This window comes from Pelecanus crispus, chromosome 3 (assembly GCF_030463565.1).
Source record: "Pelecanus crispus isolate bPelCri1 chromosome 3, bPelCri1.pri, whole genome shotgun sequence".
In the NCBI taxonomy this organism is placed as follows: domain Eukaryota; kingdom Metazoa; phylum Chordata; class Aves; order Pelecaniformes; family Pelecanidae; genus Pelecanus; species Pelecanus crispus.
In genome coordinates, this window is record NC_134645.1 from 46,112,672 (window position 1) to 46,399,827 (window position 287,156).

The following is a 287,156-nucleotide window of genomic DNA, read 5'->3' on the forward strand; positions in this document are numbered from 1 at the left end:
AGAACTGGGGCAGATTGCACAGGGGACCCTGTAGATACAAATAAGAAGACACTGTCCTTTTGCTGCTGCAAATTCACAGACTATGAAAACAAACAGATGGAGCGTGGCAAAAGGGGTCACAAAGTACAATCAAAGCGATCAGGGCTGTTGCTGGCAGCCACAGGGGCCGCATAATTATAGGCTTTTTGGGTTTTTTTCCCCCTAAAGATACATACCACTTGCCCACCATTTGAGGGGTTTGTCTGTATTGCTCAGAGATGGAGAAAGACATGCAGGGACACTTGGAGGGACAACAGCAGAGAGAAGAGATGGCAGGAGGAGGGAGCAATGGTCAGGATCAGTTAACCAACTACCTCAACAAAGCCAAGAAGGAGAAATAAGGCCATGTTCGGACTGCTGAGATGAGTAAGGAAGCCAAGGGGGTGATGTTGCTGGCCCTGCAAAAAGCTGAGGAAGGCTGCAGGGTCAGTGCCTCTCGTTCCAATGGACTGCAAGGTCCTGGAGCCTCCATTTCATGGTTCAAAGCACCTGTTGGCCAGAAGCGAGCACAAATGCCCAAGCTTTCTATAGGGCAACTACCTGCATACACCTTCCTCCTAGACTCCTGACCCAAGACTACCGTGCACGGTGAGGACAGACCCCAAGACGATGGGCTGCCTCCGACTGCCTTTGCATGTGCAGGAGCACCAGGGCCTACAGGCATGGTCCTGTGCACGGGGCCAGCATGGCCCCAGGGAGATGAAACAGAAGGGAGCAGGAAATCAGAGTGCTGGAGGAATAAACTGGAGATTAACCTGTGTGAAAGGGAATGCCTGAAGGGAGGAGATGAAAGGGTATGGGGACATATCACACGGGGGTAAATGGGAAGGCCCTGGTCCCTCACCCCAGCTGGGAGAGGCTGGGAAGGGCTGGTGGCAGGGGAAATGGAGGGGGCAGGGAGTGGGGAGCGTGGAAAGAGCTGAAGAGGCAGAGGCTTACTGTGGTAATAAAGAGGAAAATGACAGATGAAAAATAAAGCCCTAGAGAGGGATGAAACAAGTTCTTTAACTAATCAGCTTGTCCAGCTGAGCGGGAGGGTTAATCCAGCTATGACAGACAGAAAAGACTAAATACATGGGGCAGGGCCAGGCTGGCTGGAGAAGCACCATCTAGTCCCCCCTCCAGGACTGGAGTCGGTGGCGAAGGCAGGGCCGGGGCAGGGCTGCGTATGGCTCACAGGCCCAGAAGCTGGGGGCCTTCCCCTGCTGTGAGGAGTATGTGGCTGCAGGGTGCCTATGTGCCTGTCGCTCTCCCTGCCTGAGCAGCAGGCAGCGCAGACCTTTCCTTCACAGCTTGGAGAAGGCAGTCCTCTTTGGGGCTCACTTGTAGCTAGCTTTCTGGGTTTGTTCTTGGGCAAAACAGAAGTGACACCTTGTAAAATCCACCTCCGGTATTGCAGGGTAAATGCTGATTTTGCCCAAGGTAGCCGGGCAGGGCAGCTGGCAGAGATCTTGACTGTGTCTAGTAGCTGGATGTGGCCCCAGAGGGGCTGCCTGTGCATGAGGCTATCCCCCAGCTGCTCCTACAGACACGGCATGTGCTCAGGTAACGCCAGCTGACCTCAGTTTGGGGTGGTTGCCCCGTTCCAAGCTACATTTCTGCCTCAAGGACATGTAACCAGGCAGACTGGGGAAAGGAGGGGTAGGTTAGAGTAGTTCACAGTGGATTTAATAATTATTGTTCTCACAAACGATAATGGGTTTGGTTTAGTTACTATCTTTTACAGAGTTCTCCTTCAGTTGCCCAGAGTGCCTTCAAGCCAAGTGGGTCCCATTCCTCCAGCCAGTGGTGATACCACTTCAGATAGACTGGGCCACACAGGGAACTGGCTACGTCTGCCAAGCAGGGTGAAAACCGCTGGTGAAGACACAGGAAGGAGCAATCTCCCAAGCCAAAAAGGAAAAAAGGAAGGGTGCTGCCTTCGCAGGGCCAGTTGCCAAAGAAGAGATGTGACAGTCAGTCAGTCTACTATTTCTCTTGCTCTGCAAAAACTAAAAGGGAAAAAAGCCTCCAGCAGGGAATCAGGGCAGAAATGGTTATAATTTTGTTGTGTGTTGGGGTTTTTTTCCTACAACCTATTATCAGCTGTGCTAAGAAGGCAAAATTTACAACCCTAACTTAGGATATGGGACTACCTCCAGGTCCCTAATTATGCTTAGCACTGAAGGATAAGACATAGGGGACATAATTACTTGTATTACAGTATTTTTTGCATTTGCTGCAGGAGATGTGTCTGAGAATGAGAAGGCTGAATTCTGCTTTCACCCACCCTGGAATATATCTGTCAATCCCCAGCAAGACTACTGCCCATTTGCACCAGCACAACTACAAGCAAAAGTAGCCTTCTGGTACATGGTGTTATGGCTAGAGTGCAGTGGGCAGCGTGATGCAGTGACAAAGAGGAAACGTGGTCTGCAGCGGCTTGAAGCAAAGTGCCAGATCTTAGTAACCAAAGGCTGCACCAACCTGTGTGCACAGGGGACAGGGCTCCGTGGGTGACTTTTAACACGCAAGTCACTCACCAGTGGATAATGCACAATTTTCTAATAATGGAGCCAGCAGCTGTGCACTAGAAATGGTTTTGAGCACAATGGCATGCTTTTTTAGTTGCAGCCCGGGAGGCGTGAAGCAGTGAATTAAGATGAGAGCCTCAGCAAGAAATTCTCGCTCTGGGAGGCAGGCTGCAAGAGAGATGGCTCCTCTTATTGCTGTTATTACTGCTTCTCTGAAAGGTTATCAGACCTTCCCCAGCCTGTTGTCCTGCCAGAGGGAATGGGTACCTGACTGCTGAGGAGTTCCCCGTACTCAGCTGGCACAGGTCTCACGGATTAGGTCACCAACCTCAGCCCATCCCTGGCACTGTGCATGTGAGACATGCAGGGAGGAAAAGTGGGGAATCACTGCAGGGGGGTAACCCCTTGAGGACTACCTAAGCTTGCCATTTGGTGATCCCCAGGATTTCTCTTCTTCATCTCAGGACCACAAACAGTGAAAAACTGGTCAGAGAATTACTCTGTTTTAGCCACTTCCTTCACTGTCTGAGTTGTCAGAGCACATCTGCAAATCTGGGTCAGTCCATTATCTGTCCTTCCTCCAAAAGTTCCAGGGATATATAAGCAATGTCATCTTTTCCTTACAAAGGGAAAAACAAAGGGCACAGACTGCATTTTTGCCTGATGTCAGTCGGTAAGTTGGTGACAGGGCTAGGAAATAAATTTTGCAGTCTGGTTACAACTTCACCATCCTCATGATGTGGTCCTTGCACTTTAATTAGAGGTGGCAGACAACAGGTAGGAGGAATGAGAGACACAGGGATTTAAAAGAAAAAGCTCCCTGTCTTTGTGTTCGGTCCTCAAGATTTTTGTGACAGTGAAGAACAATGCTAAGGAAAAAATTCCCGGACAGCACCAGTGGGGCTGTGCAGCAGGTGTATCTCTGTCAGCTTCATAGGCATGAAGCTCTGCACTTTTGGCTGGAATTCCAGTTACTTTATATAAAAAGTTCCAGAAAGAGCTTGGGCAAACCTGTAGCCCTGTGATAAGATATTGCCATTGCTAGAAACAGGTCACAGGCTTTGTACCGAGTCTGCGAGACCTCAGGGCTGAGGTTTGTCAGACCTACTCTGCCTGAGCTTTTCTTGACCTGCCTTCAGATTTGTTTTACTTGGTTTAGCTGTAACAACAGCTTTGGTAACTGAGCAGGTAGCTACGGCTTGTTTTGTCTTGCCTTTGTTTATCTTTCCATGGTATAACCATATTTCTGACTCTAACATCATGATGTAGTGCAGAGAAATGGAGGTCTGGTTTGACAACAGGCCTTGGGAAGTGGGGGCATGGGATGTGGTTTAGGAGAGTACAGGTATGGAATGACGAGAGATGGGGCAGAGGCTGGCACTGGAAGCTGCATGGCTATAAAACAACTCAGCAACAGTCAGTTAAAGAAATGCTGCTGGACAAATGTCCTGGAGCAGGACAAAACCAGTTATTCTAGGCAACAAAAAGAAGTATCTAGCATATGTAAAATGCACCATACATAAAAAATTTGGATGTAATGTGGAGTTGCAGACTGGTGAAGAAAGAGCAAAGTGTAAAAGCAGACATATAAAAAAGACCCCAACAGGATCCTAGAGTGAGGAAGAAGACATACCATCAACATCATACTCTTCCTGGTGAAGGACTCCAGAAGCTGATGACACACCATGACAACCCCCATCCCCTCCCATCAAAGAGAAACCACCATCATCAAGACCCAGAACAGCAGTGGAAGGGTGAGCATAATACCAAGAAAAGGGATGAAAACTGAGAAGCGTGTGCATAATCATTTCAAATGCAGTATTACGGGGTTTTTCTGTACAGGAGTACGCCTCCTTTTTCTATTATAGACAGATCTGGAGTGTTATTCTTGGATTACACTGTTAAGATTTTGATTACACTAAGAACAAATTCTTGGCTTTATATATATGTATATATGTGCGCGTTTCCTCTGTGCCCATAAACAAGAACTTGGGTATAATATTTGATTCCAACTTCCTGCAGATGGTAGATTATTCTGGATTTTAAATGTAGTCCTTCTGCATTCAGGCCATTAGTTAATGCATTCAGCCCACAGGAAAATCCAAAGAGGTGTTACATCACTAAGAGAAGAAAACTGGGAACTGGAAAGGGTTTAAAAGGTAAACTTTAACTGCTCCCTTTTTTTTTTTTTTTCCTGAAGAGAATTGAATAGAAAGGCTGTTTCAGAAAGTGACCCCTGCACTTTCTCTGAAAAGACATGGTTATATCTAGGTGAACAGGAGTAAAAATCATCTGCATAAGAACTTAAATGGAATAGTCCTCAGCCTCATGCAAATTGAAACATATGTCATTTAGCCAAGATAAATTCCCTAATACTCCTTAGTTATTTTGACACTTAAATCCTCTATCACATGCTACTGAGAGTCCTTCTGTCTGGTGCTGGGAGGAGTCCAAGTACATTTGAGCAAGATATGCCAGGCTCTGCCATGGGGTTTTCAGGATAGGAGTGACCTATAAAAAATTTGCCCTGTTGCACCTCAGTGAGAGAGCTAAAGGGTATTTTTGAACAAAGGAGGCATAGCTACAAACACATCCAACAAACAGTGGTTCACTTAAGATTGTTATTCCAAATTACCTAAGCAACAGGGCATCCTTACCGCCTTGTAGGAGGCTACTTCATAGCCCTAACAACTCTCATCGCAAGCCTGTGTGGTTCATGAAGTCTGGTGAGATTTCAGCCCTGTGCAAGCTGGCTGCAGTGAAGGCAGGGACTTGGAGCTGGTGCTTTTTTTTTTTTTTTTCCAAACACCCTCTCTCTCCTTGAGCTGACTGCCAAGTAGGCGAGGGGCTGGGGGCGTCGCTAGGTCTGTTTGCCATCCATCCTCTACTCCGGTCCTCCTTCTTCTTTCCCTGGTACTGCCAGTGATGCTGGGATGCTGCACAGGGTGGACTGCAGCCCTGCCTCTGCGTGAGCGGGGGCCTGGGGATTGCTGTACATGCTGGGCACTTGCTCTGCTGCTCCCCGCTCCCTCCGGAAAGCAGTGAGCCAGATGGCCGAGCCTCTCCCGCCTCATGTGCAGCCACTGGAGCATTTGAACCGTGCACCCTGTCACTGTAGCTGCGTATAGAAGCAGGGCAAAGGCAGGAAACATAAGGTTTGAGCTTATCAGAGGGAGTCCTTCGGATAGCAATTGAAACAGGCAACATTTGTGCACAGAATGAGCACACACGTGTTACTCGGTATGCATTAACCATGAGGTGGGAAACAGGGGGATCCCAGTTGCTACTAAGTCTCAGCTCACTCAGCTGGAGAGCTGTTATTGCTCGTCCTTTTGAAGTGTGTGATGGAAAGCTGCAGTGCCAGGTGCCCAACACAGCTGGGCAGCGGTCAAGAGAGCTGGGGTCTACCGTCAGCCCCGCTGCTGACTTGCTGAGTGACTTTGCAAATACCCAGTCAAGAGCATCCATTAATCATCTGGCTGCTTCATTTTTTTGGGGCTGGCTATGTGGGACCCCGATGCTCACTGAGTGTCCTTCCTTTGGTACTGGACAGCCTCTGGAGCAGAACCTGTACTTTTAAAAGAAGCCTTTCTTCTTCTGCCACAATGCACCACTTGTCAGCCAACATTAGAGGGAACGAGCACTTGTCAGCACGCAGTGCCTTCCTAGCAGCCCAAATGTGTGTGCGTGTGCGTGCATGTGTGTGTGTACATGTGCCTGGGAAGTGTTGTTTGGCGGTAGCTTACGCTTTCCAAAAAGGAGTTGTGTGCTACCTCAGAAAGGTCTCCTTAAATCTCTGGGTAAATAAAGACTCTCACGTCTGTTATCTGACTTCACAGCCTTTCAGTTTCATTAAGTTAATAGCCTCCATCAAGGGGCCAGCCCGGATGCTTGCAGTTGATTTAAAACCTGTGAATTCATCAATCTTAAATTGCACTTCAAGCAAAGTCAGTGTACCGCACCCTGGGGATACATGGAAACCCTCATGCTCAGTGCAGGACTTTGATGCCAGCAGGACAGGAACTAGATAACCAGGGTCCTTTGTGCAATCCTTATCTGGGTTTGTTCAGCTGAGAACTCCACCTCGCTGGTGGCCCATGTTTCCCTGGTGCACAGTGGGATGATTTGTCTTTGCAGGCAACATGTTAAGCAGACAGCAATGGGGGGCTGTTCTTGTAGAAAACTACTTAGGGATGCGTGAGCAGAGGTGGACAGGTCTGGAAGATGGGTCATGGGGCAGCTAAGCATTTTCTGTATTGACTTCTTAGTTTAGGCCTGACCCAATTAGCTTCCACTCTTGCAAAGACAATGCTAGCTTCTCTTCTGTCACCACATAAATAAGGCAAAGGTGTCTTTGCTGTTCCCTAGAGGCTTCTGAGAGACGGTTCTTCTGCTGATAGCAGTGTGGCTCTCTGTCACTGGACTTCTATGGAGATGCAATTGCTGGGCCCAGGGACAAGGGGCAAACAGGGTCCTGAAGAAGCCTTGGAAAGAGTATTATTCCTAATCTTGCTAGCTATACCAACAACATAAACTGTGTGCCCTTTGGATAGGCTTAGGCACAGATCTGGGCCAGCAGGTGAGGCCTCAGCCAGCTTGTGGTGACCCACAGACATGGATGTTGTGCTGCCAGTCAGGGCATTATGAAAAGGATTGGCAGTACCAGTCCCTTTCTTAGTGCGTGGGGAGGACTGTAAGAAGAGAAGCAAAGCTTTCATACAGACACGTAGGGACAAACAACATTAATTCTACTTCATACCTTCAGTTATTTCAGTCCAAATCAAGAAGATATGCTTCCGCTGACAAGTTCTGTCCTAGTTTGACTGAGACTTGCCACTTTTCACTCCTTCACTTCTGCATGTGTGCAAGTCCTTCTGACTAACTGGATCATTGAGACAGAGCTCACCTCTTGCCACCTAGCAAAGGTCCCTCCTGTTGACTCTGAGACATTTCAGTACTTGTACAGGAAGCTTCTACTGCCACTATCAATACCGAGGTATACAAGTAATCATTGCTTTGTCCAAATCTTTTCACATTTTGTAGAAATTTTCTACCTTCAGTCTAGACTCACTGTGTGGATTCGGAGTTGCAGTCTTGGTTTCTGGGTACACTGCAGAAACAGAGTCAAACTGAAGACAGAGCAGAAACTCTTGGAGTGACTTCAGTCTTGTATCCCTTGGGCTGTTGGTATTGCATCTTTTAACAAGAATAAAGAAACTAAGACTAAATCAGAAGAAGAGAGAGAGGGAGGGAAGGAGAGAGAGGCAGCCAACTCCACATCTATCCACATGCAAAGCTCCTTATGTGAGCTCCAGACAGTTTCTGAAAGTGTCCAGACAGAGGAGGAAGGAAGAGTGATATGTGCCTATGTTTTTATCCCAGCTCTTTCTGATTTGTAGTTTGTAATGATATCTTATTTTTTATTCTTGGATGCTTTTCCTCCTTGCTAAGTCCTTGCTGCTGCCTGCATCTCATACATAGCAAGGTCCTCATCACATCAAGAATTCATAATCATCCAAAAATATTCAATAGGAATATAAAATATTTACATGTGAAAGACTGTCAGACAGAATGAATCACTTGTGTTACTCTGTTGGAAATTGTTCACTTAGAGGGGGCATGAATCATACCAGGGCACAAGAATGTGTGAACCTGGATGAGCGCTGTGGGTATGGTGTGGACGAGACCCCAGGGTGGTCCTTGCAGCCCCTGTCCTTGGTAGCTCTGTGGTGCGTGAGAGTGGCTGGGAGCCAGGCATCTCTCTTCCAGGATGGGGCAGGCTCCACGTGTCTTTGCATAGCGGGCCAGCCCTTGTTCTGCTGAGTGCAAAGTAACGATATCAGACAGAAGGAGGCCAGGTGGCCAGGCTTGGTCCAGACATCTGACACAACCAGTATATACATCGCAGATTCTCACCGTCTTTTAAGTGCCTTGCTGACTCTTTTTCAGCATAGATGCACTTCCACTATCCTCTATTTCTTTGCTGAATCTGGCCCATGCATGTACCTTTCTCCTGCACAGTGAAATCCCTATAGAGGCTGTCTCCAGTCTCAGACTCCCTTCTAAGTTCTGCTCATGCTCTGACGTTCTTGAACCAGCCCTTCTCCTGTTCAGGCTCCTAGAGACTGTAAGTTACATCCTCTTGTAATCATCCTCTTTTTCAATAAACACAGCTGGATGCTGCATAGTTGCCATGGTGTGAGCTGGAAGGAACTCAATGACTTTCGCAAGTGACCCAAGGGCATGTCCACACGGCAGAGTGCATTGCTGTGCTGGAGGGACAAGGGAGCCCAACAGCAGGGTGCTGCATGGAAACACTAGCTCGGGTCATGGAAGTGGCACAGCAGACTGCTCCCAGCAGGACCAGTTCCCTGGAGCCAGCACCACACAGTGCAGCTCCTGTGCTTTTGAAACCACAGCTAAGGCATGATGTGCAAGCCTGGAAATTTCTGCATGAGCTGCACTGAGTGATGGAGATATGCTCTCTAGTGTAAGTAAGAGCAGAAGATGACCCGTGTTTTTGAGCATATGGTCTAGGATCCATCCATGTGCACTATCACAGCAATGAATAGGTCAGTTGTAATTCTCCTACTAAGCACACCTGATTACTGTTTGACACTAGCCAGCTAAGGTTCCTTTATAAACCCAATGTATAGAATTAAATGGCAGGAACACAAATGCTAATCAAACTGGATCATGTCTGGGACAGTAGTCTTGGCCATTTTGTATACTGATATAATGCTCCTTTGAAGCTAAGGGGTTTCACGATGCCTCTCTGGAGGAAGCTGTCTAGCCCAGGTCTGTTCTAGCACAAGAACCAGTAGCAGGAATGGAGTCTGATATGAAAGAGTGTCTGGTAATTGCTGCTGGCTGTTGAAATGATTTGTAAATACAAGATTTCACAATGGAGATAAAACACATCTCTGTAAACTGGTCATCCCTAGTGTAGTTTCTGCTCCCATTCCCATTCATGTACTATATAGCAACAGCTGTCAGAGCTCTTCTTATGAGGCTAAGCAGACTCCAGTTTTCATTTGTTTCTTGATTTAACTTTGACACAAGGGAAGGGCCTATCCTGGAAGAAATACCATCATGTTACAATACTGGGGCAATAAATCCAGCACTCTGGCAATATGCAAGGGGAGAAGGGGCTAAGAGGAGATTGGAATGCCTGGAAATCTATGCAATGCAGGATTTGATTAGGAGTTTATGTTCCTTGGATGAACTCTTTGAGCCCAGGGCTCCTCTGGTCTTACTGCATTAGCATGGGACCACTACCCTGTTATGCAGACAAAGATTCACTGGTAGTTGAGTTTTACTGAACCAGTCCCCAAAGAGTCTTTAAGGGATTGGACTAGAAGGTAGGGAGGAATCTAGACTCATTTCACCCACTGGGACCTTGAACAGGTCACTTAATCCCTCTGTGCCTCAATTCACTCTCTTTAAACAAAGGCAACATTGCCATGATGAGTTCTCAGGGTGCTCTGCTGGTAAAAAAAGTGGTGGTCATCCAAACAATACCAGTAATGTATTAGCATTAGGGCAAGGAAAAGAATTTTGATTGATTTGAAGTCTCCTTTCAGGAGGCATCTATGAGGAAAAACATTGACCCACAGAAATTGCTATCTGACGTTTTCTCAGTATCTTCCCTGCTGGTTTCAAACTCTCTTCTTGCCCCTTCTCTGATGAACTCTTGGAGCCTGGAAGATGCACATGCATATCTTCACACTCAGAGGATTTTTTCTATAATGTCAGTATGGAAGAGACTGTAAGGATCAGAGCTGCACACCAAAATGGAAGAGATCTAGAGATTTGTATTTAAGAGCGGGGGGTGGGGGCGGGCAAAGGTGGGGGAAAAAATCACTCAAGAATATATTATAGAGAACAATCCTGTGTTGACAGAGGGACAAACTAGGTGACCTAATAAAAACTGTTGTTACAGATTTTCTCACTTCTGTCACATAATAGAGGACTTCAGTCTCCAGAGCTGTCAATCCAACACCTTTCACTGACAGAAGTATTCACTCAAAAATAATCTTGGTGAAAGGAGAGAACCTCAGTTAACTACTTGCCTGGGGCAGATAGAATGCAGCCAGGAGGCTTGTTTGGCAAGTAATTATAAATGCACTTTTGCTGCCCAGGTGCAGGAAGCACAGCTTAAGCTTTTATTCATTAACATCATTAAAATTTCCGTTTCAGCTGTCGCTCTGGCATTGACAGTGCTTGCAAAATTGTGACCAGGTCAAGTCAAAATTGGCAGTGAGCCTGATGCTGGGCACCATGAGTTCAATTGCTTAAAAGAGCCAAAAAAACACTGGCAGAAATGTTAAATGATTCAGCGGTACCTCCATGCACTTTAGATGACAGGAAGGGTGGCCTTGAGGATAGAAAGAAAGAGAAGAGAAGAAGGTTCAAGAACACGGGAAACGTCACATCTGATCTGGCCAATTATCTATTTTTTTGGTATTTTGTCTTTGATACTGGTGAGTACCAGAAGTTACAAAGGAAGGCTCATAGGTACTCACGCTGGACAGTTAAGGATAACCATTGCTTAGGGAAATACCTTCACTAGCACCCTCATTAGTGGTCGGCTTACATGCTATAGAGTGTGCAGCTTTTATAGTCATCACTTGTATCTTAACTTCTCCTATTATAAATCTGGAAAATTCCAATACCCACAAGTATCTCCTTCTTATTTGAATCCTTCCATGCCCTGCACCTCAGAGATATCTTGTAGCAGAGATTTCCACAGGTGAATGAGGATGCCTGAGGAAAAGTATTCTCTTTGATGGAATACTTTCCCTATCGCTCAGTTTAATGAGATGTGCCTTTGGTGCTGGAGTGTGAAAGACAAGGTAAATAGGAACATTGAATTTGCTTTTCTACATAGTTTATTCTAACTATTTTGAATGCCTATTTTATTCATATGATTTCTAAAATAAATACACCTGTTGTTTAATTTGCTTCCTACGTGGAAGTCATGCTATGCCTTGAAACAATTGTGTTGACTATTTCTGGACCCCTTTGCTTTCTGCTATAATTTTCTTTGAATACAGAACTGAACACAACGTTCTGGACATAATGCACTTACATACTGATCTCACACCGGTTATAGTAAGAAACTCCACCCTATTTCATACGCACGCCCTGACAAATGGAGAGCACTGTTTGATGGCAGAGGAGCACAGTGCCACGCGGATGTAGACTGCAGCCTAGGAGGACAACAAATCTTTCTCATTTTGAACCTGGGAACACATGGATACTTCAAATGAATCCTTCCAAGGTGCATTTGTTACCAATAAACTTTACACTGTTCCATGGTTGATTCCTTACATCCTTCTCTAGGTTTGACAAAGAATATTTACCATTTGCAAATATTGCCACCTTATTGACTATTCACATTTACCACAATGTCAGTGTCCTGGTTTCGGCTGGGATAGAGTTAATTTTCTTCCTAGTAGCAGACATAGTGCAGTGTTTTGGATTTAGTAGGAGAAGAATGTTGATAACACGCTGATGTTTTTAGTTGTTGCTGAGTACTGCTTAGGCTAGTCAAGGACTTTTCAGCTTCCCATGCTCTGCCAGGCTCACAAGAAGCTGGGAGGGGGCACAGCCAGAATAGTTGATCCAAACTGACCAAAGGGCTATTCCATACCATATGATGTCATGCTCAGTATATAAACTGGGGGGGGTTGGCCAGGGAGCAGCGATCGCTGCTCGGGAACTGTCTGGGTATCGGTCGGCAGGTGGTGAGCAATTGCATTGTGATTCACTTGCTTTGTATATCATTATTATTATTATCATTATTATACTGTTACTATTAGCATTACTATTTTACTTTATTTCAATTATTAAACTGTTCTTATCTCAACCCAGGAATGTTTCTCACTCTCACTCCTCTGATTCTCTCCCCCATCCCATTGGGGTAGGGGGAGTGAGCGAGCGGCTGCGTGGTGCTGAGTTGCTGGCTGGGACTAAACCACGACAGTCAGTTAATCTACAAACCAGCACAGATCTTTCTAGGAGCTAGATGCACGCTGCTACTAATATTTTGTTGTGTTGGAAATGGCAAACTTGATGCGAAATTACATATTTATTTTTTCAGATGCTTAGCCACCTTTTCTGCTTGCTGTGGCATGATGTTCTCATTAATAGAGTACCTGATTGCCTACCCTTTTGTTTGGGTCCTGTTGAAAATATTTTGAAAATCCAAGTGAAAACAGGCAGACAATTTTCATTTGTCCCATATTTGCTGACATGCTCAAAGAGTGCTAATAGATTGAAGTGGTTTTGCAAATGCCCTTGCAGAGTCCCTGTTATATCTGCAACTTTCAGATATTTTGTCATTCCAGTCTTGTTTCCATTGCAGGTAACCAACACTCCCCACTCTGCTTTCCCAAACACCTATTTCAGAGGGCTGCTGCAACATCTGTGGCCCCTGGTTCTCCTTAGAGCTGGTATCAGCCAGGCTGTGTACTTTCTGTAGCAACTTCGCAACTTCATTCTTAAGTTCATTCAGACCATCAGATGGACTGTGCGACTTCTGTCAAACTGCTTAACTATTCTGTGTTGCTGTTTCTCCTCCTCCCCTTTGTATAATAAAGTAAGAGTAGTTATCTCCCTCACAGTGGGTTGGAGAAACTTAATTCGTTCATTTTTTGTAAAGTCATTTGAGTCCTTCAGAAGGAGGTTGCCACAAAAGTGCAAAGTACTATTATTCAAGGACTTAAGCAGTGTTCCTAAATATATACTTCAGAAAAATTTCAGTCCACCTTTAAAAATGTGACTGAATGCTTCTGTCATCGGCCCTGTTTCTAATGTTTTCACATGATACTACACATGGGAAAGAGTTGCCTCTATTTGGATGGATGCTCTAGATGAATTGTTTTATCCTATCTTTTCCCTACAAACATGCCTTACGTATTAATATGTAATAATGAAAGGATTATGATACCAGACCAACTACAACCTCTGGTTTCAATTTTTTTTTCATGTAATCTCCCTTTCTTTTTTTTATTTTTTTACAATTCCATTTTTAATGCCTTGACTTTCTTCTTTTGTTCTTTCCTGCTTGCTGCGTAGACTATCTGGTTTCCCGCCCAAATTTCCAAAGAAGTTGAAATGAGGATATGATTTTTGTCTTTGCTTATGCCCTACATTGTCACAGCAGCACCCATGGCAGTGTCCCAGCTTGGGGAACAGGGCTTACCCTGTCACTGCACACACTCATTCTTGGAAGTTACTCTAGACCCAAATGACCTCCCTCACCCAGCATCTTCTCACATTTTCCTTCTGTTCCTCTGCTCCTAACTGCACATTAGAGTAGTCCCTCCTTTGTATTTACGCATTGCCAAACAGCTACCTTTTGACCCCAGAAGTCGTTTCTTTTCTGTTGTCATCTCTACCTCTCTGATAATTGCTGTGGCAATTTTTTTGAGACACCTTCCTGCTATGTGGTAGAGATACTGATGACCATCATGTCAGATCCCCGAAAACATATTGGTCATTAACCAGATGAATGGGCCTGTTGCCATTCTCTGAGCCTCAGACAGATGCCCAGTCAGGATAGATGATTTTCCATCCAACTTCACCCATCTCTGGGGTTTCTTCCAAGAGCCATTTCTCAGCTGATGGCTCTTAAAACTGCAAAATCATAGGCTCGTTTGCCCTGAAGTCTACCCATTCTGTCTGAGCTATCCCCCCAGCAAGACATCCAGCTATCAGCGCAATTTAAATGTGTTTAACTGTGATTAACAAACTGTATCGGTATTGCTTCATCAGATGGCATTGCCCAACACCAGACTGGATTTTAAGAAGCTTGTTCCACCCTCAGTGCCTACTTACCCTGGCCCTTGCTCCACAATAGCTCAGGAAGTTCACCTTCCTCCAGTGCTCTGCAGCAGCTTCCCAGACCATGTGTTATTTCATATTGCTTCCCCTTGCTTGAGAGGGGTGGATATTCTTACATCAAGGGTTTATTGATGTCCTCAGATGCTCTGGGTAGGCAGGCTGGGGACATGGCTGCAGGGAGACCCTCTGCTCCCGAGGTGCCTCTGCCGCGTGCTCTCCTGCTCACACCCAGCCAAGCCACACGATCCTCAGGGACTGGCCAGCATTAGCTCAGCAGTTGCCTTTTGTAGCTTTTTGTGGCAACTCAGTAATTGATATCATCACCTAAGCTCCTTGAAGAGATGTTTTCTGATCCATCTATCCCACTTGCAAGAGGGATAGATGGGAGCAGGAAAAGCCAGGTGTCTGCGGCACCAAGAGGCAATTTGTAAACTGTGGGTATTTTGTCTGTTTACTTGAAAGCACCAAATTTGTCACTTGTGTGAGTAATTTACTGCTAATTACGAGCTTACAATCTGCAGATAGGAAAATCAGAGCCAATGTGCATTTTCAGAGGAAAAGGAAAATTACTCCAAGTACTATATAATTATGCATTTAGCTGGGACTTGCTCCTGAGCTTTTCTAGAACATTGCTTTTCAACTTGAGCAAGTTTACATACGATTGCATTAGTGTGTATGTGGGAAAAGAGGGTAGCATATGCCAGAGAGAGCAAAAACCCAGAAGACTAGCGGTCAAAAGAACAGGAGAATAAAACCCAAGGTGCTAAACAGTTAAAATTACCTTCTCAGAACCCAAAAGAACTGTAACTCTTGGCCGAGATTGTGCAGCACTTACACATCACTGCTGTACATCCTGCAACACTTTCACCTTTTGCTATTCCAGCCCTGAATTCCTCGTGCATGGCTCTTGCCCTCCTCTGGCCCATGCCATAACCTGCTTCATACCATCCTAAGCTCATGAATGCACTCTGCTAAACTAAACCCCATCTGTAGTACCTAGTAAGCGATCACAAACAATGGAAAGGAAAACCTGTCACATTTTCATTTCTGACTTAATGCAGTCTTGGACTGGGGTCACCAGAGCTTCCAAGCCAGCATGCTAGGTTCTTGCAGTGTACAATTGTGCACGCAGCAGCTATGAGCTGGGCTTTGTTAATGCAGTACACTGCAACCTCATTTCTCCTTGGCAAGAAAGTGAAAAAACAAAATATTTCACTGGATTAAATCACAGAGTTACTGAGTTAATAGTCTAAGAGCAAAGAAATGGGAGCCAGAGAGGTAAGAGATGTTGTCAGCTGAGATTTGAAATGGGATGAAGAGTCAACGAGGCAGGGAGCTACAGGAAGGAAAATGTTAAATACTTAATTGAATTTGCATAAGTGATTCCTTAATGATAAACTAGGGATAGGTGAAACACAGAAATTAGAGATGGAAAAGACTTATTAGGTCATCTAGCCCATAAAGCAGTTCAGATAAAATAACAGTCTTTCCTGCTCACCCATACCCCTGCTCTCATTCATTCTTGCTCCTTCTCCCTTTTGCATACACATATGAACTCCTTGGATTTCACTTGCATCTCAAACCTACAGCAAATATTTTCAGAAGTTTTTATTATTTCTAATTTTTCTTTAAAAGAAGGGAATATGGTGCAGAATTAATTAACATCCTTGGAGATAGGTGTTCTTTGCTTGTTCCTACTACAGACAGAGCAGAGGCAACGTGTATTTGTGTTTCCTTTGCTGTCTGTCCCTTTTGCTGCAAAACAGTCTTCTCTAGGTGTGGAGTGGAGACTGAACCGAGCCCTGAGGCTGCCTGCTGAGATTCCTAGCTTGGCAGGCACCTCAGTGCTGAACAGGGCTTCTGCTTTCGCTATGCAGACATTTATCTACCTGGAAATGGGCGGGTGCCCCAGACAAAAATCATTAGGCACAGGCCTCTAAGAGCCATAAAATTATCAGGATTAAGGCTTCCTGCTGAGTCAGTCACAGGGTTGGTTTCTGGGCGCCAGAGCTCTGCCGTTACATGGGATCAGCATCCCAAGACCTGCGCTGAGCTCTCGCCAGCAGCTCCAGCTGCTCAGAGAAATCTGGCTAACTTTTGCAGTTGCTTTTATCTGGGAGCCTGTGGGAAGGGCTGTGCCAGTTCTCCTGGGCATCTTTCATGAGCTGGAGTGTATTTGGGAGGCTCTGGGGCTGTGGAGAAGAGCACATATGTTTGGGCACTTAGCAGAATCTACAGGGATTTTTTTTCTTGTGCCCGTGACAATAATCAGTCCCTGGATGAAGCATCACCTGTCAGGTTTCACCGCAGAAATATGAATGACTTAGGCGGTTCTTCTCCTTCCCACTCATCAGAAGGGTAGTTTGGATCAATGACAGCTTCACTGGGGACAAGCTAACAGAATAAACTAATTTTTCATTAATAATGGTCTAAAATTTGTAATGGATCTGCTTCATTCATGTTCACTCCAGTTTTGCCCTCTACTTTGTACCCATGCAGGATGAGTGGGGTGAGCCGGCAGGTCTACCTGGGGAAGCAGAAATTTCAGCAATTATTGCAGGAGAACGAGGAGACGTTAAATTTAGATTCATAGCAAAAAATAATTGAAGAGCCGGTCTGAGATCAGAAATCCACTGGCAGATGACCTCCCCATCCAAACCTGTTTCTGTTTTGTGCAGTGACTCCTTGCAAGAAACTGGCCACTCAAGGGGAACCATGGACCAGATTTATTCCAGTATCTTCAAACTATAAGTGCAATTGCGAAAAGAACAATCTGCCCATTAATGGCCTGAAAGAAAGGACAAATTAATCAAATGAATGATTGAATATGAATTATTCTCCCAGTCCTTCAAATCTCCAAATGTAGTGCAAGTCCTTTCTAACCTAACCTCCTCGTCGAATCTTTTCCCCTTTAAAAAGCTGTTGTATTATTTGCCTAAATTATTCATGTGCTGAAATAAACGTGTTGGTTATGGAGTTGTCCCATCTCCCTTTCCTTCTGCTGAAAATATTATTTAACTTAAAGGTGGCAGTTATATAATTTAATCCTTCCTTTCCATTATTAATGAATTTTAACATGAAATATGTAGGCATTTTCCTTATTCTGCCTTATGGAGCACTGGCCATAATTATGTCAGATAGAATTTTTTTCTCCTTTTTTTGAAGAAGTATTTATTAGAAACTGTCCTCCATGGTGCTGACAGGGGAAGTTTAAACGGAAGAGTAATTTCTGCCTCCTTATTTTTAGCCTTCTTGTAGGCCATTTTCAAAAATGGACCTTTCCAGTGCCTTACGGCCTATTGGCTGGAGTCTTACAATGCTTTCCGGGGTGATGGGTCTCTGCCCCTGCAAGCAATTCTGATAAAATCAACAGATACAATAGTGAAGGTGAGCTTGGCTAGACCTTTTCCTGAGTTTTTTTCATGAATTTTTGCACTTGGAAGACGGCTATCATTCCTGTTTTACCTATCTGGAAATGGAGTGTGGGTAAACAACATGCCCATTCACAACGTGATTGCTGGCAATAGCACCTAGAGTTTCTCATACAAGCCCCTCCTCTTCTCATGAGAGCACCCTCCTTTTCACAGCTGCTAGCTCCCCCAGGACCCAGAGTTGCCTCCACTGGTTGTTCCTTCCACCCCTGGTTCCCATGTGCCAGGAGCCCCAGAGCTGTCACAGTCTCTTCTCCTGCTTTCTGGTGTGATTATTCTCACTCCTGTTTGCATACACAGATGGAGCTCGATGGATCTCTAATAGCATCCTTTACTTAATTAACATGCAATTAGCTTAATGAATATTTTAACCTCATTATGCAGTTACTCATCTTTATCTGTTGTGGGTAAGTCTAGTGCCCAGCTCTGGCCTGTTATAAAGACAAGCCAAATTAGTCTGGTTCTTCAATTATGTTCAAGGGGCCTGTTCATACAGTTCTTTCTCCCTCCCTTTATTCGTCATGTCTATGATGGCAGGGCTAGGGTTTATGGAGGCAGAACATAATTTTTTCTTCATCTTCCCCTGAAGAAATAGAGATTTCCTTAGAGATGAGAAAGAGGCAGGGGTTCATGATATTAAATTCTGCTCACTTGGTCGGGATGAACCCTGTTGTTCTATCCACGGGATACGCTTTCAACAAAATCTTGGCAGCAGCATCTCCCAGTTCTGGGTCTTTCCCATTTTCAGCCTGCTATATGGTGTGGTACACACTTCATAGTGTGACAAGTTCTCTTCTCCATCATGTTCTTCATGTTCAGGATTTGTACCTCAGCAGAAGCAATATCCATGCCCTGCAGGCATGGGATGGTTGTCCCACAAGCCACTGACCAGCATGTGAAAAACCCTCCTGAGAAAAGTATCTGAGGCTGACAAGCAAACCACAGTCCTTTGGGCCCAGACAAGGGAGGAGATGGACTCTTGCCAGGAGTACTGTAACAGGAGGGGAATAAGGAAGGGTGTCTGCTTTTCCTCAAGTGATCTTGTTGGCAGATTTCATCCTGTTCAGCCAGGCAAGTATCTTAGTAAAGCTTGGCAGGAGCCTGCCTTGATGTAAAGTTCCCACCACTTCCTTCTCCAGGCAATTACTTTGCAAATGCAGCTGGGGCAGGGAGAAGCAAGCGTTGGTGGGGGAAGAAAGTTTGCTTGAGTCAAGAGTGACCTCTTGAGCTGACTGCAAAGTAATATGAAAGAGAGACTTGTTCAGTCTCACTAGACAGGCAGGGTGGTGACCTAATAGATCATGTCTTGGCTCTCTAATTGGGACATGTGTGTGAGGGAAGATCTCGCTCCCACCATCCTCTGGGAAGAAAACGAAACACATCTCTGTGTTGACTTGTTTACTGCTGGCATCTCAGCAGCCCCTTCACTGACTCTTCCATCTTGTTATGACCTGGGGAAGGCAGTCATGCTTCCTACCCCATGCCTGGGGAAGCAGGCTGATAAGAGCCATTCAGTCTCAATGGGAATCCACACAGAAAGAGAGGAATGGACTTCAAAGATCTTAACAAAAAGAAAAATATCTCTGGTAAGATGCCATTGGAAAGTTAAGAAAGCAGTGAGCACTATTTCCTTCAGGCTATGCTTTTTGTTGTTTTGAGTCAGCAAGGTTAACCAGAGAAATAGAGTAGAAAGTTGAGATCATTGGGAAAGACTACAGTTGGGTTTTCAAAGTCTTTTCCCACTTACTTCAAAGGAAAACAACAAATTTTATTTACACAATGCGTACTCCTGCCTTCTTAACCCAGAACTGGCTGTGCAGAGAAGGAGAGAAGTGAAATACTAAGGGGGTGTTAACAAAGAACAAGTGCAGAAATAATGAGGGATATCTTAATGATAGGAAACCTATGCTCCCTCCTCTGCAAAGCCAAGGGTCCTGTCCAGCAGGGCTGCCATGTGTCCTTCTTGAGGCTGCATTTTTCTGACAGGGTCCGCCTCCCTGCCAGGCCAGGCCCAGAGCTTTCAGTTATTTTCAGCTCTGACTTAGCATGTCATGTTCAAATTCTGTCAAGGTATCACCCAGCTCCTGTTCTTACAGAGGAGCAGCTGTGTTCAATGAGGTAATGAGCTGAAGATTTGTGGGTGTGCATATTGCAGTAGGGTCAGCCCATGCAATCCATGTAAAGAACACTAAGTCTGCATTATTTGTCTTAATCTGGCACTCTTACAGAAGCAGCTGTTACTGGGGCTGAATACTTTATCGACAGGACAAACACAGCTAGAACAGCCATCCATCCCAAAGTCAAGCGACCAACTCATACTTCTCAGTGCTGTGACTGCTGAAGCCTAAGGATCAGGATTAACTTTCATTTGCCCTTGTCCTTTGGTTTGAGTGAACCAGCCTTGTGTTGCAGGGTAGGTTGGTAGTTCAGTCCCCATCTCATCCTGTAGCTACCGTGAATAGTTCCTTGTGCTTCCCCAGCACTAGGGAGGGTCCTGTGCCCCCACTCAAGATGAAAGAAAAGTATCTTTCCAGATAGAGAGGAGGTAACTGATAAGACCCACGCCCACGTGTTGCAGAACTAAAAGACCATGACCTCTGGTTATCATTGATTTCTACATGGGGCTTCCCAAAAGTTTCTGCTAATGTGGTGTAACTGAGCCAAATTCTCAGCCAGGGTAAATGGAAGTCAAGCCATTGACACCAGTGGACTTGAGCCACTTTAACCCCAGGCAAATCTTTTAGCCTTGTGACACAAGGCAAGACACCCTATTACAGTCAGGAAATGGACTGAGCATGTTGCTGCTGCTGAAGACAGGGCTATATCCAGCTGGCAATATTTGTGCATGCGCCAGAGAGAGCAAAAGCCTCCTCTCCTCTAGGTCAAGAGGGCAAAGTCTTTCATTTTCGGTGTGAAGATCCCACCGTGTAAACTTTCTCATGATCCTTGGGTGTGACTTCAGAGCCAGCTAGGTACTGGAACCCTTTGTGTGTATAGCACAAACGTGAATCCAACAGACTAGCTGTTCTTTTTTAGAGGATTTTGGGTTGTCTCTGTAGAAAGTTCACAGGGATTTGACATTTACAGCCCTGCTCTGCATCAGCTGGCAGGCTCAGAAGAGGCCAAGGGCTGGTATCTTCACTGTTGGCCCTGGCTGGGGAATAATGGCAGAGTCTTGTGTGGGAAGCTGTTCTTCTCCTACCACCTTGTTAGAGAGATGACTTTATTCACCAGGGCTGTCAATCCAACACCTTTCAGCAGCAGCAATTTTGTTTAGAATAAACAATAGACCCAAAGTTGATAATCAGATGCAAATTATGTACCACTATGCAGAAGACAAGGATAAGATTTGCATAAATAATTTGTATGGCAGCAGCTAAGTATCTCTAATTTTTTGCCATGAGATATCAAAGCACAGAAAGCAACACAGCTCATCTCCCCTCCTCTAGCACAGCCCTCAGCCTACAGCTCTGTATTTGAGGGCAGACCAGTTCACCAGAGAGGTGCCCCTTCCCCTCCCATGTGCTGGGGAGTAGCAGCCTGCTGCAAGGATGCTTAGGTCAGGCTTGGTGGCAGAGTCAGCACTGGTTGTTTCTTTCCTTAGGAACCACTTTTCCAGGAGGGGAAGCCATTAGCTAAGAAGGTGAAACAGATTTGCTGCTGCTCTTCTGTATTAGCAGAGCTTGTTCAACAACTGCTCTCTGTGGAGCTTAAAATAGCCTTTTGAGGATAGGAAACTGCTCACCAGCTTCAAACCAACAGCTAAGTCTTGTGTAAAAAGAGCAACCTAGGGTGCTGTTGCTGGTGTAGTTTCTCTTTTGCAAGCAGCCAGCAGTTTGTTGTGTGGTGAGATACACTGGATATGTGTTTTGGCCAGTCTCCAGTTCAAAATGCTGTCCTGCTTCCACACTTTATTGGAGTTGAGGCCAGTGTTGGTCAGAGGCTGAGATGTCTCCCAGAGCCAATGGGGACTACTCACCAGTGCTAATGGGTAACCTAGAGATTTATGTGGGTTTGCCAAATCCTGAAGCTTTGCAACGTGGCTGCTGCACATCCTTGGGTTTGCAGGTGGAGGCTGCAGGTCTTCCTAAGGAGTGCAAGCAAGGTGGCTTCAATGTAAGCGGCCTCGATGCCTGTTTCTCCCCAGCTTGGTGTTAGCTCGGGACTTTTAGTGCAACACTCGGAGGATGCTAGTGGTACCCTTGCTTGGAGACTGTAGGGATCCCTCCTGCATGATGTCATCCAGCCATGCTGTGCTCATTGGGGCTGGCTGCAGCCCAGACACCAGGAAAGATACAGTGAGAGGGGAAAGGGTACTCGTAGGATGTAGGGGCTGCACGACTCATTTCAAACCCTGAAGCAGCGTAACACAAATGAAAGGGAAAAACTGGGGTTCTCCAGAGATGCCTGTACAACACACAGGAGCGTGACTCATCTCTGGATGCCCAGAGGCCCTTCTGTCAGATGGAAAAGAGCTGAGCTGTGGCAGTCGCGGCAGCGGCTGCAACAGCAGCAGTGCCCTGTTCTCGTAATTCACTGCCATCTGCTTCTCCCAGCCAGAATCTATAGCTATTTTTCCCTCCCAGATGGTTAAAAACATGCCCTGATTTTTGTCTTCTGTGCAATATTTTATTTCTGATAGTACTGGACCAATCTCGGATGCAGTTCACCAAGAGAATTGCAGAGTAGTCCCACCTTTCTCCAACTCCAGCTCCACGTATTAGTGATTTTCATCTAACAGTCATTGATATATGTGGATGTGGCCCCTCTCTCCCTCCCTCCCCCTCTTTTTTTTTTTTAACTCTCTCTGTCTCTCCCCCACTGGATGTGTGTATATATGTGAACAAGGGCAAGAAACAAAAAAGCTGATGCTTGGAACAGATTAGTTTGCATTACACAGCCGACAGGCTTTCTTGGAGAAGGCTAGATACTGGGAATTCAGCATTTCCCCTTCATCAGTGATTGATTGTCTCTGTGTCTTGGGGGGATTAGAATTTTGTGTTTTGAGTCACTCTTGGTGAGTTCAAGAGTAACAAAAATGCACCTGTGACATGAAATCAGGCCTAAGAAAACTTATCCTTTCCTTTCTTGGCTTCATGAATGTGCCTTTTTCATCTGCATTGCTGGCTATTTTATTTAACACATACAGGGATTGTGGCCTTTTGCATCCCAAAGCACTTGATAAAATACTTTAAAAGAGGTAAATACAGTGTTTGCCTAGGCTGGACAGATGAACACAGATTAAATCCTGCACTCATGTGCCCAAGACTACAAACCTCCCATTAACGGCTACTGTCTTCCAACAACTCGGCCAACAATGTTTTTGTGTTCTTTCTGCCATACAAAATATTTTTAGATCTGTATTAACCTCTCTGTGCTTATGTGGGTGGATGCACGTGTGTGTGTATTATTACCCTTAGTATTAACAATTGCAAAATGTACCTGCTTGGTTCACTTTATAAACAGCAGAAATTACTGAACAGCAGCGAGTTCCGTGCTGAACACAGGACAGGCTATGTACCTACGAGGAAAGAGGAATCCCAGCTACAAGGAGTGTGTAATCTTGCCTTCATGTTATTGCTTTTAAAGTATAAGAACAAGGTTACAATCTATTTCTCTTTTAAAGGCCCATTTTGGTTCCCCTACAATTTTGTCTTGTGAAATGCATTTGGCTTGAAAAAGACCAGGCTGACTCTGAAAACAAGAGAGAATATTTGTGAAATATCTGAGGTAGAGCTTATCAAATGATATTGGAGCAGTAGTTTATTAAAGATTTAACCCCTTTGACATTTTCCTTTTTGTTTACTCTTTGTTCACATCCCTCTAGCTCACAAATACACTGTTTATTGTCCTTCAGATTTTCCGTATCATTAATTCTGGCTGGAGGCTCCAGCAACAGCTGTATTTGAAGAAACTAGATTATAATTGAGAGAAATTATTAATGATTTTGTTGATGCCCTCTACCTTTCTTATTGATTTTACTGGAAATCATCAGCTTGATCGTATTCCCATGGAGCTCAAATGGGAAGGGGGCATATGTGTGAATGTCACGATCTGCTGAAGTTTAGATGTGTGTGCTAAGGGCACAGGAGAAGTCCTCTCTTACTTGGGGTAAGTAAGCCACCCCCATTCCCAATATCCCCCTTTCCAGCCTGGCACAGTGAGAATGCATCATGTGTACTGGCTACAGTTTATAGGGCAGAAGAATTTGCTTCATACAAGATAACCCAATTATCTGCATCCTTTAATTTAAGTGGGAGGCTACATTTGCAGCTATAAGATAATGATTCCAGGCTCGGCGTTGCAGATGTGAGTTTCTCTACCTCATTACAGACAGGGCTGGTTTCAGGCACAGGCAAAGGCGTTGGCTGCCAAAGGTGGGAGCCTGCCAGGGGCAACCAGCGCCCCGGTTTGCCTGGGCTTGAAGAGATGGGGATGGCTGTAGCTGCAGCCAGCACGAGCTGACTGTCCAGCCTTTCCCCCCCAGGCTGTGCGGTTCAAGGGGGTAGAAAAGGAGAAACATATCCTGGGAGGGACCCACTCTGCTGCTGCCACACAGCTGAATTTTGCCTGCCCAAGGGTGAAGAGAAAATCCTTGGGCTGCAAAATTAAATTTTGCCTATCCTGCTGATAAGCCCTGAGCCACCTCTGATTATGGAGGTATCTTCTTCACCTCCTTCTATTTTGACTACAAACAGAGGCTTATTGAAAGGTTGATTTTGATCCCTGTTAAGAAAAAAAAAAATAAAGGACAAAGACAAGAAAATTCCTCTTGCTTCAAGATTTTAGATTTAAGTCTCACTGACAATACAATATTTTCTGAAAGTGTTAAGTTACTTGAGGAGGAATATTTTGAATCTAAAATCATTTACATTACCTCCATTTCAATATGTTTTCAGCATCTGCCACTTTCTTTGTGACCCTCTCTTGAGTCCAACATAAACACATTATCCTGCAAAGTCTTAAATAAAGGTAGGTTAGACACTGCTTCTGCAAGAGGCAATTTACTAAATCAGGGATGATAAATGTAGAACTGTGGTTTGAAAATGAAATGTAATTCTCCACCAAGACAAGCAAGGGGAAAAAAAAAAGTGCTAATATGAGAAATTTCTATCGGTAATTTCTTGATCGGCCAGTGCTCATTTTCCAGAGAGACAGGCATCTCTTGGTTCCTGTAAAACATTCTTTCTCGGGTGTCTTCCATCAAAATGTCTGCTGTTTTCGGGGGCTCAGAGGTACTTTTTCCAGACATGGTGAATGAAGAAGAGTATTAACACGAGACACCTCACATGGGATGTTTGGAGCAGGGATGAGCTGAGGTCAGCTGAGGTGGTCAAACTCCATGTTATCCCCAAGACCAGGTATGCCCAGGGCATCTGGACCACCTCCTCAGGCAGAGGGAGGCACATTTCACCCTCTTCCTCCCATCAGCCCCTCCAACCACTCCGGGCTCCCTGCAAGGGCAGGACTGTAAGGGAAGTCTGGTGGGATGTGAGGCAAGTGAGGGGGTGCTAAAAGGTGGGATGGAGAAAAATAAAGACTGACTGGGCAGAAAGACGGGGCAGAGCTGCCAGGGCCCTGGGGACCCTGCCTAGCCCTGGGGCCTCCTACAGTGCTGCCCATGGCCCAGGACCCCATTTCAACCCAGCCTGGGGCCATTAGTCCGTGCCCCAGCGATGCTGCAGCAGTTCCGGCTTACATCCTGGCTTTCCCGAAGTTTCAGTTGTTCACCTACCCCCATCATCTGTCCAGCAGTCCTTGCTTCTCTTCCCATGCTTCGAACTGCCCCAGTGTCCCTCTTTCATCCCTCCTCCAGGCCATTTCTCACCCCCTCCTTTTTCTGCCTGCCCCCATTAATTCCTGACTCAGTCCTGCCCTGGCTTCCCACCAGCTTCTCCCTCTGTCCTGAATCTTGCTGGTTCTCCCAGTTCATCCTGAAGCTGGGTGGAGATGTGGCTCCTGTCTCCCTCAATCCTGATGCCAGAGACTGAGAAAAATCAGAGGGGGGAATTCAGAGGCATTTATTCCTCAGTGCCAGTGTCATATGCCATGAAACCTTCCAGCAAGTCAGATATTGTGGTTTACCTGAAAATCTGAAGGCTACTAAACAGCTATAAACCCGATCCCAAATGTGTATTGTTCCTTAAGAATACCGGTTTGTGCATCCTGATGGAATATGGCACTGCTCTGTGTGAAATACAAATGAATGTTTTATTATTGGCTTCTCAGAAATCAGGACTGGAGGCCGTTCCTCACAATGCACTCTGATTAGAACAGGTCAGACCAACAGTGTTTCCTTCTGTCTCCATAATCTATGAATGATTTGGTCCGTATAAAAGTTACACTATTTTCCACTATTTTGCTACTTGACTTCGCTAATAGGGAAGTCTGCTGCTGTTACTCAAAACCGTCATATGGTTTTCCTGGGGAAGTTTGGATGCAGGGGTTGGTTTAGCAAGGAGAATCGCTTCACCCTTCACCAGAGCTCAGCCACCTGGGGAGCTGCATGGAGAAACTTCTTTGGAAACCCACAGGGTGAAAGTGCAACACTTGAGACATGAAGGGGATATGCATGAAAATACTGCAGCACCTGGTGAGCCCCTAGAGGGAGGTTGCAACAGAGGGGATTACGTTTTCAAGTTTTAAAAAAAGTGCTGCCTATACAATAGGTAAACTAAGCCCTATCTTCACTCCAGTGGCCCTGTATTTGGCTTTCCCTCAGGCTGACACTCTATGCTACATTCCTCCCCTTCTGTGAGGTACTGAGCAATGGTGTGTTGTAGAGCTGGTTGCTCCCCAACATCTTCACGGCTCAGTGCGAGGTCACCCATCAGGCACATGAGCCCAGCACGTCACTCTGGAAGCCGTAATAGCCACGGCTATTAGAGTCTCTGTCTCTAGTATCAGGCTTGCATGATTAGCTCTTTTTCTCTTTGTTCTGAGGACTAGATGTAACTGAGAAATCAATCAAACTTCAACCTCTGCCAGCCTATAAAGGGTGGAGGAGGTGGAGGTTCCCAGCATGTTGTATGATCTGTCTTTTCTTCTCTGGTCTGAAAGACAGGGAGAGGAGAAAAGTCTTTGCTCCACGTTCCCGCTAACTTTCTTGACATGAAGAGCTAGCCAGCTAATAAGCAAGTAATTATGCATCGGAATACACAGTTCAGTGGCAATGCTGTCTGTCTGCAGCCACACTGAGAAATGAGGGAAGAAAATACTCTGTTCCATCTCTGCTCGTGCCTCTGCCTCACTATCTGAATTTGAGTGAGTCACACCCCGACTTTGTGTTTCATCCCCCCCCACCTCACACAGGGGAGAACTCCTTCATACTCACTTTTGATCAGGGGTGCAATTCATGACTGAGATGGCTATGACAGCAAAACCTACCTGTGTGAGTGCGGATTCATTTGTTGCTTTGCTTGGGAGCAGTGAGGAGAGGGGTGATTCTGGCAGGAACAGCTCTGCTGGTAAATCCCACCTCTCCACCAGCAGTGCTTCAGTGCTGCACAGCACCTGCACACCTGTGTCATGTCCCCAGGTAGCCCCAGCCCCAGCTTTTCTAAAATGATTAGAACAGCTCAAATGAAAAACAAGTTGGTAAATCATAGAATCATAGAATCGTTTAGGTTGGAAAAGACCTTTAAGATCATCCAGTCCAACCATTAACTTAACATTACAAAGTCCACCACTAAACAAATTAAGGGTAGAGTCATACTTAATTTCATGTTTCCTGGCTTGATGGCTGGATTATTTTTTAATGAAAGTAAAACTAGGAATCATTAAGGTTGAAAAGGACCTCTAAGATCATCAGTCCAACCATCAACCCAACACCACCATGTCCACTAAACCATGTCCCAAAGTGCCACATCTACACATTTTTTGAACACCTCCAGGGATGGTGACTCCACCACCTCTCTGGGCAGCCTGTTCCAATGCTTGACTACCTTTTCCGTGAAGAAATGTTTCCTAATATCCAATCTAAACCTCCCCTGGCGCAGCTTGAGGCCATTTCCTCTTGTCCTGTCACTAGCTACTTGGGAGAAGAGATGAACACCCACCTCACTACAGCCTCCTTTCAGGTAGTTGTAGAGAGTGATAAGGTGTCCCCTCAGCCTCCTCCAGACTAAGCAATCCCAGTTCCCTCGGCCGCTCCTCGTAAGACTTGCAGTTGGTGTTTCTGTAAGTGACTCCCAGTAGTGGTTTTCTGTTAATTTCTTGTATGTACCATCTCATGTTACTTGGTTTTACAGTAATGGCCCTTATAACTCTGGTTTGCCAGAGAACTGTGTTATAAATGGTCATGGTAAATTGAAAAACAGTCTTTCACCATAGGTTTTTTTTTTAAATGGATCAAGTTATAGAGGAAAGACAAGGATGTCACTGTGCTTTAAGAATGTGAGGATATTTAAACATAGAGGCAACATGGAATTGTGGTTCAGATCCACCGCAAAGGTAAGGAGGGAACAGCAACCCTTGCGGAGGGTGGGGGGTGGGGGGGAGCTAAAGCATCCTTTCAGCAGGCACAATTCCAAACATTTTCTCTTCTTTGCACATTTATTTTGCAACTTCTGGATTTGTGCAAAAATTGTTGAAGGCATTTTGACTTGAACAGGTGGTTTGTTAAAAATGTAGCTGTAGTGTGTCACTGGACAGGAGGGGAAAGGATATGTGTGTGTGTGTGTGTGTACATACAGGTTCACATAAAGACAAAAACCACTGGATTCTTGAGTCGAGTGCTCCAGCAGTGGCCAACACCACCTGAAAATGAAGAGGCAATAGTAACTTGTAAGGGTAGCTTATAGACTATATGTAGCATCCAACAAGGAAACTACTTCTGTGCAAGTTAACCATAGAGGCTTCATTCTCAAACTCACTTATAGGAGCCGAGCCCTGTGGGCTAGTTTTGCGCCATGGGCTAGATTTGGGTCACAAGAAGGCAGTGGCTTTTGGATTAAGTCAGAGGGGCCAACTACCCTTGGTTTTTTGTGTTCCACATTTCTCTTGACACTTGGACTTCAGGCATCCAAGTTTCCTTAAAGTCATACAGGGTCAAAACACTGAGATGAAATAGTGTATATGCAAGTGGTATCTGTGCAGAGACTGCTGGGGAACGTAAATGAGAGCTGAGAGACCCAGACTGCTAGCAGATGAGCTCATAGAGTCCTCCCTCATGGGGTAAGACTTGCAGCACTCTACCCCTTCAGACCTCACCAGCTTACAGACCCAAAGCAGGGAAGTTCAGTGGCACTGAGACATGCATTGCCCAGTGAGGCAGCTCCTTGCCTTCTCTCCTTAAGCTTGGAAACCCTCTGATGGATTCATCTGCCACCCTGGGCTATAAGTATGAGCAGAGCAAGGTGTGACAGTGAAACAGGCCATAAAAGTTATTTTAAATTAAAACACTAGTGTCCACATCCAGCTTTGAGTACCTCTGGAGAAGATAGGTACACTGGACCCACTATATTTCCAACAGGAGCTCTGGCCACAGGATTTCCAAAACTCAGGTTGAAGATGTGCTTATTTATAATTCTCCTGGAAGGAGTCTGGGCAGAGAGAAGATGGGTCAGGCTGGGAGGGTGGATTTGTGGTAGTGAAGGGAAACAGCTATCAGTTGGGGAGCTGCCAAAAAGAGAGCAGGAGGAAGCTTCTAATGGGAACTGGGCTGACTCAGGTATCTCCAGCCAAAACAGTGGGCGATGCCCAGGTGAGCTGGGAACTGCATGCCCATTCTCCTGGGTGGAACAAAGCCCATACCAGTAAAGGTCTCACTGCCCAAACTGTTTGAACTGTGGCAGTGCACGAAGGCTCCTGACAGCTTTGGATTTCAAATTTTTTTCATTGTCATGTTACAGTGAGGGGCTGGTGGAGAGCTGCACAACTGAGGAACCATGTATGGTTCCCCAGAAAGCAATGGGGCTGCTTCAGGCATTGAATTGCATGATCTTTTCTGCAGCCTGCCTGGCACACTTGAATTTTTCCGTAACCATCTCTCCCAGCTCTTGTGGTCCAGGATCAGTAGCAAGGGGAGATTCTGGCAGAAAAATAGTTTTCTCTGCAGCTTCCTTTTTACATCCAAAACACAGATGCTCACCTTGCTGAAGTGAGGGCGGCTCTGTCTGGGGACAAACAGACTAAGGAACTTCTTGTGTGTAATTTTAGGTCAATATATTGATAATAGATCAGCTTCCCAAAACCCAGTGTGGCCACTGGGCAACTGAAGTGAGGAGGTAGCAGCTGGGATGTTTTCTCACCAACAAGAGGTCTCAGGGCATGTGAGCCCACAGGCTTACCTGAGCGCTCCCACAAAAGTGACTCTGCAGAATGGCTTCCTCCTCATATCAGGCTATGGGAGACATAATGTGCTGCCTGTGGCCAAACGCTGTCTCCAACAAGGTCTAAACAGCAAGGTCCCATCTGAGAGTTGTCCTATGTAGATTTTACTTTGACTCATGTCAGTCAATCATCCCCATGCTGTGAGTTGTGTTTAAAACCTCTCAAGGGAAATCCAAGTAGCACAGTCTCCTGGGAGTGCTGACAACTGGTTCAAACGCAGCCCTCCGGCTGAAGGCATCTTCTTCAGGACTAGCTCCTTTACCCTCCCCACCACCACCGCCTCCACCACAGGGCAGAGATCACACCTTTCAGATCATCTGCCTGGCACTGACAAGATCCACAAACAATGCACCATTTGTTGGCAGTGGCAGAGCACGTGAACAGGGGAGAATCGTGCCCAAACCCCTTGTATCTGCTTTCCGTGAGAAAGCTTTCCTCTCCAGTGCACTCTGGGAGACATGTGCTAGGAGAAGGGGGCCGAGGCAATGAGAGGAAGTGGAAGAAAGGGAGAACAAGCTCCTTTGACCAGCATCAGCTTGACATTTTTTCAACTCACTTTTTACACATGAAAGGGAGGGTGGGAAAGAAGAAGAAAGCATGAATGCAGGAGGAAAAGGAGGCAGAGAGGAAAAAAAGATCAAAGAAAGGGTGAAACAGAAAATGATGCTCCCAGTAATGCCGAGACGCTTGTCTGCACCCCTACACCAGCCCCAATCTGTCCTAAAGCACAAGAGCAAAAATCAGCAAGATCTCTGGCATAGAGATTGGTAGAAAATGTTGAGTTAAAAGCCTGCAGGTTTAGTGCACAAGAAGTGGGATGGGGGCGCGGGCAGGGGGTGAGCACTTGAGCTGAGGAAGAAAGAGTGGTCACACGTTGAGATCACAGGGGCAAGGGATTGCAATGGCTTTCACATAAGCCTTAACCAGGAAACAGAAGTTAGTCAAAGTGTAATTGGGTAAAGGCAGGAATAGCAAAATCCAATACAATAGCAACCAGCTGCCAGAAATCCCAGCATGGCCCTGGGACTGGCTGCATCAGGGAAGTGCAGGGAGGAAGGGCTGTAAAGCTCAGGCAGGATGAATACCTTGGGTGAGGAATAGAGATGGACTCCCTCTTCATCACTCCTTTCAGTACCAAACTGTCTGTGATGAGGAGAGCTAATCAAAAAAAGCAGAGAATACACAAGAGGCTCAGAGGTACTACTAGTGCTGTAAAATGCATCTGTGAAGAAAGCGAACACAGCATAGGTGTATTCCCTGGAGTGGAGATGAGGAGAACTGAGGACAGTGAAGCGGAGCCCTTGGGATTTATAGCCCTATCTTGGCATGCTTCATACTGGAAGCAGGAGATACCCAGGAGGATCTGGGGCAGGAGCAGCAGCAGCCTAGTGTTAAGGATGGTGGAAGCACTGCTCTAGGCTAGGGGGATTCTTTTCCCAAAAAGATGCTGATTCTAGCACCTCAGAATGACAAACTGGCATTTTTAAATATTTTTTTTACAGTTTTCCTATGAAGACTGATTAAACAGAAAGAAAGCAGACAGTGGACAGTTTTTCTGCATCCTGTCATTGCAGCTTAGCCCTGCTTTCCCATCTTCCAGTAGTTCATGCTTTGCAGAGTACTTGGTGCTGTTGCTCCTCATTTGTTTATAGCAGTCTGGCTTTCCCCTGCCTTTCCCATTCCCCCTCTTTGGCTCACTTGCTGCCCTATCTCACTGCCTCGGTCGGACCCTTGCCCCTGTGCTGCGCTGTCGCAGAGCCTGCCCCAGCTCAGCCCAGCACAGCAGCATCGCAGGAGCAACCCTGCGTGCTCAGCTCCTCGATGCAGACCTGTGCTGCAGTTAGAATTCCCTTGTTTTCCCTGCTAACATCTCTGCTGCAATGCTAGACAGTCCTCTGGCTTTCCCCTTCTCAAGTCTCACCTCTCTTGCAGCATTTGGAGTCACCCTGGCTTTTCCCATTGCCTTTAAGTTGCCCTGTTGTGTTCCTTTTTCCTTCCTATGTTCTATTTCTACTCCCTTTTAGTAACCCATAGCGAGGGAAATGCTGCAGCAAAGCTTCCAGCTGGGCTGTACTCACTTCCATACATGTGCATAGGGAGGGAGGGGAGAAAGAGATCAAACTTCAGGGATCCTGAAGACATTCTTGGATGAGGTGCTGAGAAGAAAATAAGCAGGAAAGAAGTGACAGAAATGTCAGGCCGCAAGCTCAAGAGATCACTGGGGTCCACAGATAGCTGCATCATCCCAGAAAAGAAATAAATGACAGACTGCACCAGACTACAGCATGAAAACATTGACACAAAGGAATTAATGTTCTTGCAACTGGACCTTGGCCTCACACAGTTCTTCAATCGTCTCTTGCCTGGTGACATTGTGCTGTATGTGATTTGCTCTCTTTGAACACCACATCTGTCCCAAAGACTGTCTACCTCTTAACGTAGCTGTGAAATATAGGTGATGTAGTACGTATAAATATTTCAAAGAGACAGGACTCATTTGACAAGTGGGGTCTTGAGAAAGGACCGGAGACACTGACTCCCAGCCAGAAAGATGGGACAAATATGTTCCACGGAAACAGAAGTGGGGAGAGGAAAGACATCCCTCATCTTTGCTTTTTGACAAGTAGAATCACTACAAGGTATGGTTTCCTTACGACAAGCAGGTTGCTTAGCAAGTGTGCATGGGAGTGCTGGCTTGCTGTTGCCCACTGGAAACACCATAGTTATGAATGTTATGATTTATTAGGCTTCAACCAATAACCATTAATTACCTTATTTAGCAAATGCAGTTATGTACTTGGGTTTTGGCAGTATTTTTTTCCACTCAGAATATCCATTGACAGATGACAGCTCTTTCTGATTATTTATTATCCAATTATTTTTCCCTTTAATTCAATGGACTGCTCTCAAACAGTCTGACTTTATGTTTTTTTATTGTTCCCTAATTGCATGAGTTCAAAGGTACTTTGGGCACAAATACTTTTAGTTGCTAAGAGAAAGCGGGGCTATTTCACATACTTTGGCAGTTTACTTTGAAATTAATTTTCCATGAGCATTTGTGCCAGTGAAACATAAGCATGTGCATTGAATGTTAACACAAAAAGGGGTGTGAAGCACGCATTTTTGGGATTTATTTTTTTAGACTCATTATCCAGATAAGTGACTCATACTCATTCAAACTCTGAGGCACTATCCCATGATCTAACAGGATCCCTGGGGAAAAAAAAAAAAATGAAAAGGCTACAAAATACCCATAAGTATCCTTATATCAAAATTATGAGTAGAAAAAAAAGCAAGACTCATGTCTCCATGTTTTTTTAGTCACCATGAAGTTTCCTGGATCTGCAAACACCTCTTTGTTTCGTTTCCTTGTGTTGCTTTCACCCAGCTTCATGCAGATGTGGACAATTTTACTCTGTCTCATCATTGTCAGCTCCTGCTTGTCCCCACGCCCTGGCAGAGGGGCTGCTCTGCCTGTCCTCCTAGTGCTGGCTGACTCCTTCTACCTGTACTCCCTTTATTAATGTCGCCACCACCCACTGCAGGAAGGATTAAATCCTTCTCAGAGAAGGGTTTATTGTAGTAAAAAATAAATGCAAAAATAAACTCACATCAGGTGCTTTCCTAAGTGCCCCACTCCATGCCGTCATCTTTGGAGAGGACACCTCAGAGAGCAAAACCCACAGTTTCTTGGCAAGTGTTCCCTTAGCTGGGTTATGGGGGGGGGAGGAAAAAAAATACAAAGGGAAAAAAAAAAAACCCAAACCAAACAAAGCAGTTTTATACTGGTGACATCCTGACAAGTGAGGGAATCGGGTGCAGTGGGAGATCCGCCGGCCTTGCCTCCTGCATGCAGGGCTGCTGGTCACTGGGGTGAAGCTGCCCTGTCCTTAACGCGATCTCCTCCTGGTGCACGCTCTTGCTTTTCTCTCCCGCTGAGCACCATCTACAGTAGGAATAACTGCTTACTAATTAGCGGCTATATCTATTAACTGCTTGTTTGTTAGAGCTTGACTGAGCAGGCAGCCTCTCTCTGGGCCATCTCTCCCAATAATTTGTTTTTCCCCCTTCTTTTTTTTTTTTTTTTTAATTGCATTTTTATCCAGGGAGTGACTTGTTGGCACGGCGACTCAGTGCCTGGCTGGGGTACGTCTTTCAGCCCGCTTTCCCTTCGTGTACAGCACGGCTCGCCAGCTACGGTGGCGGGCGGGCACGGACGCAGAGCGGCGGGGCAGGGCCGGGAGCCGCCGGGGGCAGCGCGGAGCAGCGTGAGCGGCGTGGGGCCGCCAAGCCCACGCCTGGCCGAGGCGGGGGGGCACGCAGGGACCAGCCCCGCGGAAGAGGCGGAGGGGACGCGATGTCGCTAAGGGACGGGGCGCATCAGCCCCTTCGCCGGGAGCATCGGCGGGGCCGGCGCCGGGAGAGCGGCGTGCCGGAGCCCGCCGGCTCCCGGGGAGCAGCACGCCCCGCTCAGGGGGGTTTCCACGGCGCTGGCTCCGCTTTACGGTCTGGGCTCATTACCTGCGGTCCCCGGCCAGGCACGGGTGGGCTCGCCGGCTCCGGAGCCCCGCGGGGCGAGCGGCTCTGGGCTCCCCCGAAGCAGCGTTTTATCCCCTTAGCAAAGCAGCTGGGGATAGGGATGGGAAAGCAAGGCTCCGCACCGGCGCTCCCGGGGCGCTGGCGCAGCCCCCCGGCGCCGGTGGTGATGCCCGGGGCGGTCGCGCAGCATCTCCGTCCTCCTCCCGGCCGGAGGTCTGGCCCCGGGCCCTGCGCGGGGGGGGGAGGGGGGAGGGAGCGCACAGCTCCCCCGCTCTTACATCTGCGCTTCAGCACAGCCCGGGGCCAGCAGACCCACGGGTTCCGCGCCGACCCCCGCAGCCGCGCACCGGGCTGGGGGCCCGCACAGCACCCCCGCCCCGCCGCGCCCGAGCAGCATGCACAAAGCAGCCCCGCCAGCCTGCAACCTACCTGGGGGGGGGGGAGCAAAAAACTTTGCTGGCAGCAGCCAGCGCCGGCACAGGAGACACCCCACCACCCCCCGCAGCTCCCCGCCGCCCCTGGGCTTTTCGCATCTCCGGTGCCAGCCGGGAGAAGCCGACCTTGCCGCGAGTGTCCTGGGCACGGAGGGCCCTGGGGCTGACGGCTGATCTCTCCGCCCGAAGCAAGTGCCTTTTTCTCCCCAGCCCTGCCGTGTTGTCTCTAATGGGGCCGGGGCGAGGGGAGGCTCGCAGAATTGGGCAGGAGGCAGGGCTCTTCCGAGCACGGCCGCTTTAATTGGCTCCTTTTTCTCTTTTTTTTTTTTTTTTTTTTTAACCGAAGGGGAATGAAATGCTGAAGAGGGGAGGGGAAAAAGCCTGGAAAGCCAAAGGGGAGGAAAATACGGCGCTCCCGGCAGTAGCCGGCAGGCAGGGAAAGGTGAGGCGGCCCCGGGCCAGCCCGGCCGGCGGGGCGCGGTGCGGTGCCCCCGGTCGCCCCGTCGGGGGCCGGCGGAGCGGAGCGCCCCGGGGCCGGCTGGGGAGCGGGTGACGCTCCCGGCAACTTTTTCAGGAGATTTTGGCGCTTCAGCAAAAAAGCGATGGGGCAGGGACCTGCCAAGCGCTTTCCAGCCGGCGTCTGGCAGGAATAACCCAACTTTCTCCAGCTTCTTGTCCCTCCTCGTCGGCTCCCTTCCAGCTGCAGCCCCTGTTAGTTCCCCCCAGAGGTTCCGGCAGCCGTCGAGGGAGAGCGACACAGACCTCTCTGCAGCTGCAAATCACCTGCGAGGCGGGCGGAGCAGGCAAGCAGCGGAGGCGAAGCACCCGCCCGAGCCTGGCACACAACATCAGGGAAAGTTTTGAAGGGAGAAGGACCTGGCAGGCTGGGGAGGAGGCGAGGAGAGCCGGGCTGAGCTGCAGGCGGAGCGAGGGTGCGTGGTCTGTCTGCTCCTCGGTTGCTTCTCCCTTCAGGCTGGCTGGGGCGATGCAGTGCAGCTGGGGGAGCTCTTGGGAGCCGCTTTAAAAAAAAAAAAAAAAAAAAAAAAAAATCCTTCCTGGATTTGATTAATTACAACAATCCCCTCCCTAGAAGATCTGGAAAAGAGGAGCGAGAATCACCTATCCCTCCCTCCGCCTTTCAGCAGCTGGCTCCTACCCCCCACCCTCGCTTCCCCCCCTTTTTCTCCACCTCCTTCTCCTTCCCCCCGTTCGCTCCTGGGGCTGTGGCCAGAGCCTCGCCGGGAGGAGGGAGGGCGAGGACTCTCCCAAGTTGGCCCCAGTTGGCAGCACTTCGGGCCGTGCGGGACTTGGGGCCGCGCTCGGCGGCTCCCGCCGAACAAAGAAACCCCCTTGCCGGGGGGGCCGGGGGCAGCGCTGGGCTGGCCCGAGCCCCGCTCCTGCCCCTGCCCGGTGCCCCGGGCTGGCCCTTCCCCGTACCCCGAGTGCGGGCGCGGCTGCCCGCTTTCCTGGAGATCCTCGGGCAACCTGGCGAGGGGAAGCGGGAAGCGGCGCTCCGCTTTCCTTCCCTGCCTGCTTCCCTCGCTCTCTCCTTCCGCCTCCCTACCCCGATTTTGTTTTGTTTTGGTTTTTTTTTCTTTTTAAATTTTATCCCCAGGCGGCCCCGGTGTGGCGGGTCCCTTCCTCCGCCCCAGGGGCGCCGGTGCCCGGCGCGGAGCGGGGCGTATGGGGCGGCTTTTCGGGAGGCTTTCGCCTGCTCCTCGCTCCCCGCCGGATGCTGCCTGGGCTGTTTTGGCTGCTTTTCTTCGCCGGCAATGAAGGCTCTGCCTTGAAGATGGAGATGATCTGGTTTTTATTCCTGTCGCTGGTGCCGGTGTACAGCAGGGGACAAGGGGTTTACGGTAAGAGACGTTGTCGCGGTCGCTGTTTGGGAGGGAGCGGGGAGGCGAAGGCGCAGACGGCGGCGATGGGATCAAAGTTAAAAAAAGCACCTGCAGGAGAAAGTAAATGATGCCGGCGAAGCTCGTCGCAGCCCGAGGGGAGAGATTTATGCAGCAGTAGGGCTTCCAGCGCCTGTAGCTACTTCATAATCCCTCGCCGTAACCCCTGGCCGCCTCCGATTTAGGGGTCCGCCGAGGTGGCCGGCAGGGCCGGCTGGCGAGGCTGCCGCCGGGCCGGCCGCGCCCGCAGCCGGGAGGAGCGAGAGCTGCCGCGGGGAGCGACCCCGGCCGCCGGCCCTGCCTCCCGCTCCCCGCCCGCCTCGCCGGGGGACGCCACGCTGGTGCCGGCGTGCGAAACGCGGCGGAGCAGCTCCCGAACTGCGGTTCCCTTGGGGCAGGGGGAGGACGGAGGACCCCCGCCCCGCCGCCGCCCTTGCGGGTTTGCTTCCTTGCGGGAGCACCGGCACGGGGAGGCGAGGAGGAGGGCGGCCGCCGCCGCCGCTGCCTGGCCGGGGCTCGGTGCCGGCTCCCTCCCCGGCTGCCGGGGGCAGCCCGCTCCCCGCCGCCGGCGTGCGGGGCGGTGCTCCCCGGCTCTGCCCGGGCCGGCTCCCCGCCCTGCCCCGGCTCCCCCCGCACAACCCACGGCGAGCCCCGCCGGGCTCCCGCCCCGCCCGGAGGGGGGGCGAGGGGTGAGGCTGCTTTTGCACCCTATTCAACTTTGCTGCCGATTTTCTTCCGAAGACCGAGGGGATGGGTGGGGGGTAGTCTGTGGCAGAGCTGATGTCGAGCTGCTTGGTGGTTTTGGTTTTTTTTTTTTTCCCCTCATTATTTATTATTATTAATTTTGCAGTTATGGTGCTTACTTGCCCACCTTGTTTGCAGGCAGGGTGGCAAATGGCAAGCTCGGGTGTCCCCCTGAGAGGTCTGGCTCCCGCAGCCCTGCAGCTTCGGAGGGCAGAGGATGGCACCCTCTGCCCCCGCTGAGCACAAGCCCTGGGTTGAGGGAACAGCCGGGATTTACTTTAGCCAGCCGGGCAGCCCCCCTTTCCCTCTCCCAGCCCTCTCTTAATTCTTGCTTTACAAGATCTGCATTTCCAATACACTGAGGAAAAAATAAATAAAAGCGACCCACAAGACTTGCCTCTCATAACAAGCCGGCTTTATCTTGGCTTACAACTCAGTTGTGCGTTGCTGTAAAGTCCTTCTGGAAGGCATGCCTCTGCCTCTAACAAGCCAAGCTCTCTGAGCTCTGAAGAGAGACCCCAGTGAGAGAATCCAGCCACCCCCCCACCCCCCCCGCTCCCCCTTTTTTAACAGCACGCAGCCAGTCTCTCTTGTGTGAGCTCTGGCAAAGATCAGTTCAGTCTCACTGACTATGGGGAAGTCTTTGTAGGTCACTTTTTAATGATGTATTTCTTTAATGGAAACAATTCCGCCTTTCTCCTTGAGGGCTGGGATGTTAATTTGAGTTTGGGTCCATTTTGTAAAATAACTGTTTTGAATAGAGGGTGTTTAGCTTCCTTTCTTTTTTTTTCTTTCTTCTTCACAGTGTATGTGTTTTCTCCCAGTCTGCGTATCCAGAGGGAAACTGTAGGACCCTCCAAAGGCTAGAAAGATGAGGAGTAGAATGAGTTTGTGGTACAGAAACCTGGTCAGAGCAGGTTATTTTATCCTTTCAAACAAGTAATCTGCTTCTAGCTGAACTTTTTTTAATTTTGTTTTAGCATGCTTGCTGCTGGGTAGCTGTCACTTGCTGTGGAATGGCCTCTCTGCTAAGGATCGTAGCAAGAGGGACAGGTTTTGCTTAAATGTGCCTTAGAAGGTTGCCTGTTGTATTTTTTTCATCCACTTCAGTGAACTTGCATTTGATAGAGTTGCTGCTAAATTAGATCTTCAGAATAACTTACTGATGTTTTTGTCTTTTTCTCTCTGAGAGAGATTGCAGAAGCTGTGTACAAAGGAAAGCACAGATATAGACATGCACTAAGATGAAGGCATCCTTTTAAGCCAAAATGGTACACTACTTCTATCTGTTCTCTTACTTAACTGCACAAAGGAGAAATCCAGTCTCTTCCCTTCTCTCCCCTCCCCTACCTCTTCAAACTATCTGTTGAGACCATCAGGAGCCTGAATACGCAGCTGTCTCTGAGTGCAGCCCAGAGCAGTGTCTCGTGGAACCAGCACACCGCAAACTTCTATGGTGACTAATAGTTTTCATATTGTCTTTCCCAATCCTGCCTTCCGTCCACTACCCTGCACTGATTTCATGCCTTGTGCAGCCAGCACTCTTTGTTTGGATGCGAGATTGCTGTTAATGATGGCTCAAGCAGAGCTAGATTGATACTGTTATATTTGCAAGGATAAATAAAGCAGGATTAGAACCTAGTCCTACTGCCCCCCTCCACTTTGGTTTGTCCTAAATATCAGTCTCTCGCCACAGCTTTAATCTGTACTTGAGCATTCTGTGTTGTGAATGTCGGTCTCGTGTGGAACTTCGTGTAGAAATTACGGGAACTTAACTATTACGTTTCAGATCTGTTTTTCTGCTTTTGGATATTTATTTATGGCAATGGAGATGGGGAGAGGCATCTATATGGGTCTATAAATATATTTTACTTCAGTAAATCTGGTGAGATTAAATCAGATTAAATGAGATAAAGTATCCACGTGATGTACCCTTTAAATAATACACCCACATGGATGCACACAAAAGACCTCTGTCTACGAGAGCAGAGTTGTTGGAAAGGTTTATTGAGATGAATGGTATAAATAAAATGTGTGTAAGGGGGTTTCTGGGAAAGCAGCATTTGCAATGGAGGTGCAATTTAATTAGGAGTCAAGGTGCTTTTAGCCTGCTACCTGAAGAGCCTTGTTAAATAAATTGGCATTTGTTGTAATGACTGAAGTGTGTCTGAAACCCTCTTCTCATTAGCTGATCCCATCCTTTCAGCCTTGTTTGTTGCAGTAGGACAGGGCTGGCCTGATAGGGAAGGCAGTGCAGCAGACTGCCAAGAGGCAACTTTTATTAGCCTTTTGTGGTACCCCATTTCCCAAGCTGCACATGCCTTCCAATCCTGGTGCGTTAATGCTGGTCAAGATGAGGAGCAAGCTGTAATAGATCTCTAGGAAATGTCAGAATTTGGGGGAAGGGAGGAAGAGGTAAGGAAAAAGGGGACTTGCCCTTGCAGGCTTGGCGTTAGCAACACTTACAGACTATAAATCAGACTGATAGGGCAGAATAGGGAGTGTTTCCAAAGGGACGAGTTCGCCCCTTGCTTCCTAGTCAGCCTTGCAGACTTTGGGACTTGTGTAGCTCTGGTTCAGAGTGTGCACAGGGCTGCTGCTCTGCTTACTCCATGTGGCAGTATATAATTAACATTTCTGAGTTGTCTTGCAACTAGCACGGTCCAGCTGATCATCAGCAGCAGCCTTTTGGGCTGAATAGAATAGTGGGATGTTTTGTCCCCTGCCTCTCATAATTCACCTGCAGAAAAGGCATTCCTGAAATGCCCATCACAGTGTGTGATGAGGGGCTACAGCAAGGTGACGGGAAGGGAATAAAAGGAAGGTTTAGGCTGGGCAGCAGGGAAAGCTGCCTGGCACCATGATTCTATGATCAGACAGGCTGGATGGGCTGTGTTACTTCAGGCACTTGAAACTGGTGCAGGTGAAGCACTTGCAGAATGGAGTAGTCCTGCCCTGGCCTTGGAGGTGGGAAATAAATGACAGAGTAAAGCCCTTTCTTTAAAGAGACACCATCACACTCAGTCACCCATGAGATCCCACTACGGGCAGCCAAAAAATCTAGTGGAAGAATGTTTTCTTGCATCTGCGATGGAGGAGTGTCATCGTAAAACACATCCTGGGCTTAGGCCATAAACATCTGTGCTTTTTCATTTCATGTACGCATGACATGATTTGTTTCCTTCTCCTTTTACCTGTAAAGTAAAAGCCTCTTTTCCTAGAGTTTTCAATGCGGGATGCCTCACACCCTCTTGCAACCTGTGTGCCCGCCTGTCTTTTGCTGCCAGTTTCTGGGGGCCCAGACACAGTCTAATGTTAACCTTGAGCCTGGTGACCTGGATCGGTCCCTCTCCCCTGCCTCTGCCTATAGCTGTTTTGCCAGCAGGAACGGGAGTCCAGATGAGGAGCTCTTCAGCTGTCTTACTGTTATCCCAGTGCACCCAACTCTGTGCCCTCAGAAATCAGTGAGCAGATGACTGGCTAAAGTAGTGGTGGAACTGGCTTCTATGGGCCGTTTCTTGGCTGATTCTGTTCCGAAAATGCAACGTATGAGCACAGTGGTCCTCCAAACTATATATACGTATATGTGTGTGTATATATATACACACATGTACATACATCCTTTGTGCTCAGCCATTTCTCCTTGTTGTCCAGCCCTTAAATCTATGGTGGCTTAGGCTGTAGCCTTTTGGTTACGGGAATGAGTTTTGTAACTGGAGGGCTATAGAAATGGTCTCACCTAAAGACTGGGTCCGTCCAAGATTTGCATAGTTCTTTAGCAGCCCTTTAAGGTCAAAGCATTAAATCTATCCAGCCCTGTGCTTCAGCATGCCTTGCTGTTCTCCAGCTGTAGTGTGTCAGATTCACCCTCCTGTGACACCAGAGCCTCTGTTTTTAGGTCAGGTCAGTAGCTTCACATACCAGATAAGCCCTCAATTGGCTTTAATATGCAGTACTAGAAAACTGACATTATCCTCTTGACAGGTTGTTTGCAACTTGCTGGTAGAAGTCAAAATATTTCACTATAGGTGTCATCAGAAACCACCATCCTATGCTAATTTTTGTGGGAACATGAAGACAGATGTTGAATAATTTGACATGAGCAGCATAGCTTTTAAAATTATCACCGTGTCAGGTTTGCTCTGGATTTTTTTAAAAAAATATGTATGTATTTCAGATGAGCTTAAGAGATAGGGGAGGGAGATACAGTAAGTGGCTCCCAATAAGTGGAAGATGCAGCAGAAGATGGCCTTGGAGGTTCGGTAGTCGGATGGCAATTCAGCAGTGGCAGTAAGGGATGCTGTGCTGCTGAGGCTGCTGTTCTTATTTTTAAGTAACAAGACAAAGTGAATGCCATGCTGGAAACTCAGAGATCTTTTGACACTTCCCATCAACCAGAAGCCCTACTGTTTTGCCCGTGTTTTGACTGTAGTTGCTGCTATTCTGCTTTCTTGAATAGTGCAGTTTCAGGCTTCCAGTCCCTCCCTCTACACATACTGTGCTCGCTTGGTTCATTAAGCATAGTCTACGCCTAAGAGTCTGGCCTGCGTGGCTACGGCTTGTTGTGAGGAGGGCAGAGTTGAAGGGATGGGAAAAATTACATTCTGTCCAATGTCAATGGGCTGGCAAAAGCAATAGAGAGAGACATGCATTTCTACTAGTGAAAGACTGCTTGGGGTGGAGGGTGTTTCTTACTCCATTTGTGGAAGTGTCCTGAACCCTACCTGCAAAAGGTTTCTTTAGCCAGCATAAGGTAAGTCCACAGTCAACTGGTTTGCCTGTGTAGCTCTGGAGAGACAGTTCACTGGTGAAGTTCTCATCAGGGTAGGTGAGATGTTGGCATTTTTTGTGCAGAGGGGTTTCTGTGTTGTGTCCTCAGAAGGGGCTGCGTTTTGCTGGGGGAAAGACGAGTGTTCAGCTTGTGATGGGCTCCTTCCAGACAAGAGCCAGTGGAAAATACTGGTTTGTTCTCAGAGATGCTGTGGGTACCTGCATCTGGTAATACAATGCAGGTTTCTTTAGGCTATACCTGGTAGCCCAGGTCTTATGTAGGCTGAAACTGTTAAGAAAACTTTGAGACCATTTCTGCTCTCAAGCAGTCAAGGTGAACGCATCAAGTGCCCATGTCCCAGCCGCCTTTTGCCAGTCATCAGCTGCTGGTGTTGCATGGGTTTAAATTCTGAAGGGGAAAAGGTGCCAATGTCCCCTTGGCTTGTGGAGGAAGGGGAGGGGTATGGCGCTGCCACTGCACAGCAGAATGCAGATCTGACAGGGCCTCCAGGGTCTGCCAGAGAGAGTGATGTGCTGCGAAGAGGTGGGAGAGGAAGTTGTGCATGTTTCATGTCTCTGTGCCCATGTTTAACTGGTGTGATCTCTGCTCTGTTAGGATCCAAAGTACTTGCTTTGAAAAGAAAGCAAGCTTTCATCTGTCATCTATTTGGGGGACGGGGTTGAAGCAACAACAGAAGTTTATTTTTTATAGCCAAGCACTTGCTTAGTGTTTAAAAGAAGAAATTAAATGTGTGATAACCCATGGCGCTGACAATCAAAAGAGCTGCATTGAAGAGCTAGGAAAGAACTTGAGGAGTGGAGCCAGGAAGGGGAGATCCTGGGCATCAGCTGATCTTGGCTCAACAAAAGTTAAGGCAGAGACAGGCTGTTACCAAGGGGTTGGCTGGGACAGGACTTGTTGGGAGGCAGAGTTTTTCATGCCCGGTGTGAGGTGTTTCTAGGAACGAAGGTCTTGACTCCCTGCTTGGTTTCCCGACTTCTGGCCGGGTGCAACGTGCCGGCTGCAGGCAACTCCTGTTCTCCCTCTCGCCCAAGGGAGAGGGGAACGAAGCTGCCCCTCCTTCACCGTCCTGCCTGCAGGCTCCTCTCCAGCTGTGGCTGGGGAGCACATTTGGGCGGGGGGGGCACATCTGGGCGGCGGGGCCGTGCTGCTCCACCGCTGCCCGGCATAGGCATTGCACCGCCCCGGGGGTGCTGGGACTTGCTCAGGGCAAATCCCGTGGGAACCGAAACGCTGCTTTGGGAGTGCCTGTCTCCTGGCGGAACCGGGGCGCTGCGCGGCGCTGCTGGACACGCGTGGGGTGGCTTGGCCGCGCATCCCCGGGGTGGCGGGCGGGCTGGCCCCGGCTGAGCGCACGTAACACCCGGAGGCAGCTCGTCCTCTCCCTTGCCACCTTGGTGGACTTGGAGAAAACGCCGCCTGTCCATCTTCCCAGCGTCTTCCCAAGGGTGGGAGCGAGGCCGAGGTTCGCAGGAGTGAACACCCGGGATTGAACTGCTGCTTCCAGGTTTTTCGTGCTGGCTGCTTGCGTGCTGCTTTGCATCTCTCTCCGTTTTGTTTTAGGGTCTGAAGCTCTGTGGCGTTGTACCCAAGCAGTTCATGATCCCTTTTTTCTTTTTTTTTTTTTTTCTCCTTGTTTTTCTTTTTTTTTCTTTCCCGTCTCTCTCCTTTGTAACACACTCATGGAGTGGGAAAGTGTTATTCTTTCCTTCCAGGAGCATCTTCTTGTCCATTTCCCATGAAAGATCATACAATAAAGTGAAGGCAGACCTCTTAATTCCTTAATTAGCTTTTCAACCATAGTCTTCGTTTCATTTTTCTGCACAGATCTGTGTGGTCATGGGATTATTTTTTTGTTTGTTTGGGGTTCTGTTTTGTTGGTTTTGGTTCTCAAAACAAAAGGGTAGGATTAAAAGAGTTAAAGGAATCTGAATGGATGTGAGGGAAGAGGGATCCTCATGCATGGTCATGCTCTGGCAGGAGGAAAAAAGATGACAGCAAGGTGGTGGCTGGCTATCAGGGCCTCTGAAGTGTTCAGGTGAGGGTATTAGTGCTGCGATACATCTCCTTGGCTCTGTGAGGCAGCAGAACTGAGCATGCCACAGCAGAGGTATTTGATTGATGCTGGTGCTTTGGCTCTTGGAAAAAACGATGTAGGGGCCCTAGCTTAGTGCCACATTGTCTTCTGAGCATCATGGTTGCCTACAGGGAGCTCTTTGCACCAGTGCATTGGCTGCACTGTATCCCAGGTCAGCTTCTGACTACTAATACCTTTAGTTTTAATGCACAAATACTCTGGTCCATGGCTGGCGAAGGGAGATGCCTGAAGTTAACCAGGGAACTAGAGAGAGCGACAGCTGAATATAAATGATTAGTTCTTTAAATTTTCTGCTTGTTCTTCTAGACTAGTCAATATGGTTACTCCAGTGTGTGCTTGTATGACTGTATTCCCAAAATCTACAGAGAGCTTTATGGTCTAGTACTGTTTAAACTCCTCTGGGAAAGATGGTCCCTTTGTATGCTTCTGTAAAGTACTCTGTGTTCTTTTTATCGTGCCAGTAATGAACAGCAGCGTAGATGCAGTTATATATTTCAGTGGTTGCAAATAAGGCAGGACAGCCCACTGGGGACAGCCGTGGTGCTGGAGTGGCCTGGTGATTTGGAGTCACCAGCACCGCTCTGTGAGCAGGTCACGGCTCTGTGCTGGGCTGCAGACCTCCAGGGAGAGGGTGCAGCAAGGTGTTGAGCAAGGATCTCAAGCAGCTTTTATTGATCTGGCCAGCCTTTTGCTTTCTTGTTGCTCCTTTCACTCGTGCTGCAACTCGCTCGTGGATGTGGTGTTGGCTGCTATCCCTTTGCTTTAGCTTTCACAGGGGAGATACCACTGATGTAACTAAAAATCTGTCTGGCTGTGATGTGCTGCCTTGTGGTTTCTCTCTGCTGTGAGCCGTAGTGTAGGACAAATGGCGTGCAGATACTTTTGCTGGGTTCGTGTAAATGGAAATGACGGCAGGGTGAGGATAGCAATTGACAAAGGTGCAGTAAGAACGGCAGTTTCTAAAGACAAATTAGCAAATGTTGCCTAAAGAAGAACTGACGTAACATTTAAAGCTAAAGTCAAGCTGTGAGAAAGGCTTTAGGATGTCTGCAGGTGGACGTTTAATACAAGAGGAGCTGCTTGCTGTTGCTGCTCCTGTTTCAGAAGGAAATGGTCCTTCACTAATTGGCGTAAATTGTTTTAAGATAAATGGGGATGGGAATCTTGTGCATCTCTTGTGTGCCTTTGTGATGAAATAGAAAGGAAAAACAAAGATGTGATTCAGACAGATGTTTGAGAAACGTGGCAAAATGGCTTTTGCTTACAAATGCCATTTCACCTTCTGGTGCTTGTTGCATGCCTTGCACAGTGGAAAAAGGCATTTGTAGAATTAGAGTGAAGAATGACTGTCTCTCACCAAGTTTAACAAACGGATTATTCTGACTCAGATCATCCCTCGAAATAGTGGAAACGTGAGAAACTGAGGCTCACAAAAGTAACATGAGCAGCAAGAACCAGCTGGGGATGGGAGACTGAACTCCCCTGCCAGTTAAATGAATCCAGCTGGGGTGTTAAGAAAATTTAACTGTTCTGGGGCATTTCCACTGTGGTTGTTAGACCTTGAAAATCCCTCTCAGAGTGCACAAGTAGGATTTCTTGTGGGTTTATGTGTTTCCCATCACTGTAATATCTATGAACTTCCACCTTTACGATGCCTCTGTTGCCTACAGTTATTCCATTCTGCATGTGGGGAAATGAGATGGAGATTAAGTGATTTGCCCGTGGCAGAATGGAGAATCGAACATCAGCAAAGTTTTAACCATCCTTTTCTCTCTGGTAAAGTGCAGCTGGTATTAAGTGCAATCCCTGTGGCTGATAGATCCAAGGTAAATACATCCTCGATAAGAAGGAATAAGCCATTGAAAACAGGCTCTGATCCAGTTATCTCAGAATCAAGGATTCTGGGTGCCAGAGCAGAGCTCAGCTTTTGAAGAAGCAAAAGGAAAAGCTAAATATTCCAACACATTTTGTTATTTTAAGTATGTGCTAAGCTGTATTCCTAATTTTCTTACAAGTATGAAGATAATAAGAAGAAATCTCTAGTGTTTGTTTCCCAAATGCTAATGAAGGCCAAAAGAAATTAATGTCAGTGATTTGGGGGGTTCTTTTTTTGTGAAAGAGAGATTTTTCTTTTATATTTAGAGTAATTAAAATTCACAAGTATGTGTTGGAGAAGGAGATTATCTAGATCAGTCATCAAATAATTGCTGAATAAGAAGACCTTCTTATCTCTGGAGATTGGAACTCAGAAGTGGGCAGTGGTGTTAGCTGTGTGTTGGGAAGATCCCCATTTTAAGGTGTAATGAAAGATGGCACCTTGCTATTCCCTGTACCTCTACAAATGAGGAATACTTGGAAACTGGGTAAGAATACAGGAGCTTTCCCATGCTATGAGACAATGGGATTAGGGGAATGTTTTTACAAGCAAATCGACTTAAGGTGCATGTACACCATCCCTGCGCAAAAGTAGGACCGTAACTTGTGGGTGCACTCTCGAGCTAGCTTTAAATTGGCTCTTTTGGTTACCGATCACAGTACAGCTGTAATAGCGTGGTGCTCAGCCTGGCCTGTGCTCCAATTTTTATGCAGCGTCCTGAGCGGGCTTTGCGGTGTGTGCTGAGCCCCCCACACCTGGGGTCAGCTGGCAGCAACATACTGCACTTGACTCCTTGATAAATAAGTTGTGGGGCACCTACAGCAGGTTCATGCTTGCTTTTGGATTGCAGTGCAAACAAATATACTCAACTCCTGGCTGTGCAACCAGGTAGTGATCCTACAGACCCAACTAGCTGGCTTATTGTGGGGTGCAGTTTGAAGCTTGAGGCCTGCAGCATCTTAGCTACTGCAATCCAGTAGCTGCTGACCCTAGCAAGACAAATACCAGCGTTGTTCTTGCTCTGTGGTATCCTTCAAGCAAGCATAGCTTGCCGTGTGGGAATGCAAGCTGGCTTAATACTGCTTGCTGTTGTGAAAGAGAGCCTCTAGACAAGAGGTCTAGAATTAATCTCTAATTTTGAAAAGCCATTCCTGAATAACATCTTGCGTAGACAAGCACTGCATTTAGCTGTCATTAAGTTTTTAAATTGTTTTTCAAAATGGGATAGTCAAGCTCCTGAACCATGTAGCTGCATCTGAAGAAGTTACCCATAGAAACTAAGCTCCAGCTTTGGTTAAAATAGCACAATAACAGTTTGTTTTCTGGCTGGTCAAATGATAAGCAGCTCAAGACTTTCATCCTTATTCCAGCAGAAAAATGCAATTGACAGCAGAGAATGACTGTTTACTATGATGTGCATGATTAATACCATAAATCTTTCATGTTGGGATGTTGGGTGAAAGGCATGAATATCACCACAACAAATTGAAAGGAGCAGTTTGTTACATATTCATGGTTGGTAATCAGGCTTGAAACTCGATGTAAAAGGAGAAATTAGCCAAAGTGAATGGTAGTTGTTGAAACTAGAAACCACTCTGGCATTTGCTAAGCCTTGGCAAAGATGCCATGCTGATTTTTGCAGATCACAATGAGCATATGTACCTACTTGTGGCTGATGGTTATTCCAAGTGGCCAGCAGTAGTGTGTGCGCTATTTGACAAACAGTTCTGCTTCTCAGATTATTATGGAGACATTTCAAAGTATGTTTGCAGCATATGGCTTGCTTAAGGAGATCGGTTTAGATAAGAGACACTCAGTAAAACACAGTAGATCAGCTGCTTATCACTCAGCTTCAGATGGGTCAGCAGGGCATTTTGTACAGACACTTAAAAGAGCAGTAAAGAAAAATGAGGAACAAACCCTGCATCACAGCGCCGCACACTTTCTTTCCTTGCATAGGTCAGCATGCTGGAAAGCTCCATCAGAGCTAATTCTCAATAAACAGCTTTTAATTTAAGAGTTGCATTTGATTGTCTCAAAGCAAGTCTAGAGGAAGTAGTAAGTGAGGAGGGTGGGGGAAGGAAGCCACCGTATGAGCTTTTTGCTTGTTAGGCCTAAATATAAGCTTCACAGAAGGAGGAAGCAGGGGAAGGTGCTAAAAAGTACTAGGATCTGTGATGTGCTTGATGAGGTAGACAGGGAAATGAGAAAAATGTGTCTAGCTATTGCTAGATTTAAAAAAAAAAAAAGGAAAGAAATGGATGCTGTTGATGGTGTGTAAATTCTAGGAGTAGGAATATTTCTCTCTTTCATTGGCCTCATGATAATACCCATGACATTGTTGCTGTTGAAAATGAGGGATTGGAAGAGCAAGTGAGAACTGCTGTCCCCGCCAGGCGGAAGCCGTGCCTGAACAGGATTACACATCTCCCAGAGGGCCATAGCTGCCATTCCAGGGTCGCGTAAAAGGGGGTGAGTCTTAGCACCCCTGTTGCAAGAAACGGGAGGATTTAATGTAGCTTTTGCATCTGTACTCCTATACACTTTTTTTAAGGTCCTGGATGCTCTGTGGGCATTGCTGTTGCCTGTGGAGAAACAGCTGTGGGTAACACTGAGGCTGGAGCCCAAACCCCAGGGTGGTGTAGGGTGGGTGATAGCTTGTAATTAAGTGGCTCATTTGCTGAACTAACTCTTCTGATATTTCCTGTATTTTATTTCTCCCTTTTTGTTGTATCCAGTTGAACTCATTGTACTTAGTTTTCAAAGCATATTTGGCTGATTGGATTTTTGTTGATATAGGGACTTATTTCTTGCATCTGCTTTGTCACACCTGCTCACCTTGCTGACATAGATGACTTTTTACTTATTAGCCCAGAAGGAAGCGATGCAGCTATGGGCATGTGAGCAGGCAGCCATTGATCCACCAGCAAAAGCTGGTGGCCAGACTCTGACTCCAGCCTCTGCTACTGTCTGGCTGGGAGGAATGGTTGTGTTTCTTCACATGCGCTGTGAAAACAGACATTAGAAGCAGGGTGGGGGGAAATCTTAGAAGGATTTGCTTTCCTGGCTACAATTTTTGGCTTGGCTGTGCTACTCATGTAGATAGCATTTTAATTCTAAGGAAAGAGAGTTAAATCCAGATGAGCTGTTGCTCTGGTAAAAATGCTGGCCTGAAATGCTGCATGTAATGGCTTGGATCATGTTGCTGTCAGTCAGTCTTTCTTTATGACTTTTTTCTAAAGACTTTGGTGTAAGCCAAATATATTTAAAAAAAAAAAAAAGGTCCTTAAAACAAACAACAAAAAAAAAAGGCGAGGTCTGTTAGTTTCTCCTGGCCTTCTGCTTGTGCAAATGGAAGGTGGTGCCATTTGTCTGCCTTGGACAGACGTTTTGAAGATGAAGGTGCTGATTTCAGGGAGGTGTTTCCATCTGGATGTGATGGGAGGGCATAGATAGGCAAATTCCTTTCTTGTATGGTGTACTGTCTTAGTAGTTTACAGGTTTTCATGGACATCTGTTGTTTGGTTGGTTTCCCCCCCCCCATCACCATTAAATTTTGACTTGAGACTTTTTTTAGTTTTGTGGCAGTTTCCACATCAATGCACTGGTGAGCATCTTTTCATTGACTGCTTGTTGCTGTGGTCACTGAGCTGCTGCCATTCTCTCGGGCAGCCCCTGAGCTGCCTTTGGCAAGCTGCTGTTGGAGAACCCGACAGCAGATCTGTCATCAAAGCACAGAGAATCCTCGAGTGTGAACCTGCTTCATAAAGCAATAGGATGTTTGCTTTGTACAACTGGAGTGCAGTGGCTAAGGCTAGCTAGGTAAAGTGCTGTCAGAGAGGCCAAACCCTGTAATCAGGGCTTTCTGGATCTCTTCCCTGAGATGGTGGTTTCTGTAGGGGGATTCCTCATTTCTCTGGGCTCAAAAAGTGTCTGAGTGCTTTTGTTTCAAACTCCACTGCTCTGGAGAACTTGGATTATGCTTGTGATTCTTTCAGAATGGGTTAATTCTTATTATGCTTGAACTATAGCTCAGCTCTTATCAAGTCGTTCCTCGTCTTTCATTGGTCAGTCTGGAATAATGGGAAAAAACAATCTTTCCTACCCCAAAAGTTTTTGACAGTTTTCTCTGGTATGTGATACTAGTTGAGCATCCTTTCCTAGCGACAGCAAGCCTGTTGCTCTCATGACTTCTGTCTCAAAGTGAATTGGAGGTGGCTTGCAAGAGTTGTTTGGTGTTTTCTTTTCCCATCCTTTGCTTTCCTGCAGGATTGTTGTGTTGGGATAAGAGGATTTTTTCCTTTTCTGCTGCTTGATTGCATTACACTGGTTGAAATCTTTTCTCCTTGCCTTTGTCATCTATGTTTGTTCCCTAACTTTTCTGGTGGCCTTAAAAAGTACAGCTAGAAGGAAGGAACATAAATAGAGCTGGTGTTCAGGATCTCCTTCGGTTTTGCAGATAAGGGCCTGGTGGTGGGGAGTCTTTGTTCCATTGTCCCCACCGTCTTCCCCTCTGCCTTCTCTCTTTCCTCAGTTCCTGTTGTTTCACCTTCAGAATCCTTGCTGAATTCACTTTGCTTAAAATAATATTTGTTTGAACAATAAAAGCTGTATTAAAGTGATACATTATCACTTAGTTTAAATACATGTATTGGCTCTGCGAGAGAGGGCTTTGCAAAGAAAGTCTGACTGTATGCTTTTGCACTTAAAATGAGTATGCAAACAAAATCCTGCAAGAGGTCTGCAACTGAAGAAAGCCCTTTTCCCCTGCTTCCCTGCATGCAAATATCCAAACACAATGGCAATTCCTACCGCTGAAGCGGCAGCAAGGGAAAACCAAGTGGCATTGAAATGCTGCCAGTGATACCTTTATACTGAGTTATAGCACTGGAGGCAAACAGCAGCTGGAAGCTTGGTTTGATCTTTTTGTGTGAATAAGATTAAGTAGCAAGCACAGTGCTGGTGAGGGGTATTTTCCTGACCCTCTTCCACAGAGCTTTTGAATGCTTCTGGAGAAGTGCAGCGGATCTTCAGCGCCTGCTGAAGGAATGGTGACCAGAGAGCTCGGCACAGTGGGAGTGCTTTACCTGCGTCCCTCTCCCCTACTGGGGTATCGTTCTACCTTGTGGTGTTTATGTGTGTAGCTTGACCAGTGGTGCTTCTCACTGGTCTCCATCTGGGAGGGTTGATATTTGCAACTTGACTTTCCTGATTTTAATTTGAATGGTTGACTTTTAATGAGTTAGATACGGACTGGTGGCACCGTTCCCTCAGGTAGCGCTTTGCATGACAACTCTGTCCTTCTCCACCTTCTGTGTTTATGGCTAGTTTGCGGTGGCTCACATACTCCAGGGCTGGCTCTCTGTGTGGGAGGTGTAAGGGTCCGAGTGGTGCTGTAAGTTCTCACCCTGCCTCTGCTGCTTTCGTCTTTATTTTCCAAATACCTTGTATGCTGTGGAAGCTGCGTGCGTGCATACAGGCCTCCAAAGTTGCTATGAAGCTAGGCTCTTTCTGTCAAATGTAGCCAGATTATATTTGTTACTCCTGGGGAAATATCTGAGAAGGACCCAGGCATAACGCATTTCAATTGCCCTGCTAACTACTCCAGAGCAAATGGACTTTTCTGCTGTGTCTGTCTCTCTCTTGTCCTTCCTGTTAATATTTTTGTACTTATTCATACACATTGGACATTAAATATGGCATCTCACTGGGATGAGAACCTAGGTGGTCATCAGGGAGCTGGGAGTTTTGGTTCAAGGGTCAGCTCCTGGGTGTCTTGGTGACTGTGTGTGAGACCAGATGTGAACTGAGGCAGGGCTGCAGTCTTCCTGGGCTGCTTCTGTAGCCCCACTAACAGTCTCTGCTCTTGCATTTACTCTGCTGGTGTGACCTGTCACCACTGCTTCCATTTTAGAGCAAGAGTGAGAGAGCAGACTTACTTTCAGCTGTTTTGTTTTTCCTGTCAAGCAGCTTTTCAGATTCCCAGTGCTCCCTCACTCTGCTTTCCTTCCTATTTAGAGACATTTGCCAGCCTCACCTTTTTCTTTGGCCAGCTAGGTGTGTAGATTTACATACATGAATTCAGTCCATGGTATTCCGAACACAGGCATTATTGATGTTTTTGCCTTTATTTTGGTTTTTTATTACCTCTTTCTTGGGCAGATACATTCCCAGATTACTTGTCCATTTTCTCATCACCCTCCAGGAAGAAGTGCTGGCTCTAGGTTTGTCGGTGCTTGAGTGCCTCTGGGGTTGGTGTATCTCCTGAAGCACTGCCCTCCCTGAGGGGGGGCTCAGCTGGGCCAGGGTACCTGTCAGCCCAGTGCTGACACTGAAATGAAGCCAAAACTCAATTTCTCTGTGTTTCAGGACAGAACAACATCCGGATACTAAACTTGCCAGGGTGGAGAGAGGAAGCTGTCTCCTCATGATACTTGTGTGCTTATAATGTGTATTGCTGTGTTTTGTTGTTTCTTGGGTAACTCATGAGTAATAAGCGTAACACTGTAGTACTTCTGCAGCATCTGGGGATGGCTAGGTTGAATTGAGGTAAGTGCAGTCCTTTTTACAGAAGAATTGCAAGAAGCCCTCATCTACTTAAATTGTAGTATGACCTTTCTTTCCTTCCTTCCAGTCTCTCAGGAGCGTGACTCTTCCCCTTTCATAGCTGGTCTATTCATCCTCTCCAGTATTTGGTGGCTCTCCCCCAGGAGCACGCATGCCCACAGATGGCAACAGTGAGGTGCCTTAGGTGAGCAGCAAGGTTGTAGGCCCTACAGCAAAGGCATTGTTCATCCATTTGGGGAAAACTGCTTTTGTCTCTCTGATAATCCACTAGATTCCCCTGGAATCCCTGGCTGTGGAAAGCTGTGACATTTTGCATTGTTTTGGGAGCTCTGTGGCCACCTTCCCAGAAGCTCTTTCTGTGTTTTACAGTCCTCAAGGGAGAAACAGTACAGTAACTTCACAATGGTGAAAATCAACACTGTATACAGAGGGGAGAGGGAAATCCATGTTTGTATGTAAAGGAAAAAGAAACCCTACTGTTTTGTTTCCTTGGGACTGAGCTTGCATCTCATCTGTGGCATCTTTCCATTCCTTGTACCTTTTCCTGGGAGACAGTAAGGCCCAGAGATTTAAACCTGCACCAAAGTAATTGTAATTGAGGATTCAGTCTGAACCTCAGTGAACTTCCTACTGCTTGGACTGTGGCCTGGTTTAGAGGCCCTAAACCATAAAAACCCTTGTTAATCTCTGTCAATATCTGCAATAATGGATCAAATATTTAAAAAAAAAAAAAAACCAAAGAAAAAAACCCAACCCCAAACCAAAAGAAATAACACCCCAAACAAAAAAAATAAAAATACATTATTAATAAGTCTAATGTCTATGACAGTCTTCTTTGGCGGTTTTGGTATTTTACCTTGCTTCTACATCTCCAAATTGAAATCTGTTAGCTTAAGTCAAGGGTGGTGGTGGTGTCTATTTTTAAGGTGGTATGGCCTCTCTTCCCTGCTGGAGGAGGCAAGGACACAGAGCAAGCCCTCTCATCTAGGTGGTGACAATCTAGGATGTTCTTGTCTTGGCTACTTAATGGAATAATTGAGGTTGGAAGGGATCTCTGAAAGTCATCTGGTCCGGCCCTCTGCTCAAAGCAGAGCTAGTTTGGTGTTAGAGCCAACTTTGAAGTTAAGGCAGATTAAGGACTTCATCTAGTTGAATTTTGAGCATCTCCAAGGGTGGAAGGTCCATAAGCTCTCTGGGTCCCTCTACTGGTGTTTGACTACCTTCATGGTGAAATAATTTTTGTCTATATGGCCAATGGGAATTTGCATCCAGTGGCTTTTGCCCTTCTTTTCACCATGCACATCTGAGGAGAGTCTGACTCCGTACCCATCTTCCCTCTCCCCTGCTCCCTCCTGATTAGGTAACGGCAATAAGATCTCCCTTGTCTTTTTTTTTTTTTTTTTTTAAGGTGTGGGGAAAAACAAACAACTGAAACAACAAATAAAACCACCTAAACTTTTTTCAGCCTTTCTTCATACACTGTTCCAGCTGCCTGACCATTTTGGTGGTCCCCCACAGGACTTGATCCAGTATGTAAGTGTTGCTTTCTGAAGAAAATGTCTTTCCGGGTTTCTTCTGATGAGGTGGTCCCTGCTGCAAGGTGTTTATGGAAAGGATTGGTTTACAGTGTATTCTCCTCCTTAAAGCTTTTTGATAAAGACTACTGTAATTAGCCCACTCCTGGTGTAGCCTGCCACAGACAAGCAGGGAAACTGAAGATGCACTGGTAGACAGTTATACGTTTTTCCATTATGTGCGGCATAATCTCTGGTAATAGTTATAGCTGGTATTCTTTTGTGAGCGCAACATAAATATTAAACTAACATGGGGTTAGAGATGGTGGAAAAGGGTAATAAATCCATTGACCACATACCACAGGGAATAAAACCTGTGTGCGTGATACATATATGTATATATGTATACATACGTTTGTATGTGTGTGCATATATTATATATATGTATTACATGCATACAAATGTATTTTGCAGGCTCTCTCTTGGGATACCTGGTCAGTTTGCTCGATTAGAAAGCAGGGAGTGTCCAGCCCTGTGCTGTGTGCCATGTCAAGAGAAGACGGTCGTGTCCCTGGTGTGTAGCAGTAAATGACTCGGTAGGAAGAAAGATGTGCAGATTCTCAGGGAAGCTTTGTAAAGGGGATATCAGGTCCCGCTCAGGCTGTTTAGTTCGAAGCTACTTGCGGTGTGCTAATGTGACAGGGGGACCTCATCTCACGTTGAATGCTCTGGGGTTTCTTTACACTTCGAGTTCTCCATAGGTGCCCGGTTGGTGGCTTTGCTTCACAGCGTGACGTGCCGGAGCAGGAAGCCGAAGATTGAGTCCTGCTTTCTCTCTTCATTTGACACAATTGTAGGTGGCATGAAGAGTGGGATGCTGGGGTAGGAAGTAGAAGGAATTATTTTACTCCCACTGAATTTTATCTGGGCAATATGCCCTATCTGAACAGTTGGTTTGGTAGCTTTTTTTTTTAATGTGCTTAGTATGTGTTCTTTTTCTATCTCTCCCCTACCTTGCAGGGCCATTTCCAGATTAAAATGAAACAGGTTCTAAGCTAGCAAGAAAGGACTGGGAAGTTGGGAAGATCCATGCGTTCAGCTGCCAGAAATACAGTGCTGAATCCATGTGAAAGGCATCAACTTTGCTTGTTCCCTTGCTGGTGAAGTCTTTCAAAGAACAGGGATGATTTCTAGTGTCTGTCTCGCTCTCTGTGTATCTGAAATCTAGCCCAGGCGTAGTTACACATCTCCATTGCTACCAGTATTGAATGAAAGGACTGAGCTGCCTTTTTTTTATTCCCAATTTTGGAACCTTCCTGCTGACCTCCTGGATTTTCTGAGAGGGATTGTACAGCCAGTCCCCACTCCTGCTTTGCAGATTGTTTGTATTGTGTATGGCTTTTTTTGAGGGGGGTGTATGTGAAAATCTTGTTGTTGCTCCCGAGTCATCTCCTCTGAGGGAGTGGCAGTGCTGCAGTTTCACTAGGAAATATTAATGCGTGTAAACATTTTTCAAAAGGCATTACATCTTCCTGCATGTACTTTATTATATTGCCACAAATCTGACTAGATTTGATAGATAGGTAACCAGGGAGCAAGGACGGGGGAAGCGTGCTAGAGAGGGAAGGAGGGAAAAGGGAGTGAAATAAACACAAACCTGCTGTAATTCAAAACAAGGCAAAATCAGATTGTGTGCTTTGGCTAATTTTCTTATTCAGGTATTGATCCAATGGCTGCTCCAAAGTCTATTAGCAGTCAGCCAGTGAAAATATTTCCCATCGGGGGCTCTGACCTGAGACGGGGGTGAATCTATAGCAATTTGTTCAAACAGAGGAAAGCTTTTTCCTCTGATTTGTATTCCAATTTCCATAGTGTACAGAGGGGGGCCCCATCACGGGGGTTTGTGGGGTGGTGCTCCTCAAGTGGGAATCGAGCTTGAACCAGGTAACTGGCTGAAAAAAAGCCTGATTAAACGCTGAGCTGAGCACCTTCCATCTGTCTCTTTGGATTATCTGGGCACTGCAGCAGGCTCATCTGCCAAGGGGAGTGGGCCAGCCCTCTGCATTCCCTTGGCAGGGATGAGGCACAGACATGCCAGGTCAAAGCTGCCCTGGGGAGGAGAGGAGGTCCCTTTCCTAGGAGGAGTTGTGCCATTAGGGCATATGCATTTGCACACATATACCCCCCGTATCTCCTATTGAATTTTCATGCTGACGTATAAGGTACCAGCCTGGAGTCTGAAGTCCTCTTTACTGCAGTTGAGTCCACTTATATCTGCCTGCCCTGAAGGGAAAGGCTTGTAGAAGAAGCTTGAACCACTTCCCTCCCTCCAGCCTTTTAAAAAGCTGGGGAGAAAGGACAAAGGTGGTCTCTGCCTCCTGCCTACAGTGTTCCTCCATGTGCTGCCAGTACTGGCTGAGGAACAGGTTCCCTTTGAGGATGGCTGGCTGGCTCTCTCCACCAGTCAGCTTCAGCCTCGACCAACTGGGCTCACAACTGATTTGACCCTGATTGTTGTTTCTGGAAAGGGCCAGTGTGGGTGCTGCTCCTTGAATTAAGAGCCTGATACAGGAGTTGCTGGATCCAAATGCTTTCTTGGGGTCTGCCAGAACTTGCCTGATAACAACAAGCTTCCACCCAAAGGTGTGCTGAGGCTGCCGTAAGGATGTGGAGCTCCCCTTCTCTCTTCTCCCAGTTGGCTGCCTGTTACATTATTGCTTCAGAAGTAATATAGATGAGGAAACAGTCTCAGTATCCCTTAAATCCGGTTCCTGCAGCTATCAAGAATCACCAGAAGTCTCAATAATAGTGAAAAACCTGACGAGGTTAGCGAGGCTCGTGGTTTCCAGAGTCTGTTGGGTCACCAGCAGGTCTGATGCCAACAGTTTCCTGCTGGTCCCCATGTCAGCCTTGAGATCTCCAGGTCTGGGGTTTAGCCTGTCTTTCCTGCTAACGAGGCAGTTGTAAAGTCATGGTTGGAGAGATGGGGACATGCTTTGGAAAGCCCTTGTTTATGCATAGGAGCATGCACTCTGCCTCTGAGAAGGCCAGAAAAGTCAGTGTTGTATCTTGAAAAACATCATCTTGAAATATGTAAGAACTGGAGAAGACGTCTAAACTTCAGCTGACCAAGCTTCTGATCCTAAAGTCTGTATCGGGCTTCCACATTAACCAGTGACACCATGCTGCCTGTTTTTGATTACTTGCCGAAATGTGGGAGCCTAAGGTGGAAATATCTTTTCAGTAAAGAGGGGAAGAGAGGAAAACCTTCTGTTGTTTAAAAGCAAAGGGTAAGAGTAGGGGGCAGTAATAGGATGGGTTTATTCTCCTTATGCTGTTTTTAGCTTTTAAACTTGGCTGGAATTCTCCTCAGCCTTGTTATACTTCCTTTAATTTAGTGATGGTCACAGAAACACCTACAGGGAGGGAGGGGGTAGGAAGGCAGAAATAAATAAGGACCTTAAATCTTAAATTTGTGCAATTTTTAAACCACGAGTTTATTTTTGACTTGGCCATAACTTTTGGGGAACCAGCCTCAGTCCCGGGGAGAGCAGTAACTCCAGCTTTGAGAAAGAGTGGGAAAGTTTATGAGATTTTTAAAGCAGTCAAGCAGAGGTCCCTGCAGTCGATGGTATGAGGGGAGCGTGTATGGGCACAATGACAGCAGTGGTTTGTAATATTTAGGAGAATATTTAACAGTATTGGGGCTGTGGAGTGTGCTGTTGCTGCTTTTATATTCAGCAGAGGGCTTGTTAGAGTGCTGGAGGGAGGGCAGGCTCCTCTGCCCAGCTGGTAAGGGTGCCAGCTGCTGCAGGAGGTCTGCCAGCCACATTCCCAAGGGAAAGGAGAGCCCTGTTCCTCCAGCTTATAGCATGGCTTCTGGACAACAAGCAGAACAAGTGCTGTTCTGGGCTTTCTAGCAAAGCGGGCTAGAGGGTGACAATTAAAATCAAGGTGCCACTTGAATGACGTGCACCAGTGATTGGCTCCCATCAGGTGCAGGATTTTAAGCCTTTCAGGCCAGCTGATTGGTCCAATCCCTGCCCTAAGTGTGACCAGTTCCCAGGGCTCTAGCAGAAAGAATGAATCATGAAACAGAGTTGTCAACTGCGGGTCCTTGGCGTTGCTTTGAGATGTTGCCCTTTCATTCCACTGTCTCCCTCCTCCTGGGCTGTGGCACAGGCCATAGGAGGGAACTGAACGATTTCTGTTGCCTTTAACGTTTTGCCTGTCCTCTGCAGTATTTGTTCCTGCAGCAGAGAAAGCAAGTGACTGTGCTGGGGAGATGGAGCTAAGCTGGTATCGAGCTGTGTGCTTGCTCCTGTGGGGGATGCTGTGTACAGCACCAAGCAGCAACCTGGCAGGAGGAGATTGCTGGGGTAGGACCATGTGGGAAGATTGCTGGGGGCTGCTTTGCCTTGGTTGTAGGGAGGTTGTAAGGAGAAAATGCTGAGTGACTCTCCCCCGCTCAGGGAAGCGGGGATAGGGAGCGATGCGTAGCTTTCACAAGTTATAAGGACTGAAGCAAGCTGTTTCCTCCAATTGATGTTTAAAGTTTTGTAGAATATGTTGTGGAGTATGGCTTGGAAGTGGCTACTGGGAAAATATATGAGGTATCTATAGAAACCTGGTGTGTCCCTGGATGCATAGCAGAGTCTGTGACAGGTCCCCAGAATAACAGCTTCTTGGTGTCCCTGCTGTTGTGCAAGACTGATTCATCATGTTTCTCCTAGAAAGTGTATTGGGCTCTCTGGTTCAGGACTGTGAAAAACAGCACCTGCTTCCCTCCACCATCTCTGTAGATGTGTATTCTTGTGTTCTTTTTAATGTCTTGTATGGTGTATTTAATTTTGTGAGGTGACACTGCTGGCAGGGTTAGTTGCCCTGAAATGCTAGAGGAAGCCTTCCTTGCAGGCTTCACTCACATCTGCCTATTTACGTGCTTGCCTGCCCACGTTGCTGGGGGCTTGTTGTGACTCAGGAAGGGAGGGCACTGCTCCAAGTCTCTTCCAGCTCTGAATCTCATGCTGCACAAGCCTCTCTGCACAGGTGGGCTCCAGGGGCTGCATCCCCTCCTCATCTGGGGCTGATGCCATGACACCAGAGGAATCGGCTCCCTCCACCAACCCTCGCTGCTGAGCCTGGCAGCTCTCCTTGGTGTGAGCAATGGTTTACATTTTAGGCCTAGGTCCACAGATTCCCATCAAATGTAGTGTTAAATTGGAGTCAGTGTGGGGGTGGTCTGTATTGTGGTCATCTGTGCAGTGGACTGTGGCCAAAACACTGGCTTCCTGCAAGCCAGGAAAGGGTAGTGATGGGAAGTTTTCCATGCTCTCCCTGTGAGTTAAGGGCAAGTTTGTGAGAAGCAGAGGGGACCGAGGGGAGCAGATTTGCCAGGCAGATGTGCTGTAGCCCAGACAGCCTCAATGGATTTAACACTGTCTCTCTGGCCACTGCACGTTGCAAAGGAACTGAAGCTTTCTGGCTCCCAGCTCAGGTGCTTTCTGCTTCTTCACTAGGCTTGTATCTGCAGAAGAGGCATGATTCAGTTCTGGAAGGGATTGGCAGGGTGGGGGGAAGAAAAAGTTTGAGAAATGCAATCCAAGAAAAACCAAGACAATTCTCACGCTACAAGATGAAACTTGCTCCTTATACCACATCCATTCCTGTTTTAAAACTCAGTTCTGTGCTCTGTATCTAACTGCTCTTTGGTCTTTGAACAAAATACCATCCCCCAAGCGAGAAGAGACTTGCTTTTTCCCCAGGCAGGTCTGATGCTGCCTCCCTGATGTTTTCTCTCTGAGAGTAATCTTAATTCTCTCCAAGCAATTGGAGCAGGTTATTCCTTTTTTTCTAGCCTTCGTCAGAACAAATCCCCTTATTTTCCTGCCTCATTTGGGTTTGGCAGACAGCAGCATGAAGCAGAAACAAATGCAGCATGTGTGTCTCCAGCCAGATGAACTGGAGTTTCTTCTTGCCATGGTGTCCTGGGAAAGCCATTTACAGACCTGGCTGGTTCTGGTGGCCTCCCAAGGCAAGTCCTTCCCAGGGCACTCTCACACCCGTGAGAGTGCTAACAGCTTAGGATGGGGCTGCATCTGGGCTTCCTCACTGCTTCCCACCCTCTTCAAGCCCTGACACACCATCTGTCCCTTACAGCTACTGAAAAGCTGCCTTCCCTGGGTCTCTAACTTGTGCCTTTTATGCAGGAACCGGTGTAAGAGCATTTGCCCAGCAGCACTGTTGCCACCAGTGCTTACGCAAGGGCACTCTGAGCCCTTTGCCATTAGCTGTTGGCTTTATTTGGGTTTTTTGTTTACCCTGTCTTTCCTCAGCTGCATGAAGTAGAGCTGTGAGCATCCTATACAGTGCTGCGGGGCAAAAGCACAGGATACTGCAGGAAATCCCTGGTTTGGAACAGGTGGGAGCATCTCCCAGTGCTTTGGTAGCATCAGTGGGAGGTGAATGGTGAAATGCTGTATTGCTCACTGTGCTGGAGTGAATATCCAGTGTTGCACTAGTCTTTTGGCTTGCCTGGTTACCTAGAGATTTAAAAAACAAGCCCCCCACCCAAAAAAAAAAAAAAAAAAAAGAAAAGAAGAAAACCAACCCCCCCCAAAAAACAGAAAACCCACCATGGGTTTACGTCCTGTTGTTTTGGGTGGGGTTTTTTTTTGGCTTTTTTTTTTTTTTTTTTTTAATGACTGCAGAAGGATTTTAATGTCTGATGTGAGATCATATTTAATGTTCCTCCTTCTGCCCTACTCAAGTGGTGTTTGGTACTGCAACACACCATCAAACTGCTGCTGGGCTGTGCCCCCACATGGTTGCATTTCTGTGGTGAGTGGACTGATTTGGGTGATACAGACCATGAAACAGCCTACATGTGTTTGGTTTTACGAGGAAGGAAGGAGCATGCAAAGGGTGAAGCGGTGAACGCTAACGTGCAAGGATTGACCTCCACTTTGAGGACTCTGGCTCAAGCGATGAATAGGAGTCTATTGCAGGTCATGTATTTTAGTAGCCTGAAATCTGTTGTTGAAGAAGTTATGTGGGAGACCTTCTGCCTTCCCTGTTGAAGGATCCAGCCTACTGTAACATGCATTATTGGGATAATGGGAGGGCAGTGCTGGCAGTTGCTGTGGGGCACGGCCTCCCCAGCTGGTTTTCATGGCTGGGCTGGCCACATGTCTAGCTGACAGGATTTGCTCTGCTGCTGCAACAGCAGTGTCCTGCATCTCCAGCTGTCCCTTCCTGTTTCCTTGCTCCCTGCACCTGGGTGTTTCAGACAGTGCAAAACTGCAGCCCTTCCTGGCAGGCAGCACAGTCTGCAGAGCCGTGGGGTGTGAGACAGGTCTCCAGGAGGCTGAGGGCTTCCATGTGTTGGGGCAGTTTGGAAGCGAAAGACCTGCAGCTGAGGAGGCAACTGGCAAGGGTGTGCTCACAGCCTCCTGGGGTACAAGGCATTTGCACTCTGTGTGTCTCAAAGGGGTGCTGATGTTACTCCAGGAGTGCTGGCTTCTGTCTCAAGGCACTGCTTTACCGCATAAATGCCAGTGCTGCCAAGGAGGTGACCAGCAGACACTATTTTAAAAAACACAAAGAAAGCTTTCTGTCTCCATCTCCTGCTGCCTGCTCATCATTTCTCTCCCTTGTGTTATTCCTCAGGGGCTGTATCTCTCCAGCAGCAAATCAGGTTGCTCACGAGTGGACTAAACCCCTCCATCTCGTAGCACCTTTTCTACTGGGCTCTCGGGGTGTCGTGTGGCACTAGCTGTTGCAGTGAGCGGTTACCATAGGGTGGGGATGCATCAGGCAGCCCATGCTAACGTGTGCTGGATACCATACAGAAAACAGGTCCCGAGGGCTGTGGTGGTTTTGGTACTTTGTGGGAGGCTGGTAGACATGTGACTAGGCTGTTGGACTGGAAATTGCAAGGATGAGCACCAAAGAGGCTGTTCCTCACTATATGTTGCTGAAGACTGCTACAGCTATAGGAGCAAATGAGTACAGTGAGCTCCTGGACTGAACTGCTGACTCCCTGAGCATCCTGGTCATGGTCCTTAATCTCTCTGTGCCCAGTTCCCTTACCTGTGCAGATGCTGACCAGGCTGCTGGGAGGGCATGAGCATCTGTCCCTTTGCAAATCAGAGGCCTGTGTAAGGCTCAGAGGAAGAACAGTGAACCAAATCCCTTCAGTCTAACCACTTGCCCTCTACAGAGGAGAGATGATGTGTCTGTTTCCCTCTTCTCCCACTTCCCTTTCTCTGGGTATGGTGCAGGCTCCCACAGGGTGCCACAGCACCCCTTTCTGCTGTCTGTCTTCGGAGAGATGAGCAGCGGGCCATCGGCAGGGCCTGCTCCCTGGAAGCTGCCTCCACTCCCCATGTAGTGGGCCACCATCATTATGGCCAAGAGCCAAAAAAATGATGCAGTTTGTGGCCAGCTTGCCTGCTAAAAAATGTAATTTCTGTGCAGCAGGAGCAATGCATCACCCAGGTCTGCAGGGTCTGCTGGTATTGAGTTACTGTTAATGGGAGAAGGGATGCTGAACTGAATGCAGTAATGTTCCCCAAGTGCTCCCGAGGGAGGAGGAGAGCAGAGGCTGTGTCCTGTGAGGGGAACATGGGTTGCATGCCAAAGTTTTGCTTGAACACTCTTAATCCATCTTTGGGACTCTGGGGCAGCCTTTGGGTCTGGAGCAGGCATTGCTGTGGGATGGCACTGTGAGGTGAGCCCTGCTGAGCTCCTAGCCTGTTGCTCAGCATGGCTTCAGTTTCTCCTCCCCGCTGCTGCTGGAGGGAAAGTGGTGCCTCATGTGCTCTTGCAGCATGGGTAGTCTTCCTGTGCTGCAGAAAACATTAAATGTTTTGGGAGAAAAGGTGTAGATGCTTGTCCTCGTGCCTCAGGTCTTTGTCCTGCCCTCTCAGTCGAACTCCCTCAGCTGCCAGGCACCCACTGGCTCCAGCAGCAACCTCTTGTCCTGGACTTGTGCTCAGAAGCTCAGCAAACAGAGCACAAAGGGGAGCAAAGCTGAGAAGTCTTCCATTTCCCAGGGGTGGTTAGATCAAGGTGCCAGGACCCACTAGAATATATATATATCCGTGACCTTTCTTTGCTCCTGTCAGGCACTTCACAGTCCTCAGTGTGACACCAACTAAGTTGCAAAGCCACGTTTCAGCAGGTGACAGCTGCTCCTGCTGTCTTTCTCACTCTTTCTGTCTGGTAACAGGATCTCCTTAAACACATCGTTGCATTTGCAGTGTGACAAGCAAAGCTTGCAGAGTAAAGTCAAACAGCTTGATGTGAAGCTTAGGCTCAACTCTTAGATGGGAATTGTAGCTCTGTGTACACATCATCCCCTTTGCATTTTGCCCAGGAGCAATGGAGTAGCAATAAAAATATCCCTTAGGTAGCAATTCTCCTGACATTAGTCCATAGCCTGGCTGGAAATGTCCTGATCTGTGATGTTTCTGGCCGAAGGTAATTTAGCAGAAGCTTGTGATTGCATTGAGCTCCAGCCACCTCTGAGCTTTGCTCAGTGAGGCAGTGTTTGTGGAATCTCAAAGACTTCATTATCTTGGGGTTTGCTGGATTTTTATCTAAAGTTATGTGGGCTGGAGATCTTGCAGACCCAGACACCTGAGATCACAAAATCAATTCTGCCGTCTATTAAATAGGTGTAATTCCCATCGATTGCAGTGAACATTACAATTTTGTGGTGGAAGGTGGAATTGGATCCATACATATTAGAGACAGAAAACCCGCCATTGGCTTCCTCGGCACCTTTTTCCAAGGTCACTGCAAGACACTTTCCAAGTATTTGTGACCAGCACTTCACTCTGTCTACAATGGACTGGAGATGCCAGTGTCTTCCACCACCCTGCTTTACCATTAAGAACTGAAGTGTGACAGAGCATGGAGAGCAAAACCTACTGCCAATGATTTCTTTTTTTTTTGGTACATGGTTTTTAAGTGTTTTAGCTTGTGACATTTTTCTTTCTGTGAAGGCTTGGATTTTCTGTGAAGGCTGCCAGTCAAAGCTATCAAAGTTAGGGCTTGCGATGACTGCCATGGGGCAAGCCCCCTTCCCAGGGGAACAGGAGAAGCAGGCTTTGCTCTCCAGGGTCTTCTGTGCACTCCAGCCTGCTCCTGCCATGTCTACAACAGGAATAGCCAAGGCTCAGACCTTCTCAGAGCTGAGTTTTGCCTCTGTTTCTGGGTAGGCTGGAGCAGAAGGGCACCAACCTTGTCTTTATTTGTTCGCAGGTGCTTGCAAGGTTGGAGGTGGGAAAAGCTCCAGTCTGGCATTGCTGGCAGCTTTTTACAAGCAGTATTTTACTGATGACCTGTCCCACATACTCATTTCACGTGAGCTGCAGGCAGCTGTGTAGTCTTTCAGACCTGAGTGAGAGTCTGGCTGTCCTTTAAAACAGACCGGATTTGGTTTGGCTGCTTCTCACAGTTTGTAAAATACCAGGGAAGCTTCAAAGTAACAGCATGCCAGAGCTAATGAAACTGAAGGCTTTACAGCCTTGATAATGCACGCTCTTTTGGTCTCTTCTCACTGTGACACTGGGTCTGCTAAGAGCAGTACTGGCATGTGCTTTGGGGATGCAGCGTTTGACCAAGCCCTTTGCCGCCAAGATCTTCTGCCAGGGTAGAAGCCCAGGTCAGTGCTTCTGTCCTGCTGCATGGACCCAGAGCTGTGCAGCCAACAGCTGGCCATAGAAAACCTGCTGTTCTTCCATGGGTGCTTTGTGAAGTCTTGAGATGACAGATACAGAATATTCTGAAAAGTGGTTGGCTGCAGTTGGTTGTTAGTCTGTACTTACTTTATTGAAGATTTGCTGATGGATTTTAAAAATTATGAAGTTCAAGGACTGAAAATCTGTACATTCCCAAATTTGAGGTCACCTGAATGATGTGAGACGGTGTGGTCTCTCTAGCATGGTGTTGCAGTGTAATTGACAGCTATGTTGGTGTAAATCCAGTACATCTTTCTTTACCTCAAAGCTGCTTCTTAAAGAGCAATATTAGTGTGAATGAGATCAAATGAATGCCTATACCACTCTGGAAAGGAATGGAAAACTAAGTTGCTGATTGTTTGTGGTCATTAAAGACCAGAATCACTGGGGGTTTTTTTATTCCACGAGTTCTGGCTGAATTCCAACCTAGGTAATTACATTCTGCTTCCCTAATTCCCTCTGAAGCTTCAAATCAGTTTAGATTGCTTTTCCCTTTCTAGCCTGAGCAATTAGATAATGTTCCTGAGCCCTGTTAAACCAGCTCTGTTCCACCTCAGAGGAAGCTGTGTTTTATTGCTCATAGAAGCAGTCCCCTTCCCCCACCCATGTGCTTATAAAGTCTTTTTGATATGACAAATGATAGCAAAATGTGAGGTAAAGTGACTTCTCACAGCTGGGGTGTCTGGCATCTCCACTCTGCTAAGGGCAATCTGCAGAAGGTGCTGAATTCTCTACTCATTCTGCAGCGTGTGCCACCTGCCCCGGACGGTTTTGATGAGAGTAACACGCTCTAAAGCAGTGCAGATGGGAAAGGGGTGTCACTTGTGTTTCAGCAGTGGAAATGGCACTTGGAGTAACAGGCTACAGAGGAGACGAGATAAAGGCTGTGTTGAAGGGGAGTGCCACGGGCATGACATGGGGAATTATGAACTGCAGTATCAGGAGGAGGAGGTGTTCGAGGCAGCCCTTCCTAATGGCTCCACACTGCATATATGCATCCAATTTTCCATGTTGCACTTCCTAGCAGAGCAGATGGTGATGCTAATCCTTTGCTCTTATCGGTCATGTATAGCAAGGATTAGCAGAGCATCCTCCACTGAAGCACAGCCCCTCCAACTTCTCCCCTATGAGACTGAAGATGGTGGGGAGACATTTGGGTTGATCCTTTGCACCAGGCAGAGAGAGGAGAAGGGATGTTACACTGCTGCATAGTGCCACACACACATTTTGTATTCCTGTTGAGTCTCAAGTGAGTCAGTGTAGAGGGGAAGTGGTTTCTCGGGATTTAGAAGTGAGTATTGAGTGGAGCCTCTTATGTGAAGAAGCGGGTATGTTTAGTTTCTCATGCTCCCACCCCATCCCATGGACTCCTCGAGTGGCTGTTGTCTGTCTTGTGGTGGTGTAGTCTGCTTCCCAACATCTCTTGAAGCTCTCTAAAGAGAGAGGATGTATGTCTTCCTTGCCATGGTGGTGTATCAGACCCAATCAAGCTTGTTGATAATCACACCTATTACTGTAATATGTGATGCGAGCTCAGATCCCCTTGCTGTGTGCCTTCAAGTGATATACAAAAAGATGACAAGGCTGCTACAAGACAGGTGCTTTGGGTGCTGTTTTTCTACCCTGTCTTAAACTCTATGTCTGTGGGGACAACTTGGGCTGAATGCCAGAACAAGTTCCTTGATGCAAACATGAAAGCAGCTGTGGAGATGCTTCTCTGGGGACATTTTAAAGCTTGATCAGGCTCATCACTGTGGAGCAGGCTGTAGGGGAGGCTTGCTTATGATCTGGCGAGTACCATGGGACTCTTCTGTCTGTAATATGTGTGGTTCCTTGAGCTCTTTCTGTGGCTCCTCTGAGTTTTGCTGTTGGTCCACTTGCCTATGGGAAGTGTTGGCCTATCTGTATGCAGATATGCAAGGAAAAAACAGTATTGCTTTTATCACTTTGGTGTTAACCAAAGAGAATTGGCACCAGAAGAAACCATGTGGGCAAATGCAGTAAATAAGAGTGAAGCTTAATTAACAGTTGCGCAAAAAAATCTGTGCGGCTTGGACATCCTGTTGATTTTGGAGTCTGCCAAGGAGCTGCTGTTGCAACCTGTGTGTTTAAAGGCAAGATAGCCCATGCCTCTACCACCTGGTACAAGAGCACGTGTGGTGGGAACTCAGTCACATGAAGCACCTGGAGGGCTGTTCTGTTCTATGTATGTACAGGGGTATTGGGAGGGGGTACTCTGTCCACATCTGCTGTGCTGGGAAGAAAGCTGGGATTCAAGCAGCTAAAGCAATTGCCAAAAATTTTCTTTCTATGGGGGTAATTGTTCTCCAAGAAACTCTCCAAAGGCTTTTCCATTTCTGTTGCGCATGAAAGTGGCTGCACTGCAAAACACTTCAGCGACCATATTTCTCATACTGAAGAAATAGAAAGCTGTTGGTATGTACTTTTACAGAGCCACCGAGCTAGTGGCTCTAGATGCGTAGGCCTGGTAGCTGCCTGTGCTCTGGGGAACTTGAATCCTGCACAGCCAACGGAGTGGTATTGCTCTACTCCTCCAGGCTACTGACTGGAGACCAGGGACTTGGGGTGTGTGGGAGTGGGGCCCTGTGGGTGGGTTTCCAGCTTTTTTCTGGCTCCGTTCTAGGTGCTTGTGGGGTCCCTGAGCATACCTGCACCTGTTTGCTCTCTGCCCATCCAATTCTCCAGGCATCAATTGCTGTGTAAAGGGTTGTGGGGCTCAGAGCTCTGCTGCTTCAGCCGTATTTGGTATTCCTGACTGCAGTGGGAGTCCCTCTGGGGCACTCAAGAGTTCTGGTTACCCAAAATCAGCTCTAAGTTTAATGCATGATTGTCACCAGGAGCAAGAAAATACTTGGCACTGTCTTGGAGACTGATGGTATTGGACTTAATTAATGGAGAGCAGGCTGTCCCCACATGCATCCGGCCCTGCCTCCTCATCCTTCCTATCAGTATCAGCTTAGGTTTGTTTTTAATTATTTTTTATTAAGTGCTGTGCAGAACAGTAAAACCCACATCAGATTACTGACGATATTAATCCTTTGCACTTCTGTAGCACATTTCATCCAATGACAGAGATTTGTTTTACAAACATTAATTACAAAGCTTCGTAACCCCCCTGTGAGGAAGGTAATAACCACAATAATACTTAGCACTTATATGGTGTTTTGCATCTTCAAAAAGTTGTATAAACAGTAAGCTTTAAAGTACCCTGCATGCCATGGTACTGCAATTATTCAAATGACACATGGGGAGTCAAAGATACACCAAAGGGAGAATGTGCTTGCCCAAGGTCTCACATCAAGTCAATTACTGAGTAGTGCTCATTGAAGATTATTCTCAGTTTCTGCGTTTTTCTCCCACTTTCTGTCTTCCTCAGTGTCATAGTTGAGCAGTGATATATGAGAGCAGTAGAGGATGAAGGCCATGAACTGAAGACCATTAGGTCCATGTAACTGAGCAAAAATACAGGATGCCATGTCTCCTGGGTGGAGTTGGGGTAGTTTGGCTGAAAAACTTTGTGGTTAACAGCGTCCTGAAGAGCTAGTTGCTGTCAGTGCTCAATGGTGGCTGGTGGTTTGGAACATTTCTGCTGCTGCATGTGAAATTTTTTGGTGTTTCATGAGTAGCTCCCCAGCTACTTCAGTTGGCTCCCTGCCCCCCTCCTTGGCAGGCAGCAACAGGGAAAGCATGTGGCTGATAACTGAACTTTTTGTTCCCCGCTTGTTTTAGGACATGATCAAACAGGGAGAGAAGTTTGAAGGCGTGGTGACTGTAATATGTGACAGAGTGGCTCATTTTTGGGTGCTCAGCAGTATGCATGCTTGTTGGACTGTGGAAGGAGGAGCAGCCCTGGCTGCACCCATTGCTGGAGCAAGGCATGACTTCTTTTTACTGTAGCCAATTTCATAAGCTTGTCCAGGCCAACTTGTGTCCCTCCAGATGAGGATTAGCAGAAGTGATTTGCAAGACTCAAACAGTTCTTGGTTGTTTCCCCAATGTAATTTGTAACAGAAGCAATCTTTTGTCACATAGGGCTTTGAAACGCCCCAAGATAGATGTGCTGCCCATCTCAGTAAAACAAATTGGTGGTGCCTCAGTAATTGGTGACATGTCTTGTGGGACAAACACTGGGAAATAGTTCCACCGTCCCTGTCAGCCATCAGTCTGGTGGGCTACTGGGGAGCTATGCTCCTCTGGGGCTTAACCAGATCTGGAGTCTTTCCCCTTTGTGGAAAATTGGAGCAGGCTGAAACTAGGGACAGAGCTTTCAGAAGATAAACCAATTCCTTGCCTGATGGGCAGCACAAGGGACTTGCTCATCTGTGGGATGGCAGTTCAAGTTTGAACATTATGAAGGTTCAAGTAAGTGCGTGTTTTCAGAAACTGCCTCTTTCCCTCTTCAAATACTTTCTTCTTTTAAATGGGAAGCCTCCTGTCTACTTTTGTGTTAATTTGTCCAAGAGTGTTCTGCAGCAGACTGGGTTGGTTGAGGTCTTTAAGAAAGGATGCTGGTTTGAGACTTTGCTCTCCTTGAGAGCTTGCTTTCCTCCTGTCCCCTTCAGAAAGCAAGGGACTGTTTTGTTCTCTGTGGGATGGGCTGCTCTGTGTCATTCCACAAACAGCTGAAGGCCCAGGAGTGTTTTAAATAAAATGAAATTTCTTACTAATATCAAAAGAACACCAAATGGAGCTGAGGATAAGTGATTTTAAAATATGCTGAGGTCTCAGCCTGCCCTTGGCCTTGCCTAAGTAGGCCACAGCCTTTTCTCTTGCCGAAGAGAGTTTGAGAACAAGTCTTTAAAGAGCTTTCCTCTTCAAACATGCTTTGGCTTTGAGGCTGGTGCCTGTCAGCATTTCAGTCTCTCAGAGCTTTATTTCTTTAGTGTCAAAGATCATCTTGCTTCCCTTGCAAGGCTGTCAGCTAGACCCTGGCTGCTTTGATATGGCTGCATTAGTCCCCGAATCCACTGTTGAACAAGCTGCTCAACAATGTTTGCACAAATGCATGATCTTGGGTAGAGAATTAATCTCTGTCCCTACCCCTGTGCAGTCAGCCAGCTGAGAAATTATTTTAAAGACTGTCCCATGTGCATTAGTGCTTCCCCAGTTTCTTCTGCAAGTCTCTGGTGTTCCAGATGATCTTTTGACTCTGCACAGATGCAGAGTAATAAATTCATCACCTTGCTTTGTGGAACTGTTGCTCCCAAGTTCATTGCTATCGGTCTCTCACCAGGGAGCAGCCAAGCCAGCACCAGCCTGCCTTGCTTCTCCTTGCCTGTGTTCCAGTTGTAATCAGTTTCTTTGGGTTTTTTTTTAACAAAACACTTTACTAGTCCATTCTCTTTTTTCCCCCTTTTTTTACTCCTTTCCCCAAACAGATTAACTGTTCAAGCTGCTGCGGCTGTTTGTCAGAATGAATTCCAACAATGTGGCCAGGATGTGGCAATGCCAGAGCTGCTCTTGTTTTGCAGGGTTTGGGGGATGCTTCTGAGACCAACACCTGGCACTTGTGGTTGAGGAGAGCTCTTTGTAGTAGTGGCCCAAAGTCCATCGCTTTTGTGGGAACAGCCTTGCAGTACTGTGTGAGTTAACGACACATACGTCCAGAGAGTGGCCCTATCTTACTGAGAATAGCTGCAGGTGGAAGGGAGACTACAGAAGGCCAAAGCTAGTAACTTGGTGCTGAAGAGGCTGGGAACAGGCTTGTATTTTATTGCCTCTGAAAACTCCTGAAGATGCAACTTGTCCACTGGGCATTTACTCCCCCATCACCTCCTAAGTCTCCTGAGCAGCAATAAGCAGAATATTGGGCTGAGGAGTACCTGCCTGGGAGAGGCAGTGTGGCCAGATGTGTTGCACAGCTGGAGAGGAGTAGATGGATAATCTATTAAAGGGAAACAATGCAAACTGTTTGTTATGGTGTCAAGAATATTTCACTGCATGAGCAGCATGTGGCAGATGCAGAGTGACAGAAAATGCTCCCTGTGTGCAGAGCCTTATGTCTGCAAGGAGGGGTTCTGCCAAAAGCAACTGGCAGGGGGTACCCCAAGTCGAAGAGGGTTGTGAAAAGACCCTCCTCTAGCATTTGCATGCAAGGGGAGTTAAAGTAGCAGTTCCTGAATCCGAATTTCCCCACCTTAAAATCAGTCATAAAAGTATAATGGGCTGACTCTGGTTATGAGCACCACTGCCCTCTCCTGTGTGCATGGGGGGTTGCTGGTTGTGAAGAAGGCTGTGTTGCACACCTGTGTCACTTCTGGGCAGAAGGACGGGTGCTCTGCCCTCTCCCATGATACTGAAGTCCTTGGGTGCCATTGCATGTGGGGACACCATTTGCCATGATGCCCTGCCTGGCAGGTTCAGTGTTTTGTGGAAATGTAACTAGCTGCTCTGCTGTTAAGGATGAACTCAACTTTGCACGTAAACTGGGAATTTTTTGATCTCTTTGTTATGCGTGAAAAATGCAGCTTACCCTCTACAGATTTACAGCACTTGGTCCTCACTGGAAGAATGAATTTGCAGAGGATTTGCAAGTCAATCTATTAATTTGCTTGAATTAAGATTCATTTTTTTAAAGTGTCCTCAGTAAGGAATTTAGTGTTTGTCAGTCTTTTACTTTGTCTGGAATTAACTTAATAATGCAATAGCACAGGCTTTTCAAACGTGGCACATAATTAAAAGTCATTGAAATCTTATGTCTAGGCTAAATTTGAAGAAAATAGGTTGTAATTAAACTAAGTTATTAACAACTACTATATCTAATTATTGTGACTACACGGTTCTGCTCTGGGTCAGATGGGAGACCATTATCCCAAACTTAAACCAGTCCAGGACTTAGTGAGAGCTAATTAAGAGAGGAGATATGCACAGTTAAAACAGCCCAAATAATACCAACTCTTTGCAGTTGTGATGCCATACACCAGCAACATTATGACTAAGATGTATTACTGCCATTGGCTCCAGCTGAGATGAGACTGAGGTTTAAAGATAACATGTATTTTCCCTCTCATTCTCAACCCTTGGCATAATGAACAGAAGAGAAACAAATGTATGTTCCCTTACCCTGCTATGTCTGGATTTTTTTTTGTATGATCTTAAATTAATTTCCTGAATTAGTTATTCTTGCCTCGGGGGATAATTGCAAGATTCCTGTGCTGTTTGTAACTCTTCAATTAGCTGTGTGTACTTTTTCCTTTTAGCTTGGTTTTCACCTGGTTGCAGTCTTGCAATGATGTATCAGAGGGCTTCTGCATCTGCATCTGTACTGTGTTACGTGGGTGCTAGTCACCAGTGGCACCACTTCTTACAGGGAAGGATTTTTCTTCTACCCTCTGCCTCTCCTTTCCCTCCCCTCTGTCTTTATTAGGAGAAGAGCAGAAGGGGGAGAAAACAAAGAGCTGACAGAGATTAATATGCTCTATGAATCAAAGCCTCTGTAAACACTTCTATGGGTTAGTTACCTTCCTAGCAAGAGTAGGAGACTTGTACAAAAATTCCCTCAAACTGTTCTTTTCTGTCCCTAAAAAAATGCCAGAGAACTTGGATGAGAGCATTTTAAATGGCATCTATCTAGCACTCCTTTGTTGCCTATTTTGCTACAGCTAATTAAAAGAGAAAAGCCTTTTAATATTTAAGCACCATTAACTCGGCTGAATTATTAAATGTCAATTTGCATTATGTGCATAAAAGGATCAATAAACAAAGAGAATAAAACAATGGAGGTGGCTGGGGTTAGAGAGATGTCAGCTCCTCTTATCGGAACCAGAGGGAATTGCTTGCTTGTCTGCCAGGTTGTGGTTCTTAATTATTGGTACACAAGAGGGAAAGAACTGGGGACTTTCTAGGACTGCACAGCAAAGGCACTGCAGGGATGTAAAGGATGCTGTCAAGAGAAAACATTACTTGGCTTGATTTGCAGGGGTGTCATGGAGCCCCCATTGGCTCAGCTCTGCTGACAATTTCCTGGCACCTCCTTTCGGTGCTCTCTTTCTTTGGGGTGGAGTTGAGCTGTCGTATTTGCTTTTCCCTCTCTAGGTTGTTTTGCTTGCTGGCAGTAGTTTTCAGGCTCGAGTTCCTTGTGCTGGTGAAAAGGGATATGGGAGAAAATCCAGAGGAAAAGTTTTTCTTGAGTAAAGCCTTCTGTGTTGCACAAGAAGTTTTCTTCCTCCGCTCCCTGTGAATGTGAATTTTTAGTGCTATATTAGGCAGTGTTCGGGGCTAAAGTTTGGCCTTTGCATTACAAGGCGCTAGACTGGAATTAGGTACGGATTGCTCCCTGGCTGTGCTTCAGGCTTCCCGCCCAACAATAGACAAGCCATTTCATTTCTTTATCTTCCCCAGCTGGCAGCATGCAATAGCAGCATTTCCCCACCTAACAGCACTGCTTGGGGGATAAAAGCATGAGTGTTTTGTGAGGGCCTGTATGGGAACCCATTTGAGCACAAAGGCCTTCTTTCCACCAAGGGGCTGTATCACCAGCAGCATCCCTGTCTCTAATCCTGCTCTTGCCAGGAGCAGATAAGTGCCCAGCAGCAGGGTGCCAAGCCTCTGCTGTCCCCTGGGTCCTTGGCATCTCTGCCAGGGTTGCCAGCGAGTGGTTGTGCTGGGGTTTGTGCTGCGGTTGCCTGTCCCCCACCAAGTGGCTTGGGGCTGAGAGCTGATCTTGTGCAGCCACTGTGCTTTATAGAATCTTAGAATCGTTTAGGTTGGAAAAGACCTTTAAGATCATCAAGTCTAACCATTAACCTAACACTGCCAAGTCCACCACTAAACTGTGTCCCTAAGCACCACATCTACACGTCTTTTAAATACCCCCAGGGATGAGGACTTGACTACTTCCCTGGGCAGCCTGTTGCCCAGGCCTGGGCAGCCCTTGACAACCCTTTTGGTGAATAATTTTTTCCTGATATCCAATCTAAATCTCCCCTGGTGCAACTTGAGGCCATTTCCTCTTGTCCTATGGCTTGTTACTTTGCAGAAGAGACCCACACCCACCTCGCTACACCGTCATTTCACGCAGTTGTAGAGAGCGATAAGGTCTCCCCCGAGCCTCCTTTTCTCCAGACTAAACAACCCCAGTTCCCTCAGCTGCTCCTCATAAAACCTGTGCTCCAGACCCTTCACCAGCTTCGCTGCCCTTCTCTGGACACGCTCCAGCACCTCAATGTCCTTCTTGTAGTGAGGGGCCCAAAACCGAACACAGTATTCGAGATGCAGCCTCACCAGTGCTGAGTACAGGGGGACAATCACCTCCCTGCTCCTGCTGGCCACACTATTCCTGAGAGAAGCCAGGATGCTGTTGGCCTTCTTGGCCACCTGGGCACACTGCTGGCTCATGTTCAGCTGGCTGTCAGCCAGCACCCCCAGGTCCTTTTTTGTTGGGCAGCTTTCCAGCCACTCTTCCCCAAGCCTGTAGCGCTGCATGGGGTTGTTGTGACTGAAGTGCAGGACCCGGCACTTGGCCTTGTTAAACCTCATACAGTTGGCCTCGCCCCATTGGTCCAGCCTGTCCAGGTCCCTCTGCAGGGCCATCCTACCCTCCAGCAGATCGACACTCCCACCCAGCTTGGTGTCATCTGCAAATTTACTAAGGGTGCACTCAATCCCCTTGTCCAGATCATTGATAAAGATATTAAACAATGTTGGTCCCAAAACAGAGCCCTGGGGAACACCACTTGTGACCAGCTGCCAACTGGACTTAACTCCATTCACCACAACTCTTTGGGCCCAGCCATCCAGCCAGTTTTTTACCCAGCAAAGAGTATGCTCATCCAAGCCATGAGCAGCCGGTTTCTCCAGGAGAATGCTGTGGAAAACAGTGTCAAAGCTTTAGTAAAGTCCAGGTAGACAACATCCACAGCCTTTGCCTCATCCACTAAGTGGGTCACCAGGTCATAGAAGGAGATCAGGTTAGCCAAGCAGGACCAGCCTTTCTTAAACCCATGCTGGCTGGGCCTGATCACCTGGTTGTCCTGTACATGCCGCATGGTGGCACTCAGGTTGATCTGCTCCATAACCTTCCCTGGCACTGAGGTCAGACTGACAGGACTGTAGTTCCCCGGATTCTCCTTCCAGCCCTTCTTGTAGATGGGCATCACATTTGCTAACCTCTGGTCAACTGTGACCTTCCCAGTTAGCCAGGACTGCTGATAAAGGATTGAAAGTGGCTTGGTGAGCACTTCTGCCAGCTCCCTCAGTACCCTTGGGTGGATCACATCCAGCCCCATAGACCTGTGTGTGTCTAAGTGGTGTAGCAGGTCACTAGCCATTTCCCTTTGGATTATGGGGGCTTCATTCTGCTCCCCATCTTCCAGCTCAGGGGGCTAGGTATCCCGAGAACTGGTCTTACTATTAAAGACTAAGGCAAAGAACGCATTAAGTACCTCAGCCTTCTCCTCATCTTTTGTCACTATGTTTCCCCCTGCATCCAATAAAGGATGGAGATTCTCCTTAGCTCTTGTTTTGTTTCTAATGTATTCATAGAAACATTTTTTGTTGTCTTGTATGACAGTAGCCAGATTAAGTTCTAGTTGGGCTTTGGCCCTTCTAATTTTCTCCCTGCATAACATCACGACATCTTTGTAGTCCTCTTGAGTTGCCTGCCCCTTCTTCCAAAGGTCATAAACTCTCTGTTTTTTTCCTGAGTTCCAGCCAAAGCTCTCTGTTCAGGCAGGGAGGTCTTCTTTCCTGCTGGCTCATCTTTCAGTACATGGTGATGGCCTGCTCCTGCACCTTTAAGATTTTCTTCTTGAAGAATGTCCAGCCTTCCTGGACCCCTTTGCCCTTCAGGACTGCCTCCCAAGGGACTCTGTCAACCAAGCTCTTAAACAGGCCAAAGTCTGCTTTCCGGAAGTCCAAGGTAGCAGTTCTACTGACCCCCCTCCTTACTTCTCCAAGAATCAAAATCTCTGTCATTTTGTGATTGCTATGCCCAAGACAGCCTCTAACCATCATGTCACCCACAAGTCCTTCTCTGTTCACAAACAACAGGTCCAGTGGGGCACCTTCCCTAGTTGGCTGGCTCACCACCTGTGTCAGGAGGTTATCTTCCACACACTCCAGGAACCTCCTAGACTGTTTCCTCTCTGCTGTATTGTATTTCCAGCAGACATCTGGTAAGTTGAAGTCCCCCATGAGAACAAGGGCTAGCGACTGTGAGACTTCTGCCAGCTGCTTATAGAACATTTCATCTGCCTCTTCATCCTGGTTGGGCGGTCTATAACAGACTCCCACTATATCTGCTTTGTTGACCTTCCCCCTGATTCTTACCCATAAACACTCATCATCATCACCATCATTAAGCTCTAGGCAATCAAAACACTCCCTAAGATACAGGGCTACCCCACTGCCTCTCCTTCCTTGCCTATCCCTTCTGAAGAGTTTATAGCTATCAATTGCAGCACTCCAGTTGTGTAAGTCATCCCACCACGTTTCCATGATGGCAGCTGTATCATAGCTTTCACCCCCTGGGAAGTGACTTCGCTGTAGGGGATCTGGGGTGCCTGTGGGATGGGTACCACGGTGCATAGAGCTTCGGACAGAGATGAGTCCCTGCTCCCCACCACTTTTCAGTAGCAAAATTGGATTTTAGATACTTGAATTAAGGGTAACATTTGTATTTCCAGCTCTTTCTAACTATGGCAAGAACAAAACAGGCTTTCAGTGAAATTTTATTTCAGTCTCTTTCTTGTGGCTTTTATCACCCTCTGGCTCCTGCTGTGATTTCCACTCCCCCCCACCCCCCACTCCATTTCACAATTGAAATAGCCTTTCGCTTTCTGTGGCGGCTGGGTATAGCAGCAGGTAAACATGGCCATTTGTTGAATCTTTTCTCTCCTGTGTGGAGGGAATGTTTGCACTGCCATCATGGCATGATTGCCCTCGCATCCCCCGCTCCCTCTGAGCCAGCTCGATGGGGCCCTGGAAACAGCGGAGCTGTGATAGGTGAGAATTTAGCATAGATTCGGTGCCTGAGTGTTTACCCAGCTTCTCAGATGGGCTTTGTGGTCTGCACTGAGCTCTGTGCCCCTGCAGGAGCTTGTCTAACAGCAGTGGAGCTGCTTCAGTCATGTGGACAGGGAGGTCTGCAGGAGAGCTGGGGCACTGGCTAGTCAAAGCCCCAAGTGCCTCCCTTTGCTGACCCCACAGCCATGCACCCACCCTCTGGGATTAGCAGCCCTGAGTGTACAACGTTGCTTTTGGCTCTCCATGTAGAGAGAAGTCCTCTCCTCTGACAGCTCTTCTCTGGCAACCCTTCTCCTGCTCACCAGACCTCAGTCTCCACCTTGGCATTGAAGAATTTGGGCCTCAAGGTTTAGCATTTTGGCCAGCACCAGCTGGAATTTCATGGAAATACTCCTATTCTTACCCAGCTTGTGTTAGTGTACTCCAATTGCATACTGGTTTGGGTTTTGTTATTTTTCTTATCTATTGCTTTTAGTATACTTGGAGCTTGAATCTGTCTCTCTTCCTGTTTTTCCAGGGGTGGGTTTTAGCACGTATGTGTGACTTTGGTGGAGTCCTCACCAGCAAAGTCTGGAGAGTCCTGCCAGCCAGGGAACCCAGTTTGAAACCTCTCCCCCTGCCTTTCCTTATTTTTCATTATTCAGGAGCCACAGCTGTTGCCTGATGGTTTTTTCCCCTGTTGATATGAAAACGAGCCTGTAGTTACTCATTGATTAGAGTTCATACACCTTTGCTGCTAATCTAGTCGACAGATGATTAGCAAATTGACTTTTTTTCCTCCCTTTTGAAGGGATGAAGTGTCTGTGTTCTGCTCTCCTTTCATCTCCTATGTTAAATGGTCCAGCAATGAAACAACAGCTGACTTTCAAAGTAAGCTGGTTTATAGATCTGTGTGCATGGACCTCTGTTGAAAAGTCACTGTTGTACCAAAGTAGCTTAAAGTATAAAAAGGGAAAGGAAATGCAACAAGCAGCACCAACAGTGGCTTTGGGAATGAGCTGATCTTGAATTCAGGGAAAAGAGGAGGGGGCAAAGCTCTTGGGATCCTTAGCGCAAAGCCCGTTTGCTTGCAAAGGTTATTAGCAGCAGATGCTGGGGATGTTGCCTGCTGGGCTTTGCTACCTGTGTTGACAAGCTGCAGCACGCCTGGGAAAGGCAGTTTTCCTGGCTGGTTGGGGATGTGCAGCTTCAGTGGCTCCTGCGTGCTGTGACAGAGGAACGAGAAGGGAGAGCAGATGTGTGAAATGCATGAAGAGCAGCTGACTCTCATCTGTCCGAGGCAGGCTTGGCTCTCCTGCGAACTGGCTGCTCAGAGGCTCCTGGTGATGGGCATGCTGGAAGCTGAAAGCACGAGGGCTTACAAAGGCCAGAGGGTCAGCAGTGTTTATTGATGCCTGTAACTGTTCATTCTCCTTCAGAGGGTGGTGGGTGCATGGAGCAGCCAGAGATTGACTCGGGGGACTGGAGACCTGGTGGGGGAGGCAAGGAACCAAACCTGCCAAGGAGCCTGGTGCTGGCCTGTCCTCTGGGGGCTGTTCCTGTAGTACGTGGGCCGGATAAGTGAGTGTCTGTGCTGCCCATGTGCAGTCGAGTTCCTCTCTTTGCAGCCCTCTTTTCTCTGACTGGACTGTTTCATTTTTGGGTATTTTACCAGCTGACAAACAAGTCAGTCTGTCAGTGGTCTCCAGAATAGAGGATGCCTGATTTCTCCCTCAAGCTGCTTGCCTTACCTGTGTTTTCCCCTAAAATGCTTAGGTGCTTTAAATAGCAACTAGGCAAGAAATGGGTTCTTGAGTGCAATGCTTTGAGCACTCAGTTTGGCAGGATCACCTCGTCTGGGCATGGCGCTCTGGCTCATTGGGATTTGCGGCAAGATTTAGAGATAGAGCTCAGGCTCTGAAGCTGGCACAGTGGGAAGGGGTTTGGAAAAGATCATAAAGTCTCTCTTATGGCCATTCCAAGACAGATATGCTTTTCTCATTTCCCAACCGAAGCTGGAAGCTCCCAGGACAGTATTGCTGAAGTGCATGCTCTGACTGTCACCGTATCTGGAGCCCCTAAAGATTTGAAGACAACCTACTTCATATTGCTGGCATTGAGTCACCTATACAAATTCCACTCAGGCACATGAGTTAGGCAGCTATGCAGGGTTTATGCCACCGTAATGTTGTTTGTGTAACATCTGTCATGATTCCTGTTAAACAAAGTTGGTGCTCAATTTTGCTCTGCTGCTTGTTACTCTGCAGTTAGGTGGACGTATGTAAGAAAATTTTGGGAACACCTAGGAAAACTAGTGAGCTGCTGCAGGCAGTGGAGTTGAGGATCAGGGGCGGTCATTGATGGTCTGGTGACTCTGATACTTTATTAAAGCACACGATACCTCTTTAGTTTTAAATTGAACAAAGGTCTTGGGAGTAGGTGTTGCAGCCACTGGGGGATGTATGCCATTCATGACATCCCGCATGACTTTGTTGCTGGCATTTTTCTAAAAGAAACAAAACTATAGAGATGCTTCAAGGAAGTGACATTGATTAAGCAAAAAGTTATTTTAAGACCATGCAAATCATCTCATTGAGCTTTGCAAAAGGAAAATCTGTTTCTGGAGCTGCAATCAGCCAGAGATGTAAAGACATAGTCTTAGTCTCTTCCAAGTAAAAAAAAAAAATCTCATGTTATTTTAAGTAGCCAAGTTTCATGCTCTGTGATTACTTTCCACAACTCTGTCATTTCTCTGTGCAGTTCCCATTGAAAATTATATTCCTGCCTTCTTGCTCAAGAGTGCTATGGAGTGTTGTGTAGGGTTAGACATGGCTGCTTTGCATATCTCTGAAGTGGCTGTGTTTCTTTTGTGGGTGGATTGATGTTTGTGTTTTAATCAAGATCACTGTGCAAATACCAAAGGAGTCAGGGACATTTTGCTGCTGAAATATGACATATGAAATATGTTCCTTGCTGCAAATTTAGGCCAGGAGTACAGTAAGCAGAATTGGTGGTGGGGTTTTTTGTGGTTTTTTTGTTTGTTTGGGGTTTTGGGTTTTTTTTTTTTTTTTTGAGTGTACATGGTTTAGGCTGCAGTGAGAACACTGATGCATGGGAGCAAAAGAGCCTCAGTGGAGATCTGTCTTTCTTGGGCTTGTAACCCTTAGTGTCAGCATGCAGGGAGGGCTTCATGGTGGCTTTTGCTTTAGGACAGCCTTGTGGTAGCACAGAGCTGCCCAGGCAGCACACCATGTTGGAAGAGTCAACAGGAGGATCTTGAGCAAGAGAGAAGTCCAAGAAGTGGGAAGAGACCTGGGACCATGGATGCGCTTTGCTCCTTAGCTATCCCTGGGGGTTTCTGCATCACCTCCCTCTCTGCTATGGGACTAGCCTGACCTTGCATTAAAAGTTGGAGCCGAATCAGGCTAAGCTGTACTGGGCAGCTTCAGCTGGGGAAGTTCCTTGCCTGGGCTGTGCACCCTTTGCCATTGTGCTGGGCAAAGAGGCTGGGAGGGGCTGAGCTGTGGAGGAAAAGGCTCCCAAGCAAGCAGAAAGTGCCAATGACAGGGGTTCCCCTGGGCAGGCTGTGAAAAGACATCCAGTGCCTGGGCTCGATTACACCCGCCCACTGCCATCTCCTCTTCCTCTGCTATTGTGCTGGTCTTAACTGCTGATAGGTACGGGCAGTCTTTCTTCATCCATTAATACGCTATTGATCCACAGCCCTGCTGACAGTGTTAATGGACACTGATTGTGTATTATTATTTCCATAATTGTCCTCAAGCTGGAGTGAATTTTCCTCTTCAAATGGCCCATCGATATCATGCCCTGCATTGTGGGCTGGAGCTGGCCTGGTTAATTTGTTTTGTCAAAAGTTTTAGCAAAGCCTGTGGTCTTCATCCACAGTGGAGCAATCAATGAGACCTCTGAGCTGAATAGTGATGGAGCACACAACAAGGCAGCTGCCATCCCCTCCCAGAGCAGGCACGAGCAAAGTGTTTTGTTTGACCGTCAGGATGCTGCCCCTGCAGACCTTTCCCATCTTACTAGACCTTCCTCTCTCCTGCTGGGTGTTGCTAGCACATCTCTTCCTTTTACTTATGTGCTGGCTTCTCTTTGTGCTCTTTTCTGCTCTGCTAAGGGGACATGACCCCTTCCTCAAAGGTCTTCATGTTTGTATGCCCCTGCTTTTCAAGCAGAGTTGTGGATTGCATGAACAGACAGGTTAAAATACTAACTAAAGCAGTGACTTCAAGGCCTGAGATGCTTCCTGGGTGCTTTGCCGTGCAGTGTCTGTAACTAACAGTGCCACAGGGCAATTCCACCTGTGGACAAGCAGTTACTGAGAGTGGCTGTTCAGCAAGGAATGCCACATGTGGATTTCCTTAATGAAATGCTTATTCAACCCCACATGCTCCATAAGCACCATGTATTTTCCCCCTTTCTGGGAACTCCCTTCAACATGCATCCCTTATATGCCACTTGCTCAGTATGGAAAGGGTGAGGAAAGGAGACAGGCAGGTTCTTGAGGGGTTTAAGCAGATTAGCAGCCAATGTCCCCCCTCTTGCTCCCATGTAACCGAGCAATGTGAGTCCTGGGAGCTGCCTGTGAGCAGGGATGGGGAAGAACCCTGGCTTGTGTGCAGAAGAGGCTGAATTATAATTACACAAGATGTATGGGAGGGTGTCATGTGCCTCGCAAAGCAGGGTGGTAGATTAAGCCTGAGGAAGCGGAAATCTCTAGGTGTAGCTTCCCTTTCTCCCCACCCTGCAGGAGGATGGTAGAAGAGGTGGGTGGATTCAATGTTCCTGTGTGTGTAGCTGCAGGTGTTGGGCCAGTAGCTTTGGAGGTGAATGTTCTTCATCCTCGAGGCCATCTGCAGGACACGTGCAGGTGGTAAAGGTGGTGGTGGGGCAGAGTCTAACAGTGATGGCTAGTGTTAGCCTGCTGAGAGGGCAGTAGTAAAGTGCAGTTGATGTTGTGCTGCAAAAGGGGTGAGCAGCCTGCCCTTGCAGTTGCTGATGTGACTGTGGGAGTGTCAATGCAGTATCTGTCACTGACCACCCTCTCTGTGAAGGAGCTCTCATCATTGCCATTGGAGCAATGGGATCTCAGGCTCAAAAAGATGAATGACTAGACCTGAGAACCAAATACAGATTACTCAGTCCTCTCCAAAAGACCATCTCTCCCCTTTTCTGCATTTTAATGATATTAGCAACCTCTAAGCACCAAGAGTCTCATAAACTTTCCAGATTATAGTAATAATAACATTGTACAGTACACTGCACTGGGAATAAAGTTATTTTATCCACTCCAATTTCCTTTTGTTTTAATGTGTAAATATATCAAGTGAAAGCATAGTAGGAAATCTCAGTGCAGAGGCCAAATGCATTGCAAGCCAGCCCTTTCTGACGAAAGGCCTAATGCTGCAGGTTCAGAGCCTGATTTTTTCCTTTGTAAAGCATCTGGCACTGGATGGCCCAATTTCTTTGGAGGATTTTGTATTGGGAGCCTTCCCTAAGTTGATCTGTCACCTGGAAGTGGAAAGGAAGTGATGATGCATCTGTTCCTCGAAATCTTGGGAAAAAGGGTAGGGAGCAACGTGTCCCCTCTTCCCCCACAGAGGTCATCAAAGGTCTTCCTAGGACCTCTGCTTTGGGGTTCACCAGCCTGAGGAGAGGTATCCTGCTCCAGAAGGACTTAGCAGGGCAGGTCATTATCTGTGCAAGGGCTGTTCTTTGTGGAGCACTGCTGAGAATGGCTGAGATTACTGCTTCATCTCCAGCACCTGGCCTCGTGCTCTGGCCTTTCTTTTGCCTCCTAAGGGCCTTCTGTGCAACTGTTTACTCTGACAGGCATGGTCCTGCTATCCTGTAGTGCTGGCAATGTGCAAACTGTCTGCATGCTGAAATCCTCCAGGAGACCTGGGGTGATGTCAAACAATAATGTATTCGTTCTGTTCAAGCACATTAAAAGTGCAATTAATCCTCACAATGTCTCTGCCCATCTGTAATATGGCATGAGGTGACTTTCCCAGCCTCTGTGTGCTGTGTCAGGCTGAGCCTGGAACTGAGACCTTCCTGAGTCTCACCTTGTGATTTAGTGCAATCCCCTAAGAGCTGGGTTGGTTCATTGCTCAGCCCTCACCACTTTGCTAATATCAAGTTGTAACCAAAGGTAGAGTTTCTCAGACTCCTATGCCATCTACCCAAATGCTTTTCTCTCCAAGACAACCCCAAGCTTTCTGACCTCCTTTTTGAGAGATCTGTGTTCACGTGGGGTTTAAGACATGGAAAAATGGTGGTTGTTCTGCTGGGCACCTTGTGCTGTGATTGCAAGAGAGATATTACAGCTTAAACAGTGGGTATTCACTTAAAGGGATGCCCTTTCCAATGAATATAGCTGAAAGGTATTAGTGATGTTAACACAGCAAGTTAGGACACCTATGAATAAAGCTGGCTGTGCACACCCTTGCTTGTAGGCTTCATTACAGCCTGGTGGACCAAGGGAAAATTTGGGAGAAGAGGACAAAATTATGACACAGGGCTTATCCCTAGGGTTGTCATTTTGCTGTAGACTAGTGCCATATAATGCTTTGTAGTGCCAAATAAGGATTAGTTTAAATAGTATTTCTATCAGACTCAGAGAGACACCAACAAATTACCATACGGTATTTTGGCACCAGAATAGTTGCACAAAACCCCTCTAATCCTGTACCACTGTACCTAATGATTTTGCTGTGGAAATTCCCCGTGTAGAAATGCCTTTAGGCGGGTGGCAGGAAAGGGTTACAGAAGACAGGTTAAATTATGGAAGTGGGATGGCCAAAGGGAAAAAATTTGTAAGTTGAAAGACTTACATTTTATACCATGTGGGGTACAGCAGAGCAACTTAAGGAAACATTTAACTGGGAGCTAGAGCTACAGATAAATATTCTGATTCTCCATGGGGTGGCTGGAAATTAGTTTTTGCAGCAAGGTCATGTTTGCAAAGGGAGAATAGAGCCACCAGCCGGCAAATGCAGCCCAGAGACTGTGAAGAGAGGTTACAAGAGCTTTGCTGCTGCAGGGTGTCAGGACCCCACTGAAATGCAGGCAGCACAGGTCGGGGATGGGGAGGAGTATGGTACAGGATGGGAAGAGACAGGGTCTCTCTCTTAATCATAGAGCAGGGATTTTTCAGCATCACAGCCTGGGGTCTCAGCACTGTTAGCGATGCTCTGCAGTGCACATGGGGTTAAAGGTCTGATGGCAGGTCTGCAGAGGACTGATCTGAGGGCTGAAACAACACAAGAGACTGCCATTTAGATTAAGGTGTATTGGCAAAGGTTATATAGGCTTCTGAATTACTCCTCTGCCACACTTGACAAGCATTCATGATGTCTTTTCCTGATAAGTCAGTATTTTACTTAATGTATTTACATATCTCTATGTATATACATACATGTATGTGTATACAAACACACAGATGTATGTAAGCACGTATATGGGTTTCTGCTTTCTCCTGTGTTCAACAAGACTCTTCTGCCATCCAGGCAGGAGGAAGGTCACTCATCTGCTCAGTTGTGTTAGTGAAGCTTTGACAGTCGGTTTCAGCATTCCATGATGCTCGAGTGATAGCAGGCATGTTCCTGGGAGCCCTGCAGAGGGGTAAGACAGGAGAGGCTGAGGGATTTGTCTATGTTTGTGCCATCATATTATTCAAATACACATGTTGCTTCTGTTAGTCAACAGTTTGGACAGTAATAATGATTTTAACAAAGTGCCACCACGCTGCAAAGACAGAATAGTTGCAAGAAGAGGGAGTAGCTTGCTGCACATGCAGTGCTGCTGCCTGGATGCCAGGTGGCTGTGGCAGGCTGTGGAGCCCCAGCAGCCAGAGCAGCTTGCTGCCCACTAGCCCTGTGTCCACCCTTGTGTCACTACTGCTTGGTCAGCATGTTGTGGTGACACTGGTTTGTAGAGGCTGACCTCAAAGGCGCATCTCCTCCACTGCCTGAGCCCAGCCTGCCCTAGGTCTGTGCTGCTGGTGCATTAAACCAGCATAAATCTGAGCACTTCCTTTGCCCAGATGATTGGGTTTAGAGCATTTTGGTCATGCCAAAAGAATGAGAGGGGAAAAAAAAAAGTAGTCTTTGAAGTTCAACTAATCTTGAGGAAAAAGTGGGTGCTCAGTTCAGCTTTAACAGGTTGTGCAAAATCTGTGCTTGTTTCAGAAGGCTCGCTAAGGCTCGTTGCTTTAAATCCTTTGATCATCTCCTCAGTGGTTTGTTCATTTGCATTGTATTTCCCTAATGGGAGCTAGAGCTGTGACTCCAGAGTCACCTGGAAGCGTTGTAGCAAGACGAGGAAGTATCCCAGGGGGACTCTCACTGAGGCACCGATTCTTGGAAACGTTTGTGAATTTCTTTGTTCCTTGAAGTGCAACTGAAGTTTTCTCCTTGAACAAGCACAGGTGTCCCGATGGGCTGTGCAGTCACCTTCAATACATCTCAGCTGCTTTGGTGATCACACAAACACTTTTAGAGTAGGGACCCAAGCGCTGTTTGCACAGGACTCTGGAGCTGAGGCTTTTTTCTTTAAAAAAAACCCATTCTCAGAGCTTGTCTCTCCCTGCTGTTGGTCAGGCAGACAGTGGGACATAGTTGCCGTTTGGGGGGCATGAATTTTTTAAACTTTATGTGGAAAGAAAGTTCCCAGAACATTTTTCCACAGCACTGGTCTTCACTTGTTCTCCTGGCCGGACTGGCAGTAACTGGGCTCCGCTTGGAGCCCTAGCTGGAGACATCCTTAAAGATTATGGGTCCCCTGATCCCACAGAGGCTGTTCCCTCTGGCTCAGGGCTGGGATAGGTTGCTGTGTAATTTTGGAAAGACTTGTTTCTCCTGCAGTATGTGCTGTGCCTGTTGTAGGGATGTGTGCTAAAAGCTGTACAGAGCTTCAAGTCCCTTTCTGGCTCTGCTCAGTAGTTATCCCAGTCCCCTGCAAGGTAAATCGTAATAATCGGGCCTGGTTTAGACAGACATAGAGCAGCTGTGATTTGACCAGGTCCCTGCTTTAACCACTTGCACATACTCCTCTCTGGGAGAAATGACAGCAGGGAATTCTTGGTCCTCAGCCTGTGCAGAAGGGTCCCCCAAAAAAGCTCCATATTCTGCTTTAGTGCCTAGAGCTGCTCATCCCAACAGGACCAAAGGTTTTAAAATAGCGGTTGATACCAGCCACCCAGGAGAGGGGGAAAATCGCACAATTTTGTATCTCCTGAGACCTTTGTGTATCATACCTAGCACTGTCTGGCTCTTCCCCTCTGTGGCTTAAGAGGTGGCTCTTTCACCCTGCCGTGGGAGCAGCCACCCTTGGCAGTGGGCATAAGGGGCTGGAATGCTGCTTGTTTCCCTCTTTACCTCTTCTTTCCTCTCTGCAGCTCCTGCTCAGGCCCAGATCATCCATGCTGGGCAGGCGTGCGTGGTGAAGGAAGACAACATCAGTGAACGTGTTTACACAATTCGTGAGGGGGACACGCTGGTCCTGCAGTGTCTGGTCACGGGACACCCCCGGCCACAGGTAAGCTTTCAGTCTTGCCTGTCACCCATGCTCCCCATGGCACTTCTTTGTAGTCTCCACATAAAGGACAATTGTGGGCAGCAGGGTGCCCAGCTTTCTCCTACATGTTGGAGTCAGGTAGGGATGTCCCATAGCACAAGCACTAGCTTGTTAGGGTATGAAGCATCTAGCCTACTTTCATGGAAAACAGTCCACAAAGCTTTGCAGAAGCCTACACAGACCTTCTAGTGGTCTTCAGAATGTGAAGTCCTCCAAAAAACTGAAAGCCCAAATTGAACCCCTGATACAAACCACCCTCAAATCTTTAACCCTCTTACTACAAAGCAGGAACAGCCTGAAACAGGCTAGAGGAGGCTTCCCACATATGCTGGCCATAGGAGTTAGTCCTTCATGGTCCATCAGTCTCTCGGCATCTCTGGATGTACAGACAAGGGGAACCTGCTTGGGGGAGTTTGGGAAGTTGTTTGTAGTACACTTCACTGAGCCCTGTGCAGAGCCCACTGGTCATTGTTTTATGGCCACTGACCAGAGTCAGATTCAGACTTGTAGCGCTGGATATATCCATGCTGTGGTCAAAGTCACAGTTCAGTGGAGAGGTATGGAGCTGAGCTTGGCTAACTGCTGCAGTGCTTCCCCAGAGTGCCTAGAAGGATGCATAGTCTCAAGCCCTATGCAGCCACCTCCCCACTCTTCAGATACTCAAGCAGGCTGGTTCAGTGTTAGTGTGGATGTGTCTATACAGATACTGGACCAGAGCATGGGTCTGCCCACTCCAGGACAGGGCATGGTAGGAGTGGCAGCTGGTGTGTACTACAAGTCTGGATGCGCCAGAATACACTCAAGGGAGCCAAGTACGATATGTTAGCCTTCTTGGCTCCCTTCCTCAATCTTGCCAAAGATATTTGTGCTGAGAAGCCATATGTCTGCATACAGCAATCAACACCTCTGTGGACTTGCTTGTGAGGAGCTACTCGGCTAAGAGGTGATGACAAAAGAGAGGCAGAGAGACTCAGCCAGCAGGATTTGAAATGGTTCATCTATCAAAGCGTATCCTGGAAACAATAAAAAGGAAATTATCTGAGCCAGGCCAGAAAAAATGACCAGCCTAGGCTTGTGACAGTGATGGGCAGATGATAGCTGTGTATGTCAGAAACGAGGAAGATGGTAGGGCTGGCCCTGCCTAAGGATGTTGAATGCGTGGGAACGTTCTGGCAGATTGTGAGGATTTGAGCCTGAGTAGCCAGAGAGATTGCTGGAGCAGAGCCTGATGCAGACAGCATACTAGTGGGCAACATTGTGGCTTGTCATTGCCTGGACATGCACAGGGGACACCAGAGCATGGAACCAGGCATGACCGGGGAGGCTGGAACCCATGCACATAAAACATGGCATGCGTCTTATCTCTGCCCTCCCTCCTCACGGATAGATTTCTTCCCCAGCTAAGCTCTTAGCCTAACCTTTGTTTAGTCGTTTCTTTTCCTTTCTATCAGTCAGTCATTAAAGCATGAAAATATGGCCAAAATACTTAAATGAGATCAAAATTGAAAAGATTACAGAGCTGGCTGAAGTATCCTTGCAAACAGGAGACTCTGAGAGTCTTGGGGCCCTCAGACAGTTTCATAATAAGCCTACAAAGGCTAAATAAATTCATGGTCATTAGCTCCAAAATCTGCTTAGTCTAGTGCTCTGGGAGTCGGATGTAGACACCCCTGCTCTTTCTAGAGTATCAGCATCAATCAAGTAGTGGCAGTGAGCCTTAGGCAAAGTCAGAGGGAGGAGTCAAGGTATCTGGTCCATCTCGTCTGTGGCCAATGCCAAATGAAAGTCTGTTTCCTTTCTGTTGGCTGATCTCAGTCCCAGAGTCTAGATGGGCACCAGTGTAGACCACCAGTCAGCAAAGTTTAGAAGGGAGGTTGCAGATATAGCAAACCAATGGGCTGAGAAAAAACATCTCTCTCATTTGCCGGACTGCAGAAAACAAGGAGGAAGCTTGTGTCACCACTGCTAGTGCTGCACCTCATTCCAGACATAAGAATAACTATTCAATCTTCAGGAGTGCTGCCCTCTTGCCACCATCCACCATGAAACATCATGCAGCTCTGTTGCCCCCATGAGCCAGGATCTTAAGACATGTAACATAAGGACAAAAAATGCAAGATAGCTTGAAATCTGAAGGGATTTTTTCCTTTTCTTTCCTGTATCTTTAAAATCAAAGCAAAAGCTTGTGTACTGCAAAAGGATGACTTATAAAAATAACATACACAGAGGTTCCCTGTAGGAAAGGGGCAAAAGCCAGATAGCAACTGCATTTTCTCACTCTTACTTGGAAAAGCAAACAGCAGAAATAGCCTTGCTGTCCAGAGAAAGATGAAAGAGTGTTGACTGCAATAAAAGCTCTGTAGCTGTGAGCTGATGTCTGCTGTAGCTTTGTGGCCTACCAGCCACCTGGGGTCCCAAAGCTTAATGCTGGAAGTCTTGTGCTGTGCAGATAGTGGTATAAAACTAACCAAGTTCCTGGGTTTACAGGGCCAGAGCAGGAGTGGTAAATATGCAGTGTGTGTTTCTGGGTGAACTGAGGGGTTATCCTGGACACTCGGATGTGGAAATTGGTGATGGATGAGAATCAGCAACTGGTCTGCTGAGACATAGTCAGATCAGCAGTTGAACTTTGGTAAGGTCTGGTGGTGTCGTAGGGCCCATTTTTGAGAATGGTTGGGGGAAGAGGAGCAAAGGAAGTGCTGCTGTCCCCTGAGATGTCTAGTTTGTGTCACTGATTGCCTGCATTTCTCTCATTCTTCTCGTTCAGGTGAGATGGACCAAAACCGCTGGCAGCGCATCGGACAAATTCCAAGAGACGTCAGTGCTTAACGAGACCCTTCGGATTGAGAAGATCCAAAGGCTGCAGGGGGGCCGCTATTACTGTAAAGCAGAAAATGGGGTTGGGGTCCCTGCCATCAAGTCCATTCGAGTAGATGTGCAGTGTAAGTCGTTTAGCGGCAACCCAAACCTTCCCACAGTTCTACTGTATGTCTCTGCTTCGCTGCAGGGCCAGCAGGGAGCTGCATTGCCCTAGGACCACGCGCACCTGATTCAGGAGCAAAGGGACTGCTGTGGTGTCTCCCTAGGAGATTAGAACCATCCACAAAAAAGATAGCTCTACCTGTCCATATGAGTCATTCCTATCTAGGTGCTGTGATGTCTCACTTCCAGAGGTCCCTAGCACTTGTCTGGGATGTAGCATTGTAGATGGCTTCTGCTTTCTTTGTCTTCATTTTGAAGCTGGTAGTGCTTGAAGCAAACCAATGCTTTTTGAAACTGGTAGTGCCTCAGATGCTTGGGGCATTTCTGAAACCAGTGCCCTGCTCCCAGCATTGCTACCTCTGCAGCATGGTGGAAACAGAGCAAAAGACTGTGAGATGCCCCTGAGGAGGCTGAGCTGTGAAGGGGTGAACATGAAGGAATCTGTGAGGACCCCTTAGTTTTAGTGATTCAGCATTTCTCTGGCTGGTTGCAATGTCCATCCTTCTTGTGTTCTGGAGATGCTGTTAGTGGTTCTCCACCCTGGGCCCCAATTTTTGAAGGTTTCTCATGTTGGCTTAATGTTGTTTATTCTTGGGCTGCTGTGGCCAAAAGGGAGGGAAATTAAACTTATCCAATAATCCCCATATGGGAAGAATCCAAGATTTAAGGTCTAGGCAACTTCTGAAGAGATTTGCTTTCTTGGGGAAGATTACCATTCTGCTCATTGTCCTTGGTTATCCACTACTCCAGTTTTTTTCAACCCAAGTAACACCAAATCCCTATTCTCACTCATGTCTTCTGAGAAGGCCTATCCAGCAAGAGGTTGATGCTAAGATGTAAAGTGTGATAAAGCAGCTGGAACTCTCCCCGAACTTGTCACCACCTGTTCCCACTCTCCTAGCAAGACAGTCTTCTGTACTGAGGTGCTCTGTGGTTATCTGTCAGTGGAGCAACCTCCAGGCTTCAAAACCCCAGTACCTGTCTGGAGTTTGGGCAGAGCTTTGCTGACAGCAACTGCTGCCTGACTGCTTCCTCTTAGTCCTATTGTCCAGCCCTACAATGATACAACCCTCACGAAGTATGCTATAGACTTGAACGTCCTTAGGCTTTGGTAGGTTCGTGATCCGCAGTTGTATTATATGGCTTGGAGCAGCTCCCATCTCTGTTCCTTCCTTGCCCTACCCTGTATTGGAGTACTGTAGTGTGAGCACCATCCTACAGGCTGGGAAAATAGATTACTTCATCAGCAGCCACTTTGGATAGGATGAGCATTTCTTCATGGGCATTGCATAGCTTTGTTTGGAGGAGTTCTGACACCCACCTAGATCTGCTTGGCTTCTCTGCCTGTTTCTTCTCCTACATGTGGTGGAGGCGTATGATCACTCTCCATTGCAAAGGGGACTTGCTTTTCTCAAACCTCAGTATGACACCTTGCCAGGGTCTGTGTCTCTAAGAACAGGACTGTGGCATGAATCTCTTTATGCCCTGAATGTGCTCCCTTTACTTCTGGCGTGCAGGCTGGAGCTAGAGTGATGTAGTGTCCCATGGTCCCTCGTGCAGCTCTGACCTGTAGAACTATGGGGCTAATGGGGTGGCCAAGGGCTTTCTCATACTAACATCTACTCTGCAGATGGACTTGGTAACGCACCTCTGTTCTGCTCACTTGGTTTTTGGGGAGGAGAGACTATTTTCTGCTAGTATTTGCAGTAGGTACAAGGGAACACATAGGAAAAGCCACAGTTTTTGTTGAACGCTCACCTGGGCAACCTTCAGCTGAATGAACCAGAATTTGAAAACAAACCCCTTCTTTCCCCGCATCCCAATTTGTAGTTGGAGGTAAGTAATCATCCTCATGTGAACCTTGGTGTCCTTGACAGCTAGCGCTAGTCCTTACTCATACTTTTAGCGTTAGACAGCAAGGTTGTGTGGAGAGCACCACTGGTGCCAAGAGGATATTAAACCGGAAACACTAACCTGTGTAGCAAGTTACTCCTTTGCCCCAAGTGGGCATCGAGTGAGGCTTTAAAGTATTGGTTAGATGCTTGCAGAGAGGCAGCTGCTGTTTGGAGTATTTCCATGTGGGAGAGAGGGAAAGTAAAGAAAGAGAGAGAAAAGATGTTTACAAGCTTATATTGTGCATGAAACATCCCATGTGATCATCTCCATGAGCAGCCTTGGGCCAAATTTATCATTTGTGGAGCTCACTGACATCAGTGACGTTACTTGTACATCAAGGACATACTTATCATTGTAGGTCTTATTTTAGCTTTTCTCAGGAGGGCTAGACTTAGGGCTAGACTTAGAGCTGACTGCTACAAAAGAAGGCTGAAAGATTCAAGGGAGGAAATGTTTAGCAACTGAAAGGAAGATGTTGTTTTCTGTGTGGGGAGTAGCTGGGAGCCAGGAGACCTGAACGGTGAGTATCTTCTTTGGTCAGTAAGGGAAGTGTTTTGCCATGCATCCTGCTGAGAAATGGAGCCTCAGAAGGATGGTAGCTACAGAGTTACTCATGTAAAGTGTGAACAAATAAAGGAGGGTTAAGGACAAAGAATGGGGAAAGAGGAGAGGCTGTGCCCAAGGTCCTGGTCCGAGAGAATTTGGTGTAAAATTCAGTCACCCTATGGCTACATGGAGAGCAGCCTTTTTTCTCCACCTGTGTTTTTGTTCAGTCTTGGGTGGGTTGGGATTTTTTTTTTTTTGTGCCTTGTCATTGTTCTGCTAATGGCTCTACTCATATCTCTGAGCTGTGGTGTGGTCAAGCTGGAAATCTCAGGTACCATTACAGTTGCTGTCTACCAAGCATACAGCTTATTAAAATATGCAAATCCACAAGCTGACACTTGTGATTCAGCAGAGAACATGCGTTATTTGGATGACACATTAGCCGAAACACATCCATACTTCCCCCTTCCTTTCTGGGAGTCAGATTTCCAAACCTACAAATCTCTAAAATAAAATATCCCAGTTTCCTGGGATCCTTCTGACCTCTCACTGAAGTAGAGAGCAGTAATTTGGGGTGTGGGATGTCACTGGGGAAGGTGAAGCAGGGCACTGGTCTGAGAGGAATGTGGCAGGCAGGCAGTTTGCTCAAGGACCATGTAGGATCTGCAAACCAGAGGGTGCTTTCTATTCTCTGAATGTTGTGCGGTGAGCAGGAGAATTTTGGCTTCTTCTGTCTGTTCCCTTTAGATATTGTTTGTGTTACCTGCCCTCAGATCAGCTCTTAATTCAGCAGTTCTCATCAGCCAAATATATGGGAGCTTCCCCTCTCCTCTATGGTGCCTGGAGCATCATCTGCTCTGCAGGCTGTACATGCAGACCAAGCTTCACTAACAACTCCTGCGGCACTCCCTACCTTCCTTCCAGATCTAGATGAACCTGTTCTCACCGTTCACCAGACCATCAGCGATGTACGTGGCAGCTTCTACCAGGAGAAGACTGTCTTCCTCCGCTGTACTGTTAACTCCAACCCACCAGCTCGCTTCATCTGGAAACGGGGAGCTGAGACGCTTTCCCACAGTCAGGACAATGGTGTGGACATCTATGAACCCCTCTATACACAGGTGAAAAAAACCAAACCTCCACCAGCTTGTGTTGAGCTTCTTACTGATGCAGGGCACTCCGTACTGGATGGCGTTTCTTTTCCTGTGTGTTTTGCGATGCTGGGGAGAGGGTGGTGGCCACTGCAAGGAGCACTGTTTCCAAAAGGGCTGGTAGAACCTACTTCTGTAGGTGGGTTCCCAAGGGACAAGAGGAGCAGAGCAGCAGGAGGGAATATGACAGCCTAGAATTCCCTTCCCCTTTTTGGCACTGTCCCTGAGAGGGTCACAGCTCCCTTAATGAGGTTACGTGGCTGTTGGATGGCTGTGACTAAAATCCAAGTAAACAATCCCAAGATTTGGTCTCCTCTATCTCCCATTACTTTTTGGGGTTTTTTTTCTTAATTGAGTGCCCAAGCTCCATAAATCAGGGGAATTGCTTCCTGTTTAGCAGTGTGAGTGAACAGCAGGAATTGCTGTGGGATCCATGAGGCAAATGATGAAGAGCTTTTCCTAATGGCCGTAAATAACAGAGGCAGCCCAACTGCTTGGGCACTTTCTGACTGTCATCCTGTGGCAGGGTATCCACATTCTTCCTGCTTCTCCTGCTTGCCTATGCTGGATTTGCCCTCTGAACACCACTTTCTTCACAGTAATTAGCCTGCCAATGCAGTGGGAGACGGAGGGGAATTTTTCTTTCGCCAAGGCACTCTGGGCATGTTATCCTAAGCTGAGCTCTGGCTTTGAAAGTCCTTCAGATGCTAACCAGCCCCAGCACTTCCAGCGAGGCCATTTGGCAGCACGAGGCAGTGATGGGTGGGAAGGAAGGGCTGGAAGGGCAGCTCTCCAGGGCACCCATTTCATCCCACGCACCTCCTCGTGCTCCCAAAGCTGGGCCCTGAACGCATTCTGGCTGAGTTTGATTTCTGAGCAATGCTCCAGGCAACCTTTCAGTTAATGTAGTCATGTTCATATTTTATTGAAACACGCCATCTCTGTAGGCCATGGAAATGGGCAGTCAAATGGAAACATTCAGGGGGATGAGGAGAGAGAAGGGAACTGCAGGTTAGCGGCGGATTTGTGGAAATGCTGTAGGTCAGCACTACTGTTGGGCCCTGAAGAAAGCTTTGTCTAGTCCAGTGTTATGAGGCATCCAACCAGGACATCCCTGGCCTTAGAGAAAGCCACCATGGGCTCTTCCAGCTTTCACTAAGCTCAATGTAATTAACAGGAGACATTGCTTAATGAGAGGATGTCTTAGGACTTGAGATATTTTCTTCAGCTAAATAAGGGATCTGGCAGAATTTCACCATTTTGCAGCATTAACATGTAAATGACCCAGCATCCTGCAGCTCCTGTCAGGCAGCGTTCCCACCATGATGGGGCATTCCCAGCTCTGAGAGAGGGTGTTAGGACTGCTGTGCTCACACAGGTGTGCCCTTACAGTCGTCTTAGCACCAGCATAAACCTGTGAGTCTGGGTTGGTAAGAGTTGAAGTTAACAAAAACACACCTCTGCAGCACTATTGGGAGGGGGAAATCTGGCTGGAGCTCAAATGCCCTATGTTTCAAAGCGCCCTTCACAGGGGGTTGTGATATTGTCTTAGAGATGAACTGGTATCAGTGTCAGGTTTGGGTAGGCTTTTACATTAAAAAGGAGTTGAAGACTTTACTGTTTAAACTTTTAAAAACTTATTTACACTGAAGGTTTATACACATTTACTAATCAATAAACAGGATATATATGACACTAAGTAAGTAGTTGACATGCACATTATAAATGCCATCATTTGTGTGGCATAGCAACAAATCTCAGGGGACAGGACTTTCATAGGGTTATTGGTCTCCTAGGTATTTATCTTTCTAATTTACTCAGTTCAGATCCTTGTTCTCTGCATATTAGCATGCCTGAGCTCATCGTCCGGTCCCTTGAGGTTGTCCTCGAGAGGATTTGTCGTGCTGACACCTTCTCACATTTGCAGGCAATTATGGAATGGTTTCTCCAAAAGAGATTTAGACAAAGACAAGGAGAACAACAGTGACAAGCGGTCATGGGAAGACATATGAGTTGCAGGGTGTACAAACCACAGGATGCGTCTCAGAGCTTTCCACATTCCATAAATAAAAATCTACATAAGGCATCTATTGTTAATTTAACAACTTGATTCTGTTTCTATAACAGGCCAGTAACTAATGGAGTGCCAGGGAGTGATTTTGTTTGTTTGTTGCCCTAGTATGAGAAAAGGCTATCAAAGTCCATCAGTCACTCTGGGTTTACACCAGCATAAATGAGATTAGAATCTCGAGAAGGGAGATCAGAAAGTTTTGGGGTGTTCTTTGAGTATTTCTCTGAATTATCTTTTTCCCCCTCTACTGCAGATTTTTACAGCCTAACTGTTGAACTTGTCATATTTAGGCCAGCATTAATGCCTGAATCTGCTCTGATTTACTTTGGTTTTGGAATGTTGAGACCCCAGTGATGTCCCTTGGGTTCCTACCAACATCTTGGTGTGAGATCTCAGGGTCTGTTCTGGGACATTTAAGGTTTTTCAAGTTCTGCAAGATGATTCTGATGGCAGTTGAGAAATTGTGCCTAGACCTGTTCAGCAGTGCTTTCAGGTTAAATGTCAGTCAGTTGCTGGGTGTTTTGAGAAATTCTGGAGGTAGAGTTACCACTGCAAACATTTTGTGTCTCCTTTATATATAGCTAGGGGGCCTTGGAGTCTGCACAGTTCCTGAAGTGTTGATGGGAACTACTGGTAATCTTTAAACTTTGGGACAGGTTATGTACTTGCAATGATGAGCTGTGCTTTGTACACTTGTGTGTTCTTTCCCCCCTTTTTTCCCAACTCCCAGGGTGAAACCAAAGTCCTGAAGCTGAAGAACCTGCGGCCCCAGGATTATGCCAGCTACACGTGCCAGGTGTCCGTCCGTAACGTCTGCAGCATCCCTGACAAATCCATCACCTTCCAGCTCACAAACACCACAGGTAAGAGGGGATGCAGAGGGTCCCCGCAGCCCTCCAACCCCTTGCCTGCTCAACAGCTATTACCACTCCAGAAGGGTAACACAGCACCCTGTCCAGGGCCTGCAGCACCTCGCGTTCATGTACATGGCTGCTAGGATTACAAATCCTTCACACAGATGTTTTATGGCCAGGGATACTCTAATTTCTTGGAGCTCTGCGTGTAGCTGGTGCCTTGGCCAGGCCTGCTGTGAGATCATTAAAACAGACTATGTGTAGGTGTTGAGGCACTATGTAGTTTTTAATCCAGACATTGGTTTATTTATTTATAATTCTAAGTGACTTTAAAAATAGATGCCATACAGTCTAGAGCAGGGCAGATGCTGCAGGAGTTCTTACAAATAATTTATTTGTGTGTGACTCTGGCCTGGTTTACCAGGCTGCACTCTCAGCACCTGCCAGCTAACGGGCTCCGCTGGTGCCAATGTTTGTGGAAAGCAAATATCTCCAGTGCCTTCCCAATAAATAAATTTTACACTGATGTTGATACTGGCAGTGCTTGAGGGCACCTCCAGTTGTGAACAGAATCAGGCTGATGCCTCTTGCTTGACCTGCAATACTGACTGATAACTGAGTATCATGTACCAAATACTTGAAAGGACCTGATTGCAACCTGTCCATTAAAAAAAAAAAAAAACCCAACACAAAACACACCCACCAAAAAAACACACCCACAAACCCCCCACATGTGTTGAATAGTTTCAAATAATAAGTAAATGTCAGGAAATTGCTTCCAGCCCTGGGTATTCCATGATCAGAAAGAAAGGCATTGTAGTTGTTTGAATTATTCACCTCTCTAATGTAACACAAAGCAGTTTGCATCCCTTGTGTCATTTTTGTGCAGTGGAAACAGAACTCTTTTGATGTTGCCAAACTGTTGATGGGATATTGTTGATACTGCATAAATTATGTTTATTGATCTGACTTTAGCCCAAGGTGCTGAACAATAGTTGCATCATTTTATGTAAGAAGAAAAATAATGAGTTTAAGAAAGTGAACTATAGCTAATGTCAGAAAAATATATTCTCTATGTAGTAAGATCTCAGAACATGTCTCAAGCAACTCGCACACTGAATTTCTCTCAGGATGAGACTGTAGCGAATGCTGGAATATTCCCTTTAAAAACTTATCTTGTGCTCATGATGAAGAAAGGGATCTCATACAGCTCTTCTTCCCTGTTGTGTCTTTACCTTTGAAGAGTTAGAAAATCAAATTTCTCTTCATGTCCACTCCCCGCTGCCAGCCCAAGCACAGGGAAACTATCCTTCCTTTCAGTCCAGCCCCTTTACTGAGTGAATAGGAAAAATGTATTTTCAGGCTACAGCCAAATCAGAAGCCAGTGATATGGCTGAATTTACACCAGCTTCTTAGGTACTTACCTAAGCTCTGAACCTGGACCATGTAGCACATACATCTAGTTCTTTTTTCCTATTGTTTATTTATAGATGCATATTTATACATAGTTACAGTGGAGCCTGACACTACAAGCTCAAGGGGGCCACGGAAAATGTGTTCCTAGCAAATTGCATTAAAAGCTGGCAGTGAAAATGAAGCTGACATTGTGGTGTGAGCAGGGTTTGTGTTAAATAACACAAGTATATTTAACGTGAAATATTATCTGACTTACTTGCCCTGTAGGTAGTATTGTGCATAGATGAGAAAATATTTAAAGAAAAATCTTTAATTCTCTCCTTTTTTGCATAGGTCTTTTCCTTCTCTCTTGCACTTGTGTTCTAGCAGCCTCCATAGCCTTGGCTGCACGCAGAATCCTGAGCAACTTCATTCAGGATGCCTTCACCTTTGCAACTGAAGAGGCCCCAAAGGGTGCCGAGGTGCATGGAAATTGATCTCTTAAATATTTATAGACCTAAGTAGCATGGACCTAGAGGAGAATTGGTGGGTCGGGTCATGTCAGGCCAAGGGAATCTTCTCTTCCGAGTTCAATTGCTGTTCCTCAGCTGGCTCGCTTTGGCTCCTCTGGAAGTGGCCTTTGGGCAGATCATAGTCTCTGGCAATGAGATGTGCTTCTCCCGAGCTCTTTGCAGCTTGGCCCTTGCAGCAGGGGATGGGTTCTTGGTCTGCAACCTTAATGGCAAGGAGGTTTCCTCTGCTCCTCCTCTATCCTGCTGCTGTTGCGTGGCTCTAGAGCAGCAGGTTGGGTCCGCAGAGCCACAGGACCAGCTCAGCACTGGGCTGTTGTCACCTGCTCCAGCAGGGTCAGGCTGATGTTTTCCTCTTCCTCGATTCCTGCAAAATTAAGCAGCCCAGCTGGTTAATTCTCCTGCAGTTTTACTGCAGCAAATTGGACTTCAAAGGGAATTGAAAGCGACTCTTTGTTTTTAATGGTCCCCTTGCTGCTCTGCAGACTCCGCCAGCAGGTTTTCTGAGCCAAGAACAAAAGGAATTGCCACAGGTTACAAATAAATGAGATTCATCTCCTGCATAACAATGTCTGCAGACTGTTAACCTCTGTCTGCTGACAGGAGTGGGAGTGGGAGCCCGTGCAGGCTGCCACAGCCAGGGCTGTGTTTTGGGGCACATCATGGGAGCTTGTTGCCTGGAGCTGTGCGGGTGGCAGCTTTGCAGTTTCCCTACCTCCCTTTTGCATGCACACACAACCTACCCTGAGGCAGTGCTTCCACCAGCTTGTTACTTTTTTTCCCACGTTGCCTTGCCCAGAACATGCCACTGCTGGGCAAGATGAGTGTTGTTCAGATAAGTGCACATCAAACACTGCAAGATCCCTAACTCTTAACCAGAGCCTGCAGGACCCAGCTGTTTGGGCACCCCAACTCCGACATCTGCTCTCTGGACCTAGGCTGGTCTCAGCCTTTCTCTGGCTCTGATGGGGATAGGTAGAGATTCGCAGGTAAGATGCTGCATCTGTCAGCTTGTCTGTGTCCTGTGAACCTGAGACCCGTTCAATGTCAGAGGGCAGGAACAGCTATTTGGTATCAACTGCGCTCATCTGACAGCCTGCTAGTGACAGACATGTGTCCTGCCTGACCACGGTGAGTTGAGCTATTGCGTTCCTGGGCTTCACAGAGTCTCACAACACCACCTGGAACTTGGAGAAGACATACAAATCCTTCCTTGGCCGATGAGTGCGCATTAAACCTTGCACACTCTTTCCAAGACTCCAGGAAAGAGACCTGTCAAAGGTTCTGAGTGCAGGCTGTGGCCTCCTGAAATTCAAGGACTCCAACCACTGGCCTCAAAATGACCAGTGCAGGTGGCAGAGGACCCACCTTCTTCCTTAGGCACAGCTGGACACCTCTGGCACAAATAGCATGTGCCGTGGCCAGGGAGACGACATTTGATTCAGCGCACCAAAGCAATATCCCAGCATGGCAGTAGTTGCCCTGCTAAATTATGGCACCGGTGCTGAGGAGAGAGCAGTTCTCCTCGCCTTGTTTGTATGGGCTGTAAGTCAGAGATCCAACACAAATCCAGCACAGCTCATTAACGCAGAGTCCAGGGAGAGAAGAGGCAGAAATAATGATGCTGTTAAATCAGGCTTCATGAATATGGAACAATGTCTTATTTTGCATTATTATGGCTGTTACTTAAAACATACTCCCTGCCTTTGTGCTGGGGACCGCTACTTTCTCAGCTCTGTCTGGATGGAGCCAGTGATGGTGCTGACAAGGGCTTTTAAAAGGCTTTTCATGGGATGAAATAGAGAATACAAAGGGAGGTTTTTTTGGATCAGTTCCTGGAGGGGGCTGTAGTGAGAAGGGTGCAGAAATAAAATAAACGAAAACAGGTACTAGGGTATTCAAAGGAGAGGTTGTCTAGACATTTTGGATCAGTCCCAGTTGTTCAGTTGCACATGAAAGACAATCCCTGTGACCTGGTCTATAGCCCCCAGGTCTATAGAGAAGTGTATTTGACACCTGTGGAGGTAAAAGAGGTTAACAGCGGGTGCAGAGCTGCTGTTCATGGTCTGTTATGGTGCAGACAGGTCTTGGTCCTCTGTGTCGGGCTCTGAGCTGCAAGGACCAGCTGCCTGGCAAAGGCTTTGCCTCTCAAGGACATGTAGTTGAGTGTGAGATGGAGAGGTGTATAATGGGATAGCTGAGGTTTTTTTTTTAATTGTAGACCTTCCCCAAAACTCCTTCTTGGGTTGGCAACTCTGTATGGGATTAGTGGTTTAATCCCAACTGTCCTCGAACACAAACAGCTGTTGGGTTCAAGCAGGCTCCTCTGAGTCTGTCCTTTCTCCTTCACCTCTCCATGAGGGTGGAGTTCTGATGGTCAGGCAGAAGGAGCAGGCTGTGACTGGGCATTCACCTGGTGCTCTGCCTGACCTTCCCTTGGGATTGTCAGAACCATCCAGCAAACACTGACATCCCAGTGAGTTTCCCGGCATGCTTTGGATCAGGTCCTGAGATGTTAAGCTCAATCCATGGTTGCAACTTCCCATGCCTTATGACAATGCATCTCTTGTTCTTCTGCCTTTTTTCTTCTGTCTCTCTGTCTTTCTGTCTATCTTTTTCTCAGGGCTCAGTCCAGTGTGCTGTTTCTGTCCAAGGCATAAGCAGACTAACTGTGATTCATACAATAGTGTTGCAGCAATGGAGATACAGATGCTCTAGTAGGAACTACCAGTTGAGCCTTTTCTCCAGTGATGCTTCTGCAGGGCCTGTCTAGAGTCAGAGGAGTTACATACAGGGAGAACAGAATGCACTGTTGTGTCTGCAGGGGAGTGGGCTGGGTGCAGTGCACGTAAGTAATGCAGAGCCGCAGCAGGTTTCCATTGCACTTCTGCCTTGCTGCTGCTGTTTGCATCAGGAGTCAAGAAGCCTCTAACCTTGGGTTTTCCACTGCTGAATTTTGTCTGGTTGCCACTCCTGCCTGTGCAAAGGGGGTTCATCAGGCTTTTCTTCTGACCTGATTCCGAAGCCTAGAGAACATGCTAAACACTGCTAAAATGTCATACTTAGCTTGTGCCCCAATCCTAAACACTAGCGGTGGAGTGTTTTAGGTATGAACTCCATTCTGGGGCAGTGTGAGGTCCTGCCTGCAGTGTTTCCTAACCATAACAGAGCAGGGTGCTCTAACTGAAAGGCATGGTAATGATAATGCTTTTGGTTCACAAACACCTTGTATTTGTAATGAATTCATGGATCCCTCCAGCTCTCCCTACTAAAACCAGCCATCTTCAAGAGCAAATCCAAGAAAGTATGAAACTGTTCACAGGCAAGTGGGTGAGTCTCTTTCAAGCTCTGAAGTGTTCCTCTTTGTACTCTTCCAGCCCCACCTGCACTGAAGCTGTCTGTCAATGAGACACTGGTGGTCAACCCTGGTGACAACATCACTATGCAGTGCTCTCTGACGGGCGGTGACCCACAGCCAGAGGTGGTTTGGTCTCACTCTCCTGGCCCAATGCCTCCCAACAGCCTTGTGCAAGGAGGCAACCTCACTATCTGGAGGATCCGCGTGGAGGACTCTGGCTACTACAATTGCACTGCCATCAACAACGTGGGGAACCCAGCAAAGAAGACAGTGAACCTGCTGGTGCGGTGTAAGTTGCTCTTTTTCTCAGAGCATGGGTTTTCAGGGGAGAGGGGCTAGATTTGCATTTCTCCTGGCTGTTCTTGTACAGCGGAGGGTGAATGTGATACTTAGCAGAGATTAGTATTCTGAAGAAGCCTCTGTGCAAGCTTCTTTGCTCCCAGAACGGCAGCTGTGCTAGCACTGCTTGCAGCCGCCTCATCCTGGGCTGTAGCACTGTCCTGAGCTAGGCAATGATTCCAGACTGCCAGATGTGAAGCCCTGGGGATCTGTTGTGGGAACATAACTGGGGAGGTCTTCAGGAAGGTTTTGCATGGAGATGTTGCTTCCTGAGGATCAAAGAACTGTTGTCCTATCTCATGCAAGACACTTTGCTGTCCCTAACCAGTTTTGCACTTGTGTTTGTCCCAGCCATGAGGAATGCCACGTTCCAAATCACCCCTGATGTGATCAAAGAGAGTGAGACCATCCAGTTAGGACAGGACTTGAAGCTCTCCTGCCATGTGGATGCTGTCCCCCAGGAGAAGGTTGTCTATTCCTGGTACAAGAACGGGAAACCAGCCAGGTTCTCAGACCGGTTGCTCATCACCAGGAATGACCCTGAGCTCCCACCTGTGACCTGCAGCTTGGAGATTATTGACCTGAGGTTCAGTGACTATGGCACCTACCTGTGTGTGGCTACCTTCCAGGGAGCACCCATTCCTGACCTCAGTGTGGAGGTGAACATCTCCTCAGAGACAGGTGAGCCTCTCTGTGGCAGCTGGGGACCCCAGGAGAGTGGCTGGCATCACTAGCTGCCCCCCCCACCCTTCTGGCTTTTTTTGAAGGACCTCAGATGAGTGGCTTGAATCCCAGTGGGAAAAAGTATCACATCCTCAGGCAAGCATTTGGCTGAGACTGGAGATGGGTAATAGTTACAGATCCTCTACCAGATGTGTTGTGCACCAAGCAGATCTTCCTTTATGATTTCTTCCAATGAAAAGTCCAAAGTGTAGTCCAGTCAAAGCTTCAGAGACAGGTTTAGAGTGTGATTTGTTCAAAGAAGCCTCCAAATTGTGAAGAAAAAAAGAGGGGGTGGTATTTCACCAAATTTCAAATTTCCCTTTGCTTAGAAGGGGATAAAAGAGAAAGCAAGCCGCTCTTTCCTCTCTTTGGCATTGCTTATGAGGAATGTCCCATTTTCAGAGCTGTGGCCAGGAGATTGGTATCATCTGTCATAGCAAATTGTGTGAAGAGCTTTAATGTTTACTGGATTGCAATTGCAATCTCTCTTGGGCACTCTCTGTAGAAGTCCAAGTATCATAAATGCCTCCCCCCTTTAAAATCAGGGTCAAAGCTTTGCCCCATGACTTGGTGAGGACAGGACTAATCCGTAAGTATGTTTGTCAGTCACTTTGGGGACTGAAATGCAGGGTCTCAGGGCTGCCTTTTTGCTTCTGGGGAAGTGCTGGGTCTAGCTCTGCTCTCCGTTACATCCATGTCATCTTGCTGCCTTTCCAGGACCTTGGGGGTGCGGCACAAAGCAGCATTGGGCTAGTAATCTGGTGAGGACTCTTGAGGGGGTCAGCTGCCCACAGATTTTGTCCTGAACCTTCATGGGAAGTTTCTTCTCAGTCCCTGGTTGTGCTGGATCCATTGGTCAAGCTGATCCCAGTCTTGATTCTGGACATTGCTTGCTTCAGCCCCCCAGCAGAAGGTGCTGTGACTGCTTTTGATGCTTTGGGAAGCCCTTGTCTCGCAGCAGAAAAGTTGGGGCCATCCTGTTCCCAATGGGACTGTGCCCAGTGCTCAATTAGCAGCCTGAAGACTGAGCCCTGACCGTGCCACGGACATACTAAACACCAAAGGATGGTGCTTCCCTTCTGCTGGCAGCCCTGGCAAGTAGGGCTCCCTCTGTGCCAGCAGACACCATCCCTGTTGTACCAGCAGGGAATAAAACCTGAGGAACTCCCCCAATCCTGGTGCAAAGCTGGCTTTCCCTGCCTTGTGTGGCTGCTGCTGCCAGGAGCATTCCTTTTTGCCCAAGATCACTAGATGGCAGAGTGCATTTGTGTTTAAGACTGCAAGGGTAGGAGGCAACGAAGGGCTGGGAGGCCCTGGATGACCCCCCAAAAAGGCTGGGCAGTGTCTGTTGGTGCAGGTGTTGGTCCAGGTGCCAGCCAGCTGCTGCCTCAAAGGAGGTAGGTGTCTGCGGTAGGCAGGTTGCCCTGTGCGCTGGCCTGGCTGGTGGAGGCTGAGCCCCACATGCTCATGTGGATGGTGCTGATGGGGAAGGACGGGACGGCAGCCTGGGGCGTTTTGATGCCTCTGTTTGGCATCATGGGCCAGGGGGACTGCTTTGGACCCAGGGAATGAAAATGGCTGTCCCCCCTGGAGCAGCCTTTCATGCAGCAGCTGAGGCTGTCCAGTATGCGGCATCCCCACAAACAGACGTGAGCAGCTTCCGACATGTGGTTCCTGCACAAAAACCCAGCGGGTTTTCCTCAGACCACAGGATCAGAGCAGGAAGGCGGTAGCAGTGGTTCCACGTTTCCCTGCTGAGCGAAGCCTGAGCTCGCCAAGGTGGCTGCCTCCACTGAGCAGCTCTGAGGAGATAGCTTTAATTAAAAAAAAAAAATCTTCAAATGCAATTTACAGCTTTTCCCCATGGAGAAAATTGCCTCTCACCAGGTGAGCAGCTGCTCGCAGGGCTGGGCGCCGAGAGTGCTGTCGTCCCTTCGTGCTGTGCAGGACAGGGTGTGATGAGAATCCCCAGCCCACAGGAGACCTGCAAATTGAATATGTGGCCTCCCTCTTGCATAGGGAGGTCACTGCAGAGGGAGATTGGGCTGGAGCCATCCTAAATTTGCTCTTAAAGCACCTGTAGGCTGTAATGTGCAATTACTGTAGCACACTCCTTTCTGGAGTTGAATTGAGCTAACATTGGTCAGACTAGCTTGTTCTAAACTTTGATTTAAATAGAAATGAAGTACATGGCCCTTGCAGTTATGGAAGTGTCAATCCAAGTGTTGCCACTGTCAGCAGGAAGGGCTGAAAAAGGAGATTTCAGAAAATTATTATATCCCTATTTACCTCTGTTGAACTGTTAACTCTGAAGCCTAATACAAATAAAATGTCAATATTACATGGGGTCTAGGACAAACATCCCCTTCCTTGGTTCTTGGTGGAGCTGGGGACGTGAACAGCAAACCTCTTCCCACCGGCACCTCTCACCCTTTAGCTACAGTCATCAGGTTTCTTTTGAGCTTTGTTTATCAGCAAAGTTTTGTTTGTCAGTTGATAGCTGGGTATTTCTTGAGCATTACTGTGTCTCCAGCTCTAGGTCTGGCTCGACAGCAGTTCTGCTGGGTGAGCTGTTCCCAGCCTGGCCTGGAAGGGATGTCAGAAGTGACCTTTGTTGGGACCCATCTCTTGCTCGAATGACCCAGAGATAACTAGTGCACTGTGACTCTCAATGTAACATAAGCAAAGGCACTTAACAGAGCTGGCTCCTTGCTGTGGTTTAGGAGCAAACAGGGATCCTGGATGTCTGATGAGGCTGGACATATGATCTACAAGCACTAATGCTGTAAGTCTTAATTTCGGTCTGACCTGTATAAGGGAACTAGGTACCTTGGCAGAATAGGACTTCTATTTCTTAGCCAAAAGACTGCAGTTCCATTTGGGAAATTCACCAACCAGAAGTGGAGAAATGGATCAAAGAAGCTTTTGCCTTTAGGTTCCTCTGTGCTAGCCCTGCTGCTGGACAGCATTTTGCAACCAGAGGGGTGAGAGCTGGGAGGATGTCCCAATACAGGTAGTACTTGCTGTTGGCATTGGGATACATTGCTGGATCTTCCTTGATGCTCTGCAGCTCCAGACTCTACAGGATGACTTATACGGGCAGTGTGTTCCTATAGAGGTTGCACTGTGTCAAGTGGAAAACTTTGGAGTTCGCAGCTGTTGGTGTGACTCAAACACAAGCATCTCAAGAATATTCCTTGCTTGCTGGAAACTCGCTGTAAAATGATTCCCTTCTTGTCTCCCTTCTAGTGCCACCAACCATCAGCGTCCCTAAGGGTCAGTCCACAATCACTGTCCGGGAGGGCTCCCGGGCTGAGCTGCAGTGCGAGGTTCGAGGGAAGCCCAAGCCACCCGTCATCTGGTCCCGGGTAGATAAGGAAACCCCCATGCCTTCCGGGACAGTGACGATGGAGACATACGACGGGAAGCTGCGCCTCGAGAGTGTGAGCCGAGAAATGAGTGGGACCTATAAGTGTCAAACAGCCAGGTACAATGGCTTTAACATCAGACCCCGGGAAGCCCTGGTGCAGCTCAACGTGCAGTGTGAGTATAACCATACAGTACTGGAGCACCTGTCTGAATGCCTGTGTACACAAAAGCCAGTGGGCTAAGCTGGGTTGACACACTCAGTGCTGTTTTCAGGCAGAGCTGACCTTTCTTACTGGGCTGAGCAGACACATCTCTTTTGTCTGGGGACCTTTGAACAGTTTATATTTAGTTGGTGTGGCTACACAAGGCTAAGGGCAGGATACCGTATGGCCAGCATGTTGCAAGTGGAAGGGAGAGGTGTTGTGTGTGGTTGTATACAATGTTTTCCATTTCCCTATCAGTAGATGAGTGCAGAAACAGCAGCTTTACCAGGTGTGTGTTTGAGTGCATTACATATGTGTAAAATACCTTCAGGATATGTTAGTAAGTTTGTAAAGTGAAGTACTCAAAAGGTAGCAAATGAATGTTAATTAGGCCATTTCCACCCCACAACCTTTTCTTCAACTTAGTTACCCCAGCTGTCATTTCTGGACATGCCTGAACCATTTTGCCTGAAAAGCAGTGCTATGTAGACCCTAACAGGGACTGCATACTCCCAAATGGTTTCCACGCAATAAAACTGTGAGTAACAGAAAATTGATTCTTAGCATGTGGTGTATTGAGCGATTTCAGCGATGGGTGGTGCTCCCAGCCTCACTTGAAGGCGATTATCTGTGCACAAAGGTGAATGTAGTGGGAGGGATGCTGCTGGTGTCCACCTTGGGTGACTGTCTCCATCCTTTCCCTGCAGTGGTTTCTCCCTCCAGAGAAGTGAATGCCTGCTCAGCTCCCATGCTCCTGTGCTGTTGAGACACACGGGGGTCTGTACTCTCTCCTACAAGGCTTTGAATCAGACAGGGAGAAGGCAGCTGGGTAAAATGCCTTGGTATGGAAGGAGCCGTGACTGTAGGAGTCACCTGCAGATATCGTCCCATCAGGATAATGTGATTGCTGAACTCTCGCAGAGTCCTCTGAGCAGCACAGATCTGGCAGGCGTGGGATGGGTAGGGAGCAGGTTAATTTGCACCCAGGCATGCTGCTTCTGGGCTGTGACTGATGAGCCTCCACGCACAGCACAGCAGCACTCATTAGACATGCTGCCACACTCCTCCCAGGCTCGCTCCCCAGGAAGAACAGAAGTGAGACCGGGTAACCTGGCTGAAGCCAACCAGACACACTGCTCACAGATGTGAGCTGCTGGGAGCACAGCGGTAATGGAAGTGTGCAAAATCCTGCAGGCACTCCAAGTTATTCGAAGATCCCTTTTTAAAATTACCTCTGTCCATTCAGGAGCATGGCAGGAATTAAACTGCAGGAGGGGGACAGGGAAATTTCCATGCAGTGAAGTATGTGTGGAGAAGCTTCCCTTAAGCAGGGTGGAAATGTGCATCTTGGTTTAAGCTGTTTTGGAAGGCAGGCTGGGTCAGGTGTATGGGCCATGGCAGAACATGGCAGGGAGGGTGACCCTTGGTCACCCCAAGAACTGATGTGAGATGCAGCAAAATCTCACTCTGGAGCAAAGCACCATCAGACCTGCTGGTGTCCCCAGTTTGGTGTTGGTGTTTGAAAGCTGTGTGGTCCTCACTGACCCTCGCTGTCCCCGCAGAGAGAGCAGCAGTGCCAAGCCTGAGATGAATTCAGGCTTATTAGGTGGTCTGGAGGGGGGTCACAGCTCTGAATCTTGGGCTGGAGGAGGAGGACATGACTCCCCACACAAGAAAAATTGTAGGTACAAGCCAGAAGCTGTTCTGGGGCAGAGCCTTTGATGTGACCCCCAAGAAGGCAAAGATGTGATGAACTTCTGTGATGAACTTCTGTGTAAAGAGCAACTCAGTATGCTCTTCCCAAGGCCAAGCAATGCTTTATTGTGATCTTGCCCAAGTAATGGTGACCTGGTCAATGCGGCAGCCCACCCAAACAGTCCTCTTCCCTTCTCCGTCAGTTCTGTGTACCCTTATTTGGAGCTGGGTGCATACTGATTGTTTGTACACCTGAGCTGTCTCCTCCTACCTGGAAACTGTGGAAGAACCTTACAGTGGCACTGCCTGTTCTGTGCCTGAGGAAGCAGCTTTGGTTTTGGGGCTGTCAATTTGCTCCTTCCATCAGCATGAAAAAGAAACTGTGGACCAAGAAAGTAGGGCATGAATTGCCCTTGTCCCCTTTATAGGCTCCCCTCTTCCCCCCCACCCCCAGTGCTAAAAAACCCACAGCAAACAACACAGTCCCTGTTTGTTTATCTCTCTCCTCCTTGTTCACGCAGCTGGAAGGAGGTGGGTGCCGCAGCGGGGGCCGCTGTGGTTAATTGAAACGCTGCTCTCTAGCGTGGGTAGCTCATTAGTCCAGTGGCTGGCTCTGGAATTCTCATCTTGTCAGAAATGGGGATCGTGTGGCTCCTGCAGCCTCCGTGATGAGCGCTTCCTCCACCTCCCCCAGCCCGCGCATCCCACTGGAGAGCCGCTTAGGTGGGGTGTGCATCCACACGGCGTGTGCGTGTGTGTGTGTGCATGCAGGCGTGCCTGTTCGTGAGTCGGTGTGAGCTCCTTTTGAACTGGTTCACTCAAGGGCAGAGCGAATTCTGGGTGATAATGTGGTTGTTTCTCTGATTTTCTCCAAAGCTAAAGTTGCAAAATCAATACAGCAGATCTGATTAGATGTCAGAACCTGTTTCTGTGTTTCTCTTTTCTTTTTTTCCCCTCCCTCATGCATATAGTGCTGTATTGTAACAAACTAGCCCAGAAATAGGCTTTGCCAACTGCACTGCAATAGCGGAAAGAGAATAAGAAGACAAAAAGAACAAGTCAGCTGTCAAAAAAAAAAAGTGTTTGGTCTTTTTATTATTTATATACACATATATATATATACACATATAGCCAATGTGTATCAAAGGAGGAAAGAAAGAATGTGTGTATGTGTGGATCAGAGAAAAGGATGCTACTTAGACACAAATTTAGCAAGTACATAATAACAAATTGCAAAAAAACATATTAGCCATGTATCGTAAAAGCCTGGTCAAAATAGCATTTCCATGAATTATAAAGATTAGTAGTGACTCTAAACTCTAGGTGTTGCTAGAGCTGGCCTTTGAGATGACTGTCTTATCACGGGGAATATTATATTTGCTCTGTTAGAGCCTCAAAGACCAGCGCGGTGTAAATTGCAATCCTAGTAGATTATCCTGCTTGAATGATATTGTGTCAGCTCTGATGCTTTCTCAGTCTTGAACAGCATGTCATAAACTACTGGACAGCTCAGTCAAAGTCCAGCTCAGCCCTGCACTCCTCATCACACCTGATCCTTGATACATCTACTCCAGTATTTTCCCACAGATAGGTTCATCCTCCTTCACAGCACTGACTACTTGCTGTCTCAGGCCGTTGCTCAGTCACCTCAATGGGTTGTCCCTCTTTGGATAACCACTGAAGCCTGGTAGCAGAGCACTCATCTCCTCTGTTGAGAGATGCTAATTAGTTCACCAAATTCTGATGATTGGATAAGCAGACTTGTTCTGGTGTCATTTTTGTCTTTGGCAGAAGTCCCTGCTGTCTCTTAAGTGCCCAGAGAAAGAAGGGAAGAAGGAAGAGGAGATATTTATATAGGGTTGACCTTGTTTTGGATAGTCAAGTCTGAAAGATGATCCTGTTTCTCCTCTTTGGGTCACACAGCAGGTGAGATCTTGGCAGGAAGAAAGACTAGAAAAGGCATTAACCTGAGTGTCTCCTCCCTGGAATAACATGGCTTGCAAATTTGGCCCCTTCTGGATCCAAAATAATAGTCCACAATCTTCTGAGATTGATCTCCAAAGGATTACGCTTATTGCCCTTAGGTAGAGTTTTGCCACATTAAGCACCAGGTGGATAATTAGGCTTTATCTTCAAAGCATAGTGAACATTAGGTGTAATCAGGAAAGTAGACTGACATTCTCTTTGGAGGGGTAGTTACCATGGTTAACAGGACCTCAGGAGCCATTGCGTAGTCCTAGACATAGGCATTGCCATAGGGCTGGTGACCAGCAGGTCTGGCTTTGCCCTGACCTGGAAGGCAGCCAGAATACTTCCTGCTGGGGCATCTGTTGCCATTGTCGCTTAAACTAATGTTCAGGTAGGCACAGATATGTTTTCTTATTCAAGCTCACATGCTGGCAAATGTTATTCCTGGTCACACGCTGTTGACTCATTCCTCTTTAAAATCCTGCTGAACCCATTGGCAATGCTGTACATCAGGCGGGCAATAGTCAGCATCAATTTCCCCTGTTATCTATGTAGCAAACAGAAGAGCGGGGAGGAGAGGAGGGAGCGATACTGTAAATAAGTAAGAAGCATTGCTGGATCCATACAACTGAAAATGGAAATGCATTAAACTGTTTCGATCAACTGTTGAAGCCATAGCTCAACGTCAGTGCTCTTTCAGAGGGGGCAGGGCACCAGCAAACATAAGCTTGGATATTAACTGCTCCATTAAAAGTGCTCTTGAGACATGCTCCTGGCATGGAGATGTTTCTGCAGAGTGGCTAGGGCTGGGCTTTTGGCTCCTGAGAGCTCCCTGCAGCTCTCCCTGCCTATGTGAAGGGAGTCTGAGAGAAATGAGACTGTGGCCAGAGCTGAACCATATCTGTGACTGAACTGGCTTATCTGTCTTGCTGCTTGGCCATGTGAGCTGGAGTATGGAGCCATCTGCTAAGAATTTTAGACTTGGCTGGTTTCATTTCTGAGTGTATGTATTAATACTGACTGTTTCAATTTTTTATAATTATTATTATTATTATTATTTTCATCAGTGAAGTCCATCCTGACACCCTCCTCCAAGCTGAGGAGCACAGTTCAGGAGCTAATGTGGGGGCAGACGGGGATTTTTCTACCCTTGCAGTGGCTGGGGCTTTCCTGCCCTTCCATTCATGCTTCAGGATTGCTGCTCTACATGGTACAGGTCTTGCCCCCAACAGAGGGAAAGCTTGGGCTCTCCTACCAACCAGAGCTCTGGGATGTACTGGTTGATTTTAGACCATCAGAGGCTTAAGAATGAACTGATGTTCTGGGGAAGGTGTGTCTGTATTCAAAGCCACAGGAAAAATGTGCCTTCCGCAAGTTCAGTGTTTGCAAACCTGGAGACCCTCATTAGCGAAAAGAAGAAAATAATTTGTAGTCATAGGCATGACCTTGAACCACCAGTCTGAACAAAGCCTGACCTGGTTGTCAGGTCCCACTTTGATGGAAATCCTCCCTGTTTAGCCCCTAATTTGTTGTACAGAGCTTTGTGTGACTAAGCTGAAAGTATACAAGTTATTTCTGTATTTTTATCAATACACAGAACTCCCCTCACCCCCCCCCGCCCCCCCCATTAAGAGCAGAGAGTTTCATTCCTGATTGTCATCACACTTTCCGCTTGCAGTATTGTGTCTGGGATTAAGTTGCTTAGAGCTTGTGTTTGTGCACGTAGCCCTGTCCTCGGCGATACGGCGTTAGGATCGGTCACTCCGCTTCCCAGTGCCTGGGTTGCTAACAACTAATTAGAGTTGTCAGTCTAAGGACAGGCTGAAGGAGGAATCAGTTTTACTCCGTTATGGCTGTAAACCCAAATGGCCACGGTTCAGAACACAGTAACAACCACAGAGGCTTATCTGGCCTCAGATTTGTTTTAACAATTACCATCTATTGGTCCCGGGGCCTAGCAGACGGAGGCTGTGACAGCACTTACATCAGTTTCAGATTGGGTCTTAAGATGGGGTTGTACCAAATGTAGCTGAAAAGAGGATGGCTCCTGTTTGTCGAGGACTTGTTGGCCCTATCCTCCTGCCAGCCTTGTGGCACTGAGGGGCAGGTAGTCTGACAGGCTAAGGATGCTTACCTAAAACCTTCTTCTTTGTGACCACCATTATGTTTGTGGAGCAAAGCCCCAGGACTCCCAGTGCCGCTTTTCTGTAGTGTTTGGTGTACGCGGCTTTGGAGGAAAATGTCTTTCATGGGGTAAAGCAGTTGTATGAATTTTGGCTGGCCTTAATTTTTCCCCTGAGTATGTAGCAGTTAGGACTTGCTCTGTAGGACCCTGGTCTCCTCTCTGCTTGCTGCCTTGTGGGGAAGGTTCCCATGTGCTGCCACTCACTGAGATTTTCTTGGGAATTCTCCCTTGTGCACGGAGAGCTTTTCCAATTGACCTCTTTGATTGAAATTGGTTTGACAGAGCATGTCCGCACGCTGTGGTGGCCAGGAGATGTAGGAGACTTGAGATATAAAGCAAAAGGCCCAGATGGCAGGGAGAATTCACCAGAGCAGTGGAAGCTGGGGAGCAGATTTTGCAAACCTGGCATGTTCAGTCTGTGGCACCACATATCAGATGCAAAGTACCGGGAGGCCTCCTCACTGTGCCCTGGGTAAATGACTGTGAAAGGAGAGGATCATACCCAGATATATGCATCAGGAAGGTGGGAGCCCTCCTTAAAGAGGGGACCTGGGTCTGCTACATGACATTGCAGCCTGCCTGCACTGCCGTTCAGCCTTTGTACAACTCATTGCTCATCTCTAAACATCTGCGGTTGTAATGATAGGCTGAGTAAAAGCTTGTGTGAGAGCTCCTCACCTAGAGAGATGAATTTGTTCAGAAGAGAGCTGGTTTAAATCAGCTAATCCATTTCTTGGATATTGTTGGGAGAAACAAATACACTTTCCATAAGCTGCCATTATCCTGTTTTTTGGCCAGGCTCTCCAGGAAGAGCAACTTAATTTTATCGAGAGAGAGAGAGACATCCAAGCTATACAGTTTTGTCAGGAAAGGAGAGACAAGAGCTGTATAGACACAGTGGATGGCCGACAGTCTTGGTCATCTCTCTGTGGACAATTGCTCACCTACTGTGGCCCTTTCAAGGCAGGGCTGAACACCACGTCTTGTACTGTTCTAACTCCGACACTCCTTTTAAGATTTTCCTGACATGGCAGCTATTTTCCCTGTAGGACCTAGCTATACATCAACTTGCTGGGATAAAAAACAACTCCAGAATCTTCTCAAATGCTTTGTGCTGGGCATCCTGCAAGGCTGTGTGCGTTTGGGTCTCACCCAAGTGTGTCCTTGTCTTTAAGCCACAGGAGCATACTGCTGCCAAAGTACCATCAGACACTTTCCCAGTGCTTCACATCTTGCCGTTCTGAAGGAACCGCTTTGGTTTTGAGCCCTGTTGTTGTTGTCTGGGTTTAGGCTGTAGGTGAAACAACCTGTATCAAAGATCTCTGAACTGTGATACAGCTGGTGGTACCCAGGCTGCATTGACACAGCCTGGCTGGAGGGATAGATTTTCCTGGCTCTGCTTCTGTTTGCATGGGGGTGCAACACAGGTTCCTCTCTAATGTACACTGTGAGTACTTCTGCTGTGCACTTACCTCCAGTCAGCACATCAGAGATGGTGAGCTTGGTATGGCAGCTGTTGCCAAGCTTTCTCTCTTGGTCTGCGCAGCACCGGTACGTGTCCACGGGATGTGGGAACTGGGCCAGGGCAGAGAAAGGGCCATGGATCCTGGAGCGTGGGGTGGCAGGATATTCTCTGCCAGAGGTGATGGACAGGACTGGGATCTGAGTTTATGGGGAATGCATTAGGGACAGGAGAAGATGGTACCTGCTTGTATGGGTTGGGTGTAGTGGGTATATTTGAAAGAGGAAAGCCAGTGGAAAAGACTGGGGATAGGAGAGCTAAGAGGATGGGAAGGTTTATATATATATATATTCTAGCAAAAGAGAGAGCTGCTGCTGACACCTAAGCAAAGTAGATTTGGGAAGGCATGCGCTATATGTGGTAACACTGGCATCAGGAGACAAGGGGCAAGGGAGATGGTAGATGGAAGGAGTTAGAAAACTGCTGTCAGCTCTCATATTTTAAGGATGGGGTCACAGGACAGGAAAGGAGGGAATGCCCTGTTCCTATCAAATTCTGCCTCTCAGTGACCAGGATATGAGCATGTTGAGTGCCCAGCTGCAGAGAGAGAGATGCCATGGACCAGAACTCACTAGGGGAACCAGGAAGACACCAAGCAGGCAAAAAAAGCAATTCATTTTCTCATGGTAACTCTCAGCCTCTGCACAAGAGCCTGAGGCACAGAGAACTGAAAACAGCTGTCCACACCTGCAGGGGAGCATAGGACATCAGACCTGACACAGGTCCTGTGCCAGGGGAGCAGAAGCTCTTTTCCCCAGCCTCTTTCCCAGAGAGAGCTATGTGGTGCCATGGCATTGTGCCTGTGCCCTTGCTTTTCTCCCATGATTTTGGGGCCATAAACCGTGTCAAGCAGCACCTATGAGGGTGCAGGAGCAGGTTCCCATGCTATTCCTTACCTGCTGTCTGCACCCTGACACTAGAGCAGAACTGTCTTCTCCTGCCCCGCTGGAGGACTGTGACAGGTAGGCACATGGAGGCAACACACAGAATAGCAATGCCACTTTTGAGAAGGGGGCTTATGTAGAGAAGACCCTGAGACACTCCTGATATGAACAGAAGCCAAGGAAATGAAACCAAGCATCCTGGAGGGGTTCTGAATTAGCCGTGACCATCCTGACCCCAAGCTCTGAAACAGCACCAATTACATTCAGTCCTATAGGGAAACTGTTCGCATGTGAATTAAATTTTGGAGGTGCTCAGGCTTGCCTGCATCCTAGCAGGTCTTCCTGCTGCCTGTTCTGTGCTGGGACATTGTACTGGGAGGCTGGGGGTTCAGTTTCTAGGAAGGGCATAGGGGCCTTTTGGAGCTTTCTGTGGGGAAACAACTGTTCAGTTACTAGTTTGTGCTTTTCCACTTGGGCCAGTCTCTGAGAAAGAAACTTTTTTCTTTGAAGCCAAGACACTGTATTTTCTCAATGAGCAGAGATCACATTTCCAACATGCACCCCTCTCACCCTATTTCACTTCATATAGTTCCCTGATTTTCATTCCACTTTGCCTCTCTATTGCAAACACAAATAAGCATGTGTGTGCACACGCTCCTGCCTTATCTCAGCTTTTGCTTCTGATTTGAATTTAATTGGCCTCCAGGACTTGAGGTAAAACAGTCGGTTTTCTTTTATGAACCCAGTGATGAACCTGCAAAACCCTCATTGGTCTCAGGAATTGACAGACGTGCTTAAATTTCCTAGTTGCATGCAGACCTGTTACATTTTGTATGATTTTGGAGTCCTTGTTTCTAGGGTCGTGTGTGATCGCAGGAAACAATGGAAATTTTTCATTACTGTTGACTGGGAGGAAGCTGACTTCTGAGACTGTTTGCTTGTTTGCCAGGCTGCAAGGAGATGAATGGGATGTAGAAGAGACTGAAAGTGACTCCATTTCTGGGGCAAGAAGCATCTGGGATAAACCCCTGCTGGCTAAAGAAAGAATGGCAACTGAAGGCCATTCCAGCCAACCCTTTGTAGGCTCTTGATCTGTTGTGACCTGCTCCCACATCTGTTGAAGGGAGTGCTGTAAATCTCATTTGTCACAAACATGCTACAACCCTGGGCACAACTCAGACAAGCATCTGATGGGAAGAATTGGCTGGAGTGCCAAAACTAACAGGGGTTCCCGACAGTGGCTGTGATTGAGGTCAAGAGAACGATAAATAAAAGTAGCATTTGCACCGAACAGGGATTTTCCTTACCAAGTGCTGATTGCAAAGAGATATTTTACTGTCCTAATCATAAGCTAGAATGCAGTAGCTAATAACAAATTAATGCAATATAGATGGGCTTAATAGTGCTAGGTCTGCTGGGATTTACTGAGCAGTTCATAGCTTATGCATAATACAGGCCCTTTAGCCAACATCCTGGTATGCTGTAAAATGGGGAACTAGGGCTTGGGGGAAAAGGAGCAGCCCTCCATCTAAGGTGGTTTGCTGGAAAGATCATAAAGGGATAAGAGGATGGTGGCAGTCAGCTGGGTCAGAGGAAAACAGAGCAACACTCAAAATGGGTTTTTGTGGTTTAGGGATTTTTCTCTTCCCCTTGGGCTGCTTGTAATGAAGCCTTGCTAAAGTCCAAGTTTATGCATGGAAACGGGCAAGATTTCACTCTGATTAGCTTTCTAGGAACCAAATCACATGTATAAATGAAGAGATGCAAATGAAACTACCTACAGGTTTTACAGAGAGGAGGAAAGACAGTTGGGTTTTGTGGTGTTTTGTTTTGGTGTGGTTTTTTTAAATCATTTGGAGAAGCTTATGTGCTCCAGTCTGTCCACCCAAAGTGCTGGGACTCCAGCACTTTCCTGTTATGGGAAAGCACAAGATCATTCAATGTCTTTCTAACCATTTTGTACTGTTTGTCTAGACAGGAGAGTTAGTTATATGCTAAGCATAGTCTCTCTCACTAGTGGGGCTGAGGAACAAGGTGAGTTTACCTTTGTGGATCTAAACTTGGATTATTTGTACATTTTCAGTGCAGCATCTACTCACAGACTGAAGTGACAGAGAATCTGGTGTGTGCTTCAGTAAGTTGTTCCAGCAGTTTTTTTATTCTCATGGTTCAGTTGTCATGACTTAATCTAAGCCTGTCTCATTTCAGTTTCCAACTACAAGCTCTGTTTATGCCTTTGTCTTCTCACATAAAGAGCTATTTGTTATCAGCAGTCTTTTCCTTGTGTAGTCTCAGACATCAGAACAAGTAATCTCTTAGCCTTTTTTCAGTATGCAATCCAGAGTCTCTTTAGCCATTTACTGCAAGACATGTTTTCCAGCCCTTGATTCATTTTTATAGCCCTCTTAGGTTTTTTTCAACATCATTCTGGCAGCGTGGTCACCCGTATTAAACAGATTTTCAAAAATGATCTCACCAGTGCAGATGCAGAGGTGATGCCCATCTCACAATACATTTAGTAAGCTATGGCTTAATCACCCAAGGATTTGGACATCTTTGGACTACAGAGTTAAGCTGAAAGCTGATGTTCACTGGGTTACATCAACTCAGGCTCCTCTTGGAGTCATTGCCTCTTTCCTAACAAGAGTGACGCATTCTTTCCTCAACAGTTTTCTTTCCAGACCTTTACATTATCCAAGATAAATTGAATGCAGTTATCATAAACCCATTCCATTAAGCAAACCAAGTTGTCCTGTGTGAGGTATCTCTCTAGTAAGTTATTTACTGCTGCATATTTTGTGTCCTCCACAGATGTTGGTGTCTTATCCTGATGTAGGCACTTAAGGATGGTGATTGCCAGTTACTGCACATTAAAGCACTGCCTTTATGTGGGAGGGAAGAAAGCAAAGCACAAGCCACACCCCAGGGCTGTGTCAAAGTCTGCGCCCAGTCACCCCAGCTGCAAATGGATGTAAGGTCATTCAGACACCAAAGGTGGTTATGTGTAATGTTGGCTACATGGCCTGAACGGGGGATTTTATAATTGATATGCTTTAGCTATGCCAGCCTGCTGGCTGGACCTTTGACCTTGATGAAGATGTGAAATAGCATCAGTTTAAGAGGTTCATATGGGATCTCACTAGACATCTTCCTAGAGAAGGTCTTCCCTCTCACTAGAGAGATCTCAGTGGTGCATGCACCCATTTAAAATTTCTTTCTGAACACTTTCAGTTAATGTGTTTTTAATCTGCTTAATGTGGGCTGCATTTGAATAGTATTACTTCTTCAATTAGTCTGTCATGTGGAAGCAAGCCAGGATCTTTCCAATGCCTGAGGATGTTATGACAAGAAAGTTACTTTTCTTGTTGCTTTCTCAAACACTACTCAGTTTGTCTGCCAAGGACCCATAAAACTATATTAATCATCATTCATTTTTTAACTTGTAAAGTTGCATCCCACATTCATCTTCCATGAGTTTTTTTCTGGAATCAGTGAGGAATAAAAAGGTTTATTGATGTTTGTTCTGAGGTCTCTTCTGCTTACATTGACCCAATTGGTTCATGTTTGTACTCCCATAGGTAATACATGCATGGAAGATACAGAGTAATTTTATCTCCTGTGATGCTATCACAAACTTCTCAAAGGCCCAGCTAGATAAAGTTTTCCCCCATCTTTTCCTGCTTTCTATGGCATTTTTAAGGTTTTTATGATCTGTTGTTAGTCTGTTACATTCTGTCATTTTTGCACTGATGAATTCAGATCAGGGTACACAGATCCAGCTAGAATCTTACAAACAGGACATAGAGAAGCCTGTCTTTCCATCATCTCTGGCTTTTATCACAGATTTAGCCACAGATATTCCCAGATTTAAGTCTGTGCTGGTTTTGGCTGGGATAGAGTTAATTTTCTAGTAGCTAGTATGGGGGCTATGTTTTGGATTTGTGCTGAAAACAGTGTCGATAATACAGGGATGTTTTCATTACTGCTGAGCAGTGCTTACACAGAGTCAAGACCTTTTCTGCTTCTCACCCCACCCCACCAGCAAGTAGGCTGGGGGTGCACAAGAAGCTGGGAGGGGACACAGCTAGGACAGCTGACCCCAACTGACCAAAGGGATATTCCATACCATATGACATCATGCTCAGCATATAGAGCTGGGGGAAGAAGAAGGAAGGGGGAGAAGTTCAGAGTGATATCATTTGTCTTCCCAAGTAACTGTTACACATGATGGAGCCCTGGTTTCCTCGGGATGGCTGAACACCTGCCTGCTGATGGGAAGTAGTGAATGAATTCCTTGTTTTGCTTTGCTTGCGTGCGCAACTTTTGCTTTACTTATTAAACTGTCTTTATCTCAACCCATGAGTTTTCTCACTTTTACCCTTCTGATTCTCTCCCCCACCCCACCGGGGGGGAGTGCACGAGCAGCTGTGTGGTGCTTAGCTGCCAGCTGGGGTTAAACCAAGACAAAGTCCATGCAGGTTCTTTCCAGAGCTGTACACAGAATTATACCCTCTCTCTGCCCACCAGAGTGGGATGGCTCAGCAAACATTGCTGAAACTTGTTTAAAATGTCCTTTTCACCTGGTGTATCTGGTTCTGGGAGGTGTTATTACTCATCACAGAGAGGATGGAAGGAGCAGGATGCCACATTACAGTGTGTGCTGCTGCAACCCCTCAGGCTGATAATTGCTGATGGACTGACTCAGGCCAGGATCCACTTTCAGATCTTGATGCAATGGGTGAGAATGAGGAAGGTCTTACTTTTTGTGTTCCCAAACAATTGGGAATGTGAACAATGGAAACTTTATGGAACCAGCTTCAGGCATTTATCTGGTGGACCAAAATCCAGGCGTCAGGAGAAGAAATGGAGTGAGTACTTCCCACTTGTTCTGCATACCACCTTTGCTGCAGCCTAAGTCCTCCTCAGTCAACATGAAAAAGTGTCTGTGTGAGATAGGCATGTGCCTACATTACAGGGATGCTGCTTCTCCAAATGGTTCCTGTAGTGCTGGCTCGGTTTGAGGTCAGCCACAGAAGCAGGCTGGAAAATCGAATGTCAGAGCAGATTTATCCAGTGAGTGGGACTGTTAATAAATTTCCCTCTCCTGGTCCAAGTCCAGAGGAGAGGAACAGAGCTGATAGCCAGATGGGGAGGTCGAGAGAGCAGGCTGCTGTCCTTGAATGATTGCCAGTTCTGTCATTGGCCTCCTTCCTGTGCCCTCTGCTGCAGAGGAGACCCTGAGCCCCAGAGAGTGATTTCTGGGAGCCCACAACACCTGTGGCTGTCAGAAATGACAGTGCTTTTCCTAATGCAGGGAAGGATGAGAGCTGCAGGGCTGCATCTGCTTCAGCGGTGAGGCTGGTGTGCTGCTGCTTCTCTGGAAACACGGAGGCAATGTAGAGAGAAGACATGAGATTTCTGGTGGGGAAGCGAGTCCTCCATAGCTCAAGTCTATGCCCTTCTCTGAGACGGGCCTTATCAACCAGGCCTGAAGGAGTGGAACTGCCAAATCCTCTTCTGTCTCCTTGGGTGGTTAGCAGTTTTGAGAATAAGGTGTAGGGAGACGATTCTCTGTAACCAGCAATCTGCTGAAGATACATTCATGAAAATCTATGACAGTTACTGATATGATAGATAAAGCATTTTTTTCATAATTAATTAATAGAGGAGGAGTTGGACACAGGCACTTATGAAATACAGACATTTTAAATGCACGCAGGTTAACAATGTGAACGATGGAGGGGGAAGACAGGACTTTCAGATGGCAGAGATGGTGGATATTTGGCAGCTTGCTTTTTGGAGACAGTCACTATTCTGAAAGACCTCAGCCATTTCATCTGATGGACCGCCTGAACCTATCCTCATTTTTCCAACCTTTGCCCATGATTGATTTGATGTACCTTGATTCATCTGAAGATGATGATGACAATGATGAAGAGGTAACCATCCAGTGAGTGACAGCAAAAATGCTTACAGTAAAAAAAAATGTTCTTGCTTGTCCTTTCTCTATGCTATATATGTACTGATCTTGTGTTTTTCAATTGCATGCATTTCTAAAGTTCCTGTATGCACCACCCCCCTTGCTACATTAATTCTTATGGGAAAAATTGCTTTGATATCTGTTGACCTCAGCTGCTTCATCCATGAGACTGAACGTTTGCCATGAATCTTTTAGTTTAAGCATCCTTTCAGCCTCTTTCTGAACGGTTATGTTTTCATTGTCGTCATCTTCCTCAGATGAATCAAGATCAATCAAGGGTGAAGGATGGAAAAATAGGATAATGATGACAGTTAGCAGAGCAGGATATTAAACAATTGGCAGCAGAACTCCAAGGCAGCAGATAGAGAAGTGATGGAGAATGGGGTGTTGCTCTACGCTGAGTGCTTCCTCCTTGGTCCAAATTCCCTACTAGGCCTGAAGGAGAGGCTGAGGAAGATCCTGGTTTGTATGGGGAAGCTTGTCCTCTTTCCACTCTGTAGATAAATGGAGAACCACTGCATTAACTCTTCCTGGTCTAGCCTTGCCCCATCCATCCTTTTTGCCTACTGGAACAGACAAAGAATCCAAAGTAAACATATTAAGGAGTGCTGGTTAATATTTGATTATCTTAATTGCCTTGGATGGCCCTCCTTCCCCTAGCAGGCTCTTCCTGGCTTGGATTTCTCCCCTTCCATCTCTGATCCCACCACCCCATCATTAAAGCAGGTCTGATTTTTTTTAATCAACATTTCTGCTTTTGGCTACTGTGCCTCTTGCTTTGCCTGCCTGTTTGGAAAGCAGCTGTGGAGGGATCATCTGGTGCTCCCAATTTAGTTTTCAAACTGAAAACAGAAGGTGAGGTAATGCTGTAGCCCAGCTGTGAGCAGAAGGCTCTGACCACCTGTGGCCCTGACAATCATTGCACTTCTAAAGCAGGGACTCTTCTCCATTTTGACAGGATTGCAGTTCTTAGAGGCACTTTCTCGTGCAGCCTCCCTGCTCTTAACTTTCAGTTGTTTTATTAAAAGTGTCTAAACATATGGAGGCAATTGAATTGCTCAGGCAGCTGGTGATGAAATAGGAGCCTGTTGCAATTGGATTGTGCTCAAGCACATGGAAGACAGGGAGGTGATTTGAGACAGCCAGCACGGATTCACCAAGGACAAGTCCTGCCTGACCAACCTAGTGGCCTTCTATGAAGGAGCGACTGCATCAGTGGACAAGGGAAAAGCAATGGATGTCATCTATTTGGACTTCTGTAAAGCCTTTGACACAGTCCCCCACAACATCCTTCTCTCTAAATTGCAGAGATGGATTTGATGGGTGGACTGTTCAGTGGATAAAGAATTGGTTGGATGGTCGCATCCAGAGGGTTGTGGTCAATGGCTTGATGTCCACATGGAGACTGGTGACAAGTGGAGCCCCTCAGGGGTCCATACTGGGACCAGTGCTGTTTAACATCTTCATCAATGACATAGTGGGATTGAGTGCACCCTCAGCAAGTTTGCAGATGACACCAAGCTGAGTGGCACGGTTGACACGCCAGAAGGACAAGATGTCATCCAAAGCGACCTGGACAAGCTGGAGAGGCTTGTCAACAAGGGCAAGTGCAAGGTCCTGCACCTGGGACGGGGCAACCCTACATATCAATACAGGCTGGGGGATGAAGGGATTGAGAGCAGCTCTGCAGAGAAGGACTTGGGGGTACTGATGGATGAAAAGCTGGACATGAGCTGGCAATGTGCGCTTGCAGCCCAGAAAGCCAACCGCATCCTGGGCTGCATTAAAAGCAGCGTAGCCAGCAGGTCGAGGGAGGTGATTCTGCCCCTCTACTCTGCTATGGTGAGACCTCACCTGGAGCACTGCGTCCAGCTCTGGGGCCCTCAGCACAAGAAGGACATGGACCTGTTGGAGCAGGTCCAGAGGAGGGCCACCAAAATGATCCGAGGGCTGGAGCACCTCTCCTATGAGGCCAGGCTGAGAGAGTTGGGGTTGTTCAGCCTGGAGAAGAGAAGGCTGTGGGGAGACCTGATTGCGACCTTCCAATACTTAAAGGGGGCCTACAGGAAGGATGGGGGCAATCTTTTTAGCAAGGCCTGTTGTGACAGGACAAGGAGCAATGGATTTAAACTAAAGGACGATAGATTCAGACTAGCTGTAAGGAAGACATATTTTACAGTGAGGGTGGTCAAGCACTGGAACAGGTTTCCCAGACAGGTAGTGGAGGCCCCATCCCTAGAAACATCGAAGGTCAGGTTGGACGGGGCTCTGAGCAACCTGATCTAGTTGAAGATGTCCCTGCAGGGGTGTTGGGCTAGATGATCTCTAAAGGTCCCTTCCAACCCAAAGCATTCTATGATTCTTCTATGATTGCTGCTTGGAGTCAGCAGTCACCTCTGCCTGGTAGCTCCTCTGGTTGTGGGTGAGATCCTCCATAGGAGACGAGGGGAAACTCAGTCAATTCCTTGTAGGTGGCAGCTGCATACTCTGGACATGAGCCCTAGCAGTGGCACTAATTGGATGCTGTCTGGAGGCCAAAGATTTATCACTATATTTGCTATGGGGAACGTGCAGGCTGATGTCTGTTTTCCTTTCCAGGGTAGCTCCGTTGCGGTATGCAGTAGCTCAAACACAGGAGGTGTCTCCTGCCCAAGAGCAGGACGTGCTGCCCAAGTTTCAGATGCATGTTATGACTCGGCTTACTGATGAACTCATTAAACAAGGCACTGAGAGTTCATGGAGAGGTTCATATAGAGGGATGGCACTGGCCACCTCTGCCCAGGTGTTGCACAGCATTTACTTTGGTCTGCATTCATCCCACCTAGCAGAGATGTGAGGGCTAGGATCACCTGAGGCTCCCTGTGCAGGCACAGGACAGAGGGAGGTGATGCCAGCTAGGGATTCCTACCATCTGAATTGTCCTCTGGAGATGTCCCTCTCACTCAATGGCTTTGGAGGGAGGTGACATTCCTAACTTGGGTGCCTCAGTGAAGACCCTGAAGTTAGATGGGATAAATTTTGGTTTTAAAGTCCTCTTCCAGCTAGCTCCAGGTTTGCTGTCAAACCTGGGGGAATGATCAATTCTTTCTCAGTTGTTCCAAATCCTTCTTGGGAATGTGGAGGGCCTATCCTAGGACGATGAACATCACAGATTGGCTGTTTTCCCTCTATTTTCCCTTCTTTACACTGTGGATGGGAGCACAGGGAATGCATTCTGCTGTGATGAGCCAAGCAGCTGTTTCTGCTCACAAGGTTGCAAATGGTACCTGTTGATCTCTGGCCCATTATAGGCCCCTGTGCCCTGCTTGTCTCTGCCAGGCACATGAGGAGAGTCAGAGCTGTAGATTCAGGTTTCTTTTTTATTTTCTCCTTTCCCAAACTTTTTGCATGTGATTCCTCTGGCATTTAAAACTCTAGGACAGTGTTTCTGCCCAGAGAACACAAAATCTAGATAGGAAATAAAGTTCTGCTTCTGCCACTGAAGAGCAGAGGAAGGAGAGAAAGGGGAATTGTAAAGATATATATACATACACACACGCACTATAAAATGTCAACATCATCTTGCCAAGGACTTTGGGAGAAGAGAAGAAGACTAAGAATTCTCTCCTTCTAGTATCTGTTGAGGTTGGGGGCTACTGGGGATAGGACAGAGTTGATTACTGGGACATAAAAACACCTATGCAGTAGGCTTAAACTGCAGCAAGGGAATTGGGTTAGATGGTAAGAAAAACTAGTGATAAACTCTGAAGTAAGAGGAAAGATGCGGATTCTCTGTTTCTGAAGAAAAATCTCATTCGGTTCTTTTTTGTGGGTTGCTTTCCCCGCCCTTAGTTTGCACTGGCAATGAGTTGCTTTATTCCCAGAACTACCCAGCTGACTAGCTCACCTATGAATTATTGAGTAGTAAGATAACTGGTTCTCTGCCAAAAGTTAATGCATATGGGATGCTTTTGGGGAAAGAGTATCATTGGCTGACTGTTAGTGAATGTTTGGATCTAAACTATTTATATGCTATTGGGAGTGGTGTGTCACTGCCAGCCCAATTTGTTAAACAGAAGCATGTAATAATAGATGCATGGGTATGTGCTGACATCTCGCTATCTTCTAGAAGACAGAGGCACAACCTGAGCAGAGAGTTGGTGGTCTGACACTGCTACACATGGAGGGCTCCCCTCTTGTGGGTATCATAGAATCACAGAATTGTTTAGGTTGGAAAAGACCTTTAAGATCATCCAGTCCAACCATTAACCTAACATTACCAAGTCCACACTAAACCAGTTAAGGGTAGACTAGACTAAACCATGTCCCAGAGTGCCACGTCTACTCATTTTTTGAACACTTCCAGGGATGGTGACTCCACCACCTCTCTGGGCAGCCTGTTCCAATGCTTGACTACCCTTTCCGTAAAGAAATTCTTCCTAATATCCAACCTAAACCTCCCCTGGCACAGCTTGAGCCCATTTCCTTTCATCCTATCGCTAACTACTTGGGAGAAGAGACTAACACCCACCTCACTACAACCTCCTTTCAGGTAGTTGTAGAGAGCAATAAGGTCTCCCCTCAGCCTCCTCTTCTCCAGGCTAAACAACCCCAGTTCCCTCAGCCGCTCCTCATAAGGCCTGTGCTCCAGACCCTTCACCAGCCTTGTTGCCCTTCTCTGGACACGCTCCAGCACCTCAATGTCTTTCTTGTATTGAGGGGCCCAAAACTGGACACAGTATTCCAGGTGCGGCCTCACCAGCGCCAAGTACAGGGGGACAGTCACCTCCCTGCTCCTGCTGGCCACACTATTCCTGATACAAGCCAGGATGCTGTTGGCCTTCTTGGCCACCTGGGCACACTGCTGGCTCATGTTCAGCTGGCTGTCTACCAACACCCCCAAGTCCTTTTCCACCGGGCAGCTTTCCAGCCACTCTTCCCCAAGCCTGTAATGTTGCATGGGGTTGTTGTGTCCGAAGTGCAGGACCCGGCACTTGGCCTTGTTAAACCTCATACAGTTGGCCTCAGTCCATCGATCCAGCCTGTCCAGGTCCCTCTGCAGGGCCATCCTACCCTCCAGCAGATCGACACTCCCACCCAGCTTGGTGTCATCTGCAAACTTACTGAGGGTGCACTCAATCCCCTCGTCCAGATCGTTGATAAAGATATTAAACAATGTTGGTCACAAAACAGAGCTCTGAGGAACACCACTCATGACTGGCCGCCAACTGGACTTAACTCCATTCACCACTACTCTCTGGGCTCAGCCACCCAACCAGTTTTTTACCTAGCAAAGACTATGCCCGTCCAAGCCATGAGCTGCCAGCTTCCCAAGGAGAATGTTATGGGAGACTGTGTCAAAGGCTTTGCTAAAGTCCAGGTAAATGACGTGCACAGCCTTTCCTTCATCCACCAGGCGGGTCACCAGGTCATAAAAGGAGATCAAATCCCAGACGTACCCTAGCTGTCATCCTGCTATAACTAGCAAAATCAGCTGTGAGTTAGAGCCAATATTTTCATGTTAGTCTGTGGCAAAAAAAAAAAAAAAAAAAAAAAAAAATCTAGATTTTGGTTATGCCATTAGTGTAGCAGTAATTGAAGGTATGAGCTCTGAAATGCCCACTCTCTCACCCTCTTTATTTCTCTAGTGCATAACTTTGCTAATTGGGCAGTATGTGGGGGGTGGGAGGTTTATCAGCATACGTTTCACATACAAATATGTATGTGTCTTCTGTACATACACCATCTTTTCACACTTATCTTTTTCAATTAGGGGAGCATACTGTTTTGAAAACAGGCACTTGAAGGTAAGTGAAGTATGGGAATGAGGTGGCTTTACACTGCAGGAGAATAGTTGTCTTTGTAGTGTCTTGTTAGTGTTAATTAATTGGGCAGTGAGTCTGAGTGGAGTTCCAGCATGTCTGGGACAGATCTTTTTTGAGGAGGCATATCTAGGAGGCAGAAGGTCTGGAAATTCCCACCCAGGATGGACTTTCTTCAAAGCACTCTGTAAAGTGAGCCAGGGGTGTCATGTATTAATCAGCACAGCTCGTCCTGCAGAAGAGGAAATCCTTTAGTAAATTCCTCTTTATTAAAACAAGGTGAAGACTGGTTGAGCTAATTGGCTTGGAAAGTTCAGAGAAGAGGAAAGCAGAAAAGCTGGTAGTGAATACATTTCATTTGCTCTTCTTTTAAAAGCAGTCAGCTAGCACTGAACTAAGCCTTCTCTGCTCTGAGCCCTGCTTCTCTGGTCCCTCCACCCACTTGTCTAGCAGAAAATGTACTCAAACAAATTTGTTTCTTTTGAAATAACAATACTTGCAACTTGGCTTTCAAGCATTTTGCAAAAAAAAATACACATTTTATCTCTTTATACATGAGGAGTCTGAAGTGCAAAGGCAAAAGGCATAGAAGATGAAAGAAAGAGATTCTAGCTTTTAGCTGAAATAGGTTGAGCAAGCCTTCCTCCATCTCCCCTCTTCTAGCTACTCGATTATATCATCGCTTAGGAACAGGCAGATGAGATTGGGCTTGTAAATCTTAGTTGGATATTTGTTTCCACACAGAAAACTACTGGTGCCTAACAACATGCATTCTTGGGGTGTGGGGTGTGGTTGCTGTTGCAGGGAACAGAATTGCTCAGCTGAGATTTCCCAGCCTTGTGACAATAAAAGAGCTTCCTGCTTGCTCAGGTAGAGAGCTCTGATCTCTCCTGGAGCTGAAACCATGGAGTTTTCTACCTGCTGTGAAAGCAGGGGTGTTGTATCTTTGATGCCTGTGACATCTTTATTACCCTGGATTATGGGACCAGGGGCTGGATAAGGAAGGCACCCTTTGCTGGGATTGCTTTGGTTGTTTAGAGAAGATTAGGGAAGACTGCATCCCATATGACTGCAGAAGGGTACCTATCAGAATTTAAATGGATGCTGGATGGGGTCATATAGGTCTTATAAGGCCCTAATAGCAGCCCGTGCTGATTTGCTTTCCAGAGAGAGAAATTACTGCCTGGTGTCATTACCCACTGTGGATAACGAAACACAGCTAATAATTGTAACTAACCACGAAGTGCGGTCTTTCATACCAGGTTATCTGTGTGTCCTTTGCAATGTTAATCCAGCAAGTGAGTGGTCAATTAGCTCTCATACGTGGGATAAGGTGAAGACTACAAGCAGGAGTCCCACTGGTGCTGTGATTGCATGGCTAAGCTTGGAGGGAGTCATTCAGCAGAGTGGGATGAGAGCTGCTGAAAACATAGCTGCTTTCTAATCTAGCAAGGCTTGCTATTTTCATCACTTGCGTTATGTGTTGCACTTTCTAGATTTAAATAAAAATATAAATGATGACTGACTCTGGAGGGTAGAGGGTGTTTTTCACAGTGGAGGAAGCCTGGGCTAAGGACTGAAGCGTGGGTCAGGATACAGGACTCCTGCACTGCTTCTGTCTGATGCTGCCAGTTTGTGTGACCTCGGGCAGCTTGTCTTTCTGCCTGTGCCTCTTTTTCAACCTGGACATTGCTGCACCATGGTGCTCTTTGCAGCAGAGGAAGCGTTGCAGAAAGTGAATCCCTTTATTTTACAAGAAAAATGGGAGTGCAGCAGCCCATGGCAGCTGCATAGACCAGCAGTATAATGCGGGCAGCTGACCGTCTACAAAGACGACTGTTGTCAGCTGCTGGTCAGGGTAGCTACAGGGGGGAAAGGGCTGCCTATGAGTCAGAAAGCAGGTTATGAGTGAGTTCCTCAGCTCTGACAGCCCTTTCAAAATGAGCCATCATTTGGGAATTGACCAGGATATGCCATTCACAGTCCTCAGGCTATGGTGGGAAAGCAGATTTTGCATGTATCTTGCGTAGTAGCGTTGCACTGTGGTGTCTAGGATTTTCGACCTCAATTCTTGCTTGAGCTCTTAATGCGAGGTCTGTTCACTCAGTGTTCCCCTGTTCTGCAGATGCTGGTTTGTGTTTATGCTTGTCACTGACTTCTGTGCATTAGTCCACTCCAATATGAGCCTTTCTTTGTCTTTCATCCATATCTGATTGAACAGCCTCGTGACAACATCCCCATTTTTTAAAGTGAAAAAAAAATTTTTTTTCTCTTAAAATTTTTTTCTGCATTTACCCCACAAGTGAAAAAATTTCCATAGTGCATCACTGCCACCCTGAGATGCTCTGACTTTGTTGTTGGTGAAAACAGCATCTCTGCCTTCTGGAGGCATCTGAATTTGATGGGAACCTGCAGCAATCAGACAGCATTGCAGAAGATTGCTGAGTACCCCTCCTTGAGCTCTGCCAGAGCAGGACAGCACAGTAACAGTGCAAGGAGACTGTGGTCTCTCCTGCAAGCACTTTGTAAGGAAGAACACTCCTCCCTTCCTCAAGGCTAAAATAAAAACAGACTCAAAACAAATACTTACAGACTTGACCACAGCTCAACAACCAGTGCACTTCTCACTCATCTAGCAAGATGAGCATTTCAGTCCTGGTTATTTCCAGTGAAACCAAGAAAATAAGAGGTTATTGGGGCACAAAGCAACTGCCCTTGATACTTCACATTTCTCTGTTGTGCTTCCCTTGCTCTTACCCTTCATCATCATGAACAGTGTGCTAGCTTAGCCACCCTTCAGTGCAGAGCATCTGCTCTGGCTCACAGCAAGGGAGCTGCCTACAGCCCGACTTCACTTTAGGGTGCCTGGCACGCTGGAGTAGGTTGCCTGTGTTCGGCTGATTTGATTTGCTCCTAACGAGCAGGTGAGTGATTATGTTTTCTCTTGCTGCACAATAATTCTGCTGCGAAGGCAGGCTGCCCTGCCTTGTGTTTCACAGCAGCCGCATCTAACAAGGTTGTTGGAGGAGTCTTGCTCCTTCTACGTTGCCTAGAACGGTAATGTGCTGCCCTCTTCACCCCTTTCGTCACTCCTCTTGCTAGTTAGCTCTTCTAGACTTAAGCTGTGTGCCAGAGCAAACAGTAATCGTCTATATTTGTTTGCTGTGTTTCTTACCAGGGGATCCCTGAAGCCCTGTATATGCAGAGAGGTTTTTTACCTCCCTCTTGAAGCGTAGCAACCTGCTACGGCTTAACAGAGCACTTCAGCTGCATGCACTGGAGTTCAGGGGAGACACTGAAAGGCATTTGAGGAGCCTCTGGACAAGGACCCTCCTTTGGAACTGGGTTAAAACTGGGACTGATACCCAAGCTCCCCAAAGAGCACTATGGCAGCTTAGAGAGCCAGAATAGCCAGATACCGCTGTACTGAGCAGAACAGCTCCCTTACAGCCAGCAGGGGTGCTGCTTCTCTGTGGGTATTACAGGCACCTGGAAAATCATTATCATTTCCTCCAGCTCCCTAAAGGTGTCTGTGCAGGAGTTGTGTTGGAGGTCTCTGCTCTGAGACAGTCACCATCTCAGGTGTACCGGAGCTGTTCAGTTCCCAGTTATGGGGAGTAGGGGCACCGGCTCATTTAAACAATCTTTCTTTTGCATTTATACCAGGGATGAGAAAAGGCTGTGTTGTTATCTGCTACGATTTGCAGTCTGAATCCTTGCCTTGGTGGTTGTCTCCCTTTTGTGTGTAAACTACTTGAACAAGTATGGGTCCTCAGTAGGCGTTGGAGGCCAGAGCTGATGTCTGGCTCTGTAATTGCTGTTGACCTTTCTTTGCTTTCATATCCATTGGCAGCCTTCAGCAACAGCTGCCCCTTGCCACAGTACTGCATGCATCCTTTGCAGTGATGGGATGACCTGCTTCAGCACTCTCTCCAGAAAACCCAGGGGCTCCAGCACTACCTGCAGAGTTAATGCTCATTGGGTGTTTCTTAGTGCTAGAGACGGGAGAAAATGTAATCAATTTTCACTGTATAGGCACTTTCAGACATTCCCTTCACAAGGTGATAACACAGGCCCAGAGCCTGTCCCAGTGCAAATCAAGTAAATCCCATTTCCCGGCTGAAGAAGATTAAATATCTTTGGCATCCTTGGTTGCCCTGCTGTTCCTGTGACCTAAGGAAGCATCTGGATTGTCCCAGCTCTGCTCCTCCTCTGTGACCCTTTAGCGGCCCCAGATGCTCCCTCTGTGAGTCTCAGGGGGCACTTTCCTTGCAGCGTGTGTCCTTGCAGGGAGCACTTTGTCCAATTTCAGACCTTTTCTCTTCCTCTGTCCCAGCTCCATACACAAGCGCCGCTCAGTGCCATAAGAGAAGCTGCTCTCCCACCCATCTCTCTCCTCCTCATGAGATAGATTGCTTTGAGTACATCTGGAGCTGCTGTGCCATTTTTTTAAGCCTTTCTTTCTCTTTTCTCTCCCCTTTTTCTCCCACCAGCTTCAATTAAGGAGCAGATGTGACCAAGAAATGGGATAGCAGCTAGGGATGGAGATGACACATTCATGGCACTAGGTCTAATCAAACAACTTCTCACATTATTCTCACCGTGAGGTGAGAGGCATGTGAGCCAAAGGCAAGTCAGCGCTTGGAGCACCCACAGAGACACATTGCTAGCAAAGTCATCTGTAATGAGCTGACCATGCCACTCGGCACGGCAACGTGAGCTCAGTCAAGGGCTGCTTTTAATCCACTTAAGTGCAGCAAAGGGCCCAGAGGCTGAGAGTTGAGAACAGGTACCTAGAAAACAATCAGCCACTGTCAAACAAGGGCTGCCAGGTGGAGGGGATGCTTGTACGCTGCGTACCCACAGATGCATCTGTGTCCCTGGGAGAGGGGACACTGTGCATGCACCACCTTCATCTGCAGTGAAGATGGAGATGTCACTAGTGTTACAGAGCTGTAGGTGGGTCTTGCTGGGGTCAGGCTATGGGAGGGGAAAGACTGGTGTGCTAGAGCCCTCTAGGCACGCTGTGTTCAGGGCAGCAGGGATGCTGTGTCACCCATGGCTCCTGGTGGAGCTGTGTCTGTGGCACTGCAGATGCTGTGTGTTGCAGGTTTTTGAGCCTGGCTGTGCTTGGCAGCTCTGTGGACTTTTAGAAGAGGCAGGTACTTTGTAGATCTGTAGTGCACAGAAGTTGTCTGTGGAAGAACAGGTGCTTTGAACCTGGAGGTGAGTTGTGATTGTGCTGGAGCTGCTATAAATCTGTTCTTCCTCTTTTACATTCAGGCTAACAGCTGTTTTGTGTTCAGGAAGCCTTTCTCATTTTAGAGGGAGAGCTTCTGGTTATTCCCCTGCTGTAGTGTTTTAATTAAGAGTTTATTGCAAGTAAAACATGTCCATCAGACAGCTGTGGAGATTCAAGTCCTCTGCCATTGCATTACATAAGGGGTAACGCAAGCAATACCAGTCCAGATTTTCTCCTTGCTCTGAGTCAACCATGCCCAAATCATGAGGTTCCTGTATATTTTTACAGGTGCTAAAGAACAAGACTTAGTAGCCTCCTTTTCCTAAGGAGGTAGCCACACATCACCATTCTCACACTGCTGGCAGAGAAGCTGACATGCAGAGATGTGACTCACCTCCCAGCATCGGGGAATTGTTGCCAGAGATAAAAATAGGACCCAGAGTCCCTGTAGCCAGTCCCTGATGTGTTGTATTGATGTATTTGGGAGAGGCCTTCTAACACCCCTTCAGGTCTGTGCTCTGTGGGGACAGCCAGTGCGTATCCCTTTATCTGAACACAGTATCTCCGATAACCCTGTCAGATGTTGACCAGAACAACACAAATGTAACTGCTTGGGAGCATACCTGCCTGCTCAGGGAGTGCAGTTTATGCTGAGTATGAGGACTATGGTTATCCTGATTAGGATCTGAAGATTGAATCCCAGCTGTGGTGCTCAGCTGCTTGAGTTGCACTTCTCACATGAAAGAGCAGGGCTTGGTAACTCCTCCAAGCAGTGCCTGACTGTGGGATGAGTGCTTGCTAAAGGCCAAGGCCACTCCTACCTAATAAATGTGAGGGAGGTGGCCCCAGCCCAGTCAGAAAGGTATGTCAGATGACTATTGCTGCTTTTTGGATGAAGCCTGGTTCCTGCTAGAAAATAAATATCCTCTTGGACATCATAGGTGCCTGTCTCCTCAGAGGCACCACTGGGGTGACTGTGCTGAATGAGACGGCTGCTCCCTGACAGCCTCCCCGTCTGTTGCTCTGTTCGGTCTCCAGTCCCCCCCGTGGTGGAGCCGGCCTTCCAGGACGTGCGCCAGGGCATGGGGCGCAGCGTCACCCTGCGCTGCGCCATGCTGAAGGGCAGCCCCATGAAGGTGGCCACCTCCGTCTGGCGCTTCAACGGGACCCTTCTGGCGCAGCCCCTGGCAGAGCAGCAGGACTACTCAGAGCTGAAGGTGGACAGCGTGAGCCGGGAGACCAGCGGTAGCTATGAGTGCAGCATTTCCAACGATGTGGGGGTCTCCACCTGCCTCTTCCAGGTGTCTGGTAAGTCACAGAGCGCACATTGGAGCAAGCTGTTGGATGGGGTCATGGAGGTGGGAAGCTTGCTCCCAATAAACTGGTGCCAGTATGAGCAATCTCTACTACCTTCTGTGCACAGCGCTGTGTTCAAAAGGGATGACTTTCCATAAGCCAACAGGGAGATCGGCCTCCATCATTCAGGCGGTCCTCCAAGTCCAGGATGGACCTGGGGCAGTTAGTGGCAGCCACTGGTACATTTTAGCAATGTTTGACCACTCGTCTGAAAGATACAGGACTTAAACTTGAGGCTGCCATCAGCTTTCAATCTTGGACAACCTGTATCGTAGATAAGTATTGACCAAGGGGGAGTGAAAGGCTCTACATCCCCCTCAGCAGCCTCCAAAATCATATAATATCCCCTTTAAAAACAAACAAACAAAAAAAACCTGTATTATATATTCCTGTACCTTCCCTGTGTCCCCTGGCTGTCTTTGTGTAGTGATGCCTGCTAGGACAAACATGAGCTGGGAATGGATACTAGTACTCAGTGGATTTGCTGCTCACAGTTTTCTGTGAATCCAGCAAGCACCATAACAGCAGGACTCCTCTCCAGCACCTGCAACTGCAAAGAGGGATGGCAGAGTTATAGCATCTAAAACCACACATCTGACCTAGCCTCTCCAGCTGATCATTAAATCTGCTTTTCCCATGACCCCAGAATTGACTTGGGCACCGGTTTCTAGACAAGCTCCCCGATGAAGTTGCCTTAATAAGCAGTAAATTCAGCCAAAATACTGGGTTTTCAGTCCAGGGTCAGTTTATAATATTTTTCAAGTTAGGGCTGAACAAATGAGAATAAATAACATCCAGAGAGGCCTGATTTTGAAGCAGATCTTTCCCAGGGTCCCAGCTTAGGTATGCTGTAACTCTGAGATGCTCTCAGAAATGGGGAAGCCCAAACCACTTCTACTGTTTGGACCTCTTTTCAGGACCTTGCTCCCACCCCTTGAGATCTCCTGGAATTTGTCTGGCAGTGGATTTTGCTTGAGAGCTCTGGCCCTCTCCACCCTTTCTTCATATGCTTGCAACTGTCACGTCACTAACTAAATGATGGCAAACCATATCCCACTATGAGCCACCGTGGCAAACTTTGTCCCTAGCAAGCTTGGGAATGCTCCCAGGATCCAAATTTCTTGCTGGAAGTAGCAGCAAATACATATTGCCACCCAGTGTGCCATACTGTGCCCCACAAGATAAAATCCCCTCAGCAGAAAGCAGCGTCCATCCCTAGAGTGCACGCATCAGGAAAGCAACAAGCATTTTTTTTTTCCTGCATCCCTTCTCTGTTTCCAAGGCATTGATATCTGATGGTGGCTTTCCAGCTCCAGACGTCTCTGCCTGTGTCCTGGACAGCTACAAATCAATTAGACCTTCTGAGCCTATAGAGCAACCTAAAAAATAATCCAGTGGCTAGACTGCTGTGCTTGGGCTCAGGACCACTGGAATTTTAATTCCCATCTGCCACAGCCTTCCTGAGTCAGCGGGGGGAATGGCATAGTCTCTTTGTGTTTCTGTTTCTCCTCTATGAAAGAAGGACCATAAACCTTCCTATCTGACAGGGAGGTGGTGACTCATTTGTGACTGTGAGGCATTCAGATATACTGGAAACAGAGTACATAAACCAACCTAGGATGGGATTAGTTTCTTCTGTGGATGGGAGATTAGCTTTCTGAGATGTTCTGGAAAGATAGTGAGACATCCAACCCACTCCCCTTGAGCACTTGCTCAGGGCAGCCCATACTGGTCACCACCTGCTCTCCTACTAGCTACAAGCACAGAAAAGCCCCCAAAGATGGAGTCAATAACCTTCAGCTCTTCCCATCAACTGTAAGCAAAAGACAAAACTTTCCAGCAATGGTAAAAGTTTCCAGGAAGGAAGTTCCAAAAGTATCTTGATGTGCTGCATTTCTATTAGAAGGCCTTTTTTTTTTTTTTTAAGTTTCCGAGTTTCCGTTTCCATCTTGGAGTCAATTAATAAGGAATTAATATCATGCAAGATGATGATTATCATCAGTTCTGATTTTATTTCGGAATCTATTATGAAGCTTGACTTCCACAGTCAATACAAGTTGAATAAGCAGCAATTAGTCTCTGAGGTGGTTCTGAACTTCTTGCTTGTGCAAAAATTCAAGTCAATAAAAATAATAAGAAAAAAAGAACTTGGAAATAAACATCAATATTATCCATCTGAGTTCATAAAAAATAAACATTGAATCCTTTCGAGCCTAATTATAACCACACAGAATGGCAGGGCCTGTGATTCAAGTGGAAAGGTGCAGCAGACTGCCTGGGGACATGGCATTTATGTCTGTTCTGCTCTCCAGCATCCCTTGCTGCCCAGGCATCTTTCTGGTCTGTGCAGATCCAGACTGGACCTGAACCCAGAAAGGAGAGTTTTGGTTCAGGCCCAGCTCCTGCCTGGCCCAGGACAGGACCTGCCAAGAACTGAAGTGCACAGGGTGAAATGAAGGTAATTTCAAATAGGGCAAAACCAGTTGTGGGTAAGACCTCAAGTTGCTTCTGGGCCCTGTGCATTAGTCCACCAACTGCTGGGCTGCATGGCAGTAGCCTTCAAATCATGTTTGTTAGCAGTTCAGGACAGCAGCGGCTGGGGAAATGATGGGAAATCTCTTCTTCTCCGAACTATCCAGTTTCTCTCTGGCACATTGTTTCTCCTGTGTTTCCCTTCCTCCTGCTGCCCTCGCTTTTTAAGGGGAGACGTGGGTGTAGAAAAAACATCTCCACCCCTGCAAAAGCTCCCAGTGTTTTTCCCTGGCTGAGGTCACCATCCCTTTTGCCGTTGAGTTGACTGTCGTGTTACAAAGAGGCTGGAGCACTGTGTTGCCAAGGCAGGGGAGATGCAGAAGGAGCAAGGTCTCCTTTTTAATGCCATGATCCCTGTGTGATAAGTAACACTTTTCCTATGACCTACTGGCCAAATGATCTTTCCTCAGGGTTTGTTAGCAGGAGACTCTGTAAAGCAGCAGATGAAACAGGAGAAATGCCAGTTTAAAGCTGCTACTTCAATCTAAACTACAAGAGAGAAAAGATTAGAGCTGGTTCCAGCTGGAGAACTGAAGTTGTTCCCACCTTCTCTGGTGTCAGTCATGCCCCACTGGTGTTGCAGGGCTGCTAACCCTCCCAGTGGTTTAGGCTGTGAAAGCAGTAGTGATTCACAGAAAATGATGGCATGTCAGTGCAACACCAGCCACAATAGTAAAGGTGTCCGTCATGTCAAAGGCAAATGGATGAGCTGGGCAAGTGGAGCTGTTTCACCACATCTCTTTGTAATTTATGTTCCCCTTGATCCCACTCTTTTACTTTCCTCCCTCTTTTTTTTTCCCCCCCTCCAGCAAAAGCTTACAGCCCAGAGTTTTACTATGACACTCCCAACCCCACCCTGAGCCAGAAGCAATCCAAGAATTACTCTTACGTCTTGCAGTGGACACAGAAGGAGCCTGAAGCTGTGGATCCCATCCTCAAGTACCGCCTGGAAGTCCGGCAGGTAAGGTCTGCTCTGCTGGAGCCTCAGCGCGTGCCCTTGGGAAGAGGACCTCTCAGGAGGCAGTTACATCAATGTCTCCTAGCTGATTAAGAGCCGAAGGTGATGAAATTGCCAGACCATGATGGTCGTGCATCTTCCCCATCAAATGGAAGAGACAGGCCAAGTGCACAGCTTGGCATCTGTTTTTACGTTTGGTGTTGGGTATGATCAAGGGCTTTCAAAGCCCTGCTGCCTTCCATTGGACTGTTCATGCTCAGTGTTTTGAATAGGGTTTTAATGTGAGCAAAACCCCACAGTCATTAGTAGGTATTGTAGATTTTATAGGCCAAAGACTCAAGCGAGTGGAATTCCACCCTCCTTGCTCGTATGAAATAAAGGGAATAAGCTGAAGAGCTCTCCAGGCAGGAACTGCAGGAAAAAGTCATCAGCTGTTTGTGTTGCAGAAGGGCTTTCATACTGTCACAGTAATGAAGCTATTTGGACTGTATAAACTCTGCAGGGGAAGAGAAGTAGGTTCCAAGGTTTCTGAGTCTGAAGAGAGATCATACTGGGCGGGGAGGAAGAACTGGGAAATCTGAAGAGATCACTGGTTGTGGAAGGTTAGGGAAAAGAGTCTGGTGTTTTCAAAGAGCACATTTACCTAGCAGGATTGCCAGGTACTTTCATCCACGCTCAGCAAAGCGCTGCGTTCAACATCTTTTTAAAATGGGGACACTTAAAATTGGTGTTTGTTGCCATTCAGTGGTAGCTTGCAAGCAAATGCATTTTGCAAGGAAAAGTTTGTTTACTGTAGATAGAAAACAAAATAATTAAAAAGATTCAAATGTCTCTTTCCTCTAGTACTGCACAGTAGGCTCCAGTTTTATGTCTCCATTTGATTGTGAGCTCTCTGGGGTGGGACAGCCTTTGTTTGTTACTCAAACCACGCGGAGCACATTGTCAGTGCTTAATAATAATACAGGACACAGGGGAACCTCTAATAATGAAGGCAGTTTGTCATAGTACCCCTTCCCTCTTAGCCAAGTTTTGCTATTATCAGCACTGCAAATCAATGAACTAATTTGTGATTTTTATCCTTCTCCAGTGATGCTGAGGTTTTTTTCCTTTTGCACAGTGCCTGAAAGTAATCTTGGATCTGTTCCGCATTGAGCTCTTACTGAAAGGGATCAAGAAAAGAGAAAATCACATTTTGGCTTTAAGTTATGACATGAAGGAGGCTGAGTGCCCATGCAAATTTAACACACCCCTCCCCCCCGTTTTGTTCATACCTCATCGGTTACTGCTGTTAATGTTTCTCTTGCAGCATCACTACACAGTTGTGACTGTTGAGTGGTATGTTTTAGAGGAGTGTTATAGCATGGCCCTTCTGTAGCCCAGTCTCATGTATGGGTAGGCTCTTAGAAATGGCTACAGGTGTCATCATAGTGGCCTGGGTCTGAATAAGGGAGGGCAGAGCGAGGAGAAAGCAGGAGAGATTTGTCCCCACTTGGGTCAAGTACAAGCAGGAAACACTCTGGAAAAGGCTTTCGTGGTACTGCCTCCTCCAGCAAAGACACTCACATTTCATGGTGAGGTCTCCACCTCCATGTGCCATACTGAGGTCTCACTGAGCATTTTTCATTTCCTTGTCCCAGAGGATCACATCTCTTCTTGTCTCCAACTTGCCGCTTCCCAGAGCTGCCTCTGTGCTCCAGTCTTGCCTCCCTGGCATTTGCCCCGCGATGTCTCACTTGGGCTCCAAGCAGCCTTGTGACAGCTCCTGACCTGTCACGCCTTCCCTTGCGCTGTCACCCTCTTCCACGTCCCGCAGGCTTTGCTGCTTTGTTGCACCTTCTTCTCCATGCTGGGGCGCCTGGGCTAAGCTTTGTGTCCTGCTGTTCCATCACTGGACCGCAGAACATGGTGACATTACTGAATATAACTGTGAAAAGCTCAAAAGCTTAAAAGCATTGCTGACTGGAGAGCTCTTAAGAAAGGGGATTTGTCTGCCTGAATGAGGAGCTGCTGTTTTTCTGTGTGCCCTCCTCACTGGATACGCTGCCTTCCAGGCACTAGCTATGGTGGCACAAAAATCCTCCTAGAGAGCTAGGACTGAAGTGGAATATTCTCCTCCGATAAAATGGGCCTTACACGTGGCTAGTCATGACTGATTTATTGCCAGCATCAAGCTGATGAAAGCTTACCCAGCCAGCCAGCCCACCTTCTCCTCCAGCCCTGGGAGCTCCCGAGCCTCTGTGGTCGGTGGCAGGTGCTCTTCAGCATCTTAAGGATGAACAGGACAGCAGCAGCAGCCTGCAGTCTCAGGGTGGGGTGAGGGGCTGTCTGGGAGATGTTAACTCCTGCTGAGCTGGAATCCAAAGAGCAGCCAGTTGGGATGCCTACTGGTTGTAAAATGCTTTGCTGGTTTTCATTTTGCTCTCCCCAGTTTGTATGAAGAGATCTTGGTATATGTAATACGAAGATCCCTAAGTAGCAGGATGCTTTGCAAGGCACCTGGGAACCCTTGAATTAAATTTGCGTGCTGCAGCTGCTGAAAATGGGGCTGCGTGAGAGTAAAAGAGCTGCTTATTAATTGGCTGGTGCTGTGGCTCTTCCAACTCTTCCTGTTCAACAGCTTCCGAGGGCTGGTTGGGCATTCTTGGGGGGGATTGCAAGCAGTCTGGGGGAATTTGGTTTCCTAAGCTATGCATAGGGGCTCCCAGCAAGACAGGCAGGTGCATTTCCACAGGAGCTGATTGTTCCCAGCACTGTGGAGCAGGCTGAGCGGCACAGCAGACGTACCAGTTCCAGTAGAATAAGAATTAACTTTCGATTAAAATCAAATAAACAGCCTGACAGCTTGGAGCCACTGACCCAGGCAAAGTGCATACAATAACAACGCAGCAAATAGGCTGTTGTTTGCCGGAATGCATCGGTCAGGTGGGCTTAGGCAGTGGCATTGTGTTGAGTGGCAATTCAGAGGGGAAAACATCCCCGTGGAGGAATGGCAGGGGCCTCACAGACATCTGTCCTGACAGCTTGGGAGGTTTTTCCTTTCTTGCTCCAAGGCAACTGATCCAAATGCCAACCACCTTACTGCACCTTAGCCAGTGAACTTAATGACTTCACAGCCTTCGGTGGTTTGGTTGTGGGCAGATGCCATGAGGCTTTTGGGCTATTTGTTTGGTCAGCTTTTTTTCTGCCATGTATTCTTGTAGCATAGAAAGGCACTCAGTCACTGCACTCCAACTGAAAATGTTTTTCATTGCTTGGGGATTCAAAGCAGCCTCCCCAAACCAGATCTTTGCTTAAAAAATAAAAAGCCTTTTAAGTTGCTTGTTTCTCTCTGTGTATTTTATCCCCTACCAGAGCTCTGCTCTAACATTAAAGAGAAATGAAAAGCCATCTAATATTGCAAGCAGGTTGCATCCTGGAGGAAAGATCTGAGTTGGGCTGGTGGTTACGGTTACAGGGGATAGTGGCAGAATTACTGTGCACTTAATGAGCTGGAACCCATCTGTGACCTGAGGCTGCAAGAGAAAGAGGAAGGAGAAGGTATTGGTGCAGTAGGGAAGTTTAATCTTCATTGTGCCCCTCAAGGAGACCTGAGGCTGCCATCTCCTCCGTACCTTCTGATATGCAGGCTCGGGCCAGAACAGGGCAGGTTAACACATTCCTGCCTTTCCCCTACTTGGAGCAGGCTCAGCTCCACCTGCCAGACAGACCCCTGAAATTTGCACCGGGCCAAGCCCCAGACCCATTTGCTAAATTAGCTCACTGGGTTGTCACTTCAGATTAATTCCCGTCAGGGAGACTGTCTTTAATGAGACTGGCCCTGTGCAATGCCTGAGTAATTGTACGGTCTCTCTTTGTTTGTACTTTCATCCCCTCCATGTTGGATAAACATCCCCTGCTGTCTACAAACTCATCTGGGCTCTGGAGCCGGCTGCCACTTGCCTCATCAGCCAGCCAGAGCAGCATTAATGAGAGCTGCGGCAGTGGGGAGCCGAGCTCACCGTGTGGGGAGGTGGCAGATAACAGAGCTGTTTGCACAGACATAGGACAGGGGCGTTAGCAGGAATTTAATGATTGTGATTAGAGCGGAAGGTTAACTCCACTGATGGCCATCGCAACACGGCGGGAGAGGTTTTATGCTGAGGCTCGTGGGCTGCAGATCTGTATCGCTTCATTTCTGCCTCTGAGTTGTTCTTTTGCTCTCCTCTGAGCCCACTTCAGCAGCGTCTGTCAACTGCTGTCTGTCTTTGGCTTCATTAGCACATGGAGCCAGACGCCCCTCCAAGGGCACGCAGACCAGGGCAGGGACGTCTCTCCTTCTCTTCACGCACCAAGCAGGGGTAGTATGACTCGAAAGGGAGGGTGAGCAAGCAGCGCACCAGCCCATAGTCTTTTACATAAACGTTTAGTTGAGTGCAGCGTTAACTCGCACTGCTATGCTTCCCCCATTCATGCACCACCATGGTTTGATGAACCCACATGCATGGCCCTTGGCACATGAGGAACCAGCCTAGTGAAGTTGGATGTATCTTCCAACGTTTGCAAGTAACCCTGTAATAAAATAAATAGCTAGTTTGTGCAGCCAGGGTAGAACGAACTTCCAGAGCAAGCTAATCCACCCAGCCCTGTATTCATAAGGAGTGAGAACATCCACACCAAAAGCTTGTCTCCTCCCATCTTCAGCAGTAGCCAGTGTCCGGAGAAGAGTATAAAAGCGAGACAGATACATGCAGTATTTTTTCTCTGCTTCTAGATACTATAAGCCCACTTGTTTATGGGGCCCCAGGTTAGGAAAGGCTATGAACACAGAAAGGCAGTGTACTCGAGCAGGTGGTGGTGTACTTGAGCAGGTGGTGGCACTTGCAGCAGCTCAGCCCTGTGCTCTGGGAGGTGAATGAAATCCTTTTTCTTCTACAGACACAACCATGGCTTCAGGCGAAGCTTCTTGGGAAACTGAGCAGCCGGCGCCTCAGGGGGTGGCCTGAGGGCTGCACCTCAGGGCCGGGGGGACGCCGAGGGCTAGGAAAGAAGGCAGCTCTAAGCAAGGCAGGCAGGGGTGACTGAACTCGCTTCACAAACCAAGGGTCTAACATTTTGCCGCCTCAGGGGGATGACATGCTGTCTGGGCAACGCTGCCATCACCAAGGCAACCGTCTCACGCTGCTGACAGGCCTGGGTCCATAGCCCTCATCCCGAGGCTGACTGGGGCATGTGCCACAGTGGCCCCATCCTGTGTGTCCTCCCACTAGTGCTGCGGTGGCTTTTCAGCTGGGGGTTGCTGCAGGAGCTGAGGAGGTGATACAGTGAGGTTTTATGACAGCTTAGCTAAAAAAGCAGTCAGGGCTGTCCTCTTAACTCCTTTTCATACTGGAAGATGAAAAGCTTAAAGGATGGCTTTGTGACTTGTAAAGTGCGGATGGATCCATCCTGCTCTGGATAAAATGTGACCTGTGGTGCACTCGCCTGGTGTTACCTGGAAAAAGGGAAAGGGCTTGTGGTGCCACATCCACCAAGAAATCCTCTTGCTGAGAGGCTGCTTAACTAGACATCCCAGTTTGATACCCCAGTGTGGGACAGACAGGGAACATGAAGAAGGGATGTGCGAGTCCCTTTTCCTTTCCTCCTTCCTGCTAGAGTACCGCAGTCCCAGCCGACTGCAGCGAGGAAGGTAGTGTGACTTCCTGTGAAGCAGCAGATGGTGGCCCTGGCTGCATGCAAGATGCTGCATGGATCAAAACACTTGTGGGGTGTGACAAATGGCACATCCCTTTACTGTTCATCATTTCACTTGATACGGGTTGTGCTGGTCCTGTCTCACTGGCATTAGGACTGGGGACTGCAGTGACTTTTGCCTTACCACATTTGCCCAGGACTGAATCTCAAAGCAGACCTTCTGTTGTAGGAAGGCTTATAAGTCATGCCTGCCGGAAAGCTTCTTTAGTCCTGTCTTCTTTTTTGCCTACCTTGGCTGCCAGTTTGATGTCTGATCACAGGCTGCTGTCGTATGGGACAACGTCAAATCAATGCAATTCCACCTACCTGCTGGGCTGTCCTCTGTAGCAGGAAAAGGTGTTTTTTCAGCTCTAATGCTCCCATCTCCCCTACTGATGCTCTTTTTTTTTTTTTTTTTAATTTCAACTTTTGTTCAGGCAGTGAGAATAGGCAGATTACATTTGTGCTCTCGAGTCAATTGCCTTCAGTTTTGCTAGTGGTGTACGTGATGCTGTGCAGAACTCAGCCCTGAAGGAGGTGGAAAAAAGAAAGAAGCCAGTGTGTCAACCAGAGGTGTGCTTGGTGGATGGTTCAAACAACCATCATGATGCAAAGCCAGGGAAAGGAAGAGAAGGGAGAGGTGACACTGCCTTTTTAGGCTGCAAGAGGAGGAGAGGTTTGGGACATGCACTGGAATTGAGTGACAGCCACGTGTTGGTGGAAGGAGAGCTGGCTGATCAATAGCGTTTGATGGACAAGCTGTGCTTGAAGCTTAATGAGATTTCTGTGTGGGACCTGGGGGTAAAGCAGCAACTTTGCCACAGGCATTTGGGAGCAGAGGGGGCAGGATCCTGCCTCAGCTGTGCTCTCTGCTGCCTGAAAATGGGCCACAATGTCAGTCACTGCAGCTGACAGCATGTTGAGCCGTCTGTCTTTTCATCCCTAGCAATCTGTCATGGGGGATGATGTGTCGATGAGACCTGCTGCTAGAACAAGGTCCTCTCTAGCTGTGCTGCAAGGGAAGACTCCAGGACAGCTGGATGTTCGGTGGGGGTGGGAAACAAGGAGCTTTTTCCACATTTCATGTACATATTCTTAACTGGCCGAGTCAGCAACAGCAGAGCTTCCACCCAACAGAAAGGAAGAGAGTTTCCTCCTGGCCATTGCTCACTGCAGGCGGAGGTGTCTGCCTGGCCACGGCTGTCATTAGCCCTGACAGACAGAGGATCAGAATGCTTCCTACAAGGCTGGCCAGGGAAGCTCAATACAGGCCTGGCCAGCACTGATGGGTCAGTGGGTTCAGTGGAAATGGCTGGGAGCCATGGGATGAGGTTTCCCCTTTAGGTCTGCCTAACATCGTCCAGTGCCACTATTGAGACTTCCCTTTGCCCACGAGAGTTTAGCAAACGATGGCTAACTAATGAATTAGTCTGACTACTTCTGTCTTTTTGCATTCACAAATAGCTCTTCAGTATGATTCATGGTTTTCCTGAGCTGGTTATCCCTGGTCCACAGATCATTTGCAATCATTTAGTTGGGAAAATTAGTAATATGAGCGGTGGCAGGTTAGTTATGCCTCATGGTACCCTTTCTCTTCTCTGATGATCCAAAGTAAGTAAGGTAACCTGCCCAAAACAGGGTAGCTGAAGGTTTTACAAGGTGGCTTGGTGTTCATAAGATGCCTTACAGCAGAGACTTTGTCTTAACATTCACTTTTCATAAGCTCTGCTCCTAATGCAATTCAAGTACTTGACTGCGCAAGAGCAAAAGCAGGATATTGTTTAGCTTTCCTAGTACAAGGGAATAATTACAGTTTTCCCACTCTTAGCTCTGTTTGGAATAGTTACAGTGCTTGAGAAGAACAGTACAAATAATCTCGCTGGAAAGGCTCATATGATCTTAAAACACATCTAGTAGCAAAATCTCATCTATCTCTAGCTCCTAACACCACTGTTCAGTGCTCATTCAGGGCAAGGAGAATGTGAGAGAACAGATAATCACATTCCACCAACCAATATACCCCTCATATCAGACTTGCAGGCTTGAGATGTTGTTTTTATACCATTGAGCTTGTTCTTATCCAGCAGGCTGTTGGCTTGTGTTTTACAAAGCTGAGCACAGGATGAAAAATGCTTGCCAGGTATCCAAGATAAAAGCGAGTCCTTTGTGTGCAGCTCTCATATCCACACTCCTTCGGTGGCTTCAAGGGGTACATGCCAGTTATTGAGTCTTTCTGAGAGTCCCTATCGATAGGCTGTGATGCAGCTTCCTCCCATTTACTCTGCGCCTCTGTTGTTTTCAGCAGGCAGCCCATGTTCCTCCTACTGCTTCAGAGTCTTTTCTTTGTGCACCTTTTTCCCCTTCCCTGTTCCCCCTCCTATTTTCTACCTCTTCTTCCTTTTGTTTCTGTTTCTTTTTTTAAGTTTGGGTTTTTTTCCTGGCTCTCGCTTCCTAGAACCTGTTGGAGATAAGAGGAGAGAGTGTGTGAAGGGGAAAGGGTTTGGAAGGGTGATGTAGTCTCTCCCGTAGCTAGTGACAAACAGGCAGGAGTAGGCACTAGATAGATGTTTTGACTGTGTTTTATAAAGAAATGAAACTTCTTCAGTCACGCTGCCAGTGCAGGCTGCATGGAGTAATGCGAAGGGCTTTATGGCTCTCCCTGCATATGCTGTGCTGCCTGTCCCTTCTTTACTAGAGGCAGGACTGCAAGTGCAGTCGAGTTAGAGGTGGCCATAGGCTCTGGAGTGATACTTACCTATCTACTTTCATTACACGTACCAGACTGGGAAGCCCAGAGTCCCACACAAAGGCTGTTTCTCCTCCAGTAAGCAATAGCCCCATTCTTTATTAATTGTTGGTTTTAAGGGTAAAGGTGCCCTAACAGTGGGCTCTTCCAGCATCTGTAGAGAACCCAAAAAAAAAGGCCTGGGAGATGACAACTCTTGTTGGTGGAGCCTGTCTCCCTTGGTAAGTCACAACCACGTTATAGACAAAATGTCTCAGAACTCAACCTAACTGCAGCTGAGTAAACCTGGGCTGTGCAGAGCCTGCTTGATTTTTCTCCTTGGAGCCAGAAGTTCTGACAGCATGGTACATAAACATGTATGTGGCTCTGGCTGCAGGCAGTCATGTCCAGTGCAAGGAAATGGGTGGAAGAGGAGACTCTACTCACTGAGATCAGGGATAGGTATAAAGTTGGATCCAGTAAGGCCCCGAGCAGTGCCAATTTTCAGATGTGAGCCTCAAACCAGACAGGAACCATTGCTCTGGGCAGGAGGGGGCTGTGAAGCAACATGAGGGATATTGTCCCTTATTCAGCTTATGCCTGTGCTGCAGGCAGAGGGGTGATTTCAGGCCCTGCAGTGCATAGTCAAGAACAGGTAGGATCTTGTGGCAGCAGTATAGAGCTTCCAGTCTGAACAGAAGGACGACGTGTGTCTTCAGGATCGAAGATATGTCTGTGAGACAGTAAGAGAGAGATAACAAGCGTAGCTAGACATACACGTAACCTGCCTAGCTCAGTACCAACCACAATGACACCATCACAGGCTCCTTGCACAGACTGGAAAGTGCATGGCTCTCCCTCCCTTGCCACCCATCACCAAATTCAGGTGCTTGTTTACCATTTTCTTCTCTAACTCCTGGGCTCCATCCCTGGAAGTGTTCAAAAAACAGGTAGATGTGGCACTTCGGGATATGGTTTAGTCTAGTCTACCCTTGATTGGTTTAGGTGGGCTTGGTAGTGTAGGTTAATGGTTGGACTGGATGATCTTAAAGGTCTTTTCCAACCTAGATGATTCTATGATTCTGTGATTCTATGATTCTCCTTCCTCAGGAAATGCAGCCATGCGATGCCCCAGTAAGCCCATGGCTCATGAATTTGCCAGTCATGCTATGCCTCAGTTAAGGCTTTTACTTGACTGTCTCCCTGACAGAGTGAAGATTAGGTCTATTCTTCTTAGACCAGGGAACATATGCTAATAAAATACATATTGCTTTCTGATCAGCCCCTAATGAAAGACATTATTGAAGAGTATGGAACAAGCACTTACAGTAATTCATGACAGCACCAATTTGGCTTCTCTGGGAAGCTGTAAACTGCTGCTCTTGGCACCTAATGAGGATGGGCAGCTAGTTGTGTGTGCAAAAGGAAAAGAGGGAGACTGCCTCCTGGCTTAGGTGGCTCCGGCTGTCCTCGGTAGCTACTGAAGGTCACAGCTGCTTCTCTCCTTGGAGCTGGGGATGTCTCAGCCCAGAAAGGGAGCCTCCTGTTAAGTACAATTTAGGAGAAAAAGCTTCCAGGACTCCTTATTTAGACTGAATAATGGATTTGCTTTGGCCATCCATGCTTGCTTAACCCCCCCAGATGTGAACCTGTGTGCATGACTGATGAACAACATAGGTATGAATTTCAGGTCACTGGTGTGCTTGTCTGGAAAATGCCAACTTTATATTTGCAATGTGATTTTTTGTTCTGGAAGCCCCTGATGAGTAATGGTCATCAAGCAAGGAAAATGAAATAAATCCAAGTTTAAACTGACCCTAGCCCTTTAATTAATTCTGTTAATGCTTGACATCGTTTTCATTCAAGGTGGCGGTGGAACTAACCCAGGAAAATATTTTAATCTGATCTGATAGGCAAAGGAAGTTTGGTGAGAGATTATAGAGAAATATCACTGTGACTGTCTTTATATCTAAACCAGATTTCTCCACTACCCAGAACTTACCCAAATGCCTTTTCCAGATGGCAGCTACCTTGCTGAGGGGCCAGGCATCTTCCCCATGGCTGATACCAGCCAGTCAGATCAGTATCCCCTATTAGGATTGTGCTGTTGAAATTTTGTGCAGCTGACAGCAGGTTGGGAGGGAATGCCACCTCAGTGAAGGATCAGGATATCATAGGGAAGGTCTGAAAGATGGAAAACTGCTTGAGTGGCTCAGGGGGGATGAAATGCAGCAGTACAAATGCAAGGTCAGGCATGTGGAGAGTGCTATCAGAGGAATTGGCTACAGGCTGGGAGCTCGTAAGTGGGAAATGACGGAAATGGAGGAAGGATGTGGGTGAGTGTTGACTTCAAGGAGCTGCTGGTAAGATGCAGAGGTGAGAAAGGGGAAATGTACTGCTAGGTGAAGCCTGAGGTACTTCCAGGCAAGGTGGAGAAGTGCTATTGCATCCTCTGTGCAGGGCTAGGATACCCACCTCCAGCAAGTGGGATCATGCAGAAAAGGATTATAGAGTAGATCAGGGAAAGTGAGAGTCTGTGTTACAAGAGGAGGCAGAGTGCTCAGCTTGTTTAGCCTAGCAAAGCAAAGGCTGAGAGGGGGTGTGATTGCTGTCTATAAAAACATCAGGGGGTCAAGCAGCAGGGAGGGAAAAGAGCTGTTTAAGCTAAAGGACAATATTGGCACAAGATCAACTGGGTGCAAGCTGCCTGTGAATAAATTCAGGCTGGAAATGAGAACATTAGGGCAGTCAGGCTCTGGAACAGCCATCCAGCGGGAGGAGCAAGCCAAACAGGAATGGCTTTCAAGATGGGATACAGTACATTCATAAAATGAATAAGCAGAGGTAACCCCTGTGATAACAGGGGACTGGACTCTGTCAGCCAGGAGTGTACTTCCCCTGCTGTGTCCCTGAACGTGGCCATGCTTTTCCCTTCTCTGAAATCCTGGAGGATAGGAGGGGGCTGCTGCTGCAGAGGGGTTTTATCCCTCTGCCAAAATACAGAGAGCAAGAATCAAATCTGTGGTGTTCAGTTGCAATGTCAAAGACAAACCATCTTCCTCTGCTCTGTCCTGTGGTGTCAAGGTGTCATCAAGGACCAGAATCTCAATCCGTTGCCATGTGTCAGAAAGTCCATGGGAAAAAGTGGGAGAGAAGGGTCAGAACCTCAGAAGAGGTTCCTAAAATTCCCTGTCCCCACCTCCCTCCTGCCCCTGTTTCTGAGCATTTTTCATTCCTCTTTTTCCCGAGGAATTTGCAATGATCTTATTCTACCCATGCAGCTTATCTCCTGGGCTCTCATTCTCCAGCAGTGGAGAATGGGTCTGTCCCTTGGATAATTTGCTTTCAGTCTTTGACACTGTAAACTCTGACATGCATAAATCCTGTCATCATCTTTTCCTTTTTTTTTTTTTTTTAAATTTAAGAAGTCCGTGGCATCTAAAACCTTTGAAGTCACCTCTCTGCAAGGCATCTTGTAGCTTTGGAGGTGCAGTTGGGGCAGAAATTGAGGGCAAGACATGTCTTCTGAGGTAGCAGGGTATTTTGCATTGCAGAGTCCCGTGTTCATCCCAGGAGTTGTTACTGGCACTGTAACTAAGTTCAGCCCCTTTCAGTCCCTAGGATGCGGTGCTTGGGAGTATCTTTCCTGGCTGTCACCTGGCTGTCACCAGTTTAAGGCCACAGACACTGTCAGTCCCATCAGGTTGATGGTGATGGTGTGATTGTTTCTGGTCTTTGTGAACACCACTCCCTTTGGAAGGGAGTAGCTGTGTCTTAGCTGGATTTTGTTGGGATGAGTTCATGGCAGTCGCAGCCATGGGGGAAATCTGGTATGAGATGGTGCCTGCAGCCCCTTAGGACAGAGCTATATGATGTGTCCAAGACTGTTGGCTAACAGGCTGAACTGGTAAAAATGGGAGGCTCTTTCACATCCTGAGCAGTATTACCTGGTAGAGGAAAAGTGCCCTTCTGCTGCTTTCACCTTCCTCAAGCCCCTGGACCATGCTAAACTGAGATGTCTCTGCCTGATGAGAAACTGGGCAGCTTGGCTGAACTGTCTGTTTTCCTGGGCACGAGAGACAAAGCTGCTTTTGCACCTACTGCTGCCAGGGTGCTAAGCTTTGAAGACCACCTTAATTGCTGGTTGCTTGAAGAGTGCAGCCCACGAGCTGCTTGGGCAGTTGAAGATTATTTTGTCCGCATTCTTGCCCCATGCTTCTTTCAAACTTATTTGAAATACCTGTGCTTCCTGCACCACCAGGCTCTGCGCGGCTCCTGGTCCCATGCATGTCTGCTCTCCAGAGCGTCCTGACTGTCACAGATGAGAGAGGAGGGCTGAGGTGGGGGAGACTCAGCCTAATGCCCCACCTGCAAGCGTGCCAGAGATGGCATCTGTCTGTTGTGCTCCTCTGTGGAGCTGTACGGGGAGCGAGCAAGAGCCTGTTGGAGGGAGGGAGCCTGCGTGTGAGGCTGCTGTGCCACACCAGCCTGCATTTGTCTGCCATCTCCTCTCCCTTTGGAGAGGCCATCCTGGCTGGGGATGGGAGCTGGGAGCTTTCCCAGTGCCCCAAGTCTGTGGTCAGCTGGCGAGAATGGAGTGGGAGCATGGGCAGCCCATCTCATTTGTGCTGCAGGAAGGAGCAGCCAGGGGAATTTGAATGAGGCTGAGAAAAAAGGGAGAGACAGTGAGCACATGCGGAAAGGATTTGGATGGGAGATACTGGAGCAGAGCTAGCCCTCGTGCCCTGAGCTGAGAAGTTGCTGAAGAAGCAGGACAAGTAAGGACAGAGTGACAGGAGTGAATAGCAATGCTGGGAAGCTGGATGCCCACAGAGCAGTTCCTTTGCTCCAATCAGCTTGTTGGGGAATCTGCATGATTTTAATGTACATTTTTCTAGCTGGTGTTTGCAACAATTCCCTGGGGCTTGGTGATGAAACAGGTTTTCTTTCTAATTTCTCCCTCAAACAAGCATACAGCTGCTTAATGTGCAGCTGGTTGTGAGACCACATGTGTGGCTACACAGGTCATACCAAGTCCCAACACAGGTAAGTTATCATGGTCTTGTGAATCCATGGTGTGGTTTGTTGAGTAGAACTGCAACAGTAACTATTGACAGATATGTTTATTAATATCCTGTGGCTTTATTATGTCTGTTAGCTGATATGTACCTGGCTTAAACATCATTCAGTCTGAAAACAGGATCCTTTTTTCCTTTAATAGCCTACATAAACAGAAAATGTGGTTTTGGTGGTGTCATACTTTGGACCCCTCTGCTATGACAGCATCCCAGCTGGGATGGAAGCAGAGGGCAGAGGTAGTGTGGCATCCTGCTTTTCTGTCTGAGGCTCTTGGTATATATTCCTGGACCATGAGCCATCTTGGCTGGCCACAGTGGGACAAGCGCTCTCTAAGCATCACGAGCCAGCTCAAATGATAAGACGGAGGACTGGGCAGACAATACCTACCAACAGAATGTGATGGTGAGGAATGAGAAAGGGCAGACCTAGCTTGCAGGTCCTGGAGGCTTGATGGCTAAGTATATACGAGCATGAGTGTGCTCTCCCGTGGTTGCTACACTGCTTACAAGTGACGGGGAAGGAGTCAGGTTGCACACTGCACATGTGAATATGTACATCCCATGCAGGGCTGATTTTGCCCTTTCTAAGGTGTTTTTAGTGAACCCATTCTGCAAGAAGATTCTCCCCTCTGCAGCCTGTGTGACATTCACAGCCAGCTGGTAGAAACTGTGGGTTCGTTTGTTTTTTCCCTTCCCATCCCCTCCCTCTCATTATTGGAAATGAAAGGAGGTGAAGGCAGAGATGAGGCTGTGCATTGCGCTGTGCTCTTGTTCTGGCCCCACTGGCAGCATCCCGAGCCTGGTGATGAATGAGCTTCTTGCGTGAGATCCTCCACTGAGGCTTCAGCATCTCTAATAAGGTGGCCAGCATTTCACTGTCCTCTGCGCCTGCCTCTGCTTTATTAACTGCACCGCAGCAATATTAAGCTGGAGCACTGGGCCAGCGTGATCAGAAGGAGGAAGGAGGCTGAGGAGGGGGGTGGAGGGAAAAAGATACCAGGGTAGCATGGGAGAAGAGCATGCACAGAGCAGGAGAACAAGGGCAGCAGCGGGTGATTGAAGCAGAGGATTAAAAAATGGGTTCCTGCTGGACTGATGCGGGCAGCTTTGCACAGAGCTGCTGCTGGCAATCAGGAAGGCAAAGGGTGTTCAGGAGAGGGGGAGACAGAGCCAGACCCAGACCTTGGCCTTAATGGCTCTGTCTGCTGGCCCCGTGCTAGTGACTGCAAGCCAGCACCTGCTCTGTGTGCACAGAGCAAGCGGCTGGCTGAAGCTGTCCCCTTTTTCTCCTTTGCACTAATTTCATGCCCTTTAAACTGTGCTGGCAGCACACCTGACCCTTTCTCCTGATGGCTGCAGCTAGCCCAGGGCAGACATTTGGCCCATTCTTCTGTTCACCCAAAAGAGCCAGTCTTTCGAAAGACATCCTGGGCCAGTTCTGTCAGGATAGCAGGACTGTAGGGGTTGTAGGAAGGATGTGTGGAGGGCAGCCTTGCTAGCAGCTAGTTGCTGTGTCTGTCCAAGTTGCAGGTTGAATAGAGACAGGACACAGGCTGAGAGAAGAGTTGGGTCCGAAGTATTTGGTGGAGGGAGAAGACCCTCACAAAACTTTTCCCCTCTGCTCCAAAAGGAGGCACATGCCAGGCTCCAGCTCTGCCTTTCCCATTACCTAGTGATCCAGGTCTTTCCTGGGAAGCAGGAGATTTGTGACCCATGGGGGGCATATGTGTCTTTATTAATTTTTGTTTCACAGCCAAACCTGGGTGGCAGCCAGGTATTTATTTGGTTAAACCCATGTGCCCTTGAGGATAGACTCAACTGGGGGATCTAGAGCTTTGCAGTCCAGACTGGAGGCTGATTTCTCAGTTTGTCCTGGATTAGGTGATGTGGGAGGGTAAGTGATTTGACATTGCTCCCAGAGGCTTTAGATACCCAAATTCCACCTAACTCCCAGCTGAGGTGGAATTTGCACTGTCTGAATCTCACCCTCAGGCTGCTTTCCAGCTCTCCATTTTGTTTTTCTTCTAAAGGTTATGTCTAGATGAGGGAAATGGCTCCTGACCTCCTCCTATTTGCTGGCTGCATTCCCAGCACCCCAGTTCATGGCAGCCTGCAGGGAGGAGCTGCCACCAGCCCCACCAGTCAGGCTCTGCTCCCCAAAAAGCTCTGTGCCAGGACCCGTACTGCTCCAGCCTTCTCTTTCTGGCTTGTGACCCCTTCCTCTCCTCTCAGATAACTGGGGGTCTGGTGCTGTGCTAATGATCCCAGGTGAGATTGCTGCTGCTGGGAGCCAGCTCCACTCTCGCTTGGTAGAGTGACGGTGCAGAGGACTGGCAGATGGGAGGGCTGAGCAGTAGGCAAGCCAGTTGGATCAGCACCCAGCTTGCATGCATGCAGATGGGGCGTTGTTGGTAAGAATGGGTCCTGGCAGCATCCCAGTGCCAAGTTCATGCTTGGTTCCCAGAGTCACTGCCCTGGTCCTGCCCACCAGGACTGCTCCCAGGTGCGTCATGGGAAGGCACCAAGCTGGGGGAAGGCACCAGAGAGGTTCTCGGCCTTCTGACCCATCTTGCATGGGGGAGGAGGAGGAGAAGGGTGCAGAAAGCAGTTCCTTAAGCAACTTGCACCCTGATCTCTTTAGGTACAAAGGTCTCTTTTAGGTACAATCTGTAAGGCAGGTACAAAGTTGTTGTTCACCGTGAGAACCACACACAGCCACTGGTTCCCAGGGCCAGTCCCTGACCCGACACGGTACCATGGCAGCATCTGGTCCAGCCCTGCCCCTTCGCTTGGGAGCACTGTCCAGCCTGTGGGCATATCGACTCAGGTGAGGAGGTGGGTCCTGGCCATGTTGGAAATGAACAGGGTTCTGGCATGGGAAGCTCTCCAGTGGCAGCCATTGGCTCTGAGTTTGAATTTAGGGTTATGTACATTAGGGCTGGAGGCAGGCAGAGGAGGGAATGCATGTGCTTGTTTTACCAAGCACCACATCTTGCTCCCCTGCCCTGCCTTGCTGATGGCCTTCACTCCTGCCATGCCCTCACTCTGTCTTCTTCCCCCACACTCTCTACACTGACAGATTTGCTGTAAACCTTCCTCCCTGCGTCCCTGTTCCAGTCGTCCTGTAACTTCAGAGTTAATGATAAACACAGAGCCGACCTATCAGGACAATTGCCTTTGTGATGAAACCTGTCAGCCTAGAGGATATATCAAAGGCAGGGGGAGGCTTAGTGTTTGGGATGGTGAACACTGGGCCATGGCAAGCCCTGACAAAGGTCTTTTTACCAGGGCCAGCATCTCCAATAACATACCAGGACCAAATCTTGCCACGAGGATCCAGGCACTGCAGGGCAACAGGCAGGAAACTGTATCTTCACAGTGCAATCCTTGTTCTTGTCCTTCCCCCACCAAGCAAGCATGACTGTGGCAGGGAAGTTTCACTGACACATAATTCATCATTTTTAGTGGTGGTGTTTCTGACAATGATATTTTTCCCATTGTTTTCTTGAAACTTCCCTGCTGCCTTAGCAGACTGAACAATGTGCAGGCTGGTATGGTTCAGCTGGCTTGGTTCAGCTTCTTCCTCAGTGGGCACTCCAGAGGACCACTGACTTGAACTAGACCCCTTGCTCTGGTCTGTGGAGGGGGCATGGGCTAGGGTTCAAGGGTGAATCCTATGGAAGAGTGATGAGAAAGCATGGCAGTAGACAGATCCCAGTGAAATGCCACAGGACCCAGGCAGCAACTGAATGAATTCTGCAGCAGTGATTGTGAACTGAAGGGTATCTTGGCAAAACGCCATGCTGACTGTGCACAGGACCTTGGTGCACTAATGGAGGTGAATTGGGTTCATTGCTTCCCTGTTGGAGACATTGATTTGACACATGGTTGCTCCAGGTCCTGTTCAAGTTGTCCCCCCCAGTCAGGAGGACCCAAAGGCTTTCCTTCAGGGAGAGTTCAGGCTCCTGATCACTGTTCTGTACCAGGGCTGGGAATTTTCAAACCAATTCTGCATGAAGATCTCATTGATAAACCAGGTGTATTTGTCTGTATAGGAAGAGGAGAAATAGGGTGTTAGATTGTGGATAGAATCCCTCAGGTCTCCAGTTTCAGGATTTTTCTTAACACTGTGCATTCTTTTTCTATGCAGCTGGCTCAGAGAAACACCATCCAAACCTTCATTCCTGTGCAGAAAATGGAGAAGGGCCTGTTGCTGGAGCACATCTTGCCCAACCTGAAAGTGCCTCAGAGCTATGAAGTTCGCCTGACACCCATCACCAGCTTTGGGGCTGGGGATATGGCTGCCCGCATCATCCAGTACATGGAACGTAGGTGTCTCCTCCTCGGTCCTAGCTACAAGAGCAGGTCTGAGCCTCAGGCCTAGGGACATGTGCATGTATAGATGTTGTCTCCCATGACCCTTGGGTAGATCTCTGCTCTACAGAGTTTTGATGGCACAGTGCTATCACATTTGGCCATATTTTGGCTGTTGCCGTCAATGCAGAGCACTAGATAGAGATTTCTGAAGGTCAGTCTCCATTCATCCTTCACTCAGCAGCTCTGACTCGCACTCTGCACTCTGTGGGCAGGAACGCCACAAAACCCCAGTCCCTGGTCAGGCCATGCTGCAGCCTCCCCTGGCACAATGGCATATTTTAGAGGACAGGCACTGGAAACTGCGTATTAGACACATGCCCATGAAAGTAGGAGGATTTAGGATGTCAGGGCACTTCAGTTCTTTCCAGAGCTGAATGCACAGTTCACTTCACTAGTTGCTAGTAAACCTGTAGCTCTGTCTAATACCCTTAATGGCAGATCATCCCATTGATACACATTGACCATGCTTCTCCCCAGCATCCCAACAACTAACACCTCTCCCCATTCTCACAACTTTATGATTTCTTTACTGCCCTCAGGAGTTGGATGCTGCATTTCAGCAGAAAGTACAGATCCCCCTCCTCCTGTGTTTGCGTGATTTCACACAAACCTCTTGTCCCATGGAGTGACAGCATACCTGTTGTCTCAGACTTCCACAGTGTCTCAAACTGTTTTGATGTCCTCTTAGACACCAAGCTTTGGTATCTAAGTAGGTGCTATCCCAGCGGATGCTCCAGAAACTACTTGGGTTGCCAGAAGGGTTTCCCTGTGCAATCCCAGGATCACCCCTTAGGTGGGATTTTCTTAAAGTCTGTTGCTGCTTGGATCAGAGAGTCAGCATCTTGTTCCATCACCAAGGCAGGCACTGAGCACTGCTGTTTCACAGGGATGCTGCTAGGAGATTTGTGCATCTATGACCTTTCTTGATGTGTTTGTTTTATTTTCAGACTGTGATTGTGATTTGTGATTTGAGGGAATGCTAGCTGTTCTGACTTGTTTTTCTGTTTCTTCTTCCAGCAATCAACTATCCCAACCCAACAGGTAAGCAACAAGACCTTTGTATTTATGTTTTGAATGTAATGCATGTTAGTCAGGTGCTCCAGCAGATCAGGAAAGCCAAACAGCTGGAATACACAGCTGACTTTGCCAAATCTTTTTCCCCAAAAGAGGATAAAATTGCATACACTAGTTCTTCCAGTAAGTAATGCCATTTGTTGTACCTCAAATTATTGCCAGAAGATATACACCAGAGATATACCTCCCACTCACACCTGATATCTCTGCGACTGGATAGGTTATGATTTTGAACCTACCCTCCCGCTAACACTAGCAATCTGCATTCAATAAGCATGTTATTAAATGTTTCCTAAAATATCTGTGTTTAAGGACTGTATATCCCCCATCCTCTTCTGACCAGGAAAGATACCACTTGACATGTCTGCAGGCTGGTATGGAGCAGTCTCCAGCTCAGATCTGGTTCCTCTTGCAAACTCCTTGACCACAGTCCCTTTCTTCTTTCCCTCCAGTGTCATCACTGTTTACTTGCTTATTTACCTTCTGGTCATTCCTGCCAAGATGCAGGCCCATCTTTATTGAGCACCCAGAGTTCCCATTGATTTTGAGAGCAGAATATACAACGTCTCAGAATGATGGTCTTTAACAAGAACATGATGCTGCCCATCAAGCATAAAAGAGGATTTCTAGCGTGCTGTAAGTAGTGGTGGAGTGATCTTCAGGGGATGAAACAAAGTCCCTTGCTTCAGTTGTTGGATATAAGCCCAGGCAAAGCTCTTGGGCAGAGATGGGCAGATTACTTGCCGGTGGTCCATGGGGAGCAGGTGGTTTCATGTAGCCATTTCTTTCTCCCTGTTTCCAGCTGCTGAATCAGCATTCAGTCTTTTTATATATTACTGTGTGTACGTGTAGGCAAGTGCTACTGCTGCACTGCAGGGTAGCAGTAGGAAGGAGAAGCCAGGATTAGGCAACGGCAGCCAGGAACCAGGGTATGGGGTTATCTTGTTAAGGCAGCCACGAGGCATGCTCTGAGGATGGTTTGATGAACCATTCTCTGCCTGATAGCAGGAGCTTCTTATAGAGTCAGAGGGATTTTGTGGCTCTAATTCTTGATTCCCTTTGCTTTGCTTTTCCCCACTTTCTGATCCTCCTTAAACATTCTGCATAGAAGACTCACTGGGAAACACTGAGTGTATTGCCAGGGACCCACTCCAGAATGTGTCCCTCAGTGTCCGCTGGAGGAGGCAAGCATCCCAGCCCATGGGAGGAAGTGACAAAATCTGGCCTTTTGCCACTTGTTTTTACACTACATAAATCACTGGTAAAGCCAGAGCAACTTTGATCCTAATTGTATCAATCTCCTGCAGTCTTTGTAAACTGAGCCTTCAGATTGCTCACCTGGAGTTGCTTTGGCAGTTTGACTGAGACCAGAATGACTGCATGAACTTTGCCTGTGGTGGAGGATAACTCAGCCATACTTGTATTTTCATGCAGTAAACATTTAGGGTTTCTCCTTGATACAAGTTACCCAACCTGTGCTGGATATTGGGACCTTTGGGCCGATCATCAGGGTCTTGCCCATGAGTTCATGCCTTGAGATTGACTGCCTAAAGTTGCATCCACCACATTTGCTTTCAGAGGTGCCCGTTCCTTTCAGACTGCTGCCAGTGAAACATGAGCCCAAAGGCCCTTAGCTCTCCCAGACTCTCATCCCAGTAACAGGGAAATCCCTGCTACTACCTCTTATTTTCCTGCTTCCCCCGCTACCACCACCCCCAGGGAAAAGGGTTGGGACAGGATTGTAAAGGTATCCTCACGCTAGGCTGCCCAGCCAAATTCTGGGAGCAAACACTGAGAGCTCTCAAGTGAAAGGCAAAGATTAGATGATTAATGCCTCTGGCAGCCTGATCCAAGGGTATGCACAATGGTGATTAATTTACAAACTCTGAGAGTCACTTAATACAATTATTTCTTCATGCATTTTCTCTCTCAGCCTAATAAGATGTTAATGACATTGGGGCAGGCATGCATGTGGCATGGTTACAGAGCCAGGTACTGGGGTTATAAAGCAAAAGCAATGTAAAAGCAGAGGAAGTGAACAAAAGACATGAGGATTTCAAATATTTAGAGGTTAGCAGTAAGACTGACCGTAATGCTTAAAAATCAGTTAATCTGGTTCTAAAAACCAGAATTTATCTTTAAAAAACTGTCTTAGAATTATCTTAATTCTAAGGTATTACCTAAAGAACTCTTAGAATAACTGATCATTTTAATGTCATAACTAGATTCCAGTGCTGGGGAATCTGCTCTGTCCTTCTTACCTCTCCCCTGCAATTTCATTTGGATATAGCCTTCACTTTCTAACCCAAACCCTGCAGTGCTGCCCCGCAAGCTATTCCAGCTCATCAGCAGTGGATGGTTTGGTTTGCCTGGTTCTTGCAGATGTAGCCTTGCAACCCTGGGGACGAGGGCATTAAGGAGCATATGGGATTGCTGGGGTTTTTTTTCTCTTGCCCTTCCAGAGCAGCAACACTGTTTCTCATATATCTGCAGTCTGGCTGTGTGTGGTGCTAAAATGTTTTGGGATCGTGGACAAGTACGGTGGGTGGTGATCAGTGCCAGATGCTGGTTGTTGTAGATTACCCTGGCTCATTGCTTACTGTCTAGTGCTTGTGTGTCCTGTCTCTGATAATGTCTCATAGTCCAGAATAGTCTGAGCTTGTTGCCCCTCTATGAACATGTGGGAATGAGATGTGAGCCTAATGTTTAGAGTTGGATTCCTCAAATCTGTGCCCACTCCTCAGGAATGTGTGTAACGCAAAGGTTAAAAAAGGTGACTGCCACCAATTCCTTGTATCATGATGGCAAATAGGATTGTCTAGGTCATATCATCCCCTTGTCACAGATGGAGATATTAAAGCAGATGGCAATCCAGTGTGACCCAAACAGTTATGGTATTGTGAAGCTTTCTTCCATTACTGGTTATAAATGCTTTAGAAACTTACCATGGAAAAGGCTGTTAAATGCTGTTTCTTAGATCCAACATACTTTGAGGTTGCAATACAGTTTTCATTGTCTTCATCTTCTAGATGGGGAAACTGATCTCCAGAGAGAAGGTGATAGCCTATGGGTCACGCAGCAGGTCTGCAACAGAGCTGAGGCTTGGAGCGTGGTCCCTTATGCTCCGAGCCAGTTTCAGTCATCAGACCACAGCTAAATGACGAAGGCAATTTTATTCAAGTGCGCTCCATCTGCTCTTCGCCCATAGTCTGCAGCTAGAATAGGATTATTATTTTTTGCATTCATCTGGCAGCCAGAATTTCAGGACCAGGGATGGCTTCCCCCTAAGGACTTGAAATGAAAATCTCCATTATGTTTCTCAAGAAGGCAAAGCAACAAGAAATGCTAATAGCCATGGCAGAGGGTCTCTCCCTTGAGAATGCAGGGAGGTGTCTGTAACTGGGAGCAAACGCCTCTGCACTTCAAGCTGCTGCCACTGCAAAGCCTGCCAAGGAAATCTGTTTGGTGAAGACAAGGCTAACTCCAGCCTTTGAGGAACCAGCTCCCCTGCCACCTCACCTCACCTCTAACAATTCAGAGAACAACTTCTGTGTTCAATATTTAAATCCACTGTTTAATTTTTAAACGGGAAGCTTCCTTTGTGCCGCAGTGCTGAGCCAGGATCCCTGGCAGATGGTGTGAGTCTGCATGAAGGTTTGCTTCATACAGCCGAGGTCAACAGTTAGATCACCACTGTGGCCTCTGAGACACAGCAGTTCATTTAAAGGTTTTCTTTTTGGCTGGATCTGCCAGGGTTCTCCTGGTGAGCCTTGCTGATAACCATCCAGAGGTGACGTGCTGGCGGTATCCCAAACCACACCGAACATCTCCTAGTTATTCTGGGCACCTCCACTTCTAGCTTGGAGAAAAGCCAGAGCTTTGCCTTCCTGTGGCTTGTTTTAAAACAAAGGACCAGGAGTCAGAGCATTTGGGTTCTGTTTCCAGCTTTGGCACTACCTGCTGTGACCTTAAACATGTCTCTCTATACTTTTGTGCATCTGTTTCCCCACATGTAATGCAATATATATATATAGAAAGAGGCATTGCTACCTCATAGAGGTGTTAAAAAGCCTTGTTCATTAGTTGTTGCAAAGTGCCTTCAGATCCCAAGCTAAGCAGAGGCAATGTGCTGTAGTTATAAACTCCTGCACAGCAAATGGATCAGGCATAAGCCTGATCATGTTGCGGTACTGTGGTGCATAGGACCCTTCTCTATTTTATGCTCTCTCTTAGAAGTGTCGCCTTCTGGAAGTAGCTGCATCTGGGTGAGAGGACAGGGTGGAGTCAGGGCCCTGTTTTGGCATTAAAATAGCTCTCTCCAAACTTTCGCGTCTTCTCCTCTGAGCAATCTCATCCCATGGGTGTATGAGGCTTCTTACAAATGAGGCACAGTAGTCCATCAGCTGGCACGAGCAGGCCTTGCTGCGAAGCTGGAAATACTGTCTTCAGTCCTCTTGTCTTGCACAGCTCTCTCTGATCTCCACCTGAACTTGGGCTTTCTCCTTCATCTGCCTCTCCTTTGGTTTCTGTGCCTCATGCTTTGTGGGTTTGCTCCATCTCAGTCACTTGCCTGGCTGGCCTCTGTGTTACAGCTTTCAGCTCTGCTTTCCACCTGATATTCCCTGTTAAGGGAATTTTGTGCTGGAAAAAGATGTCACCTGTCTCCTCTGAAGGTCCACGTGCACAACAGGGTCAGAGGTGCAAATCATCCCGGTCCCTTGCAAAAGAACAGTCACGGTGGATCCTGCTGTGTAGGATAATGCCATTGTAAGAGAAACCTTGTGTCTTCTAACTGCAGCTGGCAACCTGTGAGCTGGAGCCAGGCAAATGTTTGTCTTCAGTTCAATGGAGAGGAGCTGGGGTGTTAGACCAACCCAGCAATATCAGAAAGCTTGTGGGCTCCAGCCCCTCCTCTGAGGATCTGTGTCTGGTGCAGCCATGAACTCCCTCCTCTCAGCAACAAGGGCTGGGGAAGGACCCTTAAAAGCTGCTTTCTCACCCTTTTCCCCCCTCCATCTCCTTGTGCTGGGGATGAAAGGGACGCCCCAGCCCACACAATTGCCCTGCCTCAGACCCTGCAGGCATCTGCCCCATCGTCTGCTCCCAGATCATCCTTCCTCCAGCTCCAGCTGCCATGTGGCCCCCTGTGCTCGGCACTTCAGAGCAGTAGCTAATTTGGATTAGGATGCTAATTAGAAATGAGCGGATTGAACGGAAAGCACTTAGCCAGGGTTAATCAGCAGTTAAGTGGCCAGTCCAGCCGAGCTCCAGATGGCTGTGCTCAGCTCGCAGGAGTGGAGTTTCCCACTGAGCTTAGAGAAAACCCAGCTGCCCTGGTCCATGAACCAAGCCCGTGGCTTGCAGCACAGAGCCCAACCTGTGGTGGCAAAGACGTTTTTGTGGGCCACAGCTGGAGGCTGCCTCCTCTTTTCTCACTGCTTTTGTGGGATTCTGGAGAGAGACAAGCAAGAAGGGGGAACAACAGCATGGAGACCCCATTTTTCTGCCACAGGGGTCTGCAGGCTTTTGATGTCTCTTTGGATGATGGTCATTTTCATTTCCAAATTGGAGGGGGTGGGGAGAGCCTTAGCTGCAGGGTAGGAAGCGGGAGGTGCAGCATCTCAGAGTCAAGGTGCTGTTCATTTCATGGGTAGTCTCACCTACCTGGTACAAGATGGCAGATTTTGGTGTGCATGGTAGGTGTGTGAAGCTCCTACTATCACAATGTACCATGTCTAGAGCTTTTGGCCCTGGCATTGCAGAAAGTTTCCCTTGCCCTTCCCATCCTTGGCACCCAGCCCATAGGTTGCTGACCCTGTTCTGCCCTACGTGTCCTGCCAGAGTCACCCATGATAGGACAGAGAACCTCCTGCCCAGGAACCAGAGGAAACCACCACTGAAGGTACAGAAATGCAGGAGCCCAAGTAGGCATTTGGGCTTCTCTTCATCTGGGCATGGTAACAGGAACAGTGTGTGGGGGTAAACCCCAAAAAGTTGAGTCTTGCACCAGCATGCCATGAATGAGGTTTCTAGCACATCCCAAGCCCTTAGCAAGAGCCTTGTTTTCCTTTCTGTATGTGTTCTTTCATGGCTTTTACATACCTTATCTTTCCATTTCATAGCACATCTCCTTGCTCTTATATAAAGGCAGAAGGTAGAGATCTGCACTTACTATGTCTGTGCTACTCTCGAGGTCCAAGATCCCACTCTCAGCCCATTCTCCAGCTCTGGTTTCTGTCCAGGGACCTTTTGGAACACAAAGGAATTTTCACATCAGGTCTTGGACCTGTTTTCTCTTGCTCTTCTGCCTGTTTCCTCCATCCCTCTCCTACTGTATCAGCAGTGCAAAGCTGGTTCTTGGCCTTTGTTTTTGTGGCTCACGAACTACCTTTTTACCAGAAAGGTTACCATCTTCAGCCTGGTCAAGTCCAGTTCATTCGAGTCTCTGCAAGTCCATATTGGGTTATGTCTATGCACAAGGTTTTTCACCTGTCTTACAATATTGCTGTAGGGTGTGACTGTCTTGTGGTAGTAATAAAATGGAGCCCTATTGCACATGTGGTTGATCATACATAAAAATCTTTTACCTACATGACTTATTTTGTTAGGGGAACCAGCATAAGCTGCAGTATCAAATGTGCCTTTTAACTGGTATAAATTGGATGTACTCTAGCTAAATGACACATTTGTAGCACTGAGCTGACCTCTTCTCCGCAGCCGATTTTTTTCATGTGTGCCGTAGTTTAGTTTAATATATAGCCCAAAGGGGGGTCATCTGCTGGTGCTTTTTCCTCTCTCCTGTGGAAATTATTCTACCATCAAGTTGTTCTGGTTTAAAAGCCCTTGTGGCCTGTTTGCCTTCAATGCTCTTTTTACTCTCCTCTACGTTTGCCCCCTCAGAGTTCCCAGCGGAATCTCTCTTTCTCTTTAGCCCAATAGCCTTCTTCCGTTTCGTCAGACCATCACAACCATCAGCCTGGATTAACCCTTCCATAACCATACTAATCACGGATATATTGCTTTTCAGCCTCTTCCTGAGGTTGGGGGCTGCCTGTCTGTCCCCAGCTTGACGCAGAGCCGCAGTGGTGGCGTAGCAGTGCCGTGCAACTTGCTGCAAGCACCCAGGCAGCCTTGGGGAGGAGGTTTGAAAAGCTGCAGCTGACCAGCCCCTTCCCTTCCCTGCAGATAACACCTGCCGCTTTGAGGATGAGAAGATCTGTGGCTTCGTGCAAGACAAGATGGACAACTTTGACTGGACCCGGCAGAACGCCCTGACCCAGAACCCCAAGCGCACCGTCAACACAGGGCCCCCCACGGACATCAGCGGTACGCCAGAGGGTAGGCACACGTTTGGGTTTCTTTTGGCTTGTTTGGAGTCCTATGGCTCTGGGAGCTGGTGGAGTGCTGATCTGCTTTCCACACTACATACTTCTCTGCACAGGGTGCAGGGAGCAAGCAGTTAATTTGCATGTTACTGACTGGCATTAAACACACAATTGAAACACCCATGACTTTGTTTAAGGGAATAGTGTGGGCATTAGTTCTTGTCACCAGCTAATTGCCTGCTGCCTAATGCCCTTGTCCCATTTGATGCTTGTTTTGAAGGCAAAAAAGGATAAACAAGTAGGAGAACATCTCTAACACCTAGAAATGGTCCTGCTGGTTTCAGCCAGCTGTTTACTCAAAGAAGGTCTCTGGGAGGCAAACAGATCTCTTTAGTACCAAGCAGGAGCATGACAGACCAGGCGGGAGCTGCCTGCCGGGTGGCAGCAAGTGCCTCACCTCTGGCTAGAGGAGACTGGTGTTGTGTATTGCTCACACTAGCTGTGCATGGAGTACATGTTCCTGTTTTAGCTGGATATTACTTTCCCTTTTCTCTAACGAGGAAGGTAAATTTGTATGCAAGCACAAATCTTTGAACTCAGAAAAAATGGGAAACATCCAATGGCCAGCTAAGGAAATGGCTTTTCCCATTAGTGTTCAGTACACCAGCCTGATGGAGCATTGAAAACGATGCCAACAAATTAAATAGCTAATCTGTTCCTCCCTGGGTTGTTAACAACTGCTTTGGTATTGTTCTCTTTAGATAACAATATTGTTTAGGCCAGATATACCGAATCCTCTCTCCCTCTGCTTGAGGCAGAGAAATTAGGCTGGAATGGTTTCTCCCTCCTCTTTCTGGTTTTCTCCTTAAACAGTGCAGTCAGCTCTGGGGCTCCTCAGGCTGCGGAGAAAGGATCATTTTGCACCCAGACAGATGTGTGTGTGTGCATGTTCAGGGACTCATCTGCTGCATGTGTTCTCAGCAGGTCTGCTGATGCCCGTCTCTCCTGTTCTCCCATAAATACTGCAGAGGCAGGGGAGGCACTGTGGATGTCCTGCAAGTGTCTCTGGCCAGGATCATGGTGGGTGTAGAGCGGGTGGGAAGAGCAAGGCCATATCTCTTAGAGGAGGAGTGGTTTTCCAGCCCCAAGCATTCCATCACTTGCAGGGAGGGAGACCCAGTGCATGCTGCCTTTCCCCACCTTTCCCTCTCGTTCTGTAGGTTATTACATGTTCATCGAGGCATCCCGGCCCCGGGTGACAGGAGACAAAGCCCGGCTCATCAGCCCCCTCTACAACATTACTGCCAAGTATTACTGTGTCTCCTTCTACTACCACATGTACGGGAAGCACATCGGTGAGTATCCTCTTGGGAAGGGTAACCCCAGCCTAGTGCAGGCTGTCAGGGAAGACCTCCAGCCTCCGCTGCACCAGCCGTGCCTGCAGCCAGTGATTCATGAGTCCTACTCCAGTGCTTAAAGCACCAGGGTGGGTTGTTGCTTTCAGATACTTGTCCCTTACCCACACCGCAGCAGTGTCAGGGTTGTGAGGCTGTTGCAGCCCATCCTCGGGGCAGTATCTTGCAGTCAGCCGGCACCCCTTCCCCTCTGGCTCACTCACCCTCTGGCATAAGGCTCCCTACTTTCCACAAGAAAGAGCGTTGTACCCGTGTGCACACATTTCCCCTGCTCACGGCCACAGCCTCCTTGCTCCAGGCAGCAGGACAGCGGGTGAAGGGTCTGTCTGTCAGAAAGGAGGTGGAGGTGGAGAGCCTTTGTGGGACCAGGAGGCTCTTTAGTGGCTGCAGCTATTTTGGGGTGGGCAGGATGCGCGTTCCCTCAGCTGTGTGGAGGGGCTGTCTGCCTGACTCCCTCCTCTCTAACCATAAGCCTACAAGTGCAGCGAGCACCCCAGAAGCGCCTGGCACGCTAATGAGTTTCCATATCCAGTCAAGGAGCAATTGCTAATTCGTCACCTCTTGATTATAATTTCATTAATTTGAATAATAGATGCACTCTTCCCACAGCACACTGGGTTATTAATCACCTGCTGGACTGGAGCCTGACTGAAGAATCTGGGCCCAGGCAGGAATGTGTCCGCCCTTCAATAAACGGGGTTAATTAACAGCTCTCTGCCTTGGCACCGTTGATGTCATTGGGAGGGAACATGCTCCCAAATCCAGCCGTCACATCTCTGCACGCGTGTGGCATAGCAGAGAGGTTAAGCTGCAAAATCTGGGATCTCTTTCTTTCAGTGGGGGTGAGGCTGAAACCCTAACCCCGTGGGTGCCACGGGGATAGGGGCTGGGCTGCAGTTCACTGAGCAGATCTCCATCTCTGTCTTTGCTCTGAGGGCTCATATTTGCTGTCTGCACTCCAAGTCCAGCTAGGTCAGAGGTGTTTGCATGCACCTGTATTCCCCCTGCAGACAGGCTGCTCCGTGCTGTCTTCGCGCCAGCGGCAGCAGGTTGCTCAGGCAGAGCACTGTCAGTGTTGGTACACACCAGGTTTTCCTGGACCTGCTGGTCTTGCTTAGCTGACAGAGTCCAGCTGTTAATGCTGGCTGGCAAACTGCCTTGTTCCTTGCAGTTGTCTGTTGTGGTCAGTCAGCTTTGCTGCCTATTTCCTGCACGTCTTCTCCTGGAGGCTTTGAAAGGGATCTCATTCTTTGTGATTGCAAGGAAGGGTGGCCCAGACCAGTGGGAGACTGGCAAGGAAAGAAGATGTGGAGGGAGGAGGCCTCTCTTGTTTCGTTTCCTTTTGGAATAGAGCTATGTGTCATATTTCCCAGTTCATTTCATGCAGAAAGGAAAAGCCCATCAGCCTTTGTTTGATTTTGGAAGAGAGCTCTGTTTTGCAGCTCTCATGTGGTGGTCTGTCTGGAGATGAGATGGACTGGACATGGCAGGAATCAATTCATTACAGGTTTTTGGCTTTTAGCATTTTAATTCTTTATTCGTTTGCTCCACCCACAAATTGCCCAGAGCAAAAGATACAGTCATTCCCAAGACCTAAGAAAGCTGCTGAGTGCCATTTTCTATTCCTCTGCTTCAGGCGCCTTTTATATCTGTTGATTTTTCCCTTCATACTCCATGTTGCTGCCCCTGCCTGCTCCCCATTTTGCCCTTCTTGCATGAAGGGGCTGATAAAGTTGTGCGAGGTGGATAGACTCTTTAATGCCATATGATGATTTCCAGGGTGGGTGCTGCTGAACTGAGAGCAAATAAATTATTTTAAAATTAGACTGACTAGATAGAGTCAGAGAATGAAAGAGAAAGAAATGAGAAAAAAGTTCTTTTTCTGTGGGCCTGTGGAATATGTGGCTTGGTCTAGCAAACCCACAACATATCTGTGTGCAAATTGAAATTCAGTACCTTGTATCTGCTCTCTACTCTGGAGTTTCTTTCAGGGCCAGTCATGATATTCTGTAATCATTTTGGCTTCTCTTCTACATATTGGGGCACCAGGATGAAACTGAGACGTCTCCAGGAAAAAACAGAATGCCCAGTAATCCTAAAATTGTCTGGTTTTCATCATTCCCGCTATGCTACTTACTAACTCTTCTGCTACTTTGTCTTTTCCCTTACTGCCACGCTGGCAGCCCTCTGGCATAGCTCTCCTCATCCCTGCACATGCACGAACGAACCCGCTTTTGGGACACGCTCTGTTTCACCAGCAGGTCTAATGGCTTGATCTACATTTCTAATGCACGCTAGTTACTCCCTGGCTGGTTTTGCTTGTGCGGAGGTTGTGAGACTCTGCCAGAAAGCTTTAGCTTTTTTGGATGGTGCCAGGCTCGAGCCCTTGGTGGCTGAAGTCCTCTCAGAGTCCCCTGGAGAAGAGGCAGCCTGCCTGAGGGCAAAGCAAGTTTCTTCAGCTCTTCTTCTTTAGCCTGGGTTGAAGGAGAGTGCCCCCTCTCAGGTACAGGGCTCCTTGCTAGTACTTCTCCTGTCAAATGAGGAGACAGACCCTGGCCTCCTACCTGTATTACATATGCAATAATATGAAGGTAATGATGGGGTGACTACAACCAACCCTGGGCCATGTCTTGCTTCCCAACTAGCCAGCTATTCCTGATGCCTGCAGACACGGCCCCAACCCCTGGCTCACCTAGTGCCAGCCCAGTCCTACCAAGACAGATGCCAGCCCTCTTGAACTCACCGTAGCACTTAGCAAGAGCGTGTCAGATTGCTCCTGTTGGCAGACAGTGCAAGCAAGAGGATATCTCCCAGCCCAAGCCTTTCCTAGCAGCTCCAGCTCCGTCATGGAGCAAACTGAAACCCTGTCACTATGAAAAGAAGCTGTATAAAATCCCGACATTTATTTATTTTTTTAATAACCCTTTTATTACCTTTTTCCCCCCTCTACAGAACTTGAAAGCTGGTTTACTCTCACAATTTGACTATAAAATATCCATAGCCATCCAGGCAAATCTTCCCTGGGAGAGTTCCCAGACACTACTCGTTTATAATAGATATGACGAAAGAGAGAAACAGAATACAAATGGAGCGTTTGTAGCCATGGTATAAAACATTCAGCGACTAGCAGAGCAGGGTGATGTAGAGTATCTCTCAGCTGATGAGAGAGCAGGGTGAAGGGGAGCTCCCTGGAGGCAATTCCTGTTCGTCTGGAGTTATTTGGTCATTGGTTTTCCTTCCTCCGGCCCCCTTTCACATTGTCCTATGATCCTGCAGCCCAGTCACAAAAATCAGGGGGAGGGGAAGGAAAAAATCCCGTTTCCACCATGCATTCAAGAACAAGGGTGTCTTGCTTGCAGCAGGCGCAGATATATCAAACGAGGAATTGCTTGCTTTCTTCAGGAGAGGAAGCTAGCCACGGCAGGTTCAGTCGCCAAGTTCAAAAGCCTCTTTGTTGCGTTGGCTTGGTGAGTTAGCATCACAGCTGGGACCAGATGCTCAAGTCCTTGCTTCAGCCATCAGGCTCCTCTTCCTCCCTTTCCAGGGGCTGCCTTGGAGGGGAATGCTTTGAGGGGACAGTGTCCCCAAGGGACTGCTCCCACTGCAGTCCCCTGCCGTGTCTCTCACATCTCCTAGCTCAGTGGTAGCCAGGTTATGATCTGCATGGCCTCCTGCATGCTGCTGGATGCTTTTGCAGACCCTGCAGCAAGAGATGCCTTCATGGTCAGACCGCAGGAGGAAGGTTGCTCAGAGGGATGAGGAAATTTCAGCCACAGTGAATTTAGCTTTTTGTGTGGCCATTGTGGTCCAGAGTGATTGCTAATGCTATAGCTCCCTGTCTCGTGACCCAGTGACTGTGCTCATGGGGAAAACACTTGGGTCAAAGAGTTCGCTTGCTACATAAAAGCAGTGATGTAGGCTATACCCAAGCAGCATTTTTTTAGCCGCCTCCTGATTTGTGAGCTCACTGGTAGACCCTTTTCAAATTATGTTTGCTGTGTTTTAAATAGCAGTAGTCACTGTACACAGGCTTATGTCGAGATATGGCTTCCAATAGGGAAGAAAGCAAAGGCCCCTCCTTGCCCTGGGGTACCTCCCAAGACAGGACTGTTCAGCTGCTTCCTATAGTGAAACTGGCAAGTCCTGGGCTTCAAACCTGGGCCTGATTGAACACAATGTCTGAAGACCCTGTCCTTGGCTTGCAATTTTTGTACTTTGAGCCTCCTTTCTGCCCTAGCAGTGTCATGGTCTTACCTTGGCCAGTTCCTCTCCCAGAAATCAGGGAACAGACTTATTTTCTGGCATGTGTCCAGCATCCACGAAACTCATGGAGAGTTAAAGGTGCTGTTGTTCTAGCTTAGTGCTGGCACAGACCTTATCTGACCACCCCAGCTAAGTCTAGCCTATGTATAATCAGAATGGGAAGCTTCCAGTGAAATTGTAAACTACCTATTGCTCTCTACAGCTTCTTGAGGAGGGGAAGTGGAAGGGGAGGTGCTGATCTTTTCTTCCTGGTATCCCGTGACAGGACACATGGGAATGGTTCAAAGCTGCATTGGGGAGGATCACACTAGATATTAGGAAACATTTCTTTACTGAGAAGGTGGTCAGACACTGGGACAGGCTTCCTAGAGAGGTAGTCGAAGTGGTCAGGCAGTTGGACTAGATGATGGCTGTAGGTCCCTTCCAGCTGAACTATTGTATTCTATTCTTTTCTATTCTGTTTCTTTTTCTTTTCTTTTCTATTCTGTTTCTTTTCTTTTCTTTTCTTTTCTTTTCTTTTTCTTTTCTTTTTCTTTTCTTTTCTTTTCTTTTCTTTTCTTTTCTTTTCTTTTCTTTTCTTTTCTTTTCTTTTCTTTTCTTTTCTTTTCTTTTCTTTTCTTTTCTTTTCTTTTCTTTTCTTTTCTTTTCTTTTCTTTTCTTTTTTCTTTTCTTTTCTTTTCTTTTCTTTTTTCTTTTCTGTTTCTTTTTCTTTTCTTTTCTATTCTGTTTCTTTTCTTTTCTATTCTGTTTCTTTTCTTTTCTTTTCTATTCTGTTTCTTTTCTTTTCTATTCTGTTTCTTTTCTTTTCTTTTCTTTTCTTTTCTATTCTATTCTGTTTCTTTTCTTTTCTTTTCTTTTCTTTTCTTTTCTCTTTTCTTTTCTCTCTTTTCTTTTCTCTTTTCTTTTCTTTTCTTTTCTTTTCTTTTCTTTTCTTTTCTTTTCTTTTCTTTTCTTTTCTTTTCTTTTCTTTTCTTTTCTTTTCTTTTCTTTTCTTTTCTTTTCTTTTCTTTTCTTTTCTTTTCTTTTCTTTTCTTTTCTTTTCTTTTCTTTTCTTTTCTTTTCTTTTCTTTTCTTTTCTTTTCTTTTCTTTTCTTTTCTTTTCTTTTCTTTTCTTTTCTTTTCTTTTCTTTTCTTTTCTTTTCTTTTCTTTTCTTTGGAACAGTGCTTGGGATTGATTAAGAGGGATTTTGGTTCTGAGACTCTAGAAACAATGAGACCTGATCAGATCACTTGCCACAGCATCCAAGTTCAAGAAAGCCATAAGCTGTTTCACAGAGGTAGTTGGGTTGTAGGCAAGCCACTTACACTGTGGTGTCACCACTGATACCCTCCTGCTGACAAGGAAACACAGATCTGGAAGGCCTGCCAAACTGAATTGCTTCTTTACTTCTTCAACTCAGGTAATGCAACCAGTGCAAAGGTGTGTCTGAGAGGTTGTGGTGGATGATCACACATAGGAGCCAGTGTTAGCACAGATGCCATGTGGCTGCATCTTGTTTCTAACAAGTGACAGTAGTCAGAGCTGTCAGGTCACATAGATTGATAGGTACCAGCTTTGTCAATGTAAAAGCAATTTGAACCGTGAAGACATCCTTTTTGTAAGATTCAACATCATAGCTCCCTTGTTGCTACCTAAGCCTTGTTTATGAACACAGCACCCTGCTACTGCACGCAGTATACAGGTGGCACCCTGTAGGTAGCTGCATTCTGTTGGATATATAAAGTTTGCCTTATATACAAATGCATTGTTCATGAAATCCATGCCATTATCTCCAGTGCAATAACTCTACACCGTAGAGATTACATCACTGGATTGATTGAGGGGAGGCTGATTTTCCTAATGAGTATGATTCACTTCCCTCTAGGCTCTTGAAAACAAGTTGCAGTTAAAATTAAGTGAACAGTCTGTAATGAAAAAATGTATTCAATTTTTTTAATACTCTCTCTTTTTCCACTTATTCAGATGAGTTCTTGGCTTTACTCATTCCTCCCTCAATAGATGTGTATTTGACCAATGTTTTGTGCAGACATCCAGCAGCTTCCTGTGGGCTACGGTATGGACTCTTTGGATAGACTGTGGTCTCTTCTGGTAGTTATCTGCTTGTTTTTTTGGGAAGTTAGTCAAATACCGTGATCATGAGCAAGGATTATAAATACCTGGCAAGATAACCACATATTTGTAAAGTGTCATTCAGGCTCTGTAGGTTCAATACAGTGGCTCTGAACCAAAGACCGATGAAGTCATTGTTTTTCTGAAGACTTCAGTGAACTTTGGATTAGAGCCATAGATCTAAAGATTATTAAAACCAGATGGGACCCATACATCATCTAATCAAACTTCCTGCATAACCAAGGGCAGAGAACTCCCATCAGTTACTCTTGCTGGAGCCCAGTAAATACTATGTGTCTACAACTTCGTTGGATGTTTACTTACAAAGAGCACCAACAGCATGCTTGACACAGCTTGCAGATGTGGGACTGAATCATCCCTAAGCCAAAGAGCTTGGCATGTAAAGCTGAAGAAGACATGGAGAGGAGGGGAAGGTATTCAGATATGGATTGGCTATATGTCATTTTTATTCCATGAATAACGTGTCTTCATGTTGATGCAGGCCTTCTGCTTAGTGCCTTGAATCTGGGTGCACTGATCCCCAGCTTTCCTTGCCCATCACCAAAAGTGCATCACTGAATCAAGTTCCCAGTGCAGATAGCCACTGAAATGTTGCCTTCTTCAAAAGTCCTCTTCTTCTGCCTTACCAGTCATGATCTGACCACATTCATGCTGCAGAATTTGTTGGGAAGGTTGTCAGGAGGACAGATTGCTGACACCAATTCATTTGCAGATGCCCTGAATCCCCACAGATTAGCTTTGCTCCTGCTCACCTGATTTGAGTCACAGTTACCCATCTGGTGGGATCCCCCCTCCCTTCCTCCAGGCTCTCAGCAGAGCATCTTTCCATTCAGACTTGGCTCACAGCAGCAGCAGCAGCCTTGCACAAAGTTGAATAGCTGTAAGGATATACTGCAATCTGATCGTCTCCTGAGACATCAGGTGTTGCATCAATTATTCAGACCCTGAAATTGCTAGATAGAAAACTTAACAGACACTTAAGAGGAAACAGGAGCCCTCAGTGCATATCCAGCTACTTCTTTAGCACTCCCAGGTCACTCTTCTGTTCTCTCTATGGACCATTAAGTATTTCACCAGTGCCATAATTTTACAAGTGGAGACTGAAGTTGGTTGTTCCAGATGCACATCTGGAGACCCTTCTAGGTGCTCTGACAGGATAAAGGCTGGGGGGCCAGCGTGCACAACTACTTGTGCAACCATCTCAATCTGTTCTTGAACTTCAACGAGACATGATTTTGTAACATGTATTGAAATGCTTCCCAGAAAATAAAAAAATGCTCAACAAGTGTCAGTCATCACCATTACTTCCAGGAGTGACTGCCTCTCCCAAAGAGAGCTCTGCAGGGATGACAGGCACCCCAGCACTTGAATTGAAGGAGTTTGCAGATCAAGGTTGGGAGTCTCACTGTCTCAGCCAGTCCCCTGGAAGTTTTCTGGTGAAAGTACAGCCAGGCATGAAATGGGAAAGGAGTGTCTTGCTATAATGCATCCTGCCTCAAAGCCGGGAACACAGCCTATTCTAACAACCTTCCTGCAGCAAACTGCTTCCCAGGCCTGAAACATTCACCTCACGTTTCCTTGGGTCAGACAGAGGAGGAGGCCAGAGAACAGATTTTGAGTGGTGTCTTCAGTTCAACAGGAAGAATATGTGATCTCAGCTGCTCATTCCTGCTGTCTTGCTGGCTTCAGCATTGCACTAAAACAGCCCATCTGCTCCAAGCCCTGCAGCCGTGCAGCTGCCCTGTGCTTGGCTCCCGGGACTGAGAGACCACAGACTGGGTGATGACGGGGAAATAGGTTGTTAATAAGCATAGAGAAGAGACTGGCAAAGTCTTCCTCAGCATAAGTACATCTGCTTCTACAGGGTTTTTCTTAGGAACCCTCCTGCATACAACACTTGTATTTTGGGGGCTCTGGGAGGCTCCCTCCTCTCTGGCTGAGGTCTTTGCAAAGCCTGCCCACAGAAGGGAGGCAGACAGGCAGGCTGCCCCTGTCTGGCTGTTGCGCTCTTTTAAACCTGGCAGTGCCTATGAAGTGCCTTCTGTTTCAGCTCGACTGAGAGAGCTGAGCACAGTGCATGCTCTCAGGCTGAGAGCTGAGCACATGAATTGCGCAAAGGACCCAGCTGTCTCTGGTGGCAAAGATGAAAGAGTCAGTTATCAAAGCTGGGAGAAGAGAGAGCATTTGCCTGGAGGCATCTGGGCATGTCACGAAACAGAGGGTGAACAAGGAGCAAGCAGGCCTCACAGCAGCTATGGTTCACTCTGCTTCCCGAGTCTGCAAAATTGGTGGGAAAAGCTGCCTACACGTGGTCTCCTTCTTGCTACATTCCTCATATTCCCATTTTCCCCCAGGCTGGCCTCTCCTTCCTAAGGTAGTGCCCAGCACTTCTGGGGACCGCCAGGTACAGCAACAGTAAAAGGGAAGGAGCTGCCTGACTGCCTTCAGACAGCTTGATTCCAGAAAACATCAGCAGCGAAGAAAGATGGGCTGCTGCAGCTCACTATTCTGAGGCAACAGAGCAAGTGTAATGATCCTGTGTGAACCATGGGCTGGATGCTCCATGGACACTGCTGCCTATGGAGGCTCTTCTGCACAGCTGCTTCACCAGAGCAGGTCTCAAGCCCAGTCTTGGACTTGGTCTTTGTAATGAGAATCATGGTCTGGCATCTACCCTCGGTAGGGCCTTAGGACTATAATCCAGACAGTCCATTCTGGGGTTTGAGATTAATTTAGATGCTCTAATCTACAGCGTTCAACTTTAGGAGAGTGGTGAGTGATGCAGGCTGCCAGGTGAGAAGAGAGAGTTTGGTGTGTCTAACAAAGACCAACACTGGCTGTCTTCCTGCCCAGGACAAACAGAAGCCTGACCCCACCAAATCACTCTCTGGGCCTCCTTTGGAGCCCTGTCTGGACATACCAAGCCCCTGTGCAGGTGGTTTTGCTGTCAGCTGAAGCTGGGGCTAGCCCCCCTTCCCCATGACATGCCCCATAAAGGCTAATTCACATGCCTTCTGTCCCCCTGCCCCATATGCCTACCAGAAGTGGTGCAGAAATAGTCCCACAATTGCTCATTAAATTAAGGGCAAGATGGTGCCATGTTTGGGAGGATTAGGACCACAGTGAAGGCAGCAGGTCTGGGCTGTTTTGCTGCCCACAGAAGCTGCCCACCTTGCACTGGGGGAGTCAGGGCTTTGCAGGTGCATCCCCACCAGCACGTCCCATCCTGCTTGCCAGGAGCTGCACAGAGAAACGAAGGCAGCAGCGTCCATTTCGGTGCTGAGCACCCAGGGCTCTCTCTGCCCTGCCAGGGGCTGAGTGAGGCAGTGCTGGGCTCGTACACAGCCGTGGCCCTGACGAGTGACCAACTCTGAAATTACCCCTGAATCACCCTTTCCCCTTGCTCTGCTGAAATTACGTTTCCTTCTGCTACTACAGCCAGCTTTCCCTGACCGGACATTTTGTAACTTTAGTACTTCTTCCCTCCCAACAGAATTTCACTGACAAGGTTTTTTTTTTCTGTTAAACAAACAAAAACAAGGATTTGATCCAACTGTCTAGGTTATCTGTTCAAGGATAAACTATGCAAGGAATACGACACTGGGCAAGGGTCTGTTTCTGCCTGCTCTGCATTTACATAGATTGTATTGTTGCAGGCTTGCTTGGAGAGCTCCCAAATGGTAAGGACAAACTCTCTGGCTACATAGGTAGAAGCAGTGGCTATAGAAAGGTCGTAACTCCTTTCTTAGGGCTGGATGGATAGAAGCGGAGCTGCACAACTGCATTTAGACAAGGATATATCTCATCCCGCTCTGTGACTTCAGGCAGGCTACATCCTGTGCATGTTTTTGTATGGGAGATACTTGCTAGGAGCAAAAGGGCAAGCCCTAGATGAGGGGCAGTACAGGTTGTTCTCAATCTCTAGAGGTGGAGTTCTGCTCAAAATATTCAGGAGAACTTCTTTCCACAGCTACATCCTCTCCTTCTTAGATGGGGAGGTGTCCAAGGGAGCACATCCTTAGCCTTTACAAGGATCTCTGGATAACAACAAGCTGTTCAGACAGGTCTGGCATATAAAACAACAAGAGACGTTTCCAACAAATATATGGTTTTTCTTGTAATGCAGATTCCTCCCTTTTGGGGCTGGTGGTATTTCCTGAGGAGTGAGAAATCCCATGAGAAAGAATATCTGTGTAGAGAGTTATATGGACAGACAGATGATGTAAATTATCACACATACTGGTTATGGAGGGAGTCACGCAAGGAGCTGGAGTGTTAGCATGAATTATCATGGCACAGAGGACACAGAGCAAATGGGAGCTTCCCTGCATCGAGACAGTGCCTTCTGACAGCATACTGCATATACCAGCATGGAGGGAGCTGTAGCAAGGCAGGATAAACCCCAGGGAGGATCTCCATCTCATGATGGAGCATCACCGTGCAGGAACAGGGCTTGGCAGCACATTTGGGGCTGCTAGGAAGCAACGAGACCAGCAAGGCAGCTCAAACACCATCCTGCTCAGTAAGCAAGCAGGGGATGCACACTAAGGTCCCTCCCATCATTGACCCTGAGATTACTGGGTGTATCACAGTCCCACTGATGTGGGTCAGTGACTGCCTCTCTGGGAAAGTGTTTGTGTCCCCTGAGCTGGGGCTGGGAAGAGCAAGCTCTGGAGAGGCTGTCTGGTCTCCATGGGCTGAGTGCACGCTCTCCCCGCCGGGCTTGGCAAGGGAGGGGGACGTGTGTTGGAGCGCAGGTGTTTGGAGACTCACTCAGCTCATGATACCATTTCTTTTCCGCTTTGCTGGGCTGTAAACAAGCACGCATCCAACTGAGAGAGTGGTAGGCAGCATCCTGCCTGCTTGCCTCTCCAGGAGGTGTGGGAAAACTGGGGACCTGGTCACTATTAGTGAGTGTCTGCAGTGAAGGCGAGTGGGACCATGGCTCAGCAGGTGATAGGCAGAGGGAGCCTGCTCCTAGCCTGATCCTGTGGTCGGATCTGCTGTGAATTGCCACGATGAATCCTCCGCTGGCCGTGGCCAGGCGCCGTGCAGCACAGCAGCTCCGTGAGCTGGCACGTGGGAGCAGAGCTGCTGCCTGCAGCGGGATTCAGGGGCTGTGAAAACACAGCTGGGCTTGGGGCTGAGAGTCAGGCACCCCATCTGTCCTGTGGGGAAGGACACTGTCTGTCCACATTGCCCCCTGCAAAATGTTTAAGTACAGGAAAGAGATGTGATTAAACAAGATGGTATAATGAATTGGATGTGAAGTTGGCAAAAAGCCCGAGGACTCCCAATTCTTGTCTTTTAAATGCCAGACTCTGTACCCTCCCTCTGCACTGTTCTGTCTGCATATTGGATGGGCCTTTGTTCTTCTGAGATAGCATAAATTTAATATTATGGAGCGTGGAGGGTTTTTTCCTCCCTTTTTTGAAATCCTTAAACTACATCCTGTGGTCCATGCATAGAAAGCCTGTTACTGGTCACAGACAAGCTCTGAGGGAATTTTCCATGAAAAGGGGTGGCAGGATTTGTTCCATACACACAACGTCAAAGATGGAAGTCTTGTATTGCTCATCTTTCTATGCCAACACTTTCTCTAATTAGACCGCAGATCAAATGAGCAAAGGAGCTCAAGCATAGCTCCATTCCAAGTCTGCTCCTACCATATCACCATCTGCTGTCTATGTATACAGACAGGTGGGGATATGCTGGAGAGAAGGAGCTGTAGCTGTAGTTTGCCTGCCTTCCTCCCCTTAGCTCTCGCATTCCTCATCACGATGCAGACGTGACCATACCTTTGCATTTACCCCGCTGCCTGTGTGCCTCAGGTCCCTCCACCCAGCATGGCCCCACAAGGGGCCCAGCCACGTGTCCACTTTGCCTCTTTACAGCGCAGTGTTGTTGCTTCTCTGCTGGTCCATTCTCTCCATCCCAAAATTCATATGCATGCCAGACAGGTCAGATAGTGATGGATCATAGACAAATCTGTGCAATTGGCTTTGAGATGTCAGGGGATATTGCTTCAAGCCCATCCTCATCTGATGGTGGTTTAGGAGGTCAGGGGTGGAAATGTGTTTGTTTCTTTGATTTTTTAAATCCACAGTAAAATCCAAAGAAAATTCCCTGTAGCCAGATATAAGCAATTTTCACAGGTTTGCTGTAGGGGAAACATTGCCAATCAAAACTTACCATATTGCTGTTTATATCCCCAGAAAGTCCCAGCCACAGCAGGAACTGGAGGCTTTGATTCCCCTGATCCTTTTCACTATAGCTTCCCCACAGTAATGAAGCAGAAAGAGAGTGTCCCATAGCAATTAGCCAGCCTGCAGCACAGCACTGAACATGCTCAGTGCCTCTCTAAAGCCGATGGGGATGACTTGTGAGTAGAGGTGGGATAGCAGTGCTTTCCAAACTCTGACCAAGACTCCATTTTCTAGCTATTGATGAGCTCTGAACCCTCCCGCTTTGAAGTTACTGAAGTGCTGGCTGCAGGAAGGGGTCTGTGTAGTGACCCTGTGACTGGACACAGGGGACCCTGCACACCAAGCTGAGATCAGTTAAAGACATGTAGAGATAAAGTTCTCTGTAATCAGGAGTGGAAAGCAGCCCAGCCGAGAGGCTTTAATTGTCTTACTCCACATATGTTAATGTATGAAGCATCATTAGAGACTGTGAAAGGGTAAACACGTCCTATTGTGGCACGAAGACAACTTACTTTCCTAGAAATTACAAGTCAGTACAAGCTGATATTATTTCTCCATCTCTATCTGTGCTACGATTATTTTTCCACCCTCTGCTTTCTAGCCTTCAGAGCAGTAACTTTCCTCCACAGCACTGTAACTGAGAACACCAGCCTGAATGCTATTCATTAACATCCATTTAATAATGAGAGAGGGAGAGAGACCTGTGTTTGTTGCGGGGATTATGAACAGTAATAGAATCTTTCTGTGGACTGTCGTTTGCTCCTGGGATTTGCTTGCACTAAGCTTTGAGCTTTTAGTTTGTGATCCTTGATGTTAACACTAAACCACACTTAAAGAAGTGCTCAGAGCCCCTGTTAGAAAGGTAAGAGTTCTTTTCTACCTGGCCTGGTTTTAGCCCTCATATGGGGTCTGCAAGTGATTCTGCGAGGCCATTCAAGGTCTGAGTCCTCTCCACACTGTGTATCTCTTTCCATCTACTAGACATCTCTTGCCATCAATCAGTTTCTTCTTCTTATCTCAATCTGTCTTGCCTGCAGTTGAAATCCCATGGGAATTTTCATGGGGGGTTTCAGCCCTGGATTCCCAGTTGGGTGCCAAACCTGAACTGGGGCTGCAGCCAGGATTTTTCATGGATAGCTGATCTCCTGAGATCACCCCATGCTGGAGCAGGGATCCTGCATGAACTCAGGAGGGTGTCGCAGTGAGACCAGGCTGCGTGTGAGCCTGCGGCCAGCCCAGCTCCTGGCTGTGGATCCCGACAGCCTTCCCTACCCATCCCACAGAGCTCTGCTGCACTTGGCACAGCACCCCGTCTCCCAGTGTGCAGCGTTATCCTGCCTTTGCTTCCTAGCTGCTCCAGCTGCCTGCCTTCCATCCGAGCCGAGCCACGTAAACTGAGCTGTGCCTCAGCCTTTCCCCAGCCCATCACCCCGCATTAAATCCCACCCAGCTGCCCAATGGAGAGCTCTTGAGGAAACCTCTACCTTCTCTGTCATCCCGCACAGACTGTGCCCGTGGCCCTGCCCTTACAGACCCTGCCTCCCTCCCAGTGCTGCCTGCACCAGCTCTTCTGGATCTACACTGCTATTCAATGTGACAGTGAAGTCCCTATCCTGTGGAAACTGAGAGAAGACCTTTTCTTGTGAGAAGGTAACATTTAAAGGCATCCCTTGGGCTACTCTATCTGGCAGCCCAGCTGGTGCTCTTTTGTGTGAGTGCCACTCTTTTGAAATACCAGCTCTGGTCTTAAAGGCAGCCAGCAGAAGGTGCAGCTTGCTCTCCCTGTAATTGATTCCTCATCACTCGTCACAGGCCTTTATTCTCCCTTTTGATTGGGAAGAAGGAATAATACAAATTACAAGTCAGATGCAAAGATTGCCTTGTATAGGGAAAGATAACAACAGGATTGCTGGTGTCCTGGGATTTTCCTTGTGTTTGTCTGTCTCTGGTCAGCTGGAGAGATTTAGCAGCAGATAGATGGCCTGTCTTTGCATATGCCTCACCAGCAGGTGCCCTTAGGAAATGCCAGACACATCTGATGGGGGAGATGGGGAAGGGGCAGCAATGACAGAAATAGGTAACAAAATTGCCAGCTGGATTTAGACTCTGATACAGGAAACTAGGCATGACTGTAGTATAAAACCAGGCAAAAGGGGTGTCTGCAATACCTGGCACTGGAGAACATCCCAGATGGGCCTTTCACATCTCCACTGATGGAGGCATGGGGGTTGGAGAGCAGGTCCCACTTTTGTTCTTCTTCAGTTTGTGACCACTAGAAAGGCAGAAGAGCTCAGGCACTTCTCTTCCCTAGTGCCTTCTTGCTCAGGTCTCATAAAATGTTTGCTGTGTTTCTGAGTTCCCCTCTAAGTGAGTGAATGTTATTATCCTTCTTGATTATCACCAATGTATCATGTCAGCAGATAAAAGTAGGTAAAAGCAGTTGGCTAAGGATCACGTGGCAAGTCAGTTCACAGCTGTGAATGGGCTCCCTCACACCCCACACATGCATGGATTGTGTATCGGCCACCTCCTGCAAAGTGGGATTTGGATATATAGTCTGTGCTCTAGGAGAGACACCTTACAAGCATCAAGTGGCTGGTTTGGTCTGAACTTGTGTGACATGCTGAAAACCACACAGGGAGCGAAGATAGTTAATAAGGCATGAGATGGGTATTGCTAGATTGCATGGAGGTGGGTGTGGGCAGGTGTGAATTCATCAGAAGTCAGGAGGTACAGATGTCAATATCTACATAGGCTCTACCTCCCTTTTTAGCCTGAGACTTAATCTATGAATTTTCATGACTGTAAGTGGGATCCTGAAACAACGTTTGATTTTAGGGCAGTAGGCTGAACCCAGAGCTTTCCCTTGGAAAACACAAAGCCCTGCAGCACTTGTTCCATCACACAGTTGGCTTTTGGGGCCAGACTGAAAAATGGAGGTAAAGAATCTCTGAGCAATTGGAAAGGTGACTTCGAGCTTTCTGTAGTCCAGGACTACAATGTTTTATGGCTCTGCCTGGAGCTCAGATCTGAAGATTGATTTCTAAGTACCTCCATCGCAGGCTACGTGCCCTTAAACTTGACTGGCATCCTGTGGCAGACTGACACATGGTAGAAGGGAATGAAGTAGAAGACCTGCACAGTCTTTAACATCTGCAACACTACAGACCCAGTTCAGACGGGGTAGAGGCTTCATCCCTCTTTAGTTTGAAGCCTTGGAGTCTCTGCCATGCCTCCCAGAAGCACACTCCCAATGACAGCATTACTGGGGAAGGAGGTGGTGTGGTTCTTTCCCATTCTCAGGGAGGCTCTGTTACTTATCCCGGACTGCAGGTAGGGCTGTGAGATCTGACTCCCCTTCACAACTCTGACTGATTTGTAAGACAGTCATGGGCATGCTGTTCATCTGTTTTGACCTTCAGTTTTCCATGTATAGACAGGGGTGGTGAGACACTGCAGGTTGTGGGCAGATAAGGGAGCTTCCTTTCCAGTTGCAAACCATTTGAAGAATGCCTGCTCATATTCTGTATTGTTCTGTTAGGGAATTCAGGGGCCAAAAGGTTGAAACTTTTTTCCTGATGCTGCAAGGACATGGAGCTGTCAGCCAGGATATGCTCAGGCTTGGTTTGGGTTTAGGCCAGGCATTCACAGCCAGTGCTTTGGGGGCACTAATTTGCATTCCAGATGCTTCTCTGGGTCTCTTTCTATCTTGCCTTTGCTTTTTTCCTAGGGCATCAAAGTTTATTTGCTGCCTGATTTGTCCCAGTGCTGGCTAGGCCTAGCAGATCCTAGCTGCAAGTCCCCAAATGAAGATAGACAAGACAAGGGTTGGTTTTAATCCTTGCTTGCTAGCAGCTTCATATTAATTCTTCATTCACTCTCAGTCTCTCACTTCACCGGCTCTAGCGTCTGTAATTAGCTGCTCTGAACACACTCCTGTTGCCATTGATCTATAGGGTCATGTAGTTCCTGCATGGGCCATCAGTTTGGCCAAGGGCCTCCATCAGAACTAGGTATCCTTCTTAGAAAGCCTTTCCCATGTAGGAAGCTCCTGAGGGCAGGGGGAACACCAAGAAACCGGCAGCTCAAAGCTGGTTTTGCCGGAGGCTCCCGTAGTGACTTCTCTCATCCTTGGCACCGTGTTTCCAGGAGGAAGATCCCACTTGCTTACCTCACCCCAAGGTGATGCAGTGCCAGCTGGTCTCAAGAGAGAGAGAAACAAGTTATTTCACTCCTTATCTTGGGTTGTGGTGTGCATCCCAAACTGGGTACTGCTGAGGAAGGGAATTGGATACCCTCTCCCTGTCCCATCAGGCCTTCATCTAGTTTTCTCAGCTACCCTTAGTGCTAATGCTTCAAATATTTCCAGGCAATAACATGCCCCTCTTTCCTCAGTTCACTAAATTATATACATATTTCATTCATTTAACCTTTTCTTGTAAGTCAGACACTCAGAATCTAAACATTTCATCATCTTTATTATGCATCTCTGAACTCTTTGTGATATGTCTCTCACTTTCTGACAGCCAGGCATTTGACAGGGGTACTTCCAGGTCCCTGTCCTTCACACAGTGCCCCCAGGGCTGATGTGCCAAGAATGAAGAATTTCAGGGGATCGTGTAGGAGGGAGGTTATATAGGCAAGTCTTTTTCCCTGTCTCTTCCCCTGACCTCTCACTGCTGCCTCTCAGAAGGATGTACCCGGGAGGGAATGCAGCATCCCAAGTGCAGACAGACTATGGTCATATAAGTAAGGGTTATTATTGCCTCTGTGCTCTCAGGTGTAATATGTCTGTGTATGGAGACCAGAAACACTGACGAGCAACAGCGTGACTAGAGTTGCGATTGATTTTTTGGTTTACCAGCTGAATTGAAAAGAAAAAAAGAGAAAAAGTGTTTCAGGTCAACCCTGAGTGAATGTTTAAAAATGTTTTTTTCACTGAAACAAAAAAGGAAAAAAAGTCAGCTGAGGGGATTACTAAAAAGATGGTCCAGGAAGACAAACTGAGATGGTTTCATTTGTGGGTGGAGGGCTGTGACGCTGTTTTCAAAGTGAGAACTGGAAATGCTTGGAGATTTGTTGGCTTTGGTTTTGGTTTAATGGCTGATGAAACCTTTTGGGAATTGCTTTGTTTGAAAGAACCTGAAGTCGGTGTTGATTCACAGGGTCTTTGTGTCCCTCTGAAACATGGGGCTGGGATGGTATAGGCAGTGTGGTGCCCAGCACTAGCGAAAAACGGCTGCTCACTTCAAGGCTGCTTCCAGGGCAAGTGGGACTGAGGACACAGGTTGTATTTCTGCAGCTGATGGCCAGGGCCAGGACAGGGAGAGAGCTGTAAGCTGCATAGGATACGTCAGGTGTTAGTGGTGAACGGGGAGAGACAAACGTGTCCCGGGCTCCCCAGTTCAAGTGGGATGTAGGGAAACTGGTGTAGATCCAACAGAGGGACATCAGGATGGTCAAGAGCCAGGAGCAGAAGTCCTGGGGAAGAGAGGTTGAGGGAGCTGGACTTACTGAGTCTGACAAAGAGGAGGGTGCTATCAGCCCTTGGCCCCCAACTGTCTGAAGGGCAATTTCAAAGATAACAGAGTCAAAATCTTATCAGTAGTATTAGACAATATAATAAGGAACAGTGGCCACAACTGGTAGCGCTGAAGGTTCGTACTGGACATTAGGAAAAGTTTATTTCCTCAGGGGATTTCAAGACTTTGCCAGGCAAAGCCATGCCGCCTTCATGTAGAGCTGGAGACAGTTCAAGCAAGAAGTTGGATGGGATGCCTCTGGAGGGCCCTTGCAACTAGCATTTCTGCCACCCCTTTCTTGTGCCACCCCAGCCATGCTACAGCCTGCTTCTTCCTCGTCCTGTCCTCTCTGTCTTCATCTGGGTCTGTGGCCTCCCTTGGATAGCCAAGATGGATGAAACATTGTCAGTGGCACTTGCCTATCAACGCAGGAGAAAGCTGGCTCCCTCCAGAGCTTACCACTGGGGCTCTGCAGGCTGTCCCTGGGCCAGTTGGGGCATACAGCTGTGGCTGGAGGCTGAGCCCCAGAGCTACGCCGGGGGCCAGCCCAGCAGGCAGGGTTGCCTGCCTGCCCCAGCACACCAGCGCCCTGTTTCTCTCTTACAGGCTCCTTGAACTTGCTGGTTCGCGTGCGGAACAAGCGAGCCATCGACACCCAGGTCTGGTCACTCAGTGGGAACCGGGGGAATATGTGGCAGCAAGCACACGTGCCCATCAACCCGCCTGGGCCCTTCCAGGTAGGTCAGGTCCACAGCCAAGGAGCCACCTGCCACCTGTCCTGTCCATGTGCCATGGGCTGTAGGAGACTTCCCAGCAGATACCTGCCTCCGTGTCAGAGGGGCTGATCGGGTACAAGGAGGGCACTGGGAGCTCTCCAGCCCCAGGGTCACTGGGGCAAGGCAAGAGCTTGGTGGATGCACAGAAATCATAGAATCATAGAATCATAGAATCATAGAATGCTTTGGGTTGGAAGGGACCTTGAGAGATCATCGAGCCCAACCCCTCTGCAGTAAGCAGGGATTGAACCTGTGAACTTGGTGTTATTAGCACCATGTTCTAACCAACAGAGCTAACCCGGCTGGTCAGATCCACTTCTCTCTGAAGCCATCCAACATTGTTATGTGCAAGCATCAGTTTGGCACTATAAATTTTCTGTTTAGTGCTGGTCTGTAAACTGCTTGTCAAAGAGCTTCTTCTGGTACCAGGTCTGTGTGACAGGTCTCTTGGTGTTGAGCAGCTGGGGGATGCTGGCCTCTTGGGTAAAGTGACTTTGAGCACTAGAGGTTTCTTCTAGTGTGTGCTGCAAGAGCCCACCCCCACTGTCCCCCTGGTTTAGGACTGTAGGACAGCTTGTGAGTATGAACTGGGCACTCTCTGTCTGCTCATTGAGTCGTTTATGCTCACCCAGGAAGTGGGCTGCTTTGTTACTGGATGTTTTACTGATGTTTTTCCCCAGCATGCTACTTTGCTGTTGTAGGGTGTAGGCTGTGTTTGTGAAAGCTGGGTCTGTGCAGGCTGGTAAGTTGCGGCACTGTGGCAAAATGTCCAACGTGCTTTTGGGTACTTTAAAATAATAAATAAGAATTTAGTTACTCTTGTGAGTGCTGTTCAGTGTTGGTTGGCTTATTAGTGCAGCACACTTAATAAACCAGAGCTGTACATGCTCATTTATTACTCTACAGGTGCTGAGCACACAGGGGTTGGTCCCGTAAGTGGTGGGGTCCAGCTCTGCAGATCCTATGAGTTCTGGAGAAACAGGAGGGAGTCATTCACTTGGGGACCTGATAAGATCTGGTCTGTGCCCTGCTCACTTCTGCAGAGCCCCACGGCATGGGAAGGGTCCTCCACAACTGCAGCCTCATGCTGGGCTCTGTCCCATGTTCTGCTTGCAGATCATCTTCGAAGGTGTCCGGGGCTCGAGCTACGAGGGGGACATTGCCATCGATGATGTCACTCTGAAAAAGGGGGACTGTCCAAGGAAGCCAATTGGACCGAATAAGGGTGAGAGTGTGTGTGCCTCAGAGGAAAACGAGTGGGTGGGAGTGCATACATGAATGCATGTGCTAGGGATTCGCAGCTAATTTCAGAGCACGTTGACATGTTGGTGGGACTCAACAAGATGGTTGACTCCATTAGCAGAAGTCAGCAGAGGGGCTGTCAGACTCTTGCACTTGTTCTTTACAGTCATGAGTTAGCAAGAGCTCAGAGGAAAAACCAGATCCTGTAAGGACTGTGCTGCCAGACACCAGCATGCTGAAGTCTGCACCAGTATGTTGGGTTGGGGGTGTCATCCCCAAGCAGCTAAAGGCTTCTGCAATATCTCATTTCCTGGAAACTCTAGGTATGGGAGCTTTGGAAAGGGAAAGACCTTCTGCAGGCTCTGATGGCCTCTGCAGTGCTAAGTCAGTCCTTCTGCAGGAAAAAAATCTGCCTTTTGGGGCCTGGAGCCAGGGAGGGCTGGGCTTCTTCCCATTGCCCTCTGAGCAGAGAGGCACAGCCAGGCAGGGTATTGCACATGCAGGGTAGGAGCAAGCTACGCGAGCTATATATGACCTCCCTCCCGATCCTGACAGTGAGTGCTTAAGCTAAAACCCACCAGCCCCTTTCCAGTTCCTGCACATCATCCTTGTGCCAGCATTGCAGAAATGGAGACAATCCCACTCTCACTGAGGTGCACCGTAGGTTGAAGTCATAGCAAGGTGCATAAGCAGTACGTAGGCATTAGTCCTTGGGTGGGAATCACTGGTGTGTCTTGTGCCTTAGTCCTGTCTGTGCCCTTGATAACGTGCCTCAGGTGGGCAGGAGAGCAGATGTTCAGAGTATGCAAACCAAAGCCAGACAGACACTGGTGAGCAAGGTTCAATTTTTCTTGTTTATTTTTGAAGGAAAAAAACCTTGTTGAGGAAGAGTCACTTTCAGCAATTTTCTTAACTCTAAAGGTGAAGGGGAAAACAAAACATCAAAAAAGTCAGAACACCCTAAAAATTTCAAAATTTCAGATGCAGTTAAAGGTCTGTTTCAGCCTAGGATGGCCAAGCTGTAACCAAAATGCAAGCAGAACCTTTTGTTTGACTCAAGTTGACTCTTCTGGGGAAGAAAGGAAGGCTGGATTGCAAAAGTAACTAAGATTCAACCTTTTCTCCCAAGCTGGAAAAGAAATTGTTTCAGGAAGCCTTGAGAATGTCCAGGGAAGGCTAGGAAGATCTTCCAATAGATTTGGGAGGTGCTTTGTGGTTCAGGGTGGGAGGAGAGGCTAAGAAACTGATGGGTGCTGACTTGTTTGATGAGTTCTGGATCTGTCCCATCACTAATTCTTTTTCTCTCTTCTCGGCTGGCAGCGGTTGCTCTTCCAGGAAGCAGTGTCCCGGCCCTACACAGCCCTTGTCTTTGTGGCCCATTGACTTTCTTCCTTTATGTGCTGCTCAGATGATGGCAAGCGAGCGCTCCTGTCTTCGGACCGAGACATTCCTGCTCCTTTCCTACTCAGCCACCTCTGCTCCTCTTCCTCCCCTCCTCACTGACACACCAAAGTGTCCCTATGTTACCAAAGACTGACAGGCATGACCACGCAAAGGGATCTGGTTCAGAACTGGAGCACTCCTTGAGAAAGTCACAATGTCTAGAACAAAATTAAAAAATAAAGACAGAAATTTTTTAAAAGCACGTGCATGAGAGAGAGAGAGGAAGGAAGGAAAGAAACAGAAACACACAGAAAAGAAGGAATGAAAGACAAAGAATAAGAATGAAGAAATGTGAAGAGCAAATGAAGGAGGAAAAAAAACACCTCCATGTTTCCTTGGGAATGTCGGACAGGGCTTCCTCAGGGAAGTGGGAACTTGTTTTAAACAAACAAACAAAAATATATTAAAGCACAAATTTCTACCAGAACAGTTACCTTCTTTACTGCAGAGCCCACAGCTTAGTGGATGATATACTGCAGTAGTCCCCTTGTATCCCCATGCTTTCCCGCAGGCTGGGGCTGCGCTGCTCTGGCTGCAGCTCCCTGCAGTAATGCCAGCCTCGACCCTGGGCAGCAGCCGCCCTGCGTGCCGGTGGCCGGAGCATCTTGCCTCGCACCGCATGTGCTTCAGTGTTGCCATCCATCCGCATCTTCCAGGCTCTCATGTATTTAATTGCCCCCTGTGTGGTTTGCTTTGGCCTTTCCCCACTGCCCTGTGCTTCTCACCCACCAGCCTGAAGAAGATGGAGCAGGAATGGACCCATCACATGGACCGTGCTGAGTGGTGGAGAAGTTCCGGCTGAATCGGGCTGCAGCATTGGCCTCTGAGCGCCTCTTTCTCTCTCAGCGCTCTTGCTGGGTGGAGAAACTATGAGAGCAGGTCTGAGCTGCAGGCAGAAGGGTGTCTCTCTGGGGCTGAGGGATGCGGCAGGGTGGGATGGAATGGGAAGGAGGGAGCCGTTTGCACATTGGCTTCCCCTGTGAATGCTGCGATGACGGTTGCCTCAGCCCTAAGGCCAGGATTGTTTCTCTGCCTCTCTTTTGTTACCTGTTTATTTTGGTCTTTTATTCCATTGCTCAACTTCCCCCACCTCAAGCTTTTTGGATTATGGGAAGAGTCAGGCATTTAAACCTTCTTCAGCCAGACAGCAGGTCCCGTGCCCATGACCCAGCCCCTGGGCCAGCTCTCACCTTCTAAGGCCTTTTAGCACTCACTCGCTTTTAGCTGCAGAGTGGGTGAAGTGTGGCAACAGCATCGCTGCTCAGGGGAGAGGTGGCTGAATTTTGTCAGCATGTGCAGTCTCGCAGGCACTCAGCTTCCACTGCCAAAGTAGCGGGCAGAGGAGCTGAAAGGTGGAACAGGCAGGAAAGTGCCCCAAGAAGGATGGAGGCAGGAAGCTTGACCCAAAAGATGGGCTTGTGCTGAGCTGTGGCCCCATTTGCCGCTGAGGAACAGGGGAACAGGGATGGGGGAAATTCACCTTTTTCCTCTGGCATCATGAAAGGGTAAAGCTGGTGTCTCTCTCTGCTGCAGACGTGCAGCAGGTCTGGCCTGACCTCCTCAGGGCGGAGGCACGTGCAGCTCCAGATGAACCCGCAGGAGAAGGGTCTGCCCTGCACCAGCCAAGTGGGAGCTGTGATAGCCTTGTTGCCACTGGAAGCAGCTCTGGGCATGACTTTTCTCCCTGCACAGGGCAGAGTTCACCCCACAGGACTGTGAACTGGGGTTTACTAGCCCATGCTGTGGCAGTTCAGTTAAGTGGGACTCTTCCCCCTAAGGGATACCCCATCCAAACTCTGTATCTGGGGTGCCACAGATGTACGATGAGCTAGTTCTCTCACCAGAGCCCCCAGTACCCATGGCTCCTTACCCATTTCTGATGAATATATGAGCTTCTCTGAGACAACTGTATGTCTAAATTCACATGGATATATTAGCTGCCTCCTGCATTGCTCAGCTTCCAGCAACAGCTGGTGCCTCATTTCTTCTGCTGATGGAGGGGGAAAGCTCTTATTTAACTCCCAAGAGATCCAGTTTGAAGTCTTGAAACCCATCACTCTCTAGCTCCTGGAGGGGCATTCATCTGTACTAATGCTCCCCAGCCACCATTGGAGAGAGAAAGGACATCAGCGCTGAGGGACAAGGGGACCTCCTTCACAGGAGGCATCGCAAGACAGTGAGAGGGGATGATACGTGTCTCCCTTGTTCCTGTTGCTTTTCTCCACTTCCAAGAATGAGGACTGTGTCTTTTCTGTCTCCACCACTCCCTCCTGTGCCCAGACCTCGATCACACTGCATATTTGTCCAGGAGACCTGTGGCTGTCTCCCAGGGCCAGGCAGTGTTTTGGGATGCTGTGGGTGCCGACAGCGATTCTGCTTCTTGCTGTCTGTTGCCATTTTCATGGGCAGCCAGTGCCACCATCATCTTTTACCTGAGTTCTTTCAGTCCTATGCTATTCCTTTCCTCCATGCTTGTTGGAGGCCAGAAGACATCACCCCACTCCTGATAAGAGTCCGCTTTTACTCCTAGGAGAGAGAGGGTGCTTTCCAGGGGCCCTTGGGTGCTTCATGATTGCTCTTGATCTGTCAGTGGCAAAACATTTGTGCTACGTTGCTGGTTCCAGGGGGCTTCTGCTGGGCAGAAGGTGGAGACAGGAGCATTTCCCCATTGGTAAGAGGCAGCCCAGGGCAACCACCTCACCTTCTAGGCGCTGAGGCAGAGACCCTCGTGGCCTTGCTTCTACTGGCTCGTTAGCCAGGGTTGCACAAGTATGTTTTGCTGATGTTTAGTGGGCAACAGAGGTGCCGTGGGGCTGGGAAGGTGCAGCCTGAAGGCTCAGGATCACGGACAAAGCGTTATCTGTGAAGCAGTTGTCAGCAAAGGGGCACCACATTTTTAGAAAGGGATACCTGCAGGGAGGGTGGCAGTGCCCTGCTGCCAGCTCCTGTGAGGAAGTCTGTAAGTACCTCACCAAGCTGACCCATGGCGCAGGGGGGCAAGAAGCCCACCGGTGGCAGTGGGTCCAGGGCAGAGCAAGCAGATCGCCCCAGCCAGAGGTGAAACCTTCTCCTGCTGTCAGGCATGGGCCCATCAGCTTTGGTAAAAGTCTCAGGGAGCCCCTTCCCACTTAGATCTCTGCTCCTTTATCTCTGGCTAGAAAGCAGCTGGTGGTGAGTTTGGGGGAAAGTCATTAACCCAAGTGCCTCAGCTTGTCAGAAGTACTGAGGACGAAAGGAAGGACTTCATTTCCCTTACAGATGCACTGAGAGAGTGTAGCAGAGGAAAGAGGCACTTCAGCAAGGATGAGGAGCTGTGCAATGATTGGGGGGGGCAGTGTTCCTCCTCTCTGAGGGCCGTGGTATTTTTGGTTTACTACCCCATGCTTGAGGGGGCAATTCTCCTTGCAGCGGTAATGCTTCCCAGGTGAGATATAAAGCCATGCTCCTTACCCCTTGCAATTAAAGATCCCCTCACACTTTTCACAGTGTTCTGGCTAAATTACAGTCCTTAAACTTAATTACAGGCTGTCTTCTTAAATATCTGTTGCAGTCCCAACATTATGTTTCTCTTCCTGATGTTTTATGTTGCTGTGTGCCTATTGAGTAGCTGCTTTATTCCACTCCAGAAGTGGCTGCATTTCAGTGATGGTGGAGATTATTCCTGTACATAGTATGAAAGTCCCTGCAGAAGAAAAGTGCAATATAAATTTAAGAGACTGCTTTTATTTACAGGGAGACCTCTGCTTGGTAGTTGTAGAAATACATTAGGAAGAATGCTGTGTGGGTGTTAGCTGATATATACTCAATTTTTTTTTTTTTTTTTTCAGGGTATTAAACACAAAATATGTGAGTGTGCAGGCTCCTGGGTGTAAGCTGTGTATATTAGAAGTAGTGAATGCTACTTTGTAGTTACAATAGGGGCTTACAAAGAAACTTTCATTTGAAACCTCTTTTTGTAGTTGTTCATTGTATTCTAAAAAATACACTTTTTTATTATAATCTTCCACAGTTCAGTGCAAGTCCCAATAACAGGTCATCAACAGGGCTTTAATCCATGGCTTTTAACAATATGAACATCAGTTCCTCCCACTTGCTCTGAAAAGCAACTCCTGGCTGGTAATAGTAATAGACTATTTTTCTTCCACGTAGATCAGCCACTGGAAAGCCATGGAGCTAATATGTTGCATTTGATGTGGAGTTAAGTAATTTGGAATGCCTGAGTGCAACTCTTCCCAGCCATATGGGAGTGAAAAAAACGTTTCATCTATATGAAAAACTTTGGGTAGTGCACAAACGGTTCAGAAACTCCTAAAGTGAAGTGTTGTGATTGGCATGCATGCAGAGCTGCCCCAGCAGAGCTGTGTGGCATGCTGCCTGATGAGCAGCTGTAGCAGTAGTGCTATGGAGCCCTTCTTCTGGGAAGTAGCTTTCTTCTGGAAGGAAATAGGGTGGCAATCAGGGAAAAAGTGTGTGTGGGGGGGTGTCAGATGTTTGGGCTGGTAAATTTCTTGCAAAAATAATTTATGGATGTATGAATCAGTGTAGTAATCATGATACAAATTGTATTTTATTCCCTATTGCTCTTCAAAGTACGGAAATTTAATTTCTTTCTATATGAAATTCTGTGGGTGCACTACTCCAGAACGACACAAAAATGCTTTTGTACCAAAGGGAGAGCAGGGTCTGGATTCCTCCTCCTCAGCCCATCCCTATCACTCTGTGCCAGGAAAAGGACCCTGCCTTTGGGTTGGTGCCCTGTGCTTCTCAGCCTGGGAGGGACAGTCACTGGGAGCAGCAAGCAGTGCTGGTGGGAGAAGCATCCCTCCATCACACCATCGCTGCCCTGAGCCTTGTCCCCAGCGTGAAGCGGTCCCTGTGCAAGGTGCTGGCAGGAGCAAGCCCTGCTCCCCAGTAGCTCCCAGTGAGGCTGAGGCAGGGAGTTTTACCTGTGGGAATAGCCAGGGGGTCCTTCACTCTGCCCTGAGGGACCCCACCTGCCCCAGGCAGTGACAGACAAAGGAAGCAGGGCATTTTTGCTCCTAGGTGGGGTAAATGGTGTCACCTCACCCCACCTGAAGAGACAAACTTTTGCCTTAAAGCAGAGAGCCTGGGGAGTTGCTGCTTCAGGGTGTTGCTGTTTCAGTCCCATTCATCTGTCAGAGCCATGCAGATATCAATCTTTCCCTGGAAATGCTGCAGCACCCCTTTGCCTCCTGGGTGCCTTTGGATGGCCTAGCAACAGCATGGAGGGACGCATCACCGTGGGCTCTGTGCTTTAAGCTGGGTGCGGTGGGACACAGTACCACAGCGCCAAAGCGATGCCCAGCTCTTGCACCCAGGGAGCTGAATCCTGCTTTTTAGTGAGTACAAGAAGTTGCATTGTGAGTATCTCCTGTGCAAAAGGGAGGCCTTTTCACACTCCTGGCTTGGCAAGAGACCAGTTTTGGTCCCTCACTCTTTCTCCATTAAACTGCCTTGACGTCTTTTCCAGGCTGCCCTCAATGCGGGTGCACCCCTGTTCATAGAGGCAAGAAGCATACAGCAGCAGGACCCTGTGCAGGCTGCAGGAGAGGCCAGTTGTTGCCGCCATTTGTATTTGCTTGGCCCCACTGATAACTGCTCATCCTGTGCAGCCTGGGAAGGCATTTAACGCAGACAAAAGGCATTTGCAGAAAAACAGGTGCTGGAGAGCTCTGGAAAATGCATTTTAACAGGACCCAATTTATACTCCATGGTAATAACTGGCAGCTGGTTGTTTCCAGCAGGGACCTGAATAGCCCCAGTACACTCGGCATCCCAAATGATAGCTGTGGTATATATGTGTTTTTCAGTACTCCCTTTGGGAGTAAGACACATGCCAGTTTGGCTCACCATCTGCCACCACCTAGCCCACTGCAGGGGGATTCTGGGGTCTTCTGATGGCTACTTACAGCCTGGTATGGTCACATCAAACCAGAGACAGACACTTGTGCTCTGGAGGCCTTAAACATCCCAAGGAGTACTGCAAGACAGCCCAGGGCCACCTTCACCCAATCTGCCTTTCCAGAGAGGGAGGGGATGCAGCTTGCAGGGAGCTGTAGTCTCCAGGACACCTTGCCCATGGAAGAGCAGTGCCATCCCGCTTCACTTTGGCTGACTGAGGTGTGCGCCTGACATCTAGATGCTGGGTTGGGTATAAGGTGCATGCTCAATTGATTTTGCATCAAGCATCCTTCCTCAAAATGAGCAAGAGCTCCAGAGACTGACAGCAGGTTATCAGGGCTCACCATGTCCCTGTGTTCGTGTTCTTGAAAAGGAGAGGGGAAAGACAAGCTCCACACTGCATTGCCCCTCGTTTCACTGGTGGCAGGCAGTGGGCTCTGACCTGCAGCTGCTCAGATGCTAGGTGATGAAGACTAAAGAAAAGCCCTTAGACCAGATTTCCCAGTCAGACTGTACTAGCAAAATGTGCAAATACAGCTCCAGTTCCTCAGCACATCTATGCGTGAAGAAGCCGAGCAACCCACTGTGCCTGCATGGGTGATCCCTCAGGGAAGCTGCAAAGGGAGGGAGCGCTCAGGTCCCAGCACACAAGCGCTGCCTTCCCCTCTGCTGCCTTTCATGGTGAGGGTTTTCCAGCATGGGGCAGAGAACAAGGGAAGGGGAGAGGGAGAGATGCCATCTTTGCTGGCAGCTGTTGGAAAGGTAGAGCTCTGTGAATAAAGGTCTATGTGGAGAGCTGTGAAGGTCTACGGTAAATCCAGGTTTTGCATGGATTTGGTATGGCCTATAAACAATTTGCTCCTGTGGAAGGAGGCAAAATTTTGTGCTTCCATTAACTGTTGCCCTAAAGGGGAATTTGGCTATGAATGCTTGGCAGCTGGACAGCCCTCACACAGAACCAGTACCCCCAGCAGTACCGGCACCCAAAGCTCACAGCACTGGATGTGCTTTATGTTGTAACAGCCAGGTGTTTGCCTGAAGCATTTAGTCAGGTAAAGGGTACCTGGCTGCTCTACCACCCTGCATACACATATGTCCTGATTGCCAGCCAAGTCTGTAGGAAGATAAAAGACCTGCTGCTGCTGCTAGCCAATGGAGGTCTACTTTGGCTGAGGGAGCTGGGCTCGAGTCCTGCCATTTAGGCAGCGAAGTGGCTTCCAGTTGCGTGAAACCCAGCTGTTACAATGGAGAGTTACTCCTAGATGATCAAAACTTTCATAACTATGGTATGCCTCAGATAATCAGCAAAGGCAGGCCCTGGGTAGGAGCTGGAACACGCCAGATGTCAGCAGTCCTGCTCGGCCACTGAAGGTGAGCAGTGAGTCCTTTGCTCTCGGCATTACAGCTGCTCAGGGCACCGGCTGAGCCCAAACCAGCTAAGAGCGAGTGCAGCCCCACTTCTCTGTCTGCATCGCAGCCTCTGTGGGCAGGCACCAACAGGTTTTCTTTTGGTGACTGTGATATATAATGCGGCGCTGAGATGAAGCTGTCTCCCGTTGTTGCTTGCACTGTGTAGGTCCAGTGCTGGTAAGGTGTTTATCTCAGTAGCTTGTAAAGGGATCAGAGCTGAAAACTGAGGTGTGGGTGAGTTGCAGCTGCCAGCAATGCAGCAGGGAGGAGACAGGACTTGAAAACCCCTTTTGGAGGCAGCAGCATCTCCACTCAGTCCCCACCTTTCCCTTCTACCACTGTCCACACTCCGACACTGAGCACCCTCCAAGGTGGGGGCATTTGGTATATCTTGTCTCACTGGGCCTTGTTCTCGAGAACCAGCTATCAATAAACAGAGCAACAGGCAGGAGAGGCTGTAGCAGCATGGTCAGCTCAGACAGCACCTAAATGGTGGTGAGAGGAGAAAATTGATTTCATTCTGTCTTTGAAATGCCATGAGCATTGACTGGAGGCAGTATTTAGGTCTTTTGTATAGGTGGCTGCATGTACCGTACAGAGGTTGAACAGCAAGGAACTTGTGAGCATGGGAGGTTTCCCTGGGAAAATTCAGATGCTGATAGGGGAAGGTATTTACAGCCTGGGAGCAAAGGAACTTTCCTGTGCATTTATTTGGTTGTTTCCTGGAGGCCCTGGTATGTAACATCCTGGGACAAGAAGAGTCTCTCAGAGTTTGCTGGAGGTGACCTTTCCCTCTCATCAAACCTTGATGTTTGTCCTTCTCTGCTGCCCATCCCCAGCTTCTCAGTGCATTGATGTAACTGATGGCATTAACATTGGGTAAAGTGGCTTAGTGTCAGTGCTTTCAAATAGATAAGCTTGGCCTGTTTTCACAGTTCTTGGGATCTTCTAGATTTACCATCTCACCCCAGAGGGCTCCACAGCATGCATTCATCTCTCAGGACATTCCCCAAAAGCTGTGGATGCTACGGATGGATGCTACAGGCTCTGTGTGATTTTGGTCACAGCCCTTGCCTGACATCATGGAGACAATCTCTGATCTCTAGATGGGATGGAAAATTTGGTGCCAGCATGGTTTTGCTTGGGTCTTTTTTCCCAGCCAGAACCATCCTGCCTGTATCACAATGCACACAGTGGATGAAAGGGGACATCACCCAATGTATGACTGTGTCATGGGGTAATTACTGTGGCATCTCCTGCCTTTGGCCAGAAGTGAGCATCAGACAGTGTTTCCCACACTCTTCCTCACTCCTTTCCCCTCCACTCTGTACTTATCCTCACCAAATGTTTCATTTCCAGCCTGGAGAGATCAGCAGCAGACTTCAACCCTGGATCCCATAGAAGGGGATCACACCAAAATCCCATCCTCAGCTTGCGAGGGGCAGGGAGAACCAGCTCAGGCCCAACGGTGAGCCACTTCAGTGGGATCCAGTGCCAGTGGGACTACATCACCTTCGTGCTTTCAGGTCACCAAGGCCAGTAGAAAGTATGTTGACCTGACAGAAGCGTTTAGAAACAATCCCCCAAAAGGAGCTACACACAGACTCTGTATTTGGGGATATTATGGAGGATGAGGGGTCCTCCGGTGTCCCTTGTTTCTTTTCCCATTTGTATCCTGGGTGGGGACCCTGGGACAGAGCCCCCTTCTGCACCCACCTCCCTCATTGCCACCATGTCTTGTCCTGTCCCCGCTCCACATTTCATAGGGTGCCGTCACCATCATCGAGCAGAGCTGGAACCCTCTTGCCACCATGATACCAATCTGTCCACAATGTTAAAAGCACAAAACACAAAGGGACTGAACTGAACCTTTTAAACAGGGTGAGATGTTTTATAAACGTTGCCTCATCCACCCCACTCCCCCCCACCCAACCCTGACGCACCCGCCATGTAACCTATAGACTCTCAGCGTGGATTGTTTCATTCAAATAAAGCTGCAGTACTCGAGTGGGTGAGCCTGCGTGTCCCTCTGTGCCAGGTTGGGATGACAAGGTGCAGCCTGCAATTTGTGCTCACAGTGGCTGGGGCAGGGAGGAGCTTGTAGTGCTGCCAAACACTGAGGTACGTGCCAGTGTTTGACCCCTGGGTCTTGCCAAAATGTCTGGTTAAGTCCCTGGGGAAGGCTTCTCAATTTTGCTCAAACCCCACCACAGGGCCTGGGTGTAGGCCATGGCACGGGCAGATTCGGGGCCCTTAGTGCTGGGGGAGCCTTGGAAGAGAACACGGGGTGGGCGGTGCAGAGCCTTCCCCTGATGTACCCTTACCCAGCACTGCTGCTGCCTTTCCCAAACCTCTTCTTCCTGCCCCAGGCCTGCAGCTATTGAGGCTGCTGGTTCCTACTGCCACTAAGCAAAGCTGGTCCTCTTCTATCCCTTGCTCTTGACCTCTCCCACAAGGAGAGGAGATGGGGCACAAGCTGCAACTGTTGGCTGAATGCTAAGATGCTAAAACATTAAAACAGCGCCCAGATACCTGCCCTGACCGAGGGCCAGTGGATCACATAAGCTACAGCCATACCGTCCACTTCAGCTGGTGTTAATGCTGAGTCAGTGGCATCTTGGGCTACATGGAGGAAGTTTGGGATAGGGCTCAAAGCAATGCAAAAGGGTCCTCCAAGCCAACGCAACATTCTGCCTCCTATGATTCCCTTGCAGCGAGCAGTTTTGAAACACACTGGCAAAGCAGATGGCCTGTTCCTTCAGGGGAAAGTTATCATGCCTAGTAAGTGCTTCCTTTTTTCTCTCATAATGAAAAATAACTGCTCCAGACAGGAGTCTGGAGGGAGCTGGGTACTGGAATTACTGTGGAGCTTCAGGTCTTAAAGATGGAAAGTACTATTAAAAAATACATATATAAATATATGTGCAACATACATATATATACACATATATATGCATGCACATAGAGGTCATCTCTGTCACCCCTGCACAAGTTCAGCTCACCCTTGTCATGCACGTGTTGAGACACAGAGTCCAACTCTGCTGTGACTTCTTAGGGCACCCCTACTGTAGCACACATGCCAGGACAGCTCTGGGGGTGGGCAGGGGCTGGGCAGGAAAGCAGGCTGTGATTTGCAGGAACGTGGCTTCATTTCTTGCACAAGCTGGGAGGCAAATGAAGCAGGGGGGGCAACCAGAGAAGGAACACGTAAGGCTTTTAAATACAATCCAGAGAGCTGGAGTCTGCTCCAGCCACTGATCTTTTGTCCTGTCACTTTGTATTTTTGTCATGCATTGTTAATTCCACCTGTTCTAGATGTCCCAACACTAGGGTCTGCTTTGCAGAAGCACATCTTTCAGGGTGTTGTCGGCTATAAAATGATATGTACTCCAAAAGCATGGACTCTGGCTCTCTCAAACAGGACACCACCATTGAGAATTACCTCTAATAACCCAGACTTTACTCTTTAGTTTGTGCCTATGCCTTACACCCCATCTGCAGTCATTCTCACAACCTACACACTGATATATTCCTGGTCTTTATGTCACAGTTCTTCCCTGAGGGACAAGAGGATGTGCCAGCAGATTAGAAACTAGACAGAGGTCCAGGCTGTTCCTGCAAGGTGCTCTGTGCTATTGATTGTACAGCTGCTACAGCTCAGCCCCTCCTGCATGCACTGCAGACAGCAATATCACCTCCAAAGGTAGAAGCAATGCTAATTTTGTTAAAGCTTGATCACTGGGAATGCCCACCAAAAAGGCCACAAGGGAGCGAGCTGTTTTTGTCTTTGGCTCGGTGATTTGATGCTGTGCAATAAATAAAGCCTGGAGCCAGACAGTGAGTGATGAAGATCAAAAGCAGTATTGACTGCACGCTCAAGTGAGTACAGCCCTTCACATGAAACCTGCAGAAACACTAGTTGTACAGTCATTAAGAAGAGGACCATAATGCAGATACACAGGGATGCTTCACTGCACTTCTGCGGGCTCCTGGCTGGCTGAGCGTGGGAGTGCTGGCTTTGCACCATCACACACACCTTGTTGGCAGGCTCATGTTCCCATGCAGGGCTCCCTGGGCACCTGGTGCTGAGCAGAGGCTATCTCCTGCTGTGCCAACACATGAACCCAACTCTCATAGAGTCTCTCCCCCTCCCCGGGCAGGCAGCAGAGGAGAGGTGCTGCTCCTACCAGGTGGGGACCCAACAGCATGGTGCAGGAAGGGGTGAGGAGCACAGCTGGGTAAAGGTGTGGCTGAGAAGGTGCTCCTGGCACTGGGGAGGGTGGAAAGCCTTAGAGCACCAAGCTAGGACAGCAGGTACCAGGTCTGGGTGAACAATCCTGCTTGGCAAGGGGAAGGATAGGAACCACTTGTGTGGTTCCCTGCCAGGTATCTGGAGGATATGGGGATCAGGGATGGGGAGAGAAGATGCAGCTCTGATCTGTGCAAGGTTGTGCCTCAGCGAAGGAAAGTGCAGGATGCCAGCAAGGCGGTAGGTGTGTGAAAGCAAGGAAGACAAGGCTGCATGCATGTACGTGCTACAGGCATACATGGGATTGTGCATATGTATGAGGGCTTTTTGAGTGGCAGATCATTTGAGCACATCCTTTGGATTCCTTTTTCCCTCATTCCTCTCTGCTCCCAAGTTTCCAAGCGGTCCTGTCTGGCCATGAGTCTGTGGCAGTTTCCCAGAGAGGAAGAGAATACTTATTATGAACCAAAACTGCAGAAAATGCAACAATCTGGATTTTAAACATTCTGACCCTGTTATTCTAACAAGACCAGAGAAAAAAATAAATTACGTTGACTGGAGAGGAAGATTTATGGCTTGTGCATCAAGGCCAGGGACTTGTAAGCAGAGCAAAGTGACCTAAAAAGCAGAGAAGATTTACAGATACAGGCTGTAGCTACAGCCCACCACAGCAGCACCCTGCCAGCCCATGCGAGCCCCAGAGCACAGCGAGGTCGTGAGTCTGGCTGGGAAAGCCTTGCCCGTCAGCTCGGTGTGCAGGGGAAGGGGAAGATGTGTTGGATTAGATTATGCCTGAGTATCTGGTGATGGAGGGGGCATCTCCCTCCAGCTGCCCTTCTCCACACACACTGTCATGCTCTTCCATCCTGTGGTCCCTTACACCCGCCACACATCCATCCACATGAGAGCTCTGGCTGTCCCTGATTCCCTCCCACAGCTCCTTTCTATCAGAGATAGGCCTGTCCTCATGCCAGCTACAGATCTGCTCCTGGCTTTTTGCTCCCATTGGATCTCTTACTCCCGAGGCAAGGCTGGGAAACCCTCCTCCCTCCATGGCCAGCAGTGTCCCACGTTGCTTGGGGACAGCCACCTTTGACTCCTTTCAGCCTCTCACGGCTGTGTCTTGACCCTCTCTGCTGCCCTGGGGATTCTCGGTGGGAGGAGGCAGATGGTGCACCCTGGTCCCCAGGGCTCACTGCCCTGTCCCCTGCTCAGGATGCTGGAACCCTCCACGACAGCTCCACTACCTCATCGAGCATAAGGTGAAATTGCTGCCTGCTCCTACGCTTCAAATTTGGCACAGAGCTGGTACCGCTTCCTGCCACAGAGAGCAAATGGGAATTAATTAACTAATGAATTCACATCACCTTGAGGAGAGACGGGTTAGCCCAGTGCCTGATGCCTCACAGCTGGTGGGCGTGGGGGGATGCCAGTGCAGGCTGAAGGTTTCAGCAGCTGGAACCCAGAGCCACCCCATCCATCCTTGCTCCCCGCAGAAGCATGTGCTGGGGCGGGCCACTGCTCCCTGGGGTGACAGAGATGGATCAACCCTCACCCGCTCACCGGGCTGGTGTGTGTACATGGCACGGGAGTCCACTGGTGCAGGCGCCAAGTTCTCCCAGGAAGCAGGACCACTCCATGCGAAAGCCAGACTGACATGCCTCCAGAGGCTTTCCTTGGGAGTGAACAAGGCAGGAGGGCTAGAGCTGCTCCTGCAGGGTGTGGGGCTGCAAGTCAAGTCTGACAGGAGACCACAAAACAAATCAAGGTATCACCTCCTGCCTGCATGAGCGTCAGAAAATGCTCCGCACAGCCGAGGAGAAGGTGGTCCCACCCCATGCCTGAAGGCTGAGCTGCAGCTCTTGGCCAAGATCCTGCCCTGTGGCAGCCTGGGTGTCAGCTCACCTTCCTGAAATGCCAGGGCCAGTTTTTATGTTCTCATGGGCTGCCTTGGCTGCTCTCAGCTTCACCTGTCTCTGAAAAGAGCTGGACTGTGAAGGGAAATCACTGGGGTGTCCTTTTTCCAATAGATTTACACTCACAAGACACAACCTCTGCTAACCCCGTGTCCTGAACTGGTTTTGCAGCAAGCCTGAGCCCTGCACCCTGCTGTCAGTACTTGAGCTGTGTCTCAAGCTCACTATATGTCTCCCAATCAGCTCCAGGTGTCCTCATGTAGCTCCAGCTGTGCCTGATGCTCCAAGCCAGAGCCAAAACCAAAGCCAGAGCCAAGCCAGAGCCAGGCAGTTGTCTTGAGCCCGACTGTGGCTCTCCCTGAGCAAAGTGCAGTAGCCAGGCACAGTGGCTGCACAGGTCTGAGTGACTGTTTACCTCTCCATGCCCCAGAGAGTTCAGAGAGATCCCAGCATCTAACCAGAAAGGGCTGAAGGCTCATAAGGAGATGCAGGAGGCTTGGACAGCTGCAAGCAGGCAAGGGTGTGCTTGTTGGATCCTCCAGCTATTCAGGAATCACATCTACAGTGTAGCATGGAGATACCAGAGCTGAGCACAAACTACAGGGCTTGGGTGCTGGAGCAGACTAGACATCAGAGAAGCCAGCAGCACCACGTGGTCTGCCCAAGGCAAAGGGCTGCAGCTCACCTGGCTTTGCACAACCTCACTCCCTGCTACCTCAAACAGCAACAGCTTCCACTGCAGGCAGTGCTACAGATTGACTTCCACCCTCATCAAAAACTGCATCCTGCTTTTGGCAGTGAAAATGTTGCCATCCCCAATCCTGGCCATTCCCTGCCCCGAACATGGGCTCCCCCTGGTATTTCAGTACCTCACACCAGCCCTGTCCCGGCCTCCAGCTCTTGCCCTGCACCCCTTGTCAATGCTGTTTCTCTCCCACTCCCCATCCCTCACTCTTGATCAGGAGCAACTTGGAATTCATGTCTGGGTCTTCAGGAAATCAGGGAGCCTGAAATCATTTGGTCCCTTCTTCTGAGAAAACTGACAGCACTGCCATAAAAATGAAAAATTCTTAAAATAACATGCAACGTGGAGAAGCCGTGTGCCTCCGATGCCCACCGCCTCTCCCTCACGGCATTCCTGGCTGTGCGCACCCGCCTCATCAGCCTTCCCCATGACTGTCTCCATGATTTATCGTCTTAATAACTGAGCCTGAATCCTGCTGCCCGCCCCCGGGGCTCATAACCAGCCACTATTCAAACTCGTCACGTGGTGTATTCTCGTGCAGTCCAGAGCATCTCTTCAGAACAACCCTGTCCCTTGCTCCTCTCCTAGGGAGGAGGTGCCTTTCCTGGAGGAGACCTCTCTGGACTGACCTTCCCCTTCCCTTTTCATAGGACACCTTCCGTTACCTTTTGATGGAAGTCACCATGAGTCTGCTGCAGCAGCAGGGGTAAGGGGTGCTTCCCGACATGGATGTACGTGTTTCTCCTCTGCAGCACATTGGCAAAACACCAGCTCCCCCCACATTGCATAAATGCCTCCGCACACGTGCTCCCACCAGAGGAGAAGGTACAGAAGAAGGCAGGTGGTCCCTTACACGTTGTTGTTGAATGAGTGTCAACCCAAGGACCTGAGCATAGAGAAGGATGCAGGAGCAGAGAGGCTCTGGAGGTGATTGTGCAGAGCCTGAAAGCTGGGGGGGAGGGGGGAGACCCCATGCTGAGTGCCTTTGCAGGCACCACCCTGCCATGCGAGGGTCTGTTCCCAGCCGCAGAGCACCTCAGGGCCATGTCTCCCAGGTCTCTTTTTCTATTACCCCTTGGGCTCCAGGGCACTGGTGAAGCCTTGCTGACTCCCGGTGTCTATGCAAACTAAGTGCCTCCTCTCCTGCTTGCACTCCAGAGCACATCACGCAGAAGCAGCTAAAAGGAGGTGAAAGACCCCAATTAGTCTCCAAAGGTCTGCTTGTGGTTTTGAGAGCTGCTCCGAGGTCTCCTGGCTCCTTGGAGGTAAGGCTAACCTTTTGGACTGATTGACAGCAAGGGAGAGGCACAAGACAGTTCCCCCATCTCTGATCCAAGCTGCACTCCCGCCTGCCCCTGAAACACCACACTTCAGCCGTGCAACAGCAGCTCAGCAGCTGGTGCCCCTCCTGCCCTCCCTCCTGCAGATTAATAACTCTCTAATTGTTCTTTATCTAGCATTGACAAAGGTGGAGTCCTTTGCTCATCATTGGGGAGAGCGAGCAGAGGAATGGCACAGGGCCATCCCCAGAGAACCGGGAGCTAATGAGCCATCTGACTACAAGCATTTGCTTTGCTTGTAATACATGGTAATAGGTATTTCCCTGGAGGCTGGCTCAGGAGGATGGGGCACAGAGAGGGGTGAGGATACATGGGGTGGGATTTAAGCTGAAAGCCAAGTGGTCACCCAGATGAGCGAGGGTGCTTTGCTGAGCAGCAGAAACAAAAAAGCCTCAGCCACAGCATGGGGAGGTGATTGGTCCAGCCAGGAATTAAACCCGTGAGATAAGAGGTGGACACATGTCACTCTGTGGTGCAGACAGTGAGCACCCACAGAGGCGGGGAACATGCTGGGGGGGAGTCTGCCTGTCCCCGTGAAGAAAACAGCAGGTACAAAGGGGAAAAAAACCCTCTCCCCAGTGCTGGCCATGGGGGGTGAAACAGGAGCACTGCCCCTACAAAGAGATGCTCTGTGCTCCCCAAACACTGAGTGATGGTGGGGGTCTCCTGTCCTCCTTATTGTCCCCATCTTGGGGGGCTAGGTTCTCCCCAGACCACCCCACACACCGCTCCCCCAGGACTGCTGCGGGTCCTGCGCTCCCCAGGGCAGCGAGCCCCGGCTGCAGCACAAGAAGCAGCCAGCCAGCTCGAAAAGGTTAACAGCTCTCCTCAGCCACCACATCATGATGGATGAGCCCTGCCCCATGGAAATGTCACTGTCTGAACAGAGTGTGAGCTCATTCCCCTCTGCCTCCAATCTCAGCACAAAGCCAGCCGGGATGAACAGCCCCCTTCCTCGCCAAGGGGGCGGTCTGGCCTGGCCTCCCACCTTTTGATGACAATGTCCAGGCATGAGAGGCAAAAGGAGCCTTGAGTTTTCAGGGTGTAACCCCACTTACCCCAAGGCCTGCTAATTAATAACAGTGGTGCTCTCCCCTCCTCTGACAAGGAGACGAGGAAATGTAACTGGATGAGGGATGGTCTGGTCAAGTATTCAACCTTGTTATCTAATTTGAAAAATGGGCAAATGAGGTAATTATGGTGAGATATCGATTCATAGCAACATGATCCATGAATGCCATAGCAATAACTCACAGCACTGCCACACAGCTCTCCCAGCCCCTCCTCAGCTGCAGAAGGCAAGTTCAGGCTTTTCGCTTCAGCCTGTACATGTTTGAGAGATGGAGCTGGCCAGTGTAGGAAGGGACAAGGCCACCTCCTGCCCCTGGGACAGACCCAGCCCCATTGGACAAACATCTTCAGGAGCTTGGCTCTGATGGTCTGGGTTTCTCATGTCTGTTCAGTCAGGTCCAGTAAGGGCAGCAAGTGGGGAAAGAGGGAGTCATGTCTGTGGAAAGGGTTGGGAGGCAAGAGAGAGGCTTCACTAACACTGCCAAAGACTTCCTCAATGGCTGTGGCCAAGCCACTTGATAGTATCCTGTCCAATTAGGGATTGAGCCCTTTCCCACTGCAATGCAAATGTTTTTAGCTTTTGCTCTACATCTGGAAACAACCATCTCCACCACTGTGGATAGCTGCTTTTTAGGAAATTGTCTACTACCTTGGTAGTGCCCAGGTAAGTTCCTAGTAGGCTTCTTAAAGACGTAAATAGAGGTAAGTTTCCCAAGCATCCTATGGAGAAACTCAAATTTCCATTTATATCTGTATACCTTGTATGCATTGCACACACTATAAAATATAGTCTGCACTGTGACCCATAGCTGTGTGGACCTGTGCCATAACACTTTAATCTTTGGTCTGCTAGCATAAGAGCCAATGTGGACATCAGTTATAGGCAGATGGATGTAGCAGGCCACAGATATCCTCCACACTCTCAGGTCAGACCAACCACCCCTGTCTGGCTCATGAATTGACCACTGCGAGTGGGCAAGAAACCAGCCTGTGTGCCTGCAAGTGAGAGGAGGAAGCTGGGGTCCATGCACGTAAATCTGTTTCTCAAAGCTGGTCTGCAGCTGGGGCACCTCCGAGTGGCACTGGAATCCGCACCACGGAGCCAGAGCACCTGGAACATGCTGCCCGGCACAAGACTGAGCCTACCTGGCTCTGCCCTCAAGGCGCCTGGGTGTCTGTCTTCTCCACACCTCAGTCACATCAGGAAGGTGCAACAGGTACCTCCTCCACACCCCTTGCGATGCCAGAGGCTTCTTCTGCCAGCAGCTGCAGCTTTTTCCCTCCCAACCAATGACTTGGGAAATTGATGCTGTCGGAGGAGAACAGTCACAGCTCTATTCACAGCTCAGCCACTTACCCTCCATTTCACCACGTGTAAAGTGGGTGATCATTCTAATCCTCTCCCTCCCTGGGGACATAAAGAATCAATGAGTAAGTCATAAAAAGGAGTGCTTTGAGATCCTAGGGTAGAAAGTATTCCAGGGCTGTTACTGTTATTGGTAATGGCACATACTTATTCCACTTATTGACACTTCAAGCTACATTAAAGTCATTCCCTAGATGCAGGAGACTTCACACAAAATATATGACCTTCTGTTCCAGAAACACAGGCACCTGCCAGTTGTACTGAGGCAAATATTACCATGTTCCTTTCTCCAGGATCCTTCACAGACACTGTCTTGTGTCCCCATTTTTCAGCAGCACCTCAGCTTCATCCTGCCCCTCCAAATGGTCCTAACGCCATTTCCATGGCCAAGTCTGAAACCCTTCACCCCTTCCCCATCCTCCCAGTTTTCTCCACTGTATCCAGTCCTCTGTTACACTTTCTTTCTCCAGACAGTGCTCTCTCAGCCTTTGCCCTGTGCATGTGTCTCCTGCCTTCTCTGCTTGCTTCCTCAGTAGCTCCTTTAACATACATTCCTGTACCCTACCCGCCCCCCGCCTCTTCTTCTGCAGAGAACGTGGAAATCTCCGAGTTATTTCATAAATCAGTTTCCCCACTGCCTTTGTCCCACTGGGTACAATGGGGGGTAATTCCTTTCCCAAGACAGTAAGTAGGTAGGAATGTCTCTCAGGATACGTTAGCACAAGAGTAAAGTTACCTCAGAGCTGTAATAGAAGACCACCATCCGGACCATTAACTTCAAATAACTGCCTGAAGGAAGTGGAAGATGCAGAACACTGGAAGATAGCATGTCTGGTACCTGGAGGCAGTCTAGGATGCTCAGGGAAGGTGCTGCAAGCAGATACACTGTATGCTGACTATGCTTTGCTGCTCTGGCATCATGCCCCTGCCCTCCAGAGAAACAGATAAAGGAGGTTATGATTCAAAAGGGCCATCCTGTCACACAGCAAACTCACTGAGGGCAAGTCCTGAAGCATCCACGCTGGTCTGATCCCACTGAAAGAGCCACTGTGAGAAAGCAGATGGATGCACTCCTCCATTGCCCGCTCTTCTCCTCCTCCAATGCAGTCTGTCCTGGTGATTTCATCTCAGATGTCCTCCTTCCCAGGCCTCAGACCTGTCAACCCACAGACAGGCCTGCACACTTTTGTTGTTCAGCTGTGCACATGTGTGGCCACTCTAATGTCTTTTACTGGTTGCCTTACTGCCTTGTCAACCTCAAAGCAGCCTTAGCAAACTGCCTGATACAGACTACCAGCCTTCCTACTCACAGCCTCTTGTCACCAAGAGACATGTCCATTTCCCTACCCCACACAGGCAGGTGACACTTGGGTGTAGCTGTGGCCCTGGCCCCTCCATCCTCCTCATCATCCAGGTCCCAGTTCCCCCAGCCCTGTCACCCCTTCCTGCAGAAAGGACCACTGTTCTCCAGACGGCCAGCATGAGCTCTCCCTATTGGGTTCCTGCAAACCCATTGCCACCGGGAGATATCTTCTCCTCGCTGATAGCTCTCCTGCGGGCCATGCTCTGATTTCTGTGCAGGGACATGTCAGCAAACTCACCCAGATCTCCATCTCTTACTAGCAGGGCTTTCTTGGGGTACAGGGTGGGGAGAGACCTCTCACCTCTCTTTGGCTATCTTTAATTTAGATATTTAAACTGGCATGGCCACCAAAGTGGCTCTGTATTGATGGAGAAAGAGAGGAATCTTGGGCAGGGGGTTGGCCTCACCTCTCTTTAACACCTGTTTGGAGGGAATGAAACCCCTTTTCCTCCACTGACTACAGCAGGAGTGCAAGGAGCTGGTCTAGCTTCTGGATGGCTGCTGCAAGGGGGAAGGAGCCCACACTCGGCAGCCAGCAGGGACCTGAGTCTTCTCCACAGCCCAGCAAACCTCGTGCAAACACAGCCTGCAGAGTAATTCCCCCACCCCAGGAGAATTAAACTACCAAAAAACCAAAAAGGCTGGGAACTGGTTCCCTTGACAATTCCTTACGATGGTGAGCATGACAGTTACCAGATTATGCTCAAATGTCTCTTCAAGCACTTCAGACACTGGCTGATGTCTGCTATCTGAAATTTTAAACCTCTAAACACTGATTAAAAACTACCCACTGACAGAGAAAATATTTGTTAGTTTACTCCAAGTTTATTAGATGTTAGACCTAATTAAAAGTTCCAATGCGTGGTAAATGCTTCTTTAATTACAGCAAGACAGGAACATTAGAATTGTGGTTTTGTAGAGAAAGTACATCTAATTAGCCTGGTATATTTAGGGCATTATTTCTATCTATTTGAAATACATTGCACTACATGTTGCTTATTCCAATCAGAGCTTTACAAAAATGTGTTCCAATCAAAAAAACACTTTTTTTAATTTCCTCCTACAATTTTTTTTTAATGTTTAATTTATTCTTAACGAAAGAAACTAGACTGAGAGTCCCCAGAGGATGAATTCCCTTGTTTATGCACAGAACAGATAACAGGCACTGCATGGATCAGTACTGGGATCTTTGTTAGGAGCAATTGGGGAGCTACAAATCCATCATTGAGTCCTCCATCTCGGCATGTGCATCACCAACAGTGAAGGCAAGTTTTTAGGATGTGGACACTTATTCTGTGACACTGAGATGATCTTACTCAATTTATCCAGCTAAACACATTTCTACATGGTTGTATTGCCAGAGGCACAATCCTGCCCTTTTCCCATCCCTCCCAAATGCCTTTTCTGACTTCCAGAGTGTCCAAGCTCAAAATCCTCCACTGGCTCCACAAAGCTAATAGACTATTTAATCTCAGCTTCATGAGACCCAAGCTTTGCTTCAAACTCTTTGCATAGGAACAACCTTCACTCCCCTGGCACTCCTGCCCCACAGCAAGCCTTGGAGAGCAGTGGTGTAGAGTTGGCTGGTGTAGTCCTTGAGTTGTGGATCCATATTGTGTGGACAGTGGGATTACCCTAGCTTGAAGCTCCTATTTGGGCGGGGGGGGGGGGGGGGGGACGACGACGACACAGATGGATGACAGTGTGGAGGTTATAATGTGTATGAAGGGGAGAACAACTTGGAGGGGCTGTTTTAACCATGTAAGCAACACTTCATGAATTTGTGGTCTGCATTAACTGTAGGCTTTGTTTTTGCAAGTGGGGGGTGGTGAAGTCTAGTCTGCTTCAATAACACGTGTCAGGATATAGCTGCCTTTGCATCATTTGTAGGTTTTCCCAGCCTGGTAAAAACTTTCTGAGTAATTCTGGGGCTTTTTTGTTTTGGAAGTAGCTTTGAAATAGCCTTTGCTACCACTAAAAAAAAAAAAAAAACAACAAAAAAAAAACCCACCAAAAACAAAACCCAAAAATCCCAAAACAACCAACCAACAATGTTTACTGAAGAAACAAAACATTACACTAAAGTGGGGATAAAAAGGCAAAAAAAACCCCAAATCTCTGTGGGCTGCCAAACTCGGTGTTGACAACCTGAAAGTGTTAATTTAAAGGGAAAGAGAGTGCAAGCATTCATGTGGTCCATGAATAGGCTTTGCTCACTGCTCTGTATTAGGCATTCCTAACCAGTCACTCCAAACCAAGTATCAGAAACCACAAAGCTCACATAAACCAAACCAGGGCCCGCTAGCAGTCCAAGGAAGGATACTACCCATTGCCCTCACCTTGCACGTACCAAAGCAGTGTGCTGAGCTGCCACTCTCCCTAGCTGCCCAGCAAAGGGCAGTGATAACCCATGGAGAGCTGGGGTCTTGCTGAGACTTTGCTTTGTGCGCTGTCTCTTGCACAAGCACTGTTGCACATAATGACACTGAAGTAGCTGCTGGAGCATGAGTGCAGTGTCCCAGCAGCAAATAATTCTGAGCCTTAAAAAATCAGGCAGTGTAAGCCTAAAACTGTGAATCATATCTTTCAAGTGTCCCTGCTTACCTCCCTGAGAGCCAGAAGGCTCACACCAAAGGCCAGGAGAAAGAAAAGGAAAAGGGCTGGTGCATGGAGACATCGTCCCTGCAGAGCCAGTGATTTATCTTCCCAAGGACTTTAATGCAGCTGGAGCGCCCAGCCAAATCTCATGTGTTAAGACTCCTATGAATGAGCTGCTCTCCTCCACTGGGCTCACATGCCACATGGTGACAAAACAAAGCCACCGCAGTCCTGACCTCATGATGCAGGCGATCAAGGAGTGAAAGCCAGCTCCTCTGGGGGCTGCAGCAGGGCACAGAGGGCAGCCAGATTGGGACGGACCTCACCACACCATCTGCTCACCGCATGTGTCCCAACCTAGCCCCGTGGTCCCCTGCCTCTCATGATGTGCCACGTGGGGTACAGCCCAGCTGCTACCAGAGGGGAGACGTGAGCAGGCATCCAGAGGGCTGACAGCAGCTGAGCAGCCAAGCGCTCACCTCCCTGGGGCACCTCCATCGAGTGGGCACAGCGAGGCCGGCAGGCTGCAACCGCTGCCTGGGGATTGTAGTGCTGTGAACCCGAGAACGTTAAACAGGCCAGTGGAGCTGTGATCCATGATCAACGCTTTTACAGTAGGGACATAAAGGAATAGCAATAAACTGGTGCAGTGTGTTCACCAAAATCAGTTCTTTGAGGGAGGGCACGGTGGGACAGAACAAAAACACTTCTGCTTGCTGGGCATGTAATTCTGCAGCTAGGGGAAATCACAGAAACGGCACTTGGAAACCACTGGCACTTGTGCACATGCATGCGCATGTGTGCGCACAAGGAGGGGCAGAGGTCCCAAAACAAAGCCCCACACCCCTCAGTGTGTTCAGCAGTCTCCATCAGAGGAACTGAACTAGCCGCAAGCCAGGAGGTCCCCCGTGGTTTATGCTGCTGCTTCCCACGCAGCACTGAGGAGAAGGAAGGTCTTTCTCAGGGCAGTCCCAGACTCACATCAAATGAGATCCATGGGAACTTTGCCCAGAAAATGTATCAGATCAGAGTTTCACCACCTCTGGTTTTGTAGGTGGCCACCTAAGCTGCTGAGAAATCTTCCTGAAGAGCATCCTGTGCAGAGAGCCCAGAGCAACTGTCATTTACAGCCAAATAAAAATTTGAAAGTTTTTTATTCCTTTTCATTTTTCTCTTGTTGTTTGATTTCCTTGTGCTTTGAGTATGAACAGATAGTGTGGGTGTTCCATGAAGAGGTCTATGCACAATAGCTCTGTAGATCCCACTCTGGTCTCTTACAGGCTGTCATCTTAGGGACCATCAGAGGTCTCCCAGGGTAATGCTGCACTCCATCAATTTGCTCAGCAATTGCCAGTCAATCCCAGATGCTTGTCATCCGCTCCTGGGATCTTGCCTCAAATTTATTTTCCCTATTCAACAGTCCTGCTTCACAGAGAATGGAGGCAGCAGGATAAATGTCTAGAGTACCTCCAAATGCTGGTATAGACCCTCCAGTTGGACTATGTAGGACTGTTGGTCCCTCCGTGACTATCCACGGCAGTGGTATGTAGATCACCTGGTTTGTTCTTCACACTCCTGCTAACCCATCCTCCAGGAACGCTCCTTCACAGAGAAGAGTGGTGGCACACTGCTCCAGCTGCCTACCCACACTTGAAGGGAGGTGCTTAAAACTGTGGGATGAAGAATGGATGAGTCCTCAATTCATGGCAATTAGACATAGCTAGAAAGAGTATAGTCCAGCCCCACCTTGGGCTGTGCTTGTCTGCAGGAGCACAGGGGTGAGGGATATATATAGATCATGGGTCTATGCTTGCCAGAAGGGTTGAGGAGCCCATAATATACCCAGAACAGAGCAGATGGGGAGGGAAACCAGCTGGGCTAGCAGGTTACATGAGTGAAAGTCCTTCCGGCTGCAACATCAGCCAGGCCAAAACTGACAAGAGCTTTCAAGTCTCCTGATTTCCATGTGTATGCTGATCAGCAAATGGGGTCTGGCAGGATGATCCCTCGTGGGGATACTATCACACCAATGCCCAGATGTGTTGTGAAGATTGTTTTTGCAGCTTTCTCTGGAGCATCTGATATCAGCCACTGTCAGGGTTGAGATAAGGGCCTAAAGGGACATTCATCTTGTCCGGTGCGGCATCTCCTCTGTTCACAATGGCTGCCTTTTCTCCCTTCCCTCATGCCTTTTGTTTACTGCTTGGCTTCACGGCTCATGTTTTTCCAGGCAGCAATTGTCTCTTTCTGTATATCTGAGCAAGGCTGGGCACACAGTGGGCATTACTGTCATACAAATGCTGGTCACCTGCTCTATGCACCTCCTTCAGATGAAATGCTGCCCCCTCCCACTGCTGTCCCCCCGCCCCACGGGGCTCACAAGCCCCACAGCTCCCTGCAGATCTGTGCAAACCTTCCTATATCCCCACTGCTCACCTATCCCCCACATCTGTAAACACCTACAGCTCCTTTTTACCCACAACCCACAACATTTTCATCCCAGAGTTAATTCCCTGACAACACAGCTCCCTCCCCAGGCCCATGCTGCCTCCCCTTGCATGCCGGAGCCTGTGGCATCGCATTCCCCACCCAGCACAGTCCTTTTTATTTCCCCTTCCCTCCCCAACCATTTGTACTGACTTAGGCTTTACTCACCTCTGCAGTTTAAAAAAAAAAAATAAGCAAACCTTCTCTTCTGGGGTGAGTGTGGGGTTCAAAATTCTCCAATTTAAGGCAAAAATATCATTGGCTAGGAAATTTGCTCAGGATGATGTCATGGTCTGGAGAGATACCTAGGCTCTGTGAGCTGAATTCCCATCTCTGCTGCCCTTCAGGTGAGAGTGCTCAGCCTTCTTGGTATAGTTTCTCCTCCCTTATCAGACATACAACCCCCCCTCCTTCACCTGGCAGCAGCTCATCCTCAAAGAGTTATCATTTGTTTTAAAGACAAGGCTCTAAATGGATAATGGCCAGCTTTGATAGTGGGCTCCATACTTGAATGCACTATAAAACATTCAGCAGACTCAATAGCTGCCTTTCTGCTCAGCTGCATCACAGCCTCAGGGCCTCCCGCAGCTCAGGCATGCTCTGCCTTAACCCATCTCTCCCGGGTCTCCAGAGGTCAGGATGGCTCAGCAGAGAGCACGTCAACCCAGAGAAGAGAGCTCTTCAGAGGGACACTGGGCCTGGGATGTGCAGTGTGACCTCCCTTGTCACCTCCACCCAGAGTCCAGGGGCTGAGGAACCTCAGAAAAGCCCTTTCTCCTGCTTCAGTTGCTTCTGCCTGGGATACCAGTTGGCCAGCCCAGTGCCTCCATCTTACGACACAGGAATGAAGGCATTTTGTGTCTAGCTTCTTGATACTGAGTGATACCATAACTCATAGGTCCCACCATCTGCACAAGTAAGACGCTGAGGGCTATGCATCTCACATTCACAGCCTGCTCTGTCCATCCAGGACCCACTCATCTCCCCGTGCCTCCATCGAGTGAACTGACTGCAAGCTGCAGAAAGCAGAAGGAGGAGGAGAGCTGACCAGGAGTAAAATCCAGCTGTCAGAGGAAATGTAAGGTGAAAGCAGTGGGATCAGAAGGCAGGGAGTCGGGAGGTGGTGAGAGGACTCAGAAGCTTTCCTGGGTTTATGCTACTTGGCTGAGCATTTGCAGGTCCTCATCAGCCAGTCTGCAAAATCTAAAGAGGTGGGAAGCTTCCTCCTGGCTAGAGATGTCCAGGCTCACAGAACAGCCACCTACACGGGCCAGGCAGAACCCAGCCATCAGAAAGAAACCTAGGCATGAGGAAGGAGGAAGAAAGTACATGTAATGCCTCACCTGCTCAATTTGCAGCCACCCTCCTCTTTGAAGATGCTCCAGCTAAGGCAAAAACCTGCACAGAGCCCACTGCACTGTCATTTTTCCAACATGGAAGTGGCAGCAGCTTGCTAACAACCTGCAGGCAGGTTAACAGTGTTTGAGTCATGGCAATAACTGGGGTCCCAGCCAAGATGAGAGTGCTGGCCCATGCCATGCAAATCCACAGCAGGAATCAGCAGAGCTTCTGCTGTAACTTTGCAAGACAGAGAAAGTGGGGGGGAGGCCTAGGTAGCATCACACAAGGTGATGGCACAGCTCTTCCACCTGTACGGGTACACAAAACCATCCCTTTGCAAAGCTGTCGGTACAAACCAGCCCTCAGGACTTACAACAATTTCTTTCCTACCCATTTTTGTGGTTCAGCTCTATCCTGTTCCTGGGCTGCTGGTGAATGAGGAGAGCCACAAGACCCACTCGTATGGCATGGGGAGCTGCACAGTACAAGCACAGGGCTGTGAGTAATCCACTCACGCAGAAGGAAAGAGAAAAAGGATTGAACATGTCCAGCTGTCTGGGCAAATCAGGTTTTTCCACTGGTTTGGGAGAAAACTGCTCCCCCTATGCTATGAGAGTGAACAATGTATAACATCTAAAAAAAACCCGGCAGTTTACTGATTGTAATAGGGGCTAAAATTTATAATCTGCTGCATAGCCTAACAGTGTCTTAAATCTGCAGACAAAGCATTTGCTGAGATTGTGGAAAATCTACAAAATCACCTATCCTCAGAGTCACTGGAGATGATAGAGCATTTCTGTTTTTATAAAGAGAATCTGAGAGAAATGAACATTTCTGAAAACGTGGCTGGAATAGAGAAATGGCCAGAGCTTTGCCAGGGTGCAGGGAATATAAATGATGCATGAAGGATCTGGGTACTCTGTGCTCAGGGAAATAAAACAACCCTCAAACAGTGATTATAGAGGGGGCTGATTTGAGCCCAAACCTGCTCAAGAAATTGGAATATCACTGGAAACAAGTACTAAAGATGCCAGGGATTTGTGACAGCATCATATGATCTGCGCAACACATTAACCAAGAGTCTTGCAAAAAGCATAGTGTGGACAACTGTCAAAAGCAAAGCACTTTCATTGCAAAAAATGATGTTGCTATGAAAGTGTTGTCAGTTCTTGCAGGAACGGCTGGGGACTGTGTCCAGGTGAGTGCTGAAATCATCAGGTGATAGAAGCAATTGGCTCTGATTGCAGATCCCTGAGCTCTGCTTTCAAGTTTCAACCCAGGCATATGAAGGCTTATAATGGCAACAGCTGACTGTAGGGAAGTGAAATACTCCGGGCTTCTTGCTGCTTTAATCCCAAGCCTAAAAGTACTGTTGGGAGAAAACAGGTTGTTTCTGGTGCTGGCTGCAGGCAGCAGCAGTTAAGTGCAATGAAGAGGAATCAGGCAGTCAAGCCATCCTCTTGCACACTGCTGAGGGGGTGCCACGAGAAATGCTGAGGAAGCTGGAGTGGGTACTGCTAGGATGGATGAGATAATGTCTGTGCACTAATGACTGCCTTTGTCTTTGTTTGTTTGAAAACAACAGTTAAATGTACGTCAAGGTTGCCTAATGCACAGTGCCAGAGCACATTGTTCTGTAACACTCCAACAATGTATATCTGTAGGAAGATCTTGGCCAGGAGTTTTGTGTGGCAGCCAGAGACTGACACATGAATTGAGACAATGTCCTGCCAGAGTCTGGTTACCCCCCAAAGACCCCAGACAGGCTGCTCTGCACCCTGTGCATGGCCCAGGTCCGTACCAGCCCATCTGGCCATCTCCAGGATATGTGTGTCCCTTGCAGCTGCTGGGTGGTAGGTAGCTGTTCAGCTAGTTCAGCACAGCATGGGCAGCGTTGGGGACAAGGACCTCCAGGGAAAGGGATTTCTTAGCAGGCTGTAAGTGACAAAGGGACAGGTCCCCCCTCTTAGCAGGTGACACTGTTAGTATCAAGGAGAGGACAAGTTCAGGAGGATGTTTTATAGCAGGGTCACTATGGAAAAGAATCTCACAGCAACACCAGGGGTGCACGAGCAAGACTCATGACCATGCTATAAGGGACTGTAACAAAATGCAGTAGAAAATTGCTCCTGTAGCTATACTGGAAGAAGGATACTCTTTTCCATACGCTGGTGCTCTCCCTCTAAGATGTTATTGAGAGAGATACTGTATGTCTCCTCTCTGAGTGCTTTAGCCTACTGCACATTTTCAACAGGTTGCAGCCCTTTCTCTGTCTCGGCATCCTCCTGCCCTCGGCACCCCACGAGGACAGTGCTGCTGTAAACACAGTTTGGGCTGTGAACAGGACTGGTGGTGATCGTCCCTGCTAGCAGAGGAGCTACAGCGCTGTAGATGAATCAGAGATCGCTTAGCACGCACATCTTCTGCCCCTGGTTTGCTACTGAGAGCAACAGACACACGAGGTAGTGTTATTATCACAGAAAAGCACCCTGTCTGCCCAGGCCAGGGCAGAACTGGTTTCTCCCCTGGGGGGCTCCAGGGCTAGCCCCGCTCTGAGGAAGGACCATCTGATGTGAGGTAGGACACAAAAGGCCTGGGAAGATCTTACAGAGAAACCCAAGAGCAGGAAAAGCCTGTACCAGTCCATCACATTACCTTCCTCAAGTCAAGCCTAGCTATGGTGGCTGGGGAGGGATGTGTGCAAGGAGAAAAGCCCCAGGGCTGCAGAAAAATTGCTCTGTCTGTCCTTTTCCTGAGACAGCTGTGGAGATGAAGGATCTCCTTCTGCAGCCAGCCTGGCCTGCATGCTCTGGAGCAGTGACAGGGAGCATTAGGAAACCAGAAGTGCTGGACTAGGATGAGATCCTTTCTCCTGGTCTCAGAGGCCAGGGGCTGTTCTCTGGTGAGGAAAACAAGCAGCATCGCGCGGTGCTGACATCCGTGCAGCTAAACGCTCTTCTCCTCCTGAAGCAGGATGGCCTCACCCATGCATCCTTGTGGCCACAGTCCCGAGGCCATGCTGTTCCTTGAACTGAGCACAGAAGTGTTTTAACCCTGTGAGCTCTGCCAATTAAAAATGCAGATGAGATGATATCTGAGAGACATTTGGACTTAAGAAGCTAAGAGTTGAAAGAGAGAAGGAAAGCAGTGCCTGGAGCTGACGTTGCTTTTGGAGTCCAACCAGCTTCAGGAGTTTCATTCAATTAAAGATGTTTTTATTTAATAAAATGCATTTGCACTCAGGCTGCATACAGGAATGGACATATGGCAGAGAGGGAGAGCAGCTGGTCGCTAGCAATGGCCTCCCTTGTGCCACCATCAAGGCACTGCTACAGCACCTTCCACCTCAAGGGACACTCACAGGTAACAGGGTCCCTTAGTGCTGCAGTGCAGCTGCCTCTGGGGTGGACCATGAGGCAGAACTTGCAGAAATCGGGTAAGGAATGAAGAATATCTGCCCCAGTGGGAAGCTTGGTGCACAAAGCAGTGTCACAAACTTTGTGGTACGGTCACAAAAGCAAGGCTAAAAATTGTCAAGGCATCACATCACATCACTGAAGTCTGCATTTCAGAATTTAGCTACAAGATTGCTTATCCTGCAGCAAAGCTTCCCTTTGTATCAGATCACGCCAGTGATGCAGAAAGTCACTGCTGTTTGCTTTAGCACTTCGCATGTGCCTTGCAGGCTTCCCATGGGGACATTGACCAGGCAAGATCCTGTTTATTTTAGGAGATCTGGTGAAATCTTGACTATGGGGAGACCATCTGGAGACTTCAAATGGTTTAAAAGACCTAGTTTGCCCTCCAAAGCTAATGAAGGGAGGAGCAGGCAGAAGTGGGTCCCACAGCTAGTGTATTAGCCTGAGATATGTAGTCTCTGTAAACTGCTGGGAAGCCAACACTCGCACAGCAAGGACATGTCTTGGTGAGCTAGGACTGGCAACAGGCATCCACATAAATTCGGAGCTGTGATTCAGCTGGCTTCCTCAGAGGCAAAGGAAGAGCAGGGGAGAGCCTGTGTTCCAGCACCCTCTGTGCCCGTGGCAGGACAACCAGCTGTGGATCAGATGTTCCCTTGGCTTTCTTGCCCGCACCAAGTAGCCAGGCACAGCTACTGCAGAGTGGGATCCCTCAAATGAATAGGGCCATTGAGGAGCTCTTGGGAGATGCTTTGAAGCTCTCTTTGCTTCTGGTAGAAGCTGGAAGGTCCCAAGTCTAAATGGGGATCAGAAACTCACTGGTTGGGTCTGTTCTGGAAAACACCGCTTTGGCTCCTGCAGCCAAGATATTCTTCCACGAAACCTTAAAAGGGAGCAAGAAGAGATGGGTGACAGCTTTCATCTTTGTGATTCATTTCTGTAACCAGGGGCAAAATCTGCCCCCTCCTGCCTGCCCTTTAGATATCTGCTGTGCAAATACCTCCATGTAAAATAATCACCCCAGACTCCTTTTACAGTAGAAAAGTCATTTCAAGGACAAGAGAAATCTCATCTATTCCAGATGAAGAGAGCAGATGAAGTAGCTTCTGACAATGCTTATCAGTGCAATGAATTGCACATTCTGTTACTTAGACCTTAGCCCTTGGCTTTTTTGTTATATATTTCTTTTTTTCTTAATTTTTTTCCTGATGTTAAGTGGAGTCTCAGGCAATCCTGACAGGCCCAAGACATACTGTTCCTTCAGACAGAAGGATCCCAGACAAAGACCTATGTGCAGAAAAAAGAAGTTTGGGAACAAGATGCAAATTTTGAAGGAGGCTGCAGGAGTTAGTTTGGGGTCCTCAGCAGGGACCTTGTGTTCCTTCTGGACCCCAAACTTTTGTTCTAAGTGGCTTTTGTTCTAGCTGTTTTACCTGAAGGGAGCTCAGCTGATGGAAAAATCTGCAGGAAACTCACACCACTGGGAGCATCGTGCAGCTGGGTCTGATACTGTGGAATAATGCAACGAGTAATGAAGTTTCCTTATTTGTCGCTGCTTGGGCTTTGTGATCAAGAACCATACCCTTATTTAGCAAATATAACTCAGGTGATTAATAAGCCAGCACACAGTTATCCAGAGGGACATGTAGCTAACAGTCAGTGCATGTGAATAAAGAAGCACAAGCTGAGAGTTTTCAACTCATTTGACCTATAACAAGAAGGGAAGCAGACAAAAAGATATCTGTAGTTCCCAATGACCCAAAGACAGACCTGGCACCTGGCAAGCAGGGCTGCTAATAGGTACAGGAATCATTTGGGAAACTGTAATGTTGAGTATCTAAATCCTACATGAAACTGTTAGTTAAATCCCTGCATTGTCAGGTTCTGGGCTGGTCTCTTCAATCTAAAAGGGGTTTTGTAGCTGAACTCCTATGTAAGACTCACACTCTCTGGTAAAAGGTAGGTAGTTGGGATTGTCGTATATCCACTCCAGCAGGAAAGGGTTTCCAACTCTGGCCATAGACCACAAAGAGGTCAGTGCTCATCAGGCATTTTTTAACTTGCTCGAACATTGGCATCTGGCTTCTGAGCTCCACCAACACTATCTTTTATGTTTTTTCAACATGGTGTGAAATTTGCTGGTGTTTCTCACGCACCCTTCATTTCACAGGCTATGTCAAGGCAGTATCTACTCCTTGCTCCATCTCTTGGTCTTAAGGCTTTTAAAACCTTTATGTAACACCAGAAAGAAGATTTCTTTCTAATTCCCTTGTCTGCTGTGATATTCACTCCCCATTGTACCCTGTTGCCCTTGAAAAACGATTCAGGCCCATTGTGGACTCCCAATCCCTAAGCAGACTTTCTGAGTTCTCTTTCAGTGTGCCTATTTAAAACTAAAAGCAAAACAAACACAGAAAAGTCCACAAAAGCTCTGTGTGTACCTCGCTACCTAGAAAGCAATTCAACCCATTATATTTTCTCTAGTAGTTTTAATGTGCAGCATCTCAGGGGTTAGTGCAATGAATGTTAGTCATAAGCTAATCAGAAACAGAGGTCCTTAAATAATTCATAGGCTGTCTTTCTTCCCAAAGAACCTCAATACACAGCCCTGTCATACCATCAGTGCAGTGCTACTAAAAGGCAGCTCACTTCACAGAGGGTGTCAGTCAAGTCAGAGACGACAGAGGCAATTTCTGTGAAAAGCCATACTCGAGGAGATGTGGAGCGACCCAGGGAATTCCTGCTTAGAGAAGCACATCTTTCTCCCAGAGGAGCTAGCTCTACTGCACCTCTGCTCTCCCAAGCACTTAAGTAGCTTTCTGAAACGCAAAACCAGAGCAATATCCTTTGGGTAAGGATCAAGCTTAGAGCCATCCCCAGGCGCAGGTTCTGCAGGGATTACCTACGCCCTGGGAACTTGGGAAGAGGAGAAGAGACTTGCTCGCAGAGGCATGATCCAGGTCTGTGCATTATGGAGTTGCTCTGGAAGCATGGCTGTAGAGCAATGCCAGCCAGGGAAGGGAGACCCCTCTGCTGCACAGTGCAGGGCTGGAGCTAGACCCCCAGCCATTGCCAGGCAGAGCTGCAGGTACGGGACACAGATGTGCCTTTGAGCTTTTCCATGCCAGCCTAGCCTAATGACCCTGAACCACTGCAACCCCATTGCCTAATAAAGGTTGCTTTGTTCTGAGAAGGCTGGCTTGCATGACTGCGAAATATCTGCTTGCTGCCAAGAGAATGAAGTCTCTGACAGGGCAGGGACTCTTCTGACCTTATGGGAAGAATAGTTGTAAGAAAAAGTGATGCTAAAATTAGAGGCTAAGTCCAAAAGGAGTAGGGCTGCCTGTGACTTTTAAGGAGGGAAAGTCTAATGCTAATGGGTGATCCTGGGACTGTGTAAAGGGTGGGAGCCCAATGCAACCTCTGGAAGTAGCACTTAATAAGGAGACACCAGGGAGAAGGCAAGGAGAGAAGGAAGGCGGCATGGCACCGAAGAGGTGACAAGGACACAAATGATGCACAGTGGAGCGGAAGGAAGAGGCCAGAGCCCAGCTCACACCAGGGAACACTGCCTTGAATTTGGTGTGCAACCACAATGACAGGGATATGAAGGAGGCAGCCAAGCAGGCAGCAAACAGTGTCTGTTTGTTCTGAGTTGATGGGCAGTGTCTGACAAGTGCAAGGTGTGGGACAAGGGAGCTAGGATGCAGACAGAAAAGGACAAGGAGAGTCCCCAGAAAAAGAGCAGGGCATGCTCTTGACTGTCAGGACTGAAGAAGGTCACAAATTTTTCCAAAGAACAGCCTGGCTTGTTAAGGGGCTTGAACTGTAAGATGGTATTGTTGGATTTACTGACAGCTCAGGGAAGGAGAGACAAGCACATAGGCTCCTGTTAGTTACATGTACACAAGCCCATGTCTCTGACTTGGGGTACATCAACCAACCAGCATCCCACAAATGACAGACATTTGCCACCTCCCTCTAATACCCTGCTACCAAAATGGGTGCAAACAGAAACATGCCTATAGCAAAGATGTATTTGCTCAGCAGACTGAAAAAAAAAGCTGGAAAAGTGCCCCAGACCTAACAGCTAGAAAAGAAACTCCGTGTTACACCAAGATTGTATTACTACGCATGCTGGTTTGACTAGCTACAGGTGTCATCAAGCTTTGTTAAGTTATTTTCACCATTAGCAGAGTAATTTCTTGTGGCAAGGAGTTCCACAGCTTAGCACATTCTGTGTGCATCAGCACATCTTGATTTGCAGTATTGCTTTGCCTAAAGGAGCTGAACTTGCCCTTATTTGCACAGTGAATTCTCTTTGCTCTCAACATGCAGAGAATAAGGGTAGGTGTGAGACATCCATTAGCCCACAAACCTTGTTGGGCATTGCAGTTTAATCCCCTCAGACCTGCTTGATTTCCAGCACTTGCAGAGCACAGTCAGCAAGGAGTTTCTGCAGGCCTACAGATTTGCCTCTTGTTACCTGAGGGTGCTACGTGCAGCTAGATAAAAGCCTTACGCTAAATATGGCATTCCCAGCTAATCACACCAGACAGCCAGTATTTCCCCTAAAAAGCACCTTTCAGGCTTTAGGTTCCAGTGGACTCCTCTATAAAATACTGCTTTTTCATCAAGCACATGTCATCCAGTCAGGGACAGGCTGAGTGCAGTCCCTGAGCTTCTCCTGCGAAGGAGTTGTATTAGAATCATTCCCAGTGCTAGCACACAGGCAGAGGGTGCCTGGGGAGTGAGGGCAACCCCATCCTTATGTGCTCACAGTGCGGTCGGAGGCTTCACGGATGCCTACACCACGCATACTACTCAGGAGGAGGAGAATGGACTAGGAGACTGGTTGTGAGCACTCGGGGACTATCATCTGCAGCATCTGGTTGCCACTTTGACAGTGGCACCAGCTGGGGACACTGCTCATACCCCGCTTGCTGAGCCCACCAACAAACCAAACCTGTGCCTTCTCATTACAGCACCCTCTCGGGAGTCCAGCTTCCTCTCCACCTAACGTCAAAGACGGATTCATATTTCAGTATGCACATGACCTATAATGGACCTTGGTAAAATCAATCAATATGCTTTCCCTCATTTCCCCACGTCTGTCTGCTTAATGGAGGAAATAGCTGCTGCCCAAGACCTTGAAATTCAATGGGTCTTTTTTCCCCCACGCAAATGTACTTGACAGTGAGTTTAAAAAAAAGTAAAAGCAGAGCTTCACAATGACGGTATTTTTCTTTCTGTTTTTCAAAGGGAGAACAGGGTGGTCTAAGTGGCCAGTAAAGCATGTGTAGGGATCTTCATTGGGCTAAATCCAGCAGGACTGCACAAGGATTATTCCTGCAGCCATCAGGACATCAACCTGCAGTTCCTCAGATTTCGGGATCCCAGAACAGTACTGGGAGCTCAGCAGTTCAGAGGTGTTCACCATTTGCCTCATCTGCCGTCACCTATCTCAGAAGGGTGAGTGGAGAGAGGTTCTTCCCCTTCTTTTTCTATAGTGTGGGAGAAATGTGCTTACAGGGATGGAGGAGAAGATAGGTCCATAGCCCTGTCACCTTCATGTTTCTTATCCTCTGCAACTTAATTGCTAGGACGATGACAGACACCCCTTTCCTCCTTTGCAGAGATACAGCTTGGTGCCAAATCAATGGCAAGAGTGAAGATACAAGAATAAACGACGCATCACGGACATTAGTCATTGCACTGTGCTTTGCTGGAAAAGTCTTACAATGAACCCCCCATTCTGCAGTGGGATGGGATGCGATGGGATGGGATAGGACGGGACAGGCTAGGCAAGGCAAGGAAACGATAGGAGCAAAGCTGTCAGATCAGGTGAAGCAATAGAGCTAAGTTCCCAACCAGTTTGAAAATTCAAGGGAAATCCATGGAGAGCAAATACTTAGCCAACATGCTGGGCCACTCCAGAGCTCAGTAGCAGGCAATATAGTAGACAATATGAAAACAGCAGCCAGGAATTAATAAAACAGCAGAAGGAAAAGGCTGAAGTGCAGTTAAGACACTGGCTGATCAGCTGGGCCAAGAGGAACCATGTCAGGAGAAGGTGATGTGTTGTTGCAGGGGTAAGCAGATGATGGGACCATCAATGTCAGCTAGGCCAGTTGCCTGTTGAAGCTATGCATACATCCACTGTAGCAGGACTGTGCAGATGCTGTACACCGCAGCCAGTGGCCCCAGAGTCTTTTATTCACACAGCATCTGTATCTCCTGTGCCTTTTTATCTTCACCCACAGGGTGACCTCTCTTAGCGTCCCCTTTCTAGGCCAAGAAATGCTTTATTTATCCAGGGCCATTTGATGCATCTATCCACATAAAATCAACTTCCCTTTATTCTCTTGCACTTCTCCAGATTCCCATTAGCACAGGTTTGAAGCAGAACATCAGCTCTTATAGCTCTTTACCAGGTTGTTTAGTGCAGCATCTCTCTGAAGTCAAAGAAACTGCAGCCCTGGTGTCAAATTCCATTTTAACTACACAATCAGTTATTAGACCATTACCATAATAAGGAGATTAAAAGCACTGAGAAATGCACAGTTTACTCATGGCTGGGGACTTTGCTGCTGTATTCCCGAGTCCCGCCGGTTCCACTTAGCTCTGCCTGTCACTTTCCTCCAGGATCGCTGGGGAGGGAGGCAGTGGGTGGAGGTGATGGGCAGCACCATCTACCAGCAGAGGCTGGGACAGGTGGTTCCTCATGTCCAGAGCCTCTCAAAGGAACTGAATCAGATCAGGTCACCTTCCTTGGACCCTTGAACATCTCCTTTCTTCTTTGAGGGTGTAGTTTGAAACATTTCTCCACTGGCAAGGTTGGTTTTAGAGGTCTGTTCCCCCTGCACCCATTCTTCTGCCTACAGGTCTTCTGGGACCAGCCTGGGAATCATTTAAACCATCCAGAGTAGTCCTAGCCAGATCCAACCCCATTTCTGCCTCCCGTCTGCAGAGGGCAGAAGATAGGGTTTCCACAGCATATACTAATTCCCATGTATTTCTATTTCAAAGAGGCTCAAGGGATATTTCTCAAGTAACAGATGTACTCCAACACAGCAGGGACAAGGCAGGCAGGGACCAGGATGCTGATGGATGCCTCCTGCGAGCATTTCTCAGGAGTCTGCAAGTCAGACTTGCCTCCAGACTGCAGTAGCAAGCACAGACCAGAGCATTGGTTGCAATTGTGAGTCACCTGCCACCAAAAGCAAATGTCTCACCAAGAGAAAAGCAGTACCTGCACAGACTCCAAATTTATTCATGTGGCATCACCAGGAAACCTTCAGTCTTTACACTGAAATCCAAGCATTTTACAAAAACAATTATCTAACTACCAGGTTGCTGCTATTTTATGTAAGATCAGTAAAAGCCAGATTTAATTCCTCTCCCCAGACTCTCTGTTTTTATTTTTGGATCAGCTGTTGTCTTTCATTCCCACCTCCCAGACCTATTGCCCATGACTTCAGCTTCTCACTCCGGGAGGCAGGGAACCCTCACTTCAGGTCTGGGAGGCTGCGTCAGGGCAGGAAGGATGGACAATTTTCCCTGTTTGAGCACTAGCAAAGCTGCTCAGCTCCCTGTCAAGGTCATTGACACAAGCAAGCCAGGTGAGTAGGCAGCAAAGGCTCAGTGAGCCTCTGCCCCTTGGGTGTCTGAGCTTGGGAATAGATGCTAGGTAGGGGAGGAGAGGGCATTTACCAAGCAAACACCCACATGGCTGTAACTATAGCAATGGGAACAGCACTGGGAGCATAGAAGGACATAGCCTCTCAATATTTATCTTGCGTGTTGTACTTTCTGTGGCCTGCAGACCCAGAATACATTTGCTGCTACAGAATGAGAAAGGACACCATCGTCTCAGGATCCAGATCCTGAGACAGGATGGGAAACTCAGGTTAAATTACATGGACAGAAGGAAGCATTTTATATAGGTTATTCACTAAAAGTCTTGTAACAGTGCTATCCTGCAGAGGAAGGACAAAACTCCAACTGTAGGTGACCATTAAGTACCCCTCCCCAGTTTTACAATATTTCACTTCACTTCCTGCCATACCACTCCCTGTCCTGTCCTGTCCAACCAGCTGCTATGCTCCAAGCTGGGGTCACACACACACACACACACACACACACACTCACAATCACCTGTACTGACCCAGAAACTTCTAGCTTTACTTGCTAGCAGAATTTGAACCTGTAAGCACTAGTCCTACAATGCATTTCTATCACTCCCAGAGGTAATAGTAGTAGGAGACTCTTACACTAATGTAAGAAGTGGTCCAAGAACTAGACATGACCCAGGAGGGGTTGCACTGGAAAACAAAGCTGCACTCAGCAAGGCAGTCGAAATGCAAGCAGCTTGCAACGTCACCCTGACCAAGGGGCTTCACCAGCCTGGACTACATTTTCCTTACACGCACGCACACCCCCCCCCCCCCCCCCAAGTTTTGACTCTAAACTTTCCCCCAGCAATGCTTGTCTTTCACTATTGGTGTCAATGCAGGGTTTCTTCCCCAAAACATGTGATGGTTTAAGGCTTGAAGCATGCCTGTGAGACTGCAAATACCATTCAAAGGTAATGTGATAGACTATCACCCTAGTGAGAAGAGTCCCTAGGCAAAAGATGCTTATAGGAACAAGCACTGGGTCTGCCTGAGCTGTTTATGGCTGTGCACGTAATTGAGATGAGACAGCAACAAGTCAGAGGGAGGGGAAAATCTTTCCAGGGTCCCTGAAGAACAAGGCATCTGCTGCATGTCTCCTTCCTTCTGGATTAACCACTGCCTGGTCCCAGCAAAGGCTCAGAGCTGGAGAAGGCGGGGGGCAGGGGGGGGGTGTTAGTGTTCCCTGGGGACATATGCCTGCTGCACCTCTCTAGTTAAGATATCAGAAGTGATATTTGTCACTTAACCATCTGGAATAGGCAATCACAGGAGGCTGCTGCTCCTCAGTCTGTCACACTCTTAAACTGTGCTAATGTCATTCAGATGTTTCACAAAGCAGCCGTGACAAGCAGGCATGAAATTAAGATGTTTGTGGAGCCGGCCATGTGGGAAATGACAATGGGGGAGCAGGGAAAGGCAGGGGAGGGGGACACATTCAGAGATAGGAGGCTGCACTGGGGACTATTTGCTTCCTCTCTCTCCCATGGATGTGCCACAGCTTGGACTATTTGCTTCCTCTCTCTCCCATGGATGTGCCACAGCTTGGACCAGCTCAAGCAGGAGGGCTGATGCAGCAGCTCCATGCCAGGGAAGGCCAGGGAGCATCTCCCCTGTTTGCCCCTTGCTGCTCTCATTCTGTCCAGCCTCAAGACTGAACCCATGACAGCCCCTCAAATCCTCACTGAACTGGGATTTCATTCCTGGGGAAGCAAACACATCCTGTAGGAAAGTCCTGTTTGGAAACAGGCTGAGGGAAGGTGGGGTGGCCAGAGGCAGAGGCCACCCTTGAAACCCACAATGCCACAGCCCTGTGGGGTTTCTCTGCAGGCAGAAGATGGGGCACCCTGTGCTCCTGCCTCCGTCCAGGCAGTGCTGCAAGGTCTGGGGAAGCTGGTTCTCATTTCATACTGCAAAGCGGGTTTATCAGCAGGGAGTTGACACAGGGCTTTAAAACACTTTCTAATTAAGGACCAGGCCAGCCTGGAGAGCAATTAGGTTTGATGCATCCTGTGTTTGAGAAAGTCTATGTTGCAAGCTCTGGAAAACATCCTGAGCTCCAGCAATTAAATCTTCCCATTCCTCCCTGGCCACCTCATTTGCAGGAACATCCTTAGTGCACAGCTCTTACCCGGTGTGCCCACTGCCCTGAGCACAAAGGTGCAGCCGGTGCCGGGATGGAATGCACCAGGAGCAGGTGAGGTGCAACTATACTGTGTGTAGCAGGGAAAAGTACAATGCACTTTAGACTGGAAGGAGATAACTGTCTATAAGGCAACTAGCCACAGCTGACAAGGTTAATCCAGCCCCTCTCCCATTTCCCCATCCTCAGGGGAAGCAAGAATTGTGTTCTCCTCTGCCCCCTGGGCCAGCCCCTTGCAGAGCTGGTGAGCTGCTAAGATGGGATTCATGGCCAGCAGGGAAGATATTCATGTATGGCACTGCCTGCAAGCCACGATCGATGCCTGACTCTCCCACCGAATCACAGGTTGCCTTTGAGCCAACCCTTGAAGCTGTCCATGACTCAGCTTCCCCTTCTGCAAGATAGCAGTGAAATAGCCGTAGTGAGGATATTTCTCTTTGTCTATTCAGAACGTCAGCAGAATTCATCAAAACGGTCTTTTTTTTTTTTTTTTCTTTTGCTCTGGAACCACAACGAAAAATCACTTTCTTCAAAATAATCCATGAAAATATTTCACTTTTTCAGATGTGTCATTTTTGTTGAGCTTTCTCTCTTTTTACCCATGTGGAAAAAGAGGAAGAAAAAAGAGTACATATTTGTTATACGTATTTATTATTTTCTTCCATCTACAAAACATAATGTTTGACAGAAACAACAATCTGCTACCCCCAAAAAAGTGTATAGAAAAGGGTAATTTTTTTAACCACAAAATATTTGCAAAGAAAACAAGCCAACCGTTTCCAATTAGAAGTTGCTGAGAGTAGAGCCTGTGATGCTGCGCTCACTCTGCTGCTGGTCAGCTCCTTCCCCTGCTCTGCAAACGGCCGCCCACTTCCCTCCATCAGGGAGGGGGAAGCAGGAGATGGAGAAGGGCTTAGGAGTCCCAAAGCATGAAGAGACAGAGAGAAGAGAGAGAGAGAGAAAAGGAAAGAAGGAAGGAAGGAAAAGAAAGAAAAAGGAAGGAAAACAAAAGAAAATTTTTTAAAAAGGAAAAAAAAAAAGAAAAAAGAAAGGAATATAAAGAGTGGGTAAACAAAAATATCCCAGATCAAAAATCTGCCTGATGCTGCCCAAGCCAGAGGAGGGAGATGGCTGCAGAGGGGGGAACTGAGGGGAGAAGAACGACTGGGGAGGTGGCACAAAGAGCAGGGTGAAAGGGAGGGAAGAGGGGTGGAAGAAGCGGGCGGCTGCAGGGTCCTGGCACAGCACGCCCGGGGAATGGGCTTGCAGTGCTCCTGCTCCTTGCTCTTGGTAAGCACCAGGTCTTTTTTCTCATCCTCTGACATAGGGGGTATCTGTCTTCCACCACACCACCACCACCCCCCAATCTCCCACACCCCCTTCTCTCTCCCTTTCTCTTTTTCTTCCTTCCAGATACCTTCACTGTATTCCCGCCCTGTTTCGCCCACACCTTCCTTCACTCCCTCCTTGTCTCCTCGCTCCCCTCCTTTCCTGATGCCTCACCCTCCTTCTCCCCCTCTATCCCTCTCACTTTGTCTCCCCTCCAGCTCCCTGAGGAGCTCTCTAATGACTTAAATGAAACACCAGCTGCCTTTATCTTCAATAGCCCTCCTTGCTGGATCCCCAAGAGGACTCAGCCATGCACAGCAATTAGGAAACCAGTGCCTGGGGCTGCTGCATTTGCAATGTCTGCATGGAGATCCTCTCTGCCCTCTCCAAGAAGTGGAGGAGGTCTCCATAAAGTTGGGACAACGACCAGCACAGGGACAGAGGCTACTGCAGAGTCTCAGGAAGGCTCTTCTAAGCCAGCCAGGTCCCTTGCCCTCTCTTACCTGCCCTCCACCCTCCTCCTGACTGCCAGCACATCTCAGCCCACCAGCAGCATGATGCTTTTTCTCAGATCCCAGCCTCAGAGCTGACCCCAGGGCTGGAAACGTGCAACAGCTCCAGTGTGCCTCAGGCAGGACACAGTCAGGCTGGGGAACCATCTCTGGGCACACCAAACCCAGTTTCAAACTTCATACAAAATGAGACAGCATTGGCAGGCAACGAGGAGGGTCACAGCCCCTACTGTGGCATATCTGCTCAAAGCCCCTCCTCATTTGCAGACCCAGCAAACTCATCACAACTTCTCTTCCCAGCTCCCACTGAGGTGACCTCCCAGTGTGCCGGTCAATGTACCCAAGGCACAACACTGGACAGTGACCGACACTAGGATCTGAGGTCTCTGGTCCCACATGGGATGGAAAGGGTGGGTAAGACAAAGCTTTTCTTCTGCCCTTAGAGATAGCAGGATGGCTTGAATAGACCTGTTCTTTCCAGGCATGCACAAGGTTACTCCCCAAAGCCCCTGGTTCCCTTATATCTTGCCCTCCCAACCAAGCTATCAAAACCACCAGTGTGTCAATGGAGCTGAGGGTGCCTCAGCATCACTTCTGAATTTCCACAGAACTCAGCTCCAGTGTGACCCATTCGGCTGCTGCTCTCTCCAAAACCTTGGCTCTTTGTGCCCTCATTCCTCTTGCTAAAGCATCCCAGACAAAGCCAGACAAAGCCAGTGCCTCTCTTGTGTGCTGATGAAAAGCCTCTCTTGAAAAGCCTCTTGGGAAATGCTTCCCATTATAGTTAATTCTGTTGTTCTTTAACACTAGCTGCCCCTCTCCTACGCTTTGTCTTGGATAGCCTCTATTTGTGGGAAAACAAGATCTCAGAATGGGATTCATTTGACTATTGTTTTTTTTTATCTGAGTAAGTCACCCTGGGGTCTCTGCTTAGTCAGTGAAGAAAACAGACTCTTCCATGATGTAATTTGTCTCATGTTAAAGTCAATGTCTAAAATAAGTCAGGAAAATCAGGTCCTAAAAGCACCTTGTCCTCTCCCCTAGGAAGAAAGGGAGCAAGGGGCTCATTCAGGCAGAGGCAGGCAGACTGGAGATGTCTGAGGCAGGTGGTGAGTCCCCACTAGGTCTCCTGAGGACCTGCCCCAGGGACTGTCCTCCACCCACCCCGTCCCTGGGAGACCGTGGATGCTTCTTGGCGGGGCACGGATGTGCAAGGAAGCGGCCGGGGTGAGACAGGGCTGCATGTGAGCACGAGCAGCAGGGATTACAAAGGGATAGTCCAAAATCTCAGGAGGAGAAAATGAGCCACTTACGCCCCCAAACCTCCGGCTCCTGGCAGCTGGCAGCCCCACCTCCTTGCTCTCAGAGCCTGAGTGGGGCTGGGGAAGGCAGCCTTGTTTTTACTCTAGCAACAAAAGAAGAAAGGTTTTCACAAGGCACCATCTGGTTCTTTTTCCTTTTTTTTCTGCCACTGATGGGTCATTTCTGATGGATTTAAGACTTGTAAGCCCTCTTTAAAACTGTTTTTTATCTCACACATGCCCTGGTGTATGGAAGCAGCAGGCTCACTGCATGCCGGCACTCCCCAAGCAGCCCCAGGATGAGCAATTAAGCAGCCGCACGCCAGATCGGGATTAACCTCTCTCCTATTTATCTTAAGACTTTTCTAATTGCTCCTCCCTACGCCTCCCTTCTGTATCCTCCCTGTCCCACTTTCCCATCCCCTCGCTTTTCTCGCCCCAGCCAAGCTCCCTATTGCCCAGATGAGGAGCACAGGTGAAACCCCAGCACCTTCCTTCCAAAAACCACCCTGCGTGATGGGGGTGACTCTTCTGACAGGTATCACTCACAGATCCCCAGCTCAGCAAAGAGAGGGATTTCAAGGGTGGCTCTGGCATGTATGCACTTAGGTATTCACCAGAAGAAAGGTAAAATAAAAGTGGAAAGCAGGAAAACCAGCCAGCGCTGGCTTGGGCTGGAAAAGGGCAGAGAGGGGGAATGAAATCCTAATTTCAGAAGCTCATTGTAGGGTAATTATCAAGCAGCAACAGTAGGCTGGGATGTTTGCTAATTAGGCCACATTCTTTATGACTAGTTATTCTAAGATGTCATTTGACAGACTTGGGGGGGAGGGATGCGCACATAAAGTTGTTTTTAATTACATTTGGTATGCTAATTTCTGATATAAAATAAATATTTACCAGGAGCAATATTTCTTCATTTCACGCTGGCTGCACCATGGCATTTATCGAGGGTTACATCCCTGCCGGCATGTCTTCCCCTCTCTCCTCCCCTCAGCCTGAGAGGGATGGATCCAGCTGTGACTCGGGCGGGGAAAGAAGCAGGGAAGGAAGCCGCAGCATCTTTCCCTTTGCCCGGTGGCAACGTGTCCTTTCCCTGCCAAATGGCCCTTTGGAAGGAGCAGGCCCAGGAGAAGCCCTTGACCAGCAGCTGGCTGCTGCTCTGGGGCTGGAAGCCTGCCCCGGTGCTCCAAGGAGGAGATGGGAGATCGCTCCCCTGCCAGACAGCCCGGCTCTTGGGCAGCGAGCGTGCCTCTCCAAAAGCTCCAAGGCTACAGGCCTTTATTCATACAGCCTCTTCAACCTTTAGAGCTTTTATGGCTTTTTTTTTTGCTGCTTCTATGTATGAATTAACTAACATTTCAAGAAAGGAAAGCTGCTGCAAACTGAAAGCCCCAAGTATTTCATCATGTTTTTGACAATCTGGGAACTTTTCTTTCCCTACAAATGTATACTCTTGTGCATATATTTTTTTCCCGTTCGCTGAAGTCTGCTTTTATTGCTACACACTCTGGGTTTCAATAAATTGGAGCTTTCCAGTGGAAAACCCCATTGCTGTGGCACCTTCTTGATCAAATTTTAGCTCAAACAGCTTAGGTTATTGCAAAGCATACTTGTCTCCCAAGCAGACAACTTCTGACCTGGTGCAAAGTAGTAACTCACTGCTTGACCTGACCTAGGCTGTCCACCAAGAGCTAACACAGTCAAGAGACACTTGCAGATCCATGTCCTGATTTTTCTGGCGATATATCATGGAAGAAGTCAGCGTCACCTGGGTTCAGACATTTGGATCACCTGAGGATATGCGTTACCTCCATCCAACCCTCCAGATGGATTACTCCCATCACAGCTCACTTTGATCTCTTTGATAAGTAATGGACTTCTGTGGGATGGAGGGAGCTCATATTACCACTGTGCCATATGAAGAAGTATGTCAGATGCTTTGAATTGCCCAGCAGCTGGAGAATCACCCCATTATAACCAAATCACCCTGTTCTTTTTCTGCATATGTGAGTCACCTCTCAGAAAACTCCTAACCTTTTGTAGTGTCAATATTTGAAAATAAACCCTTCCATATCTTACCATCTCAAGGTACCAAGGGAAAAGACAGAGAGTGTTGGGGGTTAAGAAAACTGTCGGGGGGGCGGATCAGAACCAGAAGGAGAGAGCCCATCTGAGGAGCAGAGCTCGGGGGATGATTTTGCCTCGCATTGTGTGCACAAACATATAATCCATTGTGTTGATGTAAACTACCTTTTGGCAGATAATCCACTGATTAGCAGTTCAGTAAGTTTTTACCCCCAAGCTGAAATTTCTCAAAAGTGCTTAATGGCTATACGCTACTTAATATTTAACACATGCTCTTCCTTCCCTAGTTGCATTTGGGCTGATAGCACAAGCCAACTGCTCTCAGTCCATCGCCAAGGTGTGGGGAGGACAAGGAGCAGGAGCAATGGGGGCCAGAAGCATGGTGACAGGTGTGTTAGCTGACATAGTGCTGCCTTGCACCTTGGCATGCAGAAGGGAGCCAGGGCTCAGTGGAGTTCCTTTTTAACACCGCATTCCTTCCAGGAGGGCCATTTGTCTCTTCTCTCCATGCCTTTCTAGGAGGGAATTAGAGGACAGGATGCTGTGATGGAGAAGACCGATTTAGCCCTGTCTGGTCCACTTCTGGGTACCAGGGCATGGTTGTTCCTCAACATCCTTCCAGTCCCATCACCAAGCCCCCCAAGACAAGTACCCCCATGCCTTCTCTCCTTGGAGGGACCAGGGAGAAGGTTTCCAGACTGAGGGACCACAATGACAGGCAGCTTTTTCCCTCTGCTCATGTTGACTCCCATTGCTCCAATCACCCCAGTTTTACCTCAGCCTTTCTGTCTCCAGCTCATTCACAGCCTTCATCAGGGGACAAAGCCCTTCCTCAAAGCCTTTTCTAAGCTCTGCTAATGATAGCATTTGAGTGCCACAGGTATTAATGAAGTGCTACAGGTATTAATGAATTGTTCATCAGCACTTTCCCTGTTGAATTGCATGGTTTTATTATCTTCATACCTGATGAACTGAGGGATGGAAACAAAGCCAAATTCATTCAAAATTATCATTAATTTGGGATGCTAGATTTGCAAAGATCTTAAAGACTGATTTTTCAGGGTTTACATGGGATTTTATGTTTTTGAAGCATGAGTCCATCTGGTTATCACGGACAGCACAGATCAGGCTCATAACTCAGAAAAGGAGGAACAAGTTGCTCCCAGTGAACATCTTACCTTATGCAACCTTTCCCCTGATAGCAAGGAGCTCAATGACAGAGGAAGAAAGAAAGCCGGTCCCTTGGGGTGGGCAGCATGAGATCATCCTTCTGTTTTTTGCATTCCCTTGATTTACTCCTTCCCCACATTCGCCATGTGCAGCAGCCAGGACAGCTCTTGGAGAGGGAGCCGCCTCCTGCCTTACCTCACCCACCCACGCTCCCAGGGGAGACTCCTCCTAAGCACAGTGAGGTGGGGAGAGATCTTTTAGCAGTAGTGTTGTAGGATGCTTTGTGGACTGAAAACTGCCATGATACAACAGAGTAACAGCTGTACCAAAAAAATCACCCTGTAGATGTTGGAAGTGCTGTCAAATTGGACTGCAGGAGCCATGGGAAGGCAGAGCAAGCTCAGCATACAGAAGCGCTTCAGAGGACAGAGCAGTCCAGCTGCAGGTGGTCTCTATAGAAAATAGATGGGCCGGGGAGTTTTCAAAGATGCATGGCTTTTCACTGGGGCAGCTCTGGTTAGGCTGAGTGGTATTTTACAAACATCGATTCCTGTCTCCAACATATAAGCTTGCACTTTCCAACCACCCATCTGTCAGAATTTTGTTCAGTGTGGTCAAAGCAGCGGTGTTTGTTTTTTCCCTAATCTTCTCCTCAGAAATGAATGACCCACTTTAGATGAAACATTAAAACAGCCCAAGGCATATTTCCAGCTTTGAAAACCCCAGCTTGCACAGTTAACACACGGATCAACTTTGGAGCAGGCACAGAGGAATCGAGGTTTTGAAACTAGTGGCTAATGTAGCAGTGAGGCTGAGTTTAAGGAAAAGATGGAAGAGTCAGGCTAGCAGTCAAGCTATAGGATTTCTAACTTCGCTTTTGTTTTGAGTACCACAGATGTGCCATTGTGCTGCTGTTGGAAAGACCAGAGATGACACAAGACCTGTACTGCACCATAAGGCTTTGCTGGCAGGGCATGGAGATCCCCAAACACTATGCCCTTACTCCCTCCCTCTCCCAAGACGAAAGCAGGCTCCAGCTCTCTTGTGCTTCAGTTCCAGACTAATTTTTATTTCTTCCCTCTGAAGAAGACTTCAACATGTAGGAGACACCTTACCATACAGATTCCCATGCTCATCCCTATCTTCAAATTTCATCCCCATCTTCAAATTTCATCCCCTTACTTCTTATAGTAACTCTTTAAGCTGACTCAGAGAACAAGTCTTTATCAGAAAGCACCTGCTTTCTCTTTCACCAGGCTCCCCAGCAGAACTACAAGGCACCAGAAAGGCTCTAACACATCAGCCTTGGCTCTACCAGTCTTAACACTTTGAGCACTGACCTACTGATTTCTGGACATAAAACAGCCCTGGCTGCCAGTCAGACAAATCTCTGGGACAGAAGTCCCTGTCTCGTGTCTGCCGATGATGCTGTCCCCTCAGCAGATGGCTTGTCCCTTATTACTTGCTGTCTTCATTTGAGGGCAGCACAGCCCTGGGTCCACAGCAGGGGACTGGGATGCAAGGTGGACTGCCCAGCTTTCTGGGCTTGCCGGGATGAAGTAACAGCAAGCAGGACACAGGCAAGGTGAGGTGTCAGCTCAACAGAGTGAAGGCCTTTCCTTTTGAACTGATAGATTCAGACTCCCTGGATTTATAAATTCCTACAAAACTGTGTGTGCTGGGAAGGGGGTCTTTTCCATTTTTTAACTTTCTTCTCCATGCTGAAATCACTGGTGACACTGGAAACTGACAGGAGGTAAGTGGAACTGCGTAGAAAAGAAGTACAGAGACAGCCCTAGAGAGGAGAAGGACAGATGTTATAAGGGGTGGCAGTGTTTGTTTCCACCTCCCACAAGAAGCAAAGAAATAAGTAGGAGCCTCGCCAGTCGAGTGGGATGGATGCGACTGGGATCCTTTTGGCTGCAGAGATAGTGTAGGCCCAAAGGGAAATTCATTTGGGATCACACCAGAGCCAAATCACCTGGTCACCCTGAGGGTCCACACAAAGCTGTTTGTGGTTGGTGGGTAGTGAGTGTGTGCTGGGACCAACCAGACCAAGCCAGACCAATGACTCGATGCTAAATTGGTTGACGGTGTGCTAGCTTCGGGAAGGGAAATCCGAGTCTTGCCACCTGCTTTGTGGGTTGGGAGGAGGAAAGAGATCTAATCCTGCAGACAGCTTTCTTCATGTTGCAGGAATTATTTCCCTTGGTTTGGAGGTTCTCCATCCCCCACCTTCTTCTTCCACTTCAATCTCTGCCAAGTCTCACTCCATTTGAATTAATTTTAAAGGCACTCTTTAAAGCGTCTCACAAAGGGTTTCATAACATGTTCCAACAGGAGCCATTGAAAAAAAAAAAAAAATCCCTCCTTTATTATCCCAGCTGGAGAATGCTCTGTTTCAGTGCTCTATAAAACGGTTGTGTATCATGCCCAGAGGGTCTTTGCTGCACATTAAAGCCTAGGGTGGGTGAAATGTCAGCTACAGTTCAGCCAAGATGGGATCCCTTAGGCTTTGAAATGCAGTCTGTGGCTCCCTTAATGTCACCCTGTCCTCCTAATGGGTATAAAAAGGACACAGGGGGCACCAAATGATGAGAAATTAACATCAGAGGCTGCATTCATCCTTCCTCAGTCTGGAATGTCATTGCTCCTAAAGCATTACAAACTGGCAGACAAGACAGATACAGGGGCCAGCTCTGTTAGTAGAAGCCTGGAAAGCACATGGAGAGGACACGTATCATTGCCCCGTTTCTGCTAGAGGCTCATTTCTTAGGAAATCTCATAGAATTTTACAGGTACCAGCTGGTTAAACCAACAGGTTGGTGACTGGGATCAACCCCCCTGCAACTCTCCTATTCATAGACCTCAGCTACTCTTCTTCCCAAGCAGAATTGTTCCCAAAACACCCCGTGGAGAACATGAAGCACATTGAAGGGAGGTAACTTCTCTGTACAGTCAAGAGGCAGGGAAGAAAACCAGGACTGACAAGAGCTGAGCTCCTGTCCTCAGCACTAGACTGTGGCCAAGTCAGAGCCCAGGAGCTCACTCCCTTGAGTCTGGCTGTGACATTGCCCTGTCTGAAGCCTTGCCCAATGCACTGCCTTGGACATGTGCCTGGCTAATGGATGGGACCCACTGTCCTCTGATGATGGGAGACAAATATGAGGAATGAACCTCACATGGCTAATCCTCTACCTTTCAAGTGAACAAAAAGCTCTGTCAACAGCCCTCAAACAAAAGGAAACAATAAAAGGATGGTTTATATTTAGCTGATGCTGTGGAACCTGCAGGCTGCATGCTAATTAGCTGGGGAAAGTAACAAGCTCAACTTGAAGCATGGGGAAGAAGAGAGGGTCTAAAAACAAAGATTTTATCCTAACTGTTGAGACTGCAGAAAATTATTTCTGGTGGGTTGTTTGTTTGTTTCCTTGTTTTTATGGGAAAAAAAAATCATAAGGGACTTCAATGGATAATGACAGTCTGGTAAATACCCGATCTCCAGAGAGCTGTTCCATTTAACACTCACTGTTCCTGTTTGGGATTGCCGTTGGATACCTTACTGTGTGGAGAGCAGCAAGGCCATGAATGGGTGCTGCTGATTGTGATCATATGGCATAGGCACATAGCTTCTTAACCCCTTCATTTAGATCAGGGCTGCATGTCACCACCAGGTAGGAGGAAATCAAAGTTAGCATCTAGCAATCAGCCATAGCAGAAAAGTCACAGTCAGTGCTGTGATACCAATGGGTACCATTTTCCATGTTGTTTCCAGAGATTCCTAAGGCAGTAAATAACAGGTAAGGATGAGACTCTGCTTTCATTTGGCTTTTACTACAGGGCCTTTTTTTTACCTACAGAAAGAAAAGTGGTCCCCCCCTGAAATTCTTGTGCCATTGTGGCAAGCTTTCCAAGCAGCTATCTCATCTAAGGAAGCTCTGCACCTGAGCAGAAGGCCCACTTCCCAAGGAAAACAGAGCAGGGCTCCTCCTGGAGTCAGTGGAAGCAGGAAAGAAAATGCCTTTCTATTCCCCTGCCCAAAGGCCTTTCTGTTCCACTCAACTCAAATATTAGCCCAAATATGTCTGGTCTGGTCTGCTCAAATCAAGGTAGGTCTCTGGTTTGGTCTGGCTGAGGCTGGTCCGATAGGGTCTGTTTGAATCTGGTCTGTTTTGGCCCTAGCTTAGCTTTTTCTGATTTCGTGCAGTTTGGTCTAGTTTGATTTGCTTCAGCATCCCTCAGCAACTCATGACCAAAGGGTTTTTGCCAGGTTGGCAGGTTCCTCCATGTGAAACCCCAATGAAGACAAAATGACAAAGTTCTTTTCTGAGCAGGCCCAAAAACATAAAAAAAAAACCCCAAAAACCCTTAGGATAAATTCAGATCACTGCAACTAGCCAAGCTAACAATGGGGTCAGCAGCAGCCTTGGAAAACTCAGCACTAATCTGTTAGGAATGGCAATAAGATCAGCTGCTGCTTTAATCAAGAGATTGAACACAGTAGGGAGGCTCTTCCAATTTGCTTTAGGCTGACAGCTTCCAGAGCATTTTCTCCAGGGCACTGTGAAATCTAACCCCTCTGTCCCCTGCCTGGAGGGGGAAGATGGACATCCCATGAGGGTGCCAGCATGAGGCTGTCCACAGCTCAGGGGGAGCATCACCTTGTCCCAAGGGCCGCTGTGAGACGATGGAGGACAGCACAAAGTTTTGAAAACCCTAGTCTGGATTGACCATATACTGGACCACACTGGAGTGTAGTGGGGAAGAAGAAACCCACCTGGGGCAGACCACACCACCACGTGTCCCTGGTCCACCACACACTCAAGTCTCACATCTTCCAACCATACTTAGCAGGTTCCTGCCTTATCTCAGCTCTCTGCTGTCTGCTGCTTTCCTCTGCACCCTTCTCTCACTTGCCACAGAGGAGTCTCGCCTCTGGACATCACTGACAAAATAAATGATATAACAATAATGATAATAAAAATAAACCCTTATTCTCCCTCCATCTGCCAAACAAATGATGCAGTGTGTGGGTGCTCGCATGCACCAGCTTAAGGACTCAGATAGCTCTAAAGTTTGCGGAGCTACCTTTTGCACTGTATGAATGTGGGCCGCATCATATACACACATGCTTAGTAGCTCCTTGGATTCCAGTGACCTTGCTGTCTGTGAGACAAGAGTCCCAGCTCAATTTGAGATGTTCTGGCACTTTGTACACCAGACCAAGGCAAAGGGAATTGCAGTCTAATGAGATGCTGGTCCCAACTGGGATGTTGCTCAAGGAGGGAGCGGGCAAAGGAAGCTCTGACAGTAAAAGGCAGAGAAATGAATAGGAAGAACAGCAAGGCAAAGTGACAGAGACCTGTTGCCTCCCCAGATAACAAAGGGGCAAGGAATGGAAATGAGGAATGGAAGGCACAGGGATAATGCAATAAAGGTTAAGGTAGACAGGATGCTGCCTTGAGCAGACAGCACAGTTAAAATCAGGTGAGTAGATGGTGCACTCCAGAAATCTCTACAACTGCTGAAACGAGAGACACTGTGGTGGGGGAGAGGCTGCTGGGAACCCTGGGTCATGGGCTAGAAAACAAGAGCCGCTGCGGGTGGGAAACTGCAGCCCTGTTGCTGAGCACGCAGTTTATCTGGGTTATACTCCTGTTGGGGCTTTGCCCAGAAACGCAATCTCTGCCGGATGCTCTGCCACAGCTCAGGGGATCTCCACAGCAGAGAGTGGTGGATAAAGGGGCCAGAGGAGAGAGGCCAGTTAATCCACCGTGCGAGTGCGCTGAATCCAGAGGCATCCTGCGAGCCTCCCGCAGCAGAGCAGGGGCTGGGGGCAGGGGCATTGCTCAGGAGCTGGGGTAATTGTCAGGGCAGAGTGGGACTGATGCAGAGATCACACCATCTGCACAAAGAACAGAGGTTTGGACAGAGGGAGGTGGGTGAGGCAAGGGGAAAACACGTTTGGGACTAGGATTGCACTCACTGAGCACAGGATCCACCCCCTGCTTCCAGCTCTGGTTCCCACACTCCCGAAGTCTCCTGCCCCTAGGATCCTGGACCAGCAGGGTACAGAGGGGCATTTTACACAGCAGGCCTTGTCTGCGATAGTGACTGACCTTGGAGAGCTGCATCTGGCCCATGACTCTCCCCCCCAACCTTTCTCCTTCCCGCCACACCGGCTCCTCCAGTCCGCACTTGCTGCCTGGCTCCTTTCCTGCACAAATAATTTTCTTGAGCAAACACAATTTACGGGGATGGCGAGGGGGGGCTGCAAAAGTGACGGCTATTACTGTTCTCTCTGGGTAAAGTGGGCCTCATTACGAGCTCTCTCCATGGCTGGTCAATACTGCTTCCCCAGAGGCTGAGGGACATTTCATTATTCTTCACATTACCTTGTTCATCTCCTCCACGTTTCAGGGGGTATTTATTGAACGCTTTGCATAAGCAGCTTTAGAGCAAAACAGCACACAGAAAGCATGGACAGAAAATACTCTTGACTAAGCCGGAGCAAGCAAGTGGGGTGTCCCAGCATCGTCCCCCCAGCTGGCAGCCACCACCTGCTGCTGTGTGTGGTACCACCATCCTTCTGCCACACTGCTGGAGAAACCGGATTCCTCCTCCTGGTCTTCCCCAGCACTGCTTATGGAGACAGAGGTGGCAGTGAGGATGAGGGAGCGGAGTCTGTTTCTGGCTTCATTCCCAAGCCACAGAAAAAGTCTTTTGTCTATGCTATAGACAGCACACTACAAGCCCCGAGATGGGGCTGAACACAAACTCATAAAGCAACTTCTGTTCAAATTACAATAAAATGTGTTAAACTGCTGCTCACCATGATTATTTTCCAATTACATTTCAGTTTAGCTCAATTACTTTCCCATTGCTGCTTCTCCATTTTTTTCCCTTTAAATAGCTGCTCCCTGTTCTTCCCCCGCCCCGAGGCCAGCTCTGCTGTCTGACCCCCCAGCAGGGCAGCACTGACCAGTGCCTAAGCAGCCCATGGGTCTTCAGCCAGGCACTTGCTCCTGGAGGGGCTGCGATACTGCACAGGACACCTTTCTGGGGAGGGATCTTCCTTTATTCACCCTTACTTAGGCCTTGGGAGCTTCCTCCTTTCCCCATTCCTGATCCTGGGTCCCTCCTTTCCCTGGCATTGGATCCAAGGCCCTTGGTGCAGCACTGCCACCCGTCCAGGAGGCTCCGGAGCCCAGGGGGCTCAGAGCAGCCCTTCCCTTTGCAAGGCAACAACAGAGCTCAGTGGACATTAATCCCTCTTTCCTTTTGTTTAATAACCTTCATCTCTCTCTCCCCCTGCCTTTGCATGGGCCTGGGAGACATAGGGGTCTCTCTTTGTTTTGGATGCGTCCCTATTTAGGAGGTTAATTACAAAACCTGTAATTCTATGGCCCTCCTAATGTTAAACAGAACAAAGGTTAATTGATGTGATTACGGCTTATGAGCTGAATTGCAGTCCTTAGTGGGATGGATGATTTCAGACATATGGGCTGCAATTATTTCTCCCTCTTGGCTCATCGGGGTTTTGCTAAACCCATAGTAGGGACCTAATGATACTTAATGGCATGAAGATAAAGCGGTTAATAGTTACATAACTCTCTAAAGTTTAGTGTTCTTAAAGCTGAGCTGACTGCCATAGGGTGTTTTTTGAGCAATGGACATGAAAGCACAATAACAGTCATATCAGGTAAGACCAGAGACCGGTCTCGCTCAACAGCCTGTCTCCAGCCAGCAGCAGATGAGGGCAGGGCAAGCACACCCCAGGATTTCCCCAGATTACTCTCCCAGCCACCTTGCTTAAAGACGTGTTAGGTCACACATGGCATTCCTGTGTTTAATACTTCGCTATGGATTCTTCCTTCACAGAGTGGTCCAGCCGCATTTGGGATGCTCCAGATGCCTGCTGCCCAGGCGTTTCACTGCTCAGCAATGCTTCTGCTGTGGAGCCACCTCCTCTGGTCTCCTCTGAAACTGCTGCCTGCCAGTTCCCTCTGACCCCCCCCAGTCCTGATGCTGGGACAGAACAATTGCTCCTTGTTCTCCTTCTCCACGGTACTCACGATTTCATAGCTCCTCACTTGTCTCTTCCAGGCAGGGGGGTCCTAGCCCCATTCATCATTTTTCACACTCAAGCCATTCCCCACCTTTAGTCATCCTTGCTGCTGCCTTACTCTGACCCTTTTTTAGCTCTACTATATAAATTACATTTGAGGTGGAGAAGCCAGAGCTGTATACCCTACTCAGCTCATGAGCAATGGCATAATGATGTCCGCTGCTTTGCTTTATTTTCCTTCCTATAGCAGAGCTAGCAGGAGCTTCCTCTACCTCTGAACCATCTCACTGACCTGCCATGCAACAGGCTCAAAAGGATCACATCGGGTTTGCAGCAGATATATGACCCACTGTGGTGTGAGACATGGATGAAGAGCCTCAGAAACATAACAGACCCTCCTAGCACTCAGATATAAAAAGAAACTCCTGCACTCAGGACTTCCAGAAAAATTAATAGTGTCCTCACAAACAGCTCATTCATTGCTGTCAGTTCTCCATAAGAGCTATAAAGTAGCTTGAATTAGAGCAAAATATGCCTGACTGGTGCTGAGTTATGCCCAGATATAATTCTTGCAATGTACACAAAGCACAGTTATAGAAAAACCTATAGATTTTCCTTGGTCCTTTCCTCTTTACTTTAAAATCCTCTCTGGGCAGAGAACAAGCACAGGGACTCTAAGCTCCAAAGGAACCTGTATGCGAGAAGTAAGAAAAACTAAGAAACTACTTTCTCTCACAGTGGGCACATTTCAGCATTACAATTGTAGTCAGTGATCCTTCTATTATAAGAACACAAGTAGTCATTCTGGGTATACAAATATTGAAGTTCCACACAGTATTTCCATGGGTTGCTGGAAAGACCATTTCCTCCAGCCATGCACTAGGATTTCAGATGCGTTCTCTGAATTTCAATGGTGACCATGCAGATGAACAAAATAATGCACATTTTTGATGGCACATTTGGCTAGAATGGCATTAAATTTACAAGAATAAATTCAATTAGTAGAACTGTTCATTCCCCAGCATTTAACTTATTTACACTGAATAAACACATCAGACAAGCCCTTCTCTAGAGATTATGCACAAATGCTTGGCAATGGGAACGTAATCCTTGGTGCATGTGAGTACAATGGAAGGAAATTAATAATTTTTTGCAAAATAATAATTATTTTGCATTTATATCAAATGTTATATTCAAGGATCTCAAAGCACTGAACAGGTGAGGAGTGATACAATGCTGCCTTTTCTAAATCTTGCTTATATGGAGTTATACCTATAGCATCACAGTATTTCACTGGCTACAGTACATTGGTCCAGAGCACAAAACTCCAGCCGTCCTGCAGGCATCCTCCCTCTGCCCAAGCAAGGTCTACTCCACAACCACAGATGCCACAGAAAGAGCAAGTAGACCTGAGGGCACATGCTGGTTCTTTTCTAGGGCAGAGCTTTGTGCAGGGAAACTTCTTGGATGATGCTGGGGAAGGAGCCAGGCTTCACTGCTACCAGAGGAAGAGCAATAATGCCCAGAAGATCCTGCCAAACTGTCCCAGCAGAAGTTGTCTCCAAACCCAGACATCATTTTAACCTCAAAGAGCTTTGGCACAGAGAGGCAGGGAGTCCAATCCAATTATTTTCCATTCTTGAACACAGGCCTTTTCCCCTCACTGCTAACAGCGACCAAGAGGTGAGATAGCCTCACACTCAGCCCCTGCTGTCAACAAGGCAATGTGTTTTTGTTGGGACAATACACTCATTCTCACCTGTTTTCTAACAGCCTGACAGAGCCAGGAGCTTGCCAGCCTCTGCTGTCACCTTTAGATTTCTCTTAGGTCCCTTCTCCTCATGCCCACACCTTCCTCTCTCCTCGCTCCCGGTGAGAGCTGCTCTCCTCCAGAGGAGCAGAAACCCCAGCAGATGCTCATGCTTCTCATACTGGGGCTGAAGGGAGCAGGGGGGGCAATGCAGCTGGGGCTCTGTGAGTTGCCGTCTTCGTTAGGGAATGCAAATGGGACTGCTTGAACTCATTTCACAAATGGCTTGTCACAGCATGGCTGACATAGCGAGGGGGTCACTCTGAACTTGGCAATGGAGAAGAGCTGCATAATACAGACCAGCTCTTCCCTCCCTGCTCTCCACCACCACTCCTTTTGTTTTCAGCACCACGGGCCTCCGCTTTGCTTCCAACTAATGGCTCCTTTGGCAAGTCCCTTCAATAGGCCACTTGAAAAGCACAGCTCCACTGCAGAGGGAGGATGAGATTAAATGTAAGGGAGAGACAGGAAGGAGGATGAGGAAGGCAGGCGGAGATCAGCAATGAGGTGGGAAGGAGAGATGGAGGGATGAGAAAGCAGGGTGCAGAAGGCAGTGAGGGAGAGACAGGAGGGGAGGAAGGATCATTTTCAAGTTGCTAACAGCATGGTCCTGAGCATACCTTCCTAAGCATGCCCACAGACACGGGGGACTTTAACCATGAGCAGAGAGGGAAGCAGAGAAGGGGGGCAGGCAAACAAGCTGTAGTCCCAGCGGCTGGACAAAGGGTGCCTCCCAAAGAGATGCTATTCTCATTCCTGCAAGCAAGATGCTGATCACTCATTTGGTCTCCCAGATGAGGATTCCCTTCCCTTCTCGCCCCACCATAAAGCTGGTCCTGTCACTGGTCCCCAGCCACCCAGCAATAAGGGTGCCTAGGGGACCCTGCTCCTCCAGGTGCCAGCAGCGTTTGGAGGGAGGACAGCCAAGGCAGAGCAAATCCCTGGCCTTTTCCATTCTCTGTCTGCAGGTTCATTTGCTCAATCAAGCCTTGGCCACAGCTCAGCAGAGATGCCCAGGGTCACTTTATCTTGCCTGTTTGTTTGGGCAGCCAGTCAAGCAGCCAGTAGCAGAAACAATAGGATTTTCTCTTTTGTGCGTGCAGGCAAAATTAGATGTGATTTGTACTCACCGCTGGATCTGCACCAAATGATGCCCCCCAGGGCACGAGCTGTCAGGCAGTCGAGGAGGGGCAGCCCTTCCCATCACAGCAAGAACTTTCCCCACCAGAGCAGCACAGGCAGCGCGGCCAGGAGATCACCCAGGACATCACCCCAGCTCATTCAGATTGTTTGCTGCCAGAAGGCTGCCCTGGCTGCCTGTCACAGAAGAGGCTGGTGGCCTCCATTCCGCTTCCTCCTCCACCTGCAGCGGGAGCGAGAGGCACGAGATGCCTACCTCTGCATGCTCAGGGATACACCTCCAGCACACGCACGCCCTCGTGCTCCCCAGCCTCCCAGGGAACTTGGGTGTCCCCCACAAAACTCACTGGACTCAGGCCCCTCTCACGACTTCTGCTTTGGGCCAGCTCCAGGACCACGAGGATCTCCTTGGTCAGCTTCGGGAGGAACGCTTGGCATTGTCCAAATGCAAGGTTTGCCTTGCAAAGAGGCTGGCCGTGGCTTCCAGGAGTCCGAGGTGCCCTCCTCTTGGCCGACTGCCCTGGGAAATCCAGTCCCTGGATGTCTCAGCAGCTGACTGATACCTTGCTATGCTGCGCCCTAAAGTCTACAGTGAAGGACAGGTGCTAAATATGGACCTGCTCTGCAGACATGACTCACGCTCCGGCAGGGTCATCCTGCTCTCCATATGTGCTCAGGACTCACTTTCCTTAGCCCACTGTTTTCCCCCACTGCTGTCCTCCTTATCCACCCACCCTCCTGCCAGGGCTGCCTAATATGACCATGAAGATAATGAAATCTGTTCCAGTTGTTAAAAGCACTGCTTCTGCACAAATTGCTTGTTCAAAACACCTCCAGCAGGTGCCACAACTTGCAGCTCCTGCCCTTTCCCAGCCAGGCTTAGCCCAGCAGGCGATCACTCCTTAACCCCCTCCTGCCCTCTCTGCTGGCTCTAGTTGAGGTGCAGAACCCCAGGACTAATGCCCGCAGTGCGAGGCTCCCCATGTGCAGGTGAGGAGTGCAGGCAGGAGGCCCTCCCAAGGGCTCCCAGCCAAGGGCTGTTTCCCTAATTTTGTAGCTGGAGCAGCTCAGGGTCAAGCAACGGTCCGGACAGGCTGCATCAGTTTCTGCTGCAGACTCTTGCTCTGTAACCCCAGCCTCGTGGCAGCCCCACGTCCGTGAGGTTGCTCCGTGGAGCAGTTGGCTGGCATCAATCTCCTCCTCCAGCCTCCTGTGCCAGCTGCCAGCAGAGGGGCCGGAGGACACCTGAGTCTCTGGGAGTGCTGACAGAAAAAATCAAAGATTGACCAAGTCACTTGGCTTAGCAGGGAAAGGAGCGTGCTTTGCCAGTTTCATCGCCCAGAGAAGCAGTCCCTCCTCCCCCAGGCCCTGAAGAAGGAAGGGGTTGATGTAGGAATGCCCAGCTGAGACCTTCCTCTCCCACCTCCCCACCTCACGGCACAGTGCCATGATGGCCACGAGGCTAAGAAAAAAGGCTAGGGCTTTTTTTTCAAGTACATGTCACATTTCCAGGGCAGGAAGGTTGCAAGCCTCTTAGGAAGGGGTTCAGAGATGTCCTAAGGCAAAGCCCCCAAGGCCACCCTCTGTGAGGTGCCCTGAGCGTTGGGGGGTGGGCTGAGCTCTGAGGACCCTTCCTTCTTCCCAGGGGCATCTATGGGAGAAGTTTTGTTGGAGGGAGCAGCACCTCACAGAGGGAGAGAGGCAGTGAGAGAACTGGTTATGGGGAAGAACCAAGGTGGTGTGTATGCTAACGGGAGGCTGAGGTGAGGGAAGGCAGCATCCCAGACAGGCAGGAGGGTCCCCTTCCTCCCGCTCCCTCGGGGGTTCATTACAGGCTGGTATTTGCGAAGCAGCACAGCCATCCGATCAGGTGTCACTCCCCACCACCCAGCGTATCGACAAATCCCCTCCCACGGGAGCCCAGTTAATTTGCTTCCCGTCTATTGATCCCTGTGGCAAGTCACCATTAGCAGCAGCTCCGCCTGCCTCCTCCTCCTCTCTGTGCTCTGCGCTGGGGAGGAAGGGGAGCGGCAGGCTCATTACTGGAGAGAGGCGTTTACGGGCGACCGGAGATGAAAGGTGCCAAATTGCTCCCTGGGCCCACTCCCCATCAGAGAGAGACCCTTCTTATTTATAAGGCCAGCAGCGTTCCCCTGATTAGTGAATGCTTTCAGGCTCCTTCTCCCCTGCACTCAGCATATTGATTAGCCTTTGTTCACTGCTTTATGAACCCGTTCGTTAATGGGCTGGGAGCTTGTAAATGCGCATTGGATTTCCTTTTAAATCTGCCTGAAGGAAGGAACTGCTGAGTGTTTACAAGGGGGAGAGTTTCAGCCCTGCTGCCACTGCTAGCAAACTTTGCTGAAGGCTGAGAGCGGGGTCACCCCTTCCCTGCATCACGCCCCCGTCCCGCTCCACCTTGGCTCCTCTTGGCCAGGGCACGCTTTGCTGAGGGAGAAGAGGGGATGGACCAAGGAGATTCAGGTGGTTCCTGCCCTTTGTGCCTTACCCCACACCATGGTCCCTCCCAGGCTGCGCCCCAGCCAGGGCTCTGGAAGGGGCCCAGGGCACACCACAGCTTTCTCCCCAGGCACAGGTGACACCTTTCTGCTCTCCCTGGCTGGTCTTGCTCTGTTGACTCTGTCCATCGGTGTCAGCTCTGTGGTGCCACCCGTGGGATGTTTCTCCACCTCTCTCTGGTGTTTTCCCATGCCTCTGTGAGGTACCGGCAGCATCCCCATCCTCTGCCCCATCCCTGATACTTGGAGGAAGGAGAAGGCACCAGTCCCCAGGGAGATAGATGGGGAACACTCCTGGACAGGTTGTTCATGGCAGGCAATTTTCTAAGCAGCTGACAGAAGCAAAGCAGATACTACATGTGTCTAAGGGAGGGCCCCTTCCAGTGCCACATGCCACGCTCCCCTGGGCATGGCATGAGAAGTTTTGGGGTAATGCCAGAGCCTTGCCACAAGCCATGGCAGACAGACCCTTGCAGTTGATCCTTTTGCTGTCACTTATGAAAAATACATTTATCTCCCCTCTCTCCATGTCACTCCCATTATTTTGAATACTAACTGGATTCAGTGAAATGGCAGATGGTTGGCATTCTCCCCAGGAGGAAAAGAGGCTGAGCTGCCTGATATATATTGCACGTTCAGTCCTATTTGCTCAGCTGTAGATCTGCCTGTCCCAGACTTTACTAGGCCATCCATCCTCTTACTATCAGCCATCACTTACTCCTAAAACTTTGATAAAGCTGACTCCGAGCATTATGGCCCCAGGTGCTCCTTCCATTGGTTAAACCCTCTAGTTTCAGGCTTTGCAACCTCCGCTTCCTTTCCTCACTGCAGTTTGATTTATGAAGCTGTAAGGTTTCTTTTCAATGTCACCAAAGTGGGTATGTCAGGGTCATTTTGATTGCAGATTTTCTGGTTTGGAAGTGTTGGAGTGTCCCTCACAGAGCTCACAGCAGCCTCTGGTAGAAGGGATCCTCCCCTACCCAAAGATACATCTCTGTTATTCGAGCTAAGAGTCATTCTTTCAGCAGAAAGTCAGTAGAAAGCTATTAGAGCCTCTTGAGCTGGCTATTGCAGGGAAACATTATCGCTTGTACTAAGCTAATGTATTGCTTTTTCTTGCAATACTCCAATGTATTGCTTTTGCTTGTAGTTCAGTGGGTCTTTCCAGGGAGCCACAAGCCTAACCTAATGTTGTAGATGCATTTTCCAGGCACACCATTCTGTTACCTGCTTCCCTTATTCAGAAAGCAGGAATGCAAATGTCATAGGCTTGATGTAGAGTTGTTGGCACAGCAAAGCAATAATAAAACCAGGACTCTCCAGCCTCCATGTTGCTAGGAAAGTGGGAATCTGATTTATATCATTTAAAAAGGGCAAGGTTCAGGACTTTTAGCACTTTGAGGTATGTCTTGGGGTCTGTGAGACCAGCGAACCATTTCTGGGGCATGACAGCCATGGGAACAGCATGTCTGTCAGCCAGTGGAGTCCCACCTCCTAATCTGGAGTCTCTTCTAGTGCAATGGGTCCCAGTTTGGACGAGTCCTGTTTGATCCAAGTATTCATTGGAGACCTTCTGCTGTCCAGGCATTAGGGGCCTTCATCCTCATACATCTTGCTCAAATGCTGCAGGACACAGCGTGTGGCAAACAGCAGAAATCCCACCTAGAGGGACAGGAATATCCACAGTCGTGACACTTTCTTCCCCATCAGCTGCCATGTACCCAGGACACACCAAAAGCAGAGCCATTTTATTCAGGCATTTCTTCACAGATTGCACCCACCTTCATTACTGTGGCAAGACACAGCTCCCAGGGAGTTTCACAGAGCAGAGCCCATTCTCTGGCTCTGCTGTCTTAAAAATCCCACTGTGGAGGGAGTTGGAGATGCTGTTTTTTTTTCTCTAGGGCTGCACCTGCCTGCTGTTCTCACTGAAGAAGGAAGCTTGCACTATCCTCTGGACTATGTGTACACACTGAGGCGATGCTCACATCCTCAGCTGAGTCCTTGGTTGGCTCTGGGACAGGAAACCTGCCAGAAGAACCCAGGAGCCACAAGAGGTAGCCTTGGGGAATTACTAACAGGTATTTCTAGTCTGCTGTGAGGTTCCCCTCTGGATCAGTACTGACTTGTGCATCTCAGATCAGCTTTAGAGAGAGCCAATCTTTTGCACCATTGTGAAGTTACAGCATTGATGGTTGATAACCATCCAGGATCTCCTGGTGCTTTCTGGAAGAAGGGCTTCAGTGCTCTTATCAAGCTACAAGTGAGGTGTTGACCTCATGGAATCCTGAGGATTGTCACAAAAGGTGCAGTGTTTGCTGGGACCCCCCTCAAATCAATGTCTGGTTATTCATTCATGGGAAATGGGGTATCGCATCATTACAAGAGCAAACACAAGGCAACACAGAAATCATGCTGTAGCTAAGGCAGAAGATTTACAAGAAATTACTTAGTGTCATCTGATTATGACACTGCTGCTCTGGGCTTATAGATGATGCCCAAACCCTGTAAAGACTCCCAACTCACCCTGAAACCCAAAGAGAAAATGTGACTGGAAGAAGCTTTGTTGATCAGCAGAAAACAAAGTCTCGTGGAGGCTTTCTGCTAGGTCAGCAATGCCCAAGGGGACCTCATGAAGACTGATTCTCCAGACACAGAAATATCCAGGGATTTTTCATTTTCCCATCTGGAACATAACAACAGAGTAGAGATCCTCAATGCCAATTAATTTAAAGCTAGGACAGAAATTGCCAGCCATCTGTAGCAGAACTAGAGAAAAGTCATCCAGAGATTTGTACCTGGAAGCCAGAGAAAGGACTTGTGGCTCTCTTCAGTGAAGTCTGCCTGTGCTTTGCTATCTCTCAAAAAAATCCAGAAGTAATAAAAACAGCTGCCACCTAAATTTCCCTTTTCAGTGCATAAGACATGAGGAAGGGGTATGTTTGTGCATACAATCCACAGACAACCCAAAGCCCAAAGTGTACTGAGATGCTCTTTAGAGGGGTCCTGGCTGGAAGCCAATTGCATTTTTTATGAAAGGTTTTACCTCCTGAGATTTTACAAACTTGCTGCATTCCCTCAAGGGTAACTCCTTTCCTAGAAGCTACAGCAAGGTCTCTGGAATAAAATTCTACCAAAGAAACACTGTAATTTATCAGTGCCTTCATTTCTATCTGTAGCCTGTCCTGCTGCAGCACCCCAATCCATCCACCCACATATCTAGTCACATCGAGGCAGCAAAAAAATTACACAAGTTCAGGGGACCTTTGGAGCTGACTTTCTGAGAAAACAAGTTTGTTCTTTATATCTATTTCTTTTTCTTTGCAAACAAGAGACACAGAGATACTTCTTGCCACCGCCCTTTCTGCAGCGCTCCCTGCCTCCAAGCAGCAGCTGACAGCAGTATGTTTCACCCAAAGTCTGCGACTTTGTCCTTCGTAAGAGCACTTCAGAGCTATCACCATCAGGAGAACCAAAGATCAAAAATAGGGAGAGAGAAGTAGCTCAGCTGCTGTAAGACAGGGAAAGGAGACAGCAGAGAAATACCTTTTATTCACCAGAAATGAGCCCATTCCCAACAGTCCCATCCAGGAAGACTCTGGCAGCCAGCTCAGTGCTCCAAGCCTGGCCAGTGCTCTGTCCACGCATTCGAGATGGAGAGGCTTAGCTCCGAACTCCAAGTTGAACCCTGCTGTAGTGTCCAGGGAGACAAATTATTCCTTCCTGATCAGCATCTAGCCAAAATTAGGAGTATCTGGTCCTGAAGTGAAGAGCACACAGCACAGAGACTGTCCTTGCATCACCTTGGAGATGTCACACAAACACCACCAGCCTCTCATGGGACTGCTTTCCATCTGGTACATACTGTGTGTGATGGAAACACGGCAGGACATGGATCCAGGAACATTCAAGGAGATAAGGGATAGCAAAGAGGCAGATAAGAGTGTAAATTGGATTGGGGTAACGCAGAGGTATCCTGAGTACTATAAAATGCCACAGATGGGGAGGCAGCCACATAAAATATAGTGGCAGTGTAAAAATCAAAGTCTGGCACTAACAGCTGTGATCTTTTTTAATCTATTGATTAAACTAGTGATCCTTTCCAGCCCTAAACACTACTAATCTGTTGCCCTGGGAATAAACTTGGAGCTGGGAAGGAATAAGTTTCCCTCTTAGGAACACTTTTCAAGCTTTTAGTGTTTTTATCAAACTGAAGTAGGGTTTTGAAGAAAAGAAAAAAAAAAAAGAAAAAATCACAGAAAAGGTGATACTCCTCTAATATCCAGGGAATCGGAGTATATGGAGGGGAACAGCATACCCCAAGTTTAGTTAGTACCCTAACTGCCAGGTTTGGGCACACTGACTGAGCCCTCACTGTCTCTCCCAGCGGAGCTGTCCCACATGGGAACAAGTAATTAGGAGACACCCAAGCCATGTAACACACATGCAGACACAGAGGCACAGATAACCTGGAGAGACAAACTTAAATTATTGGGGCAACTTGGAGGTGCTGCCTCTTATTATATGTAGGGCTGCCATTTCTAGGTGGCAGCTGGGAGGATTTAACGTATTACAGCGGCACTTCAGAGCCACATTCAGCCTGAGTATGAGCCCTCACTGTTGCACCTAGATCTTTCTACAGACTCTATGTGAAGCGAGGCTTGGGAAGTGGGGGACCAGAGTCAGGCTGAACTGCTAATCTCACCCAGCCAGAGCAGTTGTAACATCTGCAACAGCAGCGGCAATCTGAGGATGAGGAGAAGGAAGGAGCCTGGAGTCAGCCAGGAGAAGAGCTGGGACCCCTTTCCCTGGAACCAGGTCCCCATCTAAACACACTGGGATCATCCATGTGGGTGTCAACGTTGCTAGATGCTTTCCCGATGACAAACATGCATGTGCAGATGCTGTCCAGTGCCAGAAGCCCATTTGTGTCTCCTCCTTATTCCCTCTGAATCGTCCCCTACAAATAAAGATTTTTCTCTCCCTCCCTCCTCTTGCTCTCATTGAAGTCTAGAATCGTCCCGGCTCCCTCCCCCTGCTCACGCCTGGGCCAATTTAGAATGTTAATTAGTGGTGAATTAGCAGCACAAATCCCATTCGAAGCCCCAGACCCACTATGATGAATTCCTACGAGGGACCTGACAAATCTTATGTTAATATCTTCCTTTTCTTCATCAAGCAATTACTTCTCACTTCATTTGTCTGCAAAGGCTGAGCCCACACTCTCATCTCGGGTGCTGGCATGTGTGGTTCAACTTTGTCAATTAATTATTGAATGGCTTATTTCACGCTGTTAGACTATTAAAAAAAAAAAAAACAAAAAACCATGTGAAAGCACCTCCTTAATTATTAAATTTCAACATGTTGGGCATTAAAGCTCTTAGAGGGAATGCTGACACCAGCCTTTCCCCTCCTAAAACTTGCTGCCATCACCACCGCAGCTGGGTCCCTGCCTGGCTGTTTTAATCACAGTGGCACTTCACCTTGCCGTGGAGAGACTGCAATGAGTCCAGCCCTGATCCAAAGCCTGATGAAGTCAAGGAAAAGATTTACATCGTCTTCAAAGGGACTTGAGTCCTTCCCAAAGACTGATGTGCTCTTATGACATGGGTGCTTTGAGGATCTACTGCCTTTCTGATAAGAAATATTAGGAGGCTAGCTAGGATAGTTGAGACCAAAGATCCTCCTCCACCAGGGTGACTCACAGAGGTTCAGGGCAGAAGAAACAGCTGATTATCTTTGCCCTTCCTAATAGCATGGTTTGGCAGTCAGCAACCCTTGAGTTAAGCCCAGAAACATGGTGTCTAGGCTTTTTTTGTTGATTAATGAACTGAGTCCCAACCATAGTGCTACTAACTGTCCGTACCCAAAGGGAAACTAATTCAGAGAGCTACTAAAGAAACTACTAGAAGCTACTAGAGAAACTAAAACAGAGACCCTAGCTCCTGGTACCTCTCCCTTGGGTACGTCTCTTCCAAGAGGTGAGCTCTTGGCTGGTGACTTGCTGAGCTTGCAAAGAACAAGGGTTTGAAGCAGGTGTTTTGCTCTTGCCTGTCAGCTCCACTCAACATCCCACTGGGGAGCTGTGGGCAGAGGCCTGAGTCACTCTGCATCAGCACCAAAACAGCTGACCCATCTCTGCATGCTCTCCAGCTGACTGCCAGAGTGACTGCTAGCTGCAAGTGATGGGCTGCCCCAGGAGACCCAGTGATGGTATCCTATCCTACAACCTCTTTTCCTGGCTTCCTCCAAGTCAGCAAGAGAGAAAGATCTTCTGGTGACAGGAGCAGCCTGTGTACCTCCTACTGAGCCCACTCTCTGGTTTCACCCTGTCCCCCTGGAGCATTCAGCAGGAGGAAGCATCTCAGGGCCTGTGACCACTGTGGTCTTGCACGCCCACCTCCCTTTAGCAACAGCAATGCCTACCCCACAACCTCAAACACAGGGCAGCTGCCCCCACCTCCTGCTGGCTCTTGCTCAGTCCCAGCCCAGCTGCTGGGACTACCACACTGCATCCATTTTTTATGGGGAACCAGATCTTACAAGCTGTTAGAAGGGCTGCCTGGCCCAGCAAAGGCAGCACTCAGGTTCAGAGGAAAGACTAATATCAGGAAAGGGCTGTGGGGATACCTCCAGCCTCGTCCTGCTTCTCTTTCCCATGCAAGCACCTGCAGCGAAGCCAGCAGCTGAGCCCAGGGCCTCCAGTACAGCAGCACCCACAGCCCGGCCCCACACTGTGCATCAGGGTGCCGAAAACTATATCACTCAAGAGCAGAGAGCAAGAAATGCAGCAGGACTGTGTATGGGAGGAAAGGGGTGAAAAGGAGCAAAGGCAGCCTAAGTTTCAGAAAAGACTCCCTCCCTCTCCCCCCCAATAGATTAAAGACTCCAGAGCTGACTGCCCACCAGCAGGCAAGGAGCATCTATCACAGGCACCAGCGACTGCAAGGCCTGCTTCTGCTGCAATAGCTGGGACTTGCAGAGCCTTTTCTTTTACTGACTTCCAGTCTGGAGCAATAAAAATGCCCCTCTGTTCCCTGCAGCTGACTTGCAAACCACAGCCCAGCACATCAGAGAGAAGTGAACAATTAAAGAGACAAAGTGCTGAAAAATACATAACAAAAGCCCTGCAAACGGGTACTGGGAGCCTGGAGAACAAAGGCAATGCGTGTTAATGATGAACATGATTTGGTTAATTTTTAATAGTCCATAAGAGAAGCAATGGATGGGAGAAGCAAACGGGTGTCAGGCAGGAAACTCTTCCTTTCTTTGCGATGCTCTCCTCATTGGAGATGACAGACTGCCCCCTCCCTTCCCACCGGGGACTGCCTTCACATCTCTGACCCAAGAAGCTTTCAAGGGATGCAGTGCAGATGGGGTTTTAAGTTTTATATATGAGCTCCCTGCACCCAGAAATGTAGCCCAAGAGCCCTGAGAAAGTCTGGCAGGGAGCAGAAGGATCTCAGCTCGTGATGCTTTCAGGAAGTTTAAGCTCAAAGATGTTGCTGCTTGGCCAGGGATGAAGGTGTGTGTGCCATAGAGCTTGCTTGGGCCCCTTGCCCGGCTGCCTTGCTGCAGGAGAGGTACCACAGCCATGCATGTGCTGAGGAACCAGAGCCAGGGATGTGCTTGCTGGCTCCTAGCCGGGCATGTACATGCGTATCCCTGAGTTTGCATCCAATATTTCTAGGTTTTCCCCCAGTCTTTCCTCCTCCTGCCCTCTGTGATCATGTGAAGATCAAAAATACTGTCTTGCCCAACACAGAAACGCTAAGTGGAGGAGGGTAAACAGGGCATCAAGGCCAAAGGTACAGGGAAAGGGACGTGCTGTCACTCCGTGACAGAAACGCTCTCACCTCTGTTTGCAGCTAGTGGAAACACCAGCCAAGATCAGCCCTGACAGTGCAAGCAGGGCAGGACACGTTAATGCCACTTTGACGTGACATGGACAGATTAGCAAGAGCCTGGGGTGCTGCTGCAGTGATGGCCAGTTTTGCTGCACACCTGCCCCTCAGGGAGCTGCTCCCCGCCTCCCCCCCCCATGCCCACCCGTGCACACACAGCTGGCTGCCATCAGGGTGCCCAATGTGTTGTATCGCATTGAGGGACAGCCGTGCAGGCTTCCCGCTCTTCCTCAGTGCCTTTGCTCACTCCTGAGACCTCCCTTGCTGACTCGCTGCTCCCCCCTGCAAGTGTCTCCCTCCTTTTGCTGTGCTTGCCCCTCTCTGCCCCTCCATGAGCTAGCAGCTCCATGACAGACACCCTCCTGCACCCTGGGCACCAGCACATCACCCCGCATGCATTTATAGTGTTAGAGCAGCACAGCCCTCAGCTCACAAACCCCTGCCCTTCACAAGTCCTGCAAAGTCATCACCAGAGCTCCTGCAGCATGCCAGCCTGGGGAAGGAGGGACAGAGTGACCCTTGAAGACATCCAGTGCTTTGCACAGGTCCCCAGCTTCTCTCTGAACTTCCCTTTGTTTCCCTACCCTTCCCTGCTCCATCGCTGTTGTCTTCCCCATGATAGCTAACAAGGTTCCTAACCCTGACTCTTCACTTGTGAAGCCACCTTTTCCGCACTAAACCCCCCATGTGGAAACCCCAGACAAGCTGAAGCAAACCAATTCCTGTGATTTTGGGCTGAATCCCTCACCCCTTGCTTCATCTCTGCTGGGGGGTGGGTGGTAGCGGGGAATCCTCCAGCAAGTGCTGGGCAACATGAACAAGTTTGGCTCTCCAGACATCCAGCTGCACTCTGCTTACAGCACCGCACCCACACACCTATACTCCCTCCCAGCAACATCCCATCCCTTACCCCAGCCTCTGCTGCAGTGTGGGAGAGCAGGGGCATGGCAAAATGTGGATGGGGCAAGGGATGGGCAGCTGGGCGTGGGTCTGGTCCGAGCATGGACCGAGAGTTGATCAGGCCCAGCCAGCATGGGTTCATGAAAGGCAGGTCTTGCTTGACCAACCTGATCTCCTTTTATGATCTGGTGACCCATCTGGTGGATGAAGGAAAGGCTGTGCACATCATTTACCTGGACTTTAGCAAAGCCTTTGACACAGTCTCCCATAATATTCTCCTTGGGAAGCTGGCAGCTCATGGCTTGGACTGGCGTAGTCTTCACTGGGTAAAAAACTGGCTGGATGGCCAAGCCCAGAGAGTAGTGGTGAATGGACTTAAGTCCAGTTGGCGGCCGGTCACGAGCAGTGTTCCCCAGGGCTCCATTTTGAGGCCAGCCTTGTTCAATATCTTTATCAACGATCTGGATGAGGGGATTGAGTGCACCCTCAGTAAGTTTGCAGATGACACCAAGCTGGGTGGGAGTGTTGATCTGCTGGAGTGTAGGATGGCCCTGCAGAGGGACCTGGACAGGCTGGACCCATGGGCCGAGGCCAACTGTATGAGGTTTAACAAGGCCAAGTGCTGGGTCCTGCACTTGGGTCACAACAACCCCATGCAGCGCTACAGGCTTGGGGAAGAGTGGCTGGAAAGCTGCCTGGCCAAAAAGGACCTGGGGGTGCTGGTTGACAGCTGGCTGAACATGAGCCAGCAGTGTGCCCAGGTGGCCAAGAAGGCCAACAGCATCCTGGCTTGTATTAGGAATAGTGTGGCCAGCAGGAGCAGGGAGGTGATTGTCCCCCTGTACTCGGCGCTGGTGAGGCCGCACCTGGAATACTGTGTCCAGTTTTGGGCCCCTCAATACAAGAAGGACATTGAGGTGCTGGAGCGTGTCCAGAGAAGGGCAGGGAAGCTGGTGAAGGGTCTGGAGCACAGGCCTTATGAGGAGCAGCTAAGGGAACTGGGGTTGTTGTCTGGAGAAGAGGAGGCTGAGGGGAGACCTTATCACTCTCTACAGCTACCTGAAAGGAGGTTGTAGTGAGGAGGGTGTTGGTCTCTTCTCCCATGTGGTTAGTGATAGGATGAGGGGAAATGGGCTCAAGCTGCACCAGGGGAGGTTTAGATTGGATATTAGGAAGAATTTCTTCATGGAAAGAGTAGTCAAACATTGGAACAGGCTGCCCAGAGAGGTGGTGGAGTCACCATCCCTGGAAGTGTTCAAAAAATGAGTAGACGTGGCACTTCGGGACATGGTTTAGTCTAGTCTACCCTTGATTGGTTTAGTGTGGACTTGGTAATGTTAGGTTAGTGGTTGGACTGGATGATCTTAAAGGTCTTTTCCAACCTAAATGATTCTATGATTCTATGATTGGCAAAGGAATGGCCATATCCCAAAGAGCCATGAAACTCGGGATCATCATGGAGCCACTTACTCAGGTCAAGCAGGAGTCTGGCATGGTCATCACACCCAGCCCCTGGGAGAGACAGTCCCAGAGAGAGCCCATCGCCCATCACCGTGGCATGAGCCACGTGTTGGGGTGCAGCAGTCATGGGCCACTCACACAGCAGCTTCTGCACCCACATGAGCTGGTGAAGCCCAGAAGAGCCTCCACACGTGTTGATGTACCTGATGTGCTTTCCCCAGCTCTCACCAAGTACCTAAGCCTACAGGACCACAGGGTCTGTCAGGCAGCGTGGCCATCTCACCTCCACAACAGGAGAAACTCGCACTGCGGATCCCAGCCGAGGGGGGCTGCAGTGGGGACGGGAGAGGGAGGGGACGCATCCTCCCAGGAGCTACAGGCTGGTGAGACGCTGGGGAAAGGACTGTCAAAAACTAATTTAAAAATGTAGCACTCCGCTTGATTTCATGTCTCAACATGTCGCTTAACAGCAATTTAGTCATCCCCCCTGCCTTTCACTGAGGCACTGACACTTTTTTAATAAAAATACGTAGAGGAGCTTCAGGCACTTTATTAAGCGCACAGCAAGGGTGCTGGCACCCATGTCTTTGCCCCATGCTCCCTATTAGTGTAATGAGAGTTTGCAGGAGCACAGGAGCTGGCAGAGGCCCTTCCACGGATCCAGCTGAATGCTCACGACCTGATTTCCCAGAGCACAAGCTCAGTTTCCTCTAGAAATCACATCTTCAGCTGGTGCCCAGGGGTGGGCCCTGCCTAGGTGAAAGGCATTCAGCAAACCTGATCTGCCAGCAAGCTTATATAATTATTAGAATTTCTAATTTTTCCCCCCTTTTTTTTTTTGGTCCTTTTTCTTTTTTTTTTAGTGTCCCCAAGCCATGTTGCGATGCAGAAGCTGCTGCTGCCATGGTTACAGTCCCAGCCAGCCTATACCCAGCTCTCAGCTACAGCCTGTGGAGGGTGATGAGCCCTGGGAGCCTGGCTGCCATGCTGACCCCCTTCCTGGGGGACAGGGCCACCTGGCACCATCCCCAGCCAACAGCTTCTCTGGTCACCCCTGCATCAGATCTCCATATCCACAAACTTTCTGGCTTTGAGCTCAACACAGCCCTGTTGCACCGAGGCAGCCGGCACATCACGGTCTGCGGCGAGCCCTGCACCCAAGGGAAGCAGCAGTGGTACTGCTGGCAGCCAGCACAAGTGGGTCTGGCTGATGCTGGGGTTGCCGTCAGGAGACAAGCCCCAAGCCAGCATGCTGCGGGTGGCTGTGAGTAGGCTGGAGCTGAACAGGCAACTTCCAGGACCTTGTGGTTCATTTTGTAAGCTGCTTATCTCTCACTCACAGGTAAATGTCTCTCTCCTTCTTAATCTTTCTGAGAGGAAAAGCCAGTCAGTGGTCAAAGAGGTGTCATTGCACATCAGCTGATGTGACCCAAAGGCCTTTTCTTGCCAGGGAAAAGTTACTGCCCTTTGTCCATAGTCATCCCGTAGCATGGCTCAAGTATTCAGCTGGCTTTTTTGGGGGCTCAGGCTTATACTAAGTGCAGGTAAAGCATGCTCTGTGTCATCCCAGTGATGGCTCAGCTCTGGACCCAAAGCATAGCCCGAGTTTGGCTGTTTTCTTTGGGACAAAGGACCCCAAAAGCAGAGAGACAATCTGCATAATCAAGATGGGTGAACAGGTTATGGGATCCTCCATGCACCTCCTCCAGGGGCACTAAAGAGATCTAAACTCAGTGTCCTAACTGGACTAGAGATGTCAATTATCCTTGAAATCCTGACCTGATGCCAAACCAGGAATCTCAAGGGAAGCCCTCTTTTCCCCTAAGCTTCCCAGGCCCACATCTACACCACAAGCAGCCCAGTTAAGTCTGCAACCAACCTCTGGATGCTCTTTGTACTCCTGCAGCTTTGCCCATCCCTTAGCAAACCCCCCCCGGTCCTGTGTGCCCAAGGACACCCCATCACCATCAAGGCTGCTAGCTTTAGGGTGGCAGGGACATTTTCCTTGCACAGCTAAGGGGTTAAGCCCAGGGCAGGCAGACTGATGTCCTTCCTGAGCTGACTGCCGCTGCCAGCAGCACCCCTGGGCTCTGGGAGATACCTCTGCCCTGCATGCCAAAGCAGTGGGCAGCTGCCTGAGCCTCCTTCCTTGCAGGGATGGGGAGTAACTATGGTAACTGTCTCCGGCTGCATCCCAGCTCCATGCTTGCCTCTCCTCAATTCTGCTTGTGTTTATCTTCGATGCTCCTTTCGCAGCTTACTCCATGCAGAAAGCATAGTATTGCAACAGCTTCCAGCCTCCCCTCCCCGCAGACAGTGTTAACCACAAAGTAGCTGATCTCTGCAGGTGAGGCATTACCTTGCTCAACACCTTCCCTGCTCATCACCTGAGAGTCTCCACCAGTTCGCAGCAGGGCTAGTTAACCACCAAAGCACAAAACGAGCGGCTGTGGCCTGGCAGGAGTCTGCAGGTGCCAGCGGGCATCAGCAAGCGCCACCCAAGAGGCACGCTGCGAGGGCTGGTGGGGTGGCACGCTTGCAGCTAGCATGTGGAAACAGACCAGCCCAGGTTGTTTCCAGAATTGTCTAATAAAGCAATATAAGCGCCACCCTTAATCCCTGCATAACTTCATCCCCCAGCTGTAGAACAGGGTGACTGTGCTTCCTCCTGCACCTTCCGTCACGTTCATCAAAACCTTCGGGGCAAGGCCGCTGCTCTGTGCTGCAGCACCTGGCACTAAAATTTATGCTCCAATCTCAGCTGTGACCATTCAGGTAAAAATTTTCAAAAGCATCTAAATGACTCAGACGTTGAAATCGGATTTGGGAGGCACTTCTGAGAATGGATCTTGGGCTCTTGACACTTTTGAAATGTTCCCCGCAATAATTTAAAAATGTCTAAACTACCAATTAGTGCTTGATTAACAATGGTAAATAGGAATCCTGTGCTCTGCTCTCTCTCTTGCTGTTTCAGCTATTAATGACAACTACACCACGGGCTGCCAGGGGAAATATTTAATATGGGAAGCCATGATTTTTTTTTCTTTTTGTGTTTTAAAAATAAAATGACATTTCTTTTCCCATCTTTCTATCTTTTTTTTTTTTTTCCTTTGCTTTGTCATGCCAAGCAGCACGTCTGACACCAGCTGAAAACATCTGGAATGGTTCTGATAGGAGCAGAGCCAGCTGCCTTTTCATATTTCTCTGGGACTGGGAGATATATATCAGATGTGAGTGTCTCTCCTCACTAATAATATGTTATCTGAATAAATAACTGGTGGTGGCTCAGACCTGGCTGAAGTGTTTGCTCTCTACCTCCTTTCGCAGGATTTGATTTACAGTGTCTTCTCTTGCTTCACACTGATTCTTATTTTACTTTAGGGTTTTTTTTATTCAATCGTTTCTTTTCTTCTCCTCCTTTCCCTCCCCTCCCCTCCTTAGGCATTCAATCACAGCTGTCTGTGAGGGGGGTTGCAACCCAGCTTTCCACCTGCTTGCACTGCAAGCGGAGGAAACCTGAGAAGCAACGGTGGAAATATTTTCTACCTAGTCCCTGCCCAGATCCCTCCTGAGGATCAGGGCTTGTCCAGGAGGTATGGTTTGGACCTGAGCCTGCCAGCATGGGGGGACGCAGGGTGAGATCTGGCCATGCCTGGGCACGCAGGTGACACGGAGATGCAGTGTGGTTATCCATGGGCATTAGGGGTGCCAGCGCTGCAGTCCCTGTGGGACTTGCTTTCCTCTGCCCCCCACATCGATGGTGCCTCCGCCCATGATGGGAACCCTCTTTGGTGCCACAGGGGACCCAAGACACCTAGTGCCAACCCCCAAAGGAGTCACCTTCCTGCCCACTGCACCAGAAGCACAGCTGCCAGCCCTCCCCGCCAGCAGAGCAGAGCTACCCAGCACGCAGCTAGCAGGAGGCTGAGCTGCACAAGCACACAGAGGTCCCAAAGACATTCCCACATGTTCCTGTGACACGGAGGTCTCCCAGCCTGGCTTCCCTTCCCTGTCTCATCAGAGCCATTTGGTCACCTCCGCACGGATGTCCCTGCCACACTCAGATCACCCCTTCGTCCTGTGATGAAAGTCAACGCCGTCATCCCAGCTGTCAGAAGCAGAGGGCTGTGATGAATCCCTCCTCTCAAGGCATCCGGGGGCTCTGCAAAACTACAGAGCGACCTGACTCCAACGGGCCGTCCCTGGCTGGGTGCCGATGAGGGAAGAGCACACTTTGGGATGCCAAGGGCATTTCTGGCAGCAGGAGCAGTTTCAGGCAAAGAGGAAAGTGAATTATGTGACAATGATGAAATGTGAAACCAGCTGCTTTTAAGGCCTTTCATCCATCATCCTTGTGAGCCTCTGACAGTGACAACAAGAGGGAGGGTGGGACAGAGGAAGAACTGAGAGAGAAGCGTGGTGAAGGGAGTTGGCTCTGAAGGCTTGGCATAGATTAAAAATAAACACCTCTCCCCGCTTGCCTCTGCACCTTAACATCCACTCCTGCCTGTACAAATAACCCGCCTGAGAGTGACCCTTCCAGTGTCAGGTCTCTGCATGGGTCAGTTCCAGCAGGGAACTGGGTCTAACAGACTGTCCAGCAAGCCACCTCCTCCCCTCCTAAGGCATCGCCTTTCCTCACCAGGCTCAGAAACCCCAAGATCCCCATACAGGGAGTCTCTTCCACCGCAGACATGTCACTGGACCTCAGCCCCACGGGGCAGACCCAAACCACAGCAAAACAAACTGTGCCACAACATACACTGGGAAGCAGAGCCTCCTGAGAGCGTCCGCTGGGAGCTGTGAGGGCCATGGCAGCTCAGATTGCTCCTCATTGCCCACCAGGACCTCTGGAGGGTATGGCTAGATGCACTGGCAGTGCCATTTTGGAAGAGGAGCTTGTTCCTGTTGCACTGTACGTGCTTCACAGGGGTGGGGCGATTACCTCCAGGGCCACCAAGTTTTCTGATTGTTATTAGGAAATGTGGGTAAAATCAGGCTCTGCTTTTTCCTGCAGGAGAGAAAGTGTCTCTGGCAATGCAGCCACTCTCAGCTTCTTCCAGCTGTTTGGAAGTGGGAGTCCACTGTGGAAGAAATTATCTTCTCCTGAGGATCAGAGCACCAAGGACACCCCAGCCACGCCATGGAGAGAAAACCACCATGGGAAGCACCATGCAGCCGGCAAGGGCACTAGGGCAGCCGGTGATGTTCATGGGTCATTGGATGAGATCCTATTTGGTGCCCCTTAAAAAGATTTTACTGGAACAACTGGAGACTTGAGTGTGGAAGTGTTTTGCATCACCTGCCAGAGGACAGCGAAAAGCAAGGCAAGGGGGCAGCACACTCCACCCTAGCGAAGGGCTTCGGATGGAAAGCAACGGCGAAGTTGTCATACAACTGTTTGTTTGCATTATTTTGGGCTCAGATGTTTGCAAATACAGCCTGTTCTAAATTGATCTCTCTCTTTTTTTCAGACGGCGTGTGATAAATATGTTAATTTTGCATTCAGCTCTGGGAGGCGAGAGGGGGCTGAGAGGAAGAGCAGCTGAGAGAAGGGACTCTTTCTGCTTGCCTGGAACGTGGTTTAGCGAGTGCGTGGATCCCTGCAAGTGTGGAGGGGTGTTTACAAGTGACTAATCACCACCCTGCCCTCCCCAGAGCTTTCCCCACCAATAGCGCTGTGCTCCTCACATACGCTAATTCAGCCTCGCAGCCCCCAGGGAAACGGGTTACCCTCCCTGCGCTCCACTCGCAGGAGATGGAGCTGAAACACAGATGGAGAAAATTACTTTCCCAAGGACACGCGTTCCATCTGCGCCAGAGCATGCAAAATCTCACTCTGTCCTGGCTCGTCTCCCCATGCCTGCTGAGCAGGGCCCACCTTCACCTTGTCATGGGCTCGAGCTGGCTGCGTCCATGCCATCCACGTGCAGGCTTCAAGTGTAAGGTGCAGGACTCGCAGTATGGGCAACCAGGGATTTTGAGTTGGTGTGCAGAGTTAAGTCCTGAGCTACCATGATGGCACAGACATACCCAGCACTCTCGCCTGTGCTTGAAATGTGTCACTGTTGAGTGAACCTCCAAATCCAGTGCACCCCAGTGCTCCATATTGTCATAGCCATCTAGCACTGCAAGACTGAAAACAAATGCTCAGTATTCACACTGTCCTCTCTTAAAGCAGCTGAGTCCAGTTATGTGGAGCTATGCTGGGGGTCTGCATGAGAAACATGAGATCCTAGGACCTTCAGCCAGACAAGGCACAATCCATAATCCCTCCTAAACAACATGGGCTTCCACAAGGCTTTTGCAACCCTTGCTGCTCTTGCTTTTTTGCAGTGCCACTTTCCATGCCAGGCAGCAAGTCAGGGTCTGTGGCAAATGCTGAGTGCCAGATAGCTGGAAGAGTATCTAAAGCCACCCAGTCCCTTCAGAAGCAAAGCGAGAAAGATCCTTGAGGAGGAGAAGGCTGAAATGAGGCAGACAACCCTGTGACAGCTTTTTTTTTTTTTAGAAGACCTGCACCATGGAAGCAGTGTCTCAGGAATGTGCCGCAGAGCCAATTAGTGGCAAGGACAGCAGTGCAGCTGCAGCAACTGAAAATCAGCGTGGCAGGAGCAGGAGTACAATTTAGGGGTGGTCCTGAGGAGGAGAAGGAGCCAATTTTTAGGGTCACTGTTTCTCACTGAAAGGTACATCTTTGGGTTGACGAAGCCAAGTCATGGATCACTGCAAAAATCAGCAAATTATTTCAGCTGAGGGGAAGAAAATGGAGAAGTTCAAAAACTCCATTTCAACATTTTCTGAATTAGCTGTTTCAGGGTTTTTTGTTGAAATAACCATTTATTTTTACAGATTTCTAATAGCCCATTAGACCTTTTTTTTTTTAGATCCCTAAGCAGAACATTTGCTTTCAAACTGACTCATTTACTCAACACAAGATGATTTTTCTGCTTTTCATTTCAGCAGGAAACTGAAAAATAATGAATTTCACAATGACCCCCAGTTGTGGGTTTGGTTTTTTTCTTAACGCTGCTGTTCCTGTAGCAAACCAAGGCAGTGCTTATTTGCACAGATATAGTCAAATGTCACTTTCATCAAAACCCTCTACTGACCAGGTGAGAGCAAGAGACTGCACAGCTGCCTGGGAATGCAAGTGCCACACTTTCCCAAGAAACACAGAAACCCAGGCTGCTCGTTGTCTTAGCTAATTGCCTGACAGAAGATGGTCAGTAGGTCTTTCATTAGCCATTTTGCAATGGGGTGGTTTTGTAGTGAGGAAGATGCCATTCCCCTCTATAAGAACGTCTGTACAGGATCCCATAGGATCCCAGCGTCCTGTCCTTGACAGTGCCCATGGCAGAGCAGGGCAGGCATATATAAGACTTGCTTTTAATCCCTTTCTTCTCCACTCATTTTCAACACAGACACTTCCTGAAACAGAGGCAGTTTCTTTGTGCTTAGTAACTACCTGTGGGCTTTCCTCTTTTGGACTTAATGGAAACTTCAGCATAACATCCTGCAGCAAAGAGTGAGGCAGAGTAATTACCTCTTTTGAGAAGAGATGCCTCTTTTTGCTTCTTTCAATCCCAGCTCCCGCTAGCTTTATTTGATGCTGCTCGCTCTTGAATTGGAGGATAGAGGGAACAAGCCAAAGTCTGATGCCACTGTCATTCCTCCAGAGATTTTGGAAAACTCTGCAACCTGATTCCCAGTCCTGCAAAGCTCCTTCTGGGACACCTGGCTGTGATGAGGGAGGTCTTACCTGCAACAAAGCAAGGTGGAGTCTGCATTTGGGAGACCAAAATTTAGGCAGGGAAGCCTGCCAGCAAGTCGGGGCACTAGGAAGGAAGGAATGTCTTCCTTGACCATTTGTGTTTTGTGTAAGGGTGGCAGGAGGCAAGAAGTATAGCTTGAGGAGCAACCTCGGTCTGGAGATCAAGAGAGGGACTGCTAGGAGAAGGGCTGGTTATGAAATGTTGCCTCCAATAAGCAGCAGAGTCAAGACAGGTATAACCAGGTAAGAATTCAGGGTGGAGACCTCTGGAAGTCACCCAGTCCAGCCTCCTGTGAATATCTCCAGGATGGAGACCCCACAGACTCTCTGGGCACCTGTTCCAGTGCTTGGCCACTCTCAAGGGGGTGATCTTTTTTTCCTTTATTCCTGATCAGAATTTCCCCGGTGCGATTTGTGCCCCTTGTCCTTTGCTGCGCATCTCTGACAACAACTTGGCTCCATCCTATTTGCAATGGCTCCTTTGATAGCTAAAGATGGCAAACAGCTCCCCGCTTCTCCAGACTGTTCTCACATGCCCGGTGCTCCAGTCCCCAACCATCTCAGTGTCCCTCCTCTTGGCTCATTCCCATTTGTTGGTATCTCTTCCCAGGGAGCCCCAAACTGGAGCCCGTACTCCAGATGTGATCTCGCAAGTGCCAAACAGAGTGGACTGCTGACTGAAGATAGCGTGCTTTCCCTGGGTTTGCAAATACTATCTTTGCTCTTACAGGAGCTTTCCATCGTGATTATTGCAGGTATCAGTGCAGACTCTGCCTGCCAGCTTTGCCTGCCCATCTTCTGAGCTCAGCACCAGCCAGCTGTAATGCAGAAGCCACATAGCTGGGTTATCAAGGTGTGACACTTAAATTTCGAAGCCATGCTGAGGAGACAGGGCAGGACATCTGAAGCTCAGCGCCCTGCTAGCAGGGGTTAACACTAGGGGATAGCTAGCTCACGTGTAACCAAGAGGGGAGAACTGAAAGTATACGCTCACATCCATCCAAAAGAGACTGCACAGACACCCCTGTCCTGTGGATGTGCAGTGGGATAAAGGTTTTATCTCACCTTACATGGAGCCTCCCACCCACTCAGTGTTGGAGATCACAATATAATGCAAGAGTGAAGTTTCCGACAGGGAAAGTGGGTGTTTTAATGAATCACTTGAGATGCAGAGCCATGAATGTCCAGACATTCTTGGAGATGTTTTAATAAATAACAATGAAGATAACAATTTAAACATTGTGAGCAGGAAATGCATTATTGAACATGCATAACACAGTACAAACTTAGAGCCCTTTCAAAGCCTTCAGAAAGCAGCCAGGCAAAATTCAAATGAATGGAAGCAGACAAGCACATTTGTGCTTTAAAGGCTGCTGGTGGCTTCCAGAAAATGTGCGCTGTAAAACTGACCTGCAGCAGTTTTACATATTTGTGCATCTGCCTGCTCTCCCCACCCCTCTGTAGGAACGTATTTGCCCCTCAACCGGGCAGACAAGCAGGACATGGGTGCACGCATTGGTTTTGTGTGTCTGCAGGCTGTGCATCAGCCCAGCCCACCCACTGGCCAGAAAGAAGGGGTGTCAGGGCCAAGGAGGACCACAGGAACTCCTTGGGAGCTGCATCTGGGTCCAGTCTCTTTTTGGACCCATAAAAACTTTGGCAGCTTATCATCCTCTGGCAAGGAGTTCCTCAGCTTCAAAGTCCCACCGATCTTCACTGCATTGGGTCCACTCAGAGAAAAACAGGTATTTTCACATTCCTTCTGACTCTATAGGATCTCCGGGCCTCTGATGGATGATAAAGTCCACAGGGGGATCATTCTTGAGGTGTTTTCAAATGGAAGGAAGGGTTGATACCAAAAATTCAGGTGGGTAGGAAGGTTACTAATTGCATGTATACATCTGCAGGGCATCCTGACTTCAAAGAATATTACTTTGATTGCATGGCCTCTTAGGACAGGGAGGGATCCGATGAATGGTGTTCAAAAGAGCCATGGCCAAAGCAGAGAGAGCTCTGCTGCCCCTACAGCCAGTGCAGGATTAGAAGGAGAATTCAAGGTTGCAAAAAGTGCCAAGGGAAGCTGTATTGCTATGCAACAGAGATGCCAAATTAGAGCATGATCCTTAGCTTAAGGTCTCAGTTTTAATGTCCAAAGATCAGTGCAAAGTGCAGAGTGAGATAATTAAAATTGTGCAGTAACACAAAGGGAGGGAAATTCCTAAAAATGGCTTACGATCTCTCACTTTCTCTTCCTTTTTTTTTTAATGACTATAAAACATGACCTGAGAGATTTAACTCAACACCTGTCATCAGCTGAAAGCTAAAAACCTTAATGAAACCGAGCCAGGCACACAATCTCTGTAGGTTTTCTTGTTTGTATCTGCTACTACAGAAGAGCCACCTTTCCTTCCAGCCTTCTACTGTTAATCACGTCATGCTGCCTCCTCTATAGAGGAGGTGGAGGAGAGAGGGGACTGTGCTGCCTAGAAAAAGGAGGAGCAATGGATGCTGAAGTTTGGATGTAAGGTACAAGCCAAGTGAGCTCAGGCACTGGCTGTTTGTGGGGCTGGGGGAAAGAGGTGAGGTGAGAAGCCTGTACGCTGCTGGGCAGGACCACGGCAGCAGTGTTAAACACCCTCAGCACAGAATCAGCGTGACAGTCTCCTGATGGATAAACGCCTCCAATGCTACAGCTTTGTATCAGCACAGCTCTGGTCTGACTTACATCTCCTAGTGGTGGGTCTCCAAGAGTGGGTTCACTAGATGGGCAAGATTTTAGGATCAGTTTCTAAAAGGTCACTGTCCTATTTAATTATGGCGGGGTGCTGGGAGTGGTAGCCCAGGCCAGCAGGTGAGCATTAGGCTTCTCCAGGAAAGGCAGAGTGTGCACAAGGTATAGTAGCTGCCTTCCTCACAAGAGCTACCTGAGGTCTCAGTGTTAACCTTCCAGCTTTCATCACCCCTCCAGGGGTTTCCTGGAGCACTGCCTGTGGCCCTGCTGTACACCTTCTCCTTCCTTTGCTCAGAGAAACCCTCATACTCCAGCTGCTGGAGCTAGATGGGCTTCTAATCACTTTGCTTCCCAGTGGGCAATAAGGCCAGACTTCCAAAAGACAGAGGCACAAGGTGAAATACCAGGAGTATCTCATTCCCCTGAGCTGGACTTCTAGCAGGTAACAGCAGAGAGGACCCCCACACCAACTTTGATCCAAACAAACTTTTCCCAGACCCTTGGACCCCAACTTCCAGACAAGGGTCTGCAACACCCCTTCGTATGCCTGAGGGCTCACAGCTAAAAATGCTGCTGTGGACACATCAAGCATGAAACAACTCAACGCCCAGCAGATTTCAGGTGCTGAGATGCCACAAGAAGCTCAGTTTCAAAGCAGTGTGTCTGATTCACTCTTGACACTGGTTCTGATTTCTCCTTTGCTGGAAGGTTCAGAGCTGCCTGTTTTCAAATGCCATTTTGTACTGAAACCAGCCTCAGGATCCCCCGGTTTCTCATCAGAGCTGCTTGGTCGCACCGAGCCCTCCTCTGAGACGTAAGCGGATTCCCACGGAGGCTGCCCTGGTATTTGAAGCCTAGCCCTGCTGTAGCCTTGCTTTCCACCAAATAGCTGAGGAAGTTTTTATTTAAACTTGGTTTCTATTGCTGATGGCCCCACTATCTGGGTTGACAGAGAATAATCCTCAAGTACCTACTGAAGCAGCAATCTCCGACATGCTTCCAAGACCTTATCTTTGCCAATTCTTTTAGATGGGGCTTGATTTTCCTCTTGCTTACACCTGCTTCACAGCAGGGTAACTCCACTAAAAAGACTCCTCATTTACACCTGCAGAAGGAAGAGAAGAATTGAGGCCATCCCCTGCAGGAAGAACGCACATAAAATACTGGCTGCACGATGTGCTATAAAAAAACAATCCCCTGACTGCTTCCACCATCTCAGCACAGAAATTCCTCTCTCCAGTGTTGTTTTTAATAAAAACCTTATGAAAAGGAAACTGCCTTCCCGAGCCATCCCGCACAGACTCAGGAGAACTGCTGGGTTGGATCACGACAGTATAAACTGGTTTATTGCCAGAACAAGCAACAGACGCCAGCAGTGTGACACGGAGCGAGGATTTGGCAGTTTGTTCAAACACTCTGACAGCAGCAGGCATTTTAGACTCCGACAGATAAGAAATTGGCCAGCAAAATGCACTGATGGAGTATGTGGGCTGTGGAGTCTGCCCTGCCACCTCCCTGAAATAATGCAGGACTGAGTCCAGCGGGAGCGTGCAGCTTTTGCAAGGGTAGCAGGACCACTGGATCTCACACAGCCAATAACTTAGCTTCTGCATGAAACAATTGTTTAGAGCGACGGCATCTGCTGTATGTTTGTTTGGGGGTTTTCAGAGCTAGGTGCAGAGCACTTTCTGAGCCTTTTCTTGAGTAGGCAGGTGATGCCTTGATGCTGCGATCATTGCCCCTACAGAAACACTACTCAGAGAGGGAGATGCTACCATCAAACAGTGTGATGGGGCATTTTTCTGCTAGAGAGAGATGGATGGATTGGTGTAACTGTAGAAAAAAAGGGAGATTGGAGTGAAAAATTGGTTGGTAGGTAGGTAGGTAGGTAGGTAGGTAGATAGATAGATAGAGGCATTCCACCATCTATTTTCCTCCCATTTGCCATGCTGGCTGGCCAGCATCACCTTGGCAGGATCTGTCCTACTCTCATAGCCAGTTACCTACTGACAGGGCCAGGAGATGGAGCACGACGGGTTCATTGGGTCCTTCGGCCTTGAACCCATGCATCCTTGTAAGTACAGAGCCTTGTGGTGTTTACAGTTCAGGCTTCAGATTCTCCCTAAGAAGCTGAGTCCTCTCTGCTTGGGTTGGCCTATATCTCCTGCAATGCAATGAGGAAAGCCTCCATGGGTTACAGGGTCTCATAGGAGGCACAAAGGTTGGGGTACATCTAGCTGAGAAGCTGGATCACTAGAGGAGAACAAGGACAGCAGGTTCTTAAACTACAGCTCAAAGGGGGAATGAAGCTGGGTTGGAAAATTCAATGACCTACTGAACAGAATTGTACAGCGTGTCCAGATGTTTGCCCTGTGACAAAAAAAAATAAAATGGCATAGTAGTTTAAAAGCTTCTCTGATCCCCTCAAATCTCCCCAGTTTCTACATTTCACCTCCATCTGGGGATGTAAGTAACCACCGAAATGCCAGAAGTCCCTGCAGATAGTGGATCCAGGTTTTGCCCCAGTGCCACGCTCTGCCACTGCTGGCAGAGACTCTGCAGCCCTATAGCACACCTGGACAACATTTTCAAGAGAAACCAGCCTCTTCCTTTGGCTGGGAACAGCATCTGAAGCAAGACCACCCGAAATCCAAGCCTGCACCCCTCCCTTTGGTACCAGACCATCACTTCCCAAGTCTCTCTGCCTTTCCTAGAAAGATCTGTCAGCAGCTCTCTGCAGCACAGCTGCTCACAAGATCCCTTCCCCTTTCACACTGGCTGCAAACAGCTCCTGTTCATAGCAGGGACTTTATTTTTCACCAGCGCTGCAAGACGCAGAGGACAGCCCTGCCCAGCATGTGCAGCCACTGCCCCATCTCTACCTGTGGCTGCCCTGGCACACGTGAGAAATCTTCATCCTCTGTGCAAGCAGGTTCCCCATCCGTTTCCCAGGCTTTGCCGGAGGGTGAGCCTGACACAACAGCAATGACAGCCAATTACCGGCTTTAAAAATTACCCCCAGGTGAGTGGGCTGCCCAGCTGCTGTCAGACTGATTTCAGGTTAGGCTGGAAATTGTCAGCCGACTGACAGAGCTCCTGGTTAGTCTCCGCTGCCCGGGAAGAACGTGCCAGCAGTCCCCACGCCACGCTCCACTTGACTTTTATTCCCAGTCCCGGCATTTGGGAAGGACGTTTTGGAGGGGATCGGAGGGCAAATGCACAATGCTTTGCCAGCCACCATGGGGAGAGATGGAGAGGCTGAGCCATGCTGGAGAGAGCAACTGGGCAGGGAGGAAAACCTCCCTTATGCCTGCAGCCAGGGCCAGACAGTGCTGGGTGAGTGCTGGGGAGCCTGAAAGGGTGAGAAGAGCTGAGGGCCAGCAGGAGGGAGCTGCTCCTGGAAGGGGGCATGGTCAGAAATGGCACAGCTGGCTGTAGCCACGGGCAGGCAGAGGGAAGGAGGGTAGAGCAGCATGGGCAAGGCTGTGGCAGCCGCATAGCCAGACGCGCCCCCGGCAGCCAGACCCAAGGAGCAGGGGACAGAGACGTATCAGCACAAAGCCCAGCACCAGCCCTAAAATGCAGGTGGCAGCGGTGCCATCGAACACTGTGTGAAAGGGAGCACCAGGAGTGCTTCACCAGGCACGAGAGAAAATGTGACAATGTGGGAAGGGGCTGAAACCACAGACATGGGCAAATGACCCTTGTGGAGCAGGACTTCTCAGGAGGGAGGTTTGGGGCACCATGGGGGGGGATCCTGGGTGTCAAAGGAGTTTGGGATGGAGATGCTGAGGGGTAGAGCCACAAGTGGGGTACGTGCCCCATGACACAGAGAGGAGCACAGAGCCTGTTAACCCCTGGGACTTAGGGTGCAGCAGCAGCCGTGGAGGGAGCCTGCACAAAGACAGGGCAGCCCTGCCAATGTCACCCACATCCAGCCGGTGCCAGCACCCCCTCCACCCTGACTGTCCCCTGACCCAGCCCCAGCAGCAGCCACACGTCACATTTGCCATGCAGGGGTTTCCATTTCAGACACAGTGATTCAACTTTTCTCTCCAGATAAAGTTATTAAGGCGAATTTGATCAAAATGACACATGGATTACAGTGTGTGTTGCAGACTCTAATTCTGTTTACTGTTCTGGGGGAATGGGCAATTATTACAAAAGCCGGGACAGAGTGTTTTTAATAACATTTCTTGTTAAGATTTAATTACAGGAAATTGTATTTTCTTAATCACTGAAAACTCAACTGCCTGGGAAATTTTTTTATATAATTTCATTTGCAGTTTATTAAATCCTTAGGTTATTCCTTTTCTGAGGCTTTGTTTTAGTCACTCACTAAGTGCTGCTTAACATGTGTAGGAGCAGATTGCTCCGAAGCACAAAGAAACTAAAGGGAGCAGACTCTGGGAGGCAGGGCTGGCCTTTGACAAAGCAGATTTCCAAGCATGATTTAGAGGTCCTAAAGGTCTTTAAAAAAGAAAAAAAAAAAAATCAAATTCCACCACTGTTCCCCCCAAGACTTGCTTACCCTGCAGCCTGACTGATGCTGGTACCCATGCCTTCCATGGCTGCTCCCCCACTTCCTTCACTCCCTGGTGCACCCCTCTGAAGTAGGGGTGATTTGGGGGACTATCCAAAATAAGGGGCAACTTCTAAAACAACATGTCAGGGCAGGGGGATGAACGACCAGAGGCAGCGAATGGATTCTGCTCCCAGCCCCTCGCAGGGGTGCAGAGAGGAGCAAGGCAGCTGAAAGCAGTGAAAAGGGTGATTGTGCTGCTCAAAGGCCAGGCTAGCTCCTGCTGGCATGCAAAGCAGCCTCCCTTTGTGCACAGGGCTAACGCTGAAAGGACATGAGACCCCGGGAGAGATGAGCTGCTGCTGCTGCCACTCGGTGAATGGGGCGCAGGTGCTTTCCACCTGCCTGCAGCCCTTCAGAAAGTGGCTCAGTCCTGTCAGATGCACATGCAAGGGAGGATGGGCTTATCCGTGCCTCATCCCCAATCTGGAGTGAGGTACTTAAGCCCCACGAGTGGCATAGCCAGACAGGGATCCTATCTGCTTGCTGGGTGCCAGCCGGGCAGGGAGCCCATGGGGGCGTGGGGGGCTGCAATACCAGGAGCTCAGCATAGCTGGGGTCTCACCCCGCCCTGCTTCAAGCTCTGCCTGCAGAGCAAGGTCATTCTGAGCAGCTTGCACCTTTACTCTGGCCTGGCATTTCAGGAGAGGAGATGTATCTGGTGAGGTCTCCCTCTCTTTGCTAAAGATGAAGCCATAGGGTAACATTAGAGTCCAGATAACTTGCAAATCCTAACAGTGACAGGCAATCCAAAGCCTGCAAGCTGAATGCAGCCTAAGCCTGCCCTTAGACTTGCCAGGGTCTAGGTTGGACTGGGCCGACTTCAGTGCATTTGCCAAAGCCAGACATATTTACTGCCCCTTCTGATACCAGAACTAGGTGGGGGAGCATCAAATGAATGTAGGAAGTGGCTGATCCAAACCAAACAAGAAACAATGGTTCTTCATGCAATGATTCATTAAGCTGTAGGACTCCTTGCCACAGGGTGTTGGGGATGCTCAACATCAACATGGGTTCAGAAGGCGGTGGACCAAACTCAAGGAAGACAAACACGTCAATGGCTTAACCAAGCAGCTCTGGTCAAGAAGTCCCTGAGCTGCAGATTGCTGGGAGCTGGGAGAGTATTTTGGAGAGGCTGCACTGCACACTTGTTCTCTTACACTCTTCCCAAGCATGCACCACCAGCTGCTGGGATGCTGAGCTTGACAGGCATTTGGCTGGATCCCATACACCTGTATGGGATGTGAACTTGTACACCTGCAGGGCATGAATGCCCTGTTGTGCCTCCTCAACAGCAGCTGCCATTCGAGTGCACGCCATCAGCTCTGCACTGCTGGTTGCTCCTGCACTTCAGTCTCCATTGGAGCCACACATCCTCGTAAACCTGGGGCAGGCAGGAAAAAAAAATATCCCTCAGCTCCGGGATTTGAGTTGAGGAAGAAGTGGCAAGTTTATCAAACCACCAGGTTCTCCTGTTGGGTAGCCCAGTCTGACAGCCTCGTGGTCCCCACTGTACTCTTCAGGACATCCATGACATGCCACTAGTAGGGAACAGAGGACTGAGACAACTGCATGGAAGAGGGCAGAGGGGTACATTTCTCCTGTGCCCTGCTTGCTGCGGGTGGCACTGCCAGCTCCTCTGGCCTTGTAACTATTTGCACTCCCTTCAACATATTGATACTCCCCTGCCTGCAGTCAGGCTCAGCTGCTTTGACACGTAGAGGTAAGGGTGAGGAGGGCTAACCCATCCGTCCCAACCTTTGCCAGATACTTCACTTAGTGCTAAGATCTCTGGCTACCGTCATTTTAGGACAGGGCCATAGTTTTGTAACAGCATCCCTATTGCCCTTGCCTCTGATTATTCTGAGCGCCATCAGCCTCAGTTCAAGGCTCACAGCTTTGATTCTGCTCCAGGACATTGACAAACAGTGACTTGCCAGCTTCTCCAAAACACCATACCCTTCATTTCAGGACATAAGCATTGAAAAGAAACAATACCTATAAACAAACATTGCCAAACACTCATGCCAAGCCTATCACATAGTGTTGATCAGCCCCAGCAGATCCTGGTCAGGTCTGATGTGAATATGTTAGTCATCTGTTCCAGCTCCACCTCTGTGCTTTTCAGTCAGGGCTGTTTCTTTAAACCCATCACCTTCTTTCTTTGTCTGGTTTCTTAAACCAAAGTAAGTAATTTCTCCCATGAGAAATTTCTCCTGTGTTTGCAGAGCAGAGACTTGTATTAATTAAACAAGGTGGACTTATTTGGGAGGGGCATGGAGGAAGAAGGAGCCGCACCATCACCATTACCCAGTGCACTGCTTGCTGCAGGTAGTAGGAAGGGAGAACAGCTGTGTAGCAGCCTAACTCCTTCCCAGCTGCAGCCTGCTGCCCCCGACCCTTCCCTCTCCCCGCTGCCCCACTCTGTCCATCCCGTGGGCCTGAGAAGCCCAATGATACATGACACTGAGAGCACTGATGCAGGAGTCTCTCCAGCCACTCTGTGTGTGCCTGGCACAGATCACATCTCAGGGTAATCATCTTTGAAGGTTCCTTGCTTCTAAGGTCTTGCATCTGTCAGAAGGAGTGTTTCCCATCTGCTGGGATTTACTCTGCGTTCCCAGGACCCAGCTGATTCCTGCCTACCCACCCTCAATCAAGGGCAGTCATATCAATCTCTAACCTGGCTTCAACTAATATCCCCAGGGCAGGACCTGTCACAAGGAGCAGGGACCACGTGGGCTTGCACACCATGAGTTTCAGCTGGTAACTCTGCAGATTTCTTTGCAGAGGCCATGGCAGTCTAAGGTCATAAAGGGTATCCCCTCTGCCCCCAGACCTTGTGCTCCAGAGCTAGTGTGCTCCTGTAACCCAAGAGGGTGGGTACACACAGTGCTGAGGAAGGCCATGCTCAGACTTGTGTGATGCTCTGGGACACACTGGAGAGTGCAATACCTGCAAACCCTTTGATTCCCCAAGGCAAAAGGATGACATTAGGAACAGCCATGTTTTCATAGCAGACCCCACCCACCAGTGTGGGGCCAGTGCTGAGGAGCCCAGCAGCACAGGCAATGCAACACGGACATGCTGCCCGCACGCAAGGTCAGCAATGATTTTCAACAAACTCTTAACTCCACCAGGTTTAGTCACAATGACCTTTCAGCACACATCCCAATCCTTCCTAGCTAGCCGGTTCCTCAAGGCTCACTGTCAGATGGCAGAAATCAGCCTCCATGCTGATCTTTACTTTCTGGAGCCCAGGGAGGAAAGAAAAGTCCCTCTGAGACTGCAGCCTCCTCCAGATGCTCTGGGCTCATGGGCTTCCCTCTGCGAAAAGCCTTGCTGGGAGACTGCAGGCATGCAGCAACATCTACAGAAATTCAGAGTGTACTGCAGGCTCTACAGACAGAAGCAGAGCCAGCAGCAACAGGGAGCCAAATCAGCGCTCTTTTAATATACAGCAGCTTTCCACATCACCACCTTCCCATGGCAGCCAGAAATGTGAGACACACATCTCAAGCACAGAGCAGTAATTAGAAAAGGCGAAACTTGGGTTTGTTTCCATATTTTGTGCATCAAAGCTCTGAAGCGAGGGAGGCTTTGGTGCAATGAGTCTTGAAATATTCTCTAAAATCTCCTGAGTCTTAAGAAGCAGCAGCTTAGCCTGCTTCCACGGGAAAAGAGGAACCAATGGGTTCAATGTGACCAGTCCTTGGCACTGGCCAGTGCTGGACTCTTTCAAGGGCAACGGATATAAACTTGAAGGTATAACCTATCCCTGGGGTAGTTTCTCCTACTTCAGTCAGTGTGTATTACATGATGTGAGAGAAGCAAGACGAGGTCTGTGAGGGTCATGAGCCCTTAGGGCTCTGTGATCCACATGTTTTTGGCCACAGTGCTACTGGTAGTTCAGACCTGCAACGTCTGTGGAAGGTACCAAGCCTGGGATACCTCTTGCACCCAGGCTTGACCCAGTCTGAGTTCAATTTATCCAGCATATAATAACAGCCTGTTGCCTATGCTGGGGCAGTCTCCTGGCCCAGGCTGGAGTTTATAGTGCAGATAGTGGACAAGCCTGGAGTGGCTTTGGGCTGTGGCTAAATGAGGGCACAGAGAAGCTCCAGACCTGGTCCACTGAAACATGATTCACCCACACATGAGAAGCGCAGGCACTGCCATTGGTGTTGCTCTAGCACACACCAGTGAGCCTCAGGGCACATGGGTGAACCTTTGTTCTCCAGTTAAGTCCCTCCTAGGCTAAGCTAGGAGATGCAGCAGCATCCTGGGCTGATCCCACAGTCCTTCTCACCTGGAAAGCTTTTGCACACTCCTAGGCAGCCAAGGACTCAGGCAGCTTGCAGAGAAGTGCTGAGTACATGGCCAGGACCCTGCTATGCACCCATCTTCTGAGGGGGCATCAGGAGCACCCCACCAGAGTAATAGCCCCCTCACCTCCAAGCTGGGTGTCATGCTGCCTTCACAGGCTTCTTGGGAGGATCAAATCCAGCCAGGGCTGTTCAGGTTACAGCCTGTTGAGGAGGAACCTACAGATTACTGGATGGATCCGCTGGGTGACCCTCTACCTGTCACTGTCACTTGCTTGCATTAGGGTAGCACTTTGAACAAGTCAGCCAGCAACACAGCCAGGAGCGAGCTCTGCAAATTGCAAACAGTGGGGGGAAACAGGAGGTGAATAAAGTATTTGCTAGTGGACTCATTATCCCCTTTTTACTGACTGGAGGACAGGCACAACAAATGTGCCTGGTAGCCCTTGGTCAAGGAAAAGTTAGCCCAGGAACACAAGACCTCAAAAGCTCCTCCAGCCTTTTCCAGACAGCAGGCACTGCCAGGCTCACGTGTTTCTCCCTCTTCACTTGTGTGGTGCACAGAGAGGGCTGGCAGCTCTGAGCCCCCTTCCGCTTCAGCCCCCAGCTTTGACAGGGGTTCCAGAGCAAGGCAAGGCTGGAGAAGGCTCTGCAGCACCAGCTGCAAGTGGGGCTTCTCAGTTCCCCGATGTGAGCCTGGCTGGGTGGGACTCTAGCTATAGACACAAAATGTCATTAGTGGCAGAGTGATGCAAACAAGATCCTTTCTCATTTTTTGGATTCTGAGTGTTCTCAGCAGCACTAGAAAGCTGAACCCAAAGCCAGCATCTCAGCCTCTCCAAGTCTGCCTGACCAGCTGACCAGACCACGTACCACAGCCAGGAAAGCTGAACGCATGCAGCATATTCACAGAGAGGAGAATATCTCTGAGTAATAGCCATGAATGCAGTGGCATCATCACTCTGAGCTGCAGTGTTTGGGCTGCTGCTGTGGTGGTGTTTTTGTTCAGCTGGGGAGGTGCACTGTGACATTGCTGTTATCTATGACGCAGAGAGCAAAGTAGCGCAGATCCCCAGCATGTCAGGGATTATTGTCTCCCAGCACAAACATCTTTCTGTTGTTCTTTTACAGCTGAAGCTGTCAGTAAAATACACACCTCTGTACCAAAGGAAAAAAAAGAAATGAACCTTCTCAGCTGACAGATACGTCAGTGTTTTGTTCCCTTTGGCTGGCAGTTAACCCTATGCCACAGCTCTGCCATTAGCCCAAAATAAGACGTAACACTGACCAGTACTCAAGTGTGGGGCTGGGCACTAAGACACGCTGATCACATCCTTGCCTGGATGAAGGTACCTGAATTTCCTCTCTCTCCCTCCTGTGTTTCTAAACTTCTAGTGATAAGGGTTTGGCTGCAGTGGCTGGCCGAGGGTTCATGGCAGAGGGGTGGGTAGGTCCAGACCTGCCTGGAATCAGCTTCTCTCTTGGAAACCTTGGCTCTGTAATGCTCTGAGGCCTGCAGTGAGCTGGCTGGTGCTTAGGAGGCTCTGCACTGCAAGGCACACGCCAGGGTCCATGTCAGGCGTATACCGAGGCACAGCAAGCAGAGGGAGGGACAACAGAGCCTGCACCTGGGAGTCAGCTCACAGAGATGCTCCTGACCCTCCTTTCCCCCAGCTCCTGTCACCTCCAAGTGACACAGAACCTGCACACCTCTACCTCCCTCCCTGCCAGCCTCCCCCCCCCAGGCAGGCTAGTGACAACTCCAGGAGAGCAAAGGTGGAAGCAGAGCGGCCCACGAAGGGTGTGAGCCACCATGCCTGAGCAGGAAAATTCAAAGTGGGAATATAAACATTTCCTGGTGCAATGTGCAGAATCGGGGGCTCTAGCTTGGTGCTCATGCCATCAGAGTGCTACATTTCTTGGCAGGTTGCCCAGAGGTGTGAAACTGCTGAATGGAGACATTTTCCCATAGAGCACCATTAAAGATATTTGGTATATTATGGGAAAAGATAACCCTCCGATAACAGGAAATACTGCACAAATCTCTGGCAGGGAGCAGGGAGCATCAGGGAGGCAGCCGAGGCCAATTATAGTGACACATTTGATTTCCCAAAACCTAGACTTACAGTAACCTAGAAAAGCACAGAAGATTGTATTATAAGTCTGCTATCTCTGTACTTTTTCCCAATTTAGGAAGCCAACAGGAAGAGGTGAACTTTCAGCAAGGGCTTAAAAATGATGATCTAGAAAAGGAAAGAATATAAAACATAACACTGACCTGCTGATGCCAAGGGACCCTCTCTGAAGCTTCAGGTTTGGAGAAGTACCCTGAAAGGTGGATTTGTCCTTCTTGGCAGTTTAAAAATATAGGCTTGCAATTGAGATACCTGAGCCCAATCCCCTGCTCCCTCTGGCAAGCAAATGACCATATTCATCTTATATGTTGACAAGCTCCTTCTTAAATCCCACTGGAACTTTTTCTCCCCATCACACCTGCTGAGAAACTGCTTTCTGATGCTTACAAAGCCTTTTTCTAGCCTACTTTTATTTGTAAGCAGCACTTCTGATGGCAGCAGTAATTCCCACTCTTTGCAGGAAATACCTTATTTGAGAGGACTGGCATTTGTCTTTCTCCTGGCTGTATCATTTTCACACAGAATCATGGAAAGGTTAAGGTTGGAAGGGACCTCTGGAGGTCATCTTGCCCAACCTCCTTGCTCAAGCAGGGCCAGTGGCCCTGGACTGTGTCCAGACAGCTTCTGAATATCTCCAATGATAGAGACTCCACCACCTCTCTGGGCAACCTATGCCACTGCTTGGTCAATCTCACAGTGGAAAAGTGTTTCCTGATGTTCAAGAATCTCTTGTGTTTCAGTTTGTGCCCATTGACTCTTGTCCTGCCACTGAGCACCACTGAAAAGAGCCTGGCTCTGCCTTCTTTGCACCTTCCCTTCAGGTATTTGTACACACTGATGAAAAACCTATCATCATTTTTGCCAGCCAATATGATGCAGTAGCATCCCCGGGATCTCTATCTTCCTGACTGTTTCAAAGACATGGACCCCCACTTACAGCTGAGCTTTTCATAAGCAGTTTCTCAGACTTTCTGGCACTATTTTGTAGTATCAGACCTTATTACCTCTCTATTATTCCAGTTTTCAAAGTGACCCAATTTCTGCTGCATGATATCCTGATCCTTTTCTGTCCTGCTGATGTCTCCCACCCTTGTGTGAATATCAGATTCTACCAGAGGACACCTATGCTTCCATTAATGAAAATATTAGATCAGTCCTAAGATTCATCCCTAAGAAACACCGCTAGACACTTCAGCCTGGTCAGTACACTCTTGTGAAACACGCTCTGCTCTCATCTCCTCTTGAGCCAGGTTTTTACCCTAATTGTCAGCTCTACTCATCCCCAAATACTTCAGCTCCACTGGTTTCTCAGTGGCATCTTATCAAAAATGTATTTGAAGCATAAACAGATCTCCCACTTCTCTTTTGTCTAGAAAATCAGCTGCCTTCTCAACGAAAGATATCAGATTGCTCTGCCATGTTCTGCCCAGGGCAAAACCCGTGTTTCATGGTATGATCTTTTCCATTCACCTCTGCTAATTTGTCCATCCTTCACAAGCTGCTCAAAAGCTTTAAATATTGCTGAGGTCAGACATGGCCATGTACATGCCCAGAACACATTTATCGCCCTTATTAACTAGAGATACTACCTTTGCTAATCTCTAATCAGGTGCTATTCACAGTTTGAAGGATGTATCGAAGCTCCATGCCAGCTGCTTGTCATTTGCATGCAAGTCTTTCAGAGTTTGGAATTGCAAATTACCTGTGCTTCCCAAACTGACCACATCCAGCATTTGAAGTCAGCTTCCACCCTGATGTGATCACTCGGCTGTCTGGTACCTGATGCTCTCAGCTGGCCATCTAAAGAGGGAGAATGTGCTGACAGTTTAATACAGCTGCCTCTAGCCAAAAAGCAAATTGAGAAGGGCCGGGGTGAGAATGAGAAGGCAGCAGCCCTCGGTGGCTCATGCCCAGCAGGTGCAGGATGCTCAGAGACTCTCCCAGGTGGCACCAGGACTGCTTTTCCTACAGGCATCACCCACAGATTTGGTCTAGGGCTTTCAGGAACTCCAGCACAGAAGATGTTTTATTTTATTCCCTGCATTAAGAAAGGTTGTTCAGCTGGCAGATGGGTAACTGTTGTGGTGAAAGGTTGTGCTAGAAATAAAGTAGGTTAGGAGTAGCAGATCAAATTAAGAGAAAAACATGCTAGTAGCTTGGCTGAGAAACAAATGAGGACAGCATGTAGCATCGACAGTTAAAATTAAACACACTGTCCTCATTTGTCCCTTAGCTACCCAGGCAGGTTTCTTACATGTTGCTGCCGGATTATTTTCTATGCACTCACAGAACGAAAGTCCAGAAAGTATCTGTGTGATAATCCAGCTCTCCAGAAGTTGTGTCATCAGTATATGTCCTCGGGACACTGACTGTGTGCAGGCACGAGTGTCTGGCACTCTGCTGGGGATATCAGAACATGCCTTTATTTTATGGCTTTTTTCCCCCCCCTCTGTACTAGAAATCCTATTGAGCAAAGAAGCAGATTCTGATGGTTGTTCAGTGCCTACAAAAATGGGCATTTCTAATGGCAGTCATAAGGACTCTCATTTTTAAGTTTGACAGCTCTCTACAATTTTTTTTAATCTTTTCCTCTCCACTTCCAAATCAATTTGACATCATGCAGCAGGGTGAAGATGTCCAGATACCATTGTCTGAGTTCGTACCCTGAGATTATATCAATGCCTTTTGTCATTATATCAATGACTATGATCACTTAATACTTGATATTAATAATCATTTTTCCATCTCAAAATCAGGCTGAACCCGGCATAAGAGTTCAAGGTAACATGTTTCCCACATAGTTAAGGCATTCACCACTCTAGTATGATGAGTCTGCAGACTCCCAGCCTCCCTGGGCTGCTCCTCGGGGGGCTGTGGGGCCAGTGGGAACCCCCTGGATGCCCCAAGGTGTCTCAAACAGCATGAAGCGTCTATATCTTGGTAACCAAATTCCACCCTGGCCAATGCAGCCTGCAGAGCTGCATGGATCACTGCATGGCATTTCCTTCTGGGGAGCTGCGTTGCCCTCCAGACTGTGCTGGCTGCCTTGACTCCATCTCTGCTGGCTGAAGAGGGAGCACTGAGGCCTTGCTCAGCACCAAACATTCAGTGCCTTCTCCATCCCACCCCTAACCGTTAGGCAGTCCAAGCTCAATGAGCTGGTTGCCTCCTGTGGAGCACTGCAGATGCTAGTATTAAACCATGTTTGCCCCAACTCTAGATAGGCTTGGACACAGAGGTAGCTAGCTATGACACTGCTGATGATCATGGTGTGACTTAGATGTGTGATTAGCCACCACAACTTATCTTGTGCCAGCAAGACAGGGTATATGTTTAAATGTCATACTAAGAGGTCTCAGACACATATATTAAAGTCCCTATTTATGACATTACCAGGAAAAGGTAGGATAAAATTCAACTGGGGGTCATCTGAGTCACTGTTTAGAAACCAGCACTGGATTTCTGATATAGCAGCCTACACGAATGAAGAAGGCTGTTGAAAGGCAGATGCATACACATGCAAAATCAGTATATTAAGAGGCAAAAGACTCATTTGACAGATAGCGAGCATGAGAAAATGAAAAGCAAATGGGATGCTAAAATGTTTTACGCTACATACTCATCACAGAGAAAGGGAGTTGTGTTTTTAATGAGCAAAGATGTATCATTTCACTTACCAAGCCTTCCAGCTGATGATAAAGAGACTTGCTTTAGAGCACCAGGATTAAACAAGGTGCAGATATGGATTATAAATTGCTATGTACCAAATGTGAACAGATTGCCCTTAAATGTCATTCTTATGTAGATAAATCAATCCTGGCTGAAAAGAGCAGTTCAGCATGGGAGGAGGTGAAGGAAAAGGTACCTGTCTCCTCTTACACCTCATACAGAATCCTGTTTTGCTAAGAGATGTGCCCCAGGCTTTATTCACCCATAAGGTCATTTTTAAGGCCCCCAGCATGTTTGTCACCCTCTTTGTGGTGCTGAGGGAATCTGGAAAACAAGAGACTCTTGTGCTAGCCCCCAACATAGCCCATGCAAAGCTTCTTCAGCATCTTGCACCTAGGCTTGGAGGTACCATGGACCACCTCCAACAGGAAAGACTTCTGTCTTATCCCCACAGTATTCACAGCACAGCCTTTCCCCTGGCTTAGACACCCAGCAAGCCCTTCAGCCCTCCACCTGACTCAGCCACCAAGCCCTGGAGTCTTCAAACCCTGAAGACCTTTTCTTTGCCAGGGCAGTCTGCAGACCCAGAAAGTGATTTCACGCAGTTTATCCTCCCTTTGCTCCCACTGTCTGAAATGCAGGTCCTGCCTAGACACCAGCCAGCAGCAGTTCTGCTGCCCTGGGGGAGCTGCCCTGGGGAAACACTGGCCCCAAAAGCCTCGCAGAGCACCACAAAAGCAATAGCAGAGACGCAGCCTTGAAAAATGAGCTTTGCAACATAGCAGTTTCCCTCCACAGCCTTCGTGCCCTCCTTGGGGATGTAAAGAGGAGTAAGGAGTGCACACTGGCCACCTGAGGTCTTACATCTGGTAGGTACTGGTCTGTGCCACCACTGGGGGACCACAACTGTTGGTCCACAGATCAAAAGAGCTGGAAAATCTCTCTTCAAGGCATTGCCAGGAGCAGAAAGTTTTGCCAGGAGTCAACTGCAAGGGACTGAAAGGGACTACTAGAGCAAGGAAAGACACTGCAGGGAAAGAATCATAGAATCATTTAGGTTGGAAAAGACCTTTAAGATCATCCAGTCCAACCATTAACCTACACTACCAAATCCACACTAAACCAATCAAGGGTAGACTAGACTAAACCACATCCCAGAGTGCCACATCTACCCGTTTTTTGAACACTTCCAGGGATGGTGACTCCACCACCTCTCTGGGCAGCCTGTTCCAATGCTTGACTACCCTTTCCATAAAGAAATTTTTCCTAATTTCCAATCTAAACCTCCCCTGGTGCAGCTTGAGCCCATTTCCTCTCGTCCTATCGCTAACTACTTGGGAGAAGAGACCAACACCCTCCTCACTACAACCTCCTTTCAGGTAGTTGTAGAGAGCAATAAGGTCTCCCCTCAGCCTCCTCTTCAAAGAAGGTGATCTCTCCTCAGCATCCTTCTCAGCATGCGTTTGGGGGACAGGGGAGTAAGAGGATGAAGCTAGTCCAGAATCACTCTTTTCAGGCAAAATAGAAAAGAGATTGCAAAGGACTGAGAGGCTGAGAGAATAGGTGCAGGAACAACCTAATCCATCCACAGATCGGGAAGGCACAGAGCCTCTATGGTTTATCCAGGTCTTCTAATGCTTATGATATTTCATTAAAATAAGCTACTGTATTGAAGGAGGATTAGAGGGCAGTAAAAGCATATCTGTCTTTAAAATTGGCATTAGTGGTGATCCTGGGAATTACAGACCAATGAGCCTTACTCTGAACTAGGCAAATTAGCTGAAAAGATAATTAAAGTCCAAAGAATAAAACATCTAGATGACAGTGGTGATATAACAGGAACAAACCAACACTGCTTCAGCAAAAGTATTCATGCCTCACACATCTACGAGGATGCTTTGTGCATGTCAGCAAAACAGCAGATAAAGGAAAAGCGAGGTGGTTTATTTGGACTTTCAAAAAGCCTCCATCCACACTCCCCACACTGACTGGCACCATTTGAAGGCAAAGCAGTCAAAAGTAAGATGTAAGCAGCTATTGAAGATCAAAACCAGGTTCAAAGAACTGCTAAAACACAATCAGTGGTCAGTCTGGTGAGGGATTTCAAATGCAGCAGCACCTATATGGGTAATAGAATTAACAATCAATCACAGAGGCAAGAAGACTTTAGCAATCTCCTCCTCTCTTTATGTAGCTCTATTACAAGAGTACCTCTGCCACCTCTTCAGATCACACAAGAGTGTCTCTGTTCATCAGTCCTGGGGGAAACTGTGGAAAGCCAGTTGAGCCTGTGTTATCAGTCTTTACCTTTCTTCTGTAAATGTTATACTACTTAATGGATAGGAAAAGGGGGAGTCTCAAATCCTCACTTCCTGGAGGCATGCTATTTCCTGAGCATCTCAGCTTGCCTTCGCCCTATAGATTTTCAGTCCACATGGTTACAGAAAAGAAAGCTTTAATCTGCATTTGCTAAGTATTTTGAAAACCCAGATAAAAGAAAACTCATCCAGAAAAAAACCCCAAAGTCTTTACAGCAACATGACATAGAAGCTGACTTCATTTTGGAGCTGCCTCCTGCCTTGTGATGTGTTGGGAGACCACAGCCATGACGATGCAGGACTCTAATGACAGACACGAGTGGGGCACAGCAGGAAATGCTGATAGGAAGCACCTTTCCTTGCCAAATGTGTCACCCCAAATGGTGTCCATAAGGTCAATGCCATCTGGGCTATGTGTCACCAAGGTCAACACAGCATCTGGGTGCATAAAGCATGAGATACAAAGAACAAAAGCCTGGTAATGGCCTGTCCCTGCTCCATCATCGTGCCACCCAAGTGCAGCCCTATTTGATTCTGTGGGATTGAAGCCTGGGACACACAGGGATGAGTCCCATCTTCTGGGTTTGACTATGGCAGCTCTGCCTCCAAAATGACACAGTAGGAACAAAGAGCATAGCAAAAACTATTAGAAGCCAGTAGAGCCTTCTGAATGGGGAGAGATAGGGAGATTGAGGCAGGGTAATATAGAAAGAAGATGAATACAAGGGATGGAAAAAATAGGTACAAAATAACGTCTGGACGGGTGGAAGTAAATCATTCCCTCACATAGACTGCCCAATAATACCAGAACAGAGGACATGCAATTAGAGTGAAAGGCAATGCATTTTGAACTGATAAAAGGAGAGACTATTTTTACACAATGAATAATTAACCTGTGAAGTTCACTGCCACAAGATTTTACTGAGGGCAGAGGCTTAGCAGCATTCAGAACAGGAAAAGCCATTGATATGAATAATGAAAATATCCACTGTTACACTTGACAGAATAAAATCTCTCTGGAAGGGATTTTAACTCCTCCCGGCCCAGTGCAGGACCTCCGCTGCTTGACTAGGAGGGGAGAGAGGAGATATCTCCTGGGCACGTGCTCTGTTCTAGCCTATGGATGCCCACCACAGTGGCTGCCACATCCTTCTCTGCAACTCTCAGTGCTGGGAAGAGAAAGAGGACAGATACCAGGCTGAGGGATGGCAGAGCAGCTCTCATATGATAATTCCAGTGTTCTGGTAGAAGGGATTTTAATTGCTTTTCATTTCCATCTCTGCATTGTTCAGCCATCTGCCAGTTCCCAAGGCCTAAGAAGCTTGATGTCTCTGGAGAAAAGGAGAATTCAGCCTGCTTTCTGCCAGATGAGGCTGTTGCTTTATCTCTTGCAAATCTGCCCAAAGTCCCTCCTTGACAGAAGAGTTGGCCAGTTTTCAGCTAGTCATCTTGACCTCACCCATACCTTTAGCATTTTCATAGGAAAGCCAAAGTTACAAAATAACTTCTGTTATCTGAAGCTGGAGAGTACTTAGGTTCTAACGACTCTTTAACAGATTTACAGAGGAGACTGGACTTGTTTCTGTGCCTTTTTGCATTCAGCATTCACCCTCTCTCAGAAGAGCTCAGCCTCGTTTACTGCTGCTCACTGAGATCAGCATTGATGGTTCCCCGTGAGACATGTTGTATTATTCCTTCTTTCCAGAAGGAGAGAGTGTGGCAGAGGGATGTGGTTTACCATCTATACCAAAGAGAACAGTTGTAACAGATCTCCTAGGCCTTCAAGCTAAGGCCACCTTTCCCTGCCTAGGGCTGATCATGTCAGCCCTTGCTTCTGTGGACCATTGTCCATCCCAAGAATGTAAAATATTTAATTAAGATTACCTAGGCAGCCCAACACACCAAGGAAGCAGGTGGGTGAATACCATCTCTGTTTGGAACTGAAAAATGAACATGTGAATTAAGCAGCATGTGTGAGCACAAAATGCAGATCCTTAAAACATCCCTGCAGAGCCTATAAGCTGCAATTATTGCTCCATGAACAGCTAAGAGCATTGCAATACATCAACCAGGCAATCCTCCACCTGCCTCCTTCCCCCTGCTAGGCCTTTTCAGAGCATGCTGCCAGAGCCAGACACCATGAAAAGCACAGCCAGGGGAAATGGTGCTGCTGCCTTCCCTGTAACACCATAGCTCAGCTCAGCAGGTAAGAGGTACAGCCAAGGCATGGCAATCCCAACTGTGTGTTCTACCTTTGCCCCCAGAGAAGGACTGGGGAATGACCTATTGCCACCAGCTCTGGTGTTCAGCTTGGTGGCTCCGGTGAGGTTTGGGCTTGACCCCCCTGCCCCGCCCCAGCACACCACTGGGAGCTCAACCCATTTCTCCCATGGGGTGAGGAGTGTAAGAAACACCCTGAGGGTGGCTCGGTCATGCCAAAGCCCATCTAACTAATTACCTTGGCTTCTGTATATTTAGTAAACTAATTTGGATTCCTTCTCCATGAAACTATCCAACTTCCCCTTGAACATAAGTAAAGTTTAACCATACACAACACCCCGCAGCAAGGACTTCTACTGCTTAGCTACATGATGTGTGAAGAACAGATGTTTCCTCTTTTGAACCTGCTAGCTGTCAGCATGGTTTGATGAACTCCTGGTTCTTGCATTGGACAGGTGAGAAGTGGAAGGCCAGTATGAGGAGAGGCTGTGTTTTGGGCATTGCTTCCTGCTCTCAGGGTAGGATTGCAGATGCTGAAGTGGAAGTACAAGTGCCAGCTGGGTTAACTGTGACCTTCTCTCTCCCCATCAGAAAGCCAAGGTGCCTAATCCAGGCCTCTGTGGGGCCAGCTGCTTCTAGGTGAGGTACCAATCAACTCATCTTTGCAGGTCCATGCGAGTGGCAGATGCTTGCTCGCTCTCATGCACCAGGCACAACTGAACCCAGCAGCCCTTGCTCCCAGCCATTGCTGGGGGATACAGCAAGTCACATCACCTGGTCACCCACAGGGAACAAATCAAACTATGTGATAGTAGAGGGTAAAAAAAAAATAGGAAGGAACTACGAGCAGAATGCAAAGCAAATAAAAACCAACTGCTTGCGATTAAGTGCTATCAAAATATTGGAAGAGATGCTGAACTTAGCATCAAAGAACAGCACAGTATATACCAGGCATGGGGAATAGTCCAACACCCATGGGGGTCGTGATAAACCCAGAAAATTATTAATCTGTCTAAAGAAAAAGGAAGAAAGATAAAAATATTCTTCCTACAGAGGATAAAGTGAATTTTTTATAACCTGAGCAGCAAGGTATCAGGGCTGTTTTTGTGGATTACAATAGGCGATTATATACATGGCTAAGTAGGATGAAGTCAGAAGAGGGTTGATCGTCTTCTGGGAAGACATGAATTAAAGGGATTTTAGAAGATGAATAAAGAACTCCAGATAAGGCTCCAATGGATCAGAGGATACTGCAGCCGTGCTGTTGCTACATTAGGGTAAGAGCTACCTGGGGGAGGCTTTTCATCAGCAATTAAGCCTTAGTCAGTCAACCTTTCTAAAATGGGTAGCAAAGGCATGGTGCTGTTGCACTGCCTACAGATTGAGCCTGTCAGACCTTGAAATGCCTCTTCTTGGGCTTTCTTGTGTAGCCCCAGACAAAGGCAGCCAGCTGAAACCTCCAGAAAGCCTGTGATTTGTCTCCAGGGAAGCTGAGGAAGCTGAGCCTTCTTCCCTCCCTCTGCCTTGCCTTGCAATGGATCTGTGCCCAGTTCTTAAGACCCCAGATCCCAAAGGCTGCCGGATTCTTTGCTGGACACAGCCAGGCAAGAGACAAGCTCCTGGTTTCTGACACCTGTACCTACAGCCTAGGATGTGAAATGATCTTGCCAAACTCATTTCACACAGAAGCTGTCATGCATTCACCAGGCCTTAATAACATAACCTGACAAAGATTTTGCTAAATAGAAAATAGACTCTTCCAAGAGAAGTTAGAAGACCTGAATCTCTTCTCACCTGAATAAAGCAGAGGACAATAAGCCTTTTCCTTGCATGAAAGGTTGGTTTGCTTTACTGAACTTAGATAAGACTGGAAAAAGGTAAATAACTTCCCATCTCCCTCCTGTGTCCAAAACCTCACTGTCCTTTACACCAGGGCTTATGCTAGGTCTCGGGGAGACTACCCAAGCAGAGCCCCTGGAGAACAGGTCCTGCAGAAACAGCGCCTAGCAAAAGGGCAGGTGGGAAACACCGTGCCTGTCACTGTGCAGGCAAGGAAGCCAAGAATCAAATGCCGGGAACATTTCTGCAGGAGAGACAAATCCTCGCAGCCAGCAGTGAAGAACAGAGCTTAGTGGAGAGGAGTGGAGGGAGCAGACTTCAATGGCTAATGTGTGTGACTGTCCCAGCAGCTGGGCACGATACAAGGGACGAGCATGAAGTCCTATAGCCTGTTTTATGCCAGAGGGATGAGCTACTGGTTTGTCTGACCTATGAATCACCCGCTGTGCCGCTGAAGTTCTGAAAGAGCAACCTCCAGAGTGGCCACAAAAGAGTCATTGCCTGCCTCCCACATATGTGTCGCTCTTGCAGCCATGCTGAAGCATGGGC

At 48.2% G+C, this 287,156-nt stretch overlaps 1 protein-coding gene across 1 annotated transcript; it reads left to right on the forward strand.

Annotated features, from left to right (window-relative positions):
* The first annotated feature begins 36,871 nt into the window (after positions 1-36,871).
* MDGA1 (MAM domain containing glycosylphosphatidylinositol anchor 1) lies at positions 36,872-185,738 on the forward strand. Its single transcript, XM_075708086.1, has 17 exons — positions 36,872-36,998; positions 86,765-86,904; positions 89,711-89,885; positions 93,292-93,488; positions 96,320-96,452; positions 101,746-102,015; positions 102,417-102,746; positions 106,038-106,331; positions 132,676-132,945; positions 136,335-136,486; positions 154,146-154,323; positions 155,390-155,413; positions 162,632-162,784; positions 163,992-164,126; positions 182,915-183,045; positions 184,201-184,309; positions 185,647-185,738. Exons 1-17 carry the CDS (start codon positions 36,872-36,874, stop codon positions 185,736-185,738), a joined length of 2,910 nt encoding a protein of 969 aa, XP_075564201.1.
* The last annotated feature ends 101,418 nt before the right edge of the window (positions 185,739-287,156 follow it).

Coding starts and splice junctions, on each gene's coding strand:
- MDGA1 (XM_075708086.1), top strand. CDS start 36,872: ATGCTGCCTGGGCTGTTTTGGCTGCTTTTCTTCGCCGGCAATGAAGGC. Junction 36,999..86,764: donor CAGGGGACAAGGGGTTTACG/GTAAGAGACGTT, acceptor TCCTCTCTGCAG/CTCCTGCTCAGGCCCAGATC. Junction 154,324..155,389: donor CATCATCCAGTACATGGAAC/GTAGGTGTCTCC, acceptor TTCTTCTTCCAG/CAATCAACTATCCCAACCCA.